Source organism: Ahaetulla prasina, chromosome 8, assembly GCF_028640845.1.
Source record: "Ahaetulla prasina isolate Xishuangbanna chromosome 8, ASM2864084v1, whole genome shotgun sequence".
NCBI lineage: Eukaryota > Metazoa > Chordata > Lepidosauria > Squamata > Colubridae > Ahaetulla > Ahaetulla prasina.
The window spans coordinates 90447451-90730550 of record NC_080546.1 but is presented as its reverse complement, the minus strand read 5'-3'; the positions used below and the strand labels follow the sequence as shown (position 1 = coordinate 90730550).

Here is a 283100-nt window from a genome sequence, read left to right as displayed (position 1 = left end):
GCCAGGGCTGCAGATCTCACCATACTTGCCTATCTGTGCCGTCCTTGAAACAAACTTGGTTCTCCTTGGCAGCCAAGGCCTGTCCCCATCCCTCCATCCCTCCAGGGAGGACCTGCCAAAGTCCCACCCTGCTTAGACTGAACATAGGCTAATACCTATGAAAAACGGTCGCAGGAATGGGGTATGTGTAGTCCAAGGAAGAGAAGGACGCGGGGTGACATGATAGCAGCGTTCCAATATTTGTGGGTCTGTCACAAAGAAGAAGGGATTCAACCTATTGCAATATTACAATATTAAATAAAATTGTAATATTAAAATAGTACAAGAGCAAAAAATAGATTCAAGCTTAATGTCAACCGCTTCAAACTTGATTGCAGAAAATATGACTTCTGCAACAGAGTTGTTAATGCTTGGAACTCATTACCTGACTCCGTAGTCTCTACTCAAAATCCCAAAATCTTCAACCAAAAACTGTCTACTATTGACCTCAGCCCATTCCTGAGAGGACTATAAGGGGCGTGCATAAGAGCACAAAAGTACCTACCGTTCCTGTCCTAATGTTCCCTTTATTATATCAAATTAATATAGCTAATGCATATTCTTTACTTATATATATATATATTTTCTTCATGATATGTTTTTTACTTATGACAATGTTTATGTATACTGTTATGACAAAATTAAAAAAAAACAACCTAACATACAAGGAACGGTTGCACAAACTGGGTATGTCCAGTCTAAAGAAAAGAAGGACTAGAGAAAACATGCTAGCAGTATTCCAATATCCCAATAGGAGGAATTTCCTGACAGCGAGGACGATTAATCAGTAGAACAGCTTGCCACCAGAATTTGTGGGACCTCCGAGGTCCTTTCCAACCAGGAGTGAAATCCAGCAGGTTCTGACAGGTTCTGGAAAAGCGGTAGCAGAAATTTTGAGTAGTTCTGGAGAACCGGCAAATGCCACCTCTGGCTGGCCCCAGAGCGGGGTGGGAATGGGGATTTTGTAATATCCTTCCCCTGCCACACCCATCAAGCCACACCATGCCACTAAGCCACGGCCACAGAACCGGTAATTTAAAAAAAAATGGATTTCACTACTGCTTCCCACTCTATTATCTTATTCTCCAAAAGCAGCTGCAGGCAGGATAAAGAAGTAATGGAGGGAAACTGATCAAGGAAAGAAGCAACCCGAACTAAGGAGAAATTTCCTGACAGTGAGAACTGTGAGAAGTCGCCTTCAGAGGTTGTGGCTGCTCCATCACTGGAGGTTTTTAAGAGCAGACTGGATAGCCACTTGTCCGAAATGCTATAAGTTCTTCTGTTTGCGCAGGGGGTTGGACTAGGCAGAGGAATTATTGAGTCTGTCATTTGCACCTCTATAACTGTCTGGTTCGGTTCTGCAACCCAACAAGAAAAACACAGACTTCAGAGAATAATTAGAACTGCAGAAAAAACAGTGGCTACCAACCTGCCTTCCATGGAGGACCTGTATACTGCACGAATCAAGAAGAGGGCCGTGAAAATATTTACAGACCCCTCGCATCCTGGACATAAACTGTTTCAACTCCTACCCTCAAAACGACGCTATAGAGCCCTGCACACCAGAACAACTAGACACAAGAACAGTTTTTCCCCGAAGGCCATCCCTCTGCTAAACAAATAATTCCCTCAACACTGTCAAACTATTTACTAAATCTGCACTACTATTAATCGTTTCATAGTTCCCATCACCAATCTCTTTCCACTTATGACTGTATGACTGTAACTTGTTGCTGGCAATCCTTATGATTTATATTGATATATTGACCATCATTTGTGTTGTAAATGTTGTACCTTGATGAACGTATCTTTTCTTTTATGTACACTGAGAGCATATGCACCAAGACAAATTCCTTGTGTGTCCAATCACACTTGGCCAATAAAGAATTCTATTCTATTCTATTCTATTCTATTCTATTCTATTCTATTCTGTTCTGTTCTGTTCTGTTCTGTTCTGTTCTGTTCTATTCTATTCTATTCTATTCTATTCTATTCTATTCTATTCTAGAAGGCCTCTTCCAATTCTATTCTATTCTAAGGCCTCTTCCAACTCTGTTATGCTGAGAGGAAAGGAGCCCAGCCTAGCTTCGCTCTTGGAGTCAAGCCTCAGCAACCCCAACAACGCCTCTGGTGGCAGTGCTCCTGCTATGCTTTTTTTTTTGGGGGGGGGGAGGCTTCGTGAGCTACTAAGCCCCCCCCCACTCTTGTGCCAACTCTCCTGCTGCTGCTCCAGGTGGCTCCATGGAGGCTGAGAAGATGAATCAGGTGTGCCCAGGTGAAACAAGAGACAGGCAGCCTTTTGCTGGACATTAGCTGGGGGGGGGGGTTGGGGGGGGAGAAAAAGGAGTCCATCCCTCTCTGACCCCTCTTCGTGCTCTTCCAGGGGTCCCCTTTCCCACTTAATCCAGGAGGGATTTGATCAAAGACATCCAGGCGGCATAGGACTGTGTTATTTAGGGCAGGGGGGGGGGTGTCCTACCTTGGTTTGAAGACTTAGTGGACTTACCTAGGGAGCATCTCAGCCTGGGTGTCTCAAAGGTGCATTTTCAGGAGTCCCGAAAAAGCACCTTTGGGATTTTTGGCTGGCTGGGGAATCCTGGGAGTTGAAATCCACAAGTCTTGAAAAGTTACCAAAGGTTGAGAGCGCCTGGATCGCCCCTTCGCCCATTCCAACCGCAAAAGGAGAGAGGTCCTCTTCAAGGGCAGAGAAGGGGGAACTGGCCGGCGTCCTTACGGGCGCGATCCCTCTCCCCCCACCACACACTCTTCCCCCCCCCGCCCCCCCCGCCACCTAAGGACCCGTTCCTTGGCTTTCTATGCCCACCTGGGCTGGTTGGCTGGCAAGTCCGGCGGGGAGGGGCCTGCCTGCTTCGTAAAGGCGGAGGGGCCGGGGCTGGCCGTCGCCCCCCGCCCCCGCCTCTTGCGGCGAGGGTGGGGAGGGGGGGGGTCCGCTTGACGTCTCCTCCGTTCCAGCGGGGAGGGGGCTCTCCGGAGCTGCGGGCGCCGTTGCTAAGGCTGGAGCATCTCTGGATGTCGCTGGCGCAAAGCCGCATCCTCCGCTGCTTGCGGGAAAGCGGCTCGGCCGATCCCTCGGCTCCATGAAGCGGGGCCCGTCCTCCTCCTCTTCCTCCTCCTCCTCTTCTTCCTCCGCCAAGGGCAGGGCTGCCCGGTTGGGCTGAGCGATGGCAGCCGCTCCCCCGCCGCCCTCCCTCTGCTGGGTCAGCCTGTCCGCTGCGGCGGCTGCTGAGTAATCCGGCGGCGCGGTCAATGGGCGAGGAGACGGAGCCCGCTCCGAACATCAACCAGGGCTTTCTGCGGGATCACAACTATGTGACTGAAGGTAACCATTCGCCGCGATCTCCCACCCACCACCCACCGCTCTGCTTCGCCAAGCGCAGCCATCCAAACGGCGCATTGGGCTGAGGATGCGCCCACTGCTTCTCCCCCATCTCCCCCATCCCCCGTCTCTCGCCTGCGAAAAAGCCCGAGGGAGGGAAGAAAGGTGGGAGAAACGGGGCACGGCCACCTCCTGCTGGATGGGTGGGTGGGTGGGTGGGTGGCTTTGGAAAGGGGGAGGAAGGGGGGAAAGATATCGAAAGCGCAGCCTGCGGGATGCTGTGGGGCGCGGGGGGGGGAGCAACTTCACCCAAGGGGTCCCTGCGGAGCCGGCTCCCCTGGGAAAGAGGCCGGCCATCTGGATCCCGCCTTCTCCGGGGTGGGTGGGGAGGGTGGAAAAGAGGAGAGCCTCTTGCATCCATGGGGGTTGGGGTGGGGGGGGGCTGCGCAGGTAAGGCCAACCTGGCTCCATTTCATAGCAAGCCGGGTGCCTGGTGTAGCGGTTGCAGCATCTTTTATCCAAGGGGGCGGGAGGCGGCCTGGGGAGGAGAGTGGGGTGAGGGGGTGTCAGCCGTGTCTCTTGCCCTCCCTTGCAAATGGTTCTGCAGCACAACTTAGGTTTGATGGCCTCCAGGAGGTCTATCTCACAACACGCACACCTGGAGATTTGGAGCGGGGGGGGGGGTTTGCTGCTTTCTCTTGAAATAACAACAGAAGCTAGGCGGCTGCCCGTTTGCTCCCGAAGGAGGAAAAAGCCTGAGAAAGTTTGGGGATGGTCCCTAGTTTTCATTTTGGTCCTTTTGGAGTTGTTGTTGTTTTTTTTGGGGGGGGACACACACATTTGGGTGTCTCTCCTCATTTTGGCTTTAGGTCGATAGCTTTTGTCTGCACGATAGCTATTTTAAAAAGAGAGGACGGGAAGCATCGCAGACGGGACAGCTGGTGTGCGTCCTTTCGGAGATGCAGCTGGAAGGCCGGGAGGGTGGCGGGTTAGCCAGGATCCATCTGCAGTGATCCAGTGAGCCCGGAATTAAGGGAGAGAACAGCTGCTCTTCCCTATTCACCTCTAAGCAGACTGATGGGCCTATATATATATAAATATATAAATATATATATATTTATATATATATATCAATATATAAATATATATATATTTATTGCTGAGCTTCCGAGCTGCCATGATGACTCACGTCCAAGCAGCATCTCGCCTGAGCCTCCCACGACAGGCAACCGAGCTTGTAAAACATGCCCACAGCCCTTACTATTCGTCTCCTGACAAAAGAGGCACGGGTTGCCGCAATCATGCCCTCTCTTCCTCGCCTCTGACCCTCCCCAAGTTCACTGGCACATGGAGGAAACGGATAGGAGGAGGGAGAGGGCCCCCAATCCTACCGCATTTGAAAACGGGGGTTTAGGGGCCTGCTCTTCGCCTGACTTTGACGGATGAACTGACAAGCGCCTAGAATACGAGCAAACTCTCTGCAAACCCCCCACCCCTCTTCCCAACCAAGGAGGGGGGAAATGCTCTGTCCCCTCCCAGCTCCAGTTCTAGAGAGTTTTCTGGGCCTCTGGCTCGACACCTTCTGGAACCTTCTCAGAAGCAGCCCATCTTGATCAGGCTCCTAATGGTATCTCCACCCCAGTTTCTGGTACCTTCCCCCTGGTTTTGGTCCCCCCCCTTTTAAGGTTGACTGCGCTAAGAAACCGGGACAGGCGCTGGGATCTATTGCACGAGGCGTAAAGTGCCTTTGAATCTTGTTTTCTAATGATTTGTTTTACCTCGAGAACTTAGCTTAGCTTAGCAATTTCTCTATCCATACATTTTTGGCTTCTCTCTCAATAATATTGCTTTTCTCTCTCTCTCTGTCTGGGCCTAGATGGCATTTCAGTGCTTCTGCGAGCCATTGTAAATGCACGACTAAATAAATACGTGGGTTGCAGGATTAAAAGCTCGCTTGTATTTCCATCAGGGTATAAAATTTTTCCAGGGTTCGGGGAGGTGGGACTGGGTCGTGCCGCTGTAGTCAGCAGTTTCTCAGACGTGCATCGCAATTAATCACAACCCACCACCACAACAACAGCAGCAGCAAAAAAAGGAAGGGAGGAAAGGATGAATTGAAAAAGGCAGAGGGAAGCTCCAGAAAAAATGGCCACTGATTGGAAAGCTTAACTTCAGCATATCAGCAGCTCTCTTGGAAACGTCCAGCTGGGCTTTGCAGTTAGTTCTGCCGTTGTCACTGGGTTAAAAAAAAATAAAAATCAGATCACGTGTGCGATTGTGTTTCACAGCCGGAACTGGATCCAGGATGGCTGCAAAGAAATGAAATGGGTCCCTTAGTCCTCGACTTACAGCCACAAAAGTAAAGGTAAAGGTTCCCCTGGCACATATGTGCGAATCATTCCCGACTCTAGGAGGCGGTGCTCATCTCCGTTTCAAAGCCGAAGAGCCAGCACTGTCCGAAGACGTCTCCGTGGTCATGTGGCCGGCATGACTCAACGCCAAAGGCGCACGGAACGCTGTTCCCTTCCCACCAAAGGTGGTCCCTATTTTTCTACTTGCATTTTTTACCTGCTTTCGAACTGCTAGGTTGGCAGAAGCTGGGACAAGTCACGGGAGCTCACCCCATTACGCGGCAGCACTAGGGATTCGAACCGCCGAACTGCCGACCTTTCGATCGACAAGCCCAGCGTCTTAGCCACTGAGCCGCCGGGTCCCTTGCACAACTCGCACAACCGCAACTGAGCCCAAAATGTCTGCTGCTCAAGCGAGGCATTTGTTCAGAAAGAGTCTTGTCCCCGTTTTGCAACCTTCCTGGCCACCGTTGTTAAGTGAACCGCTGCAGCTGTTGAGTGAGTAACCCGGTTGTTAAGCGAATCTGGCTTCCCTGTTGATCTTCCTTGCCAGAAGGTCGCAAAAGGGGATCACGTGACCCAAGGATGCTGCAGCCATCATAAATCCGGGTCTGGATGGGGAGAAACAGACTCAGGCTCAATCCATCCAAGACGGAGTGGCTGTGGATGCCGGCACCCCGGTACAGTCAGCTGCAACCGCGGCTGTCTGTTGGGGGCGAGTCACTGGCCCCGACGGAGAGGGTACGCAACTTAGGCGTTCTCCTGGATGGACGGCTGTCGTTTACAGATCATTTGGCGGCCGTCTCCAGGAGAGCCTTTTACCAGGTTCGCCTGGTCCGTCAGTTGTGTCCCTTTCTGGACCGGGATGCCTTATGCACGCTCACTCACGCTCTCGTCACTTCCCGTCTGGATTATTGCGATGCTCTCTACATGGGGCTACTCCTGAAGTGCACCCGGGGACTCCAGTTAGTCCAGAATGCAGCTGCGCGGGTGATCGAGGGAGCTCCTCGTTGCTCCCGGGTAACACTGCTCCTGCGCAGTCTGCACTGGCTACCTGTGGTCTTTCGGGTGCGCTTCAAGGTTTTGGTTACCACCTTTAAAGTGCTCCATGGCTTAGGGCCCGGGTACTTACGGGACCGCCTGCTGTTACCGTATGCCTCCCATCGACCCGTACGCTCACACAGAGAGGGTCTCCTCAGGGTGCCGTCCGCCAAGCAATGCCGGCTGGCGGCCCCCAGGGGAAGGGCCTTCTCCGTTGGAGCACCTACTCTCTGGAACGACCTTCCCCCCGGTTTGTGTTTAATATCTGACCTTCGGACGTTCCGCCGGGAATTAAAAACTCATTTATTTGTTCAAGCGGGACTGGACTGATTTTTAAATTTTTAAATTTTAAATTTTTTAATCTTCTGTAATTTTATATGGGGTATTTTAGGTTAGGTCAATCTGACGGTTTTAATTCGGCCACTATTGAATAGGTATTTTAAATTGATATTTTTAACTTTGTATATTTACTGTTTTTATCTTGGCTGTTACACCGCCCTGAGTCCTTCGGGAGAAGGGCGGTATAAAAATTTAAATAAATAAATAAATAAATAAATAAATAAATAAATAAATAAATAAATAAATAAATAAATAAATAATGTGAGCCTGGTTGTGAAGCATCCGAATGTAAGTCGCGTGGCCATGGGGATGCTGCAATGGTCGTAAGTATGAAAAACGGCCAGAAGTCCCTTTTTTTCAGTGACGTTGTAACTCTGAACGGTCACTAAATGAACTGTTGTTGAGTCGAGGACTACCTGTATTGAAATGTGAAAAGACGATGCCAGGTGTGTGAGGCTTGAGCAGGTGTGTGAAATGAGCCATGAAGCGAGTCACCATGGTCTTTAAGTGAACCACATAGCAGTTAAGTAAATGTGGCATATCCAATCCAATGGTTGCTTTTGCTGTTTTCTGTTGGACAGTCGCAAAAAAGTCAGTCATTGTAATGATGTGACTGTGGAAGGCCACAATCCATGATTGCAAATACAAGCTGCTTGTCAAATGCCTTGACAGGGGATCACATGACTGCAGGTGGGGGATGCAGTAGGCATAACTTTAAAGATGGGTCAGAAGTTTTTTTTTAAAAAAAATCGATCATAATTTCAAATGGTTGTGAAAAGACTGGCTGTAGGTCAAGCACTATCCTTAAAGACTTAAGGAAGAGAAGGTGAAGAGGAGACACGAAAGCAGTTTTCCAATACTTGAAGGACCATCCAGGGAAGAGGGTGTGGGTTGATTCTGCCAAGGGTGGGATGAGAACCAGCAGGGGGTCTATGTCAACTCGCTAAACATGGCCAACTCACCTTGACCAATTTACCTTGGCCAACTTGCCATGACCAACTTGCCATGGCCGACTTGCCATGGCCAACTCATCATGGCCAACTCGCCATGGCCAACTCACCATGGCCAATTCACCATGGTCAACTCAACATGGCCAACTCACTATAGCCAACTGGTTGAGGCCAACTCACCACGGCCAACTCACCATGGCCAACTTGCTATGGCCAATTCACCATGGCAACTCACCTTGGCCAATTCACCTTGGCCAACTCACCATGGCCAACTCACCTTGGCCAACTCACCATGGCCAACTCATCTTGGCCGACTCGCCATGGCCAACCCACCAAGGCCAACTCATCATGGCCAACTCACCATGGCCAACTCACTATAGCCAACTGGTTGAGGCCAACTCACCACGGCCAACTCACTGCAGAACGTCTCACTGCCGGACAACTTGCCACAGGACAAGAGTTACACTAATATCGATGAATTGGTGGAATAGAATCATTAAAGAAAGGAGGCCAAGAGAGGGACAACATGAAAGATGAATGACAGAAATTAAAATATGTTTTAAAATGATTTTAAATAATCAAATGGAATTGTTGAATTGTATGATGAGTTGTACCACAATGAGTTGGCCAATGTCAAGTTGTCCCATGGTGAGTTGGCTGCAGTAAATTGTCCCATTCTACCAGCAGGTGGGAGCTTATAGGAGGCAGATCCAAATTTGAAATAAGGAGGAATATCTTGACTGGCAGAATTATGAAATGCTCAAACAACCTACCTCCTGAAGTTGTGTATGCTTCATCACTGGAGGCTTTCAAGAAAAGGTTAGAGAACCCTTTGGCTGGGATGGTTTGAAGATTTCTGCCCTAGCAGAAGATTGGACTAGATACAGGGGTCTCCAACCTTGGCAACTTTAAGACTTGTGGACTTCAACTCCCAGAAAGCTGGCTGAGAAATTCTGGGAGTTGAAGTCCAGAAGTCTTAAAGTTGCCAAGGTTGGAGACCCCTTGACTAGAAGACCTCTAAGGTCCCTTCCCCTCCTGTAATTCTGTACTTCCGTCTCTACTCTTGATATGTTTCTTTTAGGAGAGTTTTGCAATGGTTTTGGTTATACCTCTGCTTCGTTTTGTCAATTTTAGTCATGTCTCTAAATTTTATCAGGATCATTTTGAATGTTATTTCTGTTTTCCAAAGTATCAGCTCCTCCACCCCATTTGATGGGATCTACAGACTCTGTAAACCTTCCTCACTGCTTCCTTCATCAAATCCATAATGAAAGGTTGACGTTCACAAGACCAAATGTGGTAGCACCCCACCGGATTGCTTTTTCTATGAGATTTATGAGGACATATTGCAGATAACTCAGGATACTTAAGCTAGCTTGCTAGCTGGCCCAAGTTGTTGTTGTTAGTTGCAAAGTCCGAAATCGTGGCCGACCCATCGCGACCCCATGGACAACATTCCTCCAGGCCTTCCTGTCCTCTACCATCCTCTGGAGTCCATTTAAACTCATGCCTACTGCTTTAGTGACTCCGTCCAGCCACCTCGTTCTCTGTCGTCCCCTTCTTCTTTTGCCCTCAATCTTTCCCAGCATTAGGCTCTTCTCCAGTGAGTCCTTCTTTCTCATTAAGTGGCCAAAGTATTTCAGTTTCATCTTCAGGATCTGGCCTTCTAAAGAGCAGTCAGGGTTGATCTCCTCTAGGACTGACCGGTTAGATCGCCTTGCAGTCCAAGGGACTCACAGGAGTCTTCTCCAGCACCAGAGTTCAAAGGCCTCAGTTCTTTGGTACTCAGCCTTTCTTATGGTCCAACCTTCACAGCAGGCCCAAGTAGTGATTACTAAACACAATTCAGTCCTCAACAAACTTATTTTATTAAAACAGCTGAGAATTAATTTATTCTCAGCTTCGTCCAAAACAAAATATTCTTAATAACCTGCCCATCGGCCTTATCACCAACCTTTGATGTCTTTGGCAACCTGCCAAAGGCTTTTTTTGGCAAAATCCCCACAAAGTTCAAGAGACGCTGACAAGAAGCAATGGAATCAATGTTGCTTTTCTGCAAAGAACCCAACGGCTCGCTGCTGCTGTTTTAAACCTTATGGGAGGGGCCAATCATCTCCTGGCCTTACTGCTGAGTCGTCATTTTTGCTTTAGCTGCTCTTGCCTTCTGGCAGCTCTTTGCATGCCTGCACTAGGAACAGGCTCCTCCTGTTTCTCTGCCTCTCTGCTGTCAACCAAACCATGCCCACAGAACCGGTAGTAAAAAAAATTGGATTTCACCACTGCTCTGGAGGCTCCGGAGTCTGTGCATCACTCCCAGATGGCCCTGGCCCCATCTCTTCCTCCGACGCAGAGCCTGTTGTGTCCCACTCCTCCGCTGACAGCTGGGTCAGGGAAATCCGAATCAGGCGTGCCTCTGCAGCTCTGCCAGCAAAGTTCTCAAGGCGGGCAGGAGACCAGAAAGTGATTTCAGCAAGATAAGGTAGACTTTGCCTGACTCAGAGAATGCCAGAAAGCAGATCCTTTATATAGGCCATGGGGTGTGGCTCCATGACTCAGCACTTATCTCGGCCTGCCCCTCCCTTCCTTCTGTCGCCGCCGCCTATCAATTCTTCTGAGCGAGGTCACTCCAGTCTGCAGCTGTTGGTAATTGACCTCCTCAGGCTCACATGCTGTGGGGAGGGGTCTAGTTGCTCCGTTTGCCTGGGCATGGAGCCAGAGCTGGGGGCTGGAGGTGCTTCCTCCTCCTCAGCCTGTCTGGGCATGGAGCCAGGGCTGGGGCTGGGAGGCATACTAGGACATTCCTCAGCGTTCGGAAGCAGATAAGAAGGCCCGGCTGCGGGGAAAGCGGACGAGGCACAACAGAGCCCTCATCAGGGCCTTCCCCTGACTCCAGAACTGGCCCATTGTCCTCCCCAGCCTCCCCACTGTCTGACTCCACTGCCAGGTCCACAGGCTGCTGGCGGACCACAACACAGTTAAAGTTCAAACCTAATTGTCATGGCATCTTACCCACGTCAAGCGCTAACATCATGGAAACTTTGTCAAATGCTTTGACGAAATCCAGGTCTAGCGTATCTAATATTTTCCCCACATTCGCCAGGTGGATTTTTAAAAATTGGATTCCGTTTATCCCCGAGAAATCCGTGCTGACCTTCTATACCTCTTTTGTGGGGTGCCTGGGGATTGAATAGAATAGAATCACAGAGTTGGAAGGGAGTTTGGAGGTCTTCTAGTCCAACCCTCCCGCTTAGGCAGGAAACCCTATAGCAGCGATGGTTAACCTTTTCGGCACCAAGTGCGCTCGTCTGTGACGCGACCCGGAAGAGGAGCTGCCCAGGGGGCATGCGCGCGCCAGAAAATGCACTTCCTGTTTTCGCCTAGAAAGTCCTATAAAGCGTTAAGACCGGATTATTTGCGGGACAGTTTGCCTTTGATGATTTCTGCCTGTCTCAGCAGAATGGACATACTCCATTATTCTTTTGTGTAAAGTGAGGTCTCCTGTAGTAGTCCTTCTCTGTGGTGGATCGTGTCCTTCGAACTATCACTTTTTGAAATCTGATTTGTCTCTGATCTTCCTTGTTATCTTTCAGGGAGGTCTGGAAGATCCAGCTGTTGGCTTAGGCATGTGCTCTGGTCTGTTGGCCGCTGGCCCCTCCAGCAGCTGAATTAGAGAAGGAGGAGGTGTGGGAGTCAGGGCCAGCCTCAAGGCAACCTGAGAGCTCCGAAAGGGAAGAGGGAATGGAGCTGGCAGAGAGAGAGAGATGGAGGCAGAGCCTGGGCCATCCATCAGCCCTCAGATGGAGAGTCAACAGCCCCCAGGTCTGAAGTGGCTGATGACGAAGAGGAGGAACAGCTGGGTCCGGTGCCTGACGCTTGGATGTTTAGTGAATATTTTGCGCATGACGTAGCACAATGTAGCTATGTGTAGAGTAACAGAGTCATGTGTCACTGTAAATAAAACTCCAGTGCCTGATACGCGGATCCGCGGAAGGCAGAGGAGAGGAGAGCAGTGGAAATCTATGGGCCGGTCCTTGGGATGGAAGAACCACTGAAGCCTCACACTAGCTCAGGGGGTGGAGATGAATAGATGTGGCAGAGGACTATTCATTTCCCTGCCGGACGGACTTGTTAGGGGCTGTCAGGACGCCTAATGAAAAGAATATTTGAGTTGGCTTCAGAGGGTTTGTCGTGTTTGGGGAGCTGGGTCAGAACAGCATGTTGGTGTGTCCTGATGGTGTTTTCGGTCGCTGTTTTTTATGAAATTCTGCTCTATTGCAGAATTTAGAACTGGCCATGTACCGAGTTGACTTGCTCCAAAATTCTGACATCGAAGGTTCTTGAAACTCTCAATATTAATCTGGAATCATAATAGTAAGGCATAAATAATTAAACTCAAAGTGCTCCAGTGTTTCCTTGCGGTCCACCAATACGTTTTTTTTAATTATTATTATATGGGAAGTACAAACTTTCAAGACGAATGCTGGTTGCAAATCCTAAGGCGATCAACAGAGGAGGAGGAGAATGAAAAATGTTAGGTAATATAAAGTATAACAATTTAAAAAAAAAAAACAGTTTGGTGAAAATAGCTGTTGATAACTCCATCTTTAATGTTCTGACCCGGCTCCCCAAACATGACAAACCCTCTGAAGTTAACTCAAATATTCCTTTATTAGGAACGCCGGCAGCCCCGGCAAAAATTTTCTCTCTCACTGCAGGCTAACAAGTCTGTCCGGCCAGGAGATGAATAGTTGTCTGCCACATTTATTCATCTCCGTCCCCTGCCTTTTATCTCCAGAGCTAGGGTGGAGCTTTGCTAGCAGCTCTTGCTCTTCCGTCCCAAGGACCGGCCCATAGATTTCCAATGCTCTCCTCTCCTCTGCCTTCTGCACATCAGGCACTGGACCCAGTTGTTCCTCCTCTTCCTCATCAGCCACCTCCAGACCTGGGGGCTGTTGACCCTCCATCTGAGGGCTGACGGACAGCCCAGGCTCTGCTTCTGTCTGTCTCTCTCTCTCTGCCAGTTCCATTCCCTCTTCCCCCTCAGAGCTTTCAAATTGCCTTGATGCTGATCCTGACTCCCACGCCTCCTCCTCCTCCTCCTCCTCCTCTGATTTGGCTGCTGGGCCCCTCCGGCAACCAACAGGCCACAACATTTAAATACATTTCCTAGTCATTCTGCGGAGTTTTATTTACGGTGACACGTGACTCTGTTACTCTACACCTAGCTACACCTTTTGTAAACGTCATGTGCAAAATATTCACTAAACACCCAGTTAATTTTGTCATTTCCCCATATACGTACATACAGTACAATGTGACATTAGAATCAACTGGCTGTTGACCGAAATCAACGAGTTTTGATCTCCCTCCTTCAAAAATGACAAGTCCTTGATGTGGTAAAGACTGAATTTTTGGAACTGGTTCTAGACATTGTATTTCATGCAACTCAACCAGCGGTGGGTTCCCAATATTCTTACCACCGGTTCACCACCCTTCCATGCTTTGCTCGCTTGTGCACCTTCCGCGCATCTGCCCGGCCTTGAAAATGTGCCTAAATAGGACATCGTAGAGCTGGAGCGGGTAGCCAGGCCCACCCGCGATATCCGCTACCAGTTCGCCTGAATCGATATGAACCAGCTGAATATCATCTCTGAACCCAATGCACAAAAAGGCGCACACGAAAAATCCCAAGCAACCTGTAAACCTAAAATACTATAAATAAACAGTGCAATTGACTTCCTCACCATATGGAGAATAATCTAATCTGATTTATACCCGATTCCTTTTATACATGATGAATAGCTAAAGCCCATCGTGTTCCTTGGGCAAACATTGCTTTGTTCTGGCCACTCAGTGGGTTTTTCATGCAGATGTTCAACATATACCATATTTTTTGGAGTATAAGACACACCTTTTTCCCCCAAAAAAGAAGGTGAAAATCTGGGTGCGTCTTATACTCTGAATGTAGCCCATGTAGCTTCTCAAATGGAGGTTTCAGAGGCTGAAAGACGCTTCAGTAAAGAAGCTCCCAAACAGAGCTTCAGAAAAAAGCCCCCAAACAGAGTTTCAGAAAAAAAAGCCCCCAAACAGAGCTTCAGAAAAGATGCTCCCAAACAGAGTTTCAGAAAAAAGCCCCCAAACAGAGTTTCAGAAAAAAAGCCCCCAAATAGAGCTTCAGAAAAAAAGCCCTCAAACAGAGCTTCAGAGGCTTTTTTTTCCTGAAGCTCTCTTTCGGAGGCTTTCAGAGGCAGAAAAAAAAAAAAGGAAGCCACAGAGCTCACAACCAAGGAACCTGTTGCTAAAATTCACCTCTGGGAACAGCTGATTGGGGGTATTCCGGGAGGCCCATCCACCTGCCAATCAGCTTTTTCCTTATTTTCCTCCCCAAAAACTAAGGTGCGTCTTATGCTCCGAAAAATACGGTAAGTAGCTTTCATAAGAGTTGATTCTGCAGAAATCACCCCTCCGCGTTAGCTTTTATTAGCTCTGCAGGAAGCTTCCCTGTTTCTTAATTAGATTGTAAATTTAGAAGTTGAGAAATTGGGTGGTTAATTAGGAAAGAAGTTTCTCATTAATTCCAGGGGACAGGATGAATATAATGCTCAATTGTTCAACCCAGTTCAAGGAGAGATGGAGTTCATTGAGTCGGCAGCCAATTTGGATGAAACCCTTAGATTGTTGGCTTTTTTTCCCCCAAGGGGTGAAATTCTTCTCAAAGATGTGACCTTCGTTCCTATAATCCCCCTAAATGCAACTGATTTATCCTTGAAGAATGGAGGGAGGGGTCAAGTTATTTTCCAAAGCACCGGAAGGCAGGACAAGAAGCAATAGATGGAAACTAATCAAGGAGAGAAGCAACCTGGAATTAAAGAGAAACTTCCTAAGGGTGAGGACAATTAATCAGTGGAACAGAAGAAGTTGCCTTCAGAAGCTATGGGTTCTCCATCATTGGAGAACTTTTAAGAAGAGCCATTGTCTAAAACCGTATAGGGTCTCCTGCTGGAACAGACTAGAAGACTTCCAAGGTCCCCTCTAACCTTGTTATTCTGTTGTGGGTGCTTCATCACTGGTGGTTTTTAGGAAGAGACTGGACAGCCATTTGTCTGGAATGGTATAAGGCAGTGGTGGGATTCAGCCGGTTCGCACCTATTCGGGAGAACCGGTTGTTAACTTTTTAAGCAGTTCGGAGAACCAATTTGTTGGAAGAAATCTTATTTCCCACTTTCCGGGGCTAATCCTGTAAGGAAGGCAGGAAGGAAACATTCTGGTGGTGTTTCTAGCCTCATCTTTATTGCCCTGCTTGCAGAAACTGCCTCTCTGGCTAACCCTTAGTACATTGTAACAGCTACAGCAAAGCGCTCATCGGCGTGAGCAACGTTGAGTTGGCCACGCCCACACGGTCACATGACCACCGAGCCACGCCTACTCAGCGGGTCATTAGGGCAGAGAACCGGTTGTTAAATTATTTGAATCCCACCACTGGTATAAGGTCTCCTGCTTCAGCAGGGGATTGGACTAGAAGACCTCCAAGGTCCCTTCCAGCTTTATTCTGATTGATTGATTGATTGATTGATTGATTGATTGATTGATTGATTGAAATGGTTTAGGGTCTCCTACTTGTGCAAGGGGTTGGACTAGAAGACCTCCAAGGTCCCTTCCACCTCTGTTCTGATTGACTAAATTATTGCTTGATGCTTAATTAAAGGGGCAACTATGTTCAGGGCTGAGACCAGGTCTATTATCTTCAGAGAGCTTACATCATTAATGGTTCAGACTGGCTACTTAATGAAAGTGACTCATCCTCACTTAGCCTAATGCATTTCTTGAGTACCTTTAGATCCTCAATTTTCAGTTGCTTTTGGAGGCTCATCAGGCTGGAGTTTATTCCTCACCCTTTGATTTTTCCTTCTTTCTTATTTGGGCTGGAAAATCTAAAAGGCACCTTTAATAGCAAGGCATTAGTAGTTCCTGTTTTGCTATAATCCAGACGTTTACCAAGTAAATAAAGATATGCAAATAAGGGACTCATTAAACCAAAGGCTTGGAACAGGTGAAACATCAATGCCGTGAAAGGGGGCGGGAAGCAAACAAACAAGCAAACAAACAAACAAACAAATAGAATAGAATTTTTTATTGGCCAAGTGTGATTGGACACACAAGGAATTGGCCTTGGTGCATATGCTCTCGGTGTACATAAAAGAAAAGATACCTTCATCAAGAATCATTAAGGTACAACACTTAACGATAGTCATAAGGAACAAATAAGCAATCAAATCATATTAGGAAACAGTCAATATAAATCGTAAGGATACCAGCAACAAGGTTACAGTCGTACAGTCGTAAGTGGGAGGAGATGGGTGGTAGAAACGATGAGAAGATTAATAGTAGTGCAGACTTAGTAAATAGTTTGACAGTATTGAGGGAATTATTTGTTTAGCAGAGTGATGGCGTTTGGGAAAAAACTGTTAATTAGAACTGCAGAAAAAAACAATGGCTACCAACCTGCCTTCCATTGAGGACCTGTCTACTGCACGAGTCAAAAAGAGGGCTGTGAAAATATTTACAGACCTCTCGCATCCTGGACATAAATTGCTTCAACTTCTACCCTCAAAACAATTCTATAGAGCACTGCACACCAGAACAACTAGACACAAGAACAGTACTTTCCCGAACGCTATCACTCTGCTAAACAAATAATAAATAAACAAACAAACAAATAAAATCAGTTCTTCCTTAAATTTTGTCATTGGATTAAAATATGATACTCCCAATTTTTTAATTAAGATCATTTATTACACAGATGGAATTTTCTCCTCGCCAATTAGAATGCTACCTCAGATTCATGGATGTCCTCATTTTTTCTCACTCTGTTTAATATAATTTAACAGAATAACAAGAGTGGGAAGGGACCTTGGAGGTCTTCTAGTCCAACCCTCTGCCCAGGCAGGAAACCCTATAGCATTTCAGACATATGGTTGCCCAATCTCTTCTTTAAAAACTTCCAGTGTTGGAGCATCCAGAACTTCTAGAGGCAAGCTGTTCCACTGATCAATTGTTCTCATTGTCTGGAAATTTCTCCTTAGTTTTAGGTTACTTCTTGTCCTGCCTTCAGGTGCTTCGGAGAATAGCTTGAGTCCCTCTTCTTTGGGGCAGCCCCTGAGATATCGGAACACTGCTATCATGTCACCCCTAGTCCTTCTTTTCATTAAACTAGACATACCCAATTCCTGCAACCGTTCTTCATATATTTTAGCCTCCAGTCCCCTAATCATCTTCATTGCTCTTCTCTGCATTCTTTCTAGAGTCTCCACATCTTTTTTATATCATGGCGACCAAAACTGGATGCAGGATTCCAAGTGTGGCCTTACCAAGGCCTTATAAAGTAGTATTAACACTTCACGTGATCTTGATTCTATCCCTCTGTTTATGCAGCCTAGGACTGTTTAATAATGTTGGAATTATTGGCTGGATTTATTGGACAATGAAGGCTATTTTGAACCTCAGAGTAGATGAAGGAGCACATATATTACTGTATTTTGTTCTTTATTGGTAGTGACTAATTTGTACCGAAATGTGTGGATATTGTTTAATACTCTGATACATTTTTCAGATTATTCCATTTGTCGGAATGTCAAATATACTTCAGACTCGTTTTAAGGTTTCAGTGGATAATTCTAAAAGTGGTCATACATTTGGCATAGATTCCTTTGTCACATAATTGGCACAGGTTAACATTGCTAATTTTCTGACTCAGATTAATAGTATTACGATGATTTAAAATCCTGGTGAATCTCTGAGGGTGAGTGAATAAAAACCCAAAGCGTAACACTCATAAAATCCCAGCTGTCTTTCAACCTTCCTTGAAAAACATTCCACAGTTTTATTCCTGAATTATTACTACCGTGATCACAAAGTATTTACTCGTTTCCTTGTGGTAAGAAGCACGAAACTAGCGGTGAATTTGCATATATATATTCATATTTTTTGAGGTAACCTTATAGGTTCTTTTTCAAAAGGCAACTGGATTTTGTTTTTCCCTTGAAGACGTTTCGCTTCTCATCCAAGAAGCTTCTTCCGTTCTGAATGAATGATGAGGAATGGAAGGATTTCTATTCTTTGCAGTCATCTGGTCATTAGCGCTCCTTCTGAGAGTCATTGAAGACTCACATCATGGAAACACATCATGGGTAGAAAATGGCCCTTCCCTCTTTTGCTTTCTTTCTCCCAACACTACACAGCGGATACAAAGAGATATGGCCATCCGGTCCTAGTACCTGTTGTAGCCCGTAGGTGGGCAACGGAACTGGCAGCAGAGTCGGACAGTGAGGAGGTTGGGGAGAAACATGGGCCAGTCCTGGGGGCTGGGAAAGCTCGAACGAGAGCTCTGTGTCAGAAGCAGAGAGGGAGCTAGACAGCAGTGAGGCAGAGGAACAGCTGGAGCCTGTTCCCAGTGTGCGCATGCGCAGAGCTGCCAGAAGAAACACAACTCAGAAAGCAGGGTCGACTCAGAAGTAAAGCCACGCCTTGGAGGTGATTGGACCCTCCCATAGGAAACAAAAGAGGAGCGAACAGGGAGTGGGCTTTTGCAGGAAACAATTGGTTCGTTTCAAAAGTGGAAAGTTCTGTTCGTGACTGTTCTGTCCCCCCTTCACTTCACGGAGAAACGCGAGTCCTTTTATTGACACCGACCTGATTCTTCTGTAGGAAGCACAAGGCTTGGCAGTGACCGTGCAGTGGCCTGCCAAGTTCTGAAGTCTTAATCTCGGACAGAGATAAAAGCACTCGTGTCCCAGGCCCATTGCCAAGCTTACAGGAAAGAAAGGCCTTTAACTCCCGATCGACGGAGCTGCAACACACGCTGGGTAGTTTTTTGTCCGTCATGAAGCCCAACGGCAGCTCCACCCGCTTTTATCCCCTATGGGGTGTGGCTCCGTGACTCAGCACTCTCTGAGCCTGCCACACCTTTTCCTCTGTTGCGCACTTCTTATCTTTACATCGCTGCCTCGGGTCGATCCAGGCTTGATTGTCAGGAGCTGGGACTTGGGGCGTTGCCAGGGAGGAAGAGGAGGGTCCGGGAGAGGGAGGCCTTGTCAGCTCCTCCTCCTGGCCTGCAGCTGGAACTTGGGGTGGTGCCAGCGAGGAGGGTCCTGGCGAGGGAGGCCTTGCTGGCTCTTCTCTCTCACTCGCCGAGTCACTCTCCTCCATGAGGACAGGCTCGGGGGCCAGAGCCACAACAGCGATTCTAAGAGACTCTGTGCCAAGTCTTGCCTTGCCCTGTGTTTGGAAACTAGTTACCTGGCAGCCTTCCAAGCGAGATAAGGTTTGTGTTGATAAATATTCCTCTGAAAGACTGTTTGGACTCTGAATGAAAGGAAGTCACAGTTGTGTAAATAAAAGGGGCTTTGTCGGGACCGAGACTCTGCTTCGTGGTTTTTAAGGGAAGCCTAGGTTAGAACACTACCTGGAACCGCGTAGGTGAAGCAGCTTTTCCTCATCCTTTCTACCAGAAAAGGAGATCGGCATTTCCTAGGTTGGAGGGATGTTGCGCCATTTGATGTGCCTGGACCGTGAAAGGTCCTGATTTGGAGCCCTGGAAATTGAGGTCCTCTCTTTCTTCACAGGAGTGGCATAGCATGGGCGGTGGCAGCCATGCGAGCTTCCTTCCACTGCAATGCCAATGAATCTCCACCCCCTGCTGAAGAGAGCACTTCTGGAGGTGAGTGGGAAGGAGTCCAGCCGCTGGGCGGAGGGACCGCAGGGAAGATGATTAGGGGCACCGGAGGCTGAAACATATCAAGAACGGTGGCGGGAATTGGGTACATCCAGTTTCATGAAAAGAAGGACTAGTGGTGGGGAGGAGAGTTTGACATGATAGCAGTCTTCCAATATCTCAGGTGTTGCCCCAAAGATGAGGGGGTCCACCTGTTCTCCAAAGCCCCTGAAGGCAGGTCAAGAAGCAATGGATGGAAACTCATCAAGGAGAGAAGCAACCTAGAACTAAGGAGAAATTTCTTAACATTGAGAATAATTAGTCAGTGGGAACAACTTGCCTCCAGAAGTTGTGAATGCTCCAACACTGGAAGTTTTTAAGAAGAAATTGGACAACCATTTGTCTGAAATACTATGGGGTCTCCAGCCTGAGCAGGGGGTTGGACTAGAAGACCTCCAAGGTCCCTTCCAACTCTATTATTCTAGTCTATTGATTGTTGTCTGTCTCATGTCCAAGGGGAGCCTGTTCTAGGACCTTCCCCTCCCCCATTCTCTTGAGGGCATACCAGAGGTCATACAGTCCCGTCCTCCCCTTGTTGAGCTAGCAAGATGGAGAAAACATAAATGAGCATTTGAGGTAGACCACACACAGGTCTCAAGGCTCTCTCTAGGAGAAGTCGCCACAGTCAACTAACTCATCATGGCCAGCTTGCTAAGGGACAAGATTTACGCTAATGTCGAAGAAATGGTGGAATAGAATCATTTAAGAAAAAGATGCTAAGGGAGGGACAAAATGACATGTGAATGATACGAATTAAAATAAGAGTTTTAATGATTTTTAAATAATGAAATCAAAGTGTTGAATTGTCCTGAGGTGGGTTGTCCGGTGGTCAGTTGGCCATGGCGAGGTGTCTAGTGGCAAGCTGGCCGTGGTAAGTTGTTTCTACAAATGCCCCTCACTTAATTCTGTTTTAATTCCATAGATATGTATTTCTGCACTTCAAAAAAACAACGTTTTTGTTTTCCAGTGATAGCCCAGTTATATTTGTACCAAATGTCAAATTTGTCCTGAGGAGAATTTTCTCGGCATTGAAAGTCTTCTCATCCAGACTTAATGCAAGATCTTTCTCATAGTAGTTATTAAGTGGGCTGAATCTCATCACATCCCAGGCCTTTTATCGGGCCTAGAGCAGTGTTTATCTAACTTAGCAACTTTACAATGTGTGGATGGACTTCAACTCCCAGAATTCCCTAGCCAGCCCTGCAGCCATCTCCATGATGGCTGGGGAATTCTGGGAGTTGAAGTCCAACGTCTAAACATGGAGAAATGCTGGTGTAGAGATAAAACTTGGGAAAGCCTCAAATGTAGCATGGAAATGCATTGAGAAACTGCACAGGTTATCCTGGACTGTATTCCCACCTAAAAGTTTCTTAGGATTTGGAAGGAAAATAGTTTAGTTTGAAACAAGAAAAAAATAGAATTTCGGGGGAGGGGAGGGGGGTTTTGGAGGGAGGGGGGAGGGGGGATGGGAGGGAAAAAAATTTAATTGTTGTAAAACTTTTTTAATTAAAAAAAAGAAAAAAAAGAAAAAATAGAATTTCATTTCAAGCACTCAAACATCAAAAATGGTTGTGTTAGCTTAGAAAAATGGAAATTGCTTAGAATTATTAAGTTTCACATTCAAAATTCTGATAAGATTTTTTTCTTTAGCCCTATTGGGGAAGTTGTGTATGTATAAGGGATTACCTCTGATTTTGTTAGCAGTTCAGGAAAATCGTTATGAAAACAGCTTAATATCCGTTATAATTATAATTATTCTCATTGAAACCTGGTGTTTTTGTTTTGCTTTGTTAAAAAATCAGAAAACTGGAGAAAACTTTGCAATGTAAACATCGATTTAAATATCTGATCACAATAGGCTTACTACTATTGCTTATTATTTAACACGAGTAGTGAGTGATACAATGCATACTGTATTTTTCGGAGTATAAAACGCTCCAGATTAAAAGACACACTTACCTTTTTTTGGGGGAGGGAAAGAAGAAAAAAAATCTGTCTCTGCGTCCCAACAATTTTCCTCCTTGCAGCAAACAGCCTGCTTTTAGTTTCATTTTTGTTTTCAGCACATTCAGCCTGATTAGCACAAGAAAAAAAAAAATCTGCCTCCCAGCAACTTTCCTCCTTGCAGCAAACAGCGGAGGCCCGCGCAGCAATAGGCCATGGCAATCCCTTCAACCTGAAACAGCTGAGGGTCGGGAGGCTGATCCAACCGACAATCAGTTGCTTGTGCTAATCAGGCTGTGCTGAAGCTGAAAGGGGCTGTTTTCTGTTTGCTGCAAGGAGGTAAATTGCTGGGAGGCAGAGACCAACGGTTGGGGGCCGGCGGGTGGGTGGGGCTACATTCGATGTATAAGACGCACCCAAATTTTCACCCTCTTTTAGGGGGGGAGGAAAGGTGCGTCTTATACTCTGAAAAATATGGTAGTTATCTAGAATTAAGATGAAATGTCCTAACAGAACAATTAATCGGTGGAACGACTTACCTCCAGAAGTTGTGAGTACTCCAACCTTGGAGCTTTTTAAGACAAAAATTGGACAACCATTTGTCCGGAATGGGATAAGCTTTCCTGCTCGAGCAAGGGGTTGGACTAGAAGACCTCCAAGGTCCCTTCCAACTCTGTTATTCATATGCTACTCGAGGGTGATTTATAGACTTCACATTTCTTGAAAATTTGCTTTGCAAAGGCCTTCACGGCATTGCGAGTAGGCAGGAGGTGAGGAGATGAGTTGTAGACTTCACATTTCACAAGATGAGCCCAAGTCCAGATGGCTCTTGAAAACGCATCTTTGGGACATGCACGTCCCCCAAAAAAGAGGTAGTCAAGCTATTCTCCAAAGCAAGACAAGAAGCAATGGGTGGAAACTCATCAAGGAGAGAAGCAACTTAGAACTGAGGAGAAATTTCCTGACAGTGAGAACAATTCATTCATGGAACGACTTGCCTCCAGAAGTTGTGAATGCTCTAACACTGGAAGTTTTTAAGAAGAGATTTGTCTGAAGTGGTGTAGGGTTTCCTATCTAAGCAGGGGGTTAGACTAGAAGGCCTCCAAGGTCCCTTCCAGCTCTGATATATTATATTATATTATATTATATTATATTATATTATATTATATTATATTATATTATATTATATTATATTATATTATATTATATTATATTATATTATATTATATTATATTATATTATTATATTATATTTTTTTATTTATTTATTTTGTCAAACACAACAATATATATAAGTATAAGCATGAAATAACCACACAAAATGAATACAACCAAAGGGAACATTAGGACAGGAACGGTAGGCACACTGGTGCTCTTATGCACGCCCCTTATATTATATCATATTATATTATATTGTATTGTATTGTATTGTATTGTATTGTATTGTATTGTATTGTATTGTATTGTATTGTATTGTATTGTATTATACTATACTATATTGTACTGTACTGTACTGTACTATACTATACTGTACTGTACTATACTACATTACATTACATTACATTACATTACATTACATTATTTATTTATTTATTTATTTATTTATTTATTTATTTATTTATTTATTTATTTATTTATTTATTTGATTTTTATACCGCCCTTCTCCCGAAGGACTCAGGGCGGTGTACAGGCAAAATAAAACAGATAGTACAATATACAATTTAAAATGCAATTAAAAACTTATTTTAAAATTGTTTATATTATATATTATATTATATTATATTATATTATATTATATTATATTATATTATATTATATTATATTATATTATATTATATTATATTATATTATATTATATTATATATTTTTATTTATTTATTTTGTCAAACACAACAATATATATAAGTATGAGCATGAAATAACCACACAAAATGAATACAACCAAAGGGAACATTAGGACAGGAATGGTAGGCACACTGGTGCTCTTATGCACGCCCCTTATATTATATCATATTATATTATATTGTATTGTATTGTATTGTATTGTATTGTATTGTATTATACTATACTATACTGTACTGTACTGTACTGTACTGTACTGTACTGTACTGTACTGTACTATACTATACTACATTACATTACATTACATTACATTACATTACATTACATTATTTATTTATTTATTTATTTATTTATTTATTTATTTATTTATTTATTTATTTATTTATTTATTTGATTTTTATACCGCCCTTCTCCCGAAGGACTCAGGGCGGTGTACAGGCAAAATAAAACAGATAGTACAATATACAATTTAAAATGCAATTAAAAAACTTATTTTAAAATTGGCCTGAAAAGTATACAATGAACTAAAAACCCCATTTAAAATTAGTTAATAAGAAATTAAAATTTAATAAAATTCAATTTAAGCCAGCCCCGCGCAAATAAAAAGATATGTCTTCAGTTCGCGACGGAATGTCCGAAGGTCAGGTATTTTTTGTCCATACCTTTATTTATTGTGGACGGCACCCTGAGAAGTCCCTCTCTGTGAGAGCGTACGGGTCGGTGGGAGGCATATGGTAACAGATATAATATAATATTATATTATATTATATCTGAATGGACAGAAGCCAGGGAGGGTGGGATATTTATATTACATGTGAATATAATACACGTGTATTATATTACATGAATATAATACACACGTACATACGATACATGATGTGAAAGTAAGTTCCTATACTTGCCTATCAAGTATAAGAAAGGTTACCAATAAGGATAGGAATTGATAATCAATCCCTGTAATTACAGGCAGTGCTTGGTTTACCATCTTCAATTTAGGGACCATTTGGAATTACAACGGATCTAAAAAGAAAAAGGGACTTATGACCGTTTTTCCACATTTATGACCCTCTCCGCAATCAAAATTCAGAACGCTCGGCAACTGGCTCGCATTTATGACGGTTGCAGTGTCCCGGAGTCACGCGATTCTCTTGGGCGACCTCCTGTCAAGCAAAGTCAATGGGGAAGCCGGCTTTGCTTAACAATCGGGTTACTATGCAGCGATTCCCTTAACAGCAGTGGCTAGAAAGGTCGTAAAACGGGGCCAAAACTCACTGAACCAGTGAACTCCCTTAGCCACAGAAATTTTGGGCTCGATTGTGGTCGTAAGTCAAGGGCTACTACCCTGTATTCGGTTTTTTGGCAGGTAACCTCAAATCAGGTGATGAAACAGGTTTAATTAGTTAATAGTTTATGACTTGTCTCTTATTGTCCTCAGATGTGAAGACATTGGTCAGTAGATTTAACCTAAGACGTAAGAAAGGGAAGGACTATCTCGACAAAGAGACAGTAGCAGAAAGTCCATTACCCATGTTTTCCCGAAAATAAGACCCAGTCTTATTTTCTTTTGAGCACTAGGGCTTATTTGTGGGGGATGTCTTAATTTTTTCCCCATGTATGGAAGACCAACTTCTTTTGTTTGCTCCATGCTGGGGCAGGAGGCTATGTGGTGTGCCGGTGGTGTTGCCACGAGACAAAGGGTGGAGCTGCCCCATGCACCCTGCACCGGCTTACTTTAGGGCCCCCGCATCCAGGCTACCCACGCCCTGACACCTGCTTTGCATCGCGGCGGTGGCTCTGGCAACCTTGTCCAGCAGGACCCCACGTGGCTGCCTGCTTGCTCGCAGCCGCAATGGAGAAGGAGGCTGAGCGACACAGCAATGCCGCGGCCACGAGGCAGTTGTCGGGCGTGAATGGCCTGGCTGTGTGGACCCCGAGGTAAGCCAGTGCGGGGTGTGTGGACAGTAGTGGGTTTCACTTACCTTCGCTACCGGTTTGGAACTGTGAGCTCCTGCATGGCTGTTGTGCCTCGTCCTCCCTCCTCTCCTCAGCTGGGCCCCTGCCGTCACTTCCTGGGCCTGCTATCAGACTCCGAGTCTGATAATGAAGATGAACGGCCTGTCATGCCTCCAGCCCCCGGCCCTGACCCCATGCCCGGACAGGATGTCAGGAATGAACAAACAAACCTCACTCCTACAGCGTGTGAGCAGGGAGCCAGCCACATGCTGGAATTACCGACAGCAGATCCAGCGGAAGAGAATTCACAGTGGGAGGATCCTCGCTTCCGAAGATCTGAGAGGCGACACCAGCAGAAGGAAGGGAGGGGCAGGCCTGGATAAATGCTGAGTCATGGAGCCACACCCCACAGCCTATATAAAGGACCTGCTTTTGGCGTTCCAACTTTGAGCAAGCAAAGTCTCATCTAGTTTGCTGAAGTCACAGCTTGGACTCCTGCCTGCCCTGAGAAACCTGGAAGGAATTTGGCAAAGCTGCAGAGGCTTCGTTGCTCCGCTTGATACGGACTTCCTAGACCCGGTTGTCGGAGGGGGAGCGGGACACGAAATCGGTGCTTCCGCGCATGCATGGTGCTTCTGCACATATGTGGTCCCTGATGATAGGCAGGTGGGCAGAGCCTCCTGCTGCTGCCACTACAGGTTCACACGAACCGGGGCGAACCGGTAGAAACCCACCACTGTGGTTGGGGCAGCTCCACCATCATCCCTTGCCTTACCTCATGTCAGTGGCACCACGAGCGACCAGACAGAATGGATGGGCAGGGGGCTGCACACGCACTTAATAGGGCTTATTTTTTGGGGGGGTGGGGTTAGGTCTTATGCACATGTGTAAAAAAAAACATGCTAGGGCTTATTTTCAGGATAGATCTTATTTTGGGGAAAACAGGGTATTTCCAAATCAAACTGGAAAAAAATCCAATTGATGTAATCACAATTCCTTATTTAGCACCCACTTTAAAGGAATCTCTTAAGTTTCCTAAAATCTGATTTTCATTGCAATTGCCAGACCGCATCTGCTATGACGGACGGTGTGATTTTAAACCGCTGGCTTTGTTCGCTGCGTTGACTTGTTTTCCTGCTTTAACAATGACTACGCCGCTGAAGTACAGGTGGTCCTCGACTTACGACAGTTTGTTCAGTGACCGTTCAACGTTCTCAAAACAGGACTTATGACCGTTTTAAACACCTACAACCGTTGCAGGATCCCCGCGCTCACGCAATTTACATTCCGATGCTTGACAATTGACTCACATTTATGATGGCCGCAGTGTCCCAGGGGGGTCACCTGATCCCCTTTTGTGACCTTCTGACACAGCAAAGTCAAGGGGGGAAGCCAGCTTCACTTAATGACCATGTTACCAACTGCAGTGGTTCGCTTAAGAAATGGGGCATGAAAAGTTGTAAAACGGGGCAAAATTCACATAACACGTGTCTCATATAACGACAGATGTTTTGGGCAGGGTTGTGGTCGTAAGTTGAGGACTACCTGTATAGCTCTTCTTTATTTATTTTTTTATTATTGAATTCATTGTAAGAGTGCAAAATTTCTACTGAAGACAGCACCCAATGTTTTGGGAAGAGGCGTATCCATGAGGGATGTCCACCCTACATCGCTCATATTGGGAGAAAATTCTTGTGATCTAAGCCAGGGGTCAGCTACTCTCAGTATTATTATTATTATTATTATTATTATTTATTAGATTTTTATACCGTCCTTCTCCCGAAGGACTCAGGGCGGTTTACAGGCAGAATAAAAACAATAGCAATGTACAATTAAAACAAAATTTAAAAACTTATTATATAATTGGCCGAAATTTAAAAACATTTAAAATCTAAAAACCCATAAATTATCTAAAAAATTTAAAATTAAAAAACTTATTATATAATTGGCCGAAATTTAAAAACATTTAAAATCTAAAAACCCATAAATTATCTAAAAAATTTAAAATTTAAGCCAGCCCCGCGCGAGTAAATAAATACGTTTCCAGCTTGCGGCAAAAGGTCCAAAGGTCAGGCAATTGGCGCAACCTACTCTCAGCTCCTGAGCTCTCCCCAAGAAAGGTATTGGAGATAGCCAGGTGAGACACCTGGGGACTCCAATATATCTTCAAGATAAGCTTCACCTGCTCCCCTTCGTGGATTCTTTCATGTGGGACTCGCCCTCCCAGGCAGAGGTCAAACTTGTTGTGACTGAGGCCCAAGTAGGCAGTAGGAAACTCAGTCAGTGTAAAAACAAACAAACTTTATTTGAACAGCTGAGAATTACGTCATTCTCAGTGTAGTTCAAGTAAATTAAAGATAATTCCCCCCAACACAAATTCCTCAGTCCTATCGCCAACCTTGGTCCAATTAGGCAAACTGCCAAAGGCCTTTCTTGGCAAAAGTTCAGAAGATGCCGATACAAAATAAATGCAACAAGACGAAGCTATCAATGTTGTTTTCCAGCAAAGAGCCCAAATGCCGTTGATGGTCTTTTAAGCCTTATGGGTGGGGCCAATCATCTCCTGGCCTTACTCCTGAGTTGTCCTCTCTGCTTGAGCTGCTCTTGCCTTCTGGCAGCTCTTCTCATGCGTGCATTAGGAACAGGTTCTTCCTGTTGCTCTGCCTCACTACTGTCAGGCTCTGGAGGCTCCGGAGTCCACACATCATTCCCTAATGGCCCTGGCCCCACCTCTACCTCCGAAACAGAGCACTCATCCGGACCTTCCCCAGCCTCCAGGACTGGCCCATGTTCTTCCTCAGCCTGACTCTGTTGCCAGCTCTGCAGGCTGCTGGCAGACCACAACAAAACTCATCAAAGGGATGGATGGAGTATCAGATGCAACCTGCATTTGTTTTGAACATGTCCATCGCATGGAGTGGAATCTCAGACTTAATCGGCTGGCATCTACAGCGAGACCACATTAGGAGCGCTGGACGTCTGAGCCAGAGCTTTCAAAATGCTGGCCCCCTGGCCCCTACAGGGGTGTGGTTCTTCTTCCTGGGAGAAGGACTTGTCGCTGTCCCTCTTTGCATTGCCAGTTCTGCTTTGCAAAATATCTTGAGCTGTGGCAGCGCGGCAGTGGTTAGAATGCGGTACTGCAGGCTAATTCTGCTGACTGCCAGCTGCTAAGCAGTTCAGCAGTTCGATTCTGACTGGCTCAAGGTTGACTCAGCCTTCCAACCTTCCGAGGTCGGTAAAATGAGGACGTAGATTGTTGGGGGCAATAGGCTGACTCTGTAAACCACTTAGAGTAAAGCACCGTGAAGCGGTATATAAATCTATTGCTCCTTCCTTCCTTCCTTCCTTCCTTCCTTCCTTATGGTTAGAATTCAGTACTGTAGTCTAACTCTGCCGACTGTCAGAAGTTTGATCCTGACCGGCTCAAGGTTGACACCACCTTCCCTCGTTCCGAGGTGGGGAGGGAGGGCCCAGGTTGTTGGGGGCAAGAGGCTGACTCTGTAATACCACTCAAAGAAGGCTGTAAAGCCCTATAAAGCAGTCTATAAATCTTAAGTGCCATTGTTATCTGACCATTGCCTTATCAAATGCGCAGAATATTTCTGATTGACACCGGCAGCATCAGTGTAATTTTCTCTTATATTTTTTTTTCTTCCGTAGCTGATATTATTTCAACTATTGAATTCAACCAGACGGGGGAATTATTAGCCACAGGGGACAAAGGCGGCCGTGTTGTTATATTCCAGAGGGAGCCCGAGGTACGTCTCTTTTAACCCTTTAAACGTCTCCAGTTATTGTCGGGGGAACTCTGTCTCTTGAAGTGTTGAACTACGAGAAGCTCTCCTTTCTCTGCCCAAATTCCAGGTTACCCCAAAACCTTTCCCGGCGCCTTCTTCTATCCCCCCAAGTACCAAGTTTGCTTTTTTTTGTTCTCAGTGGGAGTTTTTGTTTTTCACATCATTTGACTTTTGTCGCATTCGTTGCCGATCCCGTGCAGGGAAAGCCCTTCCCTGTCCGATTTCCTTTGAAAAACTCGCAAAGACTGGTTTGGGTGTGGTTGCGCCGTTGTGCCTTTTTCACCGAAGGAGAAGCCAGCTGGGGCGGCAGGAATAGGCATCCGGATCCTGCAGTGAAAGGATCTTGCATTTTTAAAGAAGAGCTTATGCAGCCCTCCGAGAGTTCGAGGAACGGCTCCCCCACAGATGGCAGGAGAAGAATGACTTACGCCAGGGAGCGTAGGAATAACCTCTAGAAAGGCAGAGGCGGAGGGGTTAATTTTAGGCAGGGCGATCCAAAGAAACTGATTCACTGCAGAGCACATTGAGTGGGGCAGGGTGGGGGCAAGGGACTGGGTTCTGATCCATTAATGCGGATTTGAAGCCAAGATCTTGGCGGGAGGTCCTTAGTGCTCTCAGAGCTCGGTTGCTACTGATGACGCTACCTAGTTTGGGTCATGAAACATCTGCAGGAGAATCACCAAGCTCAGAGAGCATCAAGGACCTCACAGTCGTCACCCTCCTCCCCCTCCTCTTCCTCCTCCTCCTCTCCGTTCTAGCACTGATTTTGTTACCTAGTTGGGTCATGAAACATCTGCAAGAGAACCACCAAGCTCAGAGAGCACCAAGGACCCCACAGTCGTCATCGCCCTCCTCCTCCTCCTCTTCCTGTCCATTCTAGCACTGATGATGTTACCTAGTTGGGTTATGAAACATCTGCAAGGGAACCACCAAGCTCAGAGATCACCAATGACCCCTCATGTCAACCCGGAGCTATACATATTCTTCTTTAGAAAGTCTTGGTGTTCTGGAGCAACACATGAAAACCAGTAGATTGGAGGCACTCGGTGGCTTGCAGCTAATGTTCAGTGTGGCTGTTTCCTTCCATCTACAGAGGAGCCTGAAGGGACACACTGAGCAGAGTTTTGGTCCCAGCCAGGAGGGGCTCTTTATTCAACCCTCTGTTTGTTTTTTCAGTGTGGATTTTTATCTTACTCTATTGTGTAGAAGAACAGAGAGACTGAGTGATGGTTTTCTGAAAGATAATAGAGTAGGGTAGGGTAGAGTAGAGTAGGATAGAGTAGAGTAGTGTAGTGTAGAAGAGAGGAGGGGAGAAGAGGGGAGGGGAGGGGAGGAGAGAGGAGAGGAGAGGAGAAGAGAAGAGAAATAAGAGAAGAGAAATAAGAGGAGAGGAGAGGGAGAGGAGAGGAGAAATAAGAATAGAATAGGAGAGGCAAGTTGTGGCGAGACGAGGCGAGGCGAGGAGAAGAGAAGAGAAGAGAAGAGAAGAGAAGAGAAGAGAAGAGAAGAGAAGAGAAGAGAATTCTCTGTTGGCCAAGTGTTGATTGGACACACAAGGAATTTGTTTGGTGCATAAGCTCACAGTGTACATACAAACAACAAGGTGATAGGTGATAGATCATAAATCATTGCTGCAATTATTACTTATCAGATACAAACAACACATGATAAATCGTAAGATACTCACAGGAGAAGATAGTAGGAAAGATGACAAGAGGAGAAAGATGAGAAGATAAGAGCAATATAGCTCTTAGCTACTACACGGATAAATATTTTTAGGCCTAAGACAGTGCTGTGGGAATTAGGTGTTTAGCGGAGGGATGGACACAGGGGAAAAAGACATATATTTGTGTCTTGTTGTTTTGGAATTCAACACCCTGTAGCAGCATCCCGAAGGGAAAAGTCGAAGCAGTTTACGTCCAGGATATGAGGGGTCTGTAGATATTTTCTGAGCCCTCTTTCTGACACACCCAATATACAGGCCCTGAATGGAAGGAAGGTTGGTGGCGAGTGTTTTTTCTGTAGTCCTAACTATCCGTTGAAGTCTGCGCCGGTCTTGTTTGGTGGCTGTGCCAAACCAGACAATTCTAGAGGTACAAATGGACAGATTTGACCATCCCTCTCTAAAATTGTTATCGGCAGGTCCCCCGTTTCGCTGGCCTACTGTGAGAATACATAAGGGAATTCACTTCCGAATCCAGGCAGGGCCAGGCTGTCCAAGAGAACAGGCACTTAGAGGAGAGGTAGAGGAAGGTGCAGGATCGGCCGGGGGGGCGGGGGCAAGGCCATGCGGAAGAGTCCTGCAGGTAACACGACTCGGTTTCTGTGCTCATGCCAACCGGAAGTTATGTGTTCGACAGAGCCGAAAAAACTGCATTGCAGTGCTCAGTGTGCGTTCACTGGGGGAATCTTCACATTAACAAGGTATACGATGGGAAGTCTCAAGATGTGTGTGTCGGCTTGGACACTCTCGTCCATGCACAGTCATAAATAGAAATGCCAACTGTTGGCCTCTCCCCCCCCCATCGCTGCCCCATTTCTCAGACTCGGCCTGAACAGATGAGTATGGCCCCCCTAATATTCTTCCTTGAGAGGCTGCCTCTCGCCTCCCCCACTTCCCACCCGTTATCCAGAATATATCATGTCTTCCAACATCAGTGAAGCAAGTCTTCTGTTTTTAACACATCTGCGGACTTAGAAATAAAGAAAGCTCAAACTGCCCAAGGAGCTGCTGATCCAGTTCTACAGAGGAACGACGGAATCTGTCATCTGCACCTCTAGAACTGTCTGGTTTGGTTCTGCAACCAAACAAGACAGACACAGACTTCAGAGGATCATTAGAACGGCAGAAAAAACAATGGCTACCAACCTGCCTTCCATGGAGGACCTGTATACTGCACGAGTCAAAAAGAGGGCGGTGAAAATATTTACAGACCTCTCGCATCCTGAACATAAACTGTTTCAACTCCTACCCTCAAAACAACGCTATAGAGCACTGCACACCAGAACAACTAGACACAAGAACATTTTTTTCGTGAACGCCATCACTCTGCTAAACAAATAATTCCCTCAACACTGTCAAATTAACTACTAAAACTGTATTACTATTATTATTCTCTTCCTTACTAGTATCTATCTCTTCCCACTTATTACTATCACCATGTTGCTTGTATCTTTACAACTTATATTGTTTTTATTGTTTCCTAGTATGATTTGATTGCTTATTAGTATCGTATGACTATCACTAAGTGTTGTACCTTATGATTCTTGATGAATGTATCTTGTCTTTTTATGTACGCCCAGAGGTGGGTTTCAGCAGGTTCTGACCAGTTCTGGAGAACCGGTAGCAGAAATTTTGAGTAGTTTAGGAACCAGTAGTAAAAATTCTGACTGGCCCCACCTCCATCTATTCTCTGCCTCCCAATTCCCAGCTGATCGGGAGGAAATGGGGATTTTACAGTATGCTTCCCCCTGGAGTGGGGAGGGAATGGAGATTTTACAGTATCCTTTCCTGCCACGCCCACCATGCCACGCCCACCAAGCCATGCCACGCCCACCAAGCCACACCCACAGAACCGTTAGTAAAAAAATTTGAAACCCACCATTGTGTACACTGAGAGCCTATGCACCAAAGACAAATTCCTCGTGTGTCCAATCGCACTTGGCCAACAAAGAATTCTATTCTATAAAAGCATGGGTTGCGTTTGAACAGTTACGTTCCCTATTTTGGGTACATTTTAATTCCACTTGCCCCGTGGGCAGGTTTTGTTTTTTTTTTTGTCCTAGTTGCAATTCAGTGCTTTAGAATCGATTCCTGATCCTGGTCATCTATTTTTCTTTGTGTCTCTCACTTGAGCAGTTTTCTTCTGGATATAATCTAAATTCCAAAAGGTTTTCCGGCAGCAGCTGCCTCGCTAATCCAACCCTAGTGGGAAAGTTTGCTACTCGGTCACTCTGTCTGGGCATCCGACCTCCGCCAGAAGATTTATGGGGCAGGAGTAGGGGGCAGTTTTGAAAGTTACCATCGTGTTAGTAGAGCAAACTGGGGCTCCCCTCCAGAGCCGCCATTGGGGTGGGCGGCATCGCCAAGTCTGTTCTTTCTTTAAAAAAAACAAATTTTATTGATTTTCTGTTAATTACATTTCTTAGTGTTAAATAAACATTGTGTTGTCTGGGTATTTAATTTGCTTAACGGTACAGATTCCATTCTTAATCTCCATTCCTTTTTTCCAACCACTGGTAGAATAAGTTCCATGTTTGATAATATTCTGTCTCTTCTTTCTGTTTGATTTTCAATGTCAGCCTATCCATTCCATATTGTGTGAAGGTAATCCTCGCTGCTCTTAATACTAATGTAATACTAAATACATACTTTTCGTATCAAATTTTTCTGGTATCATCCCTAATAAAAGCAGTTCAGGTTTAAAATCGACATGTTTCCTTACTATCTTTTCTAGCCATCTGTGTATTTTTGCCCAATTATTTTTTCTATTATAAAAAGTTTTTATTGGTCAAAAAAAATTTATGCAAATACATATCAGGTATGGTAAATTTTCATTTTTCTTATACATGATAAGAATTTTACTCAAAATTTTAAACACATACAACAGCCATATGGCAAGCAGGTGATCTGAGTAGCTAAGTTTCAATCTTACACAATAAGGAAGGGTCAAGAATAATCAGAATATCATACGAAAGAGAATAAGGAAAACCAACACAATACCAAATATCTTTGTCACTTCCTAGTTTTGGATCTCAGAACTCTGGGTTCAGCCTGACCCAACTCCAGGGCCGCAACAGCGGCAGCCGCCTCCGCCCATGGTCTATAACCTCCCTTCTTCAATTCCTGGGTCATCTAAATCCAGGAGGGCTTTGTGTTCCTCCACGTGTAGGCAGCCTCCATAATTGTACTAATTTTTTTCGTAATGCCCTCCCGGAAAATCATCAATCCCTCTGGCATCAGCCATCTGAAGCCCACTCCCTTCTGGTACAATTTGCTTGATAAAAAATAATATTTCTTTCTCATTTCACGTACCTGTCTGGGAATCTGCCTCAGAATGGCTATCTCCCTGCCCCTATAAGTCAGTGCCCCACTCCTATGTTTTCTAAGAATTTCATCTCTCGTCTCTCTTTTCACAAATTTGACATGAACCTCTCTAGGAACTGCATGCGTGCGTGCATATTGTGAATTAACTCTATAAACTCGATCCACATCCCAATTCATAAAATCAACACCTCTCCCAAGAAATTCTCCCAACAGTTTAGTCACAACATCTCTCAAGTCTTCTTGGTCCACTTCTTCCAAATTTTGAAACCTAAGGAAATAAGACATTTTATCCATCTGTAGTCCAAGCACAGCATTGCTTGTCGTCTCCCTCTTTTCTGCACTGCCCGCATCTCACCCTCAGACCTTCCACTTTCTGCTTATTTTCTGCTGAGACTTGTTGAGTATCCTTTAAATCCTTTTGGATAGTCACAATTTCTGCTCTTATTTCATCAGTTTCTTGTCCATATTAGATAACTTTTCCAGAATTCTCTCCATTTCTCCAGCAGTTGGTCTCTGACCTTTTGCCATTTAAAAAAAAATTTTTAAAATCCTCAGGCAAGCACAGTATCCTTATAATTTCCTCCGGATCCACCAGGGGGCACTCACAGGAGCAACGAGTCCAGAGTACAGTTAGTCAACCAGGAAGCCGAAGGAAGTGATGTCATCAAGATTCTCATAGTGAAGGCGGAAGCTGGGCGCCACCATTGTTCCCCAGAGGAGGGGCCTCAAACCCTCCCTCCTAAATTTCTCCATCACCTCTTTCTCCAGAGCTCCACAAAACCGGTAATCTTGTTATTTTAAGTTCTCCTCTCTCCAAAGTGATTCGTACTCCTTCCAGTCGCAGGGAGAAAAACCCCCGCACTCCGGAGTACTCCACTCACATTGCCGATATCCTTCCTTCTTCATTCCTCAATTCTTCTCCGTTCCTGTTCACCACCAGGCTGCTGCAATTATAAATCCAAAGCCCGGTGTCACGGGCACAGCGGCCCAGGCGACGACCAAAATAATGGCCGCGGCCTGTGGCCTCCGAACCCCGCCGAGCCTAGGACGCGCCAGCATCGGTCCCCCCAGTCCTGTATATCGGCTGGGAGACCCCTGGCGAGCCGTCCGTACGGCAGGTGTCCTTTTCGGAACACCTGGCCCCTAAGGGCCTCGGCGGCGGCCGGATTCGGACACTGGAGGCAGGAGAAGCCTTCCAGACGTCCGTTGCCACCGGATACCGGAAGTCGTCTCCTGCCCAATTATTTTTTTAGCACAAGTCCACCACGTATGATAAAATGTGCCCGTTTTTTTTTATTACGTTTCCAGCATTTGCTAGACATATTTTTAAACATTTTAGCTAACCTAAGGTAAAGGTAAATGTTCCCCTCGCACATATGTGCTAGTCATTCCCGACTTTAGGGGGCGGTGCTCATCTCTGTTTCAAAGCTGAAGAGTCAGCACTGTCCGAAGACATCTCCGTGGTCATGTGGCCGGCATGACTCAACACCAAAGGCGCACGGAACGCTGTTACCTTCCCACCAAAGATGGTCCCTATTTTTCTACTTGCGTTTTTTACCTACTTTTGAACTGCTAGGTTGGCAGAAGCTGGGACAAGGAACGGGAGCTCACCCCATTACGCGGCACTAGGGATTCGAACCGCTAAACTGCCGACCTTTTGATCAACAAGCTCAGCATATTAGCCATTGAGCCACCATGTCCCTTCACTTAGCTAACCTAAATGCCACCTATAAAACATTTTATATACATTTTCTTTATGTTCTTCTTGACCTGAAATGCCGGCTGCCTGCCCCGGCAGTCGGTCCAGCTGGAAGGCAGAGATAACCGCTGATTGTCATATTTCTTTCTTCGCAGAGCAAAAATGCGCCTTACTGTCAAGGCGAGTACAATGTTTACAGCACTTTCCAGAGCCATGAACCTGAATTTGACTATTTGAAGAGTTTGGAAATAGAGGAAAAAATAAACAAGATAAAATGGTTGCCGCAGCAGAACGCCGCCCACGCTCTTCTGTCAACAAACGGTAAGAAAACGCATGGTTAACCCTGATCACAGTCCGGCAGCAATGATGAAATCCATTTTTTTTAAATTACCGGTTCTGTGGGCGTGGCTTGATAGGTGTGGGCATGGCTTGGTGGGCGTGGCAGGGGAAGGATACTGCAAAATCTCCATTCTCACCCTATTCCTGGGGGAAGGATACTGCAAAATCCCCAATGGTTTTGCCTGTGCAAAAGGTGATCAGGTAACCACGGGGCCGTGCAATTGTCATAAATATGTCAGTTGCCAAGAGTCCGAATTTTGATCACGTGACAGTGGGCAACAGTCATAGGTATGAAACACGGTCATAAAATTGAGCGCAAGTTGGTGTTTCAATTTTTTTTCAACTTCGTGCAAGCCGGGAAATACCTGTGTTATGTTAAAAACGAAGTGATGACGCTACTATTAATCTTCTCATAGTTCCCATCACCAATCTCTTTCCACTTATGACTGTATGACTATAACTTGTTGCTGGCAATCCTTATGATTTACATTGATATATTGACCATCAATTGTGTTGTAAATGTTGTACCTTGATGAACGTATCTTTTCTTTTATGTACACTGAGAGCATATGCACCAAGACAAATTCCTTGTGTGTCCAATCACACTTGGCCAATAAAAATTCTATTCTATTCTATTCTAAAAGATGAAACATGTTCCTTTTCATAACTCCGATGGCTTTTTGGTTTGTTTCAAAGATAAAACGATTAAATTGTGGAAGATTACCGAGCGAGATAAGAAACCCGAAGGGTACAATTTAAAAGACGAGGAAGGCAAGCTCAAGGAATTATCTATGGTGACCTCACTTCAGGTGGGTGCTCGGAATATTTCGCTTCCTCCCCCCCTGCCTTGTTTAGATTGTAATTCTTTCTCTTATTTAAAATATCTCTTGCACGGTTTCAATTCAGGGGAGCCCTCTAGCACAGCTGCCACCAACTGGTGGTCCGTGAGAAAATTTTGGTGGTCCGCAGAAAAATTATCTGCATTTTTTATATTGCATTAAATCAGGGGTCCTCAAACTCCGGCCTTTCGGACAGATACGTGCAATGAACGTTTGTTGCTGCAGAGAGTCTCCCCCTTCGGGGTCTTTTCGTGTGGGTCGGAGGAGGGCAGAAATTCCAACTTGGGGTCTGCTTCAGCCTCCTGGTGTGGGGCTTTGGGTGAAGGCTGGAGGGAAGTTGTGCTGATGGCAAAGAGCCGGAGGGTCTCGTTCCAGTGGGACTGCATCATGGCCTGGAATTGGCTGACCATCTCAGCCCACTGAGCCTCCAGGTGCCGATACCTGGCCTTGCACTCCTGCAGGTCTTGCCTTTGCTTTGAAAGTCTATGCTTGTAGTCCTCAGTGAGGTGCTTCTACTGACCCTCCTTCTCAGTCAGATCCAATCTGAACTGAGCTATATGGCCAACCCTTTCTCATGGTGGCTCTTTAGCTCCAATAACTGCTTCCTGTTGGGGCCCTAAGGAGCCCAGGTGGGGAGGCGAAGAGTGGCTGGGAGGGGAGGGGCGAGGAGAGGCTGGTGAGGCGCCCCTCGATGTGAGTGACATTGAGTTGGCCACGCCCACCCAGTCACATGACCACACCAGTCATTAGGCAGATCATATTAGCGGTCCGCGGGATTTAAAATTATGAATTTAGTGGTCCCTGAGGTCTGAAAGGTTGGGGACCCCTGCTCTAGCAGAAATTCCATAGCGTCTCAACAGGATTTGAGTATATTTATTAATTTGTTCACTTCTGTGAATAAGCATTCACATATTTATTCACGTAGTTACTTGTTATTCTTATTATCTCTGTACCAAGACCCGGGAATCATAGCTGGTATTTTTTAGCCAGTTCAGACAGGTTCGCCCGAACTGGTAGCGGAAATTGTGAGTGGCCCCGCCCACCCGACCTAGTTCTATGCCATCCTATTTAGGCACATTTTTGAGGCCCGGGCGCATGCGTGGACATGTTCCCGCTCACGTTTGCAAACTGGCAGGGAAAGAAAATGAATAGTACCCCTGCCAGGAATGTGAGTTTAACTCACCGCTGGTGATTACTGATCCAATCTAAAGTTGACCTGAATTGAAAGCAAAACTGATCGTTTACTGCAAATTCTGTTCCCTGGAGAAGTTGGTGGCACCAAATTTAGCAAAAATCTATCCCTCCCCGAACATTATTTAGGGTGGCCCAGGATGGCGCTCCCACAAAACAGCCTCAGATCGATTGCAAAAGTATTTCACTCTTATCTTCTTTTTGGAACCATCAAAATAGTTGCGCAGCCCGATTTTGTATTTTCACGTGCCTTCGTGGAGCGAAATCCTCCTCGTTTTGTCTGATTCGGCTTTCACAGCCTCTGCCATGTCTCAGGTTCTGCACAAAGGGATGCATCAAGGGCGACTTGGTGAGAATACAGGAAGTCCTTGACTTACAATAGCTCGTTTAGTGACCGTTCAAAATTAACAACGGCACTGAAAAAAGCGACTTAAGATCACTTTTGAAACTTACGACCGTGTTTCTTTTTCAGATGTAGAGGTAGCGTGTTTTTTTTTTGCAAAACGTTGTACAGGAAGTCATCGACTTCGTGGCCACAACCGACCCAAGAATTTACGTTGTGAAGTGAGAAATCTGTTAAGTCCCCTTTTAGGACTTTTCTCGCCACGCTTGTTAAGGGAGTCACAGCGGTCGTTGAACGAGTCGCGCAGTTGTTCAGCGAATCCGGCTTCCCCTCCCCCCTCCCATTGACTTTGCTTCTCAGAAGGTCGCGAAAGGGGATCCTACCGTCATAAATAGAGAAGTCAGTTGCCCAGTATCTAGATCACGTGATTTGCTGGTTTGCTACTGGGCGCCTGTGGGCACGTGTGCTCGCTTTGCAGGCCCGTGGTGCGCATGCGCAGAAGCTTCTATGCAGGCACAGAGCGTTTTTGATAACGTCTAGGTGGGTGGGTGGAGCCTCATGTCGCCACTACCGGTTCGCCCAAACTGGAGCGAACCGGTACCAAACCATCACTGGGATGCAGCAATGGTTGTGAGGCCAAAAAAACGGTCGTTAAGTCAGGATTTTTTTCCAGTGCCATTGTAACTTTGAATGGTCACTAAGCGAACTGTTGTAAGTTGAAGGCTACCTGTATGGTCCACTCCCTTCCAAAGCCCCCCTCAAAGAAGAAACTTCTTGTATTTGTGTTGTGGTCCGCCAGCAGTCTGCAGAGCTGGCAATGGAGTCAGACAGCGATGAGGCTGAGGAAGAGCGTGGGCCAGTCCTGGAGGCTGGGGAAGGCCCGGATGAGGGCTCTGCATCGGAGGCAGGGGTGGGGCCAGGGCCATCGGGGAGTGAGGTGCGGACTCCGGAGCCTCCAGAGGCTGACAGTAGTGAGGCAGAGGAACAGGAGGAGACCGTTCCTAATGCACACATGAGAAGAGCTGCCAGAACGCAAGAGCAGCTCGAGCAAAGAGGATGACTTGGGAGAAGGGCCAAGAGATATTTGGCCCCTCCCATAAGGCTTAAAAGACCAGCAACAGCGTTTGAGCTTTGCTGGAAAACAACATTGGTAGCTTCATCTTCTGCTTTTTCTAGGTCTTTCATTTATTTTTGTGACTTCTGAACATTTGCCAAGAAAGGCCTTTGGCAGTTTGCCTAATTGGACCGAGGTTGGTGATAGGACTGAGGAATTTGTGTTGGGAGGAATTTACTTTAATTCAGTTGGACTACGCTGAGAATGAAGTAATTCTCATCTGTTCTTTTTTTTTTGTTCAAATAAAGTTTGTTTGTTTTTTCACTGACTGAGTTTCCTACTACCTACTTGGGCCTGGGTCCCAACAATTTGTTTCTGCAGGTGCCTGTGCTGAAGCCCACTGACTTGATGGTTGAAGTCAGCCCCAGGAAAATTTTTGCAAACGGCCACACCTACCACGTGAATTCCATTTCAGTCAACAGCGATTGTGAGACGTATATGTCTGCAGACGATCTCAGGATTAACCTCTGGCACTTAGCCATTACCGACCGGAGCTTCAGTATCCTTTGGCGTCGCTTCCATGATCCTGTGAGAAGGGGCATCGCCCCCAAGATTTCGGGCACCTCAGATGCGAACAAACATCGGTGTCCCATGCAAACCATTCTCCCTTTCTCCATTATGCGCCTAAACAGTCCTACTAAAAAGCCGCGGTGGCGCAGTGGTGAGAATGCAGTACTGCAGGCTACTTCTGCTGCCTGCCAGCTGCCTGCAATTTGGCAGTTTGATCCTGACCGGCTCAAAGGTTGACTCAGCCTTCCAATCTTCCGAGGTCGGTAAAATGAGGACGTAGATTGTTGGGGGCAAGAGGCTGGCTCTGTAAACCGCTTAGAGTAAAGCACCGTGAAGCGGTATATGTATAAATGCTATTGCTAGTCCTTCCTTCCTTCCTTCTCTCCTTCTCTCCTTCCTTCCTTCCTTCCTTCCTTCTTTCCTTCCTTCCTTCCTTCCTTCCTTCCTTCCTTCCTTCCTTCCTTCCTTCCTTCCTTCCTTCCTTCCCTCTCTCCCTCCCTCCTTCCTTCCCAGTGGTTAGAATGCAATATTGCACGTTAACTCTGCCCAGTGCCAGCAGTTCGATCCTGACTGACTCCAAAGTTGACTCAGCCTTCTGTCCTTCCGAGGTGGGTAAAATGAGAACCCAGATTGTTGAGGGCAAGAGGCTGACTCTGTAAACTGCTTAGAGAGGGCTGTAAAAGCCCTGTGAAGTGATATATAAGTGCTATTGGTAGTCCATCCGTCCTTCCTTCCTTCCTTCCTTCCTTCCTTCCTTCCTTCCTTCCTTCCTTCCTTCCTTCCTTCCTTCCTAGTGTTTAGAATGCAGTATTGCACTTTAACTCTGCCCAGTGCCAGCAGTTCGATCCTGACTGGCTGAAGGTTGACTCAGCCTTCTGTCCTTCCAACGTGGGTAAAATGAGGACCCAGATTGTTGGGGGCAAGAGGCTGACTCTGTAAACCGCTTAGAGAGGGCTGCAAAGCACTGTGAAGCGGTCTATAAGTCTAAGGGCTATATTGCTACTCCCCTAAAACACGACTGCCTCTTTTTTCTCTCACACTCCAAAATTACAAAAAAACTTCTCTTGGCCTTTCCTTGTTCATCTGCCTTGTCTGCTCTTTTCCTCTCCGTGACCCACATACGAAAACATTGCTAGAAAAATGAACGGTTGTAGACCAGGAGGGGGGAACGAGGGTCCTTTTATGACTTGTGGACTTCAACTCCCAGAATTCCTGAGCCATCAGGGGAGGGGAACGACATATGGCTGTATTAAAATGGCTGGCTCGGGAATTCTGGGAGTTGAGCCAGCAACTCCTGAGCCATCAGGGGTGGGGAACAAGTCCCAGAATTCCTGAGTCAATAGGGTGGAGAATAATGGCTCTTTTATGACTTGTGGACTTCATCTCCCAGAATTCCTGAGTCAACAGGAGTGGGGAACTATGGCCCTTTTTTGACTTGTGGACTTCAAGTCCCAGAATTCCTGAGCCAGCAGGAGTGGAGAACTATGTATGGCCCCTTTATGACTTGTGGACTTCATCTCTATGGCCCTTTTTTGACTTGTGGACTTCAGGTCCCAGAATTCCCGAGGCAGCATTCCTGAGCATGGCCGGCTCAGGAATTCTGGGAGATGAAGTTCACAAGTCATAAGGAGGCCATAGTTCCCCACCTCTGCCTTAGAACCTGAGTCTTACCTATTAAAATGGCCGGCTCAGGAATTCTGGGAGTTGAAGTCCACAAGTCACAAAAGGGGCCATAGTTCCCCACCTCTCCTCTAGACAACAAACCTCTATGATTGTGGTGGAATAGCCAGCTAGGCTGGAGGGACGGCGTGAAGAGCGGGCTGAGTTTGGAGTCCTTGCGTTGTAGGGAGAGGCATCCAGAATCCCTGAAGCCTTATCCGACCATTCCCAAGAGGATGCAGTCAAGATTCTTGTAATACAGGCACCAAGCAAGGAAGCGTCCGCTTGAGACTGGCCACGAGAAATTCTCGGTTGCTGGCGCCCGGCGATGATTTTCCTTAACCGGCCTTCCCAACGCAGACATTGTGGACATCAAACCCGACAACATGGAGGACTTGACCGAAGTCATCACGGCCTCGGAGTTCCATCCCCACCACTGCAACCTCTTCGTCTACAGCAGCAGCAAAGGGTCCCTCCGATTGTGCGACATGAGGGCCTCGGCGCTCTGCGACAAGCATTTCAAGAGTAGGTTACAGAGCCGCCTTCTCCCCGAGCTTTCAGCGGTGGGGGGGGGAGAAGGGTTGTAACAGTAACAGAGTTGGAAGGGACCTTGGATGTCATCTACTCCAACGCCCCCCCTGCTCGTGCAGGTGATCTATACTAGGGATTCGAACCGCCGAACTGCCGACCTTTCTGATCGACAAGCTCGGCGTCTTAGCCCCTGAGCCACCTAGTCAGGCTAAGACATTTTGTTGGGGGGGAGGGGCGGTGAGACATTTTGTTGGGGGCTGGGGACATCCAAAGGGTTCTTGGGTTAACTTTTTTCTTCCTGTGGCTTGAGAAGGACGAGGGTAGCTGAGTCTGTCCCGTCTCGGCTGCAAGATGGGGCGGGGGGGGGGCGCGCGGCCAGATTTGCAACGGTTACAAACGTCTCGCCCGGTTTAGCTTTGTTTAAACCGAAAAGGCGGCTTGCAACGGCAACTGTTGGACACAGAACCAGGTTTACTTCCTCTCTCGTGGCCAAGAGACATACTCTGTACCAGGGGTCTCCAACCTTGGCAACTTTAAGCCTGGCGGATTTCAACTCCCAGAATGCCCCAGCCAGCTTTGCAAGTGGAAATATGCAAACGACTTCACAAAATGAGAAATGTTAAATGTCGTAGAAAAAGCAGCTGTGTAGAAGTGTGACATACTTCTAAATTTTCTTTCATTCCTTCCCTTCCTTCTTTCTTTCCTTTCTTTCCCTCCCTCCTTCCTTTCCTTCCCTTCCCTTTCCTTCCTTCTCTTCCTTCCCATCCTTCCTTCCCTCCCTCCCTTTCCTTCCTTCCTTCCCGCCTTCCCTTCCCTTCCCTTCCCTTTCCTTCCTTCCTCCTTTCCTTTCTTCCTTCCTTCCTCCTTTCCTTCCTTCTTTCCCTCCCTTCCTTTCCTTTCCTTCCTCTCCTTCCCTCCCTCCTTCCTTTCCTTCCCTTCCCTTTCCTTCCTTCTCTTCCTTCCCATCCTTCCTTCCCTCCCTCCCTTTCCTTCCTTCCTTCCCGCCTTCCCTTCCCTTCCCTTCCCTTTCCTTCCTTCCTCCCCTTCCTTCCTTCCCTCCTTTCCTTTCTTCCCTTCCTTCCTTTCCTCCTTCCCTTCCCTTCTTTTCCCTTCCTTTCCTTTCCTTCCTCTCCTTCCCTCCCTCCTTCCCTTCCTTCCCTTCCCCTTCCTTCCTTCTCTTCCTTCCCATCCTTCCTTCCTTCCCTCCCTCCCTTTCCTTTCCTTTCCTTTCCTTTCCTTCCTTCCTTCCCTTCCTTCCCTCCTTTCCTTTCTTCCCTTCCTTCCTTCCCTCCTTTCCTTTCCTCCTTCCCTTCCCTTCTTTTCCCTTCCTTTCCTTTCCTTCCTCTCCTTCCCTCCCTCCTTTCCTTTCCTTTCCTTTCCTTTCCTTTCCTTTCCTTTCCTTTCCTTCCTTCCTTCCTTCCCTTTCCCAGTTTTTGAAGAACCAGAAGACCCCAACAGCCGTTCCTTTTTCTCCGAAATTATTTCTTCGGTGTCAGACGTGAAATTCAGCCACAGTGGGCGCTACTTGCTAGCGAGGGATTACCTCACCGTCAAAGTTTGGGATCTGAATATGGAAACAAAGCCTATAGAAATATATCAGGTATTCCACCCCTCCCCCTCCCGTGTCTTTCTATGTACCGTACCATGAAAGCGATGTGAGCGGCTCTGGGTTGCTGCGTCATTGGGCCCAAGAGATCTGCCCACGCAAGAAGCGCTCTGTCCCAGAGGGGCTGGGAGGGGGGCGGCTTTCTGTTTTTTTCACCAAAGCCCACCTACCTACCCTGGCGGCTGTCTGACCAATGAACCCTTGGCCAGACTGAAGCAAAAGGAAACCAACGGTCCTCTCTCTCTCTCCTTCCCTCCCTCCCCTCCCCTCTCTTTCTCTCCCTCCCTCCCTTTCCCTTCCCCATCTTTCTCTCTCCCTCCCTCTCTCTTTTTCTTTCTCTCCCTCCCTCCCTTTTCCCCTCCCTCCTCTCCCTTTTTCCCTCTCTCTGTCTACCTCCCTCCCCCTTCTTTCCTTCCTCCTTTCTCCCCCTCTCTCTCCCTCCCTCTTTCCCTTCTTCCCTCTTTCCTCCTCCCTCCTTCTTTCTCTTCCTTTTTCCCTCTCTATCTTTTCTACCTACCTCCTGCTCTATCCCTTCTTTTCCCCTCCCTCTCCCCCCTTTCCCCCTCCCCCTCTCCCTCCTTCCCTTTCTCTTCCTCCCTCTTCTCTTTCCCCTCCCTCCTCTTTCACTCCTTTTCCTTTCTCTCTCCCTCCCTCCTCCCTCCCCCTCCTCCTTTCCCTATCTCTCCTCCCTCTTTCCTTCTTCCTCTTTCCTCCTCCCTCCTTCTTTCTCTTCCTTTTTCCCTCTCTATCTTTTTCTACCTACCTTCTGCTCTATCCCTTCTTTCCCCCCCTCTCCCTCCTTTCCCCCTCCCCCTCTCCCTCCTTCCCTTTCTTTCTCTTCCTCCCTCTCTTCTCTCTTTCCCCCTCCCTCCTTCCTTCTCTTTCATTCCTTTTTCCTTTCTCTCTCCCTCCCCTCCCCTCTCCCTCCCTCCTTTCCCTATCTCTCCTCCTTCCTTCTTCCTCTTTCCTCCTCCTCCTCCTTCTTTCTCTTCCTTTTCCTCTCTTTTCTACCTACCTCCCCTCTCCTTTCTTTCCCCTCCTCCTCCTTTCCCTTTCTCTCCTCCCTCTCCTTCTTTCTTTTCTCCTCCTCTCTTCTTCCCTCTTCCCCTCCCCTTCCTTCTTTCTCTCCTTTTCCTCTTTCTACCTCCTTCCCCACTCTCTCCTCTCCTCCTTCTTCCCTTTCTTTTCTCCCTCCTTCCTCTTTCCCCTCCTCTCTCTCTTTCTCCCTTTTTCCTCTCTATCTCTCTCTTCTTATCTAGACATTTTAAAAACAATCTACAGGGAGTCCTTCACTTACAACAGTTTGTTTAGTGATCGTTCAAAGTTACAACGGTATGGGGGGGAAATGACTTATGACCGTTTTTTTCAAAGTTACAACCTTTGCAGCATGTGGAGCTCTCGCCTCACAATCAGGAGGCTGTGAGTTCGATCCTAGCTAAAGGCAGATATTTCTCTCTCTGGGCACAATGAGAATACATTTTCTGAACAAAACTCCGCATTGGCGACAGGGAAGGGCATCCGGCCAGTAAACATTCAGCTGAATTCAGTTGCCCAGACTCCACCTCCCCTGCAAGGGATTATGGGGTCATTAAAAGATGATGTAAGGCTGCAAGGGCTACTACTGACAAATTGTCTGATCTTGAATAATGACATGCTTCTTTTCTGCACCAAATAGGTTCATGATTACCTTAGAAGCAAGTTGTGTTCGCTCTATGAAAACGACTGCATTTTTGACAAATTTGAATGTGCATGGAACGGGTCCGACAGGTAATAGCTATAGCACTTAAGACTTATATACTGCTTCATAGTGTTTTACAGCCTTCTCTAAGTGGTTTACAGGGTCAGCCTCTGTCCCCCACCAACAATCTGGATCCTCCTTTTACCGACCTCAGAAGGATGGAAGGCTGAGTCAACCTTGAGCAGATCATGATCGAACTTCTGGCAGTCGGCAGAGTTGGCCTGCAATACTGCATTCTAACCACTGGGAAGGAAGGGAGGGAGGGAAGAGGAAGGAAGGGAGGGAGGGAGGAGGATGGAAGGAAGGAAGGAAGGAAGGAAGGAAGGAACGGACTAGCAACAGCACTTAGACTTATATACTGCTTCACAGTACTTTACAGCTCTCTCTAAGCCTTTTACTGAGTCAGCCTCTTGCCCCCAACAATCTGAGTCCTCTTTTTACTAACCTCAGAAGGATGGAAGGCTGAGATAACCTTGAACTGATTAAGATCAAACTTCTGGCAGTCGACAGAGTCAGCCTGCAATATTGTATTCTAATCTGAAGGGAGGGAGGGATGGAGGGAGGGAGGAAAGAAAGAAGGAAGGAAGGAAGGAAGGAAGGAAGGAAGGAAGGAAGGAAGGAAGGAAGGAAAGGAAGGAAGGAAGGAAGGAAGGAAGAAAGGAAAAAGGAAGGAGCAATAGCACTTAGACTTATATACCGCTTCACAGTGCTTTACAGCCCTCTCTAAGCCTTTTACAGAGTCAGCCTCTTGCCCCCCCAACAATCTACCCTCTTCCCCCCAAAATAAGACATCCCCTGACAATAAGCCCAATCGGGCTTTTGAGCACATGGCAATAAGGCCAAACGCTTATTTCAGGGTTCCAAAAAAATATAAGACAGGATCTTATTTTCCGAGAAACATGGAAGATCCTAATTTTACCGACTTTGAAGGATGAAAGGCTGAGTCAACCTGGTCAGGATCGAACTTCTGGCAGACGGCAGAGTCAGCCTGCATTACCACATTCCAACCACTGCGCCACATTGGCTCTATAATGCCTACACAGATGTCACATTTTTTTTAAAATTTGCATTTATTATCCCGCCCTTCTCCGAAGACTCAGGGCGGCTTACACTATGTCAAGCAATAGTCTTCATCCATTTGTATATTATATACAAAGTCAACTTATTGCCCCCAACAATCTGGGTCCTCATTTTACCGACCTTATAAAGGATGGAAGGCTGAGTCAACCTTGGGCCTGGTGGGACTTGAACCTGCAGTAATTGCAAGCAGCTGCTGTTAATAACAGACTGTCTTACCAGTCTGAGCCACAGAGGCCCCTCTGTGTTTAATGTCTTGGGGGGACTCTCAGTGACTCCTCTGCCCTAGCCAGCTGTCTTTGGCCAGCCAGTAACTAAGGTCAGGCAGATTTTCAAAAGTGGACAGTAAGAACTAGGCCGAGGAGCCAAGGCCACATGCAGGGTTACCTTCACAGCAAAAAAAGGTCTTTGAGGAACAAGGAAAATAGTCCATTAAATGAGCAAAAGCTGGATGGAAACTAACTCTCTCGGGGCTGATGATGAGATGAAGGCAATGAACCTGTTGTGACCCAGGCCCCAGTAGGTAGTAGGAAATTCAGTCAGTGTAAAAACAAACAAACTTTATTCGAACAGCTGAGAATTAACTCATTCTCAGCGTAGTCCAAATAAATTAAAGCAAATTCCTCCCAACAGAAATTCCTCAGTCCTATCACCAACCTTGGTCCCAATTAGGCAAACAGACTATTTGGCAAAAGTTGAGAAGACACCGATACAAAACAAATGCAACAAGACAAAGCTATCAACATTGTTTTCCGGAAAAGAGCTCAAACGTCCTTGCTGGTTTTTTAAGCCTTATGGGAGGGGCCAATCATCTCTTGGCCTTACTCCCGAGTCGTCCTCTTTGCTTGAGCTACTCTTGCCTTCTGGCAGCTCTTCTCATGCGTGCATTAGGAACAGGCTCCTCCTGTTCCTCTGCCTCTCTATTGTCAGTCTCTGGAGGCTTTGGAGTCCGCACCTCAGTTCCCGATGGCTCTGGCCCCACCTCTGCCTCTGACGCAGAGCCCTCATCTGGGCCTTCCCCAGCCTTCAGGACTGGCCCACGCTCTTTCTCAGCCTCATTGCTGTTCGACTCTGTTGCCAGCTCCGCAAGCTGCTGGCGGACCACAACAGAACCACCTGCTACATCTCATTCCTGGATGCCACCATCATGCCAGGGTCCTCAACTGTCTCACCTTTCAAAGTGGGCCTGAATCGCCAGGCATGAGGGTGGCATCATGGCCTGCTTGGTGTCTGGGTCCTGGGGGGGGAGGGGCGCTGCACAACCTGCCCAGCTGAGTTGCAGCTTCCATGGTGGGGAGGGGTCTTATTCCTCCCCTTCCAGGGTGGTTTCCCAGGAAGGCCGTGTGTGGGAGAACTTCTTTATATGGTGGTCCGGGCTCTTCTTCATGATGGCCTTACAGCAGGGGCATCAAACTCAATTTCATTGAAGGCCACATCAGGGTTGGGTTTGACCTGGGAGCGCTCGGGGTTGGGGGGAAATGCCTGGAGGTGGTAGTGGATGGGGTGGGTGTCGCCATGGCAGGCAGAGTGCTGCTGGAGGCCAGGGTGGCTTAAAATGGGCTGTGTGGGGCAGTGGTGAAATCCACTTTTTTTAACTACTGGTTCTGTGGGCGTGGCTTGCTGGTGTGGTTTGATGGACGTGGCAGGGGAAGGATACTACAAAATCTCCATTCCCACCCCACTCCGAGGGAAGGATACTGCAAAATCTCCATTCCCACCCCACTCCGAGGGAAGGATACTGCAAAATCTCCATTCCCACCCCACTTCGAGGGAAGGATACTGCAAAATCTCCATTCCTACCCCACTCCAGGGGAAGGATACTGCAAAATCTTCATTCCCACCCCACTCCAAGGGAAAGATACTGCAAAATCCCCATTCCCACCCCACTCCGAGGGAAGGATACTGCAAAATCTCCATTCCCACCCCACTTCGAGGGAAGGATACTGCAAAATCCCCATTCCCTCCCCACTCTGGGGCCAGCCAGAGGTGGTATTTGCTGGTTCTCCGAACTGCTCAAAATTTCCGCTACCGGTTCTCCAGAACCTGTCAGAACCTGCTGGATCTCACCCCTGGTGTAAGGGCCTCTGTGCGGCCCGTTTTTGGCTGGCAGAGGCTGAAAAGGCCGTGCAGGGGCTACATGTAGCCTGCCCCACGGCCCATTTTGGCCAGCAGAGGCACTGCAAGCTTTGATATTTGCAGGCCGGTCCCCTCGCACCAGATTTAAGCAGCCTAGAGTTTGACACCCCTGCCTTACAGTGTCAGCATTTCCTGCCTGCAGATATCTGTCACCCATCGAAGCGTTATGCAGAAATCACGTTGGCAGCCTTCCAACATGGGACAAGGACTGCAGCGCAGGGAATTTCCCCTCCTTCCCGGCCAGCTAACTAATCTCCCTGCTCTTCTTCTACTGCAGCGTCATCATGACCGGGGCCTACAACAACTTTTTCCGAATGTTTGACCGAAACACGAAGCGCGATGTGACTTTGGAGGCCTCCCGCGAGAACAGCAAGCCTCGGGCGATCCTGAAGCCTCGCCGTGTGTGCGCCGGGGGCAAGAGGCGGAAAGACGATATCAGCGCCGACAGCCTGGACTTCACCCAAAAAATTTTGCACACCGCCTGGCACCCCACGGAAAACATCATTGCTATTGCGGCCACAAACAATCTGTATATCTTTCAAGACAAAATGAACACGGAAGTGCATTAGTTCCCACTGGAGAGAGAGAGAGACGTCTTTGGACCAATACCGCTACTTGCTTGATGAGAGAAAAGCCTTTATTGGGAAGTAAACACCCTGCAAATCGACGGAGTTTACTCCCCAATAAATGTCTGCAGCAATAAGATGTATGTGGATTAAATTATTTCATGACCCACCACCCAGTCCTTTGGCGACCACTCTATATTTTAATTCATTGCAACCGCCATACACTCATCTCAAAAATAAATTCTCCTTATGACCAGGTGGCTGGCGTCTGTTTCATTACTCATCATTTTATTCTGGTTCCTGTTCGACACGGTCCTTGTCAAACGGTCCTTGTCATAACCTCAGAGGTGGTAATTCAGCCGGTTTGGACCAGTTCAGGCAAACCGGTAGCACCGACAGTCAGTTGGTCCCACCCATCCGCCCCTGCTCTATCCTGCCCTTTATTTCCTGCTTTGTAGCTCATCTCAATCGTGAGGCACAGCTGACTCCCCTCCCCTTGCTGTTCTACTTACTGTTGCTGATTTAGAAGGTAAACAGGTAAGCAGCTGAGCTTCTAAATGTTCCATTTTCAGTGCTGTGCACAAGTGCCTTAAGCGCAAACTCACACTTGTTAAACCGGCAGCAGTCCACCGCTGCATAATTTTAATGTGATACTGGGTTAAATATACGTCACCACGCTTCATCCTGCTGCCCCAGCCGGCCTTGAGAAAAATCTTAAAACAGGGAAGCTAAACTCTTTAAAATATAATTGGTATTTAGGCTGTTCGGTTTGAGCTCCGAGCTTGGCGATTTGGCTGCAAACCTTTCGTCGCCATTCCAGGAGACGTCGTCGGTGCGTTTTGAATTGTGTCTGCCTCACAGACGAGCACAATTCAAAGCGCACCGACGATGTCTCCTCGAATGGCGACGAAATGTTTGCAGCCAAATCGCAAGCTCGAGCTCAAACCAACAGCCTAAATCTGAGTGGTGAAATCTAAATTTTCTTTCCGACGGTTCTGTGGGTGTGGCTTGGTGGGCGTGGCTTGGTGGGGGTCATGTGGAGTGGCTATGTGACTGGGGATCAAAGACAGAAACTCACTAATAATGTCCTGCTGGAGCAGGGTTGGACTAGATGACCTCCAGGTCCCTTCCAGCCCTGGATTATTGTAATGCTCTCTACATGGGGCTCCCCTTGAAGTGCACTCGGAGGCTTCAGTTAGTCCAGAATGCAGCTGCGCGGGTGATAGAGGGAGCTCCGCGTAGCTCCCATATAACACCGCTCCTTCGCAGACTGCACTGGCTGCCTGTGGCCTTTCGAGTGCGCTTTAAGGTGTTGGTTACGACCTTTAAAGCGCTCCATGGCTTAGGGCCTGGGTACTTACGGGACCGCCTGCTGTTACCACATGCCTCCCACCGACCCGTACGCTCTCACAGAGAGGGACTTCTCAGGGTGCCGTCCGCCAAGCAATGTCGGCTGGCGGCCCCCAGGGGAAGGTCCTTCTCTGTGGGGGCTCCCACACTCTGGAACGAACTTCCCCCGGGGTTACGCCAAATACCTGACCTTCGGACATTCCGTCGCGAACTGAAGGCGCATCTTTTTATTTGCGGGGGGCTGTCTTGAATTTTATCTTTTATCAATTTTTAAACGGGGTTTTTAGTATGGAAATTTTTTAATGTTAGGCTAATTTAAATAAGTTTTTTAAATGGTATTTTAATCTGTATATTGTATTGTTTTATCTTGCCTGTACACCGCCCTGAGTCCTTCGGGAGAAGGGCGGTATAAAAATCAAATAAATAAATAAATAAATAAATAAATAAACTCCCAGAATGCCCCAGCCAGCTTTGCAAGTGGAAATATGCAAACGACTTCACAAAATGAGAAATGTTAAATGTCGTAGAAAAAGCAGCTGTGTAGAAGTGTGACATACTTCTAAATTTTCTTTCATTCCTTCCCTTCCTTCTTTCTTTCCTTTCCTTCCCTCCCTCCTTCCTTTCCTTCCCTTTCCTTCCTTCTCTTCCTTCCCATCCTTCCTTCCTTCCCTCCCTCCCTTTCCTTTCCTTTCCTTTCCTTTCCTTCCTTCCTTCCCTTCCTTCCTTCCCTCCTTTCCTTTCTTCCCTTCCTTCCTTCCCTCCTTTCCTTTCCTCCTTCCCTTCCCTTCTTTTCCCTTCCTTCCCTTTCCTTCCTCTCCTTCCCTCCCTCCTTTCCTTCCTTCCTTTCCTTCCTTCCTTCCTTCCCTTTCCCAGTTTTTGAAGAACCAGAAGACCCCAACAGCCGTTCCTTTTTCTCCGAAATTATTTCTTCGGTGTCAGACGTGAAATTCAGCCACAGTGGGCGCTACTTGCTAGCGAGGGATTACCTCACCGTCAAAGTTTGGGATCTGAATATGGAAACAAAGCCTATAGAAATATATCAGGTATTCCACCCCTCCCCCTCCCGTGTCTTTCTATGTACCGTACCATGAAAGCGATGTGAGCGGCTCTGGGTTGCTGCGTCATTGGGCCCAAGAGATCTGCCCACGCAAGAAGCGCTCTGTCCCAGAGGGGCTGGGAGGGGGGCGGCTTTCTGTTTTTTTCACCAAAGCCCACCTACCTATCCTGGCGGCTGTCTGACCAATGAACCCTTGGCCAGACTGAAGCAAAAGGAAACCAACGGTCCTCTCTCTCTCCTTCCCTCCCTCTCCCCTTTCCCCTCCTCTCTCTCTCCCTCCCCTCTCCTCCTTCCTTCCTTCTTTTCCCTCCCTCCCTCCTCTCTCTTTTCTTTCTCTCCTCCTCCTTTCCCCTCCCTCCTCTCCCTTTTCCCTCTCTCTGTCTACCTCCTCCTTCTTTCCTTCCTCCTTTCTCCCCTCTCTCTCCCTCCTCTTTCCCTTCTTCCTCTTTCCTCCTCCTCCTTCTTTCTCTTCCTTTTCCCTCTCTATCTTTTCTACCTACCTCCTGCTCTATCCTTCTTTTCCCCTCCCCTCTCCCCTTTCCCCTCCCCTCTCCCTCCTTCCTTCTCTTCCTCCTCTTCTCTTTCCCCTCCCTCCTCTTTCACTCCTTTTCCCTCTCTCCCTCCCCTCTTTCCCTTCTTCCCTCTTTCCTCCTCCTCCTCCTTCTTTCTTTCTCTTCCTCCTCTCTTTTCTTTCTCTCCCTCCCTCCTCCTCTTTCCTTCTTCCTTCCCTCCCTCCCCCTTTCCCCTCCCCTCTCCCTCCTTCCCTTTCTCTTCCTCCTCTTCTCTTTCCCCTCCCTCCTCTTTCACTCCTTTTCCCTTTCTCTCTCCCTCCTCCTCCCTCCCTCCCTCCCTCCTTTCCCCTATCTCTCCCTCCCCTCTTTCCCTTCTTCCTCTTTCCTCCTCCTCCTTCTTTCTCTTCCTTTTCCTCTCTATCTTTTCTACCTACCTTCTGCTCTATCCTTCTTTTCCCCTCTCCTCCTTTCCCCTCCCCTCTCCCTCCTTCCCTTTCTTTCTCTTCCTCCTCTCTTCTCTCTTTCCCCTCCCTCCTTCCTTCTCTTTCATTCCCTTTTTCCTTTCTCTCTCCCTCCCCTCCCCTCTCCCTCCCTCCTTTCCCTATCTCTCCCTCCTTCCTTCTTCCTCTTTCCTCCTCCTCCCTCCTTCTTTCTCTTCCTTTTCCTCTCTTTCTACCTACCTCCCCTCTCCTTCTTTCCCCTCCTCCTCCTTTCCCCTTTCTCTCCCTCCCCTCTCCTTCTTTCTTTTCTCCTCCTCTCTTCTTCCTCTTTCCCCCTCCCCCTTCCTTCTTTTTCTCTCCCTTTTTCCCTCTTTCTACCTCCTTCCCCCCACTCTCTCCCTCTCCCTCCTTCTTCCCTTTCTTTCTTTCTCTCCCTCCTTCCCTCTTTCCCCCTCCCTCTCTCTTTCTCTCCCTTTTTCCCTCTCTATCTCTCTCTTTCTTATCTAGACATTTTTAAAAACAATCTACAGGGAGTCCTTCACTTACAACAGTTTGTTTAGTGATCGTTCAAAGTTACAACGGTATGGGGGGAAAATGACTTATGACCGTTTTTTTCAAAGTTACAACCTTTGCAGCATGTGGAGCTCTCGCCTCACAATCAGGAGGCTGTGAGTTCGATCCTAGCTAAAGGCAGATATTTCTCTCTCTGGGCACAATGAGAATACATTTTCTGAACAAAACTCCGCATTGGCGACAGGGAAGGGCATCCGGCCAGTAAACATTCAGCTGAATTCAGTTGCCCAGACTCCACCTCCCCTGCAAGGGATTATGGGGTCATTAAAAGATGATGTAAGGCTGCAAGGGCTACTACTGACAAATTGTCTGATCTTGAATAATGACATGCTTCTTTTCTGCACCAAATAGGTTCATGATTACCTTAGAAGCAAGTTGTGTTCGCTCTATGAAAACGACTGCATTTTTGACAAATTTGAATGTGCATGGAACGGGTCCGACAGGTAATAGCTATAGCACTTAAGACTTATATACCGCTTCATAGTGTTTTACAGCCTTCTCTAAGTGGTTTACAGGGTCAGCCTCTGTCCCCCAACAATCTGGATTCTCCTTTTACCGACCTCAGAAGGATGGAAGGCTGAGTCAACCTTGAGCAGATCATGATCAAACTTCTGGCAGTCAGCAGAAGTCTGCAATACTGCATTCTAACCACTGGGAAGGAAGGGAGGGAGGGAAGAGGAAGGAAGGGAGGGAGGGAGGAGGATGGAAGGAAGGAAGGAAGGAAGGAAGGAAGGAAGGAAGGAAGGAAGGAACGGACTAGCAACAGCACTTAGACTTATATACTGCTTCACAGTACTTTACAGCTCTCTCTAAGCCTTTTACTGAGTCAGCCTCTTGCCCCCAACAATCTGAGTCCTCTTTTTACTAACCTCAGAAGGATGGAAGGCTGAGATAACCTTGAACTGATTAAGATCAAACTTCTGGCAGTCGACAGAGTCAGCCTGCAATATTGTATTCTAATCTGAAGGGAGGGAGGGATGGAGGGAGGGAGGAAAGAAGGAAGGAAGGAAGGAAGGAAGGAAGGAAGGAAGGAAAGGAAGGAAGGAAGGAAGGAAGGAAAGGAAGGAAGGAAGGAAGGAAGGAAGGAAGGAAGGAAGGAAGGAAGGAAGGAAGGAAGGAAGAAAGGAAAAAGGAAGGAGCAATAGCACTTAGACTTATATACCGCTTCACAGTGCTTTACAGCCCTCTCTAAGCCTTTTACAGAGTCAGCCTCTTGCCCCCCCAACAATCTACCCTCTTCCCCCCAAAATAAGACATCCCCTGACAATAAGCCCAATCGGGCTTTTGAGCACATGGCAATAAGGCCAAACGCTTATTTCAGGGTTCCAAAAAAATATAAGACAGGATCTTATTTTCCGAGAAACATGGAAGATCCTAATTTTACCGACTTTGAAGGATGAAAGGCTGAGTCAACCTGGTCAGGATCGAACTTCTGGCAGACGGCAGAGTCAGCCTGCATTACCACATTCCAACCACTGCGCCACATTGGCTCTATAATGCCTACACAGATGTCACATTTTTTTTAAAATTTGCATTTATTATCCCGCCCTTCTCCGAAGACTCAGGGCGGCTTACACTATGTCAAGCAATAGTCTTCATCCATTTGTATATTATATACAAAGTCAACTTATTGCCCCCAACAATCTGGGTCCTCATTTTACCGACCTTATAAAGGATGGAAGGCTGAGTCAACCTTGGGCCTGGTGGGACTTGAACCTGCAGTAATTGCAAGCAGCTGCTGTTAATAACAGACTGTCTTACCAGTCTGAGCCACAGAGGCCCCTCTGTGTTTAATGTCTTGGGGGGACTCTCAGTGACTCCTCTGCCCTAGCCAGCTGTCTTTGGCCAGCCAGTAACTAAGGTCAGGCAGATTTTCAAAAGTGGACAGTAAGAACTAGGCCGAGGAGCCAAGGCCACATGCAGGGTTACCTTCACAGCAAAAAAGGGTCTTTGAGGAACAAGGAAAATAGTCCATTAAATGAGCAAAAGCTGGATGGAAACTAACTCTCTCGGGGCTGATGATGAGATGAAGGCAATGAACCTGTTGTGACCCAGGCCCCAATAGTTAGTAGGAAATTCAGTCAGTGTAAAAACAAACAAACTTTATTCGAACAGCTGAGAATTAACTCATTCTCAGCGTAGTCCAAATAAATTAAAGCAAATTCCTCCCAACACAAATTCCTCAGTCCTATCACCAACCTTGGTCCAATTAGGCAAACAGACTATTTGGCAAAAGTTGAGAAGACACCGATACAAAACAAATGCAACAAGACAAAGCTATCAACATTGTTTTCCGGAAAAGAGCTCAAACGTCCTTGCTGGTCTTTTAAGCCTTATGGGAGGGGCCAATCATCTCTTGGCCTTACTCCCGAGTCGTCCTCTTTGCTTGAGCTACTCTTGCCTTCTGGCAGCTCTTCTCATGCGTGCATTAGGAACAGGCTCCTCCTGTTCCTCTGCCTCTCTATTGTCAGTCTCTGGAGGCTTTGAAGTCCGCACCTCACTTCCCGATGGCTCTGGCCCCACCTCTGCCTCCGACGCAGAGCCCTCATCTGGGCCTTCCCCAGCCTTCAGGACTGGCCCACGCTCTTCCTCAGCCTCATTGCTCTCCGACTCTGTTGCCAGCTCCGCAAGCTGCTGGCGGACCACAACAGAACCACCTGCTACATCTCATTCCTGGATGCCACCATCATGCCAGGCTCCTCAACTGTCTCACCTTTCAAAGTGGGCCTGAATCGCCAGGCATGAGGGTGGCATCATGGCCTGCTTGGTGTCTGGGTCCTGGGGGGGGAGGGGCGCTGCACAACCTGCCCAGCTGAGTTGCAGCTTCCATGGTGGGGAGGGGTCTTATTCCTCCCCTTCCAGGGTGGTTTCCCAGGAAGGCCGTGTGTGGGAGAACTTCTTTATATGGCGGTCCGGGCTCTTCTTCATGCTGGCCTTACAGCAGGGGCATCAAACTCAATTTCATTGAAGGCCACATCAGGGTTGGGTTTGACCTGGGAGCGCTCGGGGTTGGGGGCAAATGCCTGGGGGTGGTAGTGGATGGGGTGGGAGTCGCCATGGCAGGCAGAGTGCTGCTGGAGGCCAGGGTGGCTTAAAATGGGTTGTGTGGGGCAGTGGTGAAATCCATTTTTTTTTACTACCGGTTCTGTGGGCGTGGCTTGCTGGTGTGGTTTGATGGGCATGGCAGGGGAAGGATACTGCAAAATCTCCATTCCCACCCCACTCCGAGGGAAGGATACTGCAAAATCTCCATTCCCATCCCACTCTGAGGGAAGGATACTGCAAAATCTCCATTCCCACCCCACTCCGAGGAAGGATACTGCAAAATCTCCATTCCCACCCCACTCCGAGGGAAGGATACTGCAAAATCTCCATTCCCACCCCACTCCGAGGGAAAGATACTGCAAAATCTCCATTCTTACACCACTCCAGGGGAAGGATACTGCAAAATCCCCATTCCCACCCCACTTCGAGGGAAGGATACTGCAAAATCCCCATTCCCTCCCCACTCTGGGGCCAGCCAGAGGTGGTATTTGCTGGTTCTCCGAACTGCTCAAAATTTCCGCTACCGGTTCTCCAGAACCTGTCAGAACCTGCTGGATCTCACCCCTGGTGTAAGGGCCTCTGTGCGGCCCGTTTTTGGCTGGCAGAGGCTGAAAAGGCCGTGCAGGGGCTACATGTAACCTGCCCCACGGCCCATTTTGGCCGGCAGAGGCACTGCAAGCTTTGATATTTGCAGGCCGGTCCCCTCGCACCAGATTTAAGCAGCCTAGAGTTTGACACCCCTGCCTTACAGTGTCAGCATTTCCTGCCTGCAGATATCTGTCACCCATCGAAGCATTATGCAGAAATCACGTTGGCAGCCTTCCAACATGGGACGAGGACTGCAGCGCAGGGAATTTCCCCTCCTTCCCGGCCAGCTAACTAATCTCCCTGCTCTTCTTCTACCGCAGTGTCATCATGACCGGGGCCTACAACAACTTTTTCCGAATGTTTGACCGAAACACGAAGCGCGACGTGACTTTGGAGGCCTCCCGCGAGAACAGCAAGCCTCGGGCGATCCTGAAGCCTCGCCGTGTGTGCGCCGGGGGCAAGAGGCGGAAAGACGATATCAGCGCCGACAGCCTGGACTTCACCCAAAAAATTTTGCACACCGCCTGGCACCCCACGGAAAACATCATTGCTATTGCGGCCACAAACAATCTGTATATCTTTCAAGACAAAATGAACACGGAAGTGCATTAGTTCCCACTGGAGAGAGAGAGAGACGTCTTTGGACCAATACCGCTACTTGCTTGATGAGAGAAAAGCCTTTATTGGGAAGTAAACACCCTGTAAATCGACGGAGTTTACTCCCCAATAAATGTCTGCAGCAATAAGATGTATGTGGATTAAATTATTTCATGACCCACCACCCAGTCCTTTGGCGACCACTCTATATTTTAATTCATTGCAACCGCCATACAGTCATCTCAAAAATAAATTCTCCTTATGACCAGGTGGCTGGCGTCTGTTTCATTACTCATCATTTTATTCCGGTTCCTGTTCGACACGGTCCTTGTCGAACGGTCCTTGTCATAACCTCAGAGGTGGTAATTCAGCCGGTTCGGACCAGTTCAGGCAAACCGGTAGCACCGACGGTCAGTTGGTCCCACCCATCCGCCCCTGCTCTATCCTGCCCTTTATTTCCTGCTTTGTAGCTCATCTCAATCGTGAGGCACAGCTGACTCCCCTCCCCTTGCTGTTCTACTTACCGTTGCTGATTTGGAAGGTTCAAGGTTTTGGTAACCACCTTTAAAGCGCTCCATGGCATAGGGCCGGGTTATTTACGGGACCGCCTACTGCTACCGAATACCTCTCACCGCCCCGCGCCTCACAGAGGGACTCCAGGGTGCTGCATAATTTTAATGTGATACTGGGTTAAATAGGGAAGGGCCTTCTGTGGGGCTCCCACCCTCTGCTGCCCCAGCCGCCTTGAGAAAATCTTAAAACAGGGAAGCTAAACTCTTTAAAATATATTTATTCATCTAGGACTGTTAGATTTTAAATTTATTGGTTTTAAATGGGTTTTATTATTTATATTGTTTTTAATAATTCGGCCTTTTAGAATAAGTTTTTTAATTGTTATTTTAATCTGTATTTATATTTTTTTTTTATTTGCCTGTGAACCGCCCTGAGTCCTTCGGGAGATATAATATAAATATAAATGTGATTAATAAAATAAATAAATAAATAAATAAACAGGTAAGCAGCTGAGCTTCTAAATGTTCCATTTTCAGTGCTGTGCACAAGTGCTTTAAGCGCAAACTCACACTTGTTAAACCGGCAGCATTCCACCACTGCATAACTTTAATGTGATACTGGGTTAAATATACGTCACCACGCTTCATCCTGCTGCCCCAGCCGGCCTTGAGAAAAATCTTAAAACAGGGAAGCTAAACTCTTTAAAATATAATTGGTATTTAGGCTGTCGGTTTGAGCTCCGAGCTTGGCGATTTGGCTGCAAACCTTTCGTCGCCGTTCCAGGAGACGTCGTCGGTGCGTTTTGAATTGTGTTCGTCTTCACAGACGAGCACAATTCAAAGCGCACCGACGATGTCTCCTCGAATGGCGACGAAATGTTTGCAGCCAAATCGCCAAGCTCGGAGCTCAAACCAACAGCCTAAATACGAGTGGTGAAATCTAAATTTCTTTCCGACCGGTTCTGTGGGTGTGGCTTGGTGGGCGTGGCTTGGTGGGGGGGTCATGTGGAGTGGCTATGTGACTGGGGGATCAAAAGACAGAAACTCACTAATAATGTCCTGCTGGAGCAGGGTTGGACTAGATGACCTCCAGGTCCCTTCCAGCCCTGGATTATCCTCTGAAGCTGCATCTAGTGCCAGGTTTGTAGTCCTTACTTCCTCTCCTTTTTTCCTCTCTCTCCCCCTCCCTCCCTCCTTTCTTTTTCTTTCTTTCTTTCTTTCTTTTTTCTCTCTCTCTAATGAATCCCCCCCCATTTTTTGCCTATACCCATTTTTTGCCTAGCAGGCGTCAGCTTTTTTACCTTTTAAAAAATGCTTTTTTTTTGCATCGCTCAGCTGGGCACAGGGGTGTGTGCGTGCAGGGATTTTTGTTACTGGTTCTCCGAACCACCCACTGCCATTGCTACCGGATCGGCCGATCCGGTCCAAACCGAGAGCATTTCACCCCTGCTAAATGCCAACCGAAGCTACAAATATCCAAACACATTTCAGAATCGGTATCCTCAATTTCAAAGAGCAGAGATTACGCCTTGGGATGTCAGTGGGACATTTTGCAAATTTCTTGGATTTGCTGTCCTCCCAATCTCAGGGAAATCCTAATAATTAGGAATAAAAATGAGGCCCTCTCCTTATTTAAACCAGGCTGAGAAAAAGATTCAAAAGGAGATGGGGAGGACGGTCCATTCACCCAGAATTGAGGACAATTCACTGGACCCCCAAAGTAAGATGAGGGGTGCTACAAAATCTCCAGGGGCTATTCCATGCACGGTGCGGAATTTGGTATGTTAACATACTACATGCATATAAAGAAAAAACAACAAGAAAAAGATGCCAAAGCGTTTATCGTATTTTTAAATCATTATTTTATGCTTATGATGAGAAGGACAGATTCCTCTCCGGATGATTCATTTACCATTTCCAGAGTTAAGCAATCATGCTTATCGCTTAAACCATTTCCTCTCCGCCTTCTTTCTGGAGGGAAAAAAACAACGGGGACTGAACGAAGGGCCCTTCCTCAGGACAAAAAAAACAATCACCCAATTGTATCGCTGAACTAGTTCATTTCTGTTTGCAGGATTTAATTATTGGCAGAGAATTTATTTCCTTTGGAGCAGGGGTCTCCAACCTTGGTCCCTTTAAGACTTGTGGACTTCAACTCCCAGAGTCCCTCAGCCAGCAAAGCAAAGCTGGCTGAGGAACTCTGGGTGTTGAAGTCCACAAGTCTTACAAGGGACCAAGGTTGGAGACCCCTGCTCTGGAGGACGGTTCCTCTGCAGTCCGTGGGCTTAGGAGCAAAGGGAGAACGGAAGGTCACGTCCACACCAAAGTGCTGTTCTCGTGGCGCCTGGCACAAGTCGTAAATTGGAGCATTTGTGCCCGGGCTTCATCACGCATTTTGACATTTTTGTGAATGTTACAGCTGAGTCCCTCACCTGTGGGAATACAGTCGATTATTGAGAATAAATAGAAGGCAAAAGTTGTGTTTTTAGCATCTTTGGTTAGATAGGTTAGTCTAGTGATGGCGAACCTTTTCGGTACCGAAACTGGAACATGTGTGCATGCGCCAGAAATCTGAAAACCAATTAGCTGCCAGCTGGTCTTTGGTTTATGGCGCTCTGGCGTGCACAAAGACCAGCTGGCCGAAGAGCAGCTGGCGACAGCACGCACACCCACAGAGTGGGCTCTGCGTGCCACCTCTGGCACACATGCCATAGGTTCGCCGTCACGGAGTTAGTCCTTTAGAAAACCCTGCTTATTATGCTTTCGATCAATACGCAGCTCGGCGTCCTTCTAGATCAGTGTTGGCGAACCTATGGCATGCGTGCTGGAAGTGGCACGCGAAACCATCCCGTGCCGAATGCGCGGGCTAGCCGGCTCCTCGTCGCGTTCCTGTGCTCAAATGTGCGCCGGCCAGCTGGCTGTTGTATGCGCAGTGCCGGCGGACCCCGGAAGTGCCGCGATCCATTGTGTACGCACGAGCTGGTACCTGGCCTTTCGGGTTGGCGTCGCGTGCATGCGCAATGGATCGCCGCACTTCCAGGGTCGCCGGCACCATGCGTGCAATGGCCAGCTGGCCGGTGCGTGTTTGAGTGCACAAACGCCACAGGAGCCGGCGAGGCCGCGCATTCAGCACGGGATGGTTTCGTGTGCCACTTTTGGCACATGGGCCGGCATGCGAGAACACAAAAGATTCGCTAACACTGTTCTAGATGTAGAGATCATCGTGCAAGGCACAAAAATTATTAGGATTGCATGACGTACCACGCTAAATGCCATTAAAATCTGACTGCGACAACCAAGAGCAGGTGTTAGCAACCGGAGCTCAATAGGCAACGGACAGGAAAGGGGAGAACAAGAAATTGAAGGCGAATCTGAATGCTTTCTGAACGGTGTTCCGCCAGTCGTGTTCTACTTTCACGTGCCGGCCTGCCGGGGAGAGCTTCGACAGGCAGTTCAAGCAGGAAAGGGCCTTCAGCTCAAAGACCGGCCACTTGCTCCCCAGGCGGCCTTCCAGGATGGTGCTGAACTCGACCACGCTGCCCTGCCTCAGGTTCAGAAGCACCTGCTTGAACTCATTGCTGGCCTTCAGCACAATGTCCTTGGTGACATCGTCTTCCTCGTGGCCCCGGCTGCCATTCCCGCCACTGAGGGGCATGCCCACTGTTATTTCGAATTTATACCGGTCGAACCTCTTGATGTGACACTCATGCTTGGTCAAGAACTTCAAGCGACAGAGTTCCTCCTCTTCCAGGGTGGTGTTTCTGGGGTCGCACACGGGATACATTTCTCCGTACAAACATCTCAGCCAGTCCCCAAGGAAAAAGGGAAGCAGATTTATGGCGGACTCGGCACTGTTCTCAATGCTGGTCACTCTGACGTACTTGAATCGCCCCGTCCAGGTGACCCGATGGCCTTCCAGATGACTGCATAAAATCTGAGTTCGCGCCATGTTGGTTTCTTTCCAAGCCCGGGGCCCGCAGAGAAACCCGTACTGATTCCACGTCAACGTCGAATTGTATACCTTCATCCCTTCCGAGCGATAGACGTAAAACCAGCAGAACAGAACAATGGCAGAAAGCCACACCAGAATAAGCTTCACAATCGAACTCTTGGTTAGGGACTTCACCATTTCGACTGCGGAGAGTCTGGCCCGCGTGCACAAGTGGAAGAGCAGAGGAACCGCGCAGAGGACGACCGTGACGACAATCTTGGTCAGCTCCAACGTTACCAGCCATCTTAGGAAGTGGAAAAGGCACATCAGGGCAACGCCCAGCATTAAGATTGGAAGGGCGAACAGGAATAAAAAGTAGCCCACAGAAGCCCGAAGGAGACCAAGGGCGGTTGATTCCTGCAGAATCACGACCGAGAGTTCACACCACATGAAGCAGACCAAATAAGGAACCAAGTAGCAATAGATGCCCTTAAATTTCTTCAGTCGTGCCATGCGAAAGAAAAGGTAAAACAAGTACAGGAACAAGAGACAAGGGAGGCTGAGATTCAGCACCAGGACGCTACCGAGAGGAAGGGTGTAAAATGTTTTACCTAGGAGCTTCACGTAACCCCACTGGTCGGGGGCCCCTTGCAGCAGGCAGAGGGCCCCCGCAGTTACCTCAGTCAGCAGAGCCCTTCGCGTGTAGGGTTCCGCGCTGGTGCACAAGCTCATGTAACTTGTCACCATGAAGAAAACGGAAACGGTGGCCAGCTCAGAGCAGGGCATCCATTCCTTGCTGGCTATCGGGAAGGAGAAAAGGACGAAGAGGACCGAGAGGAGGAAGTGGAAATAGGGCTCCAGGTGATTCCAGCCAAAATTCCCTTCCGCCTCGTCGACGTCCAGATCGGGTTCGAAACGAAGCAGGAGGTCCGTGAGGGTGCGGAAGTTCTCCCACGCTTTGCTGTCCTGGAAGACCTTCAGGGTGCAAATCACCATGGAAACGAAAGAGAGATAGAAAATCACGAGGGGGATGAAGAAGGCGAAGAAGTCGATGGTCAGGTTGCTGAGGACGAAGAAGAAGAGCAGAGCGTTGATCTGGTGGGTTGGGACGATGGTGGACAACCAGTGCATGCCAGCTTTGGAGGCCACCTCGATCAGGTGCTCTTTGATTTCCATGATGGCGTGGAGGGGATACTTGATGATCTGGAAAGAGAAGGCCGTGCACGGGTCATTCCAAACAGCAGTGGGGACCAAATGAACCCCAAAAACCCCTTTTGCAGAAGACTGATGGGCTGACTAGGATAGGAAACAAACTTAAGTTCCTGTCGCCCTGTTTTGTCCCTTCAGACCAATAAATGTGTTGGGAGTGACTGCAAAGGTATCTTCCAAGGGGACGGAGAGGCCCAACTGCACCTCTTGACTCCAGTGCAGGGGTCTCCAACCTTGGCAACTTGAAGACTTGTGGACTTCAACTCCCAGAATTCCTCCCAGTGTTGTAGTCCGACAGCAGCCTGTGGAGCTGGCAACAGAGTCAGACAGTGATGAGGCAGAGGAAGAACATGGGCCAGTCCTGGAGGCTGGGGAAGGCCCGGATGAGGGCTCTGTGTTGGAGGCAGAGGTGGGGCCAGGGCCATCGGGGAGTGAGGTGCGGACTCCGGATCCTCCAGATCCTCCGGATCCTCCAGAGGCTGACAGTAGTGAGGCAGAGGAACAGGAGGAGCCTGTTCCTAATGCACGCATGAGAAGAGCTGCCAGAAGGCAAGAGCAGCTCAAGCAATAGCTGAGCCGTAATAGCTCAGGCTGTTAGAAGCCTGTTATTAGAACACAGCTGCTTGCAATTACTGCAGGTTCAAGCCCGGCCCAGGGTTGACTCAGCCTTCCATCCTTTATAAGGTAGGTAAAATGAGGACCCAGATTGTTGGGGGGGCAATAAGTTGGCTTTGTAAATATACAAATAGAAAGAGACTATTGCCTTATACATTGTAAGCCGCCCTGAGTCTTCGGAGAAGGGCGGGATATAAATGTAAATAAATAAATAAAAAAAAGAGGATGACTCGGGAGTAGGGCCAAGAGATGATTGGCCCTTCCCATAAGGCTTAAAAGACCGGCAACGGCGTTTGGACTTTGCTGGAAAACAACATTGATAGCTTTGTTTGATAGCTTTTGCATTTGTTTTGTATCAGCGTCTTCTGAACTTTTGCCAAGAAAGGCCTTTGGCTGTTTGCCGAATTGGACCAAGGTTGGTGATAGGACTGAGGCATTTGTGTTGGGTGGAATTTGCTTTAGTTTAGTTGGACAACACTAAGAATGAGTTAATTCTCAGCTGTTCGAATAAAGTTCGTTTGTTTTTACACTGACTGAGTGTCCTACTACCTACTGGGGCCTGGGTCACAACAGCTGAGGAATTCTGGGAGTTGAAGTCCACAAGTCTTCAAGTTGCCAAGGTTGGAGACCCCTGCTCCAGTGGCAAGCCACAAGAGATCAGAACAAGCCCAGGTAGGTAAAACTGCAAAGGGACTGCAGCCAAGGCCCACCCACTCTAATCTGTCGCCCAACCAAAGTTGGGGAAGTGCATCTGTAGAAGATCTGAAGATCTCTGGAGGGTGCTGCCCAGGAACTGAAGACCTCACTGACCAATGGGCTGAATTTCAACAAAGCAAGCTCTTCTTTTTTTCACTCCCATAAATATGGTTGGGGCGTCTCGATAAGACCCACCTTTGCCTCCGCACCTGAGGCTGGGTGGTCCTAGTGGTCCCACTGCCTAGGATTTGAAACTGGGCCTTCCGAAGACGCTCCAATGAAGGGGTTCTTTCACCCACCTGGTCCATGCGGGTGTTGGGACCCAGGCCCAAGTAGGTAGTAAGAAACTCGGTCAGTGAAAAAACAAACGAACTTTATTCGAACAGCTGAGAATTGCTTCATTCCCAGCGTTGTTCAACTCAAATTAAAACAAATTCCTCCCAACACAAATTCCTCAGTTCTCTCGCAAACCTTGGTCCAATTAGGCAAGCTGCCAAAGGCCTTTCTTGGCAAACGTTCACAAGTCACAAAAATAAAGATGTAGACAAAGCAGAAGGCGAAGCAGAAGACGAAGATACCAACATGGTTTTCCGGCAAAGCTCAAATGCCGGTGCTGGTCTGTTTTAAGCCGTATCCAATCATCTCTTGGCCTTACTCCCAAGTTGTCCTCTCTGCTTGAGCTGCTCTTGCTTTCTGGCAGCTCTTCTCATATGTGCATTAGGAACAGGCTCCTCCTGTTCTTCCGCCTCACTGCTGTCTGCTTCTGGAGGCTCTGGAGTCCGCACCTCACTCCCCGATGGCCCTGGCCTCAACTCAGCCTCATCGCTGTCCGACTCCGTTGCCAGCTCCGTAGGCTGCTGACGGACCACAACAGTGGGCTGCTCCCCAGGAACCCTTTCGGGGTCTTCTGTGTACCCTCCACCCATCCTGAGCAAACGGGGGCGGGGGGCAAAAGTATGACATCAAAGCCCTCCAGCCATTCACCTTTTGTTGGAAGGGGAGCTCCTCGGGGCTCTTCCCTGTGAGCTCATCATCATCATCGTCGTCGTCATCCTGGCGATGGATCATACTTGATGGGATGATGCCCTTGGCGTACTTCTTGGTTATTTCAACAAAGTCATCAAAGGCGATATAGTTCTTAGCTAAAAAGCATTCAAGAGAAAAAAAAAGTCTCTATGAGCGGAAGGCAACGGAAGGATCTAAAAAGGGGAGCGGGGGAGGAGGCAGGAGGGAGGGTCCCACCCAGGTGGCCCTCCCTACCTTCGCTGCTGACCAATCTTTCCAGCATCCTTCTTTGCTTCTGGAAGGGCTTTGGAAGAGGTCCCGGGCGCTGGTCTCCCTGGCCTGTTCTCAGAAACACACGTAGGTGTGAAGAGTTTTAACGAGAAGCGGGACACAAAAGGGTTAAAACAAACGAATAGCAACCCTAGGAAGCCCCCACCTCCCTCACACACATAGAAAGCCCCAATGATGAAATGTAAAATTTGTTACTACCGGTTCTGTGGGCTTGGCTTGATGGGAGGTGGAGGGTAATGTGACTGGATGGATGTGGCCAACTTTTTTAAAAAAAACTTTTAAAAGCATTTTTTCTACAACCTCTTCGGGCGAAGAGGTTGTAAAAAAATGCTTTTAAAAGGCTCTGATGATCCCAGTTGAATTGCCTGATCATCAGAGGCTTTTCTTTTGTTTTAAAAGCATTTTTTTTGCCTTTAAAAGAAAAAAAAAGCCTCTGACGATCAGGCAACTCAGCTGGGATCATCAGAGCCTTTTAAAAGCATTTTTTTCTACCAAAGGCTCTGACGATCAGGCAACTCAGCTGGGATCGTCAGAGCCTTTTAAAAGCATTTTTTTCTACCAAAGGCTCTGACGATCAGGCAACTCAGCTGGGATCATCAGAGCCTTTTAAAAGCATTTTTTAATAACCTCTTCGCCCAAAGAGGTTGTAGAAAAAATGCTTGTAAAAGTAAAAAAAAAAGCCTCTGATGATCATGCGGCTCAGCTGGGGATCGTCAGAGGCTTTTTTTTTTACTTTTAAAAGCATTTTTTCAGCCGAAGAAAAAATGCTTGTAAAAGTAAAAAAAAAAACCCTCTAATGATCGCATGGCTCAGCTGGGCAGGGTGGTAGTGGTGGCAGGGATTTTTGCTACCGGTTCTCCGAACCACCTGCTGCCATCACTACTGGATCGCGTGATCCGGTCCGAACCGGGAGCATTTCACCCCGGAAAGCCCCCAAGTGTCTGAATTTTGATCACCTGATCATGGGGATAGTACACAATTAGTTCATCACTGCGAAAAATGGTCATTAAGTTACTTGTTTCAGCCCCCTTGCAACTTTGAAGGGTCCCTAAAAACTAAGTCGAGGAATACTTATAAGTTTTTTACTAAATTTATAAACCACCCATCTCGGCTATCCCAAGCCACTCCAGTTTAGCACGCAGATTTAACATGCAAATAAACGATACAGACCTTCACTGTCCACTTCTCCAACATTTTCTAATAGTTCTGAAACAGCCAGTTCCTTTTTCTTCTTCGGATTTAATTTCCCGTAGATGACCAAAGCCGCTTTTCTCACCGCTCTTTCCAAATTAGTCTCGGATAATAACCTCTTCACCTCTTGCACATTTTCTGAAGTGATGCCTCAAGGAGAAGAGAAGGGAGAATGGCCAAGGTTAGATTTGACTTCCCCCAGTTGCAAAACCCACTCTATGGAGGTTTTGTATCCTGCTCTACGGAGCAGAGAGCTGCTCTCTGACGGAAAGCCACTTGAAGAGACTAGAAGCATTTGTGGAATGTGGAGTGGCTGGTGGCCACATGTGCAAATAATATCAAGATATGAGAAAGACGCGAGAATATATGGCTTTTATAAAGAACCAACGGAATTAGATCTGATGCTACTAGGGACAGATGAAAAAATAATTTTTAAAAAATGTACAATTATCTCTTGAGTTTTGATATTTTATTGGTAGAGTTTTGATATGTTTTGATACTTTATTGGTAGACTACACAGAGTCCCTCGGTGAGCGAGACGGGTGGTCTCAAAATTGGATGGATGGATAGAGAGAGAGAGAAATTAGATAGATAGATAGATAGACAGACAGATAGATAGATAGACAGACAGACAGACAAGATAGATAGATAGATAGATAGATAGATAGATAGATAGATAGATAGATAGATAGATAGATAGATACCATAGAGATAGATAATTAGATAGATATAGATAGGCAATATAGATATAGATAAATACCATAGAGATAGATTGAAATAGACAGACAATAGATATAGATACCATAGATAATTAGATAGATATGTCTGACAATAGATATATAGATATAATCATATATCGACAGACAGACAATAGATATATAGAGATACCATAGATAATTAGATTGATAGCGATAGATACCATAGAAATAGATAATTGGATAGAAATAGACAGACAATATAGATAGATAGATAGATAGATAGATAGATAGATAGATAGATAGATAGATAGATAACCATATAGATAATTAGAAAGATATAGACAATAGATAGATAGATAGATAGATAGATAGATAGATAGATAGATAGATAGATAGATAGGTAGATAGGTAGATAAATAGATACCATAGAGATAGATAATTAAGATAAAGATAGAAAGACAGACAATAGATATATATATAGATACCATAGAGATAGATAATTAAGATAAAAATAGAAAGACAGACAATAGATATATAGATATAGATACCATAGAGATAGATAATTAAGATAAAGATAGAAAGACAGACAATAGATATATAAATATAGATACCATAGAGATAGATAATGAGATATAAATAGACAGACAGACAATAGATATATATAGATACCACAGAGATAGATTAGATAGATAGATAGATAGATAGCAATAGATAGATACCATAGATAAATAGATAGATAAATAATTAGATAGACAGACAGACAGACTACAGATATAGAGATATAGATAGACAGACAGACAGACAAGAATTGTCAACTGGAAGTACAGGTAATCCTCGATTTACAACCACAACTGAGCCCAAAAGTGAAACAGTTGTTAAGTGAATTTTGCCCCATTTTACAACCACTCCTGCCGCAGTTATTAAGTGAATCGATGCGGTTGCTAAGTTAATGCCATGGCTGTGAAGCACAGGTGGCTCCCCCGTTGATGTCGCTCATCGGAAGGTCACCAAGAGGTGACCCCGAGACCTCAGGACGCCACAGCGGTCATCAATAGGAACCGGTGTCCGAGAGTCTGAATTTCGGCCGTGCGATCACAGGGAAGCAGCAAAGATTGAAAAACGGCCGTGAGTCCCCGTTTTCAACTTTGTAACGGTCGCTGAGCGAACTGTTCTAAGTCGAGGACCGCCCGAGTGCATGAAAACGTGGTCCTACCTTTTCCTTCGGCCAAACAGGTTCGCAGGATCTGGAGGGCTTCCTTCTGCCCCTGTTTGGCCGCCGGGATCAACCACTCCACCGCGCTGCAGCTGTTCAGCTCCTCATCCCGCTCTTCGGCCAGCTTCAGGTAGTGTTTCCCCACCTGTGAAGAACGGAACATTTAACCCTCCTTTCGATGTAATATGTAATGTGTAATATGTAATCTGTACTGTGTAATGTGTAATATGTAACATCTAATGTGTACTATATATGTGTTATCTATCTATCTATCTATCTATCTATCTATCTATCTATCTATCTATCTATCTATCTATCTATCTATCTATCTATCTATCTATGTAAAACAAAAAAAAGACATTTTGCGAGCTCCGGAACTAAAATAATTAAAATTTTATTCTGACGATGTCAGCAGATGGTTGACGAAAGCTTAGTAGAATAAAATTTTAATTATTTTAGTTCCAGAGCTCGCAAAACGTCTGTTTCTTGTTTTACAAATATACCTGGAACTCATATTTTTAGAATAGTTTGATATTCTGAGGTTTTCGCGGGTGTTTGTATGTAGGTCTTTGGTTATTCAGGTTTTCTCCCGCGTAAAATTGGAAGTGTCTTGGCGACGTTTCGACGAAGTCTCATTCGTCATCTTCAGGCTTCAGCTTCGTGCTTCTGGGAGCAATTTAGCTGAACCCTGAAGATGACGAATGAGACTTCGTCGAAACGTCGCCAAGACACTTCCAATTTTACGCGGGAGAAAACCCGAATAACCAAAGACCTACACACACATACACACACATTATAATATATATAAATATATCGTTCCATCACCCATCTCCTTCCACTTACGACTGTAACTTTGTTGCTTGTATCCTTGCGATTTATATTGATATTGCTTCCTGAATGCTTATTTGTAGCCTATGACTATCATGAAGTGTTGTATCATTAAGTGTTAATTTTGTACCTTATGACTATCATTAAGTGTTGTACCTTATGATTCTTGATGAACGTATCTTTTCTTTATGTACACTGAGAGCATACATACCAAAGACAAATTCCTTGTGTGTCCAATCACACTTGGCCAGTAAAAAAAAAATCTATTCTATTCTATTCTAATATCTAGGAAAACTGTAATCCCCACAACCGTCTTCTAGAGCCCTTGTTATCTTAGTTTTTATTTCACTCTTGTATTCCTTTTCGACGCCTCCTCATCTACATTATTTCCTTAAAATGTTTAGAATAGAATAGAATAGAATTTTATTGGCCAAGTGTGATTGGACACACAAGGAATTTGTCTTGGTGCATATGCTCTCAGTGTACATAAAAGAAAAGATATGTTCATCAAGGTACAACATTTACAACACAATTGATGAAAGAAAGCATGCACAATAACCTCTGTTTGCGACTTCGGTTCTCCAGCTTTTGCTCTGGCCAACAGTTCTTCAAAATTGGGGGCATCCATCGCGATTTCTAGAAAAGCCAGGAGAGGGAGAGAGAGAGAGAGAGAGAAAGGGAGAGAGAGAAAGAAAGAAAGAAAGAGAAAGGGAGAGAGAAAGTGAAAGAGAGAAAGAAAGAGAAAGAGAGAGAGAGAGAGAGAGAGAAATATTCCAGCTTTACTCACAGCCCGGCAATCTACCCACCGCAAGGACAGGAGAGTTCTAGAATCCAGTGGGTCACTAAGAGGGCAAAGCAGACAGCTGGCCCTGGGTGTCAATCTTAACAGCTTACGACAGCCCTCCTTGGGTGACACACTCCTTGGAAAAGAAGTCTTTTAAGCAAAACATTTTCCTAGGATGGCACTGAGTAGTGAGGCAATTTGAATACGCACCAAAAAATAAGACTTGATTTACGATCCTAAGATACGGCCCTTAAAGGGAGAAAATGCAGTCATTTCTTGTCCTTGAAACAACCTGCCACGTAATTTCCAGGCCCGACATTCCAATATAGACAATAATTAGGGAGTTAAGCTGCTACCGCCTCTCTAGACCAGGAGTCGGCAACCTGCAGCTCTGGAGCCGTTTGTGGCTCTTTCACCCTTCTGCTGCGGCTCCCTTTCACTCAAAATATGCGTCAGAACCGCCAATGTGCGAAACCTGCCGGCACACGATTTATTGAGTTTTTCAACTCCCGGTAGGCCAACCATGGATAAATCCAAGAAAAGAAAAGTTTCAGAAGAAAACAGAACATTTAAATCAACTACATATGCTAGTTTTGTGGCCGCTCAAGAAATAAGTCAGGCAACGGGAAGGGTTTTTGTGGCTCCCGGTGTTTTCTTTTCTGTGGGAAAACGGGTCCAAATGACTCTTTGAGTGTTTAAGGTTGCAGACCCCTGCTCTAGACCAACTGGTGAAATCTAGAAATATTTTAATGTCAATATACTGCCGTTTCACAACGTTAAGCAATCGACATTTCTTTTGCAACAAGATCAATAGTTTCAATGTTTGACCAGCAATATGGAACTGACCTAAAGTGTTTAATGATCTCTACTTCTGTCACTTCAAACCAGCTCTAAAATAAAAGGATTATGGAACGATCTTGGTTAAATGAAATGAGGGGTTACAACGCAAATAGAAACGGAACATCTTTTGCAACCGAGGTACACGGGACTCTTCCTTGGGACACCCCACCCCCCGGGGTGAAATGCTACCGGTTTGAGCCAGTTCTCCAGAACCGGTAGTAAAAAAAAATGCTACTGGTGCGCCGAACTGGTAGTAAAAAAATGTAAAAAAAAACAACAGTTCCGACAATCAGCTGAGCGACCTGCGATCGTGGGAACTTTTTTTTTTACTTTTTAAAAAAAAAACTTTTTATTGTTTTATTGTGATACACAAACTGACAAACACACAACACACAACATATAAATACCTCCTATTTTTAAACAACGTTTCTTAGTGGTCTTTTTTCAGTTTTATACCTTTCCCTCCATATCTCATTTATTATTTTATTTTCTTTCTTATCCCATTTTCTTTATTTACAGAATTTATGAGACTCTAGAAAAAGTGCAGAGAAGAGCAACAAAGATGATTAGGGGACTGGAGGCTAAAACATATGAAGAACGGTTGCAGGAACTGGGTATGTCTAGTTTAATAAAAAGAAGGATTAGGGGAGACATGATAGCAGTGTTCCAATATCTCAGGGGTTGCCACAAAGAAGAGGGAGTAGGGCTGTTCTCCAAAGCACCTGAGGGTAGAACAAGAAGCAATGGATGGAAACTGATCAAAGAAAGAAGCAACCTAGAACTAAGGAGAAATTTCCTGACAGTTAGAAGAATTAATCAGTGGAACGACTTGCCTGCAGAAGTTGTGAATGCTCCAACACTGGAAATTTTTAAGAAAATGTTGGATAACCATCTGACTGAGATGATGTAGGGTTTCCTGCCTGGGCAGGGGGTTGGACTAGAAGGCCTCCAGGGTCCCTTCCAACTCTGTTGTTATATATATATACATTAAATTATCTAATACGAATAGCTTTACTTTTCTACATTCTTATATATTTGTTATTTACATATTGTACGTTTCTAATTTCTCCCCTTTATTTTTTTTTTATTTTTTTTACTCTTTAAGCATTTTTTTTTACTACCTGTTCGGGCGAATAGGTAATAAAAAAATGCTTTAAAAAAGTAAAAAAAAAGAGAGAGATTCTGACGATCGCACGTCGCTCAGCTGTGATCGTCGTAACCTTTTTTAAAAAAGTTTTTTAAAGCATTTTTTATTATCTATTTGCCCGAATATAAATAGGGTCCTTGAGTGGCTCAGACTGCTAAGACAGTCTGTTATTAACAGCAGCTGATTTGCAATTACTGCAGGTTCAAGTCCCACCAGGCCCAAGGTTGACTCAGCCTTCCATCCTTTATAAGGTAGGTAAAATGAGGACCCAGATTGTTGGGGGCAATAAGTTGACTTTGCATATAAATATACAAATGGATGAAGACTATTGCTTGACATAGTGTAAGCCGTCCTGAGTCTTCGGAGAAGGGCGGGATATAAATGCAAATTTAAAAAAAAAAGGAACCAATAGTAAAAAATGCTTTAAAAACACTTTTAGAAAAGGTTCCCAAGATCGTGCGCCACATCTGGTTTCCCAACCCCCTCGCTGTTCTACATACTTTCCCAACCTCCTTTTGGCACATACTGGGTATATGCAGCCAGCGAACCGGTAGCAAACTTAGTTCAGATTTCACCACTGTTCTCCCTTCCCAAAAGCATCTCAGCCAAGTAAGAGCATCCTTCAAGCTCACCCTTAAGTGACTGGCTAGGCATCTAGCCCTGTTTTGAAACTGCTCGGCTGAAATTAAGCTACCTTGGTAATCAGAGCAATTTAAAAATAATAATAATAATAATAAGAAGTGGAAGGACTTAAGAGGGCAGCTGTTGCTCTCCGTGAAATGTAGAAAATAGTTTGGTTAGTAATTGGGGAAACAAAGGAAGGGAAGGGGAGCAATGTCAATTTTTCTGGTGGGAACCTTCAGCTTCTGCTATGTTTCTATCCCTGACCTTCCCAGCTGGGTGCAAGGGGAGGGGCTGAAAAATGCTCGGACCCTGGGTTTAAAAGTGGTGGAAGGGCCCAGCCAGAGAGTGGAGGAGAAGGCAAACCAGGGTCACCTACACCAAGGTCTGGCTGCAAGAGATCCCTTCAACAAACAGGCCCAGAAATATTTTCTTTCTTTCTTTCCTTCCTTCTTCCCTCCTTTCTTTCCTTCTTCCCCCTTTCCTCCCCTCCCCTCTCTCTTTCTTCCCCTCCCTTTTTTCCCTCCCCTTTTCTCCTTCCCTTTCCTCCCTTCCTCTCTCCTTTTCTCCTTTCCTCCCTCCCTTTCTTCCCTCCCTCCTCCTTCCTTATTTCCTTCCCTTTCCTCTCTCCTTTCAACCCTCTCTCTCTACCCTCCCTCCTTCCTCCTCCTTCCTCTCTCCTCCTTCTCCTTCCTCTCTCCTCCTCCTTCCTCCTTCCTTCCTTCCTTTCCTTTCCTTTCCTTTCCTCCCTTCCTCTCTCTCCTTTCCTCCCTCTCGTCCCTCCTCCTTCCTCTCTGTCCCTCTTCTTCCTCCCTCCTTCCTTCCCTTCTCCTTTTCCTCCTTTCCTTTCCTTTCCTCCCTTCCTCTCTCTCCTTTCCTCCCTCTCATCCCTCCTCCTTCCTCTCTGTCCCTCTTCTTCCTCCCTCCTTCCTTCCTTCCCCTCTCTTTTTCCTCCTTTCCTTTCCTCCCTTCCTCTCTCTCCTTTCCACCCTCTGGTCCCTCCCTCCTTCTCCTTCCTCTCTGTCCCACTCTCCCTCATCTTCCACCCTCCCTCTTCCTTCCTTCCTCTCTCCTCCTTTCCTTCCCTCCCTCCCCCTCTTTCTCTCCCTCCCTCCTTCCTTAATATACCACCTCTCTCTCTCTTGCTGTTTAGAGGTCTTCTAGAGTCAGCAGGTGCCAGGAAAACTCAACCAGGATCTCAAAACATTCCAAGCTTGGCCAAATGTCTCTAGGAGGTTTACTTTGAGTACTTTGAGTGCCTAACTATCTCTCTGAACCGCTGGCCCTTTTAAGGGTGTGCTGGGACAGGCTGTTTATCCAGACCAGCAAAGCCACCCCCCCTCCGCCCCCTCCTTCTCCCTAAGTAGAGCCGGGCGGCATCAGCAGCGGCCTGGTCCAGTCAGGAGGCTGGAGGGGTGGGCTCAAGATGCCTGCTCATCATCTCTCTTTTTTTTGTTTTAACACCTTGTTTGTCTCTCCCCCACCCCCAATATTCAGCCCTGGGCGGGAGGGGAGGTGGGGGCTTGTCACTCCTGCTTTTACAAACGTGCAATGACCTCCTAGCAATCTTTTGCCAGATGCCAGCTGAGCAAGGCAAGGAAGAGCTGGATGGGAGGGGCGGGGATGATGGGGAGGGGTCTTTGCCTGCCTTTCTGGGGGGGAGGGGCTTAAAAGTACCTGCAGCTTCCCATCTCCCCCCATCCCACCTACCCCAGCCCCATTAACCCCGCTTGGGGCCTCCCCCCCCCCCCAAGGGGAGGAACCCAATGCCCCTCCCCCCTCCCCGTCTCCCGCGACCCCTTGCCCTCCTTAACCTTGCTTGGAAACGATGGGGAGGGGGCTTTTTCTGCCTTTTTAGGGGGAGGACTTAAAGTACCTGCAGCCTCATTCCCCACCCCACCCCATCCCCCACCCTGGCAGTCTCAGCCCCCTTTACCCTGCTTGGGGCTTCCCCGCAGATGTAAGGACCTCACCCCACCGGGCCAGCCCCCCTTAACCCCGCTTGGAGGGGGGAGAAAAAAATCAAAGCCCCGCGGGGGTCTCACGCGACCCCTCCCCAAACCCCGCCACCCACCCACCGTTCCCGGACAGCAAGGCAGCAAAGACTCGGGAACCCGCAAGCGCGTGCACCAGCACGGCGGGGACGCGCACCCAAGGAAGGTGGGGGGTGGGAGGCGAAGAGAGAGAGAGAGAGAGACCCCCGCCCGCCAGCCCACCGACCCACCCTGCTTGCTTGCTTGCTCGCTCGCTCGTTTCCCGGCTGCAGACAGGGCGAGGTTCCCCCGCCTCGCCTTGGCTGCGATCCTGGCCCTCCTCCGCTGCCCCTGCGCGGACGGGAAGGAGGCGAACGGGATCCCCGGGGAGGAGGAGCCGCCGCTGGGTAGCTCTGCCTTCCCCGGCTGGGACTGCCCTCGCCGGGCGGGACGGAAGGCTGGCAGGCGGCGGAGCCTCCAAGGCCGGCTAGGGAGGGATGGGGGTGGGGTGGGGGGAGGACGAGCCTTCTCTCACCTTTTCATGCTTCCTTGGAACATTGATTGATATTGATTGATTTAGTCATTTGGTTATTTAGTTATTTGGCTATTTAGTTATTTAGTTACTTCGATATTTAGTTACTTCGTTATTTAGTTATTTGGTTATTTAGTTATTTAGAATAGAATAGAATAGAATAGAATAGAATAGAATAGAATAGAATAGAATAGAATTCTTTATTGGCCAAGTGTGATTGGACACACAAGGAATTTGTCTTGGTGCATATGCTCTCAGTGTACATAACAGAAAAGATACATTCATCAAGAAGCATAAGGTACAACACTTAAAATGAAAAGGAAGGACGGAAAAGGAAGGAAACAAAAAAGAAGGAAGGAAGGAAGGAAATAGAATAGAATAGAACAGAACAGAATAGAATAGAATTCTTTATTGGACAAGTGTGATTGGACACACAAGGAATTTGTTTTGATGCATAAGCTGTCAGTGTACATAAAAGAAAATGATGGAATGGAATGGAATGGAATGGAATGGAATAGAATAGGAGAGAATAATGGAATTTAGAATAGAATAGAACAGAACAGAACAGAATAGAATAGAATTCTTTATTGGCCAAGTGCGATTGGACACACAAGGAATTTGTCTTTGGTGCATATGCTCTCAATGTACATAAAAGAAAATAATGGAATGGAATGAAATGAAATAGAATAGAATAGAATGGAATAGAATAGAATAGAATAGAATATAGAATAGAATAGAATAGAATAGAATAGAATAGAATAGAATAGAATAGAATAGAATAGAATAGAATAGAATAGAATTTTTTATTGGCCAAGTGTGATTGGACACACAAGGAATTTGTCTTGGTGCATATGCTCTCAGTGTACATAAAAGAAAAGATATGTTCATCAAGGTACAACATTTACAACACAATTGATGATCAATATATCAATATAAATCATAAGGATTGCCAGCAACAAGTTATAGTCATACAGTCATAAGTGGAAAGAGATTGGTGATGGGAACTATGAGAAGATTAATAGTAGTGCAGATTCAATAAATAGTTTGACAGTGTTGATGGAATTATTTGTTTAGCAGAGTGATGGCCTTCGGGAAAAAACTGTTCTTGTGTCTAGTTGTTCTGGTGTGCAGTGCTCTATAGCGTCGTTTTGAGGGTAGGAGTTGAAACAGTTTATGTCCTGGATGTGAGGGATCTGTAAATATTATTTGTTAATTATCAGTTCTACAGTTACTTCGTTATTTAGTTACTTCGTTATTTAGTTATTTGGTTATTTAGTTACTGAGTTATTTAATTATTTAGTTTTACGGAGCGGTGAATTCTCCAGCACTGGGAAAAATAGTCTTTGCCTCTTTATTTATTTATTTTTTTGGTAAATGAAAAATGAATGAAATGTAAAATGCTCTGCCTGCTGGCTTAAATAAATTCTTTAGCAATAGAATAGAATAGAATAGAATAGAATTTTTTATTGGCCAAGTCTGATTGGACACACAAGAAATTTGTCTTTGGTGCAGATGCTCTCAGTGTACATAAAAGAAAAGACATTAATAGCACTTAGACTTACCAGTATATACCGCTTCACAGTGTTTTACAGCCCTCTCTAAATGGTTTACAGAGTCTGCCTCTTCCCTGACAACCTGGGCCCTCATTTTACCCACCTCGGAAGGAGGGAAGGCTGAGTCAACCTTGAGCCGGTCATGATCGAACTGCTGGCAATGGTCAGAGCTAGCCTGCAATACTGCATTATAATTAGTGGGAAGGAAGGAAGGAAGGAAGGAAGGAAGGAAGGAAGGAAGGAAGGAAGGAAGGAAGGGCAATAGCAATAGCACTTAGACTTATATAACGCTTCACAGTGCTTTGCAGCCCTCTCTAAGTGGTTTTACAGAGTCAGCATATTGCCCCCAACAATCTGGGTCCTCATTTTACCCACCTCGGAAGGATGGAAGGCTAGGTCAATCTTTGAGCTGGTGAGATTTGAACTGCCGAACTGCAGCTAGCAGTCAGCTGAAGTAGCCAGCAGTGCTGCAGTCTAACCACTGCACCACCTTGGCTCAATTTATTGTCCAAACGGCCATGTTTGATGCCAGAGGCTCCAGATACCGGTAGTGCTTTTCTTCAGCCGTAACACACTAAAGAGTCATAACAAATTTAATGGAATGTGTGCGTGTCTGCATCATTGTCCTGTCCCCCCCATCCACAACCAAGAAGACACACGAGCTGACTATATCTGCCAGCAATTTACTCCTACAACAGATATCAGTTCTGGCAACGAACCTGCGATTGCCTGCCAAGTTCTCTTATCTCCTCAGACCAGCGTAACTGCAGTTCAGAAATAAACAGAAATCCAGAAGCCGAAGTCTCAGTCTCAAAATATTGCAGCCAAAGTTTCCAAGAGTCAGTTTTTGTCCGTCACAAGAAGCTATAGAGCAGCTCCTCCTGCTTTTATACCCTGTGGGGTGTGGCTCTGTGACTCAGTACGCTTTAGGCCTGCCCCACCCCTTCTTTTGTTGCTCCTGCCTCTCCTTTCTGCGATGCCTGGGATTTAACCAGGACTGATTGTCAGCAGCTGAGTCTTGAGGCATTGCCTGGGAGGGGGAAGGTGTGGGAGAAAGAGGCCTCATCATCTCCTCCACCTGGCCTGCCTCTGGAACCTGGAGCAGAGCCAGAGAGGAAGGTCCTGCAGAGGGAAGCCCTGTCGGCTCTTCCCCCTCACTCTCTGAGTCACTCTCTGCCAAGAGGCCAGGCTCGGGAGCTGAAGACACAACAATCATCTCATTTTAAGAACCCCATAATCCCTTTAGTCCGGGCGACTAAATGGACCTGAGTGTTTGACTGGCCGGATGCTCTTCTTGTCGCCAGTGCGGAGTTTGTTGTTCAGCAGATATATTCTTCCTTGTGCCCAGAGAGAGAAATATCTGCCTTCTACCTAGGATCGAACTTGTTCACAGCCTCCGGATTGCGAGGCGAGAGCTCCCCCTCCAGGCCACCGCACCGCACTCTTTTTATGCGGGCATAAAAAAAAATAAAAATAAAGAGAAAAAGATGGGATTCCTGTTGAGTGCCTCGTCGTCATATGGGCATCCAACTAAACCAAGCGCACCATTGCAGCTGGGGATGCTTGAGGCCATGGGACCACCACAACCCTTTCCCCCACTTTCTGCCGGAGGTCGGAGCAGCTCAGAGTTCAGGCATCTGCCGGAGGTTGTTAAGAAAGACTGGGGGCTGCTTTCTGCCTTTTAAGAACATGTTTCTCCTCTTCTCCTTTAGGGAGAAGATATAACGTTCTGCTTTTTTTAATATCCCCCCCAAATATTTCATTCTCTAGTGCGGGGGGGGGAATGCTTCCCCCAAACTTATCCTTCAGAGATAGATTATTAAGCTTCTGTGTCAAAAGAAACACATTTTAGATCTAGTACAAGCAGGGGTGAAATGCTCCCGGTTTGGACGGATCACCCAATCTGGTAGGGATGGTGGCGGGTGGTTCAGAGAACCGGTAGCAAAAATCCCTGCCCACCCATCCCCATGCCTAGCTGAGCTGCGCGATCATCAGAGGTTTTTTTAAAAAACTTTTAAAAGCATTTTTTCTTTGGCCGAAAAAATGCTTTTAAAAGTAAAAAAAAAAAGCCTCTAATGATCACGTGGCTTAGCTGGGGTCGTCAGAGCCTTTTAAAAGCATTTTTTCTACAATCTCATCGGCCAAATAGGTTGTTAAAAAATGCTTTTAAAAGGCTGGCAATCCCAGCTGAGTTGCCTGATCGTCAGAGGCTATTAAAAGCATTTTTTTACAACCTCTTTGGCCGAAGAGGTAAAAAATACTTTTAAAAGTAAAAAAAAAAAAGTTGGCCACACCTATCCAGTCACATTACCCCACCACCACCAAGTCATGCCCACAGAACCAGTAGTAACTAATTTTACATTTCACCACTGAGTACAAGCCCTTACAATACAATTATTGTTCACCTTTGTGTCAATTATATTCATAGAGTTACTCTTGATATGGAAATATACTCCCACAACAAGTTAGTTATTCCTCTGTGGAGAAAATTGTGCGAATGTCCCAGTAGGTAGTGTAAAAAAAATTCTAGTCGTGGTTGATATATTTTGTGGTAATATAAGAGTTGGCATATTACAATATCAGTAATATTAAATAGTAATATTTAATTACAAATACAGGTTGGGATGGAAATCAAGGGTGGGTTCTGCTTACTTTTACTGCTGATTCACAACGGGGCCACGCGTGCATGTCTATTTTGCTCAAGCACGCGCACCCTGAAGACCTCAGGGTCGGTGGGTGGAGCCTCCCGCCGGTTTCAGTACCGGTAAATAGCTCACTATTCCCCAACTGTCTCGCCGCGATGCTTCCGGTCGAATCTCCTCTTTTGTTTCCAATGGGAGGGGCCAATCACCTCCAAGGTGTGGCTTTACTCCCGAGGCGACCCTGCTTTCTTAGTTGTTCTTGTCTTCCGGCAGCTCTGTGCATGCGCACACTGGGAACGGGCTCCAGCTGTTCCTCTGCCTCACTGCTATCTAGCTCCCTCTTTGCCTCCGATGCAGAGCCCTCGTCCGAGCTTTCCCCAGCCCCCAGGACTGGCCCATATTCCTCCCCAACCTTCTCACTGTCTGACTCTGCTGCCAGCTCTGCTGGCCGCCGGCGGGCCACAACAGGTCTGTGCCAGAGGAGAGACTACAAGAAGCGATGATTGCTTCCTCTGTAAAAGTGCTAAGTAACTGTTGCTATGTTATCTTTCATTAGGCAGCCTGTTAGTTCTCATGGGATGCTCCAAAGAAATGTTTTGTTCCTCCTTAGCCCAGAAGCTGTGCCCTGGGGCATGAAGGAGAAGGAGCACTGAGTTTCTCTTAGGTGACTTTGAACAGAACAGAACAAAATCACAGAGTTGGAAGGGACCCGGTAGGTCATCTAGTCCAACCCCCCCCACCCAAGCAGGAGACCTTACCTACACCATTACTGTCCAGTCTCTTCTTGAAAGCTTCCAGGGATGAAGCTCCCACCACTTCATCGTAAGAAGAAGCACCTTACGCGATGTTTACGTTCTTCACCTTAAGAACTTTGCGGAACGTCAAACCTTAACGAGGTTCAATTTAAATGGGAATCGAGCCCTGGCAACATGTCTCTTAACTCTTAATTCCGGAATTGGGTTGCATCCGATGACCTCGTGGCGTTTGTCGTTTAGGAAAAAAAAATTAACAGTGATTATAAACAGGGTGTGATCAACACCTGCTCCTTCGGTATGGAGTTCTTGTTTCTCACCTTGTATTTCTCTTTCTTCGTCTCGCTCTGCGCCCTGGTGTGCCTTTATTTTTCTGGATGCCAAGAAATGACTTACAAGCACGAAGGTAAGAAGCAGCTCTTAAGTCCCTGACTTAGCTCCGATTCTTTTAATGTAAGATTTGCCCTTCTTGGTCTCTCTTTGGTTTATTAGCCTGTTTCCCCAAAAATAAGACCCAACCGGAAAATAAGTCCTAGCATGATTTTTCAGGATGCTCGTAATATAAGCCCTACCCCAAAAATAAGCTCCAGTTCAGATTGACTGCCAGATGGTGCATTTGGTACTGTATTTCTCCAAAAATAAGACCCAACTGGAAAATAAGTCCTAGCATGATTTTTCAGGATGCTCGTAATATAAGCCCTACCCCCAAAATAAGCCCCAGTTAAGAACGTCAGCCAAACCAATGCATTTTAGTAACATAGTTCCCTGAAAATAAGACCCAACCGGAAAATAAGGCCTAGCATGAATTTTCAGGATGCTCGTAATATAAGCCGTACCCCAAAAATAAGCCCCAGTTAAGATTGTCAGCCAAACCAATGCATTTTAGTAACATAGTTCCCTGAAAATAAGACCCAACTGGAAAATAAGGCCTAGCATGAATTTTCAGGATGCTCGTAATATAAGCCGTACCCCAAAAATAAGCCCCAGTTAAGTCAGCCAGATGGATGCCTTTAGTACCATATTTTCTCCCAAAATAAGACCTAGACAGGAAATAAGCCCTAATGCATCTTTTGGAGCAAAAATTAATATAAGATTTATATAATGTAAGTCTTCTTTTTGGGGAAACATGGTAATGAGAAGCAGTGAGTGATTCTGGGCCCTTTTGCATTAGACAAGTGGAATAACAGCTCCTAGGATAGCCATTTTTAGTCTTTCTTAGAAGCAAGAGGTCTGCGAAACGTAGGGGGTTGTATTATCAATATTGACCGTAATTCCCAGTCATGAAGTAGGAGAAAAACAACGATAGGAAGACTCCGGGGAAAAAAATTGAAAATCTCAACAGGTTTTTGTCCTCTTCTGATTTATAACTTGATCATCAGCGTAACATCATCTTGAGATGCATCCTCAAATTGTAATGTCTATGGAGATTCTCCGTCATCCAGGTCATGATTGTCCCAAAGGTGTTTTTTTCCAAGAGGCAACTGGACTTTCTTTGAAGACGCTTCGACCAAATGACCAGCTGTCTGCAAGGAGTGTCAGTCCTTCCATTCTCCACCATCCAGTCAGAGCTGAAGAAGCTTCTGGGATGAGAAGCAAAACATCTTCAAAGAAAAACCAAGAAAGTTCAGTTGCTTCTTGACAGAAAGCACCTTTGGCTCACATTGTCATGTATTTGTGATTTTTTTTCTCCCTAGCATATTTTTGGGCAGTTTTTTTTAAATCGCAAGGCTTGAGGAAATAGTTGTCCGTTCTCTTGAAGCGGAAGTATCAAAATGGCTGATTTTTAAAGTGCCAGCAGTTCATCTTACGTTGATGATGTTTATGAAGTGGCCGGATTAAAACTTTCAGGATATCCTCATTGCCATGCGGGGGGGGGGGGGGGATATATCTGAAGGCACAAAGACAGAATTTAGACAGAACAAAGAAATTTCATGTGGGAAGATAGATAGACTCAATTACAGTGACAATGAGCGCAACAGGTAGAAGACTTAAAGAAACAGGGACAGATTGCCACGGAGAAAATCAATCAATCAGATCATATCTGGAAGGGACCTTGGAGGTCTTCTAGTCCAGCCCCCTGCTCAAGCAGGAGGCCTTATACCATTTCAGACAAATGACAGTCCAGTTGTCAGGTCTGGAAACCTACGGCCTAGTATGGAAGTCTCCTAGACACTAGTCTCTTCTTAAAAACCTCCAGTGATGAAGCACCCACAACTTCTGGTGGCAAGCCGTTCCACTGGTTAATTGTCCTCACTGTTAGGAAGTTTCTCTTTAATTCCAGGTTGCTTCTCTCCTTGATTAGTTTCCATCCATTCTTTCTTGTCCTGCCTTCTGGTGTTTTGGAAAGTAAACCCCCTCTTTTCTGTGATAGTCCTTCAGATGCTGGAATCCTGTTATCATGTCCCCCCCAAGTCCTTCTTTTCTTTAGACTAGCCAAATTCAAATCTTGCAACCGTTCTTCATACATTTTAATCTCCAGGCCTTTGATCATCTTACTTGCTCTTCTGTGAACTTTTTCCAGCATCTCAGCATCTTTTTTGTCACGTGGTGACCAAAACTGGATGCAGGATTCCAGGTGTGGCCTTACTAAGGCTTTATAAAGCGGTACTAATCCTTCCTGTGATTTTGATCCGATGCCTCTGTTTATACAACCGAGGATTGTATTAACCTTTTTAGCTGCTGTTGCACATGGCTGGCTCGTGTTTAAGGGATGGTCCGCTAGGACTTTAAAGTCCCTCTAACAGTTACGGTTGTTAAGCCAAGTCTTGCCTAATCTGTACTTGTATCTTTGGTATAATACATATATACCAAACATGTATATCAGTGATGGCTAAGCTTTTTGCCATCACGTGCCAGGAGCGGGGGGGGGGATGGTCACACGTGCACATGCCCACACCCATAATTCTATGCGCCCTGCTCCTGGCACACGATGGCACAGCAGGCCCGTTTTTTGCTCCGGAAGTTGGCAAGCGGGCCATTTCCGGCCTCCGGGGAAGTGGGGAAGGCCGTTTTTGCCCTCCCCAGACTCCTAGAAAGGCTTCAGAGGCTGGGGAGAGAGAAAAACGGGCCTTCCCCATCACCCCCAGGGTCCTCCAGAGGCAGGAAACAGCCTGTTTCCCTACTTTTTGTGGGCCCAGAAGTCCTGAAAGTCAACTGGCCGGCGCACACACTGTTGTGTCTTGCCCGCTCTCACCGCAGCCGGGGTCTTCTTATCTGCTTCCGAACGATGAAGAATGTCCTAGTATGCCTCCCGGCCCCAGCCCTGGCTCCATGCCCAGACAGGCTGAGGAGGAGGGGGCACCTCCCGGCCCCAGCCCTGGCTCCATGCCCAGGCAAACGGAGCAACTAGACCCCTCCCCCTCCCCCACAGCATGTGAGCCTGAGGGAGGTTTATTACCAACAGCTGCCGACTGGAGTGACCCTCGTGTCAGAAGACTTGATAGACGGAGGCAACAGAAGGAAGGGAGGGGCAGGCCTGGATAAGTGCTGAGTCATGGAGCCACACCCCATGGCCTATATAAAGGATCTGCTTTCTGGCATTCTCTGAGTCAGGCAAAGTCTAAACATATCTTGCTGAAGTCACTTTCTGGTCTCCTGCCTGCCTTGAGGACTTTGCTAGGACTTTGGCAGAGCTGCAGAGGCACGCCTGATTCGGATTTCCCTGACCCGGCCGTCAGCGGAGGAGTGGGACACGACAGCTTTCAAATATTATCTGTCTACTATGGACTCAGTATAGAATAGAATAGAATTCTTTATTAGCCGAGTGTGATTAGACAGACAAGGAATTTGTTTCCGGTGCGTAAGCTCTCAACGTACATACAACAATCATGACAAACAACCAAGTTATAGTCATAAGAAGATAAGGATATAGGTAATAGGTAATAGGAATGATGAGAAGATTAATAGTAGTGCAGATTTAGTAAAAAGTTCGACAGTGTTGAGGGAATTATTTATTTAACAGAGCAATGGTGTTCGGGGGAAAAACCTGTTCTTGTGTCTAGTTGTTCTGGTGTGCAGTGCTCTATAGCGTCGTTTTGAGGGTAGGATTTGGAACAGTTTATGTCCAGGGTGCGAGGGGTCTGTAGATATTTTCACAGCCCTCTTTTTGACTCCTGCAGTATACAGGTCCTCAATGGAAGGCAGGTTGGTTGCCATTGTTTTTTTCTGCCGTTCTAATGATCCTCTGAAGTCCGTGTCTGTCTTGTTGGGTTGCAGAACCAAACCAGACAGTTATGGAGGTGCAGATGACAGACTCAATAATTCCTCTGTAGAACTGAATCAGCAGCTCCTTGGGCAGTTTGAGCTTTCTGAGTTGGCGCAGAAAGAACATTCTTTGTTGTGCTTTTTTGATGACGTTTTTGATGTTCGATTTCCATTTTAAGTCTTGTAATATGATAGAACCTAGAAACTTGAAGGTCTCTATGGTTGATGCTACGTTGTCTAGTACTGTGAGTGTGGGAAGGTTTCTCCTAAAATCTACTATCATTTCTAAATAGGTTCATATCCACCCACCTTCCCATCCTGACGATGGCTCTTGCATTGCTATGTGAAGGTCTGAGGGTCAAATGACATGGGTTTTGTAATTTGACGTTCAGGTTTATTAGCTTTTAACATTCCTAAACTGATAAAACAAGCTGCAGACAAGCTCCAGATAAGAAAAAGTTGGTTAGTACAAGTTGGAGCCTGGTTTATCTCTTTTGTGAATCTCCAAACAGCTTTTTTCCTCACAATAAAAAAAAAGCCTTTTTCCTGCTGACATCAAGACCTCATTTTCATGAACACCTGTGATATTATGGGACGGAAACAGGTAACTTGTTTGACTCCGTGTAACTAATTTTCTCTGTGGGAAAAGGGAAGGTTACTTTTATATCCCGTCCAATCAACTTTCCTCTTGCATTTTATTTGTTGTGTTAACTGTAAAAAGGAATGTAAGATGGGGCTCAGGTTTCCTCTCTCTCCTTTTCCATAGAAAGATCCCACTTTATCAGGGTACCCTAATAAAACTGCTTTTAAATGATTTTTTTGACTCAGTTGCCTTTTGGGAAGGTAAACTGAGACAGAATCTAGGGCCCGATTTGGTTTTCATTACTTTCTGCTTAAAACCTAGAAAAACGAATACGACTTTATGGACAATCCCACTGGGAAGAGCTTCTATTTTTATTCATTCTTTGAATAGAACAGAACAGAACAGAACAATATTGGAAAAGAATAGAATAATATTGGATTAGCATAGCATAGCATAGCATAGCATAGCATAGCATAGCATAGCATAGCATAGCATAGCATAGCATAGCACTATTGCAATGCTCTCTACATGGGGCTCCCCTTGAAGAGCACCAGGAGGCTCCAGTTAGTCCAGAATGGGGCCACGCGGGTGATAGAGGGAGCACCACGTTGCTCCCATATAACACCTATCCTGCGCGGCCTACACTGGCTGCCGGTAGCCTTCCGGGTGCAATTCAAGGTTCTGGTCACCATCTTTAAAGCGCTCCATGGCTTAGGACCGGGGTATCTACGAGACCGCCTTCTGCCGCCGATAGCCTCCCAACGACCGGTGCGCTCCCACAGAGGGGGCCTCCTCCGGGTGCCGTCGACCAAGCAATGTAGGTTGGTGACCCCCAGGGGGAGGGCCTTCTCTGTGGCAGCACCGGCCCTGTGGAACGAGCTTCCTCCAGGGTTACGGCAACTCCCTGACCTCCGGATCTTCAGGCGTGAACTGAAGACTTTATTATTTCAACGAGTTGGACTAGCCTAAGAATAAAATATTTTAGTCAATTTTAACCGGTTTTTTACCGTTTTAGTGATTTGGCGATTATAATATTTTGTTTTAATTGGGTTTTAAATGGCTTATTTATTATTGTTGTATTTTTAATATGCCTGTGAACCGCCCTGAACCCTACGGGAGATGGTGCGGTATAAAAGTATAAAAATAAATAAATAAATAAATAAATAGCATAGCATAGAATACAGCAGAACAGAACAGAACAATATTGGAAAAGAATAGAATAATATTGGAATAGCATAGCATAGCATAGCATAGCATAGAAAAGAATAGAACAGAACAGAACAGAACAGAATAGAACAGAACAGAACAGAACAGAACAGATTGGAAAAGAATAGAATAATATTGGAATAGCATAGCATAGAATAGAATACAACAGAACAGAATAATATTTGAAAAGAATAGAATAATATTGGAATAGAATAGAACAGAACAGAACAGAACAGAACAGAACAACATTGGAAAAGAATAGAATAATATTGGAATAGAGTAGAATAGAATAGAATAGAATAGAATAACAGAGTTGGAAGGGACCTCGGAGGTCTTCTAGTCCAACCCCCTGCTTAGGCAGGAAGCCCTATACTATTTCAGACAAATGGTTATCCAATCTCTTTTTAAAGACTTCCAATGTTGGAGCATTTGCCACTTCTGGAGGCAAGTAGTCCCACTGATTTAATTCTTCTGAGTATTCTAATTTCTTTATTACATTTATATAGAGCCTGTGTCATTACTCAGGGGCAATTCTGGGTGGCTCTCCCTCCCTCCTGCTTTGAATGGAAGTGGTTTCGTAGTGGGAAGAAGAGCGATTTGTTCTGATCTTCCTAACGAGTGAATTTCTTCTTCTTTCAGATGCATGCTGTGGGGATATATTTTGGATATGATACAGACTTTCTTAGCTCAGAAACTTACTCAACCACGGATACAACGGACAAAATTCCAGCAACCCCTGGAGACATCTTGCCACGGTCAGTGCTACTACCTTAGAGGAAACGTACGGCCGCAACCGAGCCCCAGATTTCGGTTGTTTAGCAAGACATTGGTTAAGTCAGCTTTGCCCCGTTTTACGACCAGTTGTTCTGGCTTCCCCATTGATTTTGCTTGTCAACAGGTTGTCAAAAGGGGATCAGGTGACCTTGAAAGGAACGGCGATGGTCATAAGTACGAGTCGGTTGCCAAGCACCGCGTGACTTTTGAGCACATGATAATGGAGATGCTGCAAAGGTCGTAAGGGTGAAAAACCATCATAAGTCACTCTTTTCAGTGCTGTGTAACTTTGAACGGTCACTAAATCAGACTCTTTTGATGGCCCCATTAATCCCTTGCGGGATGGGGGGAGCAGTCTGGGCAACTGAATGGAACTGAGTATTTACTGGCCGGATGCCCTTCCCTGTTGCCAGTATGGAGTTTTTCCCCCCCCCAGCAGATATATTCTCATTGTGCCCAGAGAGAGAAATATCTTCTTCTACCTAGGATCGAACTCACAGCCTCCTGAGTGTGAGTTGAGAGCTCCACCTCTAGGCCACCGCACTAAGTGAACTGTAACCTGTATTATATACAGAGATTTAGGGGCTTTTAATCTTTATTTATTCATTTCGGAATTATGCTTGTAAGTTAATTAAATATAACAATTGTCTCAGCCCAGCTTTTTGGTTAATTCCTCTGCTGGTTGAACAAATAAATGGATTTATGCTTAAACCATGTACCTGAAATGTTTTTTTAAGCAGGTGCTCAACAAATAGGAGTGTATTTTCTTTTATTCCTGAATCTCCAAATGGATCTGGCTTGCTTTATTTTCATTCCTGCCCTCATATCATGTGGCAGTATTTTCCTCCCTGCAAAATCGCACACCATTTTACAAAATATTTAAAAATACCAATGTTCAGGATTGGACCACTGACTTAAAAAAACAGAAAATGCAGGAGTAAATGTAATGCTCTGAGCACACCACCAGGCGGCGCTGGTCTGATACAAGCTTTTCATCCCTCAGAGCTTCAGAATCTTCCATAGAAAACTTCAATTCTAAAGATTTTAAAACGAAAAAAAATTAGGAGCAGGGTCTTAAAATGTACAAACGTTTATAGATACTTCAACAACTTAGGAAATTTAAAAACAATTGACCTAGCTTAGCATAATACAGGGGAGGAAAGAATCAATTGAATACTCCTTCTGGAATATTCCTTTCTTCTGGAATCTTCCTTCTGGAATATAGAATAGAATAGAATAGAATAGAATTTTTTTTATTGGCCAAGTGTGATTGGACACACAAGGAATTTGTCTTGGTGCATATGCTCTCAGTGTACATAAAAGAAAAGATACGTTCATCAAGGTACAACATTTACAACACAATTGATGATCAATATATCAATATAAATCATAAGGATTGCCAGCAACAAGTTATAGTCATACAGTCATAAGTGGAAAGAGATTGGTGATGGGAACTATGAAACGATTAATAGTAGTGCAGATTCAGTAAATAGTCTGACAGTGTTGAGGGAATTATTTGTTTAGCAGAGTGATGGCCTTCGGGGAAAAACTGTTCTTGTGTCTAGTTGTTCTGGTGTGCAGTGCTCTATAGCGTCGTTTTGAGGGTAGGAGTTGAAACAGTTTATGTCCAGGATGCGAGGGGTCTGTAAATATTTTCACGGCCCTCTTCTTGATTCGTGCAGTATACAGGTCCTCAATGGAAGGCAGGTTGGTAGAAATTATTTTTTCTGCAGTTCTAATTATCCTCTGAAGTCTGTGTTTTTCTTGTTGGGTTGCAGAACCGAACCAGACAGTTATAGAGGTGCAAATATGCATTTAATTCAACAGAAATAACCATTTTCCTTGAAGCAAAGATGCTCTGATTCCTTTTATTAGGACTTCCCTTTTCTCTGAAAATATAGTCTGTGGTTGGTTGGGGACAACATTAGGCCTTGGGCCTTCCAGAACCTTCCTTTGCAGCTTCCTTTAAATTTGCTTCTTCTTTTAAAAAGATCAGTCTTTTTGTTCCGTTTTCCAACAGATGAAGAGCTGCGTCATCTGACTTTCAGTAACGGGGTGGCCAATCTTGGCAACTTTAAGACACGTGGACTTCAACTCCCAGAATTCCCCAGCCAGCTATGCTGGGAGTTGAAATCTATAGGTTTTACAGTTGCCAAAGTTGGACACCTTTGGTTTATAGCTGAAGACACCTGTCTTCTACCTGTCTGGCAAGGTGTTGGGTCCCAGGCCCCAGTAGGAGTAGGAAACTCAAGTCAGTGTAAAAACAAACAAACTTTATTCGAACAGCTGAGAATGACTTAAACTAAATTAAAGCAAATTCCTCCCAACTCAAATTCCTCAGTCCTATCGCAAACCTTGGTCCAATTAGGCAAACTGCCAAAGGCCTTTCTTGGCAAAAATTCAGAAGACACCGATACAAAACAAACGCAACAAGACAAAGCTATCAATGTTGTTTTCCGGCAAAGAGCCCAAATGCCGTTGCTGGTCTTTTAAGCCTTATGGGAGGGGCCAATCATCTCTTGGCCTTACTCCCGAGTCGTCCTCTTTGCTTGAGCTGCTCTTGCCTTCTGGCAGCTCTTCTCATGTGTGCATTAGGAACAGGCTCCTCCTGTTCCTCAGCCTCACTACTGTCAGCCTCTGGAGTCCGCACATCACTCCTCAATGGCCCTGGCCCCACCTCTGCCTCCGACACAGAGCCCTCATCCGCGCCTTCCCCGGCCTCCAGGACTGGCCCACGCTCTTCCTCAGCCTCATCGCTGTTTGACTCCATTGCCAGCTCCGCAGGCTGCTGGCGGACCACAACACATGGAAGCTACAGGCACAATAGCATCTTTCCCACTAAAGTCTCTAAAATATTCCTTCCATCACTTCTTCTCTTCATTTTCATATCCAATAATTTCATCACTTTACATAATGTCATTGCTGGTATTGAAGCTTTATTGTTCATCCACTTTCCTGAGGTTTTTCATTTTGCCGGAGTCTTAATGCATTAAATATCCTCCTTTTACCCTGTTGACAACCGAGTGGCATTTATTTTATCTAACTTCAATTTGTAGACTAGAACGAGAAGAGAACCAGCTGAAGAACAAAAGGAAGAGTGATAAAGAAAATGGAAGACGCTGGAATTCCAACTCTTAGAATTGGATTTAAACAGATTTATCTAAACGTGTCGATGGAGATTCTCAGTCACCCAGGTCACGGTTGTCCCAAAGGTACTTTCTCAAAAGGCAACTGGAGTTTCTGGTTTTTCTTTGAAGACATTTCGCTTCTCATCCAAGAAGCTTCTTCAGCTCTGACTGGATGGTGGGGAACGGAAGGATTGATACTCCTTGCAGACAAGCTGGTCATTTGCATCCTTTTTTAGAGGCCACTTGGAGGTTTATCTGTGTCCTCAGGATCACCTGAGTGGTCCAAATGGGTGTGAAGCCTTCTGGGAACTGCTGAAAGGACCATGTTGTAGACTGGAGATAGATGATATCGTCTCCCTCCCCCTCTTTTGAGAGAGAGCTGTTCAGTTTTGACATAGATGGCCTCTTTGATCCTTCTTTCAAACCAGAGGTCCTTTCTGTCCAAAATGTGGATTTTGCTGTCTTCAAAAGAACGGCCTTTGTCTTTTAAATGCGGATGGACCGCTGAATTTTGTCCTGACGGGTTTGTTCTCCTATGTTGTGCGGTGCGTTTGTGAAGTGGTTGTTTTGTTTCCCCTCTCTAAAAGGATGCAAATGACCAGCTGTCTGCAAGGAGTATCAATCCTCCCATTCCCCACCATCCGGTCAGAGCTGAAGAAGCTTCGGGCATGAGAAGCGAAACGTCTTCCAAGAAAAACCAAGGAAGTCCAGTTGCCTCATGGAAAAAAAGCACCTTTGGGAGGATTGTCTGAAGAGTAAACTCAGATGGATCTTAAGTGGCTTTTTGAACTCGGCTTAGCTTTCTGATCGTCATACCGTGTGTGGTCCGTATCCTGGTTTGAAAATGGATTTGCCTGCAGAAGTGGCATCAAGGCAGCTGTGCCTGACATCTGATCTGCTTTTTGTTGTGTCTCGTCCGATCTCACCACAGCCGGGGCCTTCTTATCTGCTTCCGAACACGGAGGAATGTTCTAGTATGCCTCCCGGCCCCAGCCCTGGCTCCATGCCCAGACAGGCTGAAGAGGAGGAAGTATCTCCAGCCCCCAGCTCTGGCTCCATGCCCAGGCAAACGGAGCAACTAGACCCCTCCCCCTCCTCCACAGCATGTGAGCCTGAGGAAGGTCTATTACCAACAGCTGCCGACTGGAGTGACCCTCGCGTCAGAAGAATTGATAGGCGGCGGCATCAGAAGGAAGGGAGGGGCAGGCCTGGATAAGTGCTGAGTCATGGAGCCACACCCCATGGCCTATATAAAGGACCTGCTTTCTGGCATTCTCTGAGTCAGGCAAAGTCTAAACATATCTTGCTGAAGTCACTTTCTGGTCTCCTGCCTGCCTTGAGGACTTTGCTAGGACTTTGGCAGAGCTGCAGAGGCACGCCTGATTCGGATTTCCCTAACCCGGCTGTCAGCGGAGGAGTGGGACACGACACTTTTCATGTCTGAAGCCCATCCAAAATGGAGATTGTTGGTTTAGAGTCACGGCAATCGCTTAACCACAGACGCAGAAATGTTATAAGGGTTATATGATGCCCTGCGTTACGACTGTCATGACTTATGATCATAATGGGTTGGTTCAATTATGGACATGTTGAGGACTAGCTGTATGGCAGCAACCTTCCAACATTGCGGTGGCGCAGCGGTGAGAGTGCAGTACTGCAGGCGACTTCTGCTGACTGCCCGCTGACTGCAATTTGGCAGTTCGAATCTCACCAAGCTCAAGGTTGACTCGGCCTTCCATCCTTCTGAGGTCGGTAAAATGAGGACCCAGATTGTTGGGGGGCAATATGTTGATATTATAAACCGCTTAGGGAGAGCTGTGAAGCACTGTGAAGAGGTATATAAGTCTAAGTGCTATTGCTAGTCCTTCCCTTCCTTCCTTCCTTCCTTCCTTCCTTCCTTCCTTCCTTCCTTCCTTCCTTCCTTCCTTCCTTCCTTCCTTCCGTGGTGGCACAGTGCTTAGAATTCAAGATTACAGTCTAACCCTGCCCACAGCCTGGAATTCGATCCTGTCCAGCTCAAGGTTGACTCAGCCTTCCATCCTTCTGAGGTTGGTAAAATGAGGATTGTTGGGGGGGCAATATGTTGATATTATAAACCGCTTAGAGAGCGCTGTATAAACACCGTGAAGCGGTATATAAGTCTAAGTTCTGTTGCTCTTTGGGGGCCAGGAACTGGTTCTGTGGAGGGCAGTTTTTATGTGGACTATGTGTGTATGGGGGTATGTGTGTGTGTGTGGTAGCATACACTGCCTAGATTCCATGTGTGCATGAATGGGGCTTTGCTCACTTATGCAGTCCATTTCTGGCAGGCCGCAAGCCGGTTTTGGTCTGAGGGGTTGGGAACCCCTTCTGTATAGGACAAGGGTCAGCAAACTGCAGCTCTGGAGCCGCATGTGGCTCTTTCACGCCTCTGCTGCGGCTCCCTGTCACTCAAAATATGCATCGCAACCGCCAATATGCGACACCTGTCAGCATGCGATGTATTGAGCTTTTTGACCCCCAGCAGGCCAACCATGGATAAATCCAAGAAAAGAAAAGTTTCAGAAGAAAACAGAACATTTAATTCAACCACATATGCTAGTTCTGTGGCCGCTCAAGAAATAGTCAGGCATGGGAAGGGTTTTGTGGTTCCCGGTGTTTTCTTTTCTGTGGGAAACGGGTCCAAATGGCTCTTTGAGTGTTTAAGGTTGCAGACCCCCTGGTATAGGACAATGTAGAAATCTACTGTATATTTAAACAAGCATTATATTTAAACAAGCATTTTCAACAAAATGCTGTCTTTGATTGTCTTTTTCTATATAAGCCTACTGGAATCCAATAAACTCTAAATATTGTTTTTTGAGGGTCATTAACACTCTTGAAAGGGACACGGTGGCTCAGGGGCTAGGACGTTGAGCTTGTCGATCGAAAGATCGGCAGCTCAACGGTTTGAATCCCTAGTGCTGCCGTGTGACAGGGTGAGCTCCTGTTACTTGTCCCAGCTTCTGCCAGCCTAGCAGTTTCGAAAGCACGTAAAAATGCAAGTAGAAAAAATAGGGACCACCTTTGGTGGGAAGGGAACAGCGTTACGTGCGCCTTTGGTGTTGAGTCATACTGGCCACATGACCACGGAGACGTCTTCGGACAGCGCTGGCTCTTCGGCTTTGAAACGGAGATGAGCACCGCCCCCTAGAGTCGGGAACGACTAGCATGTATGTGCGAGGGGAACCTTTACCTTTACCTTAACACTCTTGATATAGTACTTTGAGTAATTTGACTCTTGATAAGGAAGTTAAGATACTCTCAGAAAATGTAGGAGCACTGAGTCAATTTATGGATGACGTGGGTGAATTTTTTAACACACTCTGGTGTTAAAAGAGAAATATTATCTATCAGATATAATCCGTCTTGGCAAACCAATTCTGTTTGCTTGAATCTTTTAATTCACAGACAAAAGAATTTTATACAGGGAAGAATGGTTATTTGGGGAAACAGTAATAGCATGTGCCAAAAATTGCCTTTTGGCTGTTTGTGCTGATACTTTTATCAGTTAACATTGTTGCAAGGCTGAGAACAATATATTTCTTAAGATATATGGGACAGGTTGAGACTGAAGGAGGCCATTGAAAGGTATCTAGCCACTTTTAAATTCAAGCCATTCTTTGTGTTGATAATATCATTGGAAATTATTTAGATAAATAGTATATTTTTCTTCGTGGTTAGAGTCCTTTACACAGAGTGCTCAAAAAAAAAGAAAGAGAGAGAGAGAAAGAAAGAGAAAGAAAGAAAGAAAGAGAAAGAAAAAGAAAGAAAGAAAGAAAAGAAGAAAGAAAAAGAAAGAAAGAAAAAGAAGGAAAGAAAGAAAAGAAAGAGAAAGAAACAAAAGAAGGAAAGAAACAAAAGAAAAGAAACAAAAGAAGAAGAAAGAAAAGAAAAGAAAAGAAAAGAAAAGAAAAGAAGAAAGAAAAGAAAAAGAAGGAAAGAGAAGAAGAAGAAGAAAAGAAAAGAAAAGAAAAGAAAAGAAAGAGAAAGAAAAGAAAAGAAAAGAAAAGAAAAGAAAAGAAAAGAAAAGAAAAGAAGAAAGAAAAAGAAGGAAAGAAAGAAAAGAAAGAAAGAAAGAAAAAGAAGGAAGGAAGAAAGGAAGGAAAGAAAGAAAGAAAGAAGAAAGGAAATAGTTAAAATTTGTCTTTAATTGATGAATGTATAATACACTTATAATGTATGACTGACAAATACATTTTGTATGCCATAGGTTCCTGTCGGTTAGCAGATTGTCAGGGGATAAAATACAGATTAGGAGGCTGGCAGGGGATAAAATGCAGCCTTCGGGTTTGACGGTGGAGGAATGTCATGACCACACGGATGCTACGATGATCGTAAGTCACCCCCTGGGACGCCGCAACCGTCATAAATGTGAAACCAGAGTTGCCAAGCGTCTGAATTTGGACGACACGAGCGTGTGTGGTCATAACTGTGAAACCCAGGTCCCAAGTTCCTTTTTTTTCAAGTGCCGTTGCAACTTCGGTCACTACATGAGCTGTTGTAAGTCGAGGACTACCCCTACGTGGTCCAAGCCAGGGCAGGGGGCTCTCCCTCCCTCCCTCCCCCTATCCCCCAAGGCAGGGTCTCATCCGGAGCTGAGCTCCATCCAGCGTTTCGCGGCTGCTCCGGAGAGCCCGTGGTGCTGAAGGACAGCTCCTTTCGCCAGGAACGGCGCGGTAAGCAAGGCGGACTCCCGTTTCGGTCGCGTCCTGGGCTGCCCCCTCCTTCCCCCCGCGCGCCGGGGCCGCTTCCTCCTTGCTCGGCTGGATTTGAACCCAGCACCAAAGGGCGCTGGGGATGTGCCGGATGGAACAATAGAAGCCACGCGTCCTTTTTCCACGCCTTCAGCGGCAGCGGCAGCAGCAGCAAAGAAAGCAACCGCAAGGAGAAGCAACGCCTCTTCTTGGCCACCCCAACGCGGATCGGGGTGCCAAGCAAGCAGGGGACCCCGGGCCTTCCACGGCCGCCTCTCCCGCCGGGACCGAGCCTCCCCACGGACTCCCCAAAAGGGTCGGGTGGCCGCGCGGCTTTTTCTACGGCAAGAAGCTACCGGTGGGGTGGGCAAAGGGGCGGTTGCCCACCTCCCGCTGCCGCTACCTGGTGGGTTGGGGAGGAGGGGATCGGGCAAGGCCATCCAGACGGGCTAAAGCCCTCCGCCGCGGGCGGGGCCGGAGCTCCGATTGTCCCCCCTGCGAGGGTCTGACCGGGGGTGGGGGGAGCTGGTGTTCCCAAACCGCCCCTCCCATCTGCCACTTTCCTCGCCCACCCCCCTCCCAGCAGCATCTCCCCCCCCCTCCCAGCCTCCCCGCTCCAAGAGTTAAAGTTGGGGGCAGGAGGGGCTGCGCGCGGTGGGGGGTGGGTGGGGCTGCCTCTGGCCCTGCTCTTTCCCGGCCTCCGACGCCCCCCGCCCCCCCTCAGCCTTAGATCGCGGATGGGCTGCCCTGCGGTCGTTTCAGCCGGAGGGGCTTCCCGCTCGGCCGCGCCCGGAGCTCCAGAGCCGCCACTCCTCCGTTCCGCTTGGGCCGCGAAAAGACCGGCGGTCTCCGCTCGGCCGCCCAGGCCGGCAGGCGCCGCTTCTTGAAGACAGACAGGCCGGAGGGCCGCCGCCTCCCCAGCGCCGCAAGCGGGGTTTCCCAGCTCACGGCTGCCCGGAGAGAATTTCCTTCTTTCGGCCTCGCTGGTTCCTGACTCGGCCCGGAGCGCGGCTCCATCCACCGGAGGAGGTGGCTGGAAAGGCCCCGTAGCCAACCAGGGCCCGAACCCCCAGTCAGCCCCCCAATTTCCCAACCCCCAGCCAGCCCCCCCAGTTCCCCAGCCAGTTCCCCAGCCAGCCAGCTCCCAGCCAGGCCCCCAGCCCCCAGCCAGCCAGCCCCCAGCCAGCTAGCCCCCAGTTCCCCTGCCAGTTCCCCAGTCAGCCAGCCCCCAGCCAGCCAGCCAGCCCCCAGCCCCCAGCCAGCCAGCCCCCAGCCAGCTAGCCCCCAGTTCTCCTGCCAGTTCCCCAGCCAGCCAGCCCCCAGTTCCGCAGTCAGCCCCCAGTTCCCCAGCCAGCCAGCCCCCTGCCAGCTCCTCCAGCCCCCAGTCAGGCAGCAACCCAGCCAGCCAGCCCCCAATCCCCAGCCTCCCAGCTCCTCAGCCTTCAGCCATCCACCCAGCCCCGTCTCCCAGACCCCATCCCCCAGCCAGGCAGCCATCCCCAACCAGCCATCCTTCAAACGCCTGAACCCGCCAGTCCCCCCGTTCCCCCTCCCCGTGCCCCCAACCAGCCTCCCAGTCCCAGCCCCCAGCCAGACAGCAGCCCCCGCCGCGGCTGCGCTCGTCATCTTCCCCCCCACCCCTCACCTCACCCCGCCGCCCCGCGGGCGCATTTGCATGGTCGCCGTCCCCGGAGCGGCCGGGTGGGCGGAGGGCGAGGCATGGCCGGGCGGCAGCGGCAGGGCGGTCGGAGAGGCGAGGAGGGGGAGGACGAGGACCTGCCGGTCTACCTGGCTCGGCCCGGCACGGCGGCCCAGACGCCTCGGCAGAAGTACGGCGGGATGTTCGCGGCCGTGGAGGGCGCCTTCGAGAACAAGACCATCGACTTCGAGGCCTACAGCGTGGGCCAAAAGGGAGCCCGCACCCCGCGCAGCGGCAGCCGCTCGGAGCTGCTCGACCGAGCCGGTGAGAGCGACGGCGGCGAAGTGTGCGGCTCCGGAGTCAGCTCACCCGGCCGGGAGACCGACCACGGGCGGCCCCTCTGCCTGGAGCTCCGGACTCCGCTGGCCCACGAGCTCTGGCCCGGCCCCGAGGAACGCAAGGTAAGAGCCTGGAGGGCGGGGGATGGGAAGGCGTGGGGAGGGGTCGCTGGGCCTGGGGCTTTTTTTGGAGGGGGGGGCTCCGGAGGAAGGGCCTGGGCGGACCTGGGTGGCCGGCTCCCATTCTTAGCCCGGGGTCGCCTTCTCCACGGACCCCCAGCTCTTCCTCCTCCTCCTCCCCTCCCCGTTCCTCCCTTCCCATCCACCTCCCCCATCTTCCTCATTGGTCTCAGGCAGAGGGTAATCCTGGGGGGCTTCAGAGCTGGCCAGATGGTGATGCGATGGGCAAATCCGCCCTGGGTTTTGCCGGCGGTTGGGCAGAAATTCCCGTGTCTGGCTGCTGGTTCTTCTTCTTCTCCTCCTTCTTCTCCTTCTCCCTCTTATTCTTCTTCTTCTTCCTCCCCTTCTTCTTTTTCCTCCTCTTCCTCTTCTCCTCCTCTTCTCCTTCTCCCTCTCCTTCTCCTTCTTCCTCTTCTCCACTTCCTCCTCCTCCTCTCCTCCTTCTTCTCCTCCTCCTTCCTCCTCCTCCTCTCCTCCTCCTCCTCCTCTTCTTCCTCTTCCTCCTTCTTCTCTTCTTCTTCCTCCTCCTCCTCCTCCTCTTCTCCTCCTCTTTCTTCCTTCCTCTTCCTCTTCTTCCTCCACTTCTCCTTCTCCCTCTTCTTCTTCCTCCTCCTCTTCTCCTCCTTCTCCTTCTCCTTTTTTCTCCTCTTCCTCTCCTCCTCCCCTTTCTCCTCCTCTCCTCCTCCTTCCTTTTCTCCTCCTCCTCCTTCTTCTCCCTTCCTCCTCTTCTTCCTCCTTCTCCTCTTCTCACTTCCTCCTCCTCCTCTTCTCCTCCTCCCCCCTCCTCCTCCTCCTCCTCCTCCTCCCTCTTCTTCCTCTTCCTCTTCTTCTTCCTCCTCCTCCTCTTCTCCTTCTCCTTCTTCCTTCCTCTTCCTCTTCTTCCTCCTCCTCTTCTTTTTTTTATTTATTTATTTGAATTTATATCCCGCCCTTCTCCGAAGACTCAGGGCGGCTTACATTGTGTAAGGCAATAGTCTCATCCTATTTGTATATTTATATACAAAGTCAACTTATTGCCCCCCCCCAACAATCTGGGTCCTCATTTTACCTACCTTATAAAGGATGGAAGGCTGAGTCAACCTTGAGCCTGGTGGGACTCGAACCTGCAGTAATTGTAACTGCAGGCAGCTGTGTGTTAATAACAGGTTGCATTAGCCTGGTGAGCCACTTCCCAGCCTTCTCCTTCTCCTCTCCCTCCCCTTCCTCTTCTTCTTCTCCTTTTTCTCCTTCTCCTTCTCCTGGTTTAACATTTTTTTATTGAGCTATAAGATAAAATAAGGTGCAAAATGCCCAAGTAAATAGAAGAACAGTGGGAGGGGGAAGGGGAAAAGAGAAGTGAAGAGAGAAAGGGGGAAAGAAAAAGAAAGAGAAGCATCGACTTCCAACTCTCTCCGTTGCAGTAAAATAAGGCGTCAACATCAAATCACAGCTTTTTGGGGTTTTTTTTCATAATAATATGAACTCAGCCGTTTCTATAAAGATCTGTCAATCTAATCGGTAAAACCCCAAATCCAACTTTCATTCTTATCCACGTGAAGCAAGAAGTTCAGGCGCGGTTTCCAGGTTGGAAACAAAAGCACTTACGTTCTTTTCTTTAATCGGGGTGGTCAGTTTTGCCCTTTCAGCCATCAGCTTCTGCAGCCATTCGTTTCATGTATCCAGGAATCAAAGTCTTCTTCCATTTTTGCACGCACAGCTATCTTGCTGCTGCTGTCTACATATATTTTATTTATTTATTTATTTATTTGAATTTATATCCCGCCCTTCTCCGAAGACTCAGGGCGGCTTACACTATGTCAGGCAATAGTCTTCATCCATTTGTATATTATATACAAAGTCAACTTATTGCCCCCCAACAATCTGGGTCCTCATTTTACCTACCTTATAAAGGATGGAAGGCTGAGTCAACCTTGGACCTGGTGGGACTAGAACCTGCAGTAATTGCAAGCAGTTGCTGTTAATAAGAGGCTGCATTAGCCTGTTGAGCCACCAGAGGCCCTATATATATATATATATATATATATATATATATATATATATATATATATATATATATATATATATATATATATATATTTGTTTTCTGAGGTTTTCACGGTGTTTGTATATAGGTCTTTGGTTGTTGGGTTTTCTCCGTGTAAAATTGGAAGTGTCTTGGCGGCGTTTGACGAAGTCTCATTCGTCATCTTCAGGCTTCAGCTTCGCGCTTCTGGGAGCTCCCAGAAGCACGAACCTGAAGCCTGAAGATGACAGTTTTCAAGACATAATTATACGAAAACCACTCTGCTATATATATATATATATATATATAGCGTCAAAAGTTCCGGATTTTGCCTCCGGTTCTTTTTCCGTGAGGCTCACAAAAGGAAAAAAAAAAAAAATCTGGTTTCACCTTTATCTCCATTTTCAAAATTTTCTGTATTAAAATAGGGATCATAGTCCAATTTTTTTTTTTTGCTTTATCACACATCCAACAATGGTTTTGTTTTTTGTTTGCTTTTTCTGGCATGCCCCCTCTGTTTCTGCTCTTCCATGCATGATACACGGGTCGTGTGGCTTGGTTTCTTCCTTTGGGGGCAAACGCACCTTTATGGTGGAAATGGAGATCTGGAAGTGGGGTCCCAGAGGGGGCTTGACTCCTAAATTTGGGGGCGCAGTTCGAAAGTTCGAAGCGAAGGACGAGAAGTATTTTGGGTCTTACTAACTTTACTAATCTGAGCAGACTGGAATCACTGAAACATAAAGGTGAAGGTTCCCCTCGCACATACGTGCTAGACGTTCCTGACTCTAGGGGGCGGTGCTCCTCTCCGTTTCAAAGCCGAAGAGCCAGCGCTGTCCGAAGACGTCTCCGTGGTCATGTGGCCGGCATGACTCAACGCCAAAGGCGCACGGAACGCTGTTCCCTTCCCACCAAAGGTGGTCCCTATTTTTTTCTACTTGCATTTTTTACCTGCTTTCGAACTGCTAGGTTGGCAGAAGCTGGGACAAGTCACGGGAGCTCACCCCATTACGCGGCGCTAGGGTTTCGAACCGCTGAACTGCCGACCTTTCGATCGACAAGCTCAGCATCTTAGTCACTGAGCCACCGCGTCCCACTCACTGAAACTTAGGGATAGGGAATTAGCTGGCGCCTAATACAGGTAGTTCTCGACTTACGACCACAACCGAGCCCAAAATGTTAAGCGAGACATTGATCAAGCGAGTGTTGTCCCGTTTTACGACCTCTCTTGCCACAGGTGTTGAGTGAATCACTGCGGTTGTTCAATGAGTAGCACGGCTGTTAAGTGAATCTGGCTTCTTGGAAAGTCGCAAAAAAAGAATCACGTGACAACCCCCTCCCCCCCAGCACTCTGTGACCGTCATAAGTGTGAGTCACTTGTCAAGCATGCGAATGTAAATCCCGTGGCCATGGGGATGCTGCAGTGGTCGTAAGTGTGAAGCACGGATACAAGTCCCTCGCTTCAGTGCCGTTGCACTGAAGATGCCGTAAGTCGAGGACTGCATGTGCTAAACACAAAGAAGGCGGCTCCTTGTGCTGTGGGAATCCAGCCGCTGCAGTGATCGAATTGTGGTTAAAGCTCAGTTTGAAACAGGAATTAGCCAGAAAAAAAGGGTTTCATTTCATTTTTCATTTTTCATTTATTAAATTTTTATACCGCCCTTCTCCCGCAGGACTCAGGGCGGTGTACAGGCAAATAAAAACAAACAAGACACTATATATAAAATATAAAATTAAAAAACTTATTATAATTTGCCTAAAAATTTAAAAAACTATAAAAAACTAAAACCCTGTTTAAAATTAATAATAACTATAAAATCCATAAAAATTAACCCAGCGCTGAATAAAAGATGTGTCTTCAGTTCGCGAAAGGTCGAAGGTCAGGTATTTGGCGTAAACCGGGGAAGTTCGTTCCAGAGTGTGGGAGCCCCACAGAGAAGGACCTTCCTGGGGCCGCCAGCCGACATTGCTTGGCGGACGGCACCCTGAGAAGTCCCTCTCTGTGAGGCGTGCGGGTCGGTGGGAGGCATATGGTAACAGTAGGCGGTCCCGTAAGTACCCAGGCCCTAAGCCATGGGCGCTTTAAAGGTCATAACCAAAACCTTAAAGTGCACCGAAAAGCCACAGGAAGCCAGTGCAGTCTGCGCGGGAGGTGTTACATGGGAGGTGCGACACTCCCTCTATCACCCGCGCAGCTGCATTCTGGACTAGCTGAAGCCTCCGAGTGCACCTCAAGGGAGCCCCATGTAGAGAGCATTACAATAATCCAAGCGAGAGTAGTGCGTGAGTGACTGTGCACAAGGCATCCCGATCAAGGAAGGCGCAACTGCGAACCAGGCGAACCTGGTGGAAGGCCCCCTGGAGCGGCCGTCAGATGATCTTCAAGCGACAGCCGCTCATCCAGGAGGACCCTAAGTTGCGCACCCTATCCTTTGGGGCCAATAACTCGCCTCCAACAGTCAGCTGCAGCTGCAGCTGACTGAATCGAGATGCCGCATCCACAGCCACTCCGTCTTGGAGGATTGAGCTTGAGCCTGTTTCTCCCCATCCAGACCCGTCGGCTTCCAAACACCGGGACAGCACTTCAACAACTTCATTGGGGTGACCTGGGGTGGAAGTACAGCTGAGTGTCATCAGCGTACTGATGGTACTTCACCCCAAAGCCACTGATGATCTCACCCAACGGCTTCATGTAGATGTTGAACAGAAGGCGAGAGAATCGACCCCGCGGCACCCCACAAGTGAGGGCCCTCGGTCGACCTCTGCCCTCCTGTCAACACCGTCTGCGACCGGTCGGAGAGATAGGAGGAGAACCACCGATAAGCGGTGCCTCCACTCCCAATCCCCCAGCCGGCGCAGCAGATACCATGGTCGATGGTATCAAAAGCCGCTGAGAGGTCTAATAGGACCAGGGCAGAGGAATAACCCTGTCCCTGGCCCTCCAGAGATCATCCACCAATGCGACCAAAGCTGTCTCCGTGCTGTAACCGGGTCGGAAGCGGACTGGAGCAGGTCTAGATAGACGGATTCTTCCAGGTATTGGGGTAGCTGACGCCACAGCACTCTCTACAACCTTCGCAAGCGAAGGTTGGAGACTAACGATAATTTCCCAAAATAGCCGGGTCCAAAGAGGGCTTCTTAAGGAGGGGTCTCACCACCGCCTCTTTCAAGGCGGCAGGGAAAACCCCTTCCAACAAAGAAGCATTTATAATCCTCTGGAGCCAGCCTCGTGTCACCTCCTGAGTGGCCAGCACCAGCCAGGAAGGACACGGATCCAATAAACATGTAGTGGCGCGGAGCCTCCCCAACAACCTGTCCACGTCCTCGGGAGCCACAGGGTCAAATTCATCCCAAACAGACTCAACAAGACGTGCCTCCTCTCCCTCGCTTGGATCATCCCAATTTCGGTCCAGACCATCCCGGAGCTGAGCGATTTTGTCATATAGATAACCACTAAACTCCTCGGCACGCCCCTGTAACGGGTCATCCCGCACCTCCTGATGAAGGAGGGAACGGGTCACCCGAAACAGGGCGGCCGGGCGGTTATCTGCCGACGCAATGAGGGTGGAGGCGTAGGAACGCCTCCCTCATTGCCACTAGGTAGGTCCTAGAATAGGACCTAACTAGTGTCCGATCAGCTTCGGAATGACTGGACCTCCAAGTGCTCTCTAGGCGTCTTCTCCGGCGTTTCATCTCTCTCAGCCCCTCGGAGAACCAAGGGGCCAGACGAGATCTGCGCCGGGTCAGAGGCGCAAAGGCACGACACGGTCCAAGGCCCAGCCGCGGCCTGTTCCCAGGCCGCAACTAGTTCCTCAGTCGTGCCGTGGGCCAGATCCTCAGGAATGGCCCAAGCTCCGTCAGGAACCTCTCAGGGTCCATCAGGCGCCTGGGACGGAACCAACGTGTAGGTTCCGTCTCCCTGCGATGGTGGGTGCGGTTCGAAGTCCAGGCGAAGGAGAAATGATCTGTCCATGACATTGGTTCTGTTACTAAATCGTCTAATATCAGATCATTTAGCCACTGACCAGAGATATAAATCAGATCCAGCGTGCCTCCCCCCATGTGCGTAGGGCCATCATTTACTCGAATCAGGTCCAAGGCCGTCATGGAAGCCTGGAACTCCCGAGCTGCAGTCGATGATAAGCCAGCTGATGGCAAGTTGAAATCCCCCATGACTATCAGTCTGGGGGTCTCAACTGCCACAGTGGCAAATAACTCCAGCAGCTCGGGCAGGGCTGTGGTCACGTAGCAAGGAGCCAGGTACGTGATCAACAAGCCCAACTGATTCCTATGGCCCCACCGCACATAGAGGGATTCACAGCCGGCAATCTGAGGAACAGTGGCCTCCCTCGGCTCTAGATCTTCCTTAATGACAACCGCCACCCCTCCACCCCTACCCTGGGCCCTCGGCTGATGGAATGCTCGGAAACCTGGGGGGCACAGTTCGACGAGGGGAACCCCCCCCCTCTGGCCCCAACCAGGTCTCCGTAATGCCCATAAGGTCCGCGGACTCCCCCTGAGTTTCAGGGAAAACTCAGCTGAACAAATTTCTGCTTGTGGGCCTTAGAATCAGTGAGGGCTCCTGGCATTTGCCTGAGGAGGTTCTTGCAACTTCCTTGGCAAGGTTTCTCAGGAGTGGCTGGCCATTGCTTCCTCCCTAGGGCTGAAAGAGAGTGACTGGCCCAAGGTCATCCCGTTGGCTTTGTGCCTAAGGCGGGACCAGAACTCCTTGTCTCCTGGTTCTAAGCCAATGCCTTTAACCACAGCCCCAGACTATCCCTGGTGGTGATCTAACCTTTTTTTCCATGACTGGGCACACATAGTTTGAAGATACCACTTGCACTGATGATGTTCCCTAGTTGGGTCGTGAAAGGTCTACAAGAAAATCACCAAGCTCAGAGAGCACCAAGGACCCCACAGTCCTCCTCCTCCTCCCCTCACTCCTCCTCTCTGTAAATCCCACCTCCTTCTAGCACTGATGAAGTTACCTAGTTGGGTCATGAAACGTCTGCATGAAAACAATCCAGCTCAGAAAGCACCAAGGGCCTCACAGTCCTCCTTCTCCTTCTCCTCTTCTTCCTCTTCCTCTTCCTCCTCCTCTCTCTCTGCCAACCACCCTCCCTTCTAGCACTGATGATGTTACCTAGTTGGGTCATGAAATGTCTTTAAGAAAACAACTCAGCTCAGAAAGCACCAAGAGCCCCACAGTCCTCCTTCTCCTTCTCCTTCTCCTTCTCCTTCTCCTTCTCCTTCTCCTTCTCCTTCTCCTTCTCCTTCTCCTTCTCCTTCTCCTCTCCTTCTCCTTCTCCTTCTCCTTCCTTCTTCTCCTCTCCTCTCCTCTCCTCTCCTCCTTCCTCCTCCTCCTCTCCTTCTCCTCTCCTCCTTCTCCTTCTCCTCTCCTCCTTCTCCTTCTCCTCCTTCTCCTCTCCTTCTCCTCTCCTTCTCCTTCTCCTCTCCTTCTCCTTCTCCTTCTCCTTCTCCTTCTCCTTCTCCTCTCCTTCTCCTCTCCTTCTCCTTCTCCTTCTCCTTCTCCTTCTCTTCCTCTTCCTCCTCCTCCTCCTCTCTGCCAACCACCCTCTCTTCTACCACCGATGATGTTACCTAGTTGAGTCATGAAACTTCTGCAAGAAAACCACCAAGCTCAGAGAGAACCCTTCCGTCCTCCTCCTCCTCCTCCTCCTCCTCCTCCTCCTCCTCCTCCTCCTCCTCCTCCTCCTCCTCCTCCTCCTCCTCCTTTCTGGCACTGATGATATTATCTAGTTGGGTCATGAAACATCTGCAAGGAAACCACCAAGCTCAGAGAGCATCAAGACACCCAAAGTCGCCTTTTTCTTCTTCTTCTTCTTCTTCTTCTTCTTCTTCTTCTTCTTCTTCTTCTTCTTCTTCTTCTTCTTCTTCTTCTTCTTCTTCTTCTTCTTCTTCTTCTTCTTCTTCTTCTTCTTCTTCTTCTTCTTCTCCTTCTCCTCCTCCTCCTCCTCCTCCTCCTCCTCCTCCTCCTCTCTGCCAACCACACTTCCCTCTTGCATTGATGATGTTCCCTAGCTGGGTCATGAAACGTCTGCAAGAAAACCACCAAGCTCAGAGAGCACCAAGGACCCTCCACAGTTCAACCCCGGGCTACAAATATTCTCCTTTATTGAAAGCACCTGCTTGAGCACAGTTGTGTTACTCTCCGACTGAAAGCACGAACGCTTGAAAACCGTTTGAACCCCTGCTCAAAGTTCAGTCGTGTCTGCACGTTTTCCACGCAAGTCATAGAAGCGACGAGTGCCAGAAATCTTCGCAGTGTTTCGTGATTCGGTGACATCCCTGATTTTACAAAACTTTATTTTTATTTTATTTTATTTATTTATTTATTTCATTTGTCACAACAGTATATATAAGCATAACCATGAAATAACTATACGATGAATAAGCATATATATAAGTATGTAATAACTATATTAATTGGATATAATGAAAGGAAACAATAGGACAGGAACGGAAGGCATGCAGGTGCTCTTATGCACGCCCCTTACAGACCTCTTAGGAATGGGGTGAGGTCAATAGTAGACAGTTTTTGGTTAAAGCTTTGGGGATTTTGGGAAGAGACCAGAGTCAGGTAGTGCATTCCAGGCATTAACAACTCTGTTACAGAAGTCATATTTTCTGCAATCAAGGTTGGAGCGCTTCACATTAAGCTTAAATCTATTGTGTGCTCGTGTATTGTTGTGATTGAAGCTGAAGTAGTCTTCGACAGGAAGGACGTTGTAACAGATGATTCTATGAGTTAAACTCAGGTCATGTCGACCTTACTTGCATACTTACTTACATGTCGACTTACTAGAGAAGGGCATAGTCTTGAGACAAGATTGTCCAGTCCTCTTATTGACCTGGGAATGGGAGTTGTTGTTGTTGTTGTTCTCCCCTTTGACTGTGAAAACTGTTTTAAAATTTAGGAACGTGTTTGATTTGCAATCGTTTTGATTACGAAGGCTCTGCGTTGGAAGCCCACTCGTTTCCCACTTTTAATTCCTTTGGGAATCTTTGCTTCCCACGTTTTCCTGTGCTTGGCACAAACTTACCTTATTACCCAGGAGTGGGAATGTTGTGTTGGGAGCTTGTTATTTGATTATTTTTCTTTTTTTTTAAATTATTATTTTTCTTTCTTTTAGATGGTGTTTTTAGATCCTTGTCAGTGGCCTTGAGTCGCCACGGGGCGAGTCAGCGGCGATATACATTATTCCTAAATAAATAAATAGATAGATAGAGAAATAAAATGATTGCATATATATCTAGGTAGCAGTAAAGGAGAAGATTTGTAGCTCAGGGTTGACATATGAGGGGTCCTTGGTGCTCTCTGTGCTTGGCTGTTTTCCTGCAGACATTTCATAACCCAGCTAGGGAACATCATCAAGAGGAGAGGAGGAGGAGGAGGAGGGGGAATAGGAGGAGGAGGAGGAGGAGGAGGAGGAGGAGGAGGAGGAGGAGGAGGAGGAGGAGGAGGAGAATAGAATAGAATAGAATAGAATAGAATAGAATAGAATAGAATAGAATAGAATAGAATAGAATAGAATAGAATAGAATTTTATTGGCCAAGTGTGATTGGACACACAAGGAATTTGTCTTGGTGCATATGCTCTCAGTGTACATAAAAGAAAGATACGTTCATCAAGGTACAACATTTACAACACAATTGATGATCAATATATCAATATAAATCATAAGGATTGCCAGCAACAAGTTATAGTCATACAGTCATAAGTGGAAAGAGATTGTTGATGGGAACTATGAAACGATTAATAGTAGTGCAGATTCAGTAAATAGTCTGACAGTGTTGAGGGAATTATTTGTTTAGCAGAGTGATGGGAAAAAACTGTTCTTGTGTCTAGTTGTTCTGGTGTGCAGTGCTCTATAGCGTCGTTTTGAGGGTAGGAGTTGAAACAGTTTATGTCCAGGATGCGAGGGGTCTGTAAATATTTTCACGGCCCTCTTCTTGATTCGTGCAGTATACAGGTCCTCAATGGAAGGCAGGTTGGTAGCAATTATTTTTTCTGCAGTTCTAATTATCCTCTGAAGTCTGTGTTTTTCTTGTTGGGTTGCAGAACCGAACCAGACAGTTATAGAGGTGCAAATGACAGACTCAATAATTCCTCTGTAGAATTGGATCAGCAGCTCCTTGGGCAGTTTGAGCTTACTGAGTTGGCGCAGAAAGAACATTCTTTGTTGTCCTTTTTTGATGATGTTTTTGATGTTAGCTGTCCATCTCATAACCCAGCTAGGGAACATCATCAATGGGAGGAGGAGGAAGAGGAGGAGGAGGAAGAGAGGAGGAAGAAGAGGAGGAGGAGAGGAAGACGAGGAAAAGGAAGGAGAAGGAAAAGAAGAGGAGGAGGGGGAGGAGGATGAGGATGAGGATGACGGAAGGGTTCTCTCTGAGCTTGGTGGTTTTCTTGCAGACATTTCATGGCCAAACTAGGGAACATCATCAGTGCTAGAAGGAAGGGGTATGCAGAGAGGGGGGAGGGGGAGGGGAAGGAAGTGGTGGTTGGGGGAGGGGTGTCTTAGAGATTCATCCCAGCCAAACAATCTCTAAGACCACCCCCACCCAAACAGACAGTCGAGACAACAGAATATTAACTGACAGCAAACACCACTCCTTACCGGCGCTGATGCTGTTACCTAGTCGGGTCGTGAAACGTTTGCAAGAAAGCCACCCAGCTCAGAGAGCATCAAGGGCCCCACAGTCCTAGCTCCTTCCCTCCCCCTGCCTCCTTCTCCTCCTCCCTGAAAATCCCAGTCCCTTCTAGCATTGATGCTGTTAGCTAGCTGGGTCGTGAAACGTCTGCAAGAAAGCCACCCAGCTCAGAGAGCACCCAGGACCCCCCTCATATCTAGGTAGAAATACAAACGTCTACGTTGCCCCCACCCCCCAGAAAGGCAGTTTAGATTAAGACGGGTTAGGGTTAGTGTGTGTGAGAGAAAGAGACCGTGGGCTGAGTGTAACGGAGGCAGAGGGAAGATGGGGGGCTGGTGGTGGAGGAAAATCTCCCCCCCTGCTTCTGGGCAGAAGAAAGCCGGGGGAGGGGCGATGGGTTGGGGGGGTGGGGAAGCAGAGGTTAGAGTTGGGGGAGGGGGTCCCGTTCTTATTCGCAAGGAAGCCGGACAGGTGTTAACTTCCTCTCGGGCTTTTGGCTGCTGGAGACACCATCCTCTCCCCGAAACTTTGGCACACCTTCTCCGTCCGAAGAGATCTAAGAATCGGGGTCTCCGATCCAAGAATCGGGGTCTCTTGCCCTTCCCCCCCCCAACAGCCCAAGTCAAGCGAGCCCTTTGCGGGAAGGCTAAGAACCGGGGAAGAGGCTGGTTGCGTTTCGGGGTCCCGGAGGTGGGTGGGGGTGTCCCGGCGAGACCCAGGTGCTATTTGGGGATGGAGGAAAAAAAGGGGGGGTCGCCGGGCAAGCCCCTTGCGGGAAGGTGGGGGGGGGAGCCTTCCTTCTGCATAGAGGCAGGTGCACCGCCCGGGGAAGGATCGGGGGTCAGGAAGGCGAGGACCTACCCGGTGATGGGGAGGGGCTTTTGGGGTGTGGGGCAGACCTATACCGGAGAACGTGCCAGTGCGGGGAGGGGGGGGGCGCAGCCTTTTCCGCTTCCTGGGCTGCGCAGGGCGGGGTCGCCAGTCCCCCCCCTCCCCACCCAGCCCCTCGCTTCGTCGTTGGGAAGGGGCGCCCGCCGCCTCTGTCCCCCCCACCACGACCACCGCGGCGCGAGAGCCCCGCGGCATGGCTCGAGCTCCGGACCCCGAGGGGCTTCCCCGGCAGGTGAGAGGGGTTTGGGGTGGGGAGAGGGAGAGGGTGGGCTGGGAGAGACTGGGGTGGGGGGTCTCTGGCGGAGGCGGCTTTGTCTGCCTGCCTGCTTGCTTGCTTGCTTGGCTCCGCCGTGAGAAGGGGAAGCGGGCGCGGCCGGGAGAACCGGTGGGAAAGGGAAGGCTCGGTCGAAGGGCAGGGATGGAAGCCCGGCAGCTCCGGGCAGGAAGGAAAGAAGGAAGGAAGGAAGGAAGGAAGGAAGGAAGGAAGGAAGGAAGGAAGGAAGGAAGGATTGTTTAACAGGTATATGCAGGCATCTTTTGAATTCCATTAAGAAAACAATTCCGATTTTGGTTTAATGAATGGATGAATGGAATGGAATGGAAGGAAGGAAGGAAGGAAGGAAGGAAAGGAACATTGCAGAGAAGGGAGGGAGGGAGGAAAGAAGGAAGGAAGGAAGAAAGAAAGGAAGGAAGGAAGGACTGTTTAACAGGTATATGCAGGCAACTTTTGAATTCCATCAAGAAAACAATTCCAATTTTGGTTTAATGAATGGATGAATGGAATGGAATGGAATGGAAGGAAGGAAGGAAGGAAGGAACATTGCAGAGAAGGGAGGGAGGAAGGAAGGAAGGAAGGAAAGAAGGAAGGAAGGAAGGAAGGTAGGAAGGCTGGAGCCGAGCTCTTTGCTTCAGTCAGAAACGGAATGTGGGGAGAGGGAGGGAGGACAGACCACTGATGTTCTTTCCCTAGTTTGGGTCAGGAAACGTCTTGCAAGGAAACACCGCCCCCCCCCAAAAAAAGCACTGAGAGCATCAAGGACCCTTCAGGTCAACCCTGAGCAGCCCCCCCCAAAATCTCCTTTATTGAAACCCACCTTTGGAAAAAGGCATTGAATGGGGCTCCATCGAGTTCTATTTCTCAAAATGTAGAAAGATGCCCAGCGCCCCGCAGCCGATTAAACTGAGGAAAAAAGAAAAAAAAAAGGCTGTGGGCCTTTTTTATTTTTATTTACTTTTGGGGTTTTAAGCGTGTTTCTAACCTGCTTTGATTGGCGGGCCAGAAAAACGGGTTTTACCGTGTTTTTTTTTTTTTGCAAACCGCCAGGATTTGTTGAGCCAAGAGCTTGGAAGAATAGATGGAAGGGAGGGAGGAGGGGGTCTTGACAAGATGGAGTGAGGGGCAAAAAAAAACAAACGGTTATTTTACAGTAGTGGTATGTGTGTGTGTGGAGTGAGAGAAAGAGACCGTGGGCTGAGTGTAACGGAGGCAGAGGGAAGATGGGGGCTGGTGGTGGAGGAAAATCTCCCCTGCTTCTGGGCAGAAGAAAGCCGGGGAGGGGCGATGGGTTGGGGGTGGGAAGCAGAGGTTAGAGTTGGGGAGGGTCCCGTTCTTATTCGCAAGGAAGCCGGGCAGGTGTTAACTTCCTCTCGGGCTTTTGGCTGCTGGAGACACCGCCCCCTCCCCGAAACTTTGGCACACCTTCTCCGTCCGAAGAGATCTAAGAATCGGGGTCTCCGATCCAAGGATCGGGGGCTCTTGCCCTTCCCCCCCCAACATCCCAAGTCAAGCGAGCCCTTTGCGGGAAGGCTAAGAACCAGGGAAGAGGCTGGTTGCGTTTCGGGGTCCCGGAGGTGGGTGGGGGTGTCCCGGCGAGACCCAGGTGCTATTTGGGGATGGAGGAAAAAAAAAGGGGGGGGGTCGCCGGGCAAGCCCCTTGCGGGAAGGTGGAGGGGGGGGAGCCTTCCTTCTGCATAGAGGCAGGTGCACCGCCCGGGAAGGATCGGGGGTCAGGAAGGCGAGGACCTACCCGGTGATGGGGAGGGGCTTTTGGGGTGTGGGGCAGACCTATACCGGAGAACGTGCCAGTGCGGGAGGGCGCAGCCTTTTCCGCTTCCTGGGCTGCGCAGGGCGGGGTCGCCAGTCCCCCCCCTCCCCACCCAGCCCCTCGCTTCGTCGTTGGGAAGGGGCGCCCGCCGCCTCTGTCCCCCCCACCACGACCACCGCGCCGTGAGACCCCCGCGGCATGGCTCGAGCTCCGGACCCCGAGGGGCTTCCCCGGCAGGTGAGAGGGGTTTGGGGTGGGGGAGAGGGAGAGGGAGAGGGTGGGCTGGGAGAGACTGGGGTGGGGGGCCTCTGGCGGAGGCGGCTTTGTCTGCCTGCCTGCTTGCTTGGCTCCGCCGTGAGAAGGGGAAGCGGGCGCGGCCGGGAGAACCGGTGGGAAAGGGAAGGCTCGGTCGAAGGGCAGGGATGGAAGCCCGGCAGCTCCGGGCAGGAAGGAAAGAAGGAAGGAAGGAAGGAAGGAAGGAAGGAAGGAAGGAAGGAAGGAAGGAAGGAAGGAAGGAAGGATTGTTTAACAGGTATATGCAGGCATCTTTTGAATTCCATTAAGAAAACAATTCCGATTTTGGTTTAATGAATGGATGAATGGAATGGAATGGAAGGAAGGAAGGAAGGAAGGAAGGAAAGGAACATTGCAGAGAAGGGAGGGAGGGAGGAAAGAAGGAAGGAAGGAAGAAAGAAAGGAAGGAAGGAAGGACTGTTTAACAGGTATATGCAGGCAACTTTTGAATTCCATCAAGAAAACAATTCCAATTTTGGTTTAATGAATGGATGAATGGAATGGAATGGAATGGAAGGAAGGAAGGAAGGAAGGAACATTGCAGAGAAGGGAGGGAGGAAGGAAGGAAGGAAGGAAAGAAGGAAGGAAGGAAGGAAGGAAGGCTGGAGCCGAGCTCTTTGCTTCAGTCAGAAACGGAATGTGGGGAGAGGGAGGGAGGACAGACCACTGATGTTCTTTCCCTAGTTTGGGTCAGGAAACGTCTTGCAAGGAAACACCGCCCCCCCCCCCAAAAAAAAGCACTGAGAGCATCAAGGACCCTTCAGGTCAACCCTGAGCAGCCCCCCCCCAAAATCTCCTTTATTGAAACCCACCTTTGGAAAAAGGCATTGAATGGGGCTCCATCGAGTTCTATTTCTCAAAATGTAGAAAGATGCCCAGCGCCCCGCAGCCGATTAAACTGAGGAAAAAAGAAAAAAAAAAAGGCTGTGGGCCTTTTTTATTTTTATTTACTTTTGGGGTTTTAAGCGTGTTTCTAACCTGCTTTGATTGGCGGGCCAGAAAAACGGGTTTTACCGTGTTTTTTTTTTTTTGCAAACCGCCAGGATTTGTTGAGCCAAGAGCTTGGAAGAATAGATGGAAGGGAGGGAGGAGGGGGTCTTGACAAGATGGAGTGAGGGGCAAAAAAAACACAAACGGTTATTTTACAGTAGTGGTATGTGTGTGTGTGGAGTGAGAGAAAGAGAGAAAGAGAGAAGGGGCAGAGAGAGGGAGGAGGGAGAGAGGGAGGGAGAGAGAGAGAAAGAGAAAGGGAGAGAAAAAAGAGAGAGAATGAGAGAGAGAGAAAGAAAGGGACAGAGGGAAAGGGAGAGAGAAAGAGAGAGGGAAGAAAGGAGAGAAGGGGAAGGGAGAGGGAGAGAGAGAGAGAAGGGGCAGAGAGAGGAGAGAGAATGAGAGAGAGAGAAAGAGAAAGGGAGAGAGGGAAAGGGAGAGAGACAGAGGGAGGGAAGGAAGGAAGGAAGGAGAGGGGGAAGGGGAGAGAGAGGGAGGGAGAAAAAGAAAGAGAAAGAGAGAGGGAGAAAGAAAGAGAAAGAGAAAGAGAGGGAGAGAGAATGGGGGAGGGGGGAGATAGATAGATAGATAGATAGATAGATAGATAGATAGATAGATAGATAGATAGATAGATAGGGGTTCAATCACTAGACACAATCTGGAAATTAGCAGTCCTAGTTTGCATTCCCAAAACGAGACCGGAACAAGCCGTGGCTTCTTTTCATTATCCATTGTTCAGATCATAACCCAACATAATCGTTGAGCAAGGGATTCGGAAGGGAGTGCCTGGCTATCCAGAGTCACACAGAATGGTGAGATGAGCAGCACATAAATTTTAATAATATCAACAACAACAACAACAACAATAACAATAATTTCGAATGCAAACAGACCGATATCTGGCCTCATGACACGCCTGGTATCACTATGGTGGTGAAGAAGAAGGAAAGTTTGCTTCATTGAGATTGCAATACCAGGGGATGCACGAATGGAAGAGAAAGAGCTAGGGAAAAAAAATAACAAAATATCACAATTTGCAAATTGAAGTTGAGTGACTATGGAGAAAGAAATCAATGGTTATCTAAAGGGGTTCCTTGATAGATGGAAATGTTGAACGTATCAAACCTGAATTTTCTGACTTTGCAAAACAAAACAAAACAAAAAAACCCATCTTACTCAGAACTGCCTCTACAGTAGTGGCCAGAATTGTGGAAATCTTTTGGGAAAAGTATATTTTGGAGGTTTGATGGCTAATAACACCATTTTTGGGGGGAGTTTCAAGATAATCCTATTCCACTGCTGGAATGGCCTGGGAATAGCCCAGATCTTAACCCAATTGAAAATCTATGGAGCCGACTGAAGAAACTTCTTAGTCAGAAGCGACCTAGCAATAAAACCCAGTTAATAGAAGTAATCCTTCAATCTTGGTTTCACATTATAACAGCTGCAGAACTCAAAGACTTGGTTCACTCCAAGTCTCACGTTGTAAGGCCGTTGCAAAATCCCGCCTAGAAAAATTGCAGGGATTCATCCAGGCAGTCGACAATGACTTGAAGGCCCCAAAACCAACCAACCAACTTCCAAACCATCATGGTCTACTTCAGTTGGATGCTAAAAGCTTTATTTGGGTCAAACTGATCTTATCCTGCCTGCCTGACTGCACATGAAAAAAACGACAACCCATATGGTTTCCCTGCGGCCACTTTGAAAGCCATTCTCTGTTTCGGAGCCTCCAGCCCTAGAGGTACCGAGTCAGAATTTATCGCAAGACTGACAGATGACAAGACGATAATGAGAACTGTCAGGAATTCCTTTTAGGCAAAGAACCAGGCAGCGCATCGAGGGAGGGGGAATAAAATGGTTGTTATCGTTGTGGGTTGTCTAGTCAGGGCTAAACTTTTATGCAAAGCCTTCGTCGTTTTTGCCAGATGAAGCCTGCTGCCACTAGTCTTCCCTGATTCATATAGCCTAGTTTGAGTCAGCTTGGGACCCGGTTTCGATCTTTCTAGAATTTTCTTAGCAGAGGTGGGGAAAGACGGCGCCATTATGACTGGCGGACTTCAACTCCCAGAATTCCCGAGCCAGCCATTTTAATATTTAAGACTCGGGTTCTAAGGCAGAGGTGGGGGAACTGTGGCCCCTTGATGACTTGTGGACTTCAACTCCCAGAATTCCTGAGACAGCATGGCTGACTGGGGAATTCTGGGAGTTGAAGTCCACAAGTCATAAAAGTGACATTTTTCCTCACTCCTGTCTTGGAGCAAGGATGTCCAGTAGTGGGTTTCAATTTCGGTCGCTACTGGTTCACTCGTGGGCACGCACATGCTCACACATGTATGTGACGCTTCTGCGCATGTGCAGAAGCTTCTGCATATGTGCAGAGATGTCCGGGCGGGTGGGTGGAGCCTCCCACCGCCGGTGCTACTGATTCGCCCGAACTGGTAGCAACTCACCACTGAAGATGTCCAACCTTGAGAACTTTAAGAACTGTGGACTTCAACTACCAGAATTCCCCAGCCAGCTGGCTGGGGAATTCTGGGACTTGAAGTCCACGAGTTGTCAAGATTGGACAACCCTGTCCCAGTGTGGCAAGCTCTGAAGTTATTATATCTCCCGCATCTTCTTCCAATTCAGAAATGGTCGGAAGGATTTCACTTCAGGAGCTATATCTAAGAGGTAAGTGATATGCTCGGAAGGAGGAATTCTGCTCCACAATTCTGGAAAAAAAAACACCCCACAATTCTGTAAACCCACAATTCTGTAAACTCACAATCCTGTAAGCCCTGAATGGTGGTTTGTCCAGGGAGAAGACCTCTCAAAAGACTCCCCAAGGCTAGGCAAGGAGTCGCCCCTTCTTTTAGATCCTCAAGTCGTGTTACAAGACCGTACGATCTAATTCTTTGAACGTTGTCCTCACCGTTTCTATTTTTTTCTCCACTCAGGGTGATGGTTTATTCATTAAGAACGGACGAATTATCAACGATGACCACTCCTTCTATGCCGATGTCTACGTGGAAGACGGACTTATAAAGTTAGTGTTGAAACCCTGAAATTTATTTGCACATCCGGTCGATTCAACGGATACGGCTTCTTTTAGGATTCTTTGACTGACTTGGATTGGTAATCGCTCGAATTAAAAAGAGAGGGCTTGAAGGGCTCTCGGAGGCTTCAACTGGTCCAGAATGCGGCTGCGTGGGTGATAAAGGGAGCTACTCGTGGCTCCCATATAACACCGATCCTGCGCAGGCTGCACTGGTTGCCGGTGGTCTTCCGGGTGCAATTCAAGGTGTTGGTAACCACCTTTAAAGTGCTCCATGGCTTAGGACCGGGGTATTTACGGGACCGCCTGCTGCCACCGGTAGCCTCCCATCGACCTGTGCGCTTCCACAGGGAGGGTCTCCTCAGGGTGCCGTCAGCCAAACAATGTCGGCTGGCGACCCCCAGGGGGAAAGCTTTCTCTGTGGGGGCTCCCACCCTCTGGAATGAGCTTCCTCCGGGGTTACGATCACTCCCTGACCTCCGGACCGTCCGACGCGAGCTCAAGACTCTCTCGTTTCATCGCGCAGGGCTAGCCTAATGTGTTGTGTTTTAACTGGGGGTTTTATTATTAATGATTTTAATAACTTAATTTTAATCGTTAGTCAAAATTTAATCAGATTTTTACAGTGTTTTTAATTTATCTATGTATATTGTATGAATTCTGTTTTACGTTGGCTGTGAACCGCCCTGAGTCCTTCGGGAGAAGGGCGGTGTAGAAATTTAAGAAATGAAATGAAATGAAATGAGAGCGGGAAAAAGCAGACAGCGATAAGTTTAAACGATTACACAGGTAGTCCTCGAGTTACAACAGTTCATTTCGTGCCTGTTCAGAGTTACAATGATATTGAAAAAAAGCGACTTATGACCATTTTTGACCCTTATGGGTCCTGTACTGAACCTAGCACAGGTGCAGGTGACCCTTTGAAGCAGGGGTGTCAAACTCAAGGCCTGGAGGGTCAGATCCAGGCCACGGGGTGCTTAGATCTGGCCCGCGGAACTTCCCTGGAAACAGTGAAGGACCGGCCCGCGGTGCTTCTGCCAGCAAAAATGGAGCTGGAGTAGGTTTTGGGTTTTCACTGGCAGAGGGTTGCAAGAGGCGGTTGCAGCTGAAAACGGAGCTCGGGAGCCTGTTTTCTCTGGCAGAGCCCTCGGGCCGCCACAGGCACCCCCCACACGAGTGATGTCAAGCTGGCCACGCTCCCCTGCCCCCCCCAAGGTTGAACACCACCCTGATGAGGCTGTTCTGAGCCAGCCTTAGCAGAAGCGAGAAAAAAGACTCCTTGTCATGAAAAAAAAAACCCCTCTTGATTTACCTCTTGTCAATTAATGGCATCCACCCGCTGAAAAGTCCTTCAGTGAGTTAAATGCAGCAACAGACCTTATCAGTTCCTTGTGATAATTGCCGGGTTGTGAGCTGAAAGGCTGCAAATTAAGATCTGGCAAGCAGTCTTTGTGAAACACAATGAGCAAAATCTCCAGAAATACGAACGGTTGTCTCCTACGACCACCACTACTCTCTTCTTCTATTTATTCCCCAGCCAGGGAGGGGCCATTCAGCGTCCTCGTGTGCTTTGCTTCCCAAGTCGACTCCTTATCCTCCATTGTTCACCTCGCCTAACTGCTCTGCACATACGTGCATCTGGGACAGGCCCCAGCTGTTCTTCCTCCTCACTCATCTCAGCCTCCAAAGGCAGCTGCCTCTCCTGTGGCTGGGAAATGTCGGACGGCCCTCGGCTCTATCTCTGTGCCCGACGCAGAGCATCATCAGAGCCTTCCCCAGACTCCAGCACTGGCCCAAGTTCCTCCCCAACCTCCTCATTGTCCGAGTCTGGCGGGCCACAACAGAGGCCCTCAATGAAATCGAGCTTGACACCGCTGCTTTAAAGGGGGGGAAAAATGCACATTTGAGGTGTTTTGAGGGCCTTCCTCGATAAAAAGAGTAAACAGTCCTGCTTTCTTCCTGTTAGACAAATTGGAGAGAATCTGATTATTCCCGGAAACCCGAAAACCATCGAGGCAACCGGCTTCATGATCTTTCCCGGCGGTATCGACAGCAACACTTCTCTGCAGAAATCCGTTCAAGGCTTAACAGTAGCGGATGATTTTTATCAAGGAACGAAGGCTGCGTTGTCCGGAGGCACAACGACCGTCAGTAAGTGTCGGGGCAGTTGGGCCTCAACCTCTCCACACAGATAGCTGCGGAGATTCTCCGTCATGCAGGCCCTTGGTTGTCCCAAAAGTGCTTTTTCAAAAGACTTTTTTCTTCTTCTTCTTCTTCTTGTTTTTTTGTTTTCATTGAAAACATTTTGCTTCTCATCCCAGGAGTTTCCTCAGTTCTTTTCCTTTCTGGGAAGGAAACTATAAATTGACGATGGCAACCACCGATAAAGAAACATTTGTTTTATAGGTGGCACTTAACCGCCGGCGAGGCTAGCAAAAATGTTTAAAAATATGTCTACCAAAATGTTGGAAATGTAAATTAAAAAACCAGGCACATACAATCAATCACCTGTGGTGGACTTGCCCAAAAGCTAAATAAATAAATAAATAAATAAATAAATTAAATAAATAAATAAATAAATAAATAGTTGGGCGAAAATGCATATGCGGTTAGAAAAAATGTTAAGACAGCATATAGATTTTAAGTCAAGATTATTTTTTGTCAGAAATAGAAAAAAAAAATAGAAATACCAAAAAAAAAATACGATAAAGGGAATGCATATTTGATATTACGTGTTTTTAACGGCAGCGAGAATTGTCTTTGCACAACATTGGAAAAGCGAGGAAAGGCCTACGGAGGAAGACATAGTTAAAAGAATATTATATTTGGACTGTGCAGAAATGGACAGATTAACACTGAAGATAAAAGGAAAAGAAGACACAAGAATATTTTTGTACTTGGGACTTGTTTTATCAATGGTTGGACAATAGGGGTAGAAATTAGGAACTTAAGAAGTATTACTATGTAAATGAATTGACCCAGACAGTACACTGTTCATTAAGCATATATTAGAAAATATCTATCTATCTATCTATCTATCTATCTATCTATCTATCTATCTATCTATCTATCTATCTATCTATCTATCTATCTATCTATCTATCTATCTATCTATCTATCTATCTTTGGTTATTCGGGTTTTCTCCCGCGTAAAATTGGAAGTGTCTTGGCGACGTTTCGACGAAGTCTCATTCGTCATCTTCAGGCTTCAGCTTCGTGCTTCTGGGAGCAATGTGTGACTGCAGCTGTTTCTTCCTTTTTAACTGCTAGTGGGGGTTTGAACTGATTGGGTGGGAGCTTGGCTGTGCTCTGATTGGATGGGTTTTTTTTGGTGCTCTGATTGGATGGGGGGGTGTCCTCTTTGGGTGGGGGCTTGGTTGTGCTCAGATTAGTCTGAGCTGCAGGGGGATTTGAGCTGGTGAGCTGCACAGCTGTTGTCCGGCTTCATGTTCGCGGGTATATATATATGTTTTCTGAGGTTTTCGCGGGTGTTTGTATGTAGGTCTTTGGTTATTCGTGTTTTCTCCCATGTAAAATTGGAAGGGTTTTGGCGACGGTTCGGCGAAGTCTCATTCGTCATCTTCAGGCTTCAACCGTGCTTCTGGGAGCAAGGGGTGACTGGAGCTGTTTCTTCCTTTTAACTGCTAGTGGGGGTTTGAACTGATTGGGTGGGAGCTTGGCTGTGCTCTGGATGGGGGTTTTTTGGTGCTCTGATTGGATGGGGGTGTCCTCTTTGGGTGGGGGCTTGGTTGTGCTCAGATTAGTCTGAGCTGCAGGATTTGAGCTGGTGAGCTGCACAGCTGTTGTCCGGCTTCGTGTTCGCGGGTATATATATATATGTTTTCTGAGGTTTTCGCGGGTGTTTGTATGTAGGTCTTTGGTTATTCGTGTTTTCTCCCATGTAAAATTGGAAGTGTCTTGGCGACGTTTCAACGAAATCCCATTCGTCATCTTCAGGCTAAGTGTTTACAGCTTCTTTTCTCCTAGAAGCACGAAGCTGTAAACACCTAGCCTGAAGATGACGAATGGGATTTTGTCGAAATGTCGCCAAGACACTTCCAATTTTATGCAGGAGAAAACCCGAAAAACCAAAGACCTACATATATATTTCATATATATATTTCATATATGTCTCTCTCTCTTCCTCTCTCTCTTTCTGTTTCTCTGCTTCTCTCTCTCTGTCTCTTTCTCTCTCCCTTTCTCTCTCTCTCTCTCTCTGTCTTTCTCTTTTTCTGTCTCTTTCTTTCTCTATTTCTGTTCCTCTCTCTCTCTTTCTCCCTCTCTTCCTTCCTTCCTTCTTTCCTTCCTTCCTTCCTTTCTTTTTCTCTCTCCCTTTCTCTTTCTTCCTTTCTCTCTCTCTCTCTCTCTCTTTCTCTTTCTCTCTTTCTCTCTCCCTTTCTCTTTCTTTCTTTCTCTCTTTCTCTTTCATTTTTTCTCTCTCTTTCTCTTTCTCTCTCTTTCTCTCTCTCTTTCTCTTTCAGTTGATCACGTCCTTCCAGAGCCCGGCTCCAGTTTATTAACGGCGTTTGCAAAGTGGAAAGAGGCAGCGGAGAGCAAATCCTGTTGTGATTATTCTCTGCACGTGGACATCACCAACTGGTATGATGGGATCCAGGAAGATCTTGAAAGTCTGGTGCAACACAAAGGTTTGTACTAAGAGCTTTCGGGGGAGAGCAGTTTGTGAGTGTGTTCACTACATGCTTCAGTGTTTGAACATATCATCATCCTCTTTTAATGATCCCATAATCCCTTGTGGCAGGGGTACAGTCTGGGCAATTGAATGGAACAGAGTGTTTACTGGCCGGATGCCTTTCCCTGTCACCAGTGCGGAGTTTTGTTCAGCAGATATATTCTCATCGTGCCCAGAGAGAGAAATATCTGCCTCTTCCTAGGATTGAACTCACAGCCTCCTGATTGTGAGGTGAGAGCTCCACCCTCTAGGCCACCGCATCACTCTAGCGTTTGGACATATGCTACCTAAAAAATAATAATTAGCTTATTACATATGTTGGAAGTAGATTCATAGTTTATCAATCCCAAAATAAAACAGTCTCTCCATGTATCGTTGGTTGAAATCTGTGTTTATGGCATCAGGTAGTTCTAATCCCCTTATAAAGCTGGTCCTTGACTTATAACAGCTCATTTAGTGACTGTTCAGAGTTACAACGTGTTGTGACCCAGGCCCAGGTAGGTAGTAGGAAACTCAGTCCATGAGGTTTTTTTTTTGGGCTCTGCGCATGCGCAAGATGGCTGCATAACCGGGAGATCGGGAGGACGACGACTTGGTGAAGTGGGGGATGGCGACGCCCAGGCGGTCTGCCGAGCAGCCTGCGCCCCCCGGTTAGGTGTAGCACCACCTAAGCAGCTGTGAGAGGGGTCTTGGGACCTCCTTGGACCCACGGCTGCCGGGACCGAAGCCGGGAAGGGCGGGGCTGCGAACGGCGGCCATTTTATCATTCGGCCGGGCGGGAGCCGAGGAAGGAAACAGCGAGGCCTGGAGGAAGGAAACAGCGAGGCCTGGAGGAAGGAAACAGCGAGGCCTGGAGGAAGGACGCCGGTACCCAGAGGGCCTGCCAGCGGTTTCGCCCCAGATCCGTATGTCATCTCGGGCAGCCGGGAGAGGTCTGGGAGCCTCTTTGGACCCCGGCTGCAGGAGCAGGCCGAGGATGGGCGAGCCGCGGATGGCGGCCTCTGGGCTACGGACGAGGCTGCGGCTTGGATTTGGTGGTTGGGGAAGCCGCAGCTGGGTTTCCCCGTTCATCGTTTCATCGTTTTCTGGCATCTGGCGTCTTGGATGTCTTCTGGGCTCTCCAGCTCTTCTTGATTTCCCTGACCCCTTTGGACTTGGCGGAGGGCCTAGGCTCTAGGGCCTAGGGTGAAGGGCTGTGATAGATCCCTCTTGTGGCCCCCACGGAGGTGTCCTGGCCAGTTTGGCCTGGTTAGGCCTAGCGGGGCCTGCTTCTTCTCGGACTGGGAGTTGCATTGTCATCTGCAATCATGGGCCAGCTGCATTTGTCACCTTGCATCTTATATGGCTGGCTGATGGTCATTTTTGGGACTGTTCGGGAAGGTGATTGGAGACCGAATGGGTATTGGGGCCCTACTTTGCAACATCTTATGAGGAAACATCCACTCTGGAAATATCGGTGGCGCCACGAGCAGGAGATGAATACCACCCCTATTAGGACGGATTTTAGGACTGAGCTTTTCGCAGAACCACAATCATTTTACTACTAGACTGCATCTGCGACTTATACCATCTTGTATCAGCTTTAAGCCAGCCACCATCTGAAGACATTTGGCAGATGGGTATCCACTCGGACTTGGCATTACACCTTGCTACCCCAGACATTACTTTGCTACTTCACGTCGTCTGCTCTCTCCTGTGTATGCTTTTAACTTATTTATTTATGCGATATTCTGCCTTGGAACTCTTGCGCCTGCAGTGCCCCGCCTCGCAGGAATGGCCCCCGCATTATCAAGGGCCGGCCTCAATGACGGGTCTTGGGACCCACAGAGGTGGCATCACGAAAAAAAAGAGCCTGTGGGGTTTTAGATAGGGCTTTTTAAGGGGTGGGAGGGTTAAGGCGGGCGTTGGGGTAGCCCGTCGGGAGGAGCCAGTCCTTGCGCCTGCTCGTGACGGTTTTTAATAGGTTCGGAGGTTAGGGGAGATTGCGTTCCTGTTGGTGAGGCGGCCTGATTCCCACGGTAAGTGAGAGGGGCAGATATGGCGGAAGGGAGGATCATATCGTTTTGGGCGCGCACCGATGTTTGCAAGCGGTCGCGCGCCCGATCCCCGTCCTTTTCCCGTTCCCGGATGGTCATGACCCCAGAGCCTGGGCCTTGGCTGATGTTATGCAACGCACGGTCCGTAGTTAATAAGGCCCCTAGTATACGACCTTATTCAGGGGCGCTGCGGACCTTATAGGCGCACGGAAACCTGGCTGGGCACTGAAGGTGTGCCCTTGTTGAGATGTGCCCGCGGGTTTCCGTGCATTCCATCAGCCGAGGGCCCAGGGTAGGGGTGGGGGTGGCGGTTGTGATTAGAGAAAGTCTAGAGCCGAGGAGACCACTGTACCTCAGATTGCGGGTGCGAATCCCTCTTTGTGAGATGGGGCCATAGGTGCCAGATGGGTTTGCTGATCACGTACCTGGCTCCTTGCTGCGTGACAGCTGCCCTGCCCGAGCTCCTGGAGGTGCTGGCGGGGTGGCAGTTGAGACCCCCAGACTTTTAGTCATGGGGGACTTTAACTTGCCATCGTCCGGCTCGTCATCGACGGCAGCTCGGGAGTTCATGGCTTCCATGACGGCCTTGGACCTGACCCAAGTAATTGATGGCCCTACTCACATTGGGGGTGGCACCCTGGACCTGATTTTTGTCTCTGGTCAGTGGTTGAGAGATCTGGACTTAAAGGAAATAGTCATTGAACCTTTGTCATGGTCAGATCACTCTCTTCTTCGTCTGGACTTTCTGACCGCCATTCACCGCCGCGGGAGGCGGGCCGACACGTTGGTTCCGTCCCAGGCGCCTGATGGACCCGGAGGGTTCGGACGGAGCTTGGGCCATTTCCTGAGGGTCTGGCTCACGGCTCGGCTGAGGAACTTGTTGCGGCCTGGGAACGGGCCGCGGCGGGGGCCTTAGACCGGGTCGTGCCTTTGCGGCCTCTGACCCGGCGCAGGTCCCAACCGGCTCCTTGGTTCTCTGAGGAGCTGAGAGGATGAGCGCGGAGAAGACGCCTAGAGAGTTCCTGGAGGTCTAGCCGTTCAGAAGCTGATCGGACACTAGTGAAGTCCTATACTAGGGCTTACCTAGTGGCAATGAGGGAGGCGAGGCGTAGCTACGCCTCCTCCCTCATTGCATCGGCAGATAACCGCCCAGCCGCCCTGTTTCGGGTGACCCGCTCCCTCCTACACCAGGGGGAGCGGGATGACCCGTTGCAGGGACGTGCTGAGGAGTTTAACGGTTATCTATACGATAAAATCGTTCAGCTTCGGGATGGTTTGGACCAAGATTGCGGTGATCTGGGTGAGACGTCTGAGGGTGGTCTTGGTGACATTTTATGGGATGAGTTTGACCCTGTCGCTCCCGAGGACATGGACAGGTTGTTGGGGAGGCTGAATGCCACCACGTGTTTACTGGACCCGTGCCCCTCCTGGTTGGTGCTGGCCACGCAGGAGGTGACACGAGGCTGGCTCCAGGCGATTACGAGCGCTTCTTTGGTGGAGGGTGTCTTTCCGGCCGCCTTGAAAGAGGCGGTGGTGAGGCCCCACCCCAAGAAGCCTTCCTGGCTCCCGTGATAACACCTATCCTCGCGGTCTGCACTGGCTACCTGTGGCTTTCGGGTGCGCTTCAAGGTTTTGGTGACCACCTTTAAAGCGCTCCATGGCATAGGGCCGGGTTATCTACGGGACCGCCTGCGACCAGATACCTCTCACCGACCCGTGCGCTCTCACAGAGAGGGACTCCTCAGGGTGCCGTCAGCTAGGCAGTGTCGTCTGGCGCCCAGGGAAGGGCCTTCTCTGTGGGGCTCCCGCCCTCTGGAACGAACTCCCCAGGACTCCGTCAACTTCCGGACCTTCGAACCTTCCGTCGCGAGCTCAAGACACATTTATTCATCTGTGCAGGACTGGCTTAGTTTTTTAGATTTTAAATTTAGAGGGGTTTTTAAATTGATTTTAATATCTATATTTTTACTTTTAATTAATTGGGCAGTAGAATAAGTTTTTTAATGATTGTTTTAATTTGTATATTGATGTTTTTATATGCCTGTGAACCGCCCTGAGTCCTTTGGGAGATAGGGCGGTATATAAATTCAAACAATAAATAAATAAATAAATAAATAAATGAAACAAACAAACAAACTTTATTCGAATAGCTGAGAATTACTTCATTCCCAGCGTCGTTCAACTAAGTTAAATCAAATTCCTCCCAACACAAATTCCTCAGGTCTATTGTAAACCTTGGTCCAATTAGGCAAACTGCCAAAGGCCTTTCTTGGCAAACATTCAGAATTCACAAAAATAAAGACAAGATGTAGACGAAGCAGAAGATGAAGCAAAAGACAAAGCTACCAGCGTTGTTTTCTGGCAAAGCCCAAACACCATTGCTTGTCTTTTAAGCCTTATGGGAGGAGCCAGTCATCTCTTGGCCTTACTCCCAAGTTGTCCTGTCTGCTTGAGCTGCTCTTGCCTTCTGGCAGCTCTAATGCATGCATTAGAAACAGGCTCCTCCTGTTCCTCTGCCTCTCTACTGTCAGTCTCTGGAGGCTCTGGAGTCCGCACCTCACTTCCCAATGGCCCTGGCCCCACCTCAACCTCATCGCTGTCCGACTCCGTTGCCAGCCCCTCAGGCTGCTGATGGACCACAACACAATGGTACTGAAAAAAGGGATTTACGGCTGTTTTTCACACTTATAACATCGCAGCCTTCCTGTAGTCACGTGATCAAAATTCAAACGCTTGGCAACTGATTCATATTTATAACGGTTGCAGCGGCCCAGGGTCCTGCGGTCCCATTTTGGGACCTCCTGACCAGCAAAGTCAGTGGGGAAAGTCAGATTCACTTAATAACCATGTGTCGTGTCCCCCTCCCCCTCCGACGACCGTGTCTGGGAAGTCTGTTTCAAGCATGGCCACGAAGCCTCTGCAGCTTTGCCAAATTCCTGTCAGAGTTCTCAGGGCAGGCAGGAATCCAAGGTGTGACTTCAGCAAACCAGATTAGACTTTGCCTGACTCAAGGAATGCCAGAAAGCAGATCCTTTATATAGGCCATGGGGTGTGGCTCCATGACTCAGCACTTATCCAGGCCTGCCCCTCCCTTCCTTTTGCTGACGTCGCCTCTCCATTCTCCGGAAGTGGGGATCTGTCCATGTTTTGTCAGCTGCCGGCAATTCTAGCTTGTGGCTGGCTTCTTGCTCACATGCTGTGGGGGGGAGGTTTATTTGCTCAGTCTGTCCGGGCGTGGTGCCAGGACTGGGGGCTGGAGGCATGCCAGGCCATTCGTCTTCACTATCAGTCTCTGGCTGAGATAGCAGGAGATGGGAGGGACCCGGCTGCGGAGATGGGGGCGGGTGAGGCACAACACCATGTTACTTACTTAACAAGTGTAGTGGTTCGCTTAACAGGTGTGGCAGGAAGGGTTGTAAAAGAGGGCGAAACTCGCTTTTACAAATCTTTCACTTAGCAACCGAAATTTGGGGCTCCCGTGCGGTCATAAGTTGAGGACTACCTGCATTGCGTGGGAATTCATTCATTCTTTTTTTCTCAATAGGTATCAATTCTTTCCAAGTCTACATGGGCTACAAAGATCTCTACCAAATGACCGATTCCCAAGTACGTACTATTCCCCCCCCCCTCCTTATGGGATTTGAACTCTGATGTTTAACTAAGACAGAGGGGATGGAATTGGCCAGCTGCGTTTTGTTTTTTGTTCCGCCGTCTCTTCTCTTTTTTTTAGTTCGTGGGTTGAGTTGGACCCCCCACCCCATTTTATCCTGAATTAGGATTCTGCTGTCTTTAGGATCCTGTTGCAGGATCTGGGCAATTTTGACGGAGAATACAGACCTTAATAGAATACTTTGACTGTTATTTCCAGCATGAGGGGCCTCTTTCAACTGAGCCAGGGACTTTTGCCAGTGAGAAGATAATGAATATACATGATGAAGTTTGCCCATTTTTAAAAATCTCATGTTATCTTAAGCGACGAGAACAATAAGAATGTAAAATCACTCCTCCTCCTCTCCTCCTCCTCCTTCTCCTCTTCTTCCTTTTCCTTGTCTTCCTCTTTTCCTCCTCCTCCTTCCCCTTTCCTTCTCTTCCTCTTCCTCCTCCTCTTCTTCTCCTCCTTCCCCTTTCCTCCTCTTCCTCCTCCTCCTCCTCCCCCTCCTCCTCTTCTCCTCCTCCTCCTTTTTCCTTTTCCTCTTTTTCCTCTTCTTTTCCTCCTTCCCCTTTCCTCCTCTTCCTCTTCCTCCTCGCCTCCTCCTCCTCCTCCCCTCCTCCTCCTTTCTTCTTCTTCTCCACCTCCTCCTCCTCCTTCCCCTTTCCTCCTCTTCCTCCTCTTCTTCTCTTCCTCCTTCTTCTCTTTGTCAACTGCACACAGCTCTACGAAGCATTTACATTCCTGAAAAGTCTCGGAGCCGTCATCATGGTGCATGCAGAAAATGGGGATTTGATAGCTCAGGTGAGAAACATTAATTCATAAATTCGAACCGTAGGTTCCAATTTCCCCAGGAAGCCTCCACCTGCTTCCAGTGATTTGGGGATCTCTACCCCCCCCCCACACCCCACACCCCAACCCCAAGGAATGACCCTGGCCTCTTCTGTTTCAGGAGCAAAAGAGGGTGCTGGCATTGGGAATAACAGGACCGGAAGGCCATGCTCTGAGCCGACCTGAAGAGGTGAGGATTCCTGCAGTGCCTTCCAAAGGATTTCTTCCAGAAATACCTGAAACACAAACAAAACCCAAAAATGCTTTTTTTCCCAAGAGGCAACTGGACTTTCTGGTTTTTCTTTTGAAGACGTTTCGCTTCTCATCCGAGAAGCTTCTTCAGCTCCGACTGGATGGTGGGGAACGGAAGGATTGATACTCCTTGCAGACAGCTGGTCATTTACATCTTTTTAGAGGGATGTTGAGGCCGCTTGGAGGTTTATCTGTGTCAGCAGAGTCACCTGAGTGGTGCAAATGGGTGTGGAGCCTTCTTGGAACTGCTGAAAGGACCTGTGCTGTAGACTGGAGATAGATGATGCCCTATCCCTTCCCCTCTGTTGAGAGGGGGCTGACCCTAACCTAATTTTGACACAGGTGGCCTTTTCGACCCCTCTTTCAAACCAGCGGTCCTCTCTATCCAAAATGCGGACTTTGCTGCCTTCAAAAGAGCCCCCTTTGTCTTTTAAATGCAGATGGACCGCTGAATCTTATCCCTATGGGTTTGTTCTCCTATGTTGCGTTTGTGAAGTAGTTGTTTTGTTTCCCCAATGTACAGATCGGCACACGTCTCACTGCATTGTGCTGCATAGACCACGTTGTTCAGTTTGTGTCTGGGGTGTTTTATCCTTGGGGTGGACAAGCTTTCCTGCCTTAGTCTTCAAAGAAAATCAAGAAAGTCCTGTTGCCTCTTGAAAAAGCACTTTTGGGACAACCATGACTTGGATGATGGAGAATCTCCATAGAACAGGGTTCTCCAACCTTGGGAACTTTAAGAATTGTGGACTTCAACATCCAGAGTTCTGGGAATTCTGGGAGCTGAAGTCCACAAGTCTTAAAGTTGCCAAGGTTGGAGACCTCTGCCACAGACAACATAAAAGGAAGTTTAGATTTGAAGTTCAAAACTGCAGTGTTGTAATTTATCCTATGCACATGAATTTCCGTGAGGAACTTGATATCAGTGAAGAAAAGACGGTTTTATAAATGTCTGTTTCAACACCATGTTCCGTACAGGGGTAGACATTTTTCTCTTTTTCCTAATAAAAAGGGGAGGGAAAGGAGGAAAAATATAAACTTACAAGGTGCCTCTGAATCAGCAATGATGGGATGTCTTGATATATAAATGCTCTGAGCCCCACTATGGGATAAATGTCTCCAGCAATACTTTATTGATTTAGTTTGGAATGATTAAATATTGTAATTGGAATAGAATAGAATTACAGAGTAGGAAGGGACCTTGGAGGTCTTCTAGTCCAACCCCCTGCCCAGGCAGGAAACTCTACACCATTTCAGACAAATGATTATCCAATCTTTTCTTAAAAATTTCCAGTGTTGGAGCATTGACAACTTCTGCAGGCAAGTTGTTCCACTGATTAATTGTTCTAACTGTCAGGAAATTTCTCCTTAGTTCTAAGTTGCTTCTCTCCTTGATTAGTTTCCACCCATTGCTTCTTGTTCTACCCTCAGGTGCTTTGGAGAACAACCCGACTCCTTCTTCTTTGGGGCAACCCTTGAGATATTGGAACACTACTATCCTGTCACCCCTAGTCCTTCTTTTCATCAAACTAGACATACCCAGTTCCTGCAACCGTTCTTCGTATGTTTTAGCCTCCAGTCCCCTAATCCTCTTTGTTGCTCTTCTCTGCACTCTTTCTAGAGTCTCCACATCTTTTTTACATCGTGGCGACCAAAACTGAATGCAGTATTCCAAGTTTGGACTTACCGAGGCCTTATAAAGTGGTATTAATACTTCACGTGATCTTGATTCTATCCCTCTGTTTATGCAGCCCAGAACTGTGTTGGCTTTTTTGGCAGCTGCTGCACACGGCTGGCTCATATCTAAATGGTTGTCCACTAGGACTTCAAGATCCCTCTCACAGTTACTGATTTTACACAGATTTGGTGAAACATGGCTCAAAAAACAGTAACTGTGAGAGGGAACTTGGAGTCCTAGTGGACAATCACTTAAACATGAGCCAGCAGTGTGCGGAAGCAGCCAAAAAAAGGCAATACAATCCTAGGCTGCATTGATAGACAGATAGAATCAAGATCAGGTGAAGTATTAGTACCGCTTTACAAAGCCTTAGTAAGGCCACACTTGGAACACTGCATCCAAATTTGGTCACCGCAATACAAAAAAAGATGTTGAGATTCTGGAAAGAGTGCAGAGAAGAGCAACCAAGATGATTAGGGACTGGAGGCTAAAACGTACGAAGAATGGTTACAAGAATTGGGTAGGTCTAGTTTAATGAAAAGAAGGACCAGGGGAGACAGGATAGCATTGTTACAATATTTGAGGGGCTGCAGGATAGATGAGAAGGCAAGAGAAAAAACAATGGATGGAAACTAATCTAGGAGAGAAGCAACCTAGAACTAAATACAAATTTAATAAAAGTGAGATCAATTAACCAGTGGAACGGCTTGCCACCAGAAGCTGTGGGCACTCCATCATTGGAGGCTTTTAAGAAGAGACTGGACAGCCACTTGACTGAAATGGTATAGTCTCCTGCTTGAGCGGTGGGTTGGACTAGAAGACCTCAAAGGGCCCTTCCGACTCTGTTATTTCTATGAAAAACAACAGAGACGGTGAATAGAGTCGAACATCGAAAATGAAAGTCTTGGCAGTGGCAAAAAGGGCTTGTTAAGAGATCTGGAGAGAATGACTCTGTTAAACCCAGAATCAGCATCTGAGATGGTTCACCATAGAAATGTAACAAATGAACAATGATAATTAATAAATGTGAAGGTTCTTCTTGATAATGACACTTGCTCTTCCTTTCCATTTGCCATTCAGTTGGAAGCAGAAGCCGTATTCCGGGCTATCACGATAGCTAGTCGGATCAACTGTCCCGTCTATATCACTAAAGTTATGAGTAAGAGCGCGGCTGATGTAATCTCACTGGCTAGGAAAAAAGGTATGGAGTTTAGGTTTTCTTGACAAATATATATATATTTCTCTTTCACACACCTGGTCTCGGGTTAAAATGACATGACGAGAGTTAGAAAACTTTTATCGAAGCCTGGCACTCCATGTGCGATTCCGTCAACAGACACATTCGACCTACAACCAGCTTAAAAACCCCTTAGAATTCAAATCAACCGCACAGCCAACCGGCAATTCGCCCCCCCTCAACCGGCACTTCACCTGTTCTGACCACGGCTTCCTGAGACAGTAACGAGCACACGCTTAATCCCAAAAACGCTCTTTTTATTTCAACGGCTGTGAATTTTGTTCACTCACAGCCCGTAATGAGTCCCAAGCAGTTTGTGAATAGTCCGACATAAGTCTGCCACAGTCTTACGGGATAAGGCTGATAAACACCCACCTTTATCTCCCTTGAAACGCTGCCAAAGACCGAATTGCCAATTAGCTTTGCAAGGCCACACGGAGCACAGAGTCAAAACGGAGCTTCAGAATTTAAACCGAACAAAATTGCTTCCTGCAAAGGCTCATGTGCCTTTGCTCCTCCTTTATGTCTTATGATAGGGGCTAATCATCTCCAAGCCTTACTCCCAAGCTGCCCCTTTTGTCTTAACTATTCTTGCCTTCTGGCAGCTCGGCGCATGCGCGCACTGGGAACAGGCTCCCCCTGTTCCTCTGCCTCCCTGACGTCAGACTCTGGAGGCTTCAGAGTCAGCACATAACTCCCAGATGGCCCTGGCCCCCTCTCTGCCTCTGATGCAGAGCCCTCGTCCGAGCCTTCCCCAGACTCCAGGACTGGCCCATGTTCCTCCCCAACCTCCTCACTGTCTGACTCTGCTGCCAGCTCTGCAGGCCGCCGGTGGACCACAACATCACCTCCCAATGACTCAATGGATTTTATTTACATCGAGTTGATTTAAATCACGATTTAAATCACTAGTAAAAAGGCTTGATTTAAATCAACTCGATTTAAATCATAATTTTTAAAGAGCAACTGTCATCTTTGTCCCACAGCGGCTCCTCCTCTGACCTGCCGTTGACTCACCGAGAGTCCCAATGTTGCAGAGTCTGCAGCCTCATAAGCTACATTACTAAGTTCCATTTCATGCTAATAAACTAAATTATTAATGTATCTTAAATAGAAAACTACTTTTAAATAGATTTTTTACTCCAAAAGCATTTTACTAAAATAAATTTGATAAAAATCTAAAAAAATCCAATTTAAATTTTTTAAAAAATCCAATTTTTTTTATTATTTAAGAAAAAAAATGATTTTTATCCGCCCTGGTCTGTCTTTTCTCCACTCAAGGTGCTCTGGTATTGGGGGAACCGATTACAGCCAGTCTGGGGACCGATGGGACTCATTATTGGAACAAGAATTGGGCGAAGGCCGCAGCGTTTGTGACCTCACCGCCTCTGAGCCTGGATCCTACCACGCCTGATCATCTGACCTCACTTTTAGCCTGGTAAGAAAAGACAGATGCTGGCAAACTATGGGTATCAACCATCATGGTGGAGACGTTATGGAGATATTAAAATAGCAGTTCGGAATCAGATTTACCGTGCAAAGTGGCTGTCAGGGTTCCTATAGATGCCCTCATTAAATCATGAGTCTCGAGCCAAGCTTCAAAAGAAATCCAGTTATTTATTAGGAGCTTCGTGTCGACACATTCCCAAATGAAGCCAGCTCTGACCCTACGTAATTTGCGCTCCAATTATGACCCTGTTTTCCCCCTTCCCCCCAGAGCGTGTCATCAATCACATTTGCCAACGGAGCAATTTTGCGGGTTGTATAGATCACTCCCCTCCGCCCACTGTGGGTAACCCCGGGAGATAGCCTTGACAGAGATGTGCCTGGAACGTGCATCTGTCTTTGGCTGCTGTGCCATTTCGCCAGTTTCCCGTTCCCGCTCCCCCACCCCGGCCTATGGCAACTCAAGAACAGACCAGGGATGTTTTGTGAGTTGATAGTGATGTGTTCATCAAGGGACTGCATCTCTCTGAGAAGGCAATTCTAGCAGTCCGGTGGCTGTCGTGACTCCAAGGCTACAGGGGTAGTTAAGCAGGAAGAGGCAGAAGTCCCAGGGAACTTGTATGTGTGTGTGTGTGTGCTTATTTCCACCAGAAGGAAAGACAAGAAACAACGGATGGAATTTAATCAAGGAGAGAAGCAACCTAGAAGCAAGGAGAAATTTCCTGTTAGAACAATTTTTTAAAAAATTTGCATTTATATCCCGCCCTTCTCCGAAGACTCAGGGCGGCTTGCACTGTGTTAAGCAATAGTCTTCATCCATTTGTATATTATATACAAAGTCAACTTATTGCCCCTCCAACAATCTGGGTCCTCATTTTACCTACCTTATAAAGGATGGAAGGCTGAGTCAACCTTGGGCCTTGGTGGGTCTTGAACTTGCAGTAATTGCAAGCAGCTGTGTTAATAACAGACAGACTTTAGTCTGCTGAGCCACCAGAGAACAATTAACCTGTGGAACAGCCTTCCTCCAGAGGTTTTAGGGTCTTCATCACTGGAGGCTTTTAAAAAGAGACTAGATAGGCATAGAGGGTCTCCTGCCTGAGCAGGGGGTTGACTAGAAGACCTCTAGTTTTCTAGTCTAGAAGACTAAAGGTCCTTTATTGTGTTATTCTTGCAATCAAATGTCGTTAAGATACGGAAGATCTCCAGCCTGAATAGACCAGATGCAATCGTCCCAAAGGTTCTTTTTTTTTCAAGAGGCAACTGGACTTTCTGGTTTTTCTTTGAAGACGGTTCGCTTCTCATCCAAGAAGCTTCTTCGGCTCTTATTTATTTATTATTATTTATTTTATTTATTCGCATTTTTATACCGCCCTATCTCCCGAAGGACTCAGGGCGGTTTACAGCCTAATAAAAAACATACATATAAATACAGAATAAAACATCAATTAAAAAACTTATTAAATAAGGCCGAATATTTAAAATAGCAATAAAAGTAATAAAAACCCCAATTAAAACCAAATTCAAAATTTAAAATTCTAGTACAGTCCTGCGCAAATAAACAGATGTGTCTTAAGCTCGCGGCGAAAGGTTCGAAGGTCAGGAAGTTGGCGAAGTCCTGGGGGAAGTTCGTTCCAGAGGGTGGGAGCCCCCACAGAAAAGGCCCTTTCCCTGGGCGTCGCCAGCTGGCACTGCCTGGCCGACGGCACCCTGAGGAGTCCTTCCCTGTGAGAGCGCACGGGTCGGTGAGAGGCAATCGGTGGCAGCAGACGGTCCCGTAAGTAGCCCGGCCCTAAGCCATGGAGCGCTTTGAAGATAGTTACCAAAACCTTGAAGCGCACCCGGAAGGCCACAGGTAGCCAGTGCAGTCTGCGCAGGAGAGGTGTCACATGGGAGCCACGAGGGGCTCCCTCTATCACCCGCGCAGCCGCATTCTGGACCAACTGGAGCCTCCGGGTGCTCCTCAAGGGGAGCCCCATGTAGATGCACTTGTGCTGACCGAGGAGGCATGCCGTGAGTCTTGTCAGCCCGATTTTTCTGGCTGGCGGAATCCATTAGAAGGGTCTTCTCTGGTGGGGCCTTTGCCCCCTGATGTTCTGACCCAGCTCCCCAAACACAACAAACCGTCTGACATAAACTCGAAAGATTCCTTTATTAGGAATGCTGGCAGCCCTGGCTAAAAGTTTCTCTCACAGGCTAACAAGTCCAGCTGTATCCTTCCCCTGCCATGCCCACCAAGCCATGCTCATAGAACTGGCAGTAAAAAAAATTTGAATTTCAATACTGCAGTTGGCTCATATTTATGACGGGCACAGTTTCCCAGGGACACATGATCCCCTTTTGCATCCTTCTGATAAGCAAAGTTAATGTTGTGACTCCAGGCCCCCGAACCTGGCCCCATGGCCAACAGTGATTCAGAGAGTGAGGGGGAAGGGTCGGTAAGGCTTACCTCGGGAGCACCGATTCCTTTGGCCTGGCTCCAGGAGCCAGAACCAGGCCAGTCGGAGGATGTAATGAGGCCATCATCCCCTGATTCCTCCCTTCCCCAGGCTACGCCTTCAGACCCAGCTGATAATAATAATCAAGCTTGGCTTGACCCGTGCTTCAGAAGATTAGAGAGGCGATGTCATCAAAGGGAAGGGTGGGGGAGGAGCCCCACCCCACAGGATATATAAGGAGCTTTGGGACTGCTCTCACACCATGGGAAGCAAAAGTTTAGCTGAACCGTTTCAAAAAGAGCTGAAAGTCTTGCTACGTGAGTCATTTGTTTGAACTTTGGCAGGCAGCTGCGATTTCTCTGCCAGGACTGATAAGAGCCGTGAATCCGCTGGCTGAAGGCCAGCTCGTGGATCTGAAGTGGGGAAGGAGACAGAACAGTTAATGGGGGAAGACAGATTCTCTTAATAACAGTGTCCCTAACTTAACAACTGCAGTGATTCACTTAACAAACAGGGCAAGGAAAGTTGTAAAATGGGGCAAAGCTCCCTTAACAAATGTCTTGCTTAACAACATAAATTTCGGGCTTTAAATGGCGTTTGTAAGTCGAGGACTAACCGTATCGATCACAACTAACGTGCAACTTCGGTTGTGAGAAACGAAAAGTGAAAGTGATTCCTCCATGGATTTGGAATGTCTATTCACTGATGTTATGTGTATTTCCTTTCTTTCAGTGGAGACCTACAAGTGACCGGAAGCGGCCACTGTACTTACAACACAGCCCAAAAGGCTCTGGGCAAGGAAAACTTCACTCTCATCCCAGAAGGGGTTAATGGAATTGAAGAAAGAATGACGGTGGTCTGGAATAAATGTGTTGTGAGTGGAATATATAAGGAAAGATAAAAGGGGAGGGGGGAAAGGTGGAGCAAAAGGAAGATGCACAGTGTCAGTCCTGTCCCAACTTGGGCATTTAGGAAAGGAAGACCCTCGATTCCCTTTGCAGTGAAAGGTATACTTTTACTAAAACGGTTACAACTTAGATATGAAAATTACCAATAAAGTTGGTATTTTCTCCTTCTCCCCAGTCCTTTTGCTAGTATAATAAAGTTATAACATTCAGTTGTTTATTTATAAACAATAAAGTTCAAATAAGTTGCTTTAGTAACGGTTCTAAAATTTGGCACCTCTTTGGAGGGCATTCACATTTATTTTATTTATTTATTTTTATTTATTAATTTCATCAATCATATATAACAGGTAAAAGTATAAACATAATTTGAACACATGAAAAGAGTAAGTTAAAAAAGGAATATTAGGATGCCCCTTACAGACCTCTTAGAAACCACAGAGTCAGGTAGTGCATTCCAGGCGTTGACCATTCTGTTGCTGAAGTCATATTTTCTGCAATCGAGTTTGGAGCGGTTTACCTTGAATTTGTGTCTATTATTTGCTCCTGTATTGTTGTGGTTGAAGCTGAAGTAGTCATTGACAGGTAGGACATTGTGGTAGATAATTTTATGTACTATGCTTAGGTCAGACTGAAGTCGGCGTAATTCTAAGTTGTCTAAGCCCAAAATTTGGAGTCTGGTGGCATAAGCTATTTTATTGCGAGCAGAGGAGTGGAGGACTCTTCTCGTAAAATATCTCTGGACTCATTCCGTTCCCACACCGGTGTCCTTCGATCATTCAACCGTTGTCTCTGGTTGGCACTTCTAGTTCCTGTCATCCTCCCCTTCCTGTATCCTTCTTCCCCCCTCCCCCCCATTCCCTCATGGCAGGCTGCCATCAAAGCGAAGCAGAGTTTGTGATAGCAGATCTGACACACAATGCAAATTTTTACAAGGTGGTTTGGCTTTGAGTTTGGGTACTGATACCCTTCTGAACTTCTAAGTGTAGGAAGTTCTCCAGGATTTTTGGAGGGTGTGTCTAGCAGATGTTCCAAAACACAAACACACACACAGAGAGAGAGAGAGAGAGAGAGAGACAGAGAGAGAGAGAGAGAGACAGAGAGAGAGAGAGACAGAGAGACAGAGAGAGACAGAGAGAGATGGAAAGAGAAAGGATTGGCAGTTCCTCCTCCTGCAATTAATGCAGTGACAGGTAGTCCTCGACTTAAAACCACAACTGAGCCCAAATTTTCTGTTGTTAAGTGAGACACTTGTCAAGTGAATTCTGCCCATTTTACCACGGCAAGCGGGTGACCAGGCGGGCATGGGTGGGTAGCGGGAGGTATTTTTGCTACCAGTTCTCCGAACCAACCGCCGCCATTGCGACCGGATCGGGTGATCCAATCTGAACTGGGAGCATTTCACCCCTGCCTAAAATGATTTTTCAGTATGCTCGTAATATAAGCCCTACCCCAAAAATAAGCCCCAGTTAAGATCATCAGCTAGATGGAAGCATTTTAGTACCGTTATTTCCCCCAAAATAAGACCTCACTGGAAAATAAACGCTATTACATATTTTGGAGTTAAGATTAATATAAGACTCAGTTTTAATTTCAGGGAAACACGCTATGCACTGTCTAATCTGTAGAAAAATGCATCTATGCCTGTTACTATAGGTTTAATTTCTGATTAGTCTACAGGTAAAATGGATGAAAACCAGTTTGTTGCCATTACTAGCTCTAACGCTGCCAAAATCTTCAATCTGTATCCACGAAAAGGCAGGATTGAAGTTGGTTCCGATGCTGACCTTGTTATCTGGGATCCCGACAAAGAGAAGACAATCACAGCAAAAAGCCATAAATCGGTAAGATAGAACATCTCAATTCATAGAATGCAGAAGGAAAGAGTTGGAAGAGGCCTTAGAGGTCTTCTAGTCTGACCCCCTGCTCAGGCAGGAAGCCCTATACCGTTCCAGACAAAGGGTTGTCTAATCTCTTCTTAAACTTTTCCAGTGTTGGAGCATTCGCACACAATTTCTGGAGGAAAGTTTAAAAGCTTCAGCTTTTCAAATTTTGATTCTAGATGAAATGTCCCCCTCCTCAGTAAGATGTTAACCAACAGTGTTCTGTGCGCTTTTGGCGTTGAGTCATGCCGGCTACATGACCACAGAGACATCTTCGGACAGCGCTGGCTCTTCAGCTTTGAAACAGAGATAAGCACTGCCCCCTAGAGTCAGGAACAATTAGTATTTATGTGTGAGGGGAACTTTTACCTTTTTAAAATGTTCAACAAGAATTACAAAAGTGGAATATTAAGGAAGGTTTATTGAACTTACAAAGGATTGTTTTGTTCCTTCCAATCTGTGATTTTTGTTTAAACAAACATGTTACATGATCAGAAAGGAGTGAAAAACACACTTACCCACAAAATTAAGTATCAAATCTGTTTTCTATGCTGTGAAGAATATGAAAAGTTAAAGTCTTTATTGGACTTAAACTGAAATCAACCTTTTTTAATGACCTCATAATCCCTTGCGTGGTGGAGTCTGGGCAACTTAATGGAGCTGAGTGTTTACTGGCCGGATGCCCTTCCTGTCGCCAATGCGGAGTTTTGTTCGGCAGATATATTCTCAGTGTGCCCAGAGAGAGAAATATCTATCTAGGATCGAACTCACAGCCTCCTGATAGTGAGGTGAGAGCTCCATCTCTAGGCCACCGCACCGCTCGGAGTTCAACTGAAATAAACCTGAAAAATAATCAGTGTGACTTGAATTGTTCACAAGAATATAAGAGTGAGATTTCGTGAAGCAAGTTGATTGAGAATCCATTCAAAAAATGGGAAAATGTGACTGCTTTTTATATCATGTCAGAATCAGATTTGAATCTATGATGGAAGAGACGTGCACAAGGGAATCACTCAAGATAGAATAAAAAGCAAGTAAAGAATTATTGCTTTTTAAAATATACAGTGCCTAGCTGTTAAAACCAAACGGTTGCCAATCTTAGTAGCAGGGGTAGCATTCTTACTGTATTTTATTAGACATTGTCTGCAATTCTTGAGGAGATAAGCAGGTGGAAAATAGATAAGAGAGAGTTCTTTTTGTAGATTAAATTAACCAATCAAAATGAAATCAGGTAGAATTAATTAATGAAGGGAAGTAAACCCTCTGTTGTGACCCAGACCCAAGTAGGTAGCAACAAACTCAGTCCGTGATAAAATAAACTTTATTCGAACAGCTGGGAATTACTTCATTCCCAGCGTCATTCAACTCAAAGTAAAACAAACGCCTCCCAAACACAAATTCTTCAGTTATCACAAACCTGAGTCCAATTAGGCAAACTGCCAAAGGCCCTTCCTGATAAATGTCCAGAAGTCACAAAAACATGAAGCAGAGGACGCAGCTTCAATGTTGTTTTCCGGCAAGCTGAAACACTGGTGCTGGTCTATTATTAAGCCTTATGGGAGGGGCCAATCATCTCCTGGCCTTACTCCTGAGTCGTCCTCTTTGCTTGAGCTGCTCTTGCCTTCTGGCAGCTCTTCTCATGTGTGCATTAGAAACAGGCTCCTCCTGTTCCTCTGCCTCACTACTATCAGTCTCTGGAGGTTCTGGAGTCCGCACCTCACTTCCTGATGGCCCTGGTCCCACCTCAGCCTCATGGCTGTCCAACTCCATTGCCAGCTCCGAAGGCTGCTGACGGACCACAACACCCTCTGAAAAGAGTATAGACAATAAAGAAGCATAAATCAAGCCAGCGTTTAGAAGCGTTCAATGGAAAGAGAAACAGGAATCAAAACATTTGGCAGTTTGACCCCAGTGGTTATTAAAACCCCCACACAGGCATGTGAATTAATGCAATCAAAAGCATGCCTATATGTGATGTATTGTTGTCGTTATTTTAGGTTGTTGAATATAACATTTTTGAAGGCATGGAATGCCACGGGGCTCCCTACATAGTTATTAGCCGAGGGAAGGTTGTGTACGAGGACGGGAATCTCTCCGTGAGAAAAGGAACGGGGTCATTCATCGCACGAAATTCCTTTCCAGAGTTTCTTTATCAACGGATCAAAACTAGGAATAAGGTATGTTTATGCACTTCCTCGTCATCTTTCAACATCACACTTTAGTGCAGAACTTGCTTTCATTAATTAGAAGTAGGCTTCAACGTAGATCACAACTGAACCTAACCAGAGGTGGCATTCAGCCGGTTCACACCAGTTCAGGCGAACTGGTAGCTGAGATCGCAGGTGAGCCTGTCCACCCACCCCGCCTCTAAGCCATCCTATTTAGGCATGTTTTCGAGGCCAGGCACATATGCGGAAGGCGCGCGAGTGAGCAAAGCGTATGTGCGGAAGGCCGAGCGCATGTGTAGAAGGCATGCACGCGTAGAAGGCATGCATGCGTGCGGCGAACCAGTGGTTAAGAATATTGGAAACCCACTGTTGGGTAAGAATATGAGAAACCCACCCACCATAACATTTATGTTGCCAAGTGGGAAATTCATTAAGCGAGTTTTGCCCCATTTTATGACTTTTCTTGCCAGGTTTGTGAAATGAATCACTGCAATTGTTAAGTTAGGGACACGGCTGTTAAGTAAATCTGCTTTTCTCCAACTGACTTTGCTTGTCAGAAGGTCGCAAATGGGAACCACGTGCCCCCCCCCCGGGGACACTGCAACCGTTGTAAATGTGAGTCGGTGGTTGAGCATCCGAATGTAAATCACTGGTATATCATCATTATTCTCTTTTAATGACACCATGATCCCTTACGGGGTGGAGTCTGGGCAACTGAATGGAGCTGAGTGTTTACTGGCCAGATGCCCTTCCTGTTGGCAATGCGGAGTTATATTCAGCAGATAAATTCTCATCGCACCCAGAGAGAGAAATATCTGCCTCTATCTAGGATCGAACTCGCAGCCTCCTGATTGTGAGATGAGAGCTCCACCTCTAGGCACCACTCATGTAAATCACTGGTATATCCCAAGACATATAAAGAATTAAGCTTACTGAGCACAGGTGGCAGCCTTTGTGAAGGTTTACCTTGCGATGAGAAGAGTGGCTAAGAGGGTTTAGTGGTCTGCTGTTATTGTTTTGAAGATAGGCAGGGTGGCCAGAACTCTTCTGGGCAAGGTGGGCCTGGGGGAATCCTTGGTGGGCCACTGTGAGAATTTTCCTGGCATCTGTTGGAGAAAGTTGGTGGAGAGTGGCTGGGCAAGGTCTATGGAAATAGGACATCGGTTACCTGGAAAGAGTTGGAACTAATTACTCATGAGGAAGCCCACTTGGGGCTCTGAGTTTGCCACCTGTGCACTGGACCCTTGGGGTTGGTTAAATCTTCTTGGGGAATCAACATGCAGTGAGTCCAGCTGATTGATTATAGGAGGGAATAGAATACACCTTTCTTATGAGATTATCCTTGGACGCAATCTGGATAACACTAAGTCAGCGTTGATCTTGCTTGTGGAGTGGCCTTACGTCCAGAACACTGCTTCTCATTTACTTAGGATCTCCTACGGGAGAGTAAGAAGCCAAAATGGTTGTGTTGTTGGAGAGACACAAGTAAACACCTGTTCACTGAGAATGAATACAGGTTTGTCTATGGAGATTTCCCCGACATCAAGGTCATGGTTGCCCCAAAGGTGTTTTTTTTCAAGAGGCAACTGGACTTTCTGGTTTTTCTTTGAAGACGCTTCGCTTCTCATCTAAGAAGCTTCATCGGCTCTGACTGGATGGTGGGGAATGGAAAGATTTACACTCTTTGTAGACAGCTGGTCATTTGTATTCTTTTAGCAAGTTGTTAAGGCCACCTGGAGGTTTTATCTGTGTCTTCAGGGTTACCTGAGTGGTGCAAATGGATGTGGAGCCTTCTTGGAACTGCTGAAAGACTGTGTTGTAGACTGGAGATAGAGGATGTTGTATCCCTCCCCTTCTGTTGAAAGAAGGCTGTTCAATTTTGATGTAGATGGCCTCTTTGACCCCCTCTTTGAAACCAGCAATCCTCTCGTCCAAAATGTGGACTTTGTTGTCTTCAAGAGTGGCCTTTGCCTTTTAAATGCAGATGGACTGCTGATGGGTTTGTTCTCCTCTGTTGTGCCATGCGTTTGTGAAGTGGTTGTTTTGTTTCCCCAAGGTACAGCTCTACCCATGGCTCACTGCATTGTACCTGCATATACATGTGTTTCTTTCTGTGTCCTGCAGGTAACAGAATTACAGGGTGTTTCCCGAGGAATGTATGATGGGCCGGTCTATGAAGTTTTAGCAACTCCTGCAAAATATGCAACCCCTGCCCCCTCAACTAAAACATCGCCTGCCAAAAACCAGCCTCCACCCATCAGAAACCTCCATCAGTCTAATTTCAGTTTATCAGGTGATTCTGAAATCTTTTGGAAACAGAATGCTTGTGGTAAAGATTGGCCCCAGCGTGAGATATTTAGGATGGAGTTGCCGCCCCATTTGGAGTGAGAAAGCGTGCTTTGGAGAGGTGGGGTCTTTCCACAGATGTTACAGGACTGAGGATGGCTGGCTGCCCCTTTCTGGGGGTGCCATTTTGGCAGGAAGGGGAGCTAGGCCTCAGCCATTTAGACAGCTAGAGTGGCCTTGGGGTGCTTGGTAGTTCGGACTTGCATGGGGCACTTTTCCTAAAGTTCATTTGAAATTTCCACCCTGACCAGTGGTCTGAGATCCTCATTTTTGCTGGATTCCCCTTTTTTTGCATTGAGCCGGGGGGGGGGGGGGTCTCCTTCCCCAGATGGAGGGGCAAAAACCAGCATTAATGAACCTTGCCTCAACTAGAAAAGACATGTATACATTTTTAAATAATTGATGTTTAATCTGTACACGGGAATGGTTCTTCACCTTTGTGGGACAGCAACTGCTGGCGGCAGCAAAACTGAGGAGCAAATCTTGACAGTTTGTTGCAGCACACCCAGGCAGGCTATTAAGCAGGATTCAAAAACGTCTTTATATACATAACACATGAGGCATACAATACCCTTGTAGGTTTTTCCACGTTGTAGAGAAGAGAAATAGGAAGTACAAACATAGCACAAAATGGAAGTACAAAATGGAGAAGGCAAAAGCTGTTCCCCTCAAGCTTATATACAGAACAGTTAAGCCACGCCCAGGCTCCAAACTGTCTCTTATGGTCCCATACAACAAATACTATGTTTCAGTTACCAAGCAGCCCTCATTGGCTGACCTGTTGCTATGCCCTATTCCAGTTCATGAACATACTCTGACAAATCTCATGGAGTTTGGACAGCATTCCCCGTCTGCCTGCAGAGGTCTGATTAGATTAAAAATAAGGGTGGACACCCCTCCATCCCTTCCCACTTTTGAGAAGTCCACATCTAAGCCATGCAGAAGCTCCTATTGGCAGGCCCAATGCCACACTAAGAGAGGGTTAAGTTTGGGGTGCTTTGTGCTCAGAAAGGAAGTATTCTTGCTGCAGTTATTAGATTTAAAATCAATTTAGTCTCAATTACTGTACAATCCGTAATAATTCCCAACAAGAAAAATTGCGGCAGGAACTTTATCTTCTTTTTCAGAACATTTTGTAAAATCCACCAAATTTTTATCCAAAAGGCCTTTATGTCCTTACAAGTCCACCAAATGTGAAAATATGTAGCGTCATCACAATTACATCTCCAACATTTTGCTTGCATTTCTGGATACATACACGATAATTTTTTAGGATCTAGATGCCATCTATAAAACATTTTATAAAAATTTTCCCTCAGATTCTGTGCCTGCGTGAATTTAACATTTCTAACCCAAATTCTTTCCCACGTTTCCAATAATATTGGCTCCTGAAAATTTTGTGCCCACTTTATCATACAGTCCTTTACCAAGTCCCTTTCAGAATCTATTTCAAGTAACACATTATACAATCTCTTTATATGCTCCTGAGACTGATTTCTAATTTGCTTTACCAAATTTCCCTCGTTCTGCTCTATACCAATTTTTTGATCTCCCTTCCATCTAGCATGTAATTGCTCATATTGAAACCAAGTATAATTTTTCCCTTCCTCTCTTAATACTTGCAGAGATTTTAACTGCAAATTACCTCTTTCAGTATACAAAAGATCTTTATATGTAATCATTTCCTGCTTCTGTTCTATGTTTATATTTTCTACTGTATGTCTAGGACATGCCCATATAGGAACCTTATAATTTAGTTTATAAGAGTATTTTTTCCAAACACGCAGAAGGGCATTTCTTAGCACATGATTTTTAAAGGCCTTATCCACCTTTTTGTCATAAATTAAATATGCATGCCATCCATATAACAAATCATAACCTTCTATATTCAAAATTCTGTCGGTTGTTCCCCTCAAGCTTATATACAGAACAGTTAAGCCACGCCCAGGCTCCAAACTGTCTCTTATGGTCCCATACAACAAATACTATGTTTCAGTTACCAAGCAGCCCTCATTGGCTGACCTGTTGCTATGCCCTATTCCAGTTCATGAACATACTCTGACAAATCTCATGGAGTTTGGACAGCATTCCCCGTCTGCCTGCAGAGGTCTGATTAGATTAAAAATAAGGGTGGACACCCCTCCATCCCTTCCCACTTTTGAGAAGTCCACATCTAAGCCATGCAGAAGCTCCTATTGGCAGGCCCAATGCCACACTAAGAGAGGGTTAAGTTTGGGGTGCTTTGTGCTCAGAAAGGAAGTATTCTCATGTGTTGCTAAGGATTAAATGTAATTGTTGTGGCCTGTTGGCCTCCGGCCGCTCCAGCAGCCGAATCAGAGGAGGCGGTGGCATGGGAATCAGGGTCAGCATTAAGGCAACCTGAGAACTCCAAGGGGGAAGAGGGAATGGAACTGGTAGAGAGAGACAGACACAGACAGACAGACAGAGCCTGGTCTGTCAGTCAACCCTCAGATGGAGAGTCAACAGCCCCCAGGTCTGGAGGTGGCAGATGAGGAAGAGGAGGAACAGCTGGGTCTAGTGCCCTGACGCATGGATGTGCAGAAGGCAGAAGAGGAGCAGTGGAAATCCATGGGCTGATCCTGGAGAAGAGCCACTGCTGCTAGTGAGGTGCCACCCTAGATCTGGGGATAAAAGGCAGGGGGCGGAGAGGAATAGATGCGACAGACAATTATTTATCTTCTGGCCAGACAGGCTTGATAGCCTGCAGTGAGAAACTTTTTGATGGGGCTGCCAGCACTCCTAATTAAACGAATCTTTGAGTTCACTTCAGAGGGTTTGTCGTGTTTGGGGAGCTGGGTTAGAACGCTAATGCTTTTGAAATGTTCTCTTGCAGGGGCTCAGGTAGATGACCACAATCCTCGCCGTACCGGACACCGCATCGTGGCACCACCAGGGGGCCGTTCCAACATCACTAGTCTCGGATAAGCGTAGATGGAAGTCGGAAATGAAGAATGAACGCTCTTAGTCCTCCTCTACATTCCCGTGCTCCTTAGCTCACATTTCATTCATTGCTATGCGAGAAAAAAAATTGTCTGTCTTAAGAAAATAAGTGTCATAGTGTGATGTGTTTGCTTGGAATGAATCACCTTGGTTGTGTTTGCCATCTTAAAAGCATGATCCTTCGCCGCGCTCGGTGAGCAGCGGTGCTGTTTGTAGCTTTGCTTGCAGTAGAGGTTTTCCTTTGCACCTTCCCACCCCTTTCCTCCCTTAGCTGTGCTAGATTAGGCAACGCATGTTACTGAAGCAAGTTGTGGTTGGTGCGTCTACTTTAGAGCAAGGGCCGCCTGCCACTTTGGATTAGACACAAGGTCAAGGCGCGATGTTCCGTTAAAGGAAGACACCTATGGACGTCTTACAAATACGCATTTTTTTTTTGTTGGTGTACATTTTTATTCATTACCGACCCAATGAGGAGGGCCAATAGGCTGTGATCTTCTCAGTCGAGTCAAAACTCTCGTCCGACTTTAGGAAAAGCCATTATTATTGATTCATGTGGTGACCGTAGAGGATTTCCATAGATGGTTCATCTTTACAGACCAATTTTGGTACTTGTAAAGCTTTTCAAGCTTTGTTGGGTTTTTAAACGTTTTTGTATGGAGAAGGTTTTTTTTTCTCCTTATAGGTTAGTGGTCATTTATTAGAATGTGTCAGATTCAGTAGTTGTGACTCATTTTTTAAACACTTGTGAAATAAAAGAACATGAAGTAGTTTGACTCCTTTTTTTTAATTGTAGCGCATTATCAAAACAATTGCCATTCAGTATCTTGTGCATCTCAGGGACGCGGTGGCTCAGGGGTTAGGATGTTGAGCTTGTTGATCGAAAGGTCGGCAGCTCGGTGGTTAAAATCCCTAGTGCTGCCGTGTAACGGGGTGAGCTCCCGTTACTTGTCCCAGCTTCTGCCAATCTAGCAGTTTCGAAAGCACATAAAAATGCAAGTAGAAAAAATAGGGACCACCTTTGGTGGGAAGGTAACAGCGTTCCGTGCGCCCTTGGCGTTGAGTCATGCCGCCTACATGACTACGGAGATGTCTTCAGACAGTGCTGGCTCTTTGGCTTTGAAGCGGAGATGAGCACCGCCCCCTAGAGTCGGCAACGACTAGCACGTATGTGCGAGGGGAACCTTTACCTTTACCTTATCTTGTGCATCCTTGAGAAAACTCCAACCGGACAGGAATTAAATGGCAACTGAATAACTGGCTGGGGACTATGGACCAGGACCCATTACACTGCAGTAGTCTTTGTTTAGAGGTTCACAGTTTAACAGAATAATAGAGTAACAGATTTGGAAGGGACCTGGTAGGTCTTCTAGTCCAACCCCTGCACAAGCAGGAGACACTATATGATTTCAGACAAATGGTTGTCCAATCTCTGCTTAAAAACTTCCAGTGTTGGAACATCCACAGCTTCTGGAGGCAAGTCATTCTACTAATTAATATCAGGAAATTTCTCTTGCGTTCTAGGTTGCTTCTCTCCATGCTTAAGTTTCCATCCACTGCTTCTTGTTCTGTTTCGTGGTGCTTTGGAGAATAGTTTGATCCCCCTTCTTCTTTGTGGCAGACCCTCAAATACTGGAACACTGCGATCGGAGAAGTGCTAGTCTTACGACGGTGATGACGATGTAGCTTATGACCATTGTCTGCATTACCACCAATGCATGTATGGTCCATCCTGGCAGCTCCTCTCTTGGTTACTCAGTCACTCAGCAATGGGTCTGAACCACTCCCTCCCTTGCCCACAGGACAGTGAGTTTGGAGAGGAAGGGATCACAAGAGAATAATAATAATAAAAAAAGCAACCACCCAAGGCTGTGGAAAAAGCAGATCTTGTTAGTTGTGAAGTCGTGTCTGACCAGGCCTTCCTATCCTCTACCATCCTCTGGAGCTATTGCGCCCAGCGCTCTCTTGCGATCCCTTTCTCTCCAAACCACATTAAAAGCCAGCGTGAGCCCCTTCTCAGCTTTCCCAAGGGATGGAACCGAAGCCCTTTTGCTTCATCCGAAGGCAGGGAGGCGGCTCCCAAAGGGCCGGCATGGAGACAACCGTCCCACCCGCCCATTCACCGCCCGGGTGCTTCAATCTGGCCGGGCCAACAATCGCCTGAGGCGACAGCCGGGTAGCCAGCGCGCGTGCTCAATCCCGCCTCCCCTTGCGCCTCTCCAGAAGCTTCGCGAGGCCGCCGGATCGGCCGCCCGCCGAGGCCGTCCGGGAGGGGACGCTCGGGAGCCGCCTTGCTTCTCGGGCCGCTCTCTCTTTTTCCTTCTCGCTTTCTCCCCTCTTTCTCCCTGATCTCTCCTTGCTGCGCGCGCAGCTTTTGCTGCCTCTCTCTTCGCCCTTCCCTGTTTCGGGAGGCGCCTCGCTTCCCGGGGGCCGCTCTCTCTTTCTCTCCCTGCTGCGCGCGCAGCTTTTGTCCTGTTTCCTCCTCCTCCTCCCGCTCCCCCATTCGGGAGGTGCCTCCTTTCCCGGGAGGGGGGGGAGGCGCGCTCTCTGTCTCGCTCTCCCTGATGCGCGCGCAGCTTTTGTCCTAAAGTCTCTGCCTCCTCCCGCTGTGGGGGCGCCGCCTCGCTTTCCGGGGGGCCGCTCTCTCTCCTCTTTCTCGCTCTCTCTGTGCGCGCGCAGCTTTTGTTCTGTAGCCTCTTTCTCCTCCTCCTCCCCCCGCTGTGGGGGCGCCTCTATCCTCTTTCTCGCTCTCCCTGCTGCGCGCGCAGCTTTTGTTCTGTCGCCTCCTCCTCCCGCTGTGGGGGCGCCTCTCTCCTCTTTCTCGCTCTCCCTGCTGCGCGCGCAGCTTTTGTTCTGTCGCCGCCGCCTCCTCCTCCTCCTCCTCCTCTTTCCCCCGCTGTGGGGGCGCCTCGCTTTCCGGGGGGGCCGCTCTCTCTCCTCTTTCTCGCTCTACCCTGCTTGCGCGCGCAGCTTTCTCCCTGTCCCCTCCCCCTTGCCGCGCCGCCTGCTGGTCCCGCGCGCGCGACCGAGCGAGCACCGAGCTTCCCTCAGAGCAGCGGCGGCGCCATGGCGGCGGAGGAGCGCGGGGACGAGGAGATGAGCGCGGCGGAGGCGGCGGCCGCGGCGGCCGCGGAGGGCCTCGACATCACCGCCAAGTGCGACGGCGGCGTCCTCAAGGTGGGCGGCGGGGCCCGCCTGGCCCGAGCCTCTCCCCGCCGAAAAGGCCTGGCCCGCCCGCCCTCCTTCCTTCCTTCCTTCCTTCCTTCCTTCGCGAGGGCGGCCTCCCCTGCAGGCCCGGCGGGGGCAGCGCTGGAAGCCGCCTGGTCTGAGCCTTCAGGCCTCAAGCCCCCTCCCAAAACGCCAAGGCCGAATTGGGGAGGGGCGCGGTTGAGTTGACTATTAGGGGGACGGTGGGGGCTCTGGGCCGGTGGGAGGGGCTATTGGGGATGGTGGGAGGAGTATTGGGGTGGGGGCAATGGGGCAGTGGGTGGGGTTATTAGGGGCGGTGGGAGGAGTATTGGGGCCATGGAGGGCAGTGGGGCTATGGGGTGTTGGGGGTCTATTGGGGTAGTGGAAAATGTGTTGGCAGGGGGCTGTTGGGGTAGTGGGGCTATTAGGGATGATGGGGCTATTGGGGAAGGGCTATTAGTGGGTAGGGGAGCTATTGGGAAGTGGGGCTATTAGGGATGGTGGGAGGAATATTGGGGTGGTGGGGGCTATTAGGGGCTGTGGGGGTTATGGGGTGGTACGTGGGGTTATTAGGGGCGGTGGGCGAGTAGTGGGAGCTATTAGGGATGGTGGGGGCTATTGGGGTGGGTGGGCTGTTAGTGGGTAGGGGAGCTATGGGGACAGTGGGGCTATTAGGGATAGTGGGGCTATGGGGTTAGGGGCAGTGGGAGTAGTGGGGGCTATTGGGGTAGGTGGGCTATTAGTGGGTAGGGGGAGCTATGGGGACAGTGGGGGGCTATAAGGGATGATGTGGGGGCTATTAGGGATGATGTGGGGGCTATTAGTGGGTAGGGGAGCTATTGGGGGGTAGTGGGGCTATTGGTGGAAGTGGGGGCTATTAGGGACAGTTGGAGAAGTATTGGGAGTGGTAGGATTATTGTGGGGCTATGAGGTGGTGGGGGAGCAGGAAGGGGCCAGGCCTCTCAGCCTCCTCCTCTCCCCCCTCCCCTATTCTCTCTTCCTGGGCAGAAGGAAAGTGGCCTCTTGCTCAGCAACGGCCAGTTCTCGCTTTGCGAGCCAAGGTGGCTACGCGGGAGCGCCAGACTCTCTCCTGGCCACCATGAAAGGAAACCCCTGTCTGGCTTGGCTTTGGTTTCGCCCGCCGGTAGAGCATGGCTTTCGGGCGCACCCTCAAGTGGCATCCTCTCCCTTCTCTCCCTGGCAGGTGGTCAAGAAAGAAGGGACGGGCACCGAATGCCCTATGATAGGGGACAAAGTCACTGTCCACTACACCGGATGGCTTCTGGATGGCTCCAAGTTTGACTCCAGCCGGGACCGAAAGGACAAGTTCTCCTTCGATTTTGGAAAAGGTGACATCTCCAGTGGCTCCTCTGAAGTGGATAACTTCTCTCTCCCCTCAGTTTTTTACTTATTTGTATCCCACATACGTATTTGCATACATACACATACATATTTGTATATGTAGCTCAATGCGACCAACACTCACCCTGTTCCTGTTTCATAATAGATTATAATGCTAGTTTTCCTGTCCAGACTTCCACAGGGAACACAGTGGCCATTGTCTGTTTCACTATAATGTGAACTGACTGGCACAAATAAATGTCATATGATTGATAACTTATTTTTTTCCCCCACACAATTCGGGCTATCATTTGATAGGGCCAGTGGAATATAATAATTATAAAAAAACCCACAACCCAGTAAAAACATTAATTCTCAAAACTGTTGTGGGAAATGTAGGGTTCTTAAAAACGTGGGGGGGGAAACTATCTGGATAATGAGGTGAGAGATCAGAGGGTGAGCTCAGCCTTTAAGATTGGGAAGGCTGCCCAACTTAAAATCCTGAAAGTCTTTTGCATAATGGAAGTCCTTGACTTGCAGCGGTTTGTTTAGTGACAGTTGGGCGGAAACTAATCAAAACTAACTAATGGGAGGAAACTAATCAAGGAGAGAAGCAACCTAGAACTAAGGAGAAATTTCCTGACAGTTAGAACAATTAATCAGTGGAACAACTTGCCTGCAAAAGTTGTAAATGCTCCAACACTGGAAAAATTTAAGAAAATGTTGGATAGCCATTTGTCTGAAATGGTGTAGGGTTTCCTGCCTGGGCAGGGGGTTGGACTAGAAGACCTCCAAGGTCCCTTCCAACTCTGATATTATTATTATTAGTTTGAAGTCACGGCGTCACTGGAAAAAGTGACCTACGGCCATGTTTCACACGGCTGTTGCAGCATTCACGGGAATGCTCATGTGATGAAAACTAGGATACTTGGTCACTGACTCACATTTATGACGGTTGCAGCATTCTGGGGTCACGTGATCCTCTTTTGCGACCTGTCAACGCAAAGTCGATGGGGAAGCCAGATTTCACTTAACAACCAGGTTACTAACTTTATCAACTGCAGCGGTTCCCTTAACTGCTGTGGTGAGACTCGCTTAAGATAATGCCTCACTTAGCCACAGAAATTTTGAGCTCAGTTGTGGTCGTAAGTTGAGGACCTGTATTTGACTGCATAAAGAGATGGGGAGCAAATCAGGCTAGTAGTAATACCTTCCTTATTGTGACAAAAGATTCATAATGCAAAAAGGAACTTTGTCTCAGCCCTTCGTTGAACGGAACTCAACGTTTTGGGCTCCTTCCCACAGCAGTTTTGCTTTCTTGCAAATAGTACACAAGTAACAACGGCCCCTCCTTACTAGAGCTGGCAGGCATGATTTTTCATAGTTTCTCACCAAACTGGCAAGAAGAGAAAACTCCAGAGGGAAAGATTGTACTCCTAAGGATTCCTGAAGGGTGGGACTTTCACCTTGATTAGCTGCGTTGCTTTTGAACATAGCTAAGCTTCCAGTAACGTCGTCGTCTATTTCTTTTTGTGGTTAGGTGAGGTGATCAAAGCGTGGGACATCGCTGTGGGAACCATGAAGATTGGGGAACTTTGCCACATTGTCTGCAAACCGGAATATGCCTACGGCTCTGCCGGCAGCCCCCCTAAGATACCCGCTAACGCCACCTTGTTTTTTGAGGTAAGTGTGAGGCCATGTGCTTCGACCCACAGCAGATTGGCACATGGGGCGGAGGGAAGCTCTGCCTGTTATCTCTCTCTTCCCCCCTCACCACTCCTGACACCCAGCCCCCAATCTGTTTGCTGTTCCACAGCCACTCTGGATATACAGGTAGTCCTTGACTTAGGGCAGCTTGTTTAGTGACCGAAGTTACAGCGGGACTGAAAAAAAGTGACCGATGACCGTTTTTCGCACTTAACGACCGTTGCAGCATCCCCACGTGGTCACGTGATTTACATTTGGATGCTTGGGAACTGATTCACATTTATGACGGTCGCGGTGTCCCAGGGGTCTCGTGATCCCCTTTTGCGGCCTTCAGACAAGCAGAGTCGATGGAGAAGGCGGATTTGCTTAATAGCCGTGTAACTGACTTAACAACTGCAGTGACTGGCTTTGCAAACGTGGTGAGAAAAGTCGTAAAATGGGGGCAAAACCCACTTAACAAATGTCTCACTTTGCAACGTAAATTTTGGACTCCTTTGTGGTTGTAAGTCGAGGACTCCCTGTCTTCCTTTCCCCCAGCTTCCTCCTGGGCCCAGGGTAACTTGGTTCAATAGTTTCTTTTTCTAAGCCTTGCCGTCTCCTTGCAGGGACCCTGCCCAATGTTATACAGATAGTCCTTGACTTGAAACAGTTAGTTTAGCGACTGTTCGAAGTTACAACGGCACTGAAAAAAGTGACTTATGACCATTTTTCACACTTACGACCGTTGCAGCAAGCCCACGGCCCTGTGATCAAAGTTCAGATGCATGGCAACTGACTCATATTTATGACGGTTGCCGTGTCCTGTGTGTGTGTGTGGGTCACATGGTACCCCTTTTTGCAACCTGATCAGCAAAGTCAAGTGGAAAACTCTCTTATTAACTTGACGAGCATGGTGATGGGGCAGAGTTTGCTGAACTAACGTCTCGCTTAGCAACAGAAATTTTGGGCTCCGTGGCGGTCGTAAGTCGAAGACCGCCTGCAGTTCCTGAGTACAAAGGTGGGAAGCAAACGGAAAAAGAAACAGTTCTGTGTTAAGGGATCTTCTATTTAAATCTTTTATTTTTTTCCTTTAGTCGTTTTAATTGTGCTTAGCTCTTTTTATTTCAGTCCGCATCTGACCGATGCCTCCCGTTGGCGCTAAACAAGCCTCTGGTTTCTTCCTCTAGGTAGAACTGTTTGAGTTCAAGGGAAAGGACTTGACCGATGATGAAGACGGGGGAATAATTCGGCGGATCCGAAAGAAAGGAGAAGGCTATTCCAAACCCAACGAGGGAGCCTTGGTAGAGGGTGAGTAGCGGAAGAGCTGTGATTACTGAAACCGGGGGGGGGGGGGGGGAGAGAGAATGATGGCCATTTTAAGACTTGTAGACTTCAATTCCCAGAATCCCTCAGTCTGCATTCCTGAGCGTGGCTGGCTCAGAAATTCTGGGAGTTGAAGTCCACAAGTCATAAAGGGGCCATAATTCCCCACCTTTGACTTAAACTTAAGCCCAAAACTACTGTGGTTAAGGGAGACTTTCATTAAGTGGATTTTGGCCCATTTTACGACCTTCCTTTCCACCAATGTTAAGGGAACCCCTGCAGTTGATAAGTTAGTGACCCGGTTGTTAAGCGAATCCACCTTCCCCCATTGACTTGGCTTGTCGGAAGGTCGCAAAAGGGGGTCACGTGACCTTGGGACACAGGAACGGTCATAAATATAAACCAGTTGCCAAGCATCTGAATTTTGATCACATGACCATAAGGATGCTGGAGATATAACTCTGAAAAACACGCATGCAAAGAGCTGCCAGAAGGCAAGAGCAGCTAAAGCAAAAAGGACGACTCAGGAGTAAGGCCAGGAGATGATGGGCCCCTCCCATAAAACTTAAAATTACTTCAGTCTCAGCTTAGTCCAAATTAATTCCAAAACAAATCCTTCAGAAAAAGTCCTTCGGCCTTATCACAAACCTTTGTCCTCTTTGGCACCTTGCCAAAGGCTTTTCTTGGCAAAGCCCCATGAAGTTCAGAAACAAGAGACACCGACAAGAAACAGATGTAGCAATGTTGCTTTCCCACAAAGAGCCCAAGAGCCGTTGCTGCTCTTCTCAGCTGTTCTAATGAAATATGTTTGTTTAGGACTGATTGTGTCTGGTAATAACTACTTGGGCCTAGGTCACAACAGGCTCTCTACAGCAGTGCTCCCCAGCCTTTTTTGGGGACCCGTGAGGGTTGGGGGAGAAGAAATGGTTCCATGCGAGTGGCGAGTGTGTTTGCTCGCTCACCGCTTGCACATATGTTTCTGCACTAAGTTGTTCACCTTTGACCTGCCCACCCCAGTTCCCAACGGGCCGGGGTGGGTGGGGGTGGGGACCCCCCCACTCTACAAAGAGAACTTCAGTCGGTTCTAAACACATGCCGTTTTTTTTTTTAAATGCCAGTTGAAATTGAAGGTCGGCATGGAGACCGCGTCTTTGACAAACGGGAGTTACGGTTTGAAGTAGGAGAGGCAGAGAACTATGACCTCCCTCCAGGCGTGGACAAAACATTACAGAAAATGGAGAAGCTGGAAGAGGCTGTGGTTTACCTCAAGCCCAGGTGAGCCTTTTGCCCTGAAATGGTCTTGGCTGTGTAGATCATTGGTGGCCTCCAAGCTTGACTTTGGGGATGAAATGATGGGGGCGGGGCATACATCTATTCAGGGAGAAATCTTTCGCTTCTAAACACTCCCCCCCGTGTCTCTCACAGCTACGGCTTTGGAAGTGTTGGGAAACCAAAGTTTCAAATCCCGCCAGATGCCGACTTGCAATACGAAATCAAACTCAAAAACTTTGAAAAGGTACGTAAAGGAAGCACTTATATAAAATGGGGTGGGGAGAGAATTGGCCTTAAGTAACAGGTGTGTGCTAAAATTTTTGGCAATTTCAGCACGCTGTTTTTTTTACTGAACCTTATTGGTTTGATTCGACCGTGAAGTGTACAATTACAAATTGAGGTCTAATACACGATGCGGGTTTTTTTTTTTAATGCAATACGTTTCGTACTTAAAGATGTTTTGTCTTGATTTTCCTTGCTCCTTCGAGTTTTAAGTTTGGGACAAATCAAACGGTTCGCCCAATAGGATTGTCTCCTCTTTTTCTCTCCCATCTGCTTGGTATTATCACACTGCCCGCATTTATTCATTTAATTTATATGACTGCCCATCTCCCCTAAGTGACTATGGATGGCGAGCGTGCTTAAAACGCTAAGATAAAAATGCACAATGTAAACGAAAAGTAACCCCACGGGAATAAAATGAAAAAAACCTGGGCACCTGAGGATAATCAATCAGCAATATTTTGCGCCTGACCCCCATACATGGGAGAAAAGTTGGGTGGGAAAAACCTGAATGTTCTCCTTTCCCCTGAGGGTTTCTGTCCATGGGAAGACCGCTTAGGACTCGTCTAAACTTGTTGTTACTGATTCTCCCTGAGTCTCAGTGTTCCGGTTTCGCGTTGCAATCCAGGATGATGTGGTTGCGTTCTCCCAACGTTCCCACGGCTCTTAGCTGTCAGATCAGGTCTCCTCTGTTGCTAAGATCAAATGTAGGAGTGCTGCTTCCCTCTTCACCCTTCTAGAAGGCCAAATCATCGTCAAAGAGTCTGCAATCGTGGGCAGAGTTGATTTCCCAATAAATGCCTGCAGGTTGAAATCTCCCTTGGTTCTTAGATCCCATCTCCCGGTGTAGCCAAAAACCAAAACAAGGACACAGAAGGAAACTTCTCATCCTGGGAGGGAGGGTCTTCTTCAGTGTTGCTAAAGGCCAACCGCGCTTGCCTCCAGTGGAAAGCACGTGGTCAGATCCTCTTCCACGGAAATCTTCACTTAATTCCGTGCCTTTCTTCCCTCATGGGCTTCCTTCAACAATGAAGGTTGCTGATTTGGCTCTTTTTTTGTGTTTTCCGCAGGCAAAAGAGCCCTGGGAGATGAACACCCAAGAGAAGCTGGAACAAGGCACCATTGCAAAAGAAAAAGGCACCCAGTATTTCAAAGTAGGTACCCTGCAGGGTTTGTGGCCCTGGGCTGTCCTGTAGAAACGGGGAATTTTTCTTCAGTGCCGCAGAACGCTACAAAGTCCAGGTGAGCGCAGAAGAAGCCGAGTGAACGCGCTTTCCTGGTTCCTCATCCAATTATCGGAGAGAAGGGACTGAGCGGGGTCTCCCAAAGATAAGATTTCTAGTCTCCCCTGCTCGGAGTCTCTGATTCATGATTTGAAAGACGGGCTGGGGGAAAGGCAGATCGGATTTGCATTACGGCGGAATTGGAGGAATAGGTGGAGCGTTAGAGGAAAAGACGCAGAGTCCATGTTCGTTTTGATTGATTTGGCTAAAAATCGCCAAGAGAAACGCAGAGGCAATTGCCTAAGGAAGAGAACTCGAAGGCAGAGTTATGGGACAAGGTATTCCTAGGCTGGGAGCACAGCCTGCAGAGAATCACTTGGGAGTTGGAGTCGATGGCGAAAAGGCCAGCGAGCAAACAGCCTGGGCGTGGCTTAGAAAATCCAGTTGCAATCTGGGACATCCAGAAATACTTTCCAAATCGCTGGAAGTAATTCTTCCCCTTTATTCTTTTTAATCCGATCCCCGTAGTGACTGCTGCATGTAGTCGCGAGCCCTCTGGCTTTGTGATTTAGAGAAATGGGAGCGGTTCAGAGACGGGTAAAAGGAGAAGAGGAGGAGGAGGAGAAGGAGGCTTAGTTTCAAAACCTACAAAGGGAGGCTGAATTTGAGTGACAGGTGGATGATAGGCCTGCTCGGAGGGCAGTTAAGGTTTTTTTTTTTTCTGGGTCCAGAGTTCAGAACACGGGAGCGATGGATTTGAATTCCAGGAAAGCAGATTTTTCCCGTGGAAAGTTAGAAGAGAAACATTCCGATGGCAAGAAGGCCGGTTTGACAGGGATGAAGGAATGACCCAGAGAGAGGAGCTCACAAAATGATTTCCCGCTGATAATCCCAAATGCTTTCATTTGGATTCAGGGTGGGGGTATGGGGGATGCTGTGGTTGAGGGGGCTGGATTTAATGTCTTCCGTGATTCTTGCCTGCTTTTAAATTGCACTACGTAGCAGATTTTCAGATTTTGTTTCTGGGGTGTGAAGGCGGTCTTTTCCTAATCCCTTATGCCAAAAATAAATAGAAAATAGCATATTGTTCCACAAAAACGTTGCTCCTGCCGGTCAGGACAATGATATTTTGAAACTGTTCTGTGTTCGAGAACATTCAATGCTAAGTAGATTTCCAGAACATTCTGGAACCGTGAGGACTGTCCAGGATATACTGGATTTTGAACCTCATTTCTGAGGGCAATATAAGGAAAACATTATGGCGGCTTGGAAAAAAGCATTTCCGCAGTATAGCCGCGGATTTCCAAACCCTTTTGAGTGGCTTTAACTGCCTTTCTGTATTTGCCTGTGCGAGTAATGGTTGCCCTCAACTTGTGACCACAATCAAGCCCAAAATTTGTGTTGTTAAGCGAGACATTTGTTAAGTAAGTCTTGCTCCGTGTTAGGATCTTTCTTGCCTCTGTTGTTAAGTGAATCCGGGCACCTGCTATGTTAGTGGCCCAGTTGTTAAGTGAAATACGGTTTCCCCATTGACTTTGCTGATCAGACGGTCGCAAAAGTCGATCACGTGACCTTGGGACGCGGCAACGGTCATAAGCACGAACCAGTTGCCAGGCGCCTGAATTTCGATCGCGTGATCATGTGGATGCTAATAAAAATGGTCGTGAATCACTTTTTTCAGTGTCGCTGTAACTTTGAACAGTCACTAAACGGAGTGTTGTAAGTCGAGGAGTACCTGTATGTATGTTTCTTTCTCCAGCGGCTTAAAAAGATAAAAAAAATTGGCCTTTTTTTTTTTTGCCTCTATAAATGCAAAAATTTGGCAGGCTGTGGTCACAAAATCAAAGGTGGTGATGAATATAGTCATTTTTGCCTAGGCCTGTCATGGCGAACCTTTCCGGCACAGAGTGCCCAACCGGAACGCACATGCATTCACATACATGTGCGTGCGCCGGAGCACTGTAAACCCGAAGACCAGTTGGCTGGCGTGCATGCATTTTTCGGGCCATTTTTCAGGCTGTTCTTTGGGCCGTTTTCAGGCTGTTTTGGACCCCAAAAAAACCGGCCTGAAAATGCACCAAAAATGGCCCAGAAAACATCTTGTTTTTTGGCTGTTTTCTGGGCCGTTTTCCGGTCATTTTCCAGCAATCCAGTGCCTGCATATCCCCACAGAGAGGGCTCTGCGTGCCATCGGTTTGCCATCACGGGCCTAGGCTTTCGATGTAAACCGTTAAAAAGGAAAATAGGCGTGCCTGGTACGATGTGTTTGGATGTATTTGTTGAGTGCCAGCCTATGAACGTTTTAAGAAAAGAAACGTTTCGGGAGCTGTTCTAGAATCCAGTTGCAATGGGTCGAAGGCAGGTGGGCCCTGTTTTCACAACCGTTCATCCACCCTGTTTGAATCCGTGATGAATTGTGAATGTGGTCCTTTGGGCACCTGTGTTTGGCTTTTGAGTTTCCTTTGAATCTGACCACAAGCTTGTTTTCCAGGAGGGGAAATACAAGCGAGCCACGTTACAGTATAAGAAAACCGTATCGTGGCTGGAGCATGAAACCGGCCTGTCGGATATGGAGAAAGCCCAATCCAGGAACCTGAGGCTCGCCGCCCATCTCAACCTGGCCATGTGCCATTTAAAGCTGAAAGAGTATTCTCAGGTCTTGGAAAACTGCAATAAGGTAAAATGGAGAAGTCCTCTTCGGGATGGATGTCCCGGAGGAAATGTTTCATTCCTCGCGGTTGGTCTTCTGGAGCAACCCCTGAATCCATCTCGGCCCATTTGCCTTCGAGTGTCTTTGTCAAAACAAGCTCTCTCTCCTTCAATCATTTCAGGCCCTGGAATTGGACAGCAACAACGAGAAGGGCCTCTTCCGGCGAGGCGAGGCGAGGCTGGCCGTCAACGACTTCGAGTTAGCCCGGGCCGATTTCCAGAAGGTGCTACAGCTCTACCCAAGTAACAAAGCGGCCAAAGCCCAGCTCCTCATCTCCCAGCAGAAGATCCGCCAGCAGCACGAAAGGGAGAAAAAAATGTACGCCAACATGTTCCAGAGATTGGCAGACAAAGAAACAAAGGTAATAAAAGTACTATTCTATCCATGGAGTGGAAAATGGAATGTAGGAATAGAATAGAATAGAGTAGAGTATGTGGAATAGAATATGTGGAATAGAATAGAATAATGGAATGAAGAAATAGAATGGAATGGAATAGGAATAGGAAATAACAGAATAAAATAGAATATAGAGTAGAATAGGAATAGAAATAGAATAGAATAATGGAATGAAGAATAGAATAGTGAATATAGAATAGACCTTTCAAAGTTACAACAGCCACTGAAAGAAAGTGACTCATGACCATTTTTCAGATTTATGACCATTGCAGGATCCCTGTGGTCGTGTGCCTTACATTTGGATGCTTAAGCAACCGATTCAGACGACCGACGGTTGCAGCAGCGTCCCTGGGTCACGCGATCCCCCCTTTTTTTTGCGATGACCTGACTAGCAAAGTCAGCTGGGGAAACCAGATTCCCTGAGCAACCTTAACAAACCTGGCAAGGAAAGCCGTAAAACGGGGCAAAACTCACTTAGCCGGTTTTCTCAACTGAGCAATTTTGGGCTCAACTGGTCGTAAGCCAAGGACTACTTGTACAAAGACAAAGTGACTGCTACCTGGGGAAGTGGCAGCTGTCCCCTTGGGCCTTCCGCCATCTAAGGGAGAAAAGTCGCCTTGTTGGGTAGAACTTAAACTGCTAGTTAAGTCCCATGACTATTCACACGTTAAGGCCTGACGTGATCTTGGCCCTAATGGTGATCCCTCATTTTGCCACGTTCCTTCCGGTTCACCCCTCAGCCTCGGCTTCGCTGCCTTCCCTTTTGTTTTGTGTTCTGTTTAAAAGTCTGGAGGCACTCGGTGTTTACCCTGGCAACTGCTCCTCAGCCCTTCCTTTGCTGCAGTGGGCCAGCCTGTCATTGGAGGCCGTAAGCTGCAGAGGTCACCTGCAAACTGGTTAATCATTAAGCCGGTTAATCAGTCACCCATGCCCTGTGATGCGCACACAGGGGGTACAAAGAAATAGAGGCTTTTTCCTGTAACCATATCTTCGTTCACAAGACTTGCCCAGGAATGTCCGTGTTGTGACCCAGGCCTAAGTAGGTCGTAGGAAACTCAGTCAGTGACAAACTTTATTCGAACAGCTGAGAATTACTTCATTCCCACTGTAGTTCAACCAAATTAAAGCAAATTCCTCCCAACACAAATTCCTCAGTCCTGTCGCAAACCTTGGTCCAATTAGGCAAACTGCCAAAGGCCTTTCTTGGCAAACGTTCAGAAGTCACAGATACAAAAATAAATGCAAGAAGACGCAGCTACCAACGTTGTTTTCCGGCAAAGCCCAAATGCCATTGCTGGTCTGTTTTAAGCCTTATGGGAGGGGCCAATCATCTCTTGGCCTTATCCTGAGTTGTCCTCTCTGCTTGAGCTGCTCTTGCCTTCTGGCAGCTCTTCTCATGCGTGCATTAGGAACAGGCTCCTCTTGTTCCTCTGCCTCACTACTGTCAGCCTCTGGAGGCTCCGGAGTCCGTACCTCACTTCCCAATGGCCCTGGCCTCATCTCAGGCTCATCATTGTCCGACTCGGTTGCCAGCTCCGCAGGCTGCTGGGGGACCACAACAGCCTGTTGCTTCAGGAGCCAAAGCCAAAAAGCTGCCTTGTAGTGTGTTGTGTGTACCTGCCGCAACATAGGCTCATTTCCTGGGACTGCAGGAAAATATGCAACATTAACTGAAAACACACACACACACACACAGGTTCCAAGTGTAAAAGACTTTCTCATTTCGGGTTTTTCTCCTCATGCTTTTTCTCCAGGTGGAAGCTGACGCAGGATGCAAAGAAGAGGCGGACCTGAAAGACGGCAAACAGAATGGGGTGGAGGAAAAAACAGAAGTCGACATAGAAATTTGAGGCTTGAAAGTTGACCCGTTTAGTTTTCTAAAACTGAAGAATTTCCAGTGAACTAGACCTTTATTTTTCTATCTTGATTCGGTAAGGGGCAACGGCTGGGGGGCTGTTTAGTGTCTCTTTAATAGGAAACGGTGGCAGAACACAGAACCAAGTAACGTTTGATGTATTATTTATTCGGACATGCATCCTTTACTCTGTCGTTGTTGAGCTTGAAAAGTTCTGTTAGGGTCCCTTCTTTCGGTTTCCTCATCTCCCTGGCATCCTTCTCAGGTTCCAGCTTGGCCTAATCAAATCCCATTTTATTCCCCCTTCTTTACTTCCCCCACCCCATTTTTAAAGAAAGTTTTATCTGCACATGCACACAGCTATTGCATGAGAGGCCTAAAACGCAAAAGAATTCCCTTTTCTGCTGCAGCCTAACATTCTCACTTCGGGTCTTGTCGCCACGGATGCTCATCTGTTCCAGGCCAGGGGTGGCCACTTTTCTTGTTAAGGGCTCCTCTTCCTGCAGGAGAGGGAAAAACAACAACAACCCCAAAACTTGAGCAGTAAACTGTGAAGTCTGGAGGCTGGTAGTAGCCCTCGGACTGTTAAGTGCAGATATTCCTCCTCCCCGATTTTCACTCGACATCAGCAACGCCAGAGATACGAGTTCGATAAATGACTTTCCGCCAAGGGCATCCACCAGCAGGGGGTTTGGAATAAAAGAGGAAATATCAAAGGGCAGACAAACAACATCTGGCCAGACATGGCTGTGACCTTAGCCATGTTTGGAAGGAGGCCACCCACATGCCCTAAGCCTCCACAAACACCTGCCAGTTGGAGACCATCCTTCTACACCGGGGGGGTCTCCAACCTTGGTCCCTTTAAGACTTGTGGACTTCAACTCCCAGAGTTCCTCAGCCAGCTTTGCTTTCCACAAATCTTAAAGGGACCAAGGTTGGAGACCCCTGTTCTACAGCAACCCAGTGGGATCTGCAGCGGGGTCAGAAATTCGTGTCCTGCGGGGACTTCCCTATTCCCCCCAACCTTCATTTAGCACAGAAAGTCGTAACTGAGATAGATCAGCTATTCCCACTAGGACATGTTGCCTAGCTACGTTTCCACAATTCCTGCCCACAGCTTGCGCCAACAGGTTTTGCTGAAAAGCCCACTTGTTCAGCCAGGTGGGAGAAAGGAAGGTCAGAAGTCCAGCAGCTCAAGAAGTCATGGGCGGGGGTGGGGGAGAGGAAATTACTCGTCGGAATAAAAGCCTAATGCAGGTCAAGGAACGGATCACGGAGATCTGATCGACGGGCGGGAAAGCAGGACCAGGATTTAAGCTTCCACCTCAATTGGACTCGCTTGGAAAAATGGGATATTCATGCCTCGGATAATTTGGAAGGAGGACGTCAAACCTTGAGAGCATGGTACCGTGCGCAGCATTTAAGGCACTTTGTGAGCCTGTGCTTGGATGAGTTTTGAAGGACGTCTTCCAAGTTATCATTCCTCTTGTCTTTTGTTACTTTTGTGGTGAGCTCTCTGGCTTGTGACCTCGGAATACATGGCAGCCCACCCGTGCATTTTAGAAGCCGTTAGGGCCAAGGCAGATGTGGATAGGCAGACCCGAGGCTGTGTGCATTAAGGGCTGATGACTTCTGAAAGAAAAGCGAACATGCGCGGAGTCATTTCATAATTGGCTTTTTAAAACAATTAATGCAACCCTGCTGTTTTTTGCCCGTTATGCAGATTAAAACTGTATAATCTCTGCTGCGTGTATGTGGTTACTGGGGGTGGGAAGATGGTTTTTGAAGCTTGTTTTCCGTAAATTCAAACACAAAGGGAAACAAGGAAGGATTTCCCTTCTCTCTTTAAGGTGCTGTTGCACCTGGTTGCAGCATTCCTGTGGATCCAGGGGACCGACGCTAAATATGGAGGGGTGCTAATGGAATTTCACTCGATTGTAGAAGAAGGGGAGAATAAACTCAGTGGTGAACCTGGTCCCTGTAGTTTCTTCCGCAGCACTCTGTTTAAATGGGGATCCAAAAAGACCTTGACAGACTTGAACAATGGGCCCTATCCAACAACATGAAATTTAACGCGGAGAAAAGCAAGGTTTTACACCTGGGCAGGAAAAACCAAAGGTACAAAGTACAGATTAGGTGAAAGCTGGCTCCAAAACTGTGAGAAGAATTTTGGGAGTCCTAGTGGACGATCACATAAAAATGAGCCAGCTGTGTGCGACAGCAGCCCAAAAATCTTAATAACAATCCTCAGTTGTACGAACAGGCATAGAATCAAAATCACGTGAAGGATTCGTACCTAAGGTGATTAAAGGCCTGGCGATCAAAACATGAACGGTTGCAGGAACCGGCCGTGGCTAGTCTAGAGAAAAGAAGGACTAGAGGTGACACGATACCAGTATTCCAGTATTTGAGGGGCTGCCACAAAAAAGGGGGAGGGGTGTCAACCAAAGCACCAGAAGGCAGGAGACGCAACGGATGAAAACTAATCAAGGAGAGAAGGAGCCTGGAATTACGGAGAACCTTCCTAATGGTTAGAACAATGAACCAGTGGAATGGCTCGCCACCAGAAATTGTGGATGCTTCATCATTGGACGGTTTCCAGAAGAGACTGGCCAGCCACCTGTCAGAAGTGGTCTAGGGTTTGGGACAATAGGACCCAGACATCAACTGGCTCCAGGTGGCCCCAAACTGCTGAATCTAGATCGACCCTCTCCAAGAGCCCTGGTTCTCCATCCACCCAGTTTAGGGTCCTCCAGAATCTCCCCCAAAGTAGATCCCAAACGTCAGAGCTCCCATCCAGCTGCTGGAACACCTGTATTCAGTCTTCCCTGCATGCCGGTCACCTCTGGGCTCCTTATGGTACAGAAGCAATATCTTGAATAATGGGACTATTAAAAATTGAATAAGGAGGCCTCTGTCAAGACTTTTCTTTATTGAAGCTTTTCTTAAAAGCTGGTAACTAACACCAAGGGGGAAGAAGAAAATAATAATACGAGATCTACCCCAATGATATATTTACATATATACACATACATATTTACATGTTTTAAACCTTGCACTTTTTGGCTTTTAAGGAACGAGGGAGCATGATATATTAGCAACAGCACTGATGACTTGCATACCGACTCACAGGGCTTTTACAGGCCTCTCTAAGCGGTTTACAGAATCGGGCTCTTGCCTCCAACCAGTTGGGTCCTCATTTTACCAACCATGGAAGGTGGAGGCAACCTTGAACCAGTCAGGATCGAACTGCGAGCAGCGTCAGCCTGCAATGCCGCACTGCGTCACCAGGGCTCATAAACTTCCATTGCCAGTTGCTTGTTCCTGACTATGCGCCGGCAGGACTGGAACACAGAACCTGCTGAGACTATTTAACTGCTTTCTTGGGAAAGTATAAAGTCTTGTGGACCAGATCTTTGACAGCCGAAATGTCATCTTTAGCTAAGAAGAAAAAAAAAGGAATACTGTTACTTAAGAGCGGCACTCTGCACAACACCTAGGAAAAGTACTGGTAGCCCCCAACTTACAACAATAGAATAGAATTTTTATTGGCCAAGTGTGATTGGACACACAAGGAATTTGTCTTGGTGCATACGCTCTCAGTGTGCATAAAAGAAAAGATTCGTTCATCAAGGTACAACATTTACAACACAATTGATGGACAATATATCAATATAAATCATAAGGATTGCCAGCAACAAGTTATAGAATGGAAAGAGATTGGTGATGGGAACTATGAAACGATTAATAGTAGTAACAACAATTCATTTAGTGACTGTTCAAAGTTAACGGCACTGAAAAAAGTGAGTTATGACCGAGTTATGGCCTTTGCAGTGTCCCCAATGGTCACGTGATCCAACAGACACTTGGCAATTGGCTCGTATTTATGACGGACACTGTCCTGGGGTCACGTGATCCCCATTCTGACAAAAGCTGGATTCACTTAACCATATTACTAACTTAACTGCAGTGATTCACTTAACAACCGTGGCAAGCAAGGTGGTAAAATGGGACAAAACTCACTTAACAACTGTCTCACTTAGCAGGAGACATTTTGGGTTCAATGGTGGTCATAAGCGGTAACCATCTCTGCACAAATAGGGAAGGTGGGACGGAGTGGATATGGGAGGGGGGATTCACAATTTGCAGGCTCCTTGTGGCTTCAGGGTATGGAAATCCATGCTCGGATCAATTCAGAAATTTAGTAGCTCACTGCCCCATGATTCCCCAGTGTTTCTCATTTAAAAATACAGAATTTTCAAAGTGCATTAATCTTATCAAAAGTTAATGATGGCTTAGTCTCTTGGTTAGGAGTAGTAACTTCTAAATAATGAAGGTGATAGTAAGATGGGTTGTCCATATATACCGAACTAAAGCAAATCAAATTAAAATTAGAATGTCCCTTTCTCCATCACAAATAAGTATTTTTCGGAGCATAAGATGCACCTTTTCCCCCCCCAAAAAAGAGGGTGAAAATCTGGATGCGTCTTATACTCCAAATGTAGCCCTACCCAGCTTCTCAAATGGAGGTTTCAGAGACTGAAAAAAGCATCAGAAACAAAGCTTCAGAAATGAAGCCCCCAAACAGAGCTTCAGAAAAGAAGCCCCCAAACAGCTTCAGAGGCTTTTTTTCCTGAAGCTCTCTTTCGGAGGCTTTCAGAGGCAGAAAAAACAAAACAAAAAAAACAAACAAAAAAACCCCCAAAACAAGGCACAGAGCTCACAACCAAGGAACCTGTTGCTAAAATTCACCTCTGGGAACAGCTGATTGGGGGTTCAATCAGCTCTTTGAATGGAGGCTAATCCACCTGCCAATCAGCCTTTTCCTTATTTTCCTCCCCAAAAACTAAGGTGCGTCTTATACTCTGAAAAATATGGTACATTCTTTGGGGAGGAAAACAAGAAAAAAAAATCTCCTCCCAGCAAACAGCCATTTTCAGCTTCAGCACAGCCTGATTAGCACAAGCAGCTGATTGTTGGTTGGATCGGCCTCCCGAAGATCAGCTGTTTCAGATTGTAGGAATTGCCATAGCCTATTGCTGCCTCCGCACGCCCCATTTTCCGGCGGGTGGGCAGGGCTACATTCGGTGTATAAGACACACCCAATTTTTCACACTCTTTTGGGTGTGTGTGTGTGTCTTATACGCCAAAAAATACGGTAATCCTGCCTTACAAAGGTTGAAAATGCAGCTGTTTTCAAGGGGAACAAATGAAGAGGCGAGACCTTAATGATCCAGGAAACCAGCCTTCCAGAACAATGCCAGGATGTTGGCACTCTTCCATGAGAGCTTTGATGGCTGATGTTACAATCCTCGGGGCACCTCTGATAATACGTGGAATAATCCTAAATTCTGCCCCCCTCCCTCTGGAAGGCAGCTACTGGGTAGTTGCTCGGTGAAACCTTGGTAGAAACTGTAGGAAGTTAGCATCCATCCTTCTCCTTGGAAAATGAGATATTTTAGGAAATACGAAAAGGGAAGAATATTTTCCCTAAAAGGGAGGCAGAAACTCACCCCCCCCCCCTCCTTGTCAATGGGACATTAAGGCCTGGGCCAGTCTATTCTACATAACAAAGATCTACCTCCTTCAGGCAGAACCACAGCAGGAATTGCCCAAAACCCTTTCATTATATCATCACCCAGCAAGGCTCAACCAAGCCTGGGGCTCAAAGCACAACCTACCAAGTTACCCCTGCATGGCCCCATGGGAGTCTGACAACTAATCAGAACACAAGTTCAAACTCAAAGCCCAACAGAGGGTATAAATCTCTCTCAACTTTTTGCCCAGGACCTCAAACCACGTGGTCCTGTACACCATTAAAAACCATATTTCCAATCAACCGCCAGGTTTCCAGTGTCTGTCTTCCCCACTTGGAACTGAACCCAGAAGGACATTTCTTCCAACAACTATTTACGGGACCGCCTACTGCCACCAGCAGCCTCCCATCGACCTGTGCGCTCTCACAGGGAGGGCCTCCTTAGGGTGCCGTCAGCCAAACAATGTCGGCCGGCGGCTCCCAGGGGAAGAGCATTCTCGGTGGGGACACCTGCCCTGTGGAATGAACTACCCGTGGGGCTACGCATACTCCCTGACCTCCGGACCTTTAAGCGCGAGCTCAAGACTTTCTTATTTCATCGAGCAGGGCTGGCCTAATGGGAATTTTAATGAGGTTTTATAGGGTTTTATAGGGTCTTTTATAATTTTTATCTTATTATTTTTAACTTCTAGCCAAATCGAATTAGATTTTTATTGATAGTTTTTAACTATTGTGTTACTGTTTTATTCTGGCTGTACACCGCCCTGAGTCTTCGGAGAAGGGCGGTATAAAAATATAAATAATAAATAAATAATAAAATAAATGAACTCAACCACACAAAAAAACTTACCGACGTGAAACCTTGGGAGAAACCACCGCACAGAAACCTACCTACATCCAGCCGCAGCAGGAGTTCTCTGTATTCTGAATTATTCTCGAGCGTCTTCAGCAAATTGGTGGATTCCATCCTTTCTAACTGTATGTCCCAATAGATGTAGATTTTCTGGTTGAAACTGACGTAGACCAGGCAAGGGCTGTTATAGTCGCCTTTACAAGAATAAAAGCCTGGAGGGAGATGACGCCATTGTTAAGAAGAGAAGGACCGTCAGAATTTGAGGCAAATAAATAAATAGATAGATAGATAAATAAATAAAAAATCCAACGACGAGGCCTGCTTTAAATCCCTAAACGACATATCTAATCCTGAGAGGCCACCAGCAAACATGTAATTTAGCCTAGAAATATATAGGTCAGTGATGGCAAACCTTTTTGGCACCGAGTGCCGAAAAGGAAGCACTCGTGCACACTTGCACTGCGTGTGCCTGGCCCGCAACCTGGAAGAGGAGCTGCCCAGGGCATATTTACCCGCCTGAAAACAAACTTCCGGTTTCAGCTACTGAACTTCCGGTTTCAGCCAGCTACTCTTCCGGGTTTCTGGCATGTGTGCTCTTCTAGTTTCCAACACTGCCACAGGCAAAAAGGCCAGCCGATCGTCGCGCACGCATGCGTGCCAGAAACCCGGTGATGCCGCACGTCCCAGGCGAGATGGCTCCGTGTGCCACTTCGGGCACGCGTGCCGTAGGTTCGCCGTCACGGATATAGGTGGTCTACTGGACTGCTCAAAACAAGGGGCAGCGTCTCTATCCTTCTGCTGAAACAGACGGTATTTAGGGAAGAATCTGAGTGGAAAGAATTAATCGTGTTTCCCCGAAAATAAGACCAGGTCTTATATTAATTTTTGCTCCAAAAGACGCATTAGGGCTTATTTTCCAGCTGGGTCTTATTTTGGGGGAAATACGGTACTAAATGCATCCATCCGGCTGACAATCTTAACCGGGGCTTATTTTGGGGGGTAGGGCTTATATTACGAGCATCCTGAAAAATCATGCTAGGACTTATTTTCCAGCTGTGTCTTATTTTTGGGGAAACGGGGTAATCTCCTATAATTCAACTGTGTACTGAGGCTTGCAGTGTGCAAAAATGCGTTTTCTTCCTCCTGGAAAGTAATTTCTACCGAGGATGTAAAGTTTTCTTTTTGGGGTGGGGAATGGCCCAGTCCTTTACAATCAAGGGTGAACCTGTCTTACGAAGTCACGCTACCCATATCCTCAAATCAATCGGAATAGAGCTGGAAGGAACCTTGGAGGTCTTCTAGTCCTGAGAGGGAGGAGTGGTGGGTGGTTTGCGGACCTGCGAGTTAGAAAACAGCCAGGGATTGGCTCACCGGCACAGAAGGCGCTGACGTTTTCATCCACTTGGAACCTGGCCACTGTCCGGTTGTGATCGATGATGTACGTCTGTCCATCCCAAGCGCAAGCAATCACCTCCTCATAACCGTTTCCCTGAAAAGGTAGGAAACTTTCTTAGAAAGAATCAAGGTTGATTCAGCCTTCCATCCTTCCGAGGTGGGTCAAATGAGGACCCAGATTGTTGGGGGCAAGAGGCTGACTCTGTAAACCGCTTAGAGAGGGATGTAAAGCATTGGGATAAGTCTAAGGGCTATTGCTCTTCCTTCCTCCCTCCCTCCCTCCCTCCCTCCCTCCCTCCCTCCCAGTGTTTAGAATGCAACATTGCAGGCTAACTCTGCTGACTGCCAGCAGTTCGATCCTGACCAAGGTTGATTCAGCCTTCCATCCTTCCGAGGTGGGTCAAATGAGGACCCAGATTGTTGGGGGCAAGAGGCTGACTCTGTAAACCGCTTAGAGAGGGATGTAAAGCATTGGGATAAGTCTAAGGGCAATTGCTCTTCCTTCCTTCCTTCCTTCCTTCCCTTCCTTCCTTCCTCCCTCCCTCCCTCCCAGTGGTTAGAATGCAACATTGCAGGCTAACTCTGCTGACTGCCAGCAGTTCGATCCTGACCAAGGTTGACTCAGCCTTCCATCCTTCCGAGGTGGGTAAAATGAGGAGCCAGATTGTTGGGGGGCAAGAGGCTGACTCTGTAAACTGCTTAGAGGGCTGTAGAGCATTGTGAAGTGCTCCCCTTGAAAGGTACCCGGAGACTCCAACTGGTCCAGAATGCGGCTGCGTGGGTGATAGAGGGAGCACCTTGTGGCTCCCGTGTAACACCCCTCCTGCGTAATCTGCACTGGCTCCCGGTGGTCTTCCGGGTTCACTTCAAGGTACTTGTTATCACCTTTAAAACGCTCCATGGCTTAGGGCCGGGATATTTACGGGACCGCCTACTGCCGCCATTAGCCTCTCACCGACCAGTGCGCTCTCACAGAGAGGGCCTCCTCCGGATACCATCAGCTAAACAATGTCGGCTGGCGACCTCCAGGGGGAGGGCCTTCTCTGTGGTGCCCCCTACCCTCTGGAACGAGCTCCCTCTGGGGCTTCGTCAACTCCCCGATCTCAGGTCCTTCCGCCGCGAGCCGAAGACGTTGCTGTTTCGAAGAGCAGGACTAGCTTGAACGTAGTTTTAAATTGGGGTTTTTAAATCAGGGGTTTTAAATGGGGTTTTAAATTTGTATTTAAAAGTTTTAGGGCATCAATTGAATTTAATTTTCTATTCTTTTTTGCTGTTTTATATGTTTTATATGTTTTTCTGTTGTTTTATTGGCTGTGAACCACCCTGAGTCCTTCGGGAGATGGGCGGTATACAAATATAATAAATAATAATAAATAATATATAAGTTTAAGTGCTATTGCTATTTCTCACCGAGAGATGGCTCTCTGATAGCCAGTCCGTCTCTGAGTACGTTTTGTTTGGTCAGCTAGGCCAAAACTTACCGTGACGTCCAGTTTTTCCAGGGCAAAAAGTTGATGGTCTACTTGTACAGACCAGAGCAGCTTGTCTGCTCCCTCCATGAGCTTCAGGGTCCCTGGAAGGGGGAAAGAAAGGCTGAGTAGCAATTCTGATGTGACCTGAGGGCTCCTGCGGAGAAGCAGAGCAAGTCCAGGCAAAGCTTGCCCCAGGATCTTGAAATGTTTAAACTGTCTATTTAGGCTGCAGCGGGGATGCCAGGAGACATTCTGAGGGAGGGGCAGACGATACAAATCAGGGATCCGCAACCTGTGGGACGTGGCCCACTGCCGGGTCGCGGATTGTTCGCAACCGAGACGCTCTTATTTTTACCCTATGACTATCATTAAGTGTTGTACCTTATGATTCTTGATGAAAGTATCTTTTTTTTTTATGTACACTGAGAGCCTATGCACCAAGACAAATTCCTTGTATGTCCAATCACACTTGGCCAATAAAAATTCTATTCTATTGTATTCTATTCTATCCTTTTAGCAGTCTGTCCATCTATCCATCCATCTATCTATCCTACCCTTCTATCCATCCATCCATCTCTCTATCTATCCATCCTATATTTCCATCCTCTCTCTTTCCCTCTGTTTATCCATCTATCTCTCCCTATCTCCTATTTATCTATCTATCTATCTATCTATCTATCTATCTATCTATCTATCTATCTATCTCTATCTTATCTAATCCATCCATCCATCATCTATCTATCCTATCTATAATCTCTCAATACATCCATCCATCCATCATCCATCCATCATTCCATCCTGTCCTTCTACCCTTGCAGCCATTCATCCATTACTCTATCCATCCATCCTGTCCTTCTATCCATCCATTCCTCTACTGATCCATCCTATCTCTCCTATCTTTCCTGATTGCTTAGTTGTACCTTATGACTATCGTTAAGTGTTGTACCTATGTTTCTTGATGAAGGTATCCTTTTTTTTATGTACACTGGAAGCATACGCACCAAGACAAATTCCTTGTGTGTCCAATCACACTTGGCCAATAAAATTTTTTGTTCTGTTCTGTTCTATCCTATCCTATCCTATCCTATCCTATCCTATCCTATCCTATCCTATCCTATCCTATCCTATCCTATCCTACTCCATTCCATTCCATTCCATTATTTTCTTTTATGTACACTGAGATCATATGCACCAAAGACAAATTCCTTGTGTGTCCAATCGCACTTGGCCAATAAAGAATTCTATTCTATTCTATTCTATTCTATTCTATTCTATTCTATTCTATTCTATTCTATTCTATTCTATTCTATTCCATTCCATTCCATTCCATTCCATTCCATTCCATTCCATTCTTTTCTTTTATGTACACTGAGAGCCTATGCACCAAAGACAAATTCCTTGTGTGTCCAATCGCACTTGGCCAATAAAGAATTCTACTGTCTACTGTCTCAGCCCTACTCGCGTGAGCCCATCACTCACACCAATGAAGCCATTCCCTCTTCCCCTCCCTCTTCCCCTCCCCTCCTCTCCCCTGGAGCCAGGTTGGGCAATGCAGATATAAGCGAATTCAATCCTTTTTCCTTCTTGGGGCATTTTAGTTTCTTTAGGAGTCTCAAAACCTACTTCTGTAGTTTGGGTTTGGTCTTAGAACAATTGGGGAGTGGGTGGGTGGGGGAAGGAAGGACAGAAAACGGAAAAAATTAAGGACACGTAAAGCTCGGGCAAGGGAAGGAAAAGAAAATGCTCCTTATCTGCTGTATTCACATACGCGCATGGTTCGGCCATTGGGGATTGAGAAAACGTTTTATTTCTCCAGGAAAATCGCGTTTTTCCTTTCGGTTTTGGGAAAATATAACATTGGGATGGTTTTGGTTTTTAGAAACAATTGAATTGGGGTTGCACCGGCCATCGGAAAAGCTGCTTAGATACAGCCCTGTCTCATCTCTCTTCCTCTCTCCATTCCCATTCCAAGAAAATCAAGGCTTACCATCTAAAGTGCAGAGCGCGAACAGACCCTGGCCTTTGGGCTCCCCTGAAGAACCTGTAGAGAAAAAAACCCAAGAGGCAGGTTAGGAAAGTGCCCTTAACTGAGAGCTTATGCTGCGGAGACAAGTTCCTTGTGTGTGTGTCCTATCACACCTGGCCAATGAAGAATGTTCCGTTCCATTCTGTACTATTCTATTCTATATTCTCTTCCATTCTGTATTTCTATTCTATTCTATTCTATTGTCGTGTCCCACTCCTCCGCTGACAGCTGGGTCAGGGAAATCCGAATCAGGCTTGCCTCTGCAGCTCTGCCCAAAGTCCTAGCAAAGTCCTCAGAGCAGGCAGGAGACCAGTAAGTGACTTCAGCAAGATAAGTTTGACTTTTGCCTGACTCAGAGAATGCCAGAAAGCAGATCCTTTATATAGGCCATGGGGTGTGGCTCCATGACTCAGCACTCATTAAGGCCTGCCCCTCCCTTCCTTCTGTTGCCTCCGCCTCTCCAATCTTCTGATGCGAGGGTCACTCCAATCAGCTGTTGTTGGGAGTAAACCCTCCTCAGGCTCACATGCTGTGGAGGAGGGGGAGGGGTCTAGCTGCTCCGTTTGCCTGGGCATGGAGTCAGGGCTGGGGCAGGGAGATTCTCCTTCTTCTGCAGTTTGTGTGGGCATGGAGCCAGGACTGGGACCGGGAGGCATATATTCCTCAGTGTTCGGGAGCAGGTAAGAAGGCCCCGGCTGCTCTGAGGGCGGGCAAGACACAACATCTATTCTATTCTATTCTATTCTATTCTATTCTATTCTATTCTATTCTATTCTATTCTATTCTATTCTATTCTATTCTATTCTATTCTTTCTATTCTATTCCACATTCTATTCTATTCCATTCCATTCCTATTCTATTCTATTCTATATTCTGATATTCCGATATTCTATTCTCTTCTGTTCCATATTCTATTCTATTCCATTCCATTCCTATTCTATTCTATATTCCGATAGTCTATTCTATTCTATTCTATTCTATTCTATTCTATTCTATTCTATTCTATTCTATTCTCATTCCATTATTCCATTCCATTCCATTCCTATTCTATTCTATATTCCGATATTCTATTCTATTCTATTCTATTCTATTCTATTCTATTCTATTCTATTCTATTCTGTTCTGTTCTATTCTATTCTGTTCTATTCTGTTCTATTCTATATTCTCTTCCATTCCATTCCTATTCTATTCATTCCATTCCATTCTATTCTGTTCTATTCTGTTCTATTCTATTCTATTCTATTCTATTCTGTTCTATTCTGTTCTATTCTCTTCTGTTCCATTCCATTCTATTCTATTCTTTCTATTCTATTCTCTTCTGTTCCATTCCATTCTATTCTCATTCAATTATTCCATTCCATTATTCCATTCCATTCATTCCATTCTATTCTATTCTATTCTATTCTATTCCATATTCTATTCTATTCTATTCTATTCTATTCTCTATTCTATTCATTCTATTCTTTCTATTCTATTCATTCCACATTCTATTCTATTCCATTCCATTCCTATTCTATTCTATTCTATATTCTGATATTCCGATATTCTATTCTCTTCTGTTCCATATTCTATTCCATTCCATTCCTATTCTATTCTATATTCCGATATTCTATTCTATTCTATTCTATTCTATTCTATTCTATTCTATTCTATTCTATTCTATTCTATTCTATTCCATTCCATTCCATTCCACATTCTATTCCATTCCATTCCTATTCTATTCTATATTCCGATATTCTATTCTATTCTATTCCATTCCATTCCATTCTATTCTATTCTATTCTATTCTATTCTATTCTATATTCTGATATTCCGATATTCTATTCTATTCTATTCCATATTCTATTCCATTCCATTCCTATTCTATTCTATATTCCGATAGTCTATTCTATTCTATTCTATTCCATTCCATTCTATTCTCATTCAATTATTCCATTCCATTCCATTCCATTCCATTCCATTCCATTCCATTCCATTCCAATTCTATTCTATTCTATTCTATTCTATTCTATTCTATTCTATTCTATTCTATTCTATATTCTGATATTATTCTATTTCATTCCATTCCATTCCATTCTATTTTCCATTCCATTCGAATTTTTAGAACACATAGTCCTCGACTTACAACTGTCCATTTAACGACAGCAAAACTACAACGGCCTCAGAAAATAAGCGCAAGCCCTTAGGACTGTCCCACCACCTGCATGGTCACCCGATCGCTGCTTGATCCGCTTGGCAGCTGGGTCACATTTACGAACGGTCGCGGCCTCCTAGGGTCCCCAAGGTCACAATTTGCTGCCTTTGTTGCCAGCACGGCAAAGGGCAAGGCCATCCCCTGCTTGTGCTACTGCGTTCTGGAGTAGGTGAAATTCTTGAAGGGGGGTGGGGAGTATCTTCAAAGGGCAGGTCATTTGGTCACATCTGGCTGGAGGATCCTGGGAGCTGAAGTCCACAAGGTCTTAAAATTGCCGAGTTTGGAGTCCGCCCTGGTCTAAGCCACGGGGGGATAAAGCTCTCATCTTCCATCTCTCTGGAAATCCAGTATATTTTCTCATTTTTTTACACCCCCCCCAAATAACTTGAATGTCTGCCACTTACCTCTGCCAATGGTTCCAATCAGATGAGTGGAAACGTTTTTGTTGTGAATTCTACCCGACGTCTGATGAAGAATGACATCCCGGACGGGGCCTTCCCTAAAGAGTAGTAAAGAAACGCAGAAGGTCTAACGGGACAAGGGGATTATCTTGTCGTTCGGTGGAAAGAGAACGTTCTGACCCGGTTCCCCAGACACAACAAACCCGCTGAAGTGAGCGCAAAGATTCCTTTCATTAGGAGCCCTAGCAGCGCCGGCAAAAAACGATTTTCTCTCTCTCACCGCAGGCTAACAAGTCGGTCCGGCAGGGAGATGAATAGTTGTCTGCCACAGCTATTCCATCTTTTATCCCCAGACCTAGAGTGGGGCTTCGCTAGCAGCGGTGGCTCTTCTGTCCCAAGGACCGGCCCATGGATTTCCACTGCTCTCCTCTCCTGTCTGCCTTCTGCGCATCAGGCACTGGACCCAGCTGTTCCTCCTCTTCCTAATCAGCCACCTCTAGACCTGGGGGCTGTTGACTCCCCATCTGAGGGCTGACGGACAACTCAGGCTCCGCCTCTGTCTGTCTCTCTGACAGTTCCATTCCCTCTTCCCCTGTGGAGCTCTCAGGTTGCCTTGATGCTGACCCCGACTCCCACACCTCCTCCTCCTCCGATTCAGCTGCCGGAGGGGTCGGCGGCCGAGAGGCCACAACAGAGAAGCGCGGCTTTTTTTTAAAGACCTAAAGCTGAAAGTTTGGAGGGTACACATCCTCGCTGGGGCAGTTGGCAGTTCCTTAAAGAAGCCACCCATTTGGTGTGTGTGTGTATGTGTGTGTGAGAATAAATTGCCCGCCATGAGAAGCTGTCCTGCATTATGTGTGGGAAGAGCGACGTGATCTTGGGCTGCCCAACTGCCACAAGAGGTTGTTAACAGCTAGGCCTCACTGCGCATCGTTCTTCGGGAACGCTGGGTTACCTCACCTGCTAGATGCAGAACTGTCCGTTGTCTCTGTGGGAGGCCGCTGCTCTTCTTGCTTCCAAGTGCAGAGCAAGACCGCGTATCCACATCCTGGCTGGGACACCATCATCTGAGGAGAGCCATCGGCGTCTGGGTTCACTGAGAGGCTATCCACCTGTCCGCACCAAGGGAAAGAACCTGTTGTGTCTTGCCCGCTCTCACCGCAGCCGGGGCCTTCTTATCTGCTTCCGAACGCTGAGGAATGTCCTAGTATGCCTCCCGGCCCCAGCCCTGGCTCCATGCCCAGACAGGAGGAAGCACCTCCCGGCCCCAGCCCTGGCTCCATGCCCAGGCAAACGGAGCAACTAGACCCCTCCCCCTCCCCCACAGCATGTGAGCCTGAGGGAGGTCAATTACCAACAGCTGCCGACTGGAGTGACCCTCACTTCAGAAGAATTGATAGGCGGCGGCGTCAGAAGGAAGGGAGGGGCAGGCCTGGATAAGTGCTGAGTCATGGAGCCACACCCCATGGCCTATATAAAGGATCTGCTTTCTGGCATTCTCTGAGTCAGGCAAAGTCTAAACATATCTTGCTGAAGTCACTTTCTGGTCTCCTGCCTGCCCTGAGGACTTTGCTGGGACTTTGGCAGAGCTGCAGAGGCAAGCCTGATTCGGATTTCCCTGACCCGGCCGTCAGCGGAGGAGTGGGACACGACAGAACCAAAGGCTTGTTGCCTCAGAGAATGTCCGTCACAGCTACCACCACTACTGCCCCATGCGCTGCACTTTAGTCCTTCCTTCCTTCCCTTCGTTCCTTCCATTTTTCCTCCTTCCTATCTTTTCCTTCCTTCCGTCCTCCCTCTCCCCTAACTTTTCCTTCCTTTATCTGTTTTGCTTCCAGTTTTCCTTCCTTTAGTTTTCCTCCTTCCGACCTTTTCCTCCTTTCTATCTTTTCCTTCATGCCTTCTATTTTTCCTCCTTCCTATCTTATTCTTCTCTCATTCCCATCTCCTTCCTTCCTTCCATTTTTTCCTCCTTCCTATGTTTTCCTTCCTTCCTCTCCAACTTTTCCTTCGTCTATTTTGCTTCCAGTTTTCCTTCCTTTAGTTTTCCTCCTTCCGACCTTTTCCGTCTTTCTCTTTCTATCTTTTCCTTCATGCCTTCTATTTTTCCTCCTTCCTATCTTATTCTTCTTTCCCTTCCCCTCCCTCCCCCTTTTTTTCCTTCCTTCCTTCCCCCTTATGACCCATTTAAACTACCCTCATTATGGGAGGAGTTAACTTTTGTTCTCTTGATGGTTCTTATGTCTTTGATATTGGCCACCACAAAGAAGAGGGAGTCAAACTATTCTCCAAAGCACCAGAAGGCAGGAGGAGAAACAATGGATGGAAACTAACCAAGGTGAGAAGCAACCTGGAATTAAGGAGAAACTCCCTGACAGTGAGAACAATTAACCGGTGGAACAAAAGTTGCCTTCAGAAGTTGTGGGTGCTTCATCATGGAGGATTTTAAGAAGAGACTGGACATTCGCTTGTATGAAATGGTGTAGGGTCTCCTGCTTGAGCAGGGGGGTTGGACTAGAAGATCTCCAAGGTCCCTTCCAGCTCTATTCTGAATCGAATAGTTGGTCAGAGTCTTTATACCTCCTGCTTGTCTTCCTCTCTGTCTAAATGTTAGGAATTTTTTTCGGTGATAGAATTACAGATCGAACGTGACAGAAGTTGAAGTTAATAATAATAATAATAATAATAATAATAATAATAATAATAATAATAATAATAATAATAATAATAATAATAATAATAATAATAATATTTTAATTTGTATACCGCCCTTCTCCCGAAGGACTCAGGGCGGTTAACAGCCAAATAAAAACAACAATCAAACACATACAATACAAATAAAAACCATAGCTAAAAAACTTATTTAAATTTGGCCCAACTATTAAAATACATTTAAAAACCTAAAAAACTAATTAAAAAATATAAAAACCCATAAGATCATCTAAAAATCCTATGTCAGTCCTGCGCGAAAAAATAAGATACGTTTTTAAGTTTGCGGCGAAAGGTCCGGAGGTTGGAGAGCTGTCAAAAGTCCAGGGGGAAGTTCGTTCCATAGGGTGGGAGCCCCCATAGAGAAGGCCCTTCCTCTGCCGGCCGCCGCCAGCCGACATTGCTTGGCTGACGGCATCCCAAGGAGTCCCTCTCTGTGACAGCGCACGGGTCGATGGGAGGCACAAGTTAAGAAGACAACAGCTGCAAAGGTAACTAAGCTGCCCCCACCCCCTCTTGACCCCCTGTTCCATTGCCTGGGTTTATTTCTGTAATTTTATGGGGTGTAATGTCATTTTAAATTTTCTGGCAAATTTGAATCAGTTTTTTAAGGGTTGTTTTAATTATTGTGTATGTTTGTTTGTATTTTATTTGCCTGTTCACCGCCCTGAGTCCTTCGGGAGAAGAGCGGTATACAAATTAAAACATTATTATTATTATTATTATTATGTGTGTGTGTGTGTGTGTGTGTGTGTGTGTGTGTGTGTGTGTGTGTGTGTGTGTGATTTATGAAACTTCTATGCTGTCTTTCTATCCTCGTGTCTTACCTGTCCTTCCAGCAGCCATTTTTTCAGCAGTACCAGCTGTCCAGAGAGGCTATCGGAACCCTCGGAAGAGTCTTCCCAGCGAAAGGCTCGCACTACGCGATCCGTGTATCCTATCACCAATTCATTTTTTCCATCGCCATCTGCCGGGAACGCAGAGCAGACTTGTCACACTTGTATCGTGGGAGAACCGATGGCAGAAAATCAAGAAAAAACCAAAGGAATCCATCTTGCTTGTGCCCAAAACATCATACCATGTGCCCTCCGATAACCTCAATTCTTTTTTAAATCAATGGCCTAAGACCCTTACTTGTTTCCGAAATCTTAATATAAGACAGAACAAAAAATAAAGTTTTTTTGCAGTAAAAAGGACATGATTTCTGAAGCTGATATGCTTAATTCTAATGGTTCAAATTAAGGTCCCTTCCAACTCTGTTAATCTGTTAAAAATTCTCAAGACAATTAATTAAACTATGCTTTTAATTTCTTTTAAAGTCCATTAAAAGCTACATGGTTAAACTATAATTAGTAGGTTTTGTGCTAGTGGTCAAGAGGTTAGCTTTATTTTTTCAAAGAGGAAGGAAGAGGAGGAGGAGGAGAAGAAGGAGAAGGAGAAGAAGAAGGAAGATGAGGACCAGAAAAAGGAGGCGGAGGAGAAGAGGAAGAATAGGAGGAGGAGGAGAAGAAAAAGGAGGAGGAGAAAGAGAAGACGAGGCGGAGAAGGAGAAAGAAGGAGGAGGATGAGGAGAAGGAGAAGAAGAAGAGGAAGATGAGAAAAAGGAGGAGAAGGAGGAGAAGAAGAGGAGAAGGAGGAGGAGGAGAAAGAAGAAGAGGAGGAGAAGAAGAGGAAGAGGAGGAGGAGAAGGAGGAGGAGGAGAAAGAGAAGAAGAGGAGGAAAATGAGGAGAAAAAGGAGGAGAAGGAGGAGAAGAAGAAGGAGGAGGAGGAGAAGAGAGAAGAGGAGGAGAAGAAGAAGAGGAAGAGGAGGAGGAGAAGGAGGAGGAGAGAAGGAGGAGGAGAAGGAGGAGAAAGAGAAGGAGGAAGATGAGGAGGAGAAGGAAAAGAAGAAGAAGAGGAGAAGAAGGAGGAGGAGGTGGAGAAGGAGGAGAAAGAGAAGAAGAGGAGGAGAAAGGTGGAGAAGAGGAAGAGGAAGAGGAGGAGGAGAAGAAGGAGGAGGAAGAGAAAGAGAAGAAGAGGAGGAGGAGGAGAAGGAGGAGAAAGAAAAGAAGAAAAAGGAGAAGGAGGAGGAGAAGCAGTAGTAGTAATTGTCCTGTTCAAAGGGACCGTCCACTCACCAATATCATCAATCAGCATAACTTTGGTGTTGGCTGGTATGTGCTGCTTAAATGTCAGCTTTGGATCATCTGGGTTCAGCAGCTCGTGGTGGCCCAGCGCATCCATGTGCTTTGAGGGAGACGTGAGGTCAAAGAGATGAAACCAACCTTCGGCACTCACCGCGACAACCAAATTCTGGCAAAAGAAAATCCTGAATGAGCAACGGGCTTAGCCACCTAGATTCAACGCTGGGCGACTAAGCGGCACTTTTACTTCAGAAAGCGAACAATAAAAACAATCCTAGGCTCCCATTTGTTGATTCTGCAGCAACAAATCCACCCAGTAGCGGTAACTGGTGCCGTCATAAAGATTCCCGTGATGGGAGTTGACTTAATTGGCTTAGACGGCTGAGCCACGAAGACGGTTTTTGTTGTGGTCCACCAGCAGCCTGCGGAGCTGGCAACGGAGTCGGACAGCGATGAGGCTGAGGAAGAACATGGGCCAGTCCTGGAGGCTGGGAAAGGCCTGGATGAGGGCTCTGCGTCAGAGGCAGAGGTGGGACCAGGGCCATTGGGGAGTGATGTGTGGACTCCGGAGCCTCCAGAGGCTGACAGTAGTGAGGCAGAGGAACAGGAGGAGCCTGCTCTTAATGCATGCATGAGAAGAGCTGCCAGAAGGCAAGAGCAGCTCAAGCAAAGAGGACGACTCAGGAGATGATTGGCCCCTCTCATAAGGCTTAAAAGACCAGCAACGGTGTTTGAGCTCTTTGCTGGAAAACAACGTTGATAACTTTGTCTTCTTGCATTTATTTTGTATCGGCGTCTTCTGAACTTTTGCCAAGAAAGGCCTTTGGCAGTTTGCCTAATTGGACCAAAGTTGGCGATAGGACTGAGGAATTTGTGCTGAGAGGAATTTGCTTTAATTTAGTTTGGACGACGCTGAGAATGAGTTAATTCTCAGCTGTTCGAATAAAGTTTGTTTGTTTTTACACTGACTGAGTTTCCTACTACCTACTGGGGCCTGGGTCACAACAGATTTATGGTAAAGATTGTTTTAAAACCTTCTGCAAAATACAGGAATGACCAAAAAGTCTGGATAAAGCTCTGGGATGGGACACAGAAAGTCCATTTATAACTGTTGAGTTGCTTGGGATCCTTCCACCCATTTAAAACACGGTCCACGATCAACCTTAACGCAAATTATAATATGTGATTATATGTATATGTAATTATATGTGTGAGAAAAAGCCAAGGCATATTGCAGCAGATTCACATCGTATCACAGAAGGTTCTCAAAGTAAATAGAAAGATAAAACCGGAAACTTTCCATTTGGGTTTAAGGGGAAAAGTTTTGGGAAAAAGAAAAAAGATTTGGAACTTCGACGCTATATACGTTGACGGCCGCAAGATCGTTTTATGCATAAAAATGGAGGGAGGCTTTGATTCCCACAATGGACGAAGGGCTGCAAAAATGGATGAGAGTTAGCAGAGATGGTTAAATTGACTGTCTTGTTTAAAGGGAAAAAAAAACTCCACAATTACCGGTACTTTTGTTTCTACTTGGAAACCGCTTCTGGGCTTTGTGCTCGAGGTAGGGTGGAAAAAAAAAACAACTTTAATTTTACCGATGAGATAGGTTTGTTATTATTTATTTATTTATTATTTTAATTTCTATACCGCCCTTCTCCCAAAGGACTCAGGGTGGCTTACAGCCAGATAAAACAACAGATACAAAAATTAAAAACAAATTAAAAAAACTAATTCAAATTTGGCTAAGAACTTTAAAATCCAATAAAACCCCCCACTAAAAACTATTAGGCCAGTCCTTTCGCGATGGAACAAAAACATCTTCAGCTCGCGTCGGAAGGTCCGGAGGTCAGGGAGTTGGTGTATCCCTGGAGGTAGCTCGTTCCAGAGGGCTGGAGCCCCCACAGAGAAGGCTCTCCCCCTGGGGGTCGCCAGCCAACATTGTCTGGCCGACGGCATCCTGAGGAGACCCTCCCTATGGGAGCGCACTGGTCGATGGGAGACCGCTGGTAGCAGCAGGCGGTCCCGTAAATAACCCGGTCCTATGCCATGGAGCGCTTATAGAAATGGCTATTTTATAATATTATGCAAAAGTTAAAAAGTTGAGGTTTGATGCTATTATCTTATTCTACGGCACCAAAGGGAGTTGGAACTCAACGCCGTTGCTTTCGTTTTCCCACTTTCCCTACATTTTTCCTTTCCCTCTCCCTCTCTTATTTTCCTCTGATTTTCTTTTGTATTTTTGTATTTTTATATTATAAACTAATAATAACAAAAAAGAAATTATGCTAAGTTCATTCTGGTTAGGCTTCTGCAAACACCTCTGGGGAATATCTGCTCTGTTTCCAAAGAAGCCCATCGGTCAAAATGGGCTTCCCTTGTTTTTCTCCTCTAGAACAGGGGTGTCAAACTCAAGGCCTTGGGGGGGGGGGGAGAGGGAAGATTCGGCCCGTGAGGTGCTTAGATCTGGCCCGCAGGGCCATCCTGGAAACAGCAAAGGACTGGCCCGCGGTGCTTCCGCCAGCAGAAACGGAGCTTGGGAGGCCGTCTGCAACCCTCACGAGCTGTTTTCGCTGGCAGAGGGTTGCAGGAGGCGGTTGCAGCCAAAAACAGAGTTCAGGAGCCCATTTTCACTGGCAGAGCGCTCAGGCCGCCACCGATGTCGAGCTGGCCATGCTCACCCTGGTGCCCCGAGGTCAAACGCAACTCTGATGCGGCCCTCAATGAAATCGAGTTTGACACCCCTTGTCGTGTCCCACTCCTCCTCTGACGGCCGGGTCTGGGAAGTCTGTATCAAGCGTGGCCATGAAGCCTCTGCAGCTTTGCCAAATTCCTGTCAGAGTTCTCAGGGCAGACAGGAATCCAAGGTGTGACTTCAGCAACCAGATGAGACTTTGCCTGACTCAAGGAATGCCAGAAAGCAGATCCTTTATATAGGCCATGGGGTGTGGCTCCATGACTCAGCACTTATCCAGGCCTGCCCCTCCCTTCCTTTTGCTGACGTCACCTCTCCATTCTCCGGAAGCGGGGATCTGTCCACATTTTGTCAGCTGCCGGCAATTCTAGCTCGTGACTGGCTTCTTGCTCACATGCTGTGTGTGGGAGGTTTATTTGATCAGTCTGTCCGGGCATGGTGCCAGGGCTGAGGGCTGGGGGCTGGAGGCATGCCAGGCCATTCGTCTTCATTATCAGTCTCTGGCTGAGATAGCAGGAGATGGGAGGGGCCCGGCTGCGGAGAGGGGAGTGGGCGAGGCACAACACTCCTGCTCTAGAACATGTAAAGTTTTAAGTTTCCTAGAGCCGCTCGACAATTTTCCCAGAGTGTCCCAAATGTAACATAACGTTCAGTTAGAGGCAACTGTGATTAAAACGGAGGCCGGGGCATGGCTGACAAAACGACTTTTTAACAATAGCATCAAAAAGATGTATTCGCATATTATTACCTTGTTCCTCTCCCATAGCTGGATTGGAAATGTTTGATATTCTACTTAACATACACAAAGACACACGCACACACACCTCATTTAGAGGATTTTTTTTAAAAAAAAAGCCGTTACCTTCTTCTTATTGCAGATGTCTCCCACGCCAACGCAGGTGAGCTGAAAAAAAGGAAAGCATTGATTTGATTTGCAGGCATGCTTCCTCTTCCCAAGAAATAAAGAAGAACAGGAAAGCAAGGATAAAGAAGAGGTTACGCGAATCAATACAGTATATTTAAAAAAAATCCAAGGCATATCGCCGGTAAAGGCCATACAGGTGAGCCTAGAACAGGGGTCGGCAACTTAAACACTCAAAGGTCCTAACCGGAAGCCCCCCGTTCAATTCTTGTTGTGATTCCGGCCCCTGAGCCTATTCTCATGGAGAAGAGTGACTCGGAAAGTGAGGGAGAGGAGCCAGCAAGGCCTCCCTCGCCAGGACCCTCCTCGCTGGCTTCACCCCAAGTTCCAGCTGCAGGCCAAGAGGAAGAGCTGACAAGGCCTCCCTCTCCCGCACCCTCCTCCTCCTCCTCCCTGGCAATGCCTCAAGTCCCAGCTGCTGACGATCAATCCTGGATTGATCGGAGGCAGCGACGAAAAGATAAGCGTGCACAGCAGAGGAAAAGGTGTGGCAGGCTCAGAGATTGCTGAGTCACTGAGCCACACCCTACACGGTATAAAAGTGGGTGGAGCTGCCATGTGATGGACAAAAAAATTACCAAGGGTGCACTGCAGCTCGGTTGTTGGAGGGTTAAAGGACTTTGTCAATGAATTTTGGCAACGGATCTTGGATACGAGATAACAGACTCAGAACTTGGCAGGCCTTTGCACGGTTACTGCCAAGTATTTCCTCAGCTGAAGAAAATCAGGTCTGTAGCAAATAAAAAGACTAGGAGACACGCATCTTGCGTTTGCTCTGTGAAGTGGGGAGGGGGACATAACAATTCTAGAGCCGACCGGATGTCCTGTTCCCTCACCATAGAGTCTCCTAGCGCGGCGTCCTTTTCCCTCTACCTGTCCTAACCGAAAGCTCCATCAATTGTGGAGCTGACCAGTGACAGGAAGCTGCAGCAGAGGGATGGAAGAGCCACATGCGGCTCCAGAGCCGCGGGTTGCCGACCCCTGGCGTAGAAAGGATGGCCTCAAAATAAGCCCAAAGTCTTTGCAGCAGAATTGCTCTCTGGTTTTTAAACATGACTCTTCCTTCAATTTGGCAATTTCAATTCCGAACTACTCTAGCCAGCATCTTTTTCCATCAAGATGCCACAGACACGAGCCGAGCGAAGCCGGAGCCTTCCACCAAGCCCTGCTAAAAAAAATCTGGTGTCTTTTCTTCCTGCACTGATATTTCTGTTTCTCCTTGATGGTTAGGAAAAGTGGCATTATCTTTTGAAAAATGGCTTTCCCCCACTGCCCTTTCCTGCCACATGTTTTAAACTTTAAATCTAGGGCAGTGGCCGGCAACCTTAAACACTCAAAAGAGCCGTTTGGACCTGTTTCCCACAGAAAAGAAAATACCGGGAGCCACAAAAACCCTTCCCGTGCCTGACTATTTCCTGAGCGGCCACAGAACTAGCCTATGTAGTTGAATTAAACGTTGTGTTTTCTTTTGAAACTTTTCTTTTCTTGGATTTATTCATGGTTGGCCTACCGGGGGTCGAAAAGCTTAATAAATCGCGTGCTGGAGGGTGTCACACATTGGCAGTCGTAATATTTTGAGCGACAGGGAGTCGCAGCAGAGGGATGAAGGAGCCACATGTGGCTCCAGAGCTGCAGGTTGCTGACTCCTGGACTAGGGCAGCCAGAGGTTGTCTTTATTCATTAATTTCAGCAAGAAATTATGGTTTGGGCCAAAGCAAAGGATTTTAAAAAACCCTAAAAATGCAGTGCATTTACTTAAGAGTAATCTGCGATGGAAGTATCAGGTTGTAAACAGCATTAACGGGTGATTTCGCTTCCACTCACCATTCCTTGACAGGAACGCAAAATCCAGGGCTGACTTTCATCATTCTTGTATACAAACAGTTTTCCACTGGTGTCTCCTACCACTAGTTCGTTCAGCTGGAGAGAGAGAAAGAGAGAGAGAGAGGGAGAGAGGGAGAGGGAGAGAGAGAGAGAGAGAGGGAACATTAATTAAAAAAAATGAAATTCAAAATTTAATTCAATTTTTAAAAAATTCAACCCTTCCCCCTCATTTCTTAATTACAAATCTCCAATTACGTGATATTGAATTAGCTACTATGCCTTGAACACCAGCCAATCTGATAAAGACAGATGATATATATGACATTGATGGTTGATATATAGATATGGAAAGATTCTAGAGATATAGATAGTAAAACATATACAAAGATAGAGAATAGTAAAATAGATATTGATAGTTGATATAGATAGAATACACACACACATATATGATAAAGACAGATGATAGATGATGTTGTTATATAGCAAGATTCTAGAGATCTAGATACTGATATATAAAGATGATAAATAATAGATATTAGTTGATATATATAGAAAGATTCTAGAGATCTAGAGATATATATATAGTTGATATATAAATATAGTCTAGAGATCTAGATATTGATATATAGATATTAGAATATGATATTAGTTTATACATACATACACATGCACATGTATTTCAGAAATCTAGATAGTGAGAGATATATAGATATAGAAATAGATATTGACAGTTGATATATATAGAAAGATCTAGATACAAACACACACATATATATGATAAAGACAGATGACTGATAATTAATATATAGATTCTAGAGCTCTAGATATTGATATATAATGATAGATATATAGATAATAGATATTAGTTTATACATACATATATACGTATACAAACACACACTTCAGAAATCTAGATACTGAGATATATATAAAGATATAGAAATAGATATTGATAGTTGATATACATAAAGATCTAGATACACGCTCACACACATATATATGATAAAGACAGATGATTGACAGTTGATGTATAGGTTCTAGAGCTCTAGATATTGATATATAGAGATGATAAATAGATATTAGAAGATGATAGATAATAGATATTAGTTGATATAGATATACAAGACTATTATAAATAGATATTAGTTTATACATACATATAGTTTATACATACATACACCCGCACACATGTATTTCAGAAATCTAGATAGTGAGAGATATATAAAGATGATAAATAGATATTAGAAGATGATAGATAATAGATATTAGTTTATACATACATACACACACACCCACACACACATATATTTCAGAAATCTAGATACTGAGAGATATAATAAAGATATAGTTGATATATAAACACAGAAAGATTCTAAAGCTCTAGATATGGATATATAAAGACAGATGATATCGATAGCTGATATATAGAAATATAGATAGGCGATAGTGATAATGCCTGACTAGGTGGCTCAGTGGCTAAGACGCTGAGCTTGTCGGTCAGAAAGGTTGGCAGTTCGAATCCCTAGTGCAGGTCTCTCCAATCTTGGCAACTTTAAAGACTTGTGGACTTCAACTCCCAGAATTCCTCAGCCAGCTTTGCTTTGCTTTGCTGGCTGAGGGATTCTGGGAGTTGAAGTCCACAAGCCTTAAAGCAAAACCGGCTGAGGGATTCTGGGAGTTGAAGTCCACGAGTCTTAAAGCAAAGCCGGCTGAGGGATTCTGGGAGTTGAAGTCCACAAGTCTTAAAGCAAAGCCGGCTGAGGGATTCTGGGAGTTGAAGTCCACAAGCCTTAAAGCAAAGCCGGCTGAGGAATTCTGGGAGTTGAAGTCCACAAGCCTTAAAGCAAAGCCGGCTGAGGGATTCTGGGAGTTGAAGTCCATGAATCTTAAAGCAAAGCCGGCTGAGGGATTCTGGGAGCTGAAGTCCACAAGCCTTAAAGCAAAGCTGGCTGAGGGATTCTGGGAGTTGAAGTCCATGAGTCTTAAAGCAAAGCCGGCTGAGGGATTCTGGGAGTTGAAGTCCACAAGTCTTAAAGTTGCCAAGGTTGGAGAGCCCTGGTCTAGTACACCCCTCCTTTGTGAGCGGGGTGGGGGTTGGGGAGGTTGGACTAGATGACCTCCAAGGTCCCTTCCAACTATGTTACAGTTATATATAAAAGCAGAAGGTAGATGGAAACATTGATGCGGTGGGCTATCTAGGGATAGATAGGTAGACCATAGAGATAGACGATAGAGAGACCGGCTAGAGAAGACTCTGCTTGCCCCCTCCCCACACCTCCCTCTGCCCCGCCCCTCCCGGGGACCCACCGCGTCGTTGTCGGCGTCGCCCAGGGAGACGGCGCGCGGGAAGAGGCTGCCGCCGAAGTCGAGAGCCACCCGGCGGACGTAGCTCACCGAACGCATGGCCGCTCTAGCGCCCGGCGGCTCTCGATGGATGGCGGCGGGACTTCCGCTTCCTGCGTCAACCTCCCACCCCCGCCATCAAGCCGGAAATATAACACGAGGATAGAGCCGCGCGTTGCCGGCGGTCTCGCGCTCTCCCCCTGCCGGCGATGAAGGGGAAGCGCTCCCACAGGAGAGACAAAGCCCAAGTTAGACCGACCCAAATGAACGACAAACCGGGATAACGTTTGAATAAAAATGAAAGCATGCTGTTAATCACTAGCAACCCTGATTGGCAGGTGGCACCCTTCATGGTAGGCTAGGGGTCTCCAACCTTGGCTACTTTTAAGCCTGGCGGACTTCAACTCCCTTCCTTTTCCTTTCTCTTCCTATCTTTTCCTTCCTTCCTTCCTTCCATTTTTCCTCCTTTCTATCTTTTCTTTCCTTCCTTTTTTCCTCCTTCCTACCTTTTCCTTTCTCTTTCTATCTTTTCCTTCCTTCCTTCCATTTTTCCTCTTTCCCTTCCTTCCTTCTCTCCTCCTCACCTTTTCCTTTCTATTCCTATCTTTTCCTTCCTTCCTTCCTTCCATTTTTCCTCCTTTCTATCTTTTCTTTCCTTCCTTTTTTCCTCCTTCCTACCTTTTCCTTTCTCTTCCTATCTTTTCCTTCCTTCTCACCTTTTCCTTTCTTCCTATCTTTTCCTTCCTTCCTTCCATTTTTCCTCTTTCCCTTCCTTCTCTCCTCCTCACCTTTTTCTTTCTCTTCCTATCTTTTCCTTCCTTCCTTCCATTTTTCCTTTCCTTTCCCTTCCTTCCTTCCTTCTCTCTTCACCTTTTCCTTTCTCTTCCTATCTTTTCCTTCCTTTTTTCCTCCTTGCTACCTTTTCCTTCTTTCTCATTCCCATCTCCTTCCCCCCTCCCTCTCTCTCCCAAATGAGCCCCGCAACCACCGCCCCCTCCCTAAAAGCCAAGGCAAAAGCTCCTAGCGAGAGGGCTGGCCCGTCCTGCGCACGCGCGCTGGCTCCTTCGGCTCGCCTTCCTTCCCTCCCTGGCGGAGCGCAGCCCTTTCGCGCGGGGCGGGTGCAAAGCCGCGGGAGCTGAAGTGGGCGGGGCTCATCCCGGAAGCCTTGGCCCCGCCCTCCCTTTCAGGATTCCCCGGGCAGGTGAGGTCCGAGAGCCGGCGGGGCTGCGGGGGTTTCTTTTCTGTTTTGGGTGAGGCGGAGACTGGGCTTTTACAAGCGTGACTGGGCTTTTACAAGCATCCTTAATGCAATTGCACATGGGCTTTTATAAGCATCTTTAATGCAAATGCACATGGGCTTTTATAAGCATCTTTAATGCAAATGCACATGGGCTTTTATAAGCATCCTTAATGCAAGCGGTGGACGGGCGGAGAAGCTTGGAAATCCTAGCGGGGGGAGGGAGGGGGCTTGGTGAGTGGGTGGGTGGGTTTCCTTTGCCTTGCACATCGCATTGCCTCGCCTTCCTCCCATTCTGAAAGAGAGCAACGTCTGGCCTCAACCTGAACTTGCTGGAGCAGCTTTCTAAAAAAAAAAAAAGGGGGGGGAGGGGGTACCTACCTATAGTGTTGTCAAGAAGCTGAGGAAGCTTCTGCAGGATGAGAAGCGAAACACCTTCAAGGAAAAAACTAAGAAACTCCAGTTGCCTCTTGAAAAAAAAATTCTATTGCTGTCCTTCCATAGGATTACATCCTAATGGATGAACGGTTGCAGGAATTGGGCATGGCTAGTGAAGAGAAGGACCAGGGGAGACAGGATAGCAGTCTTCCAATACTTGAGGGGCTGCCACAGAGAGGAAGGGGGTCAAGCTGTTTTCCAAAGCACCCGAAGGCCAGACAAGGAATAATGGATGGAAACTGATCAAGGAGAGATTCAACCTAGAAAGGAGAAGGAACTTTCTGACAGTGAGAACAATCAACCGATGGAACTGAAGTTGCCTTCGGAAGTTGTGGGAGCTTCAACCCTGGAGGCTTTCAAGAAGAGACTGGACTGCCATCTGTCAGAAATGGCATAGGGTCTACTGCTTGGGCAGGGTGGGGTTGGACTACATGACCCACAAGATCCCTTCCAATTCTCTTAATCTGTTAATTATTGGTAATTTACCATCCCTGGAAGCTTTCAAGAAGAGATTGGGCTGCCATCTGTCAGAAATGGGGTAGGTTCTCCTGCTTGGGCGGGGAGTTGGACTAGATGACCTCCAAAGTCCCTTCCAACTCTCTTAATCTGGATTAATGACTTTTTCCTGCATTGGGTGCTATATTTTTTGATCGAGGTTGATGCAGATTCCAAGCTATTTGTGTTTTTCAAAAGGAAACCTTGTTTGAAGACTGTATCTCTTCTGGTAGGTTTCTATTCCGTTACAGAAGCCGCAGCATTTTAAATGTGCTATTTATTCCTGAATTTTAAAAAGAGAAAGGAAATTCACAGCTCCTCCGTATGAAGCTTCTGTTTTGTTCTAGAAAAACAGTTAACGTTCAGACACCTAGTTTCATAATCTGGGAGAATACAAGCAGTCCTTGGCTTAACAACCTCAATTGAATCCAACATTTATGTTGCTAAGTGAATCATTTGCTAAGTCCCATTTTATAACTTTTTCTTGACGCAGTTGCTAAGCGATTTACTGCAGTTATTAAGTTAGTAAGTCCTTGAATTACAAGAGTTTATTTAGTGACTGTTCAGAGTTACAAAGAGCCCCCCCCAAAAAAAAGTGACTGATGACCATTTTTCACACTTACGACCGTTGGAGCACCTCCATGAGCAGGTGATCAAAATTCAAACACTTGGCAACTGTCTCATATTTATGGCGGTCACCATGTCCTGGGGTCATAGGATCCCCTTTTGTGACCGCCTGACGAGCAACGTCGGTGGGCAAGCCCGATTCACTTAACAGCAGCCTGCGATTCGATTTACAACGGTGGCAAGAACCTTTGTAAAAATGGAGCAAAATTCTTACAACTGTCTTTACTTATTAGCAACTTAATTGTTGGGCGCAGTTGCCGTCGTAAGTTGAGGAAGACCTGTGTAGGGCTTTTACCATGCCATTCAGAAAGTGCTTCCAGTGTAGGCGAACTTCCAGAACCTTGTGTTGATGTTGCCCAACACAATTTTTGTTCTGGAATTGTCGAAAGTGCGGCCCTCACTCAAGGCCCTGAAGCTGCCTTGAGTTTTTGAAGCTTCAAATTTTTTTACTACCGGTTCTGTGAGTGTGGCTTGGTGGGCGTGGCAGGGGAAGGATACTGTAAAATCTCCATTCCCACCTCACTCCAGGGGAAGGTTACTGCAAAATCCCCATTTCCTCCTGATCAGCTGGGACTCGGGAGCAGAGAATAGATGGGGTTGCCGGTTCTCCGAACTACTCAAAATTTCCGCTACCGGTTCTTCAGAACCCGCTGAAACACACCTTTGCCCTGAAGATTGCGTTGTTGAGAAGGACGCGCAAAGCACTGTCCAGACTAAAAGTTGCTTGCTTGAATAACCGTCTGCTTGGGTTCTCCCGCAGCTTCGGTTGTGTGAGCCGTTTCAACAGGATGAGGCTTGTAATCCTAGAAAATTACGATTTGGCGAGCGAATGGGCTGCAAAATACATCTGTAACCGCATCATTCAGTTCAAGCCTAACCCAAGCCGGTATTTCACCCTTGGCTTACCAACAGGTAATTAATTTTCTTTGTCTGTCTGTCTGTCTATCTGTCTGTCTCTCTCTGTTCTATATTTTTGCTCTTGTAAATAAGGAGGAACCAATGGTTTATTTGGAGGGGGTGGGCTAGATTTCACTTATTGGGTGCTTTTCTGCCTTGAATAAAATCTGGAGTAAATTTAGGAATTAAATCATTTATTTATTTATTTATTTATTTATTTATTTATTTATTTATTTATTTATTTATTTTTCGCATTTTTATACCGCCCTATCTCCCTAGGGACTCATGGCGGTTTACAGCCAGATAAAACATACATATAAATACAAAATAAAACATCAATTAAAAAACTTATTAAATAAGGCCGAATATTTAAAATTGCAGAACAAATAATAAAACCCCATTAAAACCAAATTTAAAATTTAAAATTCTAGTCCAGTCCTGGGCAGATAAATAGATGTGTCTTAAGCTCGCGGCGAAAGGTTCGAAGGTCCGGAAGTTGGCGAAGTCCTGGGGGAAGTTCGTTCCAGAGGGTGGGAGCCCCCACAGAGAAGGCCCTTCCCCTGGGTGTCGCCAGTCGGCACTGCCTGGCCGACGGCACCCTGAGGAGTCCCTCTCTGTGAGAGCGCACGGGCCGGTGGGAGGCATTCAGAGGCAGCAGACGGTCCCATAAGTAACCCGGTCCTATGCCATGGAGCGCTTTGAAGATAGTTACCAAAACCTTGAAGCGCAAATCATGGATTGATTCGTGCGGTATACAGGTCCTTCCGTTGTGGACCTGTATACAAAACGAGTCAAAAAGAGGGCTGTGAAAATATCTACATCACTTTCTTCTTTTAACCAACCCATAATCCCTTGCAGTGTGGAGTCTGGGCAACTGAATGGAGATACGTTTACTGGCCAGATGCCTTTCCTGTCACCAATGCGGAGTTTTGTTCAGCGGATATACTCTATATCTATGTGTATATCAGTGGTGAAATGTAAAATTTGTTACTACCAGTTCTGTGGGTGTGGCTTGGATGGGGTGTAATGTGACTTGGTGGGCATGCCCAACTTCTTTTTTCTTTACTTTTAAAAGCATTTTTTCTACAGCCTCTTCGGCCAAAGAGGTTGTAAAAAATGCTTTTAAAAGGCTCTTCTGACGATCCCAGCTGAGTTTCCTGCTCGTCAGAGGCTTTTCTTTAAAAAGCATTTTTTTTGCCTTTAAAAAAAAATGCCTCTGACGATCAGGCAACTCAGCTGGGATCGTCAGAGTCTTCTAAAAGCATTCTTTATACAACCAATTTGGCCCAAGAGGTTGTAGAAAAATGCTTTTAAAGGGTTCTGATGATTCCAGCTGAGCTGCGCGATCATCAGAGCCTTTTTTTTTTTACTTTTAAAAGCATTTTTTCGGCCGAAGAAAAAATGCTTTTAAAAGTAAAAAAACCCCAACCTTTGATGATCGTGCTACGTATTATGTTGTTTCTGCTTAAAGGTAGTCCTCGACTTACGACCACAGTGGAGCCCAACATATCTGCTAAGTGAATTTTGCACCATTTTACCAGCTTTCTTGCCCCGGTTGTTAAGTGAGTCACGGCAGTTGATAAGTTGGGAAGCCGGTCGTTAAGTGAATCTGGCTTCCCCCCTTGACTTTGCTTCTCAGGAGGTCGCAAAAGGGGATCACGTGACCCCAGGAGACCGCAACCGTCATAAATATAAACCAGTTGCCAGTTGTCTTGAGTTTTTTGTCACATGACCAAGGCAGCGCAGCAACGGTCGTAAGTGTGAAAAATGGCCGTAAGTCACTTCCTTCAGTGCTGTTGTAACTTTGAACAGTCACTAAATGAACTGTGGCAAGTCGAGGACTACCTATAACCAACGAGCAAAGTGACAAAGGCATGTGAGAAATCATCAGAAGTATTAGAAACTTTAAACTTTACCCAGTGCGCCACCCGCAGGCGCTCTGCTTCCCCCCGTGCCCCGCCCCCCCAGAATGCATTGTGTGTGTGGCCCTCACACGTGTTCCATCCCCCACACGCCTCCTGCCCCAAACCTCCAAAATGCATTGCACACACGGCCCCCGCGCCTGTGCCTTGCCCCCCGCATGTGCCCCACCGCCAAATCCCCAAAATGCAATGCAGGTGTGGCCCCTTGCATGTGCCCTGCCCCCTGCGCATACGCGGCAGAGACCCGAAGACCAGCTGGCCACACCCACCCAGTCGGCCATGCCCCCCCTCCGAGGTCAACCACAGCCCCGATGCGGCCCTTCAATGAAATTTAGTTAGACACCCCTGCCTTAAAGGGATATTGATGGAAGTGTTGTGGTCCGTCAGCAGCCTACGGAGCTGGCAACTGAGTCGGACAGCGATGAGGCTGAGGTGAGGCCAGGGCCATCGGGGAGTGAGGTGCGGACTCCAGAGCCTCCAGAGACTGATAGTAGTGAGGCAGAGGAACTGGAGGAGCCTGTTCCTAGTGCATGCATGAGAAGAGCTGCCAGAAGGCAAGAGCAGCTCAAGCAAAGAGGACGACTTGGGAGTAAGGCCAGGAGATGATTGGCCCCTCCCGTAAGGCTTAAAACAGACCAGCAATGGTGTTTGGGCTTTGCCGGAAAACAACGTTGTAGCTGTGTCTTCTGCTTCGTCTACATCTTTGTTTTTGTGGCTTCTGGACGTTTGCCAGGAAGGGCCTTTGGCAGTTTGCCTAATTGCACTAAGGTTTGTGAGATAACTGAGGAATTTGTGTTGGGGAGGCATTTGTTTTACTTCGAGTTGAACGACGCTGGGAATGAAGTAATTCCCAGCTGTTTGAATAAAGGTTGTTTTTCCATTTTATTACTATCTACTTGGGCCTGGGTCACCAACAGGAAGAAAACCTTCCTCTCTAGAGTTTTCCCACGGCGCGATCAATATAATTATAGCTGGACTTGTGTTCGACTCATCTTTTGCCATTCGAATTACAAGATCTTTTTCTTAGCGCGTGGGATAACGAAGCCGTTTGCTTGATGCAGGAAGCACACCCTCGGGATGCTACCAGAAGCTGATAGACTATCACAAAAGAGGAGATCTCTCTTTTAAATATGTGAAGACATTCAACATGGATGAATACGTAGGTGAGCTGTTTTTGTTGTTGTTATTTTAAGCACGTCTGTATTTGTGACGGGGGCTCCGATTTACAAATCGCGATCAGAATCGAGCTGCAGGGGCCCTTGGAGGTCTTCTAGTCCAGCCCCCTGCTCAAGCAGGAGTCCTCATATCATTTCAGACAGGTGACTGTCCAGCTTCTTCTTAAAAACCTCCAGCGATGGAGCACCCACAACTTCTGGAGGCAAGGAGTTCCACTGGTGAATTGTCCTTACTGTTGGGAAGTTGAGTTTCCATCCATTGTTTCTTGCCTTGCTCTCTGGTGCTTTGGAAAATAAGTTGAGCCCCCTCCTCTTTGTGGCAGCCTTTCAAATACTGGAATACTGCTGTTATGTCACCCCGCGCCTCCTTTTCCCTACACCAGGGGGTCTGCAACCTTAAATACTCAGAGCCATTTGGCCCCTTTTCCCATAGGAAAGAAAACACCGGGAGCCACAAAACCTGGGTGGGCGTGGCCAACTCCATGTCACTCACTTCCACCAGTCACATGACCCCCACCCTAGCCACGCCTACCCAGCTGGTCATTAGGGCAGAGAACCATGGTTAAAAAACACCGGGAACCACAAAATCCTTTTGACATCTCTCTCTCTCCCCCTCTGTATCTCTCTATCTCTCTCTCTCCCCTCCCTCCCTCCCTCCCTCCCTCCCTCCCTCTCTGTATCTCTCTATCTCTCTCTCTCCCCTTCCTCCCTCCCTCCCTCCCTCTCTGTATCTCTCTCCCCCCCCTCTCTCTATCTTTTTGTCTCTGCCCTGGCCGCCGCTACTCCATCCCCTGCCGTCGCCCTTACCTTCTCAGGCCAGGCGAGGAGTGACTGGGAGGGAGGACGAGGGGTGGGGCCAGCCACTGGTGGGATCAACTGACGGGGAGCCACAGCGGAGGGACCAATGAGCCGCATGCGGCTCTGGAGCCGCAGGTTGCTGACCCCTGCTTTAGATTAAGGTAAAAGTAAAGGTCCCCCTTGCACATACGTGTTAGTCGTTCCCGACTCTAGGGGGCAGTGCTCATCTCCGTTTCAAAGCCGAAGAGCCAGCGCTGTCTGAAGTCGTCTCTGTGTTCATGTGGCCGGCATGACTCAAGGCCAAAGGCGCACGGAACACTGTTAATCTTCCCACCAAAGGTGGTCCCTATTTTTCTACTTGCATTTTTTACGTGCTTTCGAACCGCTAGGTTGGCAGGAGCTGGGACAAGTTATGGGAGCTCACCCCGTTATGCGGCAGCACTAGGGATTCGAACCGCTGAACTGCCGACCTTTCGATCAACAAGCTCAGCGCCTTAGCCACTGAGCCACCGTGTTCCCTAGACTAGCCAAACCCAAATCCTCCCCAAAATACCGGTGTTAATTCAACATTGGACAGAGTTGCATGCTTCAATCCTTTCCCATCTCCCTTTCAATTTTCTTTTGAGATCCAGGCATTAAAAGAGCTCTGCTTTGGTTGCAGGGCTTCCGAGGAATCATCCGGAGAGCTACCATTCTTACATGTGGAATAATTTTTTTAAGCATATTGATATAGATCCGAACAACGCTCATATTCTCGACGGGAACGCGCCGGATCTGAAAGCCGAGTGTGACGCCTTTGAAAAGAAAATAGAAGAAGCCGGAGGGATAGAGCTGTTCGTTGGAGGTGAGTTTTTTGGGGGGCGATTAAGCGAAAACGGAAACTGTCACTCATCCTCCTCCTCTTTTAACGACCCCATAATCCCTTGCGGGGTGGAGTCTGGGCAACTGAATGCAGCCAGAAAAGTGTTTTACTGGCCGGCTGCCCTTCCTGTCGCTGATGCGGAGTTTTGTTCGGCAGGTAGCTCAGAACAAACATATAAAGTTGCTGTGTCCCAAGGTCACGCGATGATCCCCTTTGGTGACCACCTGACAAGCAAAGTCGATGGGGGGGGGGGCTCCTGGTATCAAAATGTTCACGGTCAAGGGTGTGATTTTTGTCGTTTGTGGTTTTCCCAAGGCATTGGCCCAGATGGTCACATCGCTTTCAACGAGCCGGGATCTAGTCTGGTGTCAAGAACAAGGTTGAAAACACTAGCCATGGACACCATTCTGGCGAACGCCAAATATTTTGATGGCGATTTATCTAAGGTTCCAACTATGGCTTTAACAGTTGGCGTGGGAACAGTCATGGATGCCCGAGAAGTAAGAACACACATCTTGATACTTGCTTTTAAAACGATCTGAAAACTGGAGTGCTATATAAGTTACGTCCTTTAGTATTAGTGTATTACAAATCTTCATCATCCTCATTTAACGACCCTATAATCCCTTGCGGGGTGGAGTCTGGGCAACTGAACGGAGCTAGCACAGTGTTGTAATGGCCGGATGCCCTTCCTGTCACCAATGCGGAGTTTTGTTCGGCAGATACATTCTCGGTGTGCCCAGAGAGAGAAATATCTGCCTCTACCTAGGATTGAACTCCTAGCCTCCTGATTGTGAGGCGAGAGATCCATATAGGTGAAATGTATCTCATCATCTTCTTTTAATTACCCCATAATCCCTTGCTGGGTGGAGTCTGGGCAACTGAATGGAGCTAGCATAGTGTTTTAATGGCCGGATGCCCTTCCTGTCGCTGATGCGGAGTTTTGTTCGGCAGGTAGCTCAGAACAAACATATAAAGTTGCTGTGTCCCAAGGTCACGCGATGATCCCCTTTGGTGACCACCTGACAAGCAAAGTCGATGGGGGGGGGGGCTCCTGGTATCAAAATGTTCACGGTCAAGGGTGTGATTTTTGTCGTTTGTGGTTTTCCCAAGGCATTGGCCCAGATGGTCACATCGCTTTCAACGAGCCGGGATCTAGTCTGGTGTCAAGAACAAGGTTGAAAACACTAGCCATGGACACCATTCTGGCGAACGCCAAATATTTTGATGGCGATTTATCTAAGGTTCCAACTATGGCTTTAACAGTTGGCGTGGGAACAGTCATGGATGCCCGAGAAGTAAGAACACACATCTTGATACTTGCGTTTTTAAAAACGTATCTGAAAACTGGAGTGCTATATAAGTTACGTCCTTTAGTATTAGTTTATTACAAATCTTCATCATCCTCATTTAACGACCCTATAATCCCTTGCGGGGTGGAGTCTGGGCAACTGAATGGAGCTAGCACAGTGTTGTAATGGCCGGATGCCCTTCCTGTCACCAATGCGGAGTTTTGTTCGGCAGATACATTCTCGGTGTGCCCAGAGAGAGAAATATCTGCCTCTACCTAGGATTGAACTCCTAGCCTCCTGATTGTGAGGCGAGAGATCCATATAGGTGAAATGTATCTCATCATCTTCTTTTAATTACCCCATAATCCCTTGCTGGGTGGAGTCTGGGCAACTGAATGGAGCTAGCATAGTGTTTTAATGGCCGGATGCCCTTCCCTGTCGCCAATACGGAGTTTTGTTCAGCAGATATGTTGTGCCCAGAGAGAGAAATATCTGCCTCTACCTAGGATCGAACTCACAACCTCCTGATTGTGAGGCGCAAGCTCCCCCTCTAGGCCATTGCACCACTCTAGTCCAGGAATCAGCAACCTGTGGCTCTGGAGCCACATGTGGTTCTTTCACCCTTCTGCTGCAGCTCCCTGTCACTCAAAATATGTGTCACAACCGCCAATGTGCGACACCCGCTGGCACACAATTTATTGAGCTTTTCAACCCCCAGTAGACCAACCATGGATAAATCCTAGAAAAGCTTCAGAAGAAAACAGATTAATTCAACTACTGTGTTTTCCCGAAAATAAGACCCTGTCTTATATTTTTTTGAACCCTGAAATAAGCGCTTGGCGTTATTTTTGGGGAGGTCTTATTATTTTGGGGCGCATGGAGCAAGACGGGGCTCCTCTTGCTGTCCTCCTACCTGATTTCCAGCTCTGCGTTTAAATATTTTCGGGGAGGGCTTATTTTTGGTGGCGGGGGCTTATTAGGGGCCAATTGGGCTTATTATCGGGATGTCTTATTTTTGGGGAAACAGGGAGCATATGCTAGTTTTGTGGCTGCTCAAGAAATAGTCAGGCCTGGGAAGGGTTTTGTGGGAAACGGGTTGAAATGTCTCTGAGTGTTTAAGGTTGCAGGTTGTTCTGTCCCCTCGCCTCCGTCCGAGCGATGACTTAATTAGCCGGCACTATCCACTCTGGCAGCAAATTAGCAAGCGTCTGCCAAGTGTCTCTATTATCTCCCTTGATGCTGATGAGTCACCCAGGAACAAACTTCAGCTCTTAGTTAATCAGTTAATTTGCCTGCTACGAAGAGGCACAGCAGTTCTTGCTGCCTTTATATCCTGTGGGGTGTGGCTCCATGACTCAGCACTTCCTAGGCCTGCCCCTCCCTTGCTTCTGTTGTTCCCTCCTCTCCTGCCTACGAAACCTAGGGTCCAGCTAGGCCTGATTGCCATCAGCTGGGTCTGGAGGCGTGGCCTGGGGGGGGAAGAGTCAGGCTCCTGGAGCTGAGCCAGGGAAGCTGGTGCTCCCGAGGTAAGTCCTGATGGCCCTTCCCCCTCACTTTCCGGCAGGGGGCCCGGCTCGGGGGGCGCAGACGCAACAGCATACACTCAAATGCCCGATTGGGGTATGTCTTATTTTTGGGGAAACAGGGTGCATATGCTAGTTTTGTGGCTGCTCAAGAAATAGTCAGGCACAGGAAGGGTTTTGTGGCTCCCTGTGTTTTCTTTTCTGTGGGAAACGGGTCGAAATGGCTCTTTGAGTGTTTAAGGTTGCCGACCCCTGCTCTCGTCCATACAAATGTCCATTACTAAACCTCTATGTCAGAGGCGGAGAACCATATGGCCCCTTTGTGACTTGTGGACTTCAACTCCCACAATTCTGGGAATTGGAAGTCCACAAGTCTTAAAAATTGCCGAGATTAGACACCCTTGGCTTAGTATATCTTCTGTGGCAATGGAGGGTGCTGCTTTGCCAGGTGCTTGCTTGACTGTGCTCCATTCACCCGTCAACTTCCAGGTCATGATCCTGATCACGGGGGCACACAAAGCCTTCGCCTTATACAAGGCAATCGAAGAAGGGGTCAACCACATGTGGACCGTTTCCGCCTTCCAGCAACACCCCCACACTATCTTCGTGTGTGACGAAGACGCCACTTTAGAACTCCGAGTTAAAACGGTGAAGTATTTTAAAGGTGAGTTTCAACGTACTGGAGGAACTGGGTATGGATGATCCAGAGCAGGAGTCAGCAACCTGTAGCTCTGGAGCCGCATGTGGCTCTCTTTTTTTTTTTTAATTGAGTTTTATTGAATTTTAGCAATTAAACAATTCTTATTTGACTCTTGGGCATGATTGTGACCATTTACATATTATCACACCTGTGTTCTCCTATACTTGGTATAATTTTACTGAATCTACTATCTGTTATTTCCCCTTTTTTCTATTTTTGATCCAATTATACCGTTTCTCCCATATTACGTAAAAATCCGAATCCATCAGTCCTTTCAATTCGAGTGTCATTTTATTCATCTCGGCGCAATCCAGTAGGAACTGGGTATGGATGATCTAGAGCTGGAGTAGCAACCCACGGCTCTGGAGCCGCATGTGGCTCTTCCATCCCTCTGTTGTGGCTCCATCACTCAAAATGGTCCTTGAGTGGCTCAGGCTGTAAGATAGCCTGTTATTAAAACACAGCTGCTTGCAATTACTGCAGGTTCTAGTCCCACCAGGCCCAAGGTTGACTCAGCCTTCCATCCTTTATAAGGTAGGTAAAATGAGGACCCAGATTGTTGGCGGGGGGGCAATAAGTTGACTTTGTAAATATACAAATAGAATGAGACTATTGCCTTACACACTGTAAGCTGCCCTGAGTCTTCGGAGAAGGGCGGGATATAAATGTAAAAACAATTAAAAAAAAATATGCATCACAACCACCAATGTGCGACACCCACCGACGCGCAATTTATTCAGTTTTTCAACCCCTGGCAGGCCAGCCATGAATAAATCCAAGAAAAGAAAAGTTTCTGAAGAAAACAGAACTACATATGCTAGTTTTGTGGCTGCACAAGAAATAGTCAGGCACAGGAAGGGTTTTGTGGCTCCCGGTGTTTTCTTTTCTATGGGACACGGGTCCAAATGACTCTCTTAAGTGTTTACGGTTGCCGATTCCTGATCTAGAGGAAAGAAGGACCAGGGCTGCCAGTATCTCAGGGTCTTTCAGTATTTGACTTAGCACCACTTTTCATACTTACGACCGTTGCTGCATCCCCGTGGTCACGTGACTTACATATGCTTGACAACTGGCTCGTATTTATGACGGTTGCAGTGTCCCGGGAGGGTCACCTGATCCCCTTTTGCGACCTTCCGACAAGCAGTCAATGGAGAAGCCAGGTTCACACTTAACAACCGTGTGGCTTACTTAAAAACCGCGGGGATTCACTTGATGAAGGTCGTAAAATGGGGGCAAGGCTCGCTTAACAAATGCCTTGCTTAGCAAGGTTATGTTTTTGTTTTTTGTTTTTTTAAAATTTGCATTTATATCCCGCCCTTCTCCGAAGACTCAGGTCGGCTTACACTATGTCAAGCAATAGTCTTCATCCATTTGTATATTATATACAAAGTCAACTTATTGCCCCCCCAACAATCTGGGTCCTCATTTTACCTACCTTCTAAAGGATGGAAGGCTGAGTCAACCTTGGGCCTAGTGGGGCTTGAACCTGCAGTAATTGCAAGCAGCTGCTGTTAATAACAGACTGTCTTACCAGTCTGAGCCACCAGAGGCCCTTTTTTTGTTTTGGGCTCCGTCGTGGTCATAAGTCGAGAACTACCTGTATTACAAAAGGAATGACGTTAAGTAGCAATGTGACTAATGCAGATTTTTTTTTTTTAATCTTAAAAGGTTTAATGCATGTCCACAACAAGCTGGTGGAACCTCTACGCAGCATGAAAGAGCAAAATTGATGGACAGAACCACACTGGTGTCATGGCAGAGAAGACCCTGGCAGTGTGTTTTGGGGGGACCCCTCCCATTACTAGACACACTGGTGGACATTGGCTAAAACCGAACATCTTTGGAAACGCAGGACTGGTGGTTCGTTTTCCTCGCGGTCCAAAATGTGCGCGTTTAACATTCCTCTCAATCCTGTCGAAAGCCTTTTTTTCCGTCTTTTTCTCCCCCAGAACATTTATAGGGTCTGAATTAATTATGTGGGAAGGGGGCTTTGATAACCTCGTTATGGCCATCTGGACTTTTTCCCCCTGGCTCTGGGACTGGAATAGAAACACTTCTTTGCTGCTTTAAAACTTGGCCTCTGGATTGTAACGGAGAGGCAGGGACTTTACAATCAGATGCGTTTACACCCACGTTCTCAGCAAGTCTCGTTGCCTTCAAATCTACCCCCAGGAATAGAGTGCGGGAGAGTACGAGCGGAGTATCTGTCTTGTAAGCCATCGTACTTTTTGGGAAAGTTTCTGAAGAGAGAGAGCCTGTGTTTTTGTTCCTTCCATCCTCCCTTTTTGTTTCGTTTTCTCGTCTTTTTTTGTCTTTTCCCCCCTTCCTTTCTCATACTTTTCCTTCCTTTTTCTTTTCCTCCGTCTCTCCCTCCTTTTTCTCTCTCCCTCCCTCTTTCCTTTTTTCTCCGTTTTCCTTTCCTCTTTCCTTCTTCCCTTTCTCTCTTCTTCTTTCCCTTCCTTTTTCTCCCTCCCTCCCTTTCCTTTTCCCCTCCCTTTCCTTTCTCGTTTCCTTTCCTTTCCTTTCCTTCCTTCCTTTCTCTTTTCCTTCTTCCCTTTCCCTTCCTTTTTCTTTCTCTCCTTCCCTCCTTTTCCTTTTTTCCGTTCTTTTCCCCTTTCTCTTTCCTTCTCTCCCTCTTTCCTTTCTCCTTTTCTTGTCCCTTCTTCCTTTCCTCTTTCCTTCTCTTTCTTTTCCTTCCTTCCTTTTCTCCTTTCTCTTCCTCCTCTCCTCTTTCTTTTCCTTTCTCCTTTCCTTGTCCCTTCCTCCTTTTCTTTTCTTTTCCTTTCTCTCCTCTTTCTTTTCCTTCCTTCTTCCCTTTCCTTACTTTTCTTTCTCTCCTTCCTCCCTTTCCTTTATTTTCCCTCCTTTTCTTTCCTTCTCTCCTCTTTCTTTTTCTTGTCCTTCTTCCTTTCCTCTTTCCTTTTCTTTTCCTCTTTCCTTCTTCCTTTCTCTCCTTTTTCTTCCTTCCTTCCTTTCTCTCTTCCTCCCTCCCTTCCTTTTCTTTTCCTCTTTTCCCTCCTTTCTCTCTTTTCTCTCCTCCTCCTTTCCTTTCTCCTTTCCTTGCCCCTTCTTCCTTTCCTTTTTCTCTCTCCTCCTTTCCTTTTTTCCGTTCTTTCCCTTCCTTTTCTCTCTTCCTTCTCTCCTCTTTCTTTCTTTTCCTTTTCTTTTCCTTCTTCCTTTCCTCTTTCCTTCTTTCTCTTTCTTTTCCTTCCTTCCTTTTCTCCTTTCTCTTCCTCCTCTCCTCTTTCCTTTCTCCTTTCCTTGTCCCTTCTTCCTTTCCTCTTTCCTTCTTTCTCTTTTCTTTTCCTTCCCTTCCCTTTTCTCCTCTCTTCCTCCTCTCCCTCTTTCCTTTCTCCTTTCCTTGTCCCTTCCTCCTTTATTTTCTTTTCCTTTCTCACTTTCTTTTCCTTCCTTCTTCCCTTTCCCTTACTTTTCTTTCTCTCCTTCCTCCCTTTCCTTTATTTTCCCCTCCCTTTCTTTCCTTCTCTGCCTCTTTCCTTTCTTTTTCTTGTCCCTTCTTCCTTTCCTCTTTCCTTTTTCTTTTCCTCTTTTCCTTCTTCCCTTTCTCTCCCTTTTTCTTCCTTCCCTTCCTTTTTCTCTCTTCCTCCCTCCCCTTCCTTTTTTTCCTCTTTTCCCCTCCCTTTCTCTCTTTTTCTCTCCCTCCTCCTTTCCTTTCTCCTTTCCTTGCCCCTTCTTCCTTTCTTCTTTCTTTCCTTTCCATCTTAAATATATTGTTAAATGGATATTTATTTCTGCTACACACACTCATTTGAAGGGTTGGGTGTTGTTGGTGGTGGTTAGATCATTTGGGTTGTTTTGCAATGTTATTCTTGCCAGAAATGGGCAATGGAATGTATATATATATATACATATTGAACGCCAGAGCAACTGTTAAAATCTCCTAAGTCACGCTCCTTATGATTTTAGCTAAAGTAAAGAGGCATATTGCTCTCCCCTGTGGTTGCCCAGCGTTTTTCAAGCATTTTGCAGATTTAAAGAAAAATGGGAACTTTCCTGAGGGGAATTCCCTCCTTCACTGTGATGGGAGTTTTCTGGATTTGGTTTCTCGCATTTGGGATAAATTTGCGGAAGAAACCGCAGAGGATTCAGGCCTCCCAATTTCTGGAGGGCTTTGGGTCAAAGTCTTATTCTTGATCTTTTCCACCCAGTTTCTTCAAAAAGTTGTGGAAATTAAAGAGTGGTGAAAGCAGGAAGAAATATGTGAATTATATACCGTATTTTGGGGAATATAAGACACATTTTTTTCTCCCATCAAAGGGTGAAAATTTTGGTGCGTCTTATACACCGAATGTAGCCCCACCCACCCACCGGCTCCCCAGAAAATGGGGCGTGCGGAGGCGGCAGTAGGCTATGGCAATCCCTGCAGTCTGAAACAGCTGATCTTTGGGAGGCTGATCCAACCGACAATCAGCTGCTTGTGCTAATCAGACTGTGCTGAAGCTGAAACGGGCTGTTTGCTGCAAGGAGGCAAATTGCTTGGAGGCAGAGGCAGATATTGTTTTGTTGTTTTCCTCCCCAAAAAAAGGTAGGTGGCATTTTATAATCCAGAGCATCTTATACTCCGAAAAATACGGTAATCATTTACCCTCCCCTGAACCAATTCCATTGTTTAAACCATTGTTTCTCAACCTTAGTAACTTTTTAAGACTTGTGGACTTCAATGCCCAGAGATCTCCAGCCAGCACAAGGAATTCTGGGAGTTGAAGTCCACACATTTGGAAGTTTTCCATAGTTGCGAAATACAGAAATCACTTGGGTCACTTTTTAAGATGTGGCTACGTTTGAAAAACATTCTTGTGTTTCACCCTCTGCTGGGAAGACGAACTCCAGTTCCAGTATATTGTCGCTGCGGATTCTTAAATTTATACAAACAGCATCCCAATGGATCAGAAGTCAATATTCTATAAAGTGGCTAATTCAATTTATATTCCACATTAAGATTTAAGTAGTTTTGAAAAAGGCTAGCAAGCTCGCACCAAAGATGCGAAGTCCTCAACTTACAGGAGTTCATTTAGTGACCGTTCAAACTTACAAAAAACTTTGAAAAACTCGTAACAAGCGCTGAAAAATGTGATTTATGACCGTTTTTCACACAACCGTTACAGCATTCACTGTGTTTCATGTGCCGAAAACTAGGGTACTTGGTAACTGGCTCATATTTATGACGGTTACAGCGTCCTGAGGTCAAGTGTTCTCCTTTGGAGACCTGATAAGCAAAAGTCAATGGGAAAGCAGGATTTGCTTAACAACTATGTTGCTAACTTAAGGCCTCCGTCGATTCACTTAACAACTGCGCCAAGAAAGGTAAAATGGGACAAAACTCCCTGAACAAAGGTCTCACTTTGCAAGAGAAATTTTGGACTCCATTGTAGTCGTAAATTCTTAGGTGGCCTAGAAGTGGAGCTCTTGCCTCACAATCAGGAGGCTGTGAGTTCGATCCTAGGTAGAGGCAGATATTTCTCTCCCTGGGCGCAATGAGAATATATCTGCTGAACAAAACTCCGCATTGGCGACAGGGAAGGGCATCCGGCCAGTAAACACTCGGCTCCATTCAGCTGCCCAGCCTCCATCCGGCAAGGGATTATGGGGTTCTTAAAAGATGATGGTGATTGTAGTCGTAAATTGAGGGTAACTGTATTTGTACCCAGGTTTATTTACCGTATTTTTCAGAGTATAAGACACACCTTTTCCCCCCAAAAAAGAGGGTGAAAATCTGGGTGTGTCTTATACTCCGAATGTAGCCCCACCCAGCTTCTCAAATAGAGGTTTCAGAGGCTGAAAAAAGCATCAGAAATGAAGCTTCAGAAAAAAAGCCCCCAAACAGAGCTTCAGAAAAAAAAGCCCCCAAACAAGAGCTTCAGAAAAAAAGCCTCCAAATAGAGCTTCAGAGGCTTTTTTTCTGAAGCTGTTTCGGAGGCTTTCAGAGACAGAAAAAAAAAGCAAGGCACAGAGCTCACAACCAAGGAACCTGTTGCTAAAATTCACCTCTGGGAACAGCTGATTGGGGATATTCCGGAAGGCTGATCTACTTGCCAATCAGGTTTTTTCTTATTTTCCTCCCCAAACACTAAGGTGCGTCTTATATTCCGGTGCGTTATACGCCGAAAAATACGGTCTCTAGCGTAGCCAAGGGCTTGCGGATATCAAGATCCAGACTGTAATCAAATATGGAAAAAGACAAATAGGCATCTCAAAGGCACGAGGCCCAGTTCTGAGAAATGGCATCCAAAATTGGCCGTAATACTCTCAGACATTAACTTATATTTTAGATTTATATTTTTTTAGGTCATCAGTTTTGTGGCTTTATGGAAACGGGTCCATTAGAACGGCGTCCAATCTTGCACACGAACAGATGAGACCCGATTCAAGTTTGCAAACAGCTGGCTCAAACAGTTCTCATCAGCTTGATTTTGCAAACAGCTGGAAGCAACCTCTGTAAGCTATCTGTCGAGCTGCTTCTTGAGAACTTTGATGAAAGCGTCCTTCGGCACTTCGACATTCCCAATTCTCCTCATCTTCTTCTTCCCTTCGGCCTGCCTCTTCAAGAGCTTCATTTTCCTTGTGATGTCGCCTCCGTACTGTTGTTAACAAAGAAGGAATGCTTCCAGGTTAAATACCAATCAAGGAGAGTATTTGTAACTCAGGGTTGAAATGAGGGGGGGTCCTTGGTGGGTCCTCTGAGCTGGGCGGTTTTCTGCTAGGTAACATCATTGTTCTGTCCCCCTCGCCTCCGTCCGAGCGATGGCTTAATTAGCCGGCACTATCAGCTCTGGCGGCAAAAGAGCCAGCGTCTGCCAAGTGACTCTGTTATCTCCCTTGATGCCGATGAGTCAACAAACAGTACTTCAGCTCTTAGTTAAGCAGCTGATTTGCCTGCTACGAGGAGGCACAACAGCCCTCGCTGGTTTTATATCCTGTGGGGTGTGGCTCCATGACTCAGCACTTCCTAGGCCTGCCCCACCCTTGCTTCTGTTGTTCCCGCCTCTCCTGCCTACGAAACCTAGGGTCCAGCCAGGCCTGATTGCCATCAGCTGGGTCTGAAGGCGTGGCCTGGGGGGGGGAAAAGAGTCGGGACGGAGGCCTCGTTATCTCCTCCACCTGGCCTGCCTCTGGCTCCTGGAGCTGAGCCAGGGAAGCTGGTGCTCCCGAGGTAAGTCCTGACGGCCCTTCCCTCTCACTGTCCAAGTCACTTTCTGGTGGTGGGGGGGCGCAGACACAACAATCATCAGTGCTAGAAGGGAGTGTGGTTGGCAAAGAGGAGGAGGAGGAAGAAGAGAATGAGAAGGAGGACTGTGTGGCCTTTGATGCTTTCTGAGCTGTTTTCTTGCAGACCTTTCATGACCCAACTAGGTAACATCATCAGTGTTAGAAGGGAGTGGAGTTTATGGGGAGGAGGAGGAGGAGGACTGTGGGATCCTTGATGCTCTCTGAGCTTGGTGGTTTTCTTGCAGATGTTTCATGACCCAGCTAGGTTACAACATCAGTGCCAGAAGAGAACACCGGAAGGAAACCCCACTCGGTTCTAGCACTGATGATGTTAGCTAGTTTGGGTCATGAAACGTCTTCAAGCAAAGGAATCTCAGAGAGTACCAAGGACCCCCACACTCCTCCACCTCTCCTTCTCTGCAAACCCCACTCCCTTCTAACCCTTGACGATGTTACCTAGTTTGGTAATTAGAAGTCTGCAAGAAAAGGAAGAGAGCGCCAAGGGCCCCATAATCGTTTCCTCTTCCTCCTCTCCACACACCCCATTCCCTTCTAACACTGATGATGTTACCTACTTGGGTAATGAAATGCCTGCAAGGAAACAACCAAGCTCTGAGAGCACCTTGTTCCAAGATTAATAGCAACCAGAAGGATAGCGGTCAATGTTGATAACTTTTTTCCCCCTGCATTGCTATTATCCCTGAATAATAAAAAGCAAGTTAAAAACTATTGAGAATTGTATCAAACACTCCAGGTGAATTTAACCCAGGTTACAACTTAAAATGAAGTGGATAAAATCTTACTTAGAAAAAAAAAGGGGCTAATTTACGGGAAAAAAAAGAAATACTAATACTAATAATAATAATAATTTATTATTTATTAGATTTTTATACCGCCCTTCTCCCAAAGGACTCAGGGCGGTGCACAGCCAAGTAAAAACAACAAACACATAGACAAATTAAAAACATATTAAAAATCTGATTATAAATGGCCAATTAAGATTTAAAACTAAAGTAAAACAATCCTAAAACCCCCTTAAAATTCCATCAAGCTAGCCCTGGCTCATGAAAACAGAAAAAAACCCCGATACTTACACATTTTGCCAGGACATCTTTTCTAAAAGCTTTCACCCTGGAAAATAAAATAAACCGAGTTGCATTTTAAAAGGATAATACAAAGTATTCCATAATTTGAAGTTCTGAAGCAGCGGATAATTGCTAATTATGTGCTTTTAAATCTTTTTGGACTAGGGAAGTCTAAGAAATCAAATCAAATGGATAACACTCTTTGGCACTGAGCAGCTACTTAACTTAAAAATTAATCTTCCCTCTACTCTTGTTTTCTAGTTTATTTAAAGTTTCCATTTTCATGCTACTGGAATACAACATAATTGGGTTCTTCCCCCTTTTAATGACCCGTTGCATCGAGTTGGAATTGGGGCGACTGAATGGAGCTGAGCGTTTACTGGCCGGATGCCCTTCCTGACGGCTACATGGAGTTCACAGTAGACAATTATTCATTGTGCCCAGAGAGAGAAATATCTGCTGCACCGAGTTGGAACTGGGGTAACAGAATGGAGCTGAGCATTTACTGGCCGGATGCCCTTCCTGACGGCTACATGGAGTTCACAGTAAACAATTATTCATTGTGCCCAGAGAGAGAAATATCTGGTGCACCGAGTTGGAATTGGGGTGACTGAATGGAGCTGAGCGTTTACTGGCCGGATGCCCTTCCTGACGGCTAAATGGAGTTCACAGTACACAATTATTCATTGTGCCCAGAGAGAGAAATATCTGCAACTACCTAGGATCGAACTCGCAGACTCCTGATTGTGAGTCGAGAGCTCGACCTCTAGACTCCTGTGCCGTTCATATAATTGGACATATTATATATAATATAATCAGCCACTAAATGAAGTGTTGTAAATTGAAGACTAACTATACACTCCGCTTCCTTCCTGAAGGGACACATTTCTTTAAAGGCCAAACTTAATTAATTAATTCCCAGTCTGAATCGCCCACTTTAGAAACCAGGATTATACAGGTAGTCCTCGACTTACGACCAAAACTGAGCCCAAAATTCATGCGGCTAAGTGAGGAATTGATTAACTGAGTTTTGCCCCGTTTTACGACTTTTCTTGTCGCCTTTGCTAAGCGAATCACTGCAAGCTCTTAAATGAGTAACACGGTCGTTAAGCGAATCTGGCTCCCCTCCCCTCCCCCGCTTGACTTTGCTGGTCAGAAGGTCGCAAAAGGGGATCGATCGCACGACCCCTCCAGGATGCTGCAAGCCGTTGTAAGTGTGAGTCAGTTGTCAAGCATTTGAGGATAAAACCACGTGACCATGGGGATGTTGCAACAGTCGTAAGCAGAGGTTGAATTCACATTGGTTCGGGCGAACCGGTAGAGGAAATCACAGCTGGGCCTGCCCACCTGCCCCAGCTATATGCTGACGTATTTAGGCACATTTTTGAGGCCGGGCGCATGCAGGTAAAGTGCGCGCACGAAAGCAAAGTGCATGCGCGTAAGGCCAGGCGCATGTCCGAAGGTGGGCGGTCACATTTTCAGCGCTGGGCGAACTGGTAGATAAATTCTGTGAATCGCAGCCCTGGTCGTAAGTGTGAAAAATGCTCATGAGTTCTTTTTTCTGTGCCATCGAATGGTCACTGAGCGAGCTGTTGTAAGTCGAGGACAAGTAGCCACTTTAAAAAAAAAAATTGTTAAAAGGACTGAAAAGAAAAGGTTACCTTTGAAAACCAAGTTGTTGTGTCTTGCCCGCTCTCACAGCAGCCGGGGCCTTCTTATCTGCTCCCGAACACGGAGGAATGTATGCCTCCCGGCCCCAGTCCTGCCTCCATGCCCAGACAAGCTGAAGAGGAGGGGGCAACTCCCGGTCCCAGCCCTGGCTCCATGCCCAAGCAGGCTGCAGAGGAGGGAGCACCCCCCGGCCCCAGCCCTGGCTCCATGCCCAGGCAAACGGAGCAGCTAGACCCTTCCCCCTCCTCCACAGCATGTGAGCCTGAGGAAAGTTTATTTCCAACAGCTGCTGATTGGAGTGACCCTCGCATCAGAAGACTGGATAGGCGGAGGCAACAGAAGGAAAGGAGGGGCAGGCCTTAATGAGTGCTGAGTCATGGAGCCACACCCCATGGCCTACATAAAGGATTTGCTTTCTGGCAGTCTCTGAGTCAGGCATAAGTCGAACTTATCTTGCTGAAGTCACTTTCTGGTCTCCTGCCTGCTCTGAGGACTTTGCTAGGACTTTGGGCAGAGCTGCAGAGGCAAGCCTGATTCGGATTTCCCTGACCCGGCCGTCAGCGGAGGAGTGGGACACGACACAAGTGAAGCGTGACGACTTACGTTTCTCTTGCAATTATTTTGTTGCCGAGACCCGCCTGGATAGCGATTTCAAACATCTGCCTTGGGATGAGGTCTCTTAATCGCTCGCACATGGATTTGCCAACGGAGTAGGCTTTCTCTCTGAGAAAGAAGAAAGAAGTAAGAACGGGTCAGTCCTGGGTCTTTTCCAAGAGGACATCAACCGTGGACATGAGGAACGGGGGTGTCGGGACAAGCTAAGCCCGAGAACAATGCAAAAAAAATTCCCACCGGGATTCCGTTCTTTCGATTTGCTTACACACGATAGACAGAATCTTGCCCGACTTAAATACTCTCATCTGTAATTCACTGAACAAAATTTAGTAAGTCGAGGGCAACCTGCAGTTACTTCCTACAATCCTGCGGGGCAGTGTTGAAATCTAAATTCCTTTCCTAAAGGTTCTGTGGGCGTGGCTTGGTCGGGAGGGGTCATGTGACTGGGTGGGCGTGGCTATGCGATGAGGGATCAAAAGACAGAAACTCATTAACAATGTCCTGCTGGAGGAGGGTTGGACTAGATGACCTCCAGGTCCCCCCAGCCCTGGATTATCCTTTGAAGCTGCATCTAGTGCCAGGTTTGTAGTCCTTCCTTCCTCTCCTTTTCTTCCTTTCTCTTTCTTTCTTTCTTTCTTTCTGTCCTTCCTTCCTTCCTTCCTTCCTTCCTTCCTTCCTTCCTTCCTTCCTTCCTTTCTTTCTTTCTTTCTTTCCTTCCTTCCTTCCTTTCTGATTATCCTTTGAAGCTGCATCTAGTGCCAGGTTTGTAGTCCTTCCTTCCTCTCCTTTTCTTTCTTTCTTTCTTTCTTTCTTTCTTTCTTTCTTTCTTTCTTTCTTTCTTTCTTTTCCTTCCTTCCTTCCTTCCTTCCTTCCTTCCTTCCTTCCTTCCTTCCTTCCTTCCTTCCTTCCTTCCTTCCTTCCTCTTTCTTTTTCTTCCTCTTTCTCTCTCTCTCTAACAAAACCCCCATCCCCCATTTTTTCCTACACCCTCCATTTTTTGCCTAGCAGGCTTCAGCATTTTTATCTTTTAAAAAATGCTTTTAAAAGTTTTTTTAAAAAAAAGGCTCTGACGATCGTGTGGCTCAGCTGGGCATTGGGGGGGGGGGTGCAGGGATTTTTGCTACCAGTTCTCCAAACCACTCGCCTTTGCTGGCTGAGGAACTCTGGGAGTTGAAGTCCACAAGTCTTAAAAGGGCCCAGTTTGCAGACCCCTGGATTAGACGACCTGAATTTGAAGATTGAATTTTTTAAAAATGAATGTGCATGCAACTACAACTACAGGGCCGTGGTGGCTCAGGCTGTAAGAAGCCTGTTATTAAAACACAGCTGCCTGCAATTACTGCAGGTTCTAGTCCCACCAGGTCCAAGGTTGACTCAGCCTTCCATCCTTTATAAGGTAGGTAAAATGAGGACCCAGATTGTTGGGGGGGCAATAAGTTGACTTTGTAAATATACAAATAGAATGAGACTATTGCCTTACACACTGTAAGCCGCCCTGAGTCTTCGGAGAAGGGCGGGATATAAATGTAAATTTAAAAAACAAACAAACCTGACTTACCGAGGTACAATAGTTATCAGCTCTTCCACAGATTTTCCATTTAAAAAAATATCCATTTTGACAAGATCCGCAGGCTGGTATCCTGCGTCTTCATAGTCGAAGCTGAAAAGAGAAGAGGGTCGGTTCAACTAACGTCCGATACGAGCGGTCTGAAAGGTACAATTTCTGACCTATACAGGTAGCCCTCGACCTACAACACGTCACTTAGTGACCATTCAGTTCACTTAGTGACTGGTTTCCCCATGGATTCTGTGTGGCAGAAGGTCGCAAAAGAGGATCGCGTGACGTGACACCCCTCCCCCCCCCCGCCGGGATGTTGCCACCGTCATAAATCCGAGTCGTTTGCCAAGTATCTAAATTTTGATCAGGTGACCATGGAGAGGCTTCAACGGTCGTTAAGTGTGAAAAAACGGCGATGCGCCGCTTTCATCAGTCATGTTGTTACTTTGAACCGTCACTAAGAGAACTGTTGTAAGTCGAGGACTACCTGCACACACATGGTTATGGACATGTATCAAAACTTCTTGCGGCCTTCAATGCGCTTGGATATCCTGCATCCTCCGAGCCTCAAGTAAAAATCTCGTTTTCAAAAAGTTAATCAAAAAGGTCAAGGTTCCCCTTGCACATATATGCTAGTCGTTCCTGACTCTAGGGGGCGGTGCTCATCTCTGTTTCAAAGCTGAAGAGCCAGCGCTGTCCGAAGACGTCTCCGTGGTCATGTGGCCGGCAGGACTCAATGCCAAAGGCGCATGGAACGCTGTTCCCTTCCTACCAAAGGTGGTCCCTATTTTTCTACTTGCATTTTTTACCTGCTTTCGAACTGCTAGGTTGGCAGAAGCTGAGGCAAGTCACGGGAGCTCACCCCGTTATGCGGCACTAGGGATTCGAACCGCCGAACTGCCGACCTTTCGATCGACAAGCTCAGCGTCTTAGTCCCTGAGCCACGCGTCCCTTAAAACGTCAATAGATAGTAATAATAGCCTTGGATCTCCCAGCTTCAGAATTATACAAGCGTGGGAAGTCTCATCAAACCATGATATAACCAGGTTAACCTACCTGGCATAACCAGATGACAAGGATTTCAACACGTCGAAGAAATCTACCACGATTTCGTTCAGCGGGAAGAGATAAACCATCATGACTCTGCGGTCATCCATGTACACCGTATCCTTCTGAACTGCTCTCCGTGCCTGAGAAAAATCACACAACAGCAGCAGTTGAAATCCAGCAGGTTCCGACAGGTTCTGGCGAACCGGTAGCAGAAATTTTGAGCAGGTCGGAGAACTGGCAAATACCACCTCTGGTTGGTTGGCCCCAGAGTGGGGTGGGAATGGGGATTTTGCTGTAGCCTTCCTCCCAGGAGTGGGGTGGGAATGGAGATTTTGCAGTATCCTTCCCCCAGAGTGGGGTGGGAATGGGGATTTTGCCGTATCCTTCCCCTGGAGTGCGGTGGGAATGGAGATTTTGCCGTATCCTTTTCCTGGAGTGGGGTGGGAATGGATATTTTGTAGTATCCTTCCTCCCAGGAGTGGGGTGGGAATGGAGATTTTGCGGTATCCTTTCCCTGAAGTGGGGTGGGAATGGAGATTTTGCAGTATCCTTCCTCCCAGGAGTGGGGTGGGAATGGAGATTTTGCAGTATCCTTCCTCCCAAGAGTGGGGTGGGAATGGAGATTTTGCAATATCCTTTCCCCAGGAGTGGGGTGGGAATGGAGATTTTGCAGTATCCTTCCCCTGGAGTGGGTGGGAATGGAGATTTTGTAGTATCCTTCCTCCCAGGAGTGGGGTGGGAATGGAGACTTTGCGGTATCCTTTCCCTGAAGTGGGGTGGGAATGGAGATTTTGCAGTATCCTTCCTCCCAGGAGTGGGGTGGGAATGGTGATTTTGCAGTATCCTTCCTCCCAGGAGTGGGGTGGGAATGGAGATTTTGCAATATCCTTTCCCCAGGAGTGGGGTGGGAATGGAGATTTTGCAATATCCTTCGTCCCAGGAGTGGGGTGGGAATGGAGATTTTGCAATATCCTTCCTCCCTGGAATGGGGTGGGAATGGAGATTTTGAAATTCCTTCCTCCCAGGAGTGGGGTGGGAATGGAGATTTTGCAGTATCCTTCCTCCCAGGAGTGGGGTGGGAATGGAGATTTTGCAGTATCCTTCCTCCCAGGAGTGGGGTGGGAATGGAGATTTTGCAGTATCCTTCCTCCCAGGAGTGGGGTGGGAATGGAGATTTTGCAGTATCCTTCCTCCCAGGAGTGGGGTAGAAATGGAGATTTTGCAGTATCCTTCCTCCCAGGAGTGGGGTGGGAATGGAGATTTTGCAGTATCCTTCCTCCCAGGAGTGGGGTGGGAATGGAGATTTTGCAGTATCCTTCCTCCCAGGAGTGGGGTGGGAATGGAGATTTTGCAGTATCCTTCCTCCCAGGAGTGGGGTAGAAATGGAGATTTTGCAGCATCCTTCCAGGAGTGGGGTTGGAATGGAGTTTTTGCAATATCCTTCCCCCGAAGTGGGGTGGGAATGGAGACTTTGCAATATCCTTCCCCTGGAGTGGGGTGGGAATGGAGATTTTGCAGTATCCTTCCTCCCAGGAGTGGGTTGGAAATGAAAACCTTACGCACCAACCTGGCAAAGAGTGAATATTTCTCCAATATATTCTTTAGGGGTCACAATAGTCCCTAAAACTATCGGCTCCAAGTATTCTTTTACCACGGAATGATCAGGAAACTCTGCGGGATTCACGATCGTGATTTCCTCTTTTCTATGTTCCTGCAAAATAGGAAAAAAGAAAGACAAAAAGAAGGTATTTTTAAAGCTTTCCAGTAAGAGAAAAAAGTAGCACTCTTTAAATGATTTTAAAAAATACACTTTTCCCAAAAGGTTTCCACGATTTTAGCCACTACTGTAGTGAGAAGAAGTGCCAAAATTCTAGCCTATAATGGAGACTTTGCTGATTTCCTGGTTGTAACAAATGAAATAACAAAATAATAATAATAATATAGATAATCTAAACATACATTTTAAAATACAAAATACAAAAGCAAATAACAGGACAGTGAGGAGGAAGGGAAAAGGGGAAATTGTTGTGCCTCGTCCTCCCTCCTCTCCTCAGCCGCCCCCCCCCCCCCGTCTGCACCCGGGCCTGCTATCAGACTCGGAGTCTGATAATGAAGATGAACGGCCTGTCATGCCTCCGGCCCCCGGCCCTGGCCCCATGCCCGGACAGGATGTCAGGAATGAACAAACAAACCTCACTCCTACAGCGTGTGAGCAGGGAGCCAGCCACGTGCTGGAATTACCGACAGCAGATTCAGCTGAAGAGAATTCACAGTAGGAGGATCCTCGCTTCCGGAGATCTGAGAGGCGACGCCAGCAGAAGGGAGGGAGGGGCAGGCCTGGATAAATGCTGAGTCATGGAGCCACACCCCACAGCCTATATAAAGGACCTGCTTTTGGCATTCCAACCTTGAGTCAAGCAAAGTCTCATCTACTTTGCTGAAGTCACAACTTGGACTCCTGCCTGCCCTGAGAAACCTCGGAGGAATTTGGCAAAGCTGCAGAGGCTTCGTTGCCACGCCTGATACGGACTTCCTAGACTCGGTCGTCGGAGGGGGAGGGGGACACGACAGAAATATAACTTAATAAAAAATGTATAATCTAGACATACATTTATAATGTTTTACACCTTGCATTTTACATTCTATATATATATATTTAATCAAAACACGATGTGAATTAGCCACGTATTAATGGTATATTCTAGAGGAAAATATCTTATTTGCAAGCTTCATGACGGACGTTCTGGAGAATTAAACTAAATTATGGAAACGGTTGAGAATTACACTCAATCTATCTTCAAGCACTGATAATTTGAGACTTTTTTTAAAAACAAAAAATCGTCACCTTTATCAATTTTGGGGAAGAAAGGATAGCCTTGTACGGAACGGTGGGAGCTGTCAAAATGACCGAGGCGTTATGCTCTTGTTCCAAGCGCTGATTAAAAACTTCCATATGTAAAAGGCCAAGGAACCCCAACCTGTAAATTCAACATTTCAATTGACATTTAATAAGGGTACCAACCTGCAATTTGCTCAACTAAACATTCTTCAATTTCCAAGCCAAATGAACGAAAACGTGTTCCAAATTTTGCATTTCACCAATAAGGTCCTGATTTTAGCCGTACACCAGTTATAAAATATAAACAGAAATTTAAACTTCATTTCAATAATCCCACTGAAAACTATACGCTATAAAAGATGAGTAAAAATTAGGATTGCTCTGACAGCAGCCTGCAGAGCTGGCAGCAGAGCCGGACAGTGAGGAGGCTGGGGAGGAACATGGGCCAGTCCTGGAGTCTGGGGAAGGCTCGGACGAGGGCTCTGCGTTGGAGGCAGAGAGGGGGCCAGGGCCATCTGGGAGTTATGTGCTGACTCTGGAGCCTCCAGAGTCTGATATCAGTGAGGCACAGGAACAGGGGGAGCCTGTTCCCAGTGCGTGCCTGCACAGAACTGTCAGAAGGCAAGAACAGTTAAGACAAAAGGGGCCACTTGGGAGTAAGGCTTGGAGATGACTGGTCCTTTCCATAAGGCATAAAGGAGGAGCAAAGGCACGTGAGCCTTTGCAGGAAGCAATTTTGTTCGGTTTAAATTCTGAAGCTCCGTTTTGACTCTGCGCTCCGTGTGGCCTTGCAAAGCTAATTGCCAATTAGGTCTTTGGCAGCGTGTCGAGGGAGATAAAGGTGGGTGTTTATCAGCCTTATCCCGAAGGACTGTGGCAGACTTCTGTCGGGCTCTTTACAAACTCTTGGTGACTCAGCACGGCTGGGAATGAACAGAATTCACAGCCAGTGAAATAAAAAGAGGGTTTTTGGGACTAATTGTGTGCTTGTTACTGTATCAGGAAGCCTAGGCCAGAACTAATACTACAACATGAAAACACTTATACCTCTATAAACATTCTTAATATTAATACGAAAGGGAGATTTCTAAAGGCCACATAAAGATGTAAAAGAGATAAAAGATTTTAAAAACCACAAAGAGATTTCTCAGTGAGTAGAGCTATGGCCAGGACCCCTTATATTATCTACTTGCAAATCTTAGTTGCTGGCAGACAAAATCTAGTTACAGGCAGTCCTTGACTTGTGACCACAACTGAGTCCGAAATTTAGGTTGCTACGTGAAAAATTCATTCGGTGAATTTTGTCTCGTTTTACGATCTTTCTTGGCACAGTTGTTTAAGTGACTCACGGCAATTGTTAAGTGAGTAACCCCGTTGTTAAATGAACCCGGTCTGTCCATTGACTTGGCTTGCCAGACGGTCGCAAAAGCGGATCAAGTGATCCCGGGACACTGCAACCGTCATAAACGTGAGTCGGTTGCCAAAGTGTTTGAATTTTGATCATGGAGAGGCTGCAATGGTTTGTAAGTGTGGAAAACGGCTGTAAGTCGGGTTTTTTCCAGTGCCGTTGTAACTTCAAACGGTCACTAAATGAACGGCTGTAAGTCGAGGACTACCTGTACTTAAAATTTAACGGACTTAAACGTAATCAAGTTCCTTATCTGGGAGAGCAAAATCCATTAAGACAGTCTTCAGGGTGAAATATACAGTAACTTGTGTTACGATATGACACGGCGAATCCCTGCCGTTATGTCAGTCACATGGGTTGGGAAGCCAATCTGGCGCACTGCTTGTCAGGTCGCAAAAGGCGACCCCATGTTCGTCATAAGTATGAGTCATTTGCCTGAATTTTCATCAGGTGACCATCAGGAGAGGATTTTAACGGTCGTTTGAAGCGTGAACAACGGTCCTAAGCCACGGTTTCCAACGCCGTTGTAACTTGGAATGGCCGCTAAGCGACCGGATCACTTAGCGACGGGTGCAAGTGTCACTCACCTCCACCCAGCTCCCAAAACCAGACTGTTGTCCCGTTGGATGGTCACACTGGAGTCGTTGAGGGTCAGTTTCTCCAGGGCTCCTTTCAAGTTAGAATATTCGGACTGGTCCGTTGGAAACACCCCTGTCCAGACAGAAGGTGGGTTTTTAGCCATGGATGTTCCTGAAGACTTGGGAGTGTCCAACAAACTTGGAAGACCTCTAGACATCCAGCACACGGCTGGCTGGGGAATTCTGGGAGCTGAAGTCCACAGGTCTTCAAGCGACCAAGGTTGGATCCCTCTGCTTTAGGCGATCCTGCACTGTCGTCCAATCCAGGGGTCTCCAACCTTGGCAACTTTAAGACTTGTGGACTTCAACTCCCAGAATTCTGGGAGTTGAAGTCCACAAGTCTTAAAGTTGCCAAGGTTGGAGAACCCTGGTCCAATCCATTTCATACTGGTAGCCTTTCTGGAATGGTGGACAATGGTCTCCTTCTCCTCCTCCTCCTCCTTCCTAGGGTGATACAGACTGGCCCAAAGTCATCCGGCTGGAATTCACGCCTAAGGGGAGGACTTGTTCTCAGGTTCCACGCCCAACACCTGTAGCAAACTCGCGCGCAGGTACATGTTTTCAAGCACACTTAGGGTGCCACGACAATGACTTCCAGGTGAGCGTGCCATCGAGGTATTTCTGCTGCATAGAGGTTGCAGTTGAATGGGGAATTTCTGGAAGAGGCATTTGGGCCATTTCTCCAGTGGCAGAAAAAATTCAAAGATTATTTTTTTTTTTAAATGAGAGGTTTACTAGGAGATCTGTCCTTCGTCCGTCCATCCATCTCTATCTATCCATCTCTATCTATTCATCTATGTATCCATCCATCCATCCATCCCTATCTATTTCTCTATCTCTATTCATCTACATCTATGCCTCTTTCCATCTCTCCATCTCTCTCTCTATCCATCTATCTCTATCCATCTACATCTATGCCTCTCTCCATCTCTCCTCTCTCCATCCATCTTTCTCTCTCTCTCTCATCTATCTATCTATCTATCTATCTATCTATCTATCTATCTATCTATCTATCTATCTATCTATTTCTATTCATCTACATCTATGCCTTTTTCCATCTCTCCTCTCTCCATCCATCTTTCTCTCTCCTATCTATCTATCTATCTATCTATCTATCTATCTATCTATCTATCTATCTATCTATCTATCTATCTATCATTTATCTATCTATCACCTATATTATCATCTATTTATCTTATTTAAAAACTGTTCATGTCCTGGCAGAGAAAGGGACTCTGGGCAGTGTACTATATTAACATTTTGAAATGTTAATTGAAATTTAAACGCTCCATCTCTCTTTCTCACACACACACAAACACACACGAACAAATGCACACAAACGCACACATACAGATGTACTAAAGAGCTGTAAATCATTGGCCACTCCTGGGAGGAGTAAGTGGGTAACAGAAACCTGGAGGCTAAGAATTCTTCTACTGCCTTGGGTGACTGGGCCAGGGTCTGTCTGTCCATCTGTCTGTCTGTCTATCTCTCTGTCCCTCCTTCTTAAAGAGCCAAGAAAACTGCAAGAACCAGTCAGGCAGCCACTAGGAGTCACCACTGACTTAAACACTGCCCCCCGCCCCAAATCTTTTGACCCGTGCCCCTCTTACCTGCGAAGACCATGGGTTTTGCAGATTTAAACCCAGGAAACGGTTCCACCACTTGGTTATGCAAATAGACCGTATCTCCTATTTGGGCATCAATAATCTCTCTCATTCCAGCAATCATATAGCCCACCTGGCCAGCGTACCTAAACGATAAAAGTTTTACGATATTACATGAAGACCTTTCAAGTCACAGTAGATAAAGACGATTAGGAATCGGGTTACCTCAACTGCAGAATGCTGCAAAAGATCGTTGTGCCAACTTTGGATGCACAAAAGTTTTTGGACGTTTTTAAGAAAAGAGATTGGGCAACCATTTGTCTGAAATGGGATAGGGTTTTCCTGAGCAGGGGGTTGGACTAGAAGATCTCCAAGGTCCCTTCCAACTCTGTTTAATCTGATTTGTTATTGCTAATTTATGAAGAAGGTGAAGACATTCTAGAATCCCATAATCTAATTTTTATCTACTAGAGGTAGCATGATAACATTCCATATATATTAAAGGAAAGAAAAACACCATTTCTCAAAAACAAACAAACAAATATCACAGCCCTAAGAATAAGAAATCAAAAGATGAGAAGGAAAAACTACAGTTATCAAAATGAGACTAAAAAGAAAATAATTCAGGAATTCTATAGAAAACTACAGTAGTGGCCAAAATTGTGGAAAGCTTTTGGGACAAGTGTATTTTCTAAAACTAGCTATTAACACCACTTTCTTTTGGAGTAGTACCATAAAATTATATATCAATGGAAAGATAATTTAATCAAGAACGTAATGCAATAACTTTTAGGAAGGATTTGCTATTAGAATAGCAGTTACAGTATAAAGAAGAACAGTGAAGCATGTAGAAAAAAATGAGATATACAAAAATGATCCCACGTCAGTGAATACTTTAGTCGGGTAAGCTTACTTAGCATGAATGATGGCCTTAGAACGTCTTCCCATGGAGTGAACCAAGTCTTTGAGTTCTGCAGCTGTTACCATGTGAAACCAAGATTGAAGGAAGGTTTCTATTAACTGGGTTTTATTGCTGGGTCACTTCTGACTAACCAGTTTCTTTAATTGGCTCCATAGACTTTCCATTGGGTGAAGGTCTGGGCTATTCCCAGGCCATTCCAGCAGTGGAATAGGATTATCTTGAAACTCCAAAATAAAAAGTGGGGTTATTAGCCATCAAATCTCCAAAATACACTTCCCCCAAAAGGTTTCCACAATTTTGGCCACTACTGTATATATATGACCAAGAAAAAGCGTCGGAAGAAAAAACATAAAGCGACACCTGGAAAAAGTGGAACTACCAAAACTGTCTGAAACTGTGAAAATTATGCTAAATGAAAGAATAACGATGATGGAACTAACAGAGGCGATTAAAAGACAAAAGAATAACAAGTCGCCAAGACCGGATGAACTACCAACAGAAGTTTATAAACATTTACAAGATACACTGCTTTCATAATATTTTCTCTCCCTCCTCCCTCTCCCCTCCCTCTCCCTCCTCTCCTCCCTCCTCTCCCTCCTCCTTCCTCTCTCTCTCTCTCCCTCCCTCCTTCCTCCTCTCCTCCTCCTTCCCCTTCCTCCCCTTCTCTCCTCCTCCTCTCCTCCCTCCTCTCCCTCCTCTCCCTCCCTCCTCCTCCCTCTCTCCCCCTCCCTCTATTTTTTTGCTTTCCAAAACTTACAGTTTATCGGTTGGCCACTGGTCGGGTGTCAGGATTCCTACTTCATTCACTTCGTAAATCTTCTTAGTGTGAGCCGTTGTGATCTTGTGGCCTTTGTGGATTTCTCCACTGAACAGCGCGATGTTGGCGATGACCCCTCGGTAAGTGTCGAAGGTAGAATCGAACACCAAGGCTTTCAAGGGCTCGTGGACATTAACCACTGGCCTGTTTCACAAGGAGCAACAGATGTCACAAAAAAGCTGTAGAAAGTTATCGCTCGGAATCGAGTGTCCCCCCCCCACACCCCGAAAGATCCAATTGCAACAGCATTTTTTAAAAAAAACAAGGTATACAGGTCATCTGACTTAAAACAGTTCGTTTAGTGGCCGTTCAAAGTTAGAACGGCACTGAAAAAATGTGATTTTTTAAAAATTTAATTTTATATTTTATTTATTTATTTAATCAAATTTTTATACCGCCCTATCTCCCGAAGGCCTCAGGGCGGTTTACAGCCCGATAAAAATACAAATATAATACAAGATAAAACACTAAATTAAAAAACTTATTTAAATAGGCCGAAAATTTAAAATTACAGTTAAAATGATAAAAACCCCATTAAAATTAAATTTAAAACTAAAATTCTAGTCCAGTTATGCATAGATATTTTGAAAACAGTCTATTGTCTGGGTCCATTTCGTTTTACAGAGAAATGACAATTATTCTGATAATAATAATGAAAATCGATAACAATAATAACTGCAAAAAACTGCGCTATACAGAACATCCTACATCTTAAGAAGGTACTTGGTTGATACCTAGGATGCTGGCAGCAACCCAGATCAGCCATTAGCACCAGCCAATGGTATTTGTGATGCATTTTTAAATGTCCAGTTGACTGAGTTTCATGTTTAATGAATAAAAGAGATAATAATAATAATGTTGAAATGTTGAATGTAAAAATGTTGAAACTGAAACTAAGACGGTAAAGATCTTGTGGGACTTTCAAATACAGATAGATTGTCATTTGGAACACAATACGCCAGATATCACAGTTGTCGAAAACTAAAATGTACGATTTATTGACATTGCGGTACCAGGAGACGCCAGAATCGAAGAAAAAGAACTGGAAAAAAATCATGAAATATCGCGACCTGGCCATCGAAACTACACGGCTATAGATGAAACATGTAACAGTGATACCCATTGTCCTCGGGGCACTTGGTACCATGTCCAAGAATTTTATAAAACACATCAAGAAATTGCAGCTTCCTGCAATGACACCAGCCGAACTGCAAAAAACTGCGCTACTTGGAACATCGTATATCTTAAGAAGGTACTTGGTTGATTCCTAGGACGCTGGCAGCAACCCGTATCAACCATTAGCACCAGTCAATGGTATTTGTGATGCATTTTTAAATGTCCAGTTGACTGAGTTTCATGTTTAATGAATAAAAGAGATAATAATAATAATGTTGAAATGTTGAATGTAAAAATGTTGAAACTGAAACTAAGACGGTAAAGATCTTGTGGGACTTTCAAATACAGATAGATTGTCATTTGGAACACAATACGCCAGATATCACAGTTGTCGAAAACTAAAATGTACGATTTATTGACATTGCGGTACCAGGAGACGCCAGAATCGAAGAAAAAGAACTGGAAAAAAATCATGAAATATCGCGACCTGGCCATCGAAACTACACGGCTATAGATGAAACATGTAACAGTGATACCCATTGTCCTCGGGGCACTTGGTACCATGTCCAAGAATTTTATAAAACACATCAAGAAATTGCAGCTTCCTGCAATGACACCAGCCGAACTGCAAAAAACTGCGCTACTTGGAACATCGCACATCTTAAGAAAGGTACTTGGTTGATTCCTAGGACGCTGGCAGCAACCCGTATCAACCATTAGCATCAGTCAATGGTATTTGTGATGCATTTTTAAATGTCCAGTTGACTGAGTTTCATGTTTAATGAATAAAATAATAATAATGTTATTTATAATTGTATTCATAATAGCTTAACTTCTATTTATACATAGTAATAATCTTTCTTCTTGTAACTTCTACCTCTTATATCTGACCACTGGTAACACATATCCCATGCTGCGTAATATTCTATACCTGCCTTATCCTTTATTTTTAATGTCAATCTATCCATCTCTGCACAGTCTAATATTTTCTGAATTATATTCCATCTGGGGGAGGAGGTGTTCTCATTTTTCCAATATTGTGCAAATACAATTCTCCCTGCTGTCAGCACATGAAGTATGAAGTATGTAATATGTAAATACTGTGTTTCCCCAAAAGTAAGACCCTGTCTTATATTTTTTTGAACCCCGAAATAAATGCTTGGCTTTATTTTCGGAGAGGTCTTATTATTTTGAGGTATGTGGAGCAATAATAATAATAATAATAATAATAATAATAATAATAATAATAATAATAATAATAATAATAATAATAATAATAATAATAATAATAATAATGTTTTAATTTGTATACCGCCCTTCTCCCGAAGGACCCAGGGCGGTGAACAGGCAAATAAAATACAAAACAGAAATATACACCATAATTAAAACAACCCTTAAAAACCTGATTCAAATATGCCAGAAATTTAAAATAACATTACACCCCATTCAAATTACAACAATTTAAAACCCACAATTAAAATTTAAAAATTTAAAATCAGACCAGTCCAGCCATATGGAATAAATAGGTTTTAAGTTCGCGGCGAAAGGTTCTAAGGTCAGGTAGTTGTCGAAGCCCGAGGGGAAGCTCGTTCCACAGGGTAGGAGCCCCCACAGAGAAGGCCCTCCCCCTGGGGGCCGCCAGTCGACATTGTTTGGCTGACGGCACCCTGAGGAGTCCCTCTCTGTGGGAATGCACCGGACGCTGGGAGATAGAGGCCGGCAGTAGGCAGTCCCGTAAGACGGGGATCCTCTTACCGTCTTACCTGATTTCCAGCTCTGCCTCTCTAACCCTAACCAGAGGAAATGGCGAGGACCGACTGTGCATGTGCTTAAATATTTTCGGGGAGGGCTTATTTTGGGGGGAGGACTTATTTTTGGGGAAACATGGTATGTAAAATATGTAAAAAAAAGATACATAAGAATGTAATTGCACAGAAGGCAGAGGAGAGGAGAGGAGAGCAGTGGAAATCTATGGGCTGGTCCTTGGGAAGAAGAGCCAGAGCTGCTAATGAAGCCCCACTCTAGCTGTGGGGAGAAAAGGCTAATAGATGAGGCAGACAACTATTCATCTTCCGGCCGGACAGACTTGTTAGCCGGCGTTAAGAGAGAAACTTTTTGCTGGGGCTGCCGGCGCTCCTAATAAAGGAATCATTTATTTAAATAAAGAGGATTTCTCGTGTTTGGAGAGCTCAGTCAGAACCGAAGAGGAATTTTCGGCAAAACCGTCATAAGTCACTTTTTTCAGTGGCGTTGTAAGCTTGGAACGGTCACTAAATAAACTGTCGTAAGTTGAGGACGACCTGTATGTACTGAAAGGTCCGAAGTGACAACTCTGAGGGAAAAAAAATACGACAGGAAAACCAACTTACGGCGGAATCCTTTCAATCACCGCCTGAAGTATCCTTTCAACGTTTGTTCCCAGTTTAGCCGAAATCTGAAACAAGATTTTAAAAATAAGACAATTTGGCCTCATTTCAGGTATGATGCCCCCAAACTAGCCCAAGGCACTGCTTCCATTGTAATAGTCCTTATACAGGCAGTCCTTGACTTACGACCAAAATTTATGTCATTAAGTGAGACATCGGTGAAGCGCGTTATGTCCTTTCTTGCCACAGTTGTTAAGGGATTCACTGCCGTTGATAAGTTAGTTAGTAACCCGGTTGTTAAGTGAATCTGGCTTCCCTCATTGGCTTTGCGTGTCAGAAGGTTGCAAAAAGGGGCCTGTACCTGAAAAATTCTTGCCCAAAGAATGGCACTTGTATGCCCAACAGAAGTAAGAGAAATATTTCAGCAAACATCCAGATAACATACTTTATTTTTTGGAGTATAAGACACGCCGGAGTATAAGACGCGCCTTAGTTTTTGGGGAGGAAAATGAGAAAAAAGCTGATTGGCAGGTGGATCGGCCTCCCAGAATACCCCCAATCAGCTGTTCCCAGAGGTGAATTTTAGCAACAGGTTCCTTGGATGTGAGCTCTGTGCCTTGCTTTTATTTTTTTTTGCCTTTTTTTTTCTGCCTCCGAAACTGTTTCAGAAAAAACTTTTTTCTGCCTCTGAAAGCCTCCAAAACAGAACTTCAGAAAAAAAGCCTCTGAAGCTCTGTTTGGGGGCTTTTTTTTCTGAAGCTTTGTTTGGGGGCTTTTTTCCTGAAGCTCCATTTGGGGGCTTCTTTTCTGAAGCTCCGTTTGGAGGCTTTTTTTCTGAAGCTCCGTTTGGGGGCTTCTTTTCTGAAGCTCCGTTTGGAGGCTTTTTTTCTGAAGCTCCCTTTGGGGGCTTTTTTCCTGAAGCTCTGTTTGGGAGCTTCTTTTCTGAAGCTCCGTTTCTGATGCTTTTTTCAGCCTCTGAAACCTCCATTTGAGAAGCTGGGAAGGGCTACATTTGGAGTATAAGACGCACCCAGATTTTCACCCTCTTTTTTGGGGGAAAAAGGTGCGCCTTATACTCCTAAAAATACGGTAAGTAGCTAGAGCTGTAAAACTAGTTTCTTTCAAAACGTTTAGCTTTTCTACAGTCAACTGAAGAGTTTGAAAGAGGAAAAAAAGAGAGAGAAAAAGAAAGTTAGGAGTTAAAATTAACTGGAGGAGAGTTGATAGAAAGAGAGGATGAAAGAAGAAAGGATGAAGGAAGAAGGGAAAGGAAGGTTGGAGAAAGAGTAGAGTAGAATGGAATGGGAGTGGAGCGGAGTGGAGTGGAAAGGATGGGATTGGAAGGGAAGGGAAGGGAAGAGAAGAGAGTAAATGGATGAAGAAGGGAAGAGAAGAGAAAGGAAAAAAAGAGAAGAGAAGAGAAGAGAAGAGAAGAGAGTAAATGGATGAAGAAGGGAAGGGAAGGGAAGGGAAGAGAAGGAAAAGAAGAGAAGAGAAGAGAAGAGAAGGAAGAAGGGAAGGGAAGAGAAGAGAAGAGAAGAGAAGAGAAGGGAAGGGAAGGGAAGGGAAGGGAAGGGAAGGGAAGGGAAGGGAAGGAAGTAAATGGATGAAGAAGAATTTTACATGGGAGAAAACCCGAACAACCAAAGACCTCCATACAAATACCCGTGAAAACCTCAGAAAACAAATATATATATATATTTTAAAAAGATGCACAGGTATTTGTAAACTGAAGAAGGCTGTCTTACTCTAATGCAATCTTCTTTGAGGATATCGAAGGTGTTCTCAATTTGATTTTCAACCACTTCTGGGTTTGCATTCTTGAGGTCAATCTGCAAAAGAATGGATACTATTATATTTAATTCAAATTAGACCAGTCCCTGCTGTGAACGGCTGGAATTCCATCGCCACAAAATGAGAAAAGATAAACATATTCTTTGATATGGCGGGGGAGGGTGCGCGGGGTGATCTTTGTGCATTTACTGTTGTTAATTTTTTTTTTAAAACTAATAACCTGAATATCTGGAACTTTTAAGGCAAAGAGGATTATTGGGAGAAAATATGTGAAGAAGCTTGACAAAATAAAAGTGTAATCTTAGAAAGTGCCTAAAGTAAGTCCCCATTTTAAAAAGAAAATCCAGTTTGGTTAAGGCACCAGGCTAGAAATTAGGAGATGGGTGAGTTCTAGTCCCGCCTTAGACATGAAAGCCAGCTGGGTGACTTTGGGCCAATCACCAGGAGACGGTGAGTTCTAGTCCCACCTTACCCCTAAAAGCCAGCTGGGTGAGTTTGGGCCAATTACCACCAGGAGACGGTGAGTTCTAGACCTTATCAATTCCAGTGACTTAACAACTGTGGCAAGGAAAGTCGTAAAATGGGCCAAAACTCACTTAGCAACTGTCTCACATAACCACAGAAATCTTGAGCTCAGTTTTTTGCGGTCCTAAGCCGAGGACCGCCTGCACGATTTGCAAAACATCTAAAATTGATGCTGCGGAGAATGCGGAAATCTTACCTTGTTTATAATGGGAATGATTGAGAGCTGTGCTTCATATGCAAGGTAAAAGTTGGCTACAGTTTGAGCCTGGACACCCTAAAACAACAACAAAAAAAACCACACATGAATTTCAAACTATTTGCAGAAACGTTTTATGTGGTTTGCAAAAACAGCTGTTTAAGCAGAAGAGAAAGCCCCCCAAGAAATCTGTTGATATAACAAGAAGAATGTGAACGTACATTTTTCTGCTCGTACTCCTGAAACAAAAGATTAACTGTAAAGACTAGAAACAGAGCAAGTAACGTTTTTATTGCTAATTTGGTTTAGAATCTGATAAATCTTTACTACTCCCACAACAAACACACCACTTGTAATGATTAAATTTCCAGCCCATGAGTCTGTTTCAAAAACCGTATTTCGTCCCATCTCAGGAATACCTGTTTGAAGTTAATTGGTCCATCTTTTAAGTGCCACCATGCAAACACAATCTTCTCCTCCCACTGCGCTATTTTATATTTTTCATTTAGGCTCCACCATGGCAGTTCCAGGAAGGCTAATAGTTTTGTTTTGTTTTGTTTAGAGTTAAATTAAAAATCAATACTAAACCCAGTTGGCAATTAGAAAGCCGAAGAAGGAGAACAATCTCTACAGATTTCTTAAACCCCAATACGACAGGAGCAGACTCTAATTTACTTGAGTTGTGTTTTAACTCTACAGTAGTGGCCAAAATTGTGGAAACTTTTTGGGAAAAGTGTATTTTGGAGGTTTGATGGCTAATAACACCACTTTTTTTTTTTGGGAGTTTGAAGATAATCCTATTCCACTGCTGGAATGGCCTGGCAATAGCTCAGACCTTCACCCAATTGACAATCTACGGAGCTAATTAAAGAAACTTGTTACTCAGAAGTGACCCAGCAATAAAACCCAGTTAATTGAAGCAATCATCCAATCCTGGTTTCCCATTAGAACAGCTGCAGAACTCAAAGACTTGGTTCACTCCATGGGAAGACCGTTGTAAGGCCGTCATTCATGCTAAAGGTTACCCAACTAAGGATTCAATGACATGGGGATCATTTTTGTATATCTCGTTTTTTCTAAGTGTTTCACTTTTCTTCTTTATACTGTAACTGCTATTCTAATAACAAATCCTTCCTAAAAGTTCTTGCGTGACATTTTTGATTAAATTATCTTTCCATTAATATATAATTTTATGGTACTACTCCAAAAAAAAAAAAGTGGTGTTATTAGCTAGTTTTAGAAAATACGCTTTTCCCAAAACGTTTCCACAATTTTGGCCACTACTGTATTTTAAAAATCGCTTTAAAAAGACCACATGAGTGACGACATCTTAAGAGGGAAATTTTGCTCCTTTTAAAAAAAATTTTTTCTTCACAATGTTGGGATTTAGGGATACTAAAATAGGCATCGTAATTCCGTGTTCTTTTATGTACACTGAGAGCGTATGCACCAAGACAAATTCCTTGTGTGACCAATCACACTTGGCCAATAAAGAATTCTATTCTATTCTATTCTATTCTATTCTATTCTATTCTATTCTATTCTATTCTATTCTATTCTATTCTATTCTATTCTAATTCTAATTCTATTCTATTCTAATTCTATTCTAATTCTATTCTAATGTTATGTTTTGCCCTTCAAAAGGTCACAGAGTTTTGCCAAACAATGTAAACGTAACTGTCTGGTTCGGTTCTGCAACCCAACAAGAAAAACACAGACTTCAGAGGATAATTAGAACTGCAGAAAAAATAATTGCTACCAACCTGCCTTCCATTGAGGACCTGTATACTGCACGAATCAAGAAGAGGGCTGAAAAATATTTACAGACTCCTCGCATCCTGGACATAAACTGTTTCAACTCCTACCCTCAAAACGACGCTATAGAGCACTGCACACCAGAACAACTAGACACAAGAACAGTTTTTTCCCGAAGGCCATCACTCTGCTAAACAAATAATTCCATCAACACTGTCAAACTATTTACTGAATCTGCACTACTATTAATCGTTTCATAGTTCCCATCACCAATCTCTTTCCACTTATGACTCTATGACTATAACTTGTTGCTGGCAATCCTTATGATTTATATTGATATATTGACCATCAATTGTGTTGTAAATGTTGTACCTTGATGAACGTATCTTTTCTTTTATGTACACTGAGAGCCTATGCACCAAGACAAATTCCTTGTGTGTCCAATCACACTTGGCCAATAAAAAAAAAATTCTATTCTATTCTATTCTATTCATTAAAAAAAAACTTGGCTGAAAAATATTTTTAGTTAGTGTCCATACAGGAAAGCAGAATCTGATCATTTTGTATGCATTTGTATATTCCTTGTGAAATTGAGTTTATGTAAAAAAGAAGCTTGATTATAGATCTTAAAAACAGGATGGGGGGAAAAACTACAAGGTTTTTGTTTTGGGCAAAAACAGCATTGATGCTCATGAACCAAAGCGGAATAAAGCACGAAAAGATTTACTCCATGTGAAACTTCCTAGCCAGAGGTGAGATTCAGCCGGTTCGCGTGAACCGGTTATTAAAATTCTGCCCAGTTTGGCTAACTGGCTAATCCCACCACTGGCTGGCTCCGCCCCCTGCCCATTTTTCGGCCTGAAAAAGAGCTGAAAAACACCCAAATTGGCGGAAAACAGCCCAAAAAACCGAGTGGGGGGCGGGGCCAGCCAGTAGTGGGATTAGTCCGAACCGGCCAGAATTGCTGAATCCCACCTCCGGCTTTGAGACGAGTGGCCGGGAGGCGGGGCTGGGTGTAATGAGTAAAGTTGAGTTGGCCACACCCACCCAGTCACATGACCACCTGGCCACGCCTACCCAGCCAGAGAACGGGTTATTAAATTATTTAAATCCCACCATGATCATAGCTGCTGTTTTTTACTGACCTTGGTGCCCAATCTCTGGGGTTCCTAAACCGTGCCCATAAAAGAGTCCAGAACAAGGGCAATAAAATAATATCACACCTGATTAAAAGATCAACAACACTTTAACCATTTGTATCCCTACTCCCTTCATCTGTCTAGTTTTAAGATACTCGACGCAGGCGCCCCATCTCTGAAAATCCTTAATCCATCTCAAAAATGCAACTTAATATGGACAGATGTTTCACATGTTCCAAAGCATTTTTTTATTTAAGATTCTTGATGAAGAGCACCAATTCCTCTTTTTTTTACAAGACTTAGCAAAGACTTAGAGAACCCTTTTGGTCCTTGTTCATGTTTTTAAAAGTTATTTAACCAAGTCATTTGTTCGGCGAGGTCAAAGTGGTACGGTGGCCTAGAGGCGGAGCTCTCGCCTCACAATCAGGAGGCTGTGAGTTCGATCCTAGGTAGAGGCAGATATTTCTCTCTCTGGGCACGATGATAATATTTCAGCTGAACAAAACTCCTCATTGGCGACAGGGAAGGGCATCCGGCCAGTAAACACTCAGCTCCCTTCAGTTGCCCAGACTCCACCCCCCCCCACAAGGGATTATGGGGTCATTAAAAGATGATGATGATTTGTTTGGTGAGCCAGTTTTGCATAGCCTGTATCTGGAAACGGGAACTGTCCCTTCAGAAACAAAACTCGACTTAATTTTGAAAGCCTACCTGATTTGCATCCACAACCAACAGGACTCCTTGGCAAGCCGACAACGACCGTGACACTTCATAATTAAAATCCACGTGGCCCTGAGCAGAAGGGAAGAAACATCTGAGGAAGGGCCTCAATAGATTCCTGGGAAGTTCTCACGTGGCCCACTGGTTATTTATCGGAAGAGTCTCAAAGCAATTTTAATTCGTTACTGAATACATCTTTTGTCTTCTCATAGGTGCAGTTCTGACCAAGCTCCCAAAACACAATAAACCCTCGGCAGTTGAAGCAACGCTTTCTTTATTAGGAGCCTCGGCAGCCCCGACGAAAAGTTTCTCTCTCACTACAGGCTAACAAGTCTGTCTGGCAGGGAGATTAATAGTTGTCTACCACATCTATTCGTCTCCGCCCCCTGCCTTTGATCCCGAGCTAGGGGTGGGGCTTCGCTAGCAGCAGTGGCTCTTCTGTCCCGAGAACCGGCCCATAGATTGCCACTGTTCTCCTCTCCTCTGCCTTCTGTGCATCCGCACGTCAGGCACTGGACCCAGCTGTTCTGCCTCTTCCTCATCAGCTACCTCCAGACCTGGGGGCTGCTGACTCTCCACCTGAGGGCCGATGGACAGCCCAGGCTCCACCTCTGTCTGTTTTTCTCTTTCTGCCAGCTCTGTTCCCTCTTCCCCCTTGGAGCCTCGATGCTGGCCCTGACTCCCAAGCCTCCTCCTCATTTGATTTGGCTGTTGGGGGGACCGGCGTCCGACAGGCCACAACAGGTATATCTGAAGCTTAAATCCGAGATCAGCGATGAATAAACAAACTTTCCACGGCAGGAATAAATGGCTGCTTATGCCAATCTCTTTATTGGCATAAAAGAACTGGCAGATGTGACGTATGATTCAAGCAGGACCTGCTCATAAAAAATGGGGGAGGGGCTTTGATTGCCTGGTTTTGTGCCCTATTTCGACCCCGCTGATGACCTGGAAATTTATGCCCAGCTGAGCCACGCGATCATCAGATTTTTTTTTTTTAACTTTTAAAAGCATTTTCCCTTCGGCTGAAAAAAATGCTTTTAAAAGTAAAAAGAAAAGCCTCTGATGATCGCACGGCTCAGCTTGGATGGTCTGAAACTTTTAAAAGCATTTTTTCTCAACCTCTTCACCTGAAGAGGCTGTAAAAAATGCTTTTAAAGGGTTCTGGCGATCAGGCAACTCAGCTAAAATCGTCAGAACCCTTTCGAAGATTTTTTTCTACAGCCTCTTCGGCTGAAGAGGCTGTTAAAAAAATGCTTTTAAAAGGCTCCTCTGATGACCCCAGCTGAGTTGCCTGATCATCAGAGACTTTTTTTTCCTTTTAAAGGCAAAAAAAAAATGCTTTTAAAAGAAAACAAAAGCCTGTGACGATCAGGCAACTCAGCTGGGATCGTCAGAACCCTTTAAAAGCATTTTTTTCTACAACCTCTTCGGCGGAAGAGGTTGTAGAAAAAATGCTTTTAAAAGTAAAAAAAAAAAACACGTTGGCCATGCCCACCCAGTCACATTATTAATTTTTTTTATTTACTTTTTTATTTATTTATTTACATTTATATCCCGCCCTTCTCCGAAGACTCAGGGCGGCTTACATTGTGTAAGGCAATAGTCTCATTCTATTTGTATATTTATATACAAAGTCAACTTATTGCCCCCCCCAAACAATCTGGGTCCTCATTTTACCTACCTTATAAAGGATGGAAGGCTGAGTCAACCTTGGGCCTGGTGGGACTCGAGCCTGCAGTAATTGCAGGCAGCTGTGTTTAATAACAGGCTATCTTACAGCCTGAGCCACACCGCGGCCCTTTACCCCCCCCCAAGCCACGCCCACAGATCCGGTAGTAACAAATTTTGCATTTCACCCCTGCTGTAGCGCTATTCGTGGGGGGATTATGTTTGGTGATTAATTAGATGATGCATTTCACGCTTGCTTGACGATAATGGGGATTTGTTTGACCTCAACCACAGGCAGAAGGATTGCTTATGGTTAATACATCAGGAGATGATAGCCCAGCGCGAGCCTAACAACCAGAGAACTGGATGGCAGCCACCGACTCTGGCTTTCAGCTTAGCGGTAAGTCTTCCTAGTCATAACCAAATATGCACTTACAGGTGTATCGATGAGATTTAAGAGGTAATTTGTTCCTTCGTGGTTGTAAACGAGGGAAGCCGTCTGAGCTTTCACTGTGATGCCCCTTTCGCGTTCCACTTGCAATTTATCCAGCACCTGCTTATTATGGTCTGTTTTGGCAATTGCTCCTAGAGGATCAGAGATAGCCCTCGATTATTATTCATTGTGAAAAGAGACGGAGCTGCGTTCTCTTCCCATGTATACTGACCCAGCTCCCCTAACACGACAAACCCTCTGAAGTGAACTCCCAAGATTCCTTTCATTAGGAGCGCCGGCAGCACCAGCAAAAAAAAATTCTCTCTCACCGCCAGCTAACAAGTCTGTCTGGCCGGGAGATGAATAGTTGTCTGCTACACCTATTCATCTCCGCCCCCTGCCTTTTATCCCAAGAGCTAGGGTGGAGCTTCGGTATCAGCAGTGGCTCTTCCATCCCAAGGACCGGCCCATAGATTTCCACCGCTCTCCTCTCCTCTGCCTTCTGCGCATCAGGCACTGGACCCAGCTGTTCCTCCTCTTCTTCATCAGCCACCTCCAGACCTGGGGGCTTTTGACTCTCCACCTGAGGACTGACGGCCGGCCTCTGCCACTCTCTCTGACTGCTCCATTCCCTCTTTCCCCTCAGAGCTCTCAAGTTGCCTTGATGCTGGCCCTGACTCCCACGCCTCCTCCTCCTCCTCCTCCGATTCGGCTGCTGGAGAGGCTGGCAGCCGACAGACCACAACACCAGTGGTTCCTTGGTCCACTCAAGTGTCCACCCAATGAAGCTGCGGTGATGCCCATCAACTCTCAAAGTTACTCTTCTGACCACAGTCATCTAAGGGAGCCCCCCCCCACCTCCCCTGAGGTCAGATTTGGCCAGACTCAGGAGTGGCACAAAGACAATTGGCAAAACTCTCTCCCCCTCACTCATCCAAGCCCCCGCAAGACTGAAGAGCCTTCAATGAGTAGAGGGACACCCATTTCTTATTAGCCATCGATACAGGGATCCAAGTCCCATTTTTCCGTGTTGACTCTCAAAACCAAAGAAAATGGACTAACATACAGGTATTAATTGAGACCAGTGACTCTTGTCATTAAGCGAGACATCGTGAGAATTCAATGGATTTCGGAATTCATTTTTCCCTAAGGCCACGGTTGTTAACCAAGACATCACGTGACCATGAGATTTACAACTCTACTTCCCCTTGTGGTCATTAAGCAAATCCCCTGCGGCCATTAAGGTATCTACTTGCAATCTTGTATTTTGCAAACTATTCGGCTTAGGGGTGAATATATATGGTCAACATTTTTTTTCCCTTACAATGCCAGTCTGCTGTCGTTTCAGAACAAATACGCTGAAAATGCAACATCCTTTATTTTACCAGGTCTAAATAGAACAGAAATTTCAACACTTCCTAGTTTCTTGATTCTAAATGAATACGCCAGGGATCTCCAAATTTGGCAGCTTTAAGATTTGTCGACTTCCAACTCCCAGAATTCCCCAGCCAGCCATGCAAGACTATCATGCAGTCTGGAGAATTCTGGAAAATGACACCCACAAGTCTTAAAGTTGTCAATAAACTAAATTTTAAGAGTCACTTCCATGGAGAAACACTTCATTTTAAACCCAGGGATCTTAAAATGTTTGAAATATTTTCCTTGTGGAATTTTCAGCAAATGAAAAGAAACTTGGCCTGACGACGCATAGCCAAATAGGCAAATTGAGAGGCACATATCTTTATAAAAATTACTGCACCTGTTATTTCCAGCAGCCGATCTGCTAACGTACTCTTTCCGTGATCGACATGGGCTATTATGCTAAAATTTCTAATATTTTCTGCAGGGAACAACGACATATCCACTGCATCCTAAAAAGATCAAAAAAGAAAAACACGAATTAGTTAAAAGCCGTTTAAAAACTGTTTCATGACAAGAGTTCAAGAATCCTTTCAACTTAAAAAAGGCTGGCTCTTCATTCAGGAGTCAAACAAACAATGTACACACAGTTCTAGATTCCATGCCTATTCTGTAAAATGCTTGTCGGGTAGCACTCAAAACATCCTAATTATTATAAACTAGCTGTACATTAAGAAGAATGTGTGAATCCATAGCATCAGAGTGTGTTAATATAATGCAAATGGCAGTTGGAACAGAGGGGGAAGGGGAGTATAATGTCCCAGCCCGCAGCATCCATTCATCTGGCTAGCATCCTGTCAGTGTATAAGAGTTGAGGGGTGTTTGGAAACTCAAACAGTATTTGCTGTGTGAGCAAGAAGGAGACAGGAAGGACGCTGGGCGTGGCTTAGTTCAACTGTTCTGTATTAAAGCTGCTTCTTGTTGTGAAACTGAAAGTGAAACTCCTCTCCTCTGCTTGTGTTTTTGCATTTGGAACAGATTTCTTTTCAGGCGGGGAGGGGGAGTAGAACTCCTTAGCATCAGAGCGTGTTAATAATAACATAGGAAATACTCCGATGGCTCTGATGGTCATTTCGAAAAATCCTTTCTTAGTGAGCACCTAGAAGCCAAGAGGAACACACATGGCAAATTTCAAGTTTGTAGGCTTCACGGTTTTGAAGATTTCATGATTACGACATGAGTGGTTTTTGCTTTTATATATATATAGATTGGATGAATCAACATTTGGTCAAGAGGCTGGTGTGGCTTTCTCTGCCTAGAAATCAGTCTAAAAGAAGAGAATATTTTAGCTCAGAGATGAAAAGCGAGGTCTTTGGCGCTGAGTTTGCTTGGTTTTGTTTGCAGACATTTCGTGACCCAACTAGGTAATGTCATCAGTGCTAAAAGGGAGAAAGACAGTTAGCACTGAGGATGTTCTCTAGTTGGGTTATGAAACATCTGCCAGAAAACAACCAAGCTCAGAGAGAAGCACAGACCTTGGTCCTCCTCTTCCTCCTCCCCTCCACAAACCTCACTTCCTTCCAGCACTGATGATGTTACCTAGTTGGGTCATGAAACGTTTGTAAGAAAACAACCCAGCTCAGAGAGAAGCAAAGACCTCACAAATCTATCTCAGAATACCAGACTCTGTCAAGGAACAATAAAAAGCAAAGCTTTTATATCCAAATAAGGAGGAATTACTCTGATTCAGGGTCAATGTATTTCTGGATTCCCACCTGTTTGGAGATAAGCTGTAAAAGTTAGATGGCTTTTTTAAAAAGCAAGTAACAAATTTCTATCACCTTGTTTGTCCTGGAGCAATATTTCCTTGAGGGAGCACCATGACGTAGAGAAGGTTTTAATGTCCGAAGAAAAGTAGCATTGAGGGACACCTGACACCTGGCGGAGATATAGAATGCCGTTTTAAAGAACGAAGGCATCCTTCCAGATTAATTCCAAAATCCAGGCTGAGCAAAGCCTATGTTCCCAGAAGCCTAGTATTTAGAATAACGCTTCTACAGATATATTCATTTCTGTAATAACCACAGGAAGTTTTAGTCCAAATTCCCGCCAAAGACAGAGGTAGGTATTCTTAAAAAAAGAACATTAAAAAGGCACGGCGGAAAAAGACCATCTATTACTGTGTCCATTTCTTCTTCATACAGGTGGACAGGCTGGATAAATTCTGCAAAAAAGCCAGCTTCGTTTTCCTTGCACAAATATACTTCAGTTGCTCCGATTTTTCTTTCCCTAAATTTGCAATATATATAGATATAGATATATTTATTTTCTGAGAGATAGTCACTTCCCGGAGAGCGAGTTGAAAGGCATGGCACAACAGATACAAAAGTGACTTCAGGAAAGATAGGTAGGCGTATTGTGAACGAAGTCGCCGTGAATCAAATTTAGCTGAAATTTAAATGTCCTCTTCTTTTTACGCCCTTGGTTTCCGCTGCTTCTGACTTTTCAACTCCTTTTTCTTCTCTTTTATATGGCGACGGTTGCCTTAAAAGAAGAATGGGTAAGTTTCAATTGCAGTAAGCTGACAAGAGTCCCCTCCCAATTCCACCACCACTCCATCCTAGGCAGGTGATCCTCGATTTACGGCCACAACTGAGTACAACATTTCCGTTGCTAAGTAAGACATCTTTCTTTTTGCCTCCTGTTAATTTCTGCTCTGTTCTGTCTGTTTGTTTTTTGTAAGTTTTTTTCTTTTTTCCTAATAGTATTTAGCCATTTCCGGACATACTGCATCAATGTTTCTTAAAAGAAAGTTTTACTCTTTTTATAATACTGTCTTCCCACAACAAAGTTGCATTTAAGGCAAACAAATGACTTGACTGTTTTAAGAACTGTGTTTTTTAAAAAAAACACCCAGCTCCTAATGATATATATATTAGAATAGAATAGAATAGAATTCTTTGTTGGCCAAGTGTGATTGGACACACAAGGAATTTGTCTTTGGTGCATAAGCTCTCAGTGTACATAAAAGAAAAGATACCTTCATCAAGGTACAACACTTGCAGCACTTAATGATAGTCATAGGGTGCAAATTTAATACTTAATGATACAACACTTAATGATAGTCATAGGCTATACAATTAAGCAATCACATTATATATATATACTATATATATATATCTTTTCTGAGGGTTTCGTGGGTATTTGTATGTAGGTCTTTGGTTATTCGGGTATTCTCCCGCGTAAAATTGGAAGTGTCTTGGCGACGTTTCGATGAAGTCTCATTCGTCATCTTCAGGCTGGTGTTTACAGCTTCGTGCTTCTAGGAGCAAATTGAGATTGCTTCTGGCAATTGAATTGAAATTGCTCCTAGAAGCACAAAGCTGTAAACACCAGCCTGAAGATGACGAATGAGACTTCGTCAAAACGTTGCCAAGACACTCCCAATTTTATGCGGGAGAATACCCGAATAACCAAAGACCAACCTACCTACCTACCTACCTACCTATATATATATATATATATGTTTTCTGAGGTTTTCGCGGGAGTTTGTATGTAGGTCTTTGGTTATTCGGGTTTTCTCCCGCGTAAAATTGGAAGTATCTTGGCGACATTTCGACGAAATCCCATTCGTCATCATCAGGCTAGGTGCTTACAGCTTCGTATTTCTCCTAGAAATACGAAGCTGTAAGTATTTCTCCTAGAAGCTGAAAGTATTTCTCCTAGAAATACGAAGCTGTAAGCACCTAGCCTGATGATGACGAATGGGATTTTGTCGAAACGTCGCCAAGATACTTCCAATTTTACGGGAGAAAACCCGAATAACTAAAGACCTATATATATATATATATATATATATATATATATATATATATATATATATATATATATATATATATATATATATAATATTAAAAAATATAATAATAATAACAACAACAACAGGAGACCAAGGCATATTCTTACGACGTAGCCATACAGGAAGTTCTTGTCTTATGACCACAACGGAGCCCAACTCTTCTGTTGTTAAGATGAAACATTGGTTAAGTCAGAGTTTTGCTCCTCTTTACCAGCTCTCTTGCCGCCGTTATTAAGTGAGTCACCGCCTTGGTTAAGCTAGTAGCCCAATTGTGTTTTTTTTTAATTTGCATTTATATCCCACCCTTCTCCGAAGACTCAGGGCAGCTTACACTATGTCAAGCAATAGTCTTCATCGTATTTGTATATTTATATACAAAGTCAACTTATTGCCCCCAACAATCTGGGTCCTCATTTTATCTACCTTATAAAGGATGGAAGGCTGAGTCAACCTTGGGCCTGGTGGGACTTGAACCTGCAATATTGCAAGCAGTTGCTGTTAATAACAGGCTGCATTAGCCTGTTGAACCACCAGAGGCCCATTGAATATCTGGTTTCCCCGTGGACTTGGCTTGTCCGAAGGTCGCAAAAGGGGGGGAATATCGCGCGATTCCGGGACCCTGCGACCGTCGTAAGTGCGAGTCAACGTCTGAAATTTGGACCAGGGGACCCGTGTGTGTGCGTGTGTGCAACGCTCCTAAGTCCGTTTTTAGGGACTTAGGACCGGGAAAAAAAAACAACGGGTCGGGGTTAAGGGTTAGGGGAGTCCCAAGTCCCTTTTGCAAACGTCGGTCACTAAGCGAAGCGTCGCGTCGCAAGCCGAGGACTACCTGCACAGAGCGGTGCGGCCGCTTCGCTGGATCCGCTGGATCCATGCAAAAGGGGACCCCACCCCAGCAGAGACCACCCGCAGCCAAAGCTTCGGTGCCTTACCCTACCCCGGTCCGGTCCGGTCCGGTCCGGACAAAGCCCTTGCTGCTGCTGTTGCTCCTGCAACCCGTGCAAACCCGGCGTGGCAGCCCAGAAAACACGCCGGTCCCTTCCACCTGGGAGGAAATAGAAAGACTCCAGAGAGATGCACGCCCTGCCTTTGCAAAAAGGGCTGGTTGCAATGCACCGAGGTTGCACCGTGTTGCAACTGGGGTGCAATTGCACGCGCAGGAGCAAAAAAAAAAAAAAGGATTTATTTTTTTTTTGGCTTTGCAGGAAGTTTCCCCCCCTTGCACTCTTTCTTTCTCTCTCTCTCTGCTCCTTGCTTCCCTCCTCCATTGCAGGGGTCTCCAACCTTGGTCCCTTTAAGACTTGTGGACTTCAACTCCCAGAGTTCCTCAGCCAGCTTTGCTGGCTGAGGGACTCTGGGAGTTGAAGTCCACAAGTCTTAAAGGGACCAAGGTTGGAGACCCCTGCTCCATTGCACACCCACCCACCCACTCTGCAGCTTGCTTTTGCCCTTGGGATGGGTTATGTAGTCGCAGCTGTGCCTTTTTTTTGCAAATTATTTTTTCTCTCCTGGGGAAAAAAAAAACCTCTTAAAAAAAACTCTTAGGAAAGTTTGTGGGGGGCAAAGTAGGCTCGGAAGTGCCAACCTGGGGGAAAAAAAAGAAAAGATATCCGTCACTATAGTAAGTCTATAAATCAGCGGGAAGTCGAGAAAGCATCTCGCGCGCATGCGTATTAGGGCACAGCCGGGAAAGCGTTCCATTGGAAAGGGGAGGGGGGGGAAAGGAGGAAGCTACTACAGCTCCCGGCAGCCTCAGCGGGGGAGTGGGGGGGGAAGGAGGCAGCAGCAAAGCTTTATGGGAGTCGTAGTTTGACGCCAAATTGTGCTGCAGCTTGTCTAGGCAGGGGGGGGAGGGGGGGCTGGGACAGGCAGTCCTCGTTTAGTGACCGTTCAGAGTTGCAACGGCACTGAAAAAAGGGACTTGTGACCATTTTTTTTTACGCTTACGACCCCATGGTCACGTGATCCAAATTCGGACGCATTTAGGCAACTGACTCACATTTATGACGGTCCCGGGGTCACGACGTGATCCCCCTTTTGCGACCTCCTGACGAGCAAAGTCAAGGGGGGGGGGAAGCCAGATTCACTTAACAGCCGTGTTACTAATTTAACGACGGCAGTGGTTCACTTAATAACGGTGGCCGGAAAGGTCGCAAAACGCGCTTAGCAAATGTCTCTCACTCAGCGACCGAAATTTGGGGCTCCATTGTGGTCGTAAATCGAGGACTAGCTGTACTGGGAGAGGCGGGGGATTTGGGATTGCTGTGCCCGTTTCTCTTGAATTCTTGGCAGGAAAGGTGAAGGATGCTAAGCCAACGAACAAATAAAATTAATAATTTAAAGTATTTGAGGAAACAAACGTGGAAGCAAACAAACAATATTCAACTGCTTCCTAAAAGGATGCAAAGGACCGGCTGTTTGCAAGGAATATAAACCCTTCCATTCCCCACCATCCAAGTCAGAGTTGAAGAAGCTTCTTGGAATGAAAAGCGAAACATCTTCGAAGAGAAAAAACCCAGAAAGTCCCGTTGCCTCCTGAAAAAAGCACCTTTGGCACAGCTGTTGGAAATGAATTCAACCAACAAGCATGGGGTCAATGAAAACAAGACTTTATTAAAAGAAAATAACAAAACCAAACCAAACAAACACAATTTTGCAAAATAGGATGGTATCCCAGCAGATCTCAACAAGGAGTTTGAGCCACTCGCAGAGTGAGAATAGAATAGAATAGATTTTTTATTGGCCAAGTGTGATTGGACACACAAGGAATTTGTCTTGGTGCATCTGCTCTCAGTGTACATAAAAGAAAAGATACGTTCATCAAGGTACAACATTTACAACACAATTGATGATCAATATATCAATATAAATCATAAGGATTGCCAGCAACAAGTTATAGTCATACAGTCATAAGTGGAAAGAGATTGGTGATGGGAACTATGAGAAGATTAATAGTAGTGCAGATTCAGTAAATAGTCTGACAGTGTTGAGGGAATTATTTGTTTAGCAGAGTGATGGCCTTCGGGAAAAAACTGTTCTTGTGTCTAGTTGTTCTGTTTTGTGCAGTGCTCTAGAGCGTCCTTTTGAGGGTAGGAGTTGAAACAGTTTATGTCCAGGATGCGAGGGATCTGCAAATATTTTCACGGCCCTCTTCTTGATTCGTGCAGTATACAGGTCCTCAATGGAAGGCAGGTTGGTAGCCATTATTTTTTCTGCAGTTCTAATTATCCTCTGAAGTCTGTGTTTTTCTTGTTGGGTTGCAGAACCGAACCAGACAGTTATAGAGGTGCAAATGACAGACTCAATAATTCCTCTGTAGAATTGGATCAGTATTGGATCAGAATTGGATCAGTGTGTGAAGATGATGATTAAATTCTGCCCTTTCTTCAAGACGTATCAAGGTGGCCATTTGTCTTTGCCCATCAATCGGGGGGGGGGGGACCATCCTTACGTCAAGGCTGCACAGCCGGCTTCGGAGCAAAGGTTATGAATCTTCCCAGCAGATATGGAAAGCTTGCCACGTTCAACACAGTAGCGTCATTTGAATTCTGCGGCTAGCGATAGTTTCCAGGGAGGTAATTGAAATCATGGTTTATTCATGGCTGTAATCCGTCCTTGGCATGGCGTGGCTCGAGAAAGGTGATGCGGTTGCGGGATGAAGAAGAAAACATTGTATGTGCGGCAAAATGCCGTAATTTTCGACTTGTAACAGTTCGCTTAGTTACGACGACACTGAAAAAAAATGTGACTTAGGGGTGTTTTTCATAGTCACGATCTTGGTCACCGGATCAAAATTCAGACGCTTGCCGTATTTATCATCTTCATTTAATGATCCCATAATCCCTTGCGGGGTGGGCAACTGTATCTGTTGCAACTGAGTCTACCAGTCTGTTTACTGGCCGGATGCCTTACCTGTTGCCAATGCGGAGTTTTGTTCAGCAGATATATTCTTCATTGTGCCCCCTCAATTTAATTTTTGCTGCCTTGCTTTTCCCTCTGGCCACAGTCGCCAAAATATTATTTAGACCTCCCCTACCTGCATAAATCTGGATATCGCTATCGGTACTCCTCAACTTGCGACCACAATTGAGCCCCAGATTTATGTTGCTAAGTGAGACGTTGGCTAAGTGATTTTTGCCCCATTTTTAATGATCTTTCTTGCTGCAGTTGTTAAGTGAATCACAAGTTAGCAACCTGGCTGTTAAGACCCTTGACTTTGCTTGTCAGAAGGTCACAAAAGGGGATCACAAGACCGTCATAAATATGAGTCACTTGACAAACATCTGAATTTTCATCATGGGGAGGCCTGCGACAGTTGTATGTGTGAAAAACGGTACTCTAAGTCACTCTTTTTCGCTGCCGTTATAACTTGGTCACTAAATGAACCGTTGTAAGTCGAGAACCTGAGATTGCAGCCAAGAAATAGCAGAAGTCTTCAGCTTAAGTGGATGAAACAGCAGCGATGAACATATCCTGACTTATGGTTATTCGACCCAAAGATTAATTCCGTTTTTCTGCTTCACCTTTTAGAAATTTTGCAACGCAAGGTGAAACTCGTACCGCGAAGAAAATCAAGGATGTCCTCACAGAAACGCTGGCATTTAAATACATTTAGGAAATTATATTTAAATCCATGCCACAGTCCTGCCAAAATGCATTGATTGCTAAGAAGGTTCACTAGGCAGATGCTTAATGCTCTATATAGTAATGGAAAAATAAAAGTATTGCTTTTAGAAATCAAAATAAAGTTTAATGAAATAAAATAAAACGGCAATATAATTTTTTTTTTACATGGTGAAACTAAGGTTAAACCCTTTACCTTCCTTCTCTTGAAAAGCTCAGTAGGGAGAGCTGTGGAAAAAAAAATATCTCTGCCCAGGTGGTCCTCGACTTATGACAGTTTGTTTAGAGACCATTACAAAATTACCACAGGACTGAAAAAAAGGAACCTCTGGCCGTTTTCCACACTTACGACCGTTGGGGCATCCCCGTGGTCTTGTGATCAAAATTGAGACGCTTGGGAACTGACTCATATTTATGACGGTCGCAGTGTCTCGGGGGTGTGTGTGTGTCACACAATCCGCTTTTGTGACCTTCTGCCGAGCAACATTGACAGGGAAACCAGATTCACTTAATGACGGCATCAACAAATGCAGGGGTACACTTAACAACGGTGGCCGGAAAGATCGTAAAATGCAACAAGCCTCACTTAACAAATGTCTAACTTAGCGACAGAAATTTTGAGCCCACTTGCGGACACGAGTCGAGGACTACCTGTATCACTTACTAGACCAACAAATGAAATGAGCTGTGGTATTGATCGTTTAAAGGTTCCCCTCACACATATGTGCTAGTCGTTCCCGACTCTAGGGGGCGGTGCTCCTCTCCGTTTCAAAGCCGAAAATCCAACGCTGTCCGAAGACGTCTCTGTGGTCATGTGGCCAGCATGACTCAACGCCAAAGGCGCACGGAATGCTGTTATCTTCCCACCAAAGGTGGTCCCCATTTTTTCTACTTGCATTTTTTACCTGCTTTTGAACTGCTAGGTTGGCAGAAGCTGGGACTAGTAATGGGAGCTCACCCCATTACGCGGCAGCACTAGGGATTCGAACCGCTGAGCTGCCGACCTTTTCGATCGACAAGCTCAGCGTCTTAGCCACTAAGCCACCCTTATCGATCATTTAAAGGGACACGCAAATAATAAACCCAACAAATGACTTGAATACGCGGATTTTAACTCAGGAAAGCGATAGGGACAATTTTATTACTTTGGATTTACAAGAGAGATGCATTATTATACCTATGAAGGAGCTCCTGAGGAAAAACAAAAGAAAGGAAAAATAAACTTTTGGGACATTAGCTATGAGGAATAATTTTTTTTAAAATTAAGAATAACCAATTGTCTTAAAACTAAAACTGAGGTTTACAAAGCTAGGCCTCTTTAATCTTTTAACCGTTTGTCTGAAATGGTATAGGGCCGTGATGACGAATCTTTTCCGGACCAAGTGCCTGAAACATGCGTGCGAGTACCCAAACCGCCCAAATGATAGAGGGAGCCCCACGTGGCTCCCGTGTGACACCTATCCTGCGCAGACTGCACTGGCTACCTGTGGCCTTCCGGGTGCGCTTCAAGGTGTTGGTGAACGTCTTCAAAGCGCTCCATGGCATAGGGCCGGGCTATTTACGGGACCGCCTGCTGCTACCGAATACCTCTCACCGACCCGTGCGCTCTCACAGAGAGGGACTCCTCAGGGTGCCGTCGGCGCGACAGTGTCGTCTGGCGACGCCCAGGGGAAGGGCCTTCTCTGTGGGGGCTCCCGCCCTCTGGAACGAACTCCCTCCAGGACTCCGTCAACTTCCGGACCTCCGAACCTTTCGTCGCGAGCTCAAAACTCACTTATTTATCTGCGCTGGACTGGGTTAGTTTTAAATTTATGGGTTTTTAATGGGTTTTTATTCTAAATTTTTAATTTTGGCCAATTTAATAAGTTTTTTAAATTGTATTTTAATTGTATTCATATTGTATCATGGTGTATTTTTACTTGGCTGTAAACCGCCCTGAGTCCTTCGGGAGAAGGGCGGTATAAAAATTTAAATAATAAATAAATAAATAAATAAAATGCAATGCGCGCGTGCCCCTGCCCCCCGCATGGACCCGCCATACATTCTCCATCACGGATGTAAGGTTTCCCGCCTAAGCAGGGGGTTGGACTAGAAGACCTCCGAGGTCCCTATTCTAATCCACATTAAATTGATTATGATCCTTTCTCTTTTTCTAAGAGCTTTCGATAGGTTTTTTTCCCTTCTGTAGGAATTTAGCACTCATCCCCCTCCTAGGAGAATGAAATATTTTAGAAAATATTTAAAAGGCAGAATATATTTCCCTGGATGAGAAATGGAGAAACATGTTTTAAAGACAAAGCAGCTTCCTGACTCCGCCCCCCACCTTTGTCAATGGGCCATTAAAGCCTCAGCTAAGCTCACTCATTTCCCCCCACCTTTGTCAACCATCATCTGCATCATAATAGAACCCATCTAGCAACTGAAACTCACCACCTGGCACCTGGGAAGATTACATCAACCAGCAAGGCTAGCTAAGACCCCCACCCCCTGGGAGTGGGACAGTCAATCAGGGTACTCTTCCTGTGCCCCAGAAAGTTCAAAGCTCAGAAAAAGCATAAAACCAGGGAGCACACAGGATCTCAGCCCTTTTCTGTTCAGGAACTCAAGCCATGTGATCCTGACCACCATTAAACCATCTTTCCAAGCAGCCTCCATGTTTCCAGTGTCTTTGTCCCCACTTGGAACTGAACCCAGATGGATATTTCTTCCAACACTTGACTACCGACAGAATTATTGCACGGGTTTTTATAAATACAACTTTTTGGGGTTTGGCGCCTACGACATTATTAAATATTCCCTCTTTTGCTTAAGTTTAAAAGTATCTCTGGGTGTCTTCTTCCATCAACTTTAGATAATGGGGACTTTAGATTCCAGAGCAAAAAAATGACCGATGTTTGAAAAATTACGTGGTGTTCTCTTTCAGTTATTAGTGTCGTTGCCAAGTCAATCCTTTTTGGATATGTTGCCTCTGGTAGCGACTGCTTTTCTTTCCGTCATACATCTGTTGGGAGGCCAAATTTAGGATCTTATAAATAGCTCAGGATCACCCAGGTTAAATATAGGGAAACGGTTGGTTGGATTTTGCTGTTTGTAAACTGAATTATAAGGTATGTTTTTTAAATACCCTTAATTTTTAATTTTTAAAAGTGCTGGTGGTTTCCTAAATCGCAGCTGTTCATAGCTTTTCCACATCTTAAAATGAGGAAGAACAGCTTGTGGATGGCTTGTTTTCTGTTTTGATTCGGTACTTCCAAGAAATATTAATGGCATTTCAGAGCATGATTAAATTTTAAAATATTATCCGGAGGTGCTTTTTAGGAATGGCAACACTTCAGCTCCTAATTATATTTGTGCATAATTCATAGGAAATGTCATATTTCCCATTAAAAACCCCCCTAATTTACTATACTTATTAAAAATAAATCAAAACAAACAAAAAAATTTAAAGTTTTTGTTTGTTTGTTTGTTTGGGAACACATTTTTGTTAATTAGCAAAAATTAAAATTGCTGCACGGAATGATTGTTGCATTTTAACAAACGAAGGTGTAAGATTGAAGTCGGCTTAGATTTGAAATATAATTTGCTAATTAGTAAGAAATAAAATTGCCCCAGGGCCAAATTGTTATATAAGATATTTTTTTAAATAAATGAGGGCATGAGATAGAAGCATATTAGTCTGATTATAGGCAATCAAGTAAACAAATATGAAAATAAATATGAACAGGTAGTCCTCGACTTAATTTTTATTTATTTATTATTTTTTTATTGGCCAAGTGTGATTGGACACACAAGGAATTTGTCTTTGGTGCAGATGCTCTCAGTGTACATAAAAGAAAAGATACGTTCATCAAGGTACAACATTTACAACACAATTGATGATCAATATATCAATATAAATCATAAGGATTGCCAGCAACAAGTTATAGTCATACAGTCATAAGTGGAAAGAGATTGGTGATGGGAACTATGAGACGATTCATAGTAGTGCAGATTCAGTAAATAGTCTGACAGTGTTGAGGGAATTATTTGTTTAGCAGAGTGATGGCCTTTGGGAAAAAACTGTTCTTGTGTCTAGTTGTTCTGGTGTGCAGTGCTCTATAGCGTCGTTTTGAGGGTAGGAGTTGAAACAGTTTATGTCCTGGATGCGAGGGATCTGTAAATATTTTCACGGCCCTCTTCTTGATTCGTGCAGTATACAGGTCCTCAATGGAAGGCAGGTTGGTAGCAATTATTTTTTCTGCAGTTCTAATTATCCTCTGAAGTCTGTGTCTTTCTTGTTGGGTTGCAGAACCGAACCAGACAGTTATAGAGGTGCAAATGACAGACTCAATAATTCCTCTGCAGAATTGGATCAGCAGCTCCTTGGGCAGTTTGAGGTTACTGAGTTGGCGCAGAAAGAACATTCTTTGTTGTCCTTTTTTAATGATGTTTTTGATGTTAACGACAATAATGGAGCCCAAAATTCATGTTGCTAAGTGAGGCCATTGCTAAATGAGTTTTGCTCCATTTTACGACTTTTCTTGCCACACTTGCTAAGTGAATCACTACAGTTCTTAAGTTAGTAACCTGGTTGTTAAATGTAGCTGGTTTACCCGTTGACTTTGTTGTCAAAAGATTGCAAAAAGTGATCACATGACCCCGCAACATTGCAACCGTCATAAATATGAGCCACTTGCCAAGTGTCTGAATTTTCATCATGTGACCCATTGGGGTTGCTGCAACGGTTGAAATGCGAAAAATGATCGTGTCGTTGTAACTTAGAACGGTCTCTAAATGAACGGTTGCAAATTGAGGACTACCTGTAGGAGATTGTTAAGAAGCTGTCAGACTGCCCACAACTTAAACCTCTAAATGAAAACGATTCTTGGCTTCATTTGTTGAGAAAGGTATAGTTTTATTAAGAGATCAAGTCGATCGCAGCATTGCGTAGCCAGAATTGAGAATCATGCACCAAAACCTCTAAGTTCTACTTCCCCTCCCTTTACTGTCCTTCATTGGCCACCCCAGTATAACAAATCAAATCCTTGCAAGATTTTTTTCTTAACGGTCAATTCAAGCGCGGTTTGGTACGCAGCCCCTTCCTGTCTTCCAGCTGGATGACCTTGAAGCAGCATCTCGAGAAGGCACAGCATTTACTTTCGATTTGTTTATTTGTTTATTTATTTATTTATTTTGTCACAACAATATATGTAGGTATCATACAAAAAAGATTATATAGTATATAAACACATATATGAGTAAATATAAGGAGGTATAAGCATATATATATAGGAAGAAGAAAAGAAAAACAATAGGACAGGAACGGTAGGCACGTTTGTGCGCTTATGCACACCCCTTATGGTCCTCTTAGGAATGGGGTGAGGTCAATAGTAGAAAGTTTTTGGTTAAAGCTTTTAGGATTATGGGAAGAGACCACAGAGTCAGGTAAAGTATTCCAAGCACTGATGATTCTGTTACAGAAGTCATATTTTCTGCAATCTAGATTAAAGCGGTTGACATTAAGTTTAAATCTATTGGTTGCTCTAGTATTATTGCAATTAAAGCTGAAGTAGTCTTTAACAGGAAGGACATTACAATAGATGATTCTGTGAGTTAAACTTAGGTCTTGTCGAAGGCGACGGAGTTCCAAGTTTTCTAAGCCTAGGATTTCAAGTCTGGTGGGATAAGGTATTTTGTTGTTTTCAGAGGAATGGAGAACTCTTCTTGTAAAATATTTCTGGACACGTTCAATTGTATTGATGTCAGAGATGTGGTGAGGGTTCCAAACAGGCGAGCTGTATTCTAGAATCGGTCTAGCAAATGTTTTATATGCTCTGGTTAGTAGTGTGGTGTTTTTGGAAAAGAAGCTACGCAAAATTAGATTTCCCTCTTCCTTCTCCCTCGCCACTAATCATGGCAGCCTGTCACCGCAGAACAGTGAAGCACAGCAAGCATAAAGCGGCAGCTCACAATAGCCCAAATGATACATTGATTACGTTTTATACATTTATAAAATACGCTTTTATGTTTTACAAATATGCTGATGTTCTCCTTTGCTTTTCCTTGTCTTTGTGCGTTTATAAAGCCTTGCCAATCTTGAGGGATATTGATAAATTCCAGGCATTCTTGCTGGCATGAACGAAGACCGCGGTGTGGCTCAGGCTGTAAGAAGCCTGTTATTAAAACACAGCTGCCTGCAATTACTGCAGGTTCTAATCCCACCAGGTCCAAGGTTGACTCAGCCTTCCATCCTTTATAAGGTAGGTAAAATGAGGACCCAGATTGTTGGGGGGGCAATAAGTTGACTTTGTAAATATACAAATAGAATGAGAGTATTGCCTTACACACTGTAAGCCGCCCTGAGTCTTCGGAGAAGGGCGGGATATAAATGTAAACAAAAAACAAAACAAAAAACAAAAAAACAACAACCAAGGATTCTGGGAATCAGAATAGCAGAGTTGGAAGGGAACTTGAAGGTCATCTAGTCCAGGGGTCCCCAACCTTTCGGACCTCAGGGACCACTAAATTCATAATTTTAAATCCCGCGGACCGCTAATATGATCTGCCTAATGACTGGCTGGGTGGGTGTGGTTAAGTGGTCATGTGACTGGGTGGGTGTGGCCAGCATGATGTCACTCATGTTGAGGGGTGCCCCACAACCGGTTCTCTGCCCTAATGATTTCTTCCAACAACCAGTTTGCCAAACTGCTCAGAAAGTTAACAACCGGTTCCCCCGAAGTGGTGCGAACTGGCTGAATCCCACCACTGGCCCCACCGGTCTCTACTTTCCCCTCCCCTCCCAACCCTTCCCCCCCTGCCCGCATGGGTTCCTTAGGGCCCCAACAGGAAGCAATTGTTGGAGCTAAATAGCCACCACAAGAAAGAGTTGGCGAAACAGCTGGCTCAGTTCAAATTGGATCTGACCGAGAAGGAGGCTCAGCAGAAGCACCTCACTGAGGACTAGGAGCATAGGATTTCCAAGCAAAGGAGAGACCTGCGGGAGTGCAAGGCCAGGTACCGGCACCTGGAGGCTCAGTGGGCTGAGATGGTCAGCCAGTTCCAGGCCATGATGCAGTCCCACTGGAACAAGGCCCTCCGGTTCTTCGCCATCAGTGGCACTTCCCTCCAGACTTCCCCCAAAGCCCCCCACCAGGAGGTTGAAGCAGACCCCGAGTTGGAATTTCTGTCCCCCTCAGATCCACACAAAAAGACCCCGAAGGGGGAGACTCTCTGCAGCAACACAAACGTTCATTGCAGGTATCCAGCCCAGGGGCCGTAGTTTGAGGACCCCCGATTTAGTGCAATATAAAAAAATGCAAATAATTTTTCTGCAGACCACCAAATTTTTCTCACAGACCATCAGTGGTCCATGGACCACCAGTCGGGGACCATTGTTCTAGTCCAACCCTCTGCTGGTGCAGGAAACGCAATACCATTTCAGATGAATGGTTGGCCAATCTTGTCTTAAATCTCTCTGCAAACTACAGGTTGAGAACAACTGACCTACATTATTGTCCTTTTCCCGTAACATATATTAAAACTGTGATAGAAGCATGGTGATGGTGCCACTTTATAATGCCTTGGTAAGGCAACACTTGAAATACTGCATTCAGTTTTGGTCGCCACGATGTAAAAAAGATGCTGAAAGAGTGCAGAGAAGAGCAACAAAAATGATTAGGGGACTGGAGGCTAAAACATATGAAGAACGGTTGCAGGAACTGGGTATGTCTAGTTTAATGAAAAGAAGGACCAGGGGAGACATGATAGCAGTCTTCCAATATCTCAGGGGTTGCCACAAAGAAGAGGGAGTCAAAATATTCTCCAAAGCACCTGAGGGTAGAACAAGAAGCAATGGGTGGAAACTAATCAAGGAAAGAAGCAACTTAGAACTAAGGAGAAATTTCCTGACAGTTAGAACAATTAATCAGTGGAACGACTTGCCTGCAGAAGTTGTGAATGCTCCAACACTGGAAATTTTTAAGAAAATGTTGGATAACCATCTGACTGAGATGGTGTAGGGTTTCCTGCCTGGGCAGGGGGTTGGACTAGAAGGCCTCCAAGGTCCCTTCCAACTCTGTTGTTATATTATATTATATATTATATGGGGGACTCTGAGAATCACTGGGTGGTTTTGATAGACCACATCATAGCGCTCAGCTTATCCATATTTTGACAGGTAGACTCAAATATTGCATTGACAAACCAAGAAAAACTCCACAACTTTCATCTCTGAAGAGGACAGAAAAGTAAAATAAAATAAGGAATATGATCACTTGATAGCAGAGGTGTTCTTAACCTAACTGTGATTCAATCTACTCTTTCCAGGTTCACACCATGCACCATAAATGAACCCCATGCATTGGTTTTGCAAAACATTTTTAGCCTAAAAGGGGGATGGCATTTTTTGGGGTGATTCACCGCGTGTTGTATTTACAGAGCCGTCTGTGTTATTTGAAATCCTTGCCAAACACACAAAAAAGTGTGATTCCTGCAAGGAACAACATAGTCTAAAAAAATCTAAATAATAAATAAATAGTTCAGTTGATTCGTTTTGGGATTAACGGATGGTGTTGAATCGATCCGCTTGTGTTATTTTCAGTAAAGCGATAAATTTAAAAGCTATGGGCTAGAACAATGTATAACTGCATGATTTTATTTCTAGAGCAACCCAGAAAATAAGTTGAATAGGTAATTTTCGCGGCTGTGTAAACGTTTACCTTAGGCAGTGATGCGGACTCAGCTGGTTCAGGCCGGTTCAGGAGAACCGGTTGTTAAATTGCTGGCTGGCCCCTCCCCTCCCCGCCCCTTCCAGGAGTCCCCACACGCCCTGTTTTGGTTCCCAGGAGGCTGCAGGGAGGCCTACTAAGCCCAAAACAGGGCACGTGTGTGTGTGTGTGTGTGTGTGTGTGTGTGCGCGGCGCACACACCCCGTGGCCTGTTTTTGCTCCCGGGGGGGTGCAGGAGGCGGAGTGCTGCTTGTCACATTCCCTGGCCACACCTACCATGGCCACGCCCACCCAGCTGGCCACCAGGGCTTCTGGTGGCTCAGACTGCTAAGACAGTCTGTTATTAACACAGCTGCTTGCAATTACTGCAGGTTCAAGTCCCACCAGGCCCAAGGTTGACTCAGCCTTCCATCCTTTATAAAGCAGGTAAAATGAGGACCCAGATTGTGGGGGGGCAATAAAAGTTGACTTTGTATATAATATACAAATGGATGAAGACTATTGTTTGACATAGTGTAAGCCGCCCTGAGTCTTCGGAGAAGGGCGGGATATAAATGCAGATAAATAAAAAAAAATTAGGGCAAAGAATGGTTGTTAAATTATTTGAAACTCACCACTGCACTTAAGCTGTTAATGCTTAACAAACATTTTTTTAAAACCTTCGTAGGATGTCCGACTTTTTGCAGTTCGATATAGATTTTTACCAATCAAACTATGATGCCGACCGTCAAGAGGAAAGTTCTGCCAGGCCTGAAGACTCTGGAAAAAAGTGAGACTTATACATTATTTCATTTTTATTATGGCATTAAATCTGTACATTTAATATATATATATATATATATTTGTTTTCTGAGGTTTTCGCGGGTGTTTGTATGTAGGTCTTTGGTTATTCGGGTTTTATCCCGCGTAAAATTGGAAGTGTCTTGGCGACGTTTCGACGAAGTCTCATTCGTCATCTTCAGGGTTTAGCTTCGTGCTTCTAGGAGCAATGTGTGAAAGTACTGCTGCATGTACTGACACCCACTATGAAGATGTAGCACGACCACGAACACGAAGCCAAACAGCAGCAGTGCAGCTCACCAGCTCAAATCCCCCTGCAACTCAGACTAATCTGAGCACAACCAAGCCCCCACCCAAACAGGACACACCCCCAGCCAATCAGAGCACAAAAAACCCCCCATCCAATCAGAGCACAGCCAAGCTCCCACCCAATCAGTTCAAACCCCCACTAGCAGTTAAAAAGGAAGAAACAGCTGCAATCACACATTGCTCCCAGAAGCAGGAAGCTGAAGCCTGAAGATGACGAATGAGACTTCGTCGAAACGTCGCCAAGACACTTCCAATTTTACGCGGGAGAAAACCCAAATAACCAAAGACCTACATATATATATATATATACATATACATATACATGTATATGTATATGTATATGTATATGTATATACATATATATGTAGGTATATATATACATATATATGTATATATATATATATATATAGTATATTTTTTGTAACCGACGTAATTAAACCTAGTTATTTGCAAAGTTGAACACTTTACGGTACTTATTTAAAGGAAGAAATCAAGCAAACAGCCCAGTATTTTAGTACCTTGAAGGGTTTAATCTGCTGGCTGCCCTAACGAAATAATATAGACCATTTACTTTCCTCCACCCTGCCACATCTCTGCTGGTGAGTTAGTGCAGGAGAAGGAGGGAGGGAGGGAAGGAAGGAAGGAAGGAAGGAAGGAAGGAAGGAAGGAAGGAAGGAAGGAAAGGAGATGGGAGAAGGACGGAAGAAGATGTTCTGACCTACGCTTCCCCAAACTACGAAGCAGACTCCTTGTCTGGACTAAAAACCCTTTTTATTAAGTTACTGTAAATTCCTCTCATTCACATCCAGCAAAGGATGTGAATGAGAGGGAGAATTTACAGTCACAGACCTTATCTGGCTTGGGGAGCTGCCAGGCCGATACCTTCAAAACTTGGCAAGGAGTCTTGGAGAGTCACCAACCAATTAGGCGAACTAATTGTCTCCTGCAAACTCCACTCCCCTTTTGCTCCTCTTTTATTCCCTCTGGGAGGGGCCATTCATCATCCACCTGTGGCTTTACTCCTGAGTCGACCCTTGTTCCTTAGCTGTTCCCTTCTCCTGGCAGCTCTGCGCATGCACACCCTGGGAACAGGCTCCAGCTGTTTGTCTGCCTCATTGATGTCCGACTCCGAAGGCAGCTGATAACTGGCATACGGCCCTGGCCACCTCTCTGCCTCTGACGCAGAGCCCTCAACAGAGCCTTCCCCAGACAGACTCCAGGACTGGCCCATGTTCCTCCCCAACCTCCTCACTGTCTGAATCTGTTGGTGGGCTATAACAGAAGAGAATAGTAAGGAAGGAAGGAAGGAAGGAAGGAAGGAAGGAGGGAGGGAAGGAAGGAGGGAAGGAAAAAAGGAGGGAGTGAGATGGGGAAAGGAAGGAGATAGGAAGGAAAGGAGATAGGAGAAGGAAGGAAGGAAGGAAGGAAGGTGGGAATAGGAGGGAAGGGAGGAAGGGAGATGGGGAAGGAAAAAAGGAAGGAAGAAGAGAATAGGAAGGAAGGAAGGAAGGAAAGGAAGGAGGAAGGAAGGGAGGAATCTTCACCTTCCCATGAGGGTCTCTTCATTCCAGCAGCCCCTATTTTGAATGCTTTCTTTGTCCTAGATTCCAGCCAGGTCCTTGGCCCCAATCCAATTCTTCTCAACTGCTTGAAGGTCAGATCTTTCAACCCGCAGGTGCTTCCCCGTTTCCATCCAACGAGACGTATTCCGATCGTTTCGAGGAAGAGCCACCGTTGCTTGAAGGTACAAAACCTTCTCACAGATTCGAGACTAACCAATAATTTACTTATCTTCCTCTTGTTCTCAACATATTCCACCCCCCCAGCCCAGTAACGTATAATGTTCCCTAATCAATTTGGAATAGAACTGGAAGGGACCTGTCGTGTCCCACTCCCACTCCGACGAACAAGTCAGGAAAGTCCGTAACAAACTTGGCAACGAAGCCTCTGCAGCTTGCCAAGTTCCTTCGAGGTTTATCAGGGCAGGCAGGAATCCAAGTTGTGACTTCAGCGATAGAGTCCGATATCAGCAAACTAGCTAAGACTTTGCTTGACTCAAGGTTGGAATGCCAAAAGCAGGTCCTTTATATAGGCTGTGGGGTGTGGCTCCATGACTCAGCATTTATCCAGGCCTGCCCCTCCCTTCCTTCTGCTGGTGTTGCCTCTCAGATCTCCGGAAGCGAGGGTCCATCTACTCTGAATTGTCTTCAGCTGGATCTGCTGTCAGCGTCTGGGAAAGGGAGGGGTCAGAGGGAGTAGGCCTGGTTAATTCCCCCACCTGGCTGGCTTCCTGCTCTGAAGGCTGAGCCAAAGGAACACACGCTGTATGAATGAGGTTTATCGGGCTTGTCCTTTCACTCCTTGAATCCTCTCCGGGCATGGGGCCAGGGCCGGGGGCTGGAGTCATGACAGGCCGTTCATCTTCATTATCAGACTCCGAGTCTGATAAAAGGCCCGGTTGGAGACGGGAGGGGCCCGGCTGAGGAGAGGAGGGAGGATGAGTCACAACAGGACCTTAGAGGTCTTCTAATCCATCCCCCTGCTCAAGCAGGAGATCCTACACCCGTAATGGCAAGCCTATCGCACACATGGCACATTTTTCTGGGCACGCGAGCTATCACCCAACTCACCTGCAGCTGCCCATGCGAATGTTCCCCAGCTGGTGTTCGGGCCTTTGGTGTGATGCGCGCAATTCAGGGGACCCAGCTGATCTTTGGAGCTCTCCTGTGCATGTGTGCGCATTTGCGCATGCGAGTACTGACATGTAGCGCACACATGCGCAGACGGCATTCACGCATGTTCCTTGCGCACGCAAAAGCCACGTGCATGCGCCGATGATGCAATTGCGCACGGACCGCACGGTGGGGCGCATGTGTGAAAGCTGTGCGCATGTGCAGATTGTGGTTGTGAGCACAGCGCATGGGGAGGAGCCACACGTTAGCACGGATGGCACATGCGTTGCGGGCAAAGTGCGCAAAGCACGGATCTGTTCGGCACACGGTGAGTAAAAGTTTCGCCACCATTGTCCCATACCATTTCAGACAAGTGGCTGTCTAGAATCTTCTTAAAAACTTCCAGTGATGGGGCACCCACAACTTCTGGTGGCAAGCTGTTCCACTGGTTAATTGTCCTCACTGTTAGGAAGTTCCTCCTTAATTCCAGGTTGGTATTCTCCTTGATTAGTTTCTATCCATTGCTTCTTGTCCTGCCTTCAGCCTCTTTGGAGAATAATTTGACCCCCTCTTCTTTGTGGCAGCCCCTCAAATACTGGAATACTGTAATCATATTGTTGTGTCTTGTCCGCTCTCACCGCAGCCGGGGTCTGCTTATCTGCTCCCGAACACGGAGGAATGTATGCCTCCCGGCCCCAGTTCTGGCTCCATGCCCAGACAAGCTGCAGAGGAGGGGGCACCTCCCGGCCCCAGTCCTGGCTCCATGCCCAGACAAGCTGAAGAGGAGGGGGCACCTCCCGGCCCCAGCCCTGGCTCCATGCCCAAGCAGGCTGCAGAGGAGGAAGCACCCCCCGGCCCCGGCCCTGGCTCCATGCCCAGGCAAATGGAGCAGCTAGACCCTCCCCTCCTCCACAGCATGTGAGCCTGAGGAAAGTTTATTTCCAACAGCTGCTGATTGGAGTGACCCTCGCATCAGAAGACTGGATAGGCGGAGGCAACAGAAGGAAGGGAGGGGCAGGCCTTAATGAGTGCTGAGTCATGGAGCCACACCCCATGGCCTATATAAAGGATCTGCTTTCTGGCAGTCTCTGAGTCAGGCAAAGTCGAACTTATCTTGCTGAAGTCACTTACTGGTCTCCTGCCTGCTCTGAGGACTTTGCTAGGACTTTGGGCAGAGCTGCAGAGGCAAGCCTGATTCGGATTTCCCTGACCCGGCCGTCAGCGGAGGAGTGGGACACGACACATATCTCCTCCCCCCATGTCCTTCTTTTCTCTAGACTAGCCATACCCAAATCCTGAGAATAAAATTCATTTATGGAGAATGCACGAGTTCTGACTTGCCAGCCCACGAAGCCCATAGACCAGAGGTGGGTATCAGCAGGTTCAGACCAGTTCTGGAGAACTGGTAGCGGAAATTTTGAGTAGTTCGGAGAACCGGTAGTAAAAATTCAGACTGGCCCCGCCCCCCTCTATTCTCTGCCTCCCGAATCCCAGCTGATCAGGAGGAAATGGGGATTTTGCAGTATTTTTCCCTTGGAGTGGGGAGGGAATGGAGATTTTGCAATATCCTTTCCCTGGTGTGGGGAGGGAATGGAGATTTTGCAGTATCTTTCCCCCAGGAGTGGGGAGGGAATGGCGATTTTGCAGTATCCTTCCCCTGCCATGCCCACCAAACCACGCCAACCAAGCCGCACCCACAGAACTGTTAGTAAAAATTTTTGAAACCCACCACTGTCACAGGCTCACCGAAAGATCTTCTACAACCTCACACCTTTCTTTTTGAGGCAAGCCACGCTGAAGTTGTAAGTCGCTAGATCTTAACAGGGGTTCAACGTTCAAGGTAAAATGCGTTTAAAACGAAGTTCGGTCCGAAGGTGCCGAATCAAAATGAATCAATAAATAAAAAACATGGTAAGGAAGGAAGGAAGGAAGGAAGTTGGGGGGGGGGACGACAAAAATCAATTTTAATTTGCTGTCTTGCATTTGTAACCACAGACACATGTTTACGTTTGAAATGACAGCACCCCTATTTGCATGGGAAATAAAGACAGGAGATCATATTTATGGCACGTACATCACGCCCTTTATTGCCTCTAGATGACAGCATTTCAATAAATTTTGCATTCAGATTCCATCACATTGCCTTTCTCTCTGTATTTATACCGCATAATCAGACATCATGCTAAGATGCCCATAATTAACAAAACGCTGCTCATCATTTTGCTTCCATATTTCATAATAAATTTTCACAGGCTCTTTTTAAGGGTCAGTGATTCCAAAACTCGAAAATGTTCCCGGGAATCTCAGCAGGTCTACTCTGGGACCACAACTGCTAAGTTTGGTATTTCGAAGACCGTCAAATCCCACGTGCAAAATCGCTAGTTGAGGCACAACTAGACTTAACAAAAGTTCATTCAGTGACCGTTTTCACCCTCACAAACATCACCGTTCAGAGTTGGTATTCAGCTGGTTCGGACCGGTTTGGACAAACCGGTAATGGTGACCTGCGAGTGGGGCCCACCTACTAGGATCTTGGAGTCCTAGTGGACAACCATTTAGATATGAGCCAGCCATGTGCAGCAGCTGCTAAAAAAGCCAACACAGTTCTGGGCTGCATAAACAGAGAGATAGAATCAAGATCACGTGAAGTGTTAGTGCCACTTTATAAGGCCTTGGTAAGGCCACACTTGGAATATTGCATCCAGTTTTGGTCGCCACGATGTAAAAAAGATGTTGAGACTCTAGAAAGAGTGCAGAGAAGAGCAACGAAGATGATTAGGAGACTGGAGGCTAAAACATATGAAGAACAGTTGCAGGAACTGGGTATGCCTAGTGTAATGAAAAGAAGGACTAGGGGAGATATGATAGCAGTCTTCCAATATCTCAGGGGTTGCCACAAAGACGAGGGAGTCAAACTATTCTCCAAAGCACCTGAGGGTAGAACAAGAAGCTAAAACGGCCATAGACCGATATAAAACCCTTTAAAATTTTAAATTATAATAAATTAATTAAAACACACTTAGGCTAGTCCCGCACAATTAAATAGTAGAGTCTTCAATTCCCGCTTGAAGGTTCGGAGGTCGGGGAGTTGGCGTAACCCGGAGGTAACTCGTTCCAAAGGGCCGGTGCTGCCACAGAGAAGACTCTTCCCCTGGGGGCCACCAACCGACATTGTTTGGATGATGGCACCTGAGCAGGCCCACTCTGCTCCAAATATTCTCCAAATTACTTCATTTTCTAGGAAGGTGAATGAGCGCTGACTTACTTTCTACAGTGGGAGACCAAATTAAGATGTTCAATTATCTTACGAGTCATTGGGACATCACGGCCAACTGATTCTTTTCTTTTGTTTCTCGACGCCCTCGATGAAACTTACCAGGGGTGGGTTCTACTTTACCTTTACTACCGGTTCGCATCTGCGCATGCGCAGATCACTTTTTGTGATGTTCGGGTCATTAGGCAGAGCCTCCCACCAGTTTTATTACCGGTTCTATAGGACCGAACCGGGGGGTAACCCACCGCGGAACCTTACCTAACAAAGCTTTTTCTCTTTTTGTGTTACAGAGCTGGGAATCAACTTCCACCACATTTGGCAAAAAACATTAACCGTGCTAAACCCCATGAAACCGGCTGAAGCCAGCATTATGAATGAGACAGACCTGGCTGGGCCTTTGGTTTTCTGCTTGGCCCTGGGGTCAACGTGGCTCTTGGTATGCTAAACTTCTCCGTTCTAAGCGAACGTAACTGTCAGTCGTGGGCTCCAATATTATAGCCGGCCTGAGATACTTTTTAAAAAAATGTGTAGATTTTTATAAGTCATCTCTACTTTAGAAGGCCTTGGTACGGCCACACTTGGAATACTGCATCCAGTTTTGGTCGCCATGATGTAAAAAAAGATGTTGAGACTCTAGAATAGACTAGACTAGACTAGACTAGAATAGAATTTTTGTATTGTCCAAGTGTGATTGGACACACAAGGAATTTGTCTTGGTGCATATGCTCTCAGTGTACATAAAAGAAAAGATACGTTCATCAGAGTACAATACTTACAACACTTAATGATAGTCATAGGCTACAAATTTAACACTTAATGATACAACACTTAATGAATAGAATAGAATAGAATAGAATAGAATAGAATTTTTTATGGTCCAAGTGTGATTGGACACACAAGGAATTTGTCTTGGTGCATAAGCTCTCAGTGTACATAAAAGAAAAGATACGTTCATCAAGGTACAACACTTATATCACTTAATGATAGTCATAGGGCACAAATTTAATACTTAATGATACAACACTTAGAATAGAATAGAATAGAATTTTTATTGGCCAAGTGTGATTGGACACACAAGGAATTTGTCTTGGTGCATATGCTCTCAGTGTACATAAAAAAAAAAAGATACGTTCATCAAGGTACAACATTTACAACACAATTGATGGTCAATATATCAATATAAATCATAAGGATTGCCAGCAACAAGTTATAGTCATACAGTCATAAGTGGGAGGAGATGGGTGATGGGAACGATGAGAAGATTAATAGTAGTGCAGATTTAGTAAATAGTTTGAAAGAGTGCAGAGAAGAGCAAGCAAGAGGATTAGGGGACTGGAGGATAAAACTATATGTTTACAGGAACTGGGTATGCCTAGTTTGATGAAAAGAAGGACCAGGGGAGACATGATAGCAGTGTTCCAATATCTCAGGGGTTGCCCCAAAGAAGAGGGAGTCAAGCTCTTCTCCAAAGCACCTGAGGGTAGAACAAGAAGCAACGGGTGGAAACTAATCAAGGAGAGAAGCAACTTAGAACTAAGGAGTAAATTCCTAACAGTGAGAACAATTAACCAGTGGAACAGAAGTTGCCTTCAGAAGTTGTAGGTGCTTCATCACTGGAGGTTTTTAAGAAGAAATTGGTTAACCATTGGTGATTGACCAATGGTTGACCAACATATAGTTTTATCCTCCAGGGGGTTGGACTAAAAGACCTCCAAAGGTCTCTTCCAACTCTATTATTCTGTTATTTCTTCATTGCCCTGTGCTTTGGTAATTGAAAGCATTGTTCTCGGAACTTGCTGGGAATATGCTACTCTGACATTATTAATTTTCAAAAGGGAAGGGGTTGATTTAAATAAGTCATCTCTACTTTAGAAGGCCTTGGTACGGCCACACTTGGAATACTGCATCCAGTTTTGGTCGCCATGATGTAAAAAAAGATGTTGAGACTCTAGAATAGACTAGACTAGACTAGACTAGAATAGAATTTTTGTATTGTCCAAGTGTGATTGGACACACAAGGAATTTGTCTTGGTGCATATGCTCTCAGTGTACATAAAAGAAAAGATACGTTCATCAGAGTACAATACTTACAACACTTAATGATAGTCATAGGCTACAAATTTAACACTTAATGATACAACACTTAATGAATAGAATAGAATAGAATAGAATAGAACAGAATAGAATAGAATAGAATAGAATAGAATTTTTTATGGTCCAAGTGTGATTGGACACACAAGGAATTTGTCTTGGTGCATAAAATTCTATTCTATTCTATTCTATAAGCTCTCAGTGTACATAAAAGAAAAGATACGTTCATCAAGGTACAACACTTATATCACTTAATGATAGTCATAGGGCACAAATTTAATACTTAATGATACAACACTTAGAATAGAATAGAATAGAATTTTTATTGGCCAAGTGTGATTGGACACACAAGGAATTTGTCTTGGTGCATATGCTCTCAGTGTACATAAAAAAAAAAAACGTTCATCAAGGTACAACATTTACAACACAATTGATGGTCAATATATCAATATAAATCATAAGGATTGCCAGCAACAAGTTATAGTCATACAGTCATAAGTGGGAGGAGATGGGTGATGGGAACAATGAGAAGATTAATAGTAGTGCAGATTTAGTAAATAATTTGAAAGAGTGCAGAGAAGAGCAAGCAAGAGGATTAGGGGACTGGAGGATAAAACTATATGTTTACAGGAACTGGGTATGCCTAGTTTGATGAAAAGAAGGACCAGGGGAGACATGATAGCAGTGTTCCAATATCTCAGGGGTTGCCCCAAAGAAGAGGGAGTCAAGCTCTTCTCCAAAGCACCTGAGGGCAGGAGAAGAAGCAACGGGTGGAAACTAATCAAGGAGAGAAGCAACTTAGAACTAAGGAGTAAATTCCTAACAGTGAGAACAATTAACCAGTGGAACAGAAGTTGCCTTCAGAAGTTGTAGGTGCTTCATCACTGGAGGTTTTTAAGAAGAAATTGGTCAACCATTGGTGATTGACCAATGGTTGACCAACATATAGTTTTATCCTCCAGGGGGTTGGACTAAAAGACCTCCAAAGGTCTCTTCCAACTCTATTATTCTGTTATTTCTTCATTGCCCTGTGCTTTGGTAATTGAAAGCATTGTTCTCGGAACTTGCTGGGAATATGCTACTCTGACATTATTAATTTTCAAAAGGGAAGGGGTTGATTTAAATGAAAATAGGTGCACGGTGGATTAGGAAACTGAGTAGAATTATTGTTTTTATTCAGATCTGAAAAAAAAATTTAAAATCTGAAAACTTAAATGGGATGCAGTGGTTAAGATTTTTTTTGGTCTCTTTCCAATGCCGGTTTTCACTCGCTATCTCTTTGATGGACTAATACGAAGATAGCATTAAGGATTAATGCGTTAAAATGGGATTAAAGCAGCCATGAGCTCTGCCTTGTATTGTCTCAGACAGATGGAAAGATCAGACAATTTGGCTAGTCGGTGTCTTAATACACGGGGGTGGCGGGTGGGGGTGTCAGAAGGAATACAACACTTTGGAGAAAAGCTACAAGCCATTGGCTTTATGGGTCAGTATCTGGTAGTCTTTAACACCTAAGCAGGGGGTTGGACTAGAAGACCTCCAAGGTCCCTTTCAACTCTGTTATTCTGTTCTGTTCTGTTCTGTTCTGTTCTACACTCTACTCTACTCTATTCAACTCTACTCTACTCTACTCTACACTACACTACACTCTACACTCTATTCTATTCTATTCTATTCTACACTACACTACACTCTACTCTCTACTCTACACTTTACTCTCTACTCTACTCTACATTCTACATTCTACTCTACTATACCCTATTCTTTTCTGTTCTGTTCTATTCTATTCTACACTCTACTCTACGCTCTATTCTACTGTACTGTACTGTACTGTACTCTATTCTACACTACACTCTTCTCTACTCTACACTCTATTCTACACTCTGCTATACACTCTACTCTACTCTACTATTCCGTTCTATTCCATTCCATTGCATTCTATTCCATTTTACTCTACCCTACTCTAATCTACACTCTACTCTACTCTCTACTCTACACTTTTCTCTCTATTCTACACTCATCACTCTACACCTACCCTACCCTACCTACTCTACTCTACTCTACTCTACTCTACTCTATTCACCTTTAAAAAGGCTGTGACATCTTTGCTGTATTTTAGCTCAATGCAGGGTTGAGGACTTTTCTACATGAGGGTGACCTTCTGAGGATAAGATCATGAATAATTTACTCCTGGCCAATTTTTTTTAGCATGTTCTTGTTTCACAGTTGCTTTGAGTCAGACAATTACAGCAATCCGGAAAACCCAAAAAAGATAAAAAAAAAGAAAAAAGTCAATTAGATGCCTATAGCTTCAATTCACAAGTAGTCCTCAACTTACAACCACAAGGGAGTCTAAAATGGATGCTGTGCGGTGAAACATCCGTTAAGGGAGTTTTGCCCCGTTTTATGACTTTTCTTGTCCCATTTGTTAAGTGAATCACTGCGGTTGTTCAATGACTAACCCAGTGGCTAAGCAAATTTGGCTTCCCCCACTGGCTTGGCTTGTCAGACAGTCGCAAAAGGGGATCGCGTGACACACACACACCCCCGGGACCGTCATTAATGCGAGTCAGTTGCCAAGCATCTGAATTTTGATCGCATGACCATGGGGATGCTGCAAATCCTCACAGCCATTGATCACGTGACCCACTCCCCCAGGATGCTACAGTGCTCTTAAGTGTGAAAAACGGTCCTGTCGTGTCCCACCCCCACTCCGACAAATGAGTCAAGGAAGTCCGTGGCAAACTTGGCAACGAAGCCTCTGCAGCTTGCCAAGTCCCTTCGAGGTTTCTCAGGGCAGGCAGGAGTCCAAGTTGTGACTTCAGCGATAGAGTCCGATATCAGCAAACTCGATAAGACTTTGCTTGACTCAAGGTTGGAATGCCAAAAGCAGGTCCTTTATATAGGCTGTGGGGTGTGGCTCCATGACTCAGCATTTGTCCAGGCCTGCCCTACCCCTCCTTCTGCTGGCGTCACCTCTCAGATCTCCGGAAGTGAGGGTCCTCCTACTCTGGATCTGCTGGCAGCTTCTGGGAAAGGGAGGGATCAGAGGGAGTAGGGCCGAGTAATTCCAGCACCTGGCTGCTTTCTTGCTCTGACGGCTGAGCCAAAGGAGCACACGCCGTAGGAGTGAGGTTTATCGGGCTTGTTTGTTCACTCCTGGCATCCACTCCGGGCATAGGGCCAGGGCCGGGGGCTGGAGTCATGACAGGCCGTTCATCTTCATTATCAGACTCGGAGTCTGATAACAGGCCCGGTTGGAGACGGGAGGGGCCCGGCTGAGGAGAGGAGGGAGGACGAGTCACAACAGGTCCTAAATCACTTTTTTTAGTGACGTCTTAACTTAGAACGCTCACTAAGTGAGTCACTAAGTAAGTCAAGAACTGCCTGTAGTGGGATTTTTCTCCACAGCCTGTTGCTGTCTTCGTTTATAATAATAATAATAATAATAATAATAACAATAATAATAATAATAATAATAATAATAATAATAATAATAATAATAATAATTTATTTGTTTAAAACAAGATTCTAACAGAACTGAAGGTGATCTGTTACAACCTTTTGACCGGATCCATTCCAGTTTCACCTCCTTCATTTGTAATATTCTCCACCTAGCCTAGCACTATATTGAAATGAAGTTTTCCTTTCGCCATCCGTTTCCAGTCTTCTGCCTCCGGCATAGCAATTTGTTAATCTTACATTAAGCTGCTAAATGCTGCTTTGTCAATTAATCAAACACGCTGGAAAAACAACAACAAGTTAACATATCGGCTGGTGACCGATTGTTCATCTTTCGTGATCTAGCTCTTATTGATCTAAGAGTTCTTATATTGCAGATTATTAAATTATCACCTTAATTCTGCAGTTTCTAAAAAAAGAGCCAACAGTGTTTTCTAACGTTCTGACACCTTGTATGTTAATAGGGACGCGGTGGCTCAGTGGCTAAGACGCTGACCTTGTCAGTCAAAAGGTCGGCAGTTCAGTGGTTCAAATTCCTAGTGCCGCGTAATGGGGTGAGCTCCCGTTCCTTGTCCCAGCTTCTGCCAACCTAGCAGTTTGAAAATACGTAAAAAATGCAAGTAGAAAAATAGGGACCACATTTTGTGGGAAAGGAACAGCGTTCCGTGCACCTTTGGCATTTAGTCATGCCGGCCACATGACCACGGAGACGTCTTCGGACAGCGCTGGCTCTTCGGTTTTGAAACGGAGATGAGCACCGCCCCCTAGAGTCGGCAACGACTAGCACGTATGTGCGAGGGGAACCTTTACCTTTACCTTATGTTGAAATAAAACAGTAACTGAATAAAAAAAAAATCGGCTGGTGACCACTGCCGATTGTGTTACGTATAGTGCTTGTACATAAAATATTGTGGACCGCATGTTCATGGCCAAAGTGAAAATGCTACTGTGTTTCCCCCAAAATATGACCTACTCCAAAAGTAAGCTTTAGCTAGATACTAGATACTCCGAGCTGGCAACAGAATCAGACAGCGATGAGGCTGAGGTGAGGCCAGGGCCATCAGGAAGTGAGGTGCAGCCTCCAGAGCCTCCAGAGACTGATAGTAGTGAGGCAGAGGAACAGGAGGAGCCTGTTCCTAATGCAGGCATGAGAAGAGCTGCCAGAAGGCAAGAGCAGCTCAAGCAAAAAGGACAACTCAGGAGTAGGGCCAAGAGATGATTGGCCCCTCCCATAAGGCTTAAAAGACCAGCAACGGCATTTGGGCTCTTTGCTGGAAAACAACGTTGATAGCTTTGTCTTGTTGCATTTATTTTTGTATCGGCGTCTTCTGAACTTTTGCCAAGAAAGGCCTTTGGCAATTTTCCTAATTGGACCAAGGTTGGTGATAAGACTGAGGAATTGTGTTGGAGGAATTAATAATAATAATAATAATAATAATAATAATAATAATAATAATAATAATAATAACAACAACAACAACAACAACAACAACAACAACAACAACAGAGTTGGAAGGGACCTTGGAGGCCTTCTAGTCCAACCCCCTGCCCAGGCAGGAAACCCTACATCATCTCAGACAGATGGTTATCCAACATTTTCTTAAAAATTTCCAGTGTTGGAGCATTCACAACTTCTGCAGGCAAGTCGTTCCACTTATTAATTGTTCTAACTGTCAGGAAATTTCTCCTTAGTTCTAAGTTGCTTCTTTCTTTGATCAGTTTCCACCCATTGCTTCTTGTTCTACCCTCAGGTGCTTTGGAGAATAGTTTGACTCCCTCTTCTTTGTGGCAACCCCTGAGATATTGGAAGACTGCTATCATGTCTCCCCTAGTCCTTCTTTTCATTAAACTAGACATACCCAGTTCCTGCAATCGTTCTTCATATGTTTTAGCCTCCAGTCCCCTAATCATTGCTCTTCTCTGCACTCTTTCTAGAGTCTCAGCATCTTTTTTACATCGTGGCGACCAAAACTGGATGCAATATTCCAAGTGTGGCCTTACCAAGGCATTATAAAGTGGCACTAACACTTCACGTGATCTTGATTCTATCCCTTTGTTTATGCAGCCCAGAACTGTGTTGGCTTTTTTAGCAGCAGCTGCACACTGCTGGCTCATATCTAAATGGTTATCCACTAGGACTCCAAGATCCCTCTCACAGGTACTACTATTGAGCAAGGTACCACATATACGGTACCTGTGCATTTTGTTTTTTTTTGCCTAAATGTAGAACCTTACTTTTTTTTTTTTATAGAGCAAAATTTTTTTATTTTCCATAATAATTCCCACAATTTGACCAGTGTACAATACAATCACTTATCCAACAATCAGTCCTATACTCAAATTATACTCAATCAGGGCTGCTCGACTGCCACTCCCCCCTTTAAGCCTTTCTTCCCTTCTCATCCTTCTTAAACTTTCCCCACCACCCTCTCCTCATTTTCCTACTTCCCCTCCTCTTTCCCACTTCTCACTACCATCCTTTCTAACCCTCTATCTTCTCCTTCTTCTCCTCCTCCTATCCTTTCTTCTCCCTCCCTTCTTTCCTCCCTACCCACCTGCCTACCTACTTTCTTCCTTCTTTACTCCTCTTTCCTTACCCTTTCCCTTCGGGAGTGTTTGCCGAGCAGTCCCGACATTACACCATTCCAACTTGTTTAATTCTACCATTATTCCTGTACAATGGCAACCAATCAATTTATAGTCTTCCCTTCCCGCCTCCTTCCCCCGAGACTTCCCAGAACAGAATACAGGGTATTGTAACTAACAAACATAATCTAAAATATAACATAAAACATATTCCATTTCACACCATCACACTATCAATTCCCTTCTTTCTTAAACTAATACATAGCAATTCTAACTTCACTCAAAAACTAATTGATATTTTAATCTGATACTTATTTTGAATATAATCAATCCACTTCCTCCATTCCAAAATATATTTTTCTTGTGTACAGTCTTTCAAGTAGGCAGAAATTTTTGCCATTTCTGCTAAATTTGATACTTTACTAATCCATTCTCCAATTGTAGGTAAGTCTTCTTTCTTCCAATATTGTGCAATCAATAATCTTGCAGCAGTTATTAAATTCAGAATCAGTTTTGTCTCTATAACAGTGCAATCTGAAATTATTCCTAATAAAAGAACTGTGGAACAAACTTGATCTTCTTTCCAAAATGTTCTGCATAATCCACCATATTTTAATCCAAAAGGCTTTAACTTTTTTGCAAGTCCACCATATATGATAATAGGTAGCATCCTCACAATCACATCTCCAACATTTTGCTTTCACATTTGGATACATACATGACAGTTTTTTAGGATCTAAATGCCATCTATAAAACATTTTATAAAATTTTCTCTTAAATTTTGTGCTTGCGTGAATTTAACATTCCTCACCCAAATTTTTTCCCATGTTTCTAACATTATAGGTTGTTGAAAATTTTGTGCCCATTTTACCATACAATCTTTAACCAACTCCATTTCTGAATCAATTTCAACCAATACATTATATAATCTCTTTATATGCTGTTGACCTTGAACTTTTATTTGTTTTACCAAATTATCATCACTTTGCCTTATACCAATTTTCTGATCTATTTTCCATCTAGATTGCAATTGTCCATACTGGAACCATGTATAATTTCTTCCTTCATCCCTCAATTTCTCCCTAGATTTTAACTGTAATTCCCCTTTTTCCATAGTCAAAAGCTCTTTGTAAGTGATAACTTCCATTTTTTGTAATATATTTATATTCTCTATCATATGTCTGGGGATGGTCCATATTGGTATCTTTCCTTACTTTTTTCACTGTTGAATTTCATTTTGTTAGATAGCGCCCAATGTTCAAGTCTATCAAGATCTTTCTGTAATTTGAGCCTATCTTCTGGAGTGTTGGCTATTCCTGCCAGCTTGGTGTCATCTGCAAATTTGATGAGTTCCCCATCTATCCCCTCGTCCAAGTCATTGATGAAGATGTTGAAGAGTACTGGGCCTAAAACAGAGCCTTGGGGTACTCCACTGCATACTTCCCTCCATGTGGATGTAGTTCCATTGAGGACTACACGTTGAGTGCGGTTGGTCAGCCAGTTACGGATCCATCTGGTGATGGTGCTGTCTAACCCACATTTTTCTACTTTATCTAGTAGTAGGTTATGATCTACTTTATCAAATGCTTTACTGAAGTCCAAGTAAATTATATCAACAGCATTCCTCTGGTTTACTATTTTTGTCACTTTGTCAAAGAATGCAATAAGATTAGTCTGCCATGATCTGTTTTTGACAAACCCATGTTGGCTTTTGGTCATTACTTTGCTTGTTTCTAGGTGTTCGGTATTCGTTGCTTGATTATCTTTTCCAGAATCTTCCCCGATATTGAGGTCAGGCTGATAGGTCTGTAGTTTCCTGGATCTGTTTTTTCCCCTTTTTTGAAGATGGGAACTACATCAGCTCTTTTCCAGTCCTCTGGCAGCTCCCCTGTGCTCCAGGATCTTTGAAAGATATAGTTCAGTTGTTCTGAGATTTCGTCTGCCAGTTCCTTCAGAACCCTGGGGTGTAATCCATCCGGTCCTGGTGATTTGAATTTGCTTTAATTTAGTTTGGACTACGGTGAGAATGAATTATTTCTCAGCTGTTCTAATAAAGTTTGTTTGTTTTTACACTGACTGAGTTTCCTACTACCTACTTGGGCCTGGGTCACAAAAGATTCACTGAACAATGGCAGCAAGAAAGGGTGTAAGATGGGGCGAAGCACCCTTCGCAAATGTCTCACTTAACAACAGAAATTGTGTAGTCGTACGTTGAAGATTGAAAAATAGTGCAGCCTTTCTTCTCTAACCCAACCTCTTTTAGTCGCTGGTCACTGCCCTTCTCTTCGCTCATTTCTACAGGCAGGAAAAGTCCATTTTGGCTATGTGTACGGGACCAGTGTGATCGGCTGCCTAGCGATTCACGCTTTGTTGAACCTGATGAGCGTTGTGGGAGTTTCCCACGGGTGCGTCGCAAGTGTGCTAGGCTACAGTCTGCTGCCCATGGTGATCTTGTCCACCTGTGCTGTATTTTTCTCCTTACAGTAAGTACCCTTGAAATGTTGTGAATGGAAGGAAGTGGCGTTCATGCACGTTTTTTTTAAATTTTATTTTTATTTGCATTTTTATCCCGCCCTTCTCCGAAGACTCAGGGCGGCTTACACTATGTCAAGCAATAGTCTTCATCCATTTGTATATTATATACAAAGTCAACTTATTGCCCCCAACAATCTGGGTCCTCATTTTACCTACCTTATAAAGGATGGAAGGCTGAGTCAACCTTGGGCTTTGGTGGGGCTTGAACCTGCAGTAATTGCAAGCAGCTGCTGTTAATAACAGACTGTCTTACCAGTCTGAGCCACTGAGGCCCTTAAATTTTGACAAAGGAAATGATTTAATACCAATCGAGGAGAATATTTGTAACTCAGGGTTGAAATGAGGGGGTCCTTGGTGGGTCCTCTGAGCTGGGCGGTTTTCTTGCAGACATTTCATGACCCAGCTAGGTAATATCATCAGTGCTAGAAGGGAGTGGGGTTTGCAGAAAGGAAGGGTGGTGGTGGAGGAGGAGTACTGTGGGGTCCTTGGTGTTCTCTGGATGATTTTCTTGTAGACGTTTCATGACCCAACTAGGTAACATCATCAGTGCTACAAGGGAGTGTGGTTTGCAGAGGGAAGGAGAAAGACTATGGGGTTCTTGGTGCTCTCTGAGCTTGGTGGTTTTCTTGCAGAAGTTTCGTGACCCAACTAGGTTAACAGCATCCATGCTAGTAGGGGGTGGAATTTGCAGTAAGGAGGGTGAGGAGGACTGTGTAGTCCTTAGTTCTCTCTGAGCTTGGTAGTTCTCTTGTAACTTTGAGCAGTCACTAAACCAGTGGTTCCCAACCTTTTCTTGTTTGAGGCACAACCTTTTCTTGTTTGAGGCACCCTTGGAAAGCCTTTCAAAAGTTCCCGGCACCCTTATAAGGAAATAGATATTTAAAATCTCCGTAGCTCAAAAGTTCCCGGCACCCTCAAAAGATCTCACGGCACCCCTTAGTGCCGCGGCACACTGGTTGGGAACCACTGCACTAAACGAACGGCTGCGAGTTGAGAACGACCATTTACTTTCACGAGCTGTAGCTCATTTCTTTACATCCACGGAGTCGGTCAACGGAAGTAGAAGCTGAGTTGTTCGGTGTCCATTGGTTGAGTAGATTTTTGTATAGGCTTGAGGGACGAACCAAAACTGGAAGGGAACATGGGGGTCCTCATTCTTTGCTCCTGACATCACCTGTTCTTCTTCGTTTCAGAGGAGTCCTTGGGACGCTGGTGGCCCTGATCGTTATTGGATGGTGCAGCCTCTCAGCCTCCAAAATCTTCGCTTCCACTTTGGCTATGGAAGGGCAGCAGATCTTGGTGGCTTATCCTTGTGGTTTAGTCTATGGCCTTCTGGCCCTCATCACCATTTTCTGAGCTTTGTTATCATAGCCAGAAGTTTTTTTCCTTCCTCTACTGCAGTGGTGGGGAACTACGTCGCTTCGATGACTTGTGGACTTCAACTCCCAGAATTCCTGAGCCAACCTGGCTGCCATCACCGCCTTACCATCCAGGGGTGGTATATCATTTACTTTCCCTAAAAAGGTAAAGGTGAAGGTTCCCCTCGCACATACGTGCTAGTCATTCCTGACTCTAGGGGGCGGTGCTCATCTCTGTTTCAAAGCCGAAGAGCCAGCGCTGTCCGAAGTCGTCTCCATGGTCATGTGGCCGGCATGACTCAATGCCAAAGGCACACGGAACGCTGTTACCTTCACACCAAAGATGGTCCCTATTTTTCTACTTGCATTTTTAACCTGCTTTCGAACTGCTAGGTTGGCAGAAGCTGGGACAAGGAACGGGAGCTCAGCCCGTTACGTGGCAGCACCAGGGATTCGAACCGCTGAACTGCCGACCTTTCAATCAATAAGCTCAGCGTCTTTAGCCACTGAACCACTACATCCTTACCAGTTCGTAAATGTGAGCACCTGCACATGTGCCCAGCCTTCCGCGTATGTGCTTTGCTGGCGCGTGTGCCTTTCTGCGCATGGGCCTGGCCTCAAAAATGTGCCTAAATAGGATAGCATAGAGCTGAGGCGGACGGGCGGGCCAACCAGCGATTTCCACTACCGGTTCCGGCAAACTGGTCCAAACCAGCTGAATGCCACCTGTGGTGTCATCAATCTGCTGAACACTTAATTCCCACAGCACTGTCTCGTTTCTCATCTTTTCTCATCCTCCCATCTTTCTTAGTAACTTCTCCCATTGGTTTCTTATGATTTATCCATTGTGGTTTGTAACTGATTTATAACCTATGACCAATCACTTGCTGTTCGTAGGTCTATGGAGATTCTCCGTCATCCAGGTCACGGTTGTCCCGAAGGTACTGTCCCCCCCGCCCCCGCCCCAAAAGAGGCAACTAAACTTTCTGTTGTTGTTTTTTTCCTTTTGAAGTCGTTTCGCTTCTCATCCAAGAAGCTGAAGAAGACCTGAAGAAGCTTCTTGGATGAGAAGCGAAATGTCTTCAAAGAAAACCGAGGAAGTCCAGTTGCCGTTTATACATATACTGAGAGCTTATGCACTGGAGACAAATTCCTTGGGTGTCCAATCACTTGGCCAATACAGAATTCTGTTCTGTTCTGTTCTGTTCTGTTCTGTCCTGTCCTGTCCTACTTTACCCTACCCTACCCTACCCTACCTTACCCTACCCTACCCTATCCTATCCTTCTCTACCTACCCTACGCTATGCTACCCTAGCTTACCCTACCCCTACCTTACTCTACCTTACTCTACCCTACCCTATTCCTCCCTACTCTACCTTACTCTACCGTACCTCACTCTACCCTACCCTACCCTACCCTACCCTAGTTTACCCTACCTTATCCATCTCTACCCTACCCTATGGTATGCTACCCTAGCTTAGTCTACCCTACTCTACTCTACCTTACACTACTCCACCCTACACTACCTTACTTTACCCTACCTCATCCTATCCTTTTGGTTTGGGGATTTTAAAAGTATTTTTAGATTGGGCTAATTTAAATAAGTTTTTTTAATTAATATTTTATTCTATTGTATGTATTTGATTGTTTTTTTTATTTTGCCTGTTCACCGCCCTGAGTCCTTTGGGAGAAGGGCGGTATAAAAATTAAAATAAAAATATTATTATTATTATTATTATTATTATTATTATTATTATTATTATTATTATTATTATTATTATTATTATTATTATTATTATTATCCTAGCCTATCCTAGCCTATCCTACTGTACTCTACACTCTACTCTACTTTCTACTTAACACTTTAGTCTACACTCTACTCTACATTCTATACTCTACTCTACCCTACCCTACCCTATTCCAGCCTATCTCTTTGTTGCTTTGCATGCACATAGAGAGCTTATGCACCAGAGATAAATTCCTTGTGTGTCTAATGACACTCGGCCAAATAAAGTCTTCAAATAAAGTTGCCAAGATTGGACCACCCTGGTCTAAATGCTTATATATAAAACACTAGCATGTGAATGGTGTGCACTTACTATACTGTATGTGAGTAGCATGGAACGGAACAAGTCAGAAACCTGGCAATGATCACAAAAGAGTCTTGGAAAAGAGGGAGGGAGGGAGAGAGAGAGAGAGAGAGAGAGGGAGGGAGGGAGGGAGAAAACCCACCATGGTATCAATTTCTATAGCCATCCTTTTGTTCTCCTTAATGGTGTTCTCTTCCCTCTGCCCCCGATATGCATTAAACTTCATTAACAATACAAGATTATACGATTTACATTTTATTTCCCTAATGGATGAAAATGAAATATAACCAGGAAGAGAACGCTCGATAATTGCAGGGTAGAAGCTTTAAGCTGTAAATGTTTGCTTTTAAAAGCATGAGAAGTTGAACGGGTGGTTTGTTTGTTTGTTTGTTTGGCTTTTTTTTTTTTAAAGTGCGTGTAAACGTTTTATAAAGTGCAGGGGAAATAATACGGATCTGAAAAAACAAAGATTGTTGCCCGGACAGTATTTGGGAGGAAGACTATGTAATATCGCAGTATTACGAATATGTTTATCAGGGGTGTCGTGTCCCACTCCTCCGCTGACGGCCAGGTCAGGGAAATCCGAATCAGGCGTGCCTCTGCAGCTCTGCCCAAAGTCCTAGCAAAGTCCTCAGAGTAGGCAGGAGACCAGGAAGTGACTTCAGCAAGATAAGTTTGACTTTGCCTGACTCAGAGACTGCCAGAAAGCAGATCCTTTATATAGGCCATGGGGTGTGGCTCCATGACTCAGCACTTATCCAGGCCTGCCCCTCCCTTCCTTCTGTTGACGCCGCCTATCAATTCTCCTGAAGCGAGGGTCACTCCAGTCTGCAGCTGTTGGTAATTGACCTTCCTCAGGCTCACATGCTGTGGGGGAGGGGGAGGGGTCTAGTTGCTCCGTTTGCCTGGGCATGGAGCCAGGGCTGGGGGCTGGGGGCGCTTCTTCTTCCTCGGCCTATCTGGGCATGGAGCCAGGGCTGGGGCCGGGAGGCATGTTAGGACATTCCTCAGCGTTCGGAAGCAGATAAGACGGGCCCGGCTGCGGGGAAAGCGGACGAGGCACAACAAGGGGTTGGATTCAGCCGGTTCAGACTGGTTCGGTGTGAATTTTAATCTGGTTTGCCGAACCGGTAGTTGCAAGGACTGACTGACCTCGCCCACTCCGCCCACCCCACCCCTCCCGGGAGTCTCCACGCAGCCCATTTTGGATGCCAGATAAGTGCAGGGTCCGTGTGGAGGCTCTGAGAGGGCGAAAAATGGGCCTACAGGAAGTACCAGAAATCCAGAAACAGGCCCGTTTCCAGCCTCTGAGGGGCCTCTGGGAGGGCCTCCAGAGCCTGGGGAAGGTCATATTCACCATCCCAGAGGGTCGACGAAAGCCTCCAGAGCCTGGGGAGGGCACAAAACAGGCCTATCGGAAGTACCGGAAGTACCGGAAGTACCAGAAGTACTGGAAGTCCAAAAATGGGCCCATTTCCGGTCTCTGGAGAGCCTCTGGAGCCTGGGGGAGGCCGTTCTCACCCTCCCAGAGGCTCAAGGAAAGCCTCCGGAGTCTGGGGAGGGCAAACCCCTCCCCCTCCGTGGTGCAGGAGGCCGAATAGGCCACGCCCACCATGGCCACGCCCACACAGCAACCAGGCAGAGAAACCAGTTGCTAAAATTTCTGAACCCCCCACCCCTGATGTTTACGGTAACCAACAAGCAAATACCGGGATGCGTAACATCAGATGTGTCACTAGAAGGCAAAGATCACAAACCTGCATCTCACTTATTCTGGCCATGTCATATGGGAGAATTCGCGGGAAAAACGATCAATTTTGTTGGGAAGAGTTAGCGGTAAAAGGAAAGCAGGCCACCCAAGAAGAGGGTCCAAGCTGACACCCGCCAGGGAACAAGAACAACTCAAAGAGCCCCGGGTTTACGACCACAACGGAGCCCAAAATTCCTGCTGTTGAGTGAGACAGTTGCTAAGTGAGCCTTGCCCCATTTTTTGACCTGTCTTGCCCCTTTGTAAGTGAATTGTTGCGGTTGATAAGTTTAGTAACTCGGTGGTTTAAGAGTATCCAGCTTCCCCATGGCTTGTGAGAAGGTCGCCAAAGAGGATCGCGTGACCTTGGGACACAGCAATGGTCTTAAATATGAACTGGTTAATCGAATAGCATACAAGTAAATTTAGGAAATATTTTGTATTAGATTTATTTCTGAAGGAGAGGGGAATTGAGAGTGTGATTATGTGTGGAGTGACTAGAGATTATAATTTAGGAATTATTTTGGATTATGATTGTTAGTTTTGATACCCTGCATTTTGTTCTGGGAAGTCGGGGTTGGGGTGGGGGTAAGGGGAGGGAATTGGGGGTTGAGGTAGAGATGGAGTGATGGTTAATGTACAGGGATTATTGAAGATGTATAAATATAATTAATGTAGGGTCGGGTCTGCCCAGTTACCATTTCAGAACGGTGGGGAGGGAGAAAAGAGGAGAGAGTAGGAGGTAGGAAAGAGGAGAAGAGGAAGGAAGAGGGGTAGAAGAGGGAGAAGGAAGGGTAAGTATGGAGGGAGGAGAAGATGTAGATAAGAGAAGGAGAGGAAGGTCTGGAAAGTAGAAGAAGGTAGAAGAGGGGAGAGTGTTAAAAAGGGGGGTGGTGACTGGGCAAGCCCGACTAATTGTATATAACTGTACATTGGATGAGCTGTTTGATATGATTGTAAAAATAAAACTTTTTTATGAATATGAACTGGTTGCCAAGCGTCTGAATTTGGATCGTGGGACCATGGGGAGGCTGCAACGGTCGTAAACTGTGAAAAACTGTGAAAGTCACATTTTTCAGTGCCACTGTAACTTTTTTTTTTTTTTTTATTGAAAGAGTTTTAAAAAAACAAAAACATTTTTCCCCCTTTTTTCCCCTCCTCCCAAAACAAAACAAAACACCCCTCCTCCCCACCCCCGCTTCGGGTCAATCACAAGGTAAAGTTATACATAAACCAAACATAGAATAAAATTTTCCCTTCCAATCCAAATAACCTCATCCAAAGCTTTTCGTCTCCCAACCCCCTCCCCATTACATAAAATAACTTTCTAATTATTCAAAGGCAATCTGATATTTCTTAATCTGATATCTGTTTTGTAGATAATCAATCCATTTTTTCCATTCAATTAAATATCTTTCCTGCGTATTGTCTTTTAAAAACGCTGAGATTTTAGCCATCTCAGCCAAATTAATAACTTTCAATATCCATTCTTCTATTGTAGGTATCTCTTCTTTTTTCCAGTATTGTCCAATCAACAGTCTTGCTGCTGTTATTAAGTTCAGAATCAATTTAGTCTCAATCCCTGTACAATCCGTTATAATTCCCAAAAGGAAAAATTGTGCCACTGTAACTTTTGAACGGTCATTAACCGAACTGCTGGTGCAGTGGCCTAGAGGTGGAGCTCTCGCCTCACAATCAGCAGGCTGTGGGTTCGATCCTAGGTAGAGGCAGATATTTCTCTCTCTGGGCACGCTGAAAAAAAACTCTGCATTGGCGACAGGAAGGGCATCCGGCCAGTAAATGCTCAGCTCTATTCATTCGCTCTGACTCTATCCCCAAATTAAGGGATTACAGGGTCGTAAAAAGAAAAAAAAAAGCTGTATACATACTGTAAAGGTAAAGGTTCCCCTTGCATATATGTGCTAGTCGTTCCCTACTCTAAGGGGCGGTGTTCATCTCTGTTTCAAAGCCAAAGAGCCAGCGCTGTCCGAAGACGTCTCCGTGGTCATGTGGCCGGCATGACTCTACGTCAAAGGCGCACGGAACGCTGTTCCCTTCCCACCAAAGGTGGTCCCTATTTTTCTACTTGCATTTTTTTAAGTGCTTTTGAAACTGCTAGGTTGGCAGAAGCTGGGACAAGTAACAGGAGCTCACCCCATTATGCAGCACTAGGGATTCGAACCGCTAAACTGCCGACCTTTTGATCGACAAGCTCAGTGTCTTATCCACTGAGCCACCGCGTCCCTGCTACGTCTACTATATATGGTAGCATTTAAAAAAAAACAATATTGAAACCATGCAGTGCTCTGAAATGCATACCTTTCAGATTCTTATTGTTGTTTTTATAATAGTTATTATAATGTGTCACAGTTATGTCAGGATAAAGGAGCCGTATTACAACAGAGTAAAGTAACTGAAAAATGCTATGGCTGCCACATCTGAATAAATGAATATTTTTCACATGCCGCATTGGTAATTCTGACACCCTTTCAGAAGACTTATTCATTTTGATTTGATTTATTCATATTGCTACAATAAACAAAAAAAAATAAAATAAATGGAAAGGTAATGCAACAGAATTCACGATCATTTTTACCTTATGTTACTCTATCAGGCTTACTTAATCAATTAAACTTAACTATTCTATTAGACTTACTTACTCAGTTTAAAATCTCCAAGTCTCAGACTGAGCCTGAATTTCTCCAAAGACGTAGAAGTAACTCTTTGTACCAGATAAATCAGTTTGATCCAGTGGTGAAATCAGAACCGGTTTACTACTAGTTTGCTGGCTGCGCATGTGTGCTGTGCACACTTATGCTCAGTGTGCACCGCGCACCAAATGCAAGCGTGTGCACACGTGCGCAGTGCACACCAAAAGGAGTTATGGGGTGAGTGCAACAGCGCAGGGTGTGTGTGTGTGATCAGCTGTGGTGCGCGATCTTTCTTTTAACTTTTAAAAGCATTTTTTCACAACCTTGTAAAAAAAATGCTTTTAAAAGTAAAAAAAAAAAAAGGCTCTGACGATTTCATGGCTCAGCTGTGATCGTCAGAGCCTCTTTTTTAATCTTTTAAAAGCATTTTTTCACAACCTTGTAAAAAAAATGCTTTTAAAAGTAAAAAAAAAGGCTCTGACGATCTCATGGCTCAGCTGTGATCGTCAGAGCCTCTTTTTTTAATCTTTTAAAAGCATTTTTTCACAACCTTGTAAAAAAAATGCTTTTAAAAGTAAAAAAAAAAAGGCTCTGACGATCTCATGGCTCAGCTGTGATCGTCAGAGCCTCTTTTTTTAATCTTTTAAAAGCATTTTTTCACAACCTTGTAAAAAAAATGCTTTTAAAAAAAAAACTCTGACGATCTCATGACTCAGCTGTGATCGTCAGAGCCTCTTTTTTTAATCTTTTAAAAGCATTTTTTCCCAACCTTGTTAAAAAAATGCTTTTAAAAGTTAAAAAAAAGGCTCCGACGATCGCATGGCACAGCTGTGATCGTCAGAGCCTCTTTTTTTAAACCTTTCAAAGCATTTTTTTAAAAAGAAGCAGCAAGTGGGGAAGCAGGCAACCGAGCATTGGGTGGGCATGGCAGCGGGGGGGGGGGGGGCGGAGGGAGGTGCAGGGATTTTTATTACCGGTTCTCCGATGTAATCTATATTGTTTATCCCATCCTGCAGAACTTGTTTTAAATAACACTAATAGAAGACCGGGATGCCCTATGCACGGTCACTCATGCTCTTGTGACATCTCGTCTGGATTACTGCAATGCTCTCCACATGGGGCTCCCCTTGAGGAGCACCCGGAGGCTCCAGTTAGTTCAGAATGCGGCTGCGCGGGTGATAGAAGGAGCCCCTCGTGGCTCCCATGTGACACCTCTCCTGCGCAGGCTTCACTGGCTACCTGTGGCCTTCTGGGTGCGCTTCAAGGTTTTGGTAACTATCTTCAAAGCGCTCCATGGCATTGGGCCGGGTTACTTACGGGACCGTCTACTGCCACCGATTGCCTCCCACCGACCCGTGCGCTCTCACAGGGAGGGACTCCTCAGGGTGCCGTCAGCCAGGCAGTGCCGGCTGGCGACGCCCAGGGGAAGGGCCTTTTCTGTGGGGGCTCCCACCCTCTGGAACGAACTTCCCCCAGGACTTCGTCAACTTCCTGACCTTCGAACCTTTCACCGCGAACTTAAGACACATCTATTTATCTGCGCAGGACTGGATTAGAATTTTAAATTTTAAATTGATTTTAATGGGGTTTTACTATTTTATTGTGGTTTTAATATTCGGCCGTATTTAATAAGTTTTTTAAATTGGGGTTTTAACTTGTACTTATATGTATCTTTTACATTGTAAGCCGCCCTGAGTCTTCGGAGAAGGGCGGGATATAAATGTAAACAAAAAAAAAAAAAGTTGGCTGTAAACTGCCCTGAATCCCTTGGGAGATAGGGCGGTATAAAAATATGATTAAATAAATAAATAAAATAAATAAATAAATAAAGAGAATGTTTGTAGTTTAGGGTTGAACTCTGAGGTCCTTGGTTGTTCTCTGAGCTTGGTGGTTTTCATATAGATGTTTCATTACCAAATTAGCTAACTTCATCAGTGCTAAAAAAGGAATCGGATTTGCTCATTGTTTATTCACTAGAGCAGTGATGGCTAACTTTTTTGCCGTCGCGTGCCAAAAGCGAGGGTAACGCGGGGTGTGTGTGTGTACCACACGTGTGCGTGCCCACACCCATATCTCAATGTGCCCCTAACTCTTGCCTCCCCACGCATGCACATGCGATTCCCATGCGCTCCCCCCACTTTTGGCAGGTGATGGCAAAAAAGGTTACCGGTGGGCCTGCTAGGCCCATTTTTCATCCTCCCCAGGCTCCAGAGCCTTTCTTGGAGCCTGGGGAGGGTGAAAATGGCCACCCCCACCCCCTGGAGGCCCGCTGGAGGCTGGAAATGCCCTCCCAGAGCCCTGTACTTATCTGGCATCCAAAACGGGCCACGTGGAGACTCCTGGGAGAAGAGGGGCAGTATGGGTGGAGTCAGATGAAAATCAGCTGGCCGGTGTAAGCATGTGCACTGGAACTGAGCTAGGACAACAGCTCGTGTGCCCACAAATATGGCTCCGCCTGCCACCTCTGGCCCGCATGCCATGGGTTCGCCATCACGGTACTAGTTGCTGGTGTTGTCCATAGTGGCGGGAGTATTGTTTTTTTCCTCGTAATACAAAACCTTTGCTAGACCAATTCTCAAATACAGCTCATCTGTCTGGAACCCGCATTGCATATCGGACATTAATACAATCGAACGAGTCCAGAGATATTTCACAAGAAGAGTCCTCCACTCCTCCGCTCGCAACAAGATACCTTACGCCACCGGACTTGAAATTTTGGGCTTAGAAAATTTAGAACTTCGCCGTCTTCGGTCTGACCTGAGCATAGCTCATAAAATCATTTGCACCAATGTCCTACCTGTCAATGACTACTTCAGCTTCAACCACAACAACAACACATGAGCACACAATAGATACAAACTTAAGGTAAACTGTACCAAACTCGACTGCAGAAAATACAACTTCAGCAACAGAGTGGTCAACGCCTGTTATGCATTACTTGACTCTGTGGTTTCATCCCCAAATCCCCAAAATTTTAACCTTAGACTATCTACTGTTGACCTCACCCCATTCCTAAGAGGCCTGTAAGGGACGTGCATAAGACCACCAGCGTGCCTACCGTCCCTGTCCTAATGTTCCCTTTAATTGTATTCATTTAATGTATTCAATTCATGCTTATACTTATAAAGGCAAAGGTTCCCCTCGCACATACGTGCTAGTCGTTGCCGACTCTAGGGGACGGTGCTCATCTCCGTTTCAAAGCCGAAGAGCCAGCGCTGTCCGAAGACGTCTCCGTGGTCATGTGGCCGGCATGACTCAACGCCAAAGGCGCATGGAACGCTGTTCCCTTCCCACCAAAGGTGGCTCCTATTTTTTCTACTTGCATTTTTTTACGTGCTTTTGAAGTGCTAGGTTGGCTTATACTTATATATATATTATCTAATACGTATTCAATAAATAAATAAATAAATAAATTCACCTCGTGCTGCGCGGCTGGTGTTGGGATGCCCCGCCTCCTGCTGGCCAGCTGGTCTTCTGGTCTCTGCTGCGCATACATGCATGTCCCCACACACATGCGCACATGTTCGTGCATACATGCTTCTGTACACATTCACGCGTGTGAGAGTTTGGGTATGCCTGCGCCCGCAGTTTGGGCACTCGGTGTCTAAGAAGTTCACCATCACTGGTGCAGGGTCTCCTGCTTGGGCAGGGGGGTTGGGCTAGATGACCTACAGGGTCCCTTCCAACTCTGTTAATCTGCTAAATGATTGAATTTATATTGCCGCCTATTCACCCATGGGGACTCAAGGCGGTTTACAGAATAAAAGACCGCATTTAAACTAATAAAAATTTAATAACTTCCAGGATGCGGAGACTAAACAGAAAACCTAAAGAGGAAAGTGAAAGACTAAGTCGTAGAAGGAAGCAAAGCGAACGAGGGATGAATGGAAGAAAGGGGCTCCCACACATAGTCATTAAAATTAACCTAATTGGTTGGAAACGAACACCTTCTGCCTCCTGCGTTTTCCACAGAGCGCGCGCACATGTGTTCACCTTGGCACCATCGCGCAATCTGTTTATTCCAGTATGAAAAAATGTATTTAAAATGAAATTACCACGATGGTAAAGAATTAGCAGGGCCGCAGGAACGTTTCATTATAGCCTGACATGAGCGAAACATACATTTCAATCCGCTGGGAAGTTGGTTTTCTCTTTTATTTTATTTTATTTTTTTAAAAAAAGAGAGAAATAGCTTTGTAAAATTCCATTGTGCTGCACATAATTTAGAGGGATGTTTGATTCTGAAATTGCCACTAGACTATCGCCCGCTGTCATTGAGAAAAAAAAACGTGCTTTGCAAAGCAAAGGTAATTCCTAAATATATCTTCAGGAAAGCAGGATTGAATTGGCACACACAGCGTTCAAAAACACGGGGAAAGAATTTGCAACAAACAATGCATCCCCAGCAAACATGTCTTCCTTGCAGAATGCAAAATATCTGCCGGAGATAATGAGCATCATAAAACACGAGACTCCGTGGGATGAATGAAATATCACAAACTGAACAGATTATAACTTTACTCAGGAGTGAAATCTAAAAATTTTCCCTACTGGTTCTGTGGGTGTGGCTTACTTAGAGGGTGTGGCTTGGTGGTCAGGTGACCGGGTGGGCATGGCCAATAACAATAAATAATAAAAATAATATAATATAACAACAGAGTTGGAAGGGACCTTGGAGGTCTTCTAGTCCAACCCCCTGCCCAGGCAGGAAACCCTACACCATCTCAGTCAGATGGTTATCCAACATTTTCTTAAAAATTTCCAGTGTTGGAGCATTCACAACTTCTGCAGGCAAGTCGTTCCACTTATTAATTGTTCTAACTGTCAGGAAATTTCTTCTTAGTTCTAAGTTGCTTCTTTCTTTGATCAGTTTCCACCCATTGCTTCTTGTTCTACCCTCAGGTGCTTTGGAGAACAGCCCAACTCCCTCTTCTTTGTGGCAACCCCTGAGATACCGGAAGACTGCTATCATGTCTCCCGTAGTCCTTCTTTTTATTAAACTAGACATACCTGGTTCCTGCAACCGTTCTTCATATGTTTTAGCCTCCAGTCCCCTAATCATCTTTGTTGCTCTTCTCTGCACTCTTTCTAGAGTCTCAGCATCTTTTTTACATCGTGGTGACCAAAACTGGATGCAGTATTCCAAGTGTGGCCTTGCCAAGGCATTATAAAGTGGCACTAACCCTTCACATGATCTTGATTCTATCCCTCTGTTTATGCAGCCCAGAACTGTGTTGGCTTTTTTAGCAGCTGCTGCACACGGCTGGCTCATATCTAAATGGTCGTCCACTAGGACTCCAAGATCCCTCTCACAGGTACTACTATTGAGCAAGGTACCACATATGCTCTCTACATGGGGCTTCCCCTGAAGTGCACCCGGAGGCTTCAGTTAGTTCAGAATGCAGCTGCGCGGGTGATTGAGGGAGCCTCACGCTGCTCCCACGTAACACTGCTCCTGCGCAGTCTGCACTGGCTTCCTGTGGTCTTTCGGGTGCGCTTTAAGGTTTTGGTTACCACCTTTAAAGCGCTCCATGGCTTAGGGCCCGGGTACTCACGGGACCGCCTGCTGTTACCTCATGCCTCCCACCGACCCGTACGCTCACACAGAGAGGGTCTTCTCAGGGTGCCGTCCGCCAAGCAATGTCGGCTGGCGGCCCCCAGGGGAAGGGCCTTCTCTGTAGGAGCACCTACCCTCTGGAACGAACTTCCCCCTGGTTTGCGCCAATTACCCGACCTTCGGACCTTTCGCCGTGAACTGAAAATTTGTTTATTCAAGCGGGACTGGCTTAAATTTTTAATCCTAAATAATTTTAACTGGGGTTATTATTTATGAATTTTAAGGGTTTTAAAGTTGATCGTTTTAAATTTCGGCCATTTATGGATTATGCTTGTTTTAAGTTTTTGTTTTAATTGTACATTGTGTTGTTTTTATAATTTGGCTGTACACCGCCCTGAGTCCTTCGGGAGAAGGGCGGTATAAAAATCTAAATAAATAAATAAATAAATATACGGTACTTTTACAAAATGTTCTGAAAAAGAAGATAAAGTTCCTGCCGCAATTTTTTTTGTTGGGAATTATTACGGATTGTACAGTAATTGAGACTAAATTGATTTTAAATCTAATAACTGCAGCAAGATTACTAATAGGACAATACTGGAAGAAAAAAGAAGTACCAACAATACAAGAATGGATATTGAAAGTTGCCAATTTGGCTGAGATGGCGAAGATATCAGCCTTTTTGAAAGACAATACGCAAGAAAGATACTTAAAGGAATGGAAAAAATGGATTGACTATGTTCAACGTAGATATCAGACTAAGAGTTATCAGACTGTTTTTGAATGATTATGATGTATTATTTTTGATTGCTTTTGGGGGAAGTTAGGAAATGATGATTGTAGGGGTATAATTAAGTTGGGACGAAAACTTTTTAGCATATGTTTGTTTTACTTTTAACTATACCTTGTGCTCGTTCCGGGAAGTCGGGGAGGGGTTGCGAAGGAGGGAAAGGGGGGAAAAAAATTTTGTAAAACTTTTTGAATAAAAAAAAAAAAAAAATAAATAAATATACGGTACCTGTGCATTTTGTTTTTTTTGCCTAAATGTAGAACCTTACTTTTTTCACTCTTGAGTAATAAATAAAGGAATAAATAAATAAATAAATAAATAAAGTACATAAAATAATAAGCTGTACCAGAAACTGTGATTTTTGCTACCGGTTCAATTGAACCGGTCTGAACCGTCTGAATACCAATCAATTCATTCAAACTTGCTTCAATGCTACCTGAATCATTTGAATGGCGGGCTCTTTGCAAAGCGGTGCTAGGCTTTGGGGAGCGGCGGGGAGGGGTGACGTTTAAAATTTGCAACCTCATGCTTTGTTTTTCTTCTATCACCTCTGCCCATGGAAAGTTTTTATTCTCAAAAGGGCACTGGAAGCAGAAACAAACAAACGAACACAGAACCACGATTTCACTCATTGCAAAGGTATGACAGTCGGAACAATGAATCAACAGAACAGAAGTTGCCTCCAGAAGTTGTGGGCGCACCATCACTGGAGGTTTTTAAGAAGAGACTGGACAGCCATCTGTCTGAAAGGAGATAGGGTCTCCTGCCTGAGCAGAGGGTTGGACTAGAAGACCTCCAAGGTCCCTTCCAGCTCTATTCAGATTGATTCTCGTAAAAAGGCTTTAGCCAAGACCTTGGTTTTTGTGCTATTCTGTTGCTGGTTTTATAATGCTATTTTTATCACCCCGTCTTAATTCCGTGTGCATTTTTCACGGCGGATTTTTATGACTTTTTATTGTTTTGGGCTTTCTTCCTGGTTTTATCTTTCTAGGTTTTTTTTTTTTTAATAAGCTCGCGAACCCGCAGAATCCACATTTAAAAAACAAAACAAAAAGCAGGTTGCATATAAACCTTCTGCGTAAACAAATAAAAAAGGGGTAATTAAGCTGCACAGCAAAAAAGCTAAGCCAATTTTTTTTAAAAAAAAGAAAGAAAGGATAAGAGTAAAAATTGGAAAAAATCCTTTACTGGTAGCCAATAGAACAAGGATTGCAGTGGTGAAATTCAATTTTTTTTACAGCCGGTTCTGTGGACGTGGCTTGGTGGGCGTGGCAGGGGAAAGATACTGCAAAATCTCCATTCCCTCCCCATTCCTGGGAGAAGGATACTGCAAAATCTCCATTCCCTCCCCATTCCTGGGAGAAGGATACTGTAAAATCTCCATTCCCACCCTACTCCAGGGGGAAGGATATTGCAAAATTCCCACATCATTCCAGGGAAAGGATACTGCAAAATCCCCATTCCCTCCCCACTGCAGGGGGAAGGATATTGCAAAATCCCCATTCCCACATCACTCGAGGGGGAAGGATACTGCAAAATCTCCATTCCCACCCCACTCCAGGGAAAGGATACTGCAAACTCTCCATTCCCTC

General features: G+C 46.0%; 11 protein-coding genes across 16 annotated transcripts; 7 read left to right on the top strand and 4 right to left on the bottom strand.

The window, feature by feature from the left end:
* Positions 1 to 1194: 1194 nt before the first annotated feature.
* LOC131203518 (atherin-like) lies at positions 1195 to 42512 on the bottom strand. Its single transcript, XM_058193821.1, has 3 exons — positions 42327 to 42512; positions 2864 to 3328; positions 1195 to 1397 (listed from the first exon to the last, which is right to left on the bottom strand). The coding sequence occupies exons 1-3, from the start codon at positions 42510 to 42512 to the stop codon at positions 1377 to 1379; spliced, it is 672 nt and encodes a 223-aa protein (XP_058049804.1). The 3' UTR covers positions 1195 to 1376.
* Positions 2986 to 50116, top strand: LOC131202956 (serine/threonine-protein phosphatase 2A 55 kDa regulatory subunit B gamma isoform). Of its 2 annotated transcripts, XM_058192679.1 has the most exons (10): positions 2987 to 3379; positions 19679 to 19773; positions 29226 to 29323; positions 36264 to 36429; positions 37144 to 37256; positions 40256 to 40433; positions 42464 to 42628; positions 44065 to 44234; positions 45916 to 46007; positions 49469 to 50114. In XM_058192679.1, exons 2-10 carry the CDS (start codon positions 19707 to 19709, stop codon positions 49758 to 49760), a joined length of 1341 nt encoding a protein of 446 aa, XP_058048662.1. In that variant the 5' UTR covers positions 2987 to 3379; positions 19679 to 19706; the 3' UTR covers positions 49761 to 50114. The 2 variants fall into 2 exon arrangements, with proteins under 2 accessions (XP_058048661.1, XP_058048662.1); XM_058192678.1 differs by lacking the exon at positions 19679 to 19773 and having other exon boundaries at positions 2986 to 3379; positions 49469 to 50116.
* A 1870-nt stretch (positions 50117 to 51986) lies between these two features.
* Positions 51987 to 58461, top strand: LOC131202958 (serine/threonine-protein phosphatase 2A 55 kDa regulatory subunit B gamma isoform-like). Its single transcript, XM_058192682.1, has 3 exons — positions 51987 to 52150; positions 54041 to 54132; positions 57643 to 58461. The coding sequence occupies exons 1-3, from the start codon at positions 52121 to 52123 to the stop codon at positions 57932 to 57934; spliced, it is 414 nt and encodes a 137-aa protein (XP_058048665.1). The 5' UTR covers positions 51987 to 52120; the 3' UTR covers positions 57935 to 58461.
* Positions 58462 to 60269: 1808 nt separating this feature from the next.
* WFS1 (wolframin ER transmembrane glycoprotein) lies at positions 60270 to 75871 on the bottom strand. 3 transcript variants are annotated; one of them, XM_058192660.1, is made up of 8 exons: positions 75725 to 75747; positions 71739 to 71782; positions 70668 to 70744; positions 69281 to 69425; positions 67349 to 67519; positions 66143 to 66226; positions 65867 to 66024; positions 60270 to 63565 (listed from the first exon to the last, which is right to left on the bottom strand). In XM_058192660.1, the coding sequence occupies exons 3-8, from the start codon at positions 70734 to 70736 to the stop codon at positions 61754 to 61756; spliced, it is 2439 nt and encodes an 812-aa protein (XP_058048643.1). In that variant the 5' UTR covers positions 70737 to 70744; positions 71739 to 71782; positions 75725 to 75747; the 3' UTR covers positions 60270 to 61753. The 3 variants fall into 3 exon arrangements, with proteins under 3 accessions (XP_058048643.1, XP_058048642.1, XP_058048641.1); XM_058192659.1 differs by lacking the exon at positions 71739 to 71782 and having other exon boundaries at positions 75725 to 75871; XM_058192658.1 differs by lacking the exons at positions 71739 to 71782; positions 75725 to 75747 and adding an exon at positions 73512 to 73963.
* Positions 75872 to 81252: 5381 nt separating this feature from the next.
* LOC131202959 (uncharacterized) lies at positions 81253 to 115641 on the top strand. Its single transcript, XM_058192683.1, has 3 exons — positions 81253 to 81358; positions 87584 to 87699; positions 115557 to 115641. Exons 1-2 carry the CDS (start codon positions 81253 to 81255, stop codon positions 87613 to 87615), a joined length of 138 nt encoding a protein of 45 aa, XP_058048666.1. The 3' UTR covers positions 87616 to 87699; positions 115557 to 115641.
* On the top strand, positions 97281 to 144857 carry CRMP1 (collapsin response mediator protein 1). The gene is made up of 18 exons (XM_058192673.1): positions 97281 to 97494; positions 105358 to 105414; positions 109071 to 109088; positions 111267 to 111291; positions 113812 to 113842; positions 115557 to 115645; positions 117621 to 117805; positions 120136 to 120300; positions 125925 to 125986; positions 126753 to 126833; positions 126982 to 127050; positions 129871 to 129991; positions 131309 to 131465; positions 134644 to 134785; positions 136490 to 136660; positions 138697 to 138876; positions 140992 to 141160; positions 144068 to 144857. Exons 1-18 carry the CDS (start codon positions 97281 to 97283, stop codon positions 144157 to 144159), a joined length of 2028 nt encoding a protein of 675 aa, XP_058048656.1. The 3' UTR covers positions 144160 to 144857.
* A 2178-nt stretch (positions 144858 to 147035) lies between these two features.
* Positions 147036 to 161191, top strand: FKBP4 (FKBP prolyl isomerase 4). Its single transcript, XM_058192677.1, has 10 exons — positions 147036 to 147348; positions 148565 to 148709; positions 150242 to 150384; positions 151575 to 151695; positions 152829 to 152985; positions 153136 to 153226; positions 154335 to 154418; positions 156979 to 157164; positions 157319 to 157558; positions 159348 to 161191. The coding sequence occupies exons 1-10, from the start codon at positions 147238 to 147240 to the stop codon at positions 159441 to 159443; spliced, it is 1374 nt and encodes a 457-aa protein (XP_058048660.1). The 5' UTR covers positions 147036 to 147237; the 3' UTR covers positions 159444 to 161191.
* A 1169-nt stretch (positions 161192 to 162360) lies between these two features.
* ITFG2 (integrin alpha FG-GAP repeat containing 2) lies at positions 162361 to 186766 on the bottom strand. Of its 2 annotated transcripts, none has more exons than XM_058192680.1 (12): positions 185907 to 186766; positions 183600 to 183695; positions 181716 to 181757; positions 178153 to 178327; positions 176862 to 177001; positions 174286 to 174437; positions 173329 to 173423; positions 170692 to 170745; positions 168714 to 168805; positions 167209 to 167326; positions 165876 to 166049; positions 162361 to 162889 (listed from the first exon to the last, which is right to left on the bottom strand). In XM_058192680.1, the coding sequence occupies exons 1-12, from the start codon at positions 186000 to 186002 to the stop codon at positions 162816 to 162818; spliced, it is 1308 nt and encodes a 435-aa protein (XP_058048663.1). In that variant the 5' UTR covers positions 186003 to 186766; the 3' UTR covers positions 162361 to 162815. The 2 variants fall into 2 exon arrangements, with proteins under 2 accessions (XP_058048663.1, XP_058048664.1); XM_058192681.1 differs by having other exon boundaries at positions 185994 to 186766.
* A 256-nt stretch (positions 186767 to 187022) lies between these two features.
* Positions 187023 to 200598, top strand: GNPDA2 (glucosamine-6-phosphate deaminase 2). Its single transcript, XM_058192684.1, has 7 exons — positions 187023 to 187143; positions 189500 to 189651; positions 192620 to 192721; positions 194193 to 194375; positions 194709 to 194893; positions 197698 to 197872; positions 199577 to 200598. The coding sequence occupies exons 2-7, from the start codon at positions 189528 to 189530 to the stop codon at positions 199636 to 199638; spliced, it is 831 nt and encodes a 276-aa protein (XP_058048667.1). The 5' UTR covers positions 187023 to 187143; positions 189500 to 189527; the 3' UTR covers positions 199639 to 200598.
* Positions 200599 to 203830: 3232 nt separating this feature from the next.
* On the bottom strand, positions 203831 to 237553 carry GUF1 (GTP binding elongation factor GUF1). Of its 2 annotated transcripts, none has more exons than XM_058193344.1 (18): positions 237211 to 237553; positions 234261 to 234963; positions 232820 to 232931; positions 231064 to 231212; positions 228948 to 229028; positions 225343 to 225420; positions 224576 to 224659; positions 222831 to 222895; positions 219286 to 219489; positions 217613 to 217752; positions 215949 to 216072; positions 213960 to 214092; positions 212682 to 212825; positions 211121 to 211254; positions 210065 to 210166; positions 208495 to 208614; positions 206230 to 206266; positions 203831 to 204507 (listed from the first exon to the last, which is right to left on the bottom strand). In XM_058193344.1, the coding sequence occupies exons 2-18, from the start codon at positions 234396 to 234398 to the stop codon at positions 204370 to 204372; spliced, it is 1983 nt and encodes a 660-aa protein (XP_058049327.1). In that variant the 5' UTR covers positions 234399 to 234963; positions 237211 to 237553; the 3' UTR covers positions 203831 to 204369. The 2 variants fall into 2 exon arrangements, with proteins under 2 accessions (XP_058049327.1, XP_058049328.1); XM_058193345.1 differs by having other exon boundaries at positions 237216 to 237553.
* A 6399-nt stretch (positions 237554 to 243952) lies between these two features.
* On the top strand, positions 243953 to 270262 carry YIPF7 (Yip1 domain family member 7). The gene is made up of 6 exons (XM_058193547.1): positions 243953 to 244008; positions 250274 to 250375; positions 252300 to 252439; positions 256932 to 257077; positions 267082 to 267263; positions 268509 to 270262. The coding sequence occupies exons 2-6, from the start codon at positions 250275 to 250277 to the stop codon at positions 268669 to 268671; spliced, it is 732 nt and encodes a 243-aa protein (XP_058049530.1). The 5' UTR covers positions 243953 to 244008; position 250274; the 3' UTR covers positions 268672 to 270262.
* The last annotated feature ends 12838 nt before the right edge of the window (positions 270263 to 283100 follow it).

Bases quoted from the DNA above. Each gene is read 5' to 3' on its own strand.
- LOC131202956 (XM_058192678.1), top strand. From the start codon at position 3,307: ATGGGCGAGGAGACGGAGCCCGCTCCGAACATCAACCAGGGCTTTCTG. The intron at 29,324-36,263 runs GTACGTCTCTTT...CTTTCTTCGCAG, and splicing joins TATTCCAGAGGGAGCCCGAG to AGCAAAAATGCGCCTTACTG. The intron at 44,235-45,915 runs GTATTCCACCCC...TGCACCAAATAG, and splicing joins AGCCTATAGAAATATATCAG to GTTCATGATTACCTTAGAAG.
- LOC131203518 (XM_058193821.1), bottom strand. From the start codon at position 42,512: ATGACTTCGGTCAAGTCCTCCATGTTGTCGGGTTTGATGTCCACAATG. The intron at 3,329-42,326 runs GTCGGATAAGGC...TGATGTTCGGAG, and splicing joins ACTGCATCCTCTTGGGAATG to CGGGCTCCGTCTCCTCGCCC. The intron at 1,398-2,863 runs GTGGGCATAGAA...GTTGGGTTGCAG, and splicing joins TTGCCAGCCAACCAGCCCAG to AACCGAACCAGACAGTTATA.
- LOC131202958 (XM_058192682.1), top strand. From the start codon at position 52,121: ATGGAAACAAAGCCTATAGAAATATATCAG. The intron at 52,151-54,040 runs GTATTCCACCCC...TGCACCAAATAG, and splicing joins AGCCTATAGAAATATATCAG to GTTCATGATTACCTTAGAAG. The intron at 54,133-57,642 runs GTAATAGCTATA...CTTCTACCGCAG, and splicing joins GCATGGAACGGGTCCGACAG to TGTCATCATGACCGGGGCCT.
- WFS1 (XM_058192658.1), bottom strand. From the start codon at position 73,533: ATGCCTAGCCAGTCACTTAAGG. The intron at 67,520-69,280 runs GTAGGACCACGT...CTTCTCCTTGAG, and splicing joins CTGTTTGGCCGAAGGAAAAG to GCATCACTTCAGAAAATGTG. The intron at 66,025-66,142 runs GTAGGGAGGGCC...AATGCTTTTTAG, and splicing joins AAGATTGGTCAGCAGCGAAG to CTAAGAACTATATCGCCTTT.
- LOC131202959 (XM_058192683.1), top strand. From the start codon at position 81,253: ATGGAGTTCTTGTTTCTCACCTTGTATTTCTCTTTCTTCGTCTCGCTC. The intron at 81,359-87,583 runs GTAAGAAGCAGC...TTCTTCTTTCAG, and splicing joins AATGACTTACAAGCACGAAG to ATGCATGCTGTGGGGATATA.
- CRMP1 (XM_058192673.1), top strand. From the start codon at position 97,281: ATGGCCGGGCGGCAGCGGCAGGGCGGTCGGAGAGGCGAGGAGGGGGAG. The intron at 97,495-105,357 runs GCAGCCGCTCGG...AAAACCACCAAG, and splicing joins AGCCCGCACCCCGCGCAGCG to CTCAGAGAGAACCCTTCCGT. The intron at 125,987-126,752 runs GTACGTACTATT...AACTGCACACAG, and splicing joins ACCAAATGACCGATTCCCAA to CTCTACGAAGCATTTACATT.
- FKBP4 (XM_058192677.1), top strand. From the start codon at position 147,238: ATGGCGGCGGAGGAGCGCGGGGACGAGGAGATGAGCGCGGCGGAGGCG. The intron at 147,349-148,564 runs GTGGGCGGCGGG...TCTCCCTGGCAG, and splicing joins GCGACGGCGGCGTCCTCAAG to GTGGTCAAGAAAGAAGGGAC. The intron at 152,986-153,135 runs GTGAGCCTTTTG...TGTCTCTCACAG, and splicing joins GTGGTTTACCTCAAGCCCAG to CTACGGCTTTGGAAGTGTTG.
- ITFG2 (XM_058192680.1), bottom strand. From the start codon at position 186,002: ATGCGTTCGGTGAGCTACGTCCGCCGGGTGGCTCTCGACTTCGGCGGC. The intron at 178,328-181,715 runs GTAACGGCTTTT...TTCTTTTGCCAG, and splicing joins ACATCTGCAATAAGAAGAAG to AATTTGGTTGTCGCGGTGAG. The intron at 174,438-176,861 runs GTAAGACACGAG...TGGTGCGGACAG, and splicing joins AATGGCTGCTGGAAGGACAG to GTGGATAGCCTCTCAGTGAA.
- GNPDA2 (XM_058192684.1), top strand. From the start codon at position 189,528: ATGAGGCTTGTAATCCTAGAAAATTACGATTTGGCGAGCGAATGGGCT. The intron at 194,894-197,697 runs GTAAGAACACAC...GTCAACTTCCAG, and splicing joins CAGTCATGGATGCCCGAGAA to GTCATGATCCTGATCACGGG. The intron at 197,873-199,576 runs GTGAGTTTCAAC...TAATCTTAAAAG, and splicing joins AACGGTGAAGTATTTTAAAG to GTTTAATGCATGTCCACAAC.
- GUF1 (XM_058193344.1), bottom strand. From the start codon at position 234,398: ATGCCTTCGTTCTTTAAAACGGCATTCTATATCTCCGCCAGGTGTCAG. The intron at 229,029-231,063 runs GTAAGTGCATAT...CCTTCTGCTCAG, and splicing joins TAAATCTCATCGATACACCT to GGCCACGTGGATTTTAATTA. The intron at 216,073-217,612 runs GTAAGAGGGGCA...CTGTCTGGACAG, and splicing joins AAAACCCATGGTCTTCGCAG to GGGTGTTTCCAACGGACCAG.
- YIPF7 (XM_058193547.1), top strand. From the start codon at position 250,275: ATGTCCGACTTTTTGCAGTTCGATATAGATTTTTACCAATCAAACTAT. The intron at 250,376-252,299 runs GTGAGACTTATA...TCTTTGTCCTAG, and splicing joins CCTGAAGACTCTGGAAAAAA to ATTCCAGCCAGGTCCTTGGC. The intron at 267,264-268,508 runs GTAAGTACCCTT...TCTTCGTTTCAG, and splicing joins GCTGTATTTTTCTCCTTACA to AGGAGTCCTTGGGACGCTGG.